We start from the raw sequence: 223,659 nt of genomic DNA, 5'->3' as shown, positions 1-223,659 counted from the left end.
TTAGAAATAAAAAAAATTAATTTGTTTATCCAAAACAACACAAAAAGTTATGACTAAGTCTAAAATATCGATAGTAAATTTGTATGTTTAAGAGTTAAAAATAATGAATATCAATACAAATTTTGTAGTCTCGTACGTAACAATATAAAAAGAACCTTGTTCAGTTATAATTCTTAGTTTGCCCATCATATATCCTTAAAAAAGATAATCAAGCTAGAATGATAATAATGGAGAAGTTTCTAAAAAACAGCATTTCTCCTTCCGTCAACAAAAAAACAGTCTTATTTGTGGAAGACACGAATTTTAATGAGAAATTGATAAAGATAGAGATGGGAGAAAAATAGATAAAGTGGGTAAATTATGAGAGAGTTTATATTTTTTAAATGAAACTATTTTTGATGGATAGAGTGAGTATTATTTATTTTTAATAAAGGGGTATTTGTCTGTAATTTCCTAAACTTTCGTCAAATTCCAATTTTGCATACTACCTTTAAAATTCATTTATAAATTACGAAACTATTGATTTCTTTTAATTTTGCAACCAATCAAAATTCCGACACTTATATGACTTTATATAGTATAAATCATAATTCAACAAATGGAATTATTTAATTTAGAATAATACAATGTTGTTTTGTCACCTAAAACGTGACTTCGTTTTGGCTTAGGTTTGATAATGCACTACTAGAAAATTGGCATGTAATGACACTTAAAATTGTCACTAGAAAATTACTGTGCTGACACTTCATCTATAATGACACTTGATGCAAGTACAGCACCGGGTACCTGTAGTAAGAGGTAGTGTGTAGATAGTACATCTATGATGACACTTTTTATATTGAAGTGCAGTAAAAATATATTATAAAGTGCAGTGAAAAGCTAGTGTGTAGATACTACATCTATGCTGGCACTTTTTATAAAGTGTGGTAAAAAAAGTGTAGTGAGAAGCAATTTTTCTAGTAGTGATGCCAGATAATGTCAACAAACTATGTTGTTGTTGAAATCGTGATTATTTGCAAAATCAGAAGAAATCATTAGTTTAATCATAAAATTAGAAAAAAGCTCTCATTTTCTTTTGTTGTCTCACAAGTTATAGCATTGCAACCACACTTGACATAAAAAGAGATGAATCTTCTCTTCTTGCTTTCAAAGCCCTCATCACTTCAAATATGTGGAGTTCCGCTGACAAGAAAATGCAACGACGAGAGTGGGCCTAAAGGGTTACTTGAAGATGAAGAAGAAGATAGATATTTTATAGATGAATTTGGGTGGAAAAGTGTATGGATGTGGATTCATAGTTGGAATTGGTATAGGTTGTTGTGTTCTTCAATATGGAAAGCCAAGATGGTTGGTTGAGTTCTTTTTCGGAGTTGGATATAATATGAAGAAAAAGAGGCACAATAGAGAAACACCAAAATAAAGGAGAAGTTAAATTTTTTTTTAAGTTTATGTGATCAAATCTATGTGAGAGAGTGATTGGGCCAAAGTTGATTGGGCTAGAAAATTATAAGTTTGCTAAGTGGGTTGTACAAAGCCCACTTAAACAGACTAGTCTTATTAAAGATACGGCCCATTTTCTAGTGAATTATCATTGGAAGCTGGAACTTTTCTATTGTGGACTTCATTTCTGGCAGCAAAAAGGGCGATTCTGTCAGCTTGGCGGCCCCACATTCTGGCCAAACATCATGTGAGGAGGTTCAATCAGAGTACGCAGTAGTCCGTTAAGGGGGAGACCTTAACTCACTGGCTGCCAGAAGCCCATCTCCCAAGGCCTCACACTTGTGCTCGAGAGATGGAAGCAACTACACGACAGCAGTGAGATTCGAACTCAGGCTCATTGCAGCAAGATCTGCCTCTCCGTTGCCACCTGCGCTACGCCCCTGCGGGCATGTGAACTTCATTTTTGTTTTGTGTGTATGAGGTATGTAAATAATAATGTCTAAAAAACTTACTGATAGTTTGAAAAAAAAAATATTCAACTGAGGTTATTGGGTTAAATTAACGGGAATTAATACAATTTTAAGTAATTATAACCCTTTTAGCTAAATAATAATAATAATTTAATTAAACATTAAAGTATAAAATAACTAAGGTGGCCGCTCATTTTTTACAAATAATAAAAAAACATTGGCACTAAAGTACGGCATTTTTAATATTTTCTTTAGACACAATTTTCAATATTGCTTGCATTGAAATCCACTCTTTAAAAAAATCCTATAACTTAAACATCAAGAAAATTTCAGTTTACTCATTAAAATTAAATATTCTTTTTGTAAACACTGATGTGATTTACTAACACTGAATATGGAAGAAATATGTAAACATTTCAATTTTTCAAGATGGAGCAAGTGATATAAATAAATATTTGATAAAGTAAAGTAGTGTGGAAGGAAAAGTACGTGCCGGGTTGGCTTTGAGATCAAGTTTCATGTGCTTTTATGGGCTTTGCAACTAATTATGAGCTGCTAATATATTTTTTTCATATTGAAAGGAATATTAGAAAGAAATGGAGTACTGATTATTTAAATTATGAAATCTACTTAAATTATTCAGTCACATCCACGAGGTTTGAATATTGAAATTAACTTATGAAGTTTTATTTTTTTTCTCAATTATCTTACAAAATGACATTTTTTATGATGCATAAAATATATTATTTGATTAATATCATAAAAGAAAAAGAAAAAGAAAAAGAAAAGATATGTATTCTAACAAACGGCCTCTTTTTTATTTCTTTTTACATCATTTTATAAACGTATGGGACAATAAGAAAAATAAAATTACTTGTTTTAATATTTTGTTTTTAAACCTTGTAATACTAATCAGATTTTAACCTTTATGATTTGTTAACTATTATTCTATTTAAAATTTGACTCCCCGATTGAACGCCGACACTCCAATAATTAAAACTAGACACCAGTCCATTAAATTTGAGAAAGTAGCCATTAAATTCTACAAAAATTTAAACACTATACGACCTTCTCAAATGTCATTGTATGGAATTTATTATTATAAGATAATGGTCAAAATAGAATGATATGGAGTATTTTACTTTACATGCATTATAAACATAGCATTATTAATGATATTAAATGTACGTAATGAAGTCATAAATAATAAAGTAGTATGCGCATGTATATATTAATTTCAGGAAATATTCGTCAATTATTATAAATATTTCAGGCATGTTGTATATGAAAAATATTATAGAGGTTATTGCTACATATATTAAAATATTTTATAGTACTATATCGTATAATACGCTGTATCATGAATAGTATAAGGTATTAATAGTAGTCAAAGATGTACGTACTTTGACTGCATTATTTATATCTCCAAAATTGAATACTTCATTTAATCACAGTTATGGCAAACTCAGAGAACTAGAAATCTAATTTGAAAGTCATAATATATGAAACATTGAAAATGATATGATGGGATGTTGTTGACTGTAAGAACATCTAGGGCTGCCCGAGACTCGGCTGCCTGGCGCCCGTACACCAGCGGTGCCACTGCAGCCAAGTCACAAACGGAGCGGCCGCGTTCCCCACCGCACGGCTGAAAGCCGTGGAGGGTGGTTTGAGGCGTCAGCACGTCACAGTAGATGGCTGTATTTTTTTTTAGATTTTTTTTATTTTATTTTTTATATAGTTAGATAACTATTGATTTTTCGCTCATTTATTTTGATTTTATACATATAAATAAATATATACAATTAAAAATAATAGTAAATGATGGAATTAAAAAAAATCAATTGTAACTGATACTTTTAAAATTCTATTAAATCACTTAGCTATCTCTGTAGAATAGAAAAATATAGTACTAATGTTCTAAACATTCTAAACGTATATATATTGACTACATTAGAGGTTTTGGGCTCATAAACTTATAATTCATTATCTTAATTAAAATTTATTACTAATTTAATTAACGTTTAATACATAATCTAATCTATAATTTAGGTACACACAATTAATTAAATAATTATCTCCTGGCTGAACCTGCAAGCTTTTCTACAATTTGTAATTAAACATATATATTCCATCAATCTCCATTAAAATATCATACTACAAATTTTCTAGATTTTTTCGTTACAAAAATTTATTTACATCTTCCGATTTCAATGCACAAACCTATCAAGATGTTTCTCAGAAAAGAACAATGAAAAGACAAATCCAAATTATTTAAATCATGATAAGATTATATAATTCACTAATAAGTATTAAGTCTATGTTTTCCAAGCAAAATTTCACAATCTTGATACAGAAAGAGGTGATTAATCACCTAAATACATGCTTTTGTAAATAGAAGTTCCCCTATTAAGACCACTTTTGTCTGATCGAACTAAAGAAAAAACTGACTTCTCATTAATTCAAGAAGATCAATTAATACACACCTAATTTTGAACAATCTAAGTGCAATACCTAATCAATGCCAATAATCTCTATTGTGTGACAGTTTAGGTCTCGAGCCCATTATTTTTCAGTTTCGGAGCATAAAAGTATCGACTGTTATACCATTACTATTATACAATAAAACTATACTATTTCTTATAAAATTCTTGCGATATGGTTATTAATTAATTTTGATGTCATACATTATTAACAAAACACACTTAGTATTGGTATGAGTTGGTCCAATCGTAGAGTGATTAATGCATAAGACAAATATTTTAAATTCAAACTAACCGTTCTTTTAAATTTCTAATCTATTGGAGAGTAAATATTACTACTCCTATTTAAAGATTATATTAATATTATTATAAGAAAATACACACAAATGCCACGTGGCATATTCTATCTTATAGAGTAGTAGATAGATAGGGTGGTGGTGGAAATAAAGAGTTTTGATGAGTCTTTTGATAATTGTTAGGAAGTGGTCCAACTTATTCTTGGTTACAATCACCTCAATAGGTCAGAGTTTGAGTCATTTTAATTTAGCTTTTTTATATTTATCATACACAATTTTAATAAATTGTAGATCAATCGAATTCTCCAAACACATACTAATTAGTAAGATTTAGCTGTATATGCTTTTTCCAAACAATTTATAAATTAAATTCTCTAAATATGTCTTATATCTTTCAAAATAACTCAAATAAATATTACCATAATAATTTGTGGATGGGTTTCGACCAAATTGACAAATTGAAACAATCATCCAATCAAAACCATGCCATTGGTCCATAAATTTCTAAAAATAACTATATAAATATTAAAACTACAAGTCAATTCCACCTAATCCTTATCACCTCCTTTTCATTGCCACATCAATTCCAATTTGCCACATCAAATTTACCCAATTCGTTTCAAGGATAAAATCAGATAAATGAAAAGCTTATCTATAAAAATCAAAATAATTTTAGAAAAAATAAAATTGCATCTTATAATAAAATAATAATATAAATATATATAAAACCAGCACCAACAACCAAAACCCCTATCCCCTTTCCACATTCACACAAACCACACCCACAAAACCCCTCTGGTTTTCCCAAAACCCAAAAGAGGTTTTACCTGAGATTTATTGGCGTCACGTAAATTCGAAATTCTTGTTAACTGTATATATACAAAAAGGCAAAAGCAGAAGCAGACGTCCAGTATTTATCCTCTTATTCATCAGGTAATTGCTTTTTGTTTGTATTCTTCTTCTACAATTCTAATTGCGTGTGTTGTTGGTGCGCCATTTTTGGGTGTTTTTGCCTTTCTATTCTCTTCGCCTCTGGAATTGGAATTCTGCTGGGGTTTAACCGATCCTGGTAAAGTTTGCTGTTTTGATCGTGATTTTCGAGTGTAATTGTGGAAATTGAAGTTGATCCCGCGGCGATCTGGCTGAATTTGTGGGTTTTTGGGTGATTGATGCGGTTTGAAGCGAACATTAGGGTTTTCGTTTCTGGAATTTGTTGCTTTGATTTCTTCGTTTCTGCTTTATTTTTGGCATGGTGTGAGAGCTGATCGGGCTCTGGAGTCGTGTAATTGGATCTGATGAGTGTTGATTTTTGATAATTTGGTTGCCTAGGAGCTGCGGATGGAGAGAATTATCTATTTTTGGGTTAGAGTTGTTTCATTTCGTTTTGAGTGAACATATTTTTTGATGCCTCATCTAATTACGATGAACTGTTTAGAGACAGAAGATTTTGGCTGGATCGATCAGGAGAACCTTCTTTATTTTCTAGCTGAATGATCTCGTTCAATTTCTGCTTTAACAGAAACGCAAATTCTCTTCTTTTTCTTTCTATTACGCTGCCAAGTTTGGATTTTAGATCTGACTTCTCGATGGTCTTTTCTATTATAGATTCCTTATGCCTATATGTTTAGAAGATTGTTGGATCTCTGTTTCTCTTGCGTTATGGATAATATATTTTTCATATTGTTTTCTGAAATGGGACAGTACTTACTTTTCTAACTATCTCTCTCTCTCTTCCATGGATTTTAATTCCACATTGATCACCTATGTTCTAGATTGTTATGAAATTTTTGTTTATTTGCTTGTATTTATGTATAGTTAAGTACTTGCCCTCTGATATGCTCTTGCATGGTGAATGTCTTATAGGTTAAAGGTGATTTGGCAACATCACATTTCTTAAATTGGAGATCTCGCAGTGGTATGCGTTCGAGAACATGGTACCAAAAAAGAGGTTGGATTATTGGCTCAATGGTATTCGATCCTTCATTATTCCCAAAGCTCCCAGATCAATCAGGGTAACCATGTTTTCTGTTGCTTTCCATTATATTCTGTATGTGTCCTACCATCTGATGTTTATTTGTCATCGCAGAAGAGATGCCCACGCAAGAATCCAGTCGAGGACAACCAACTTTGTGCCTTTGAATTACTTGCAGATGTAGCTGGGAAGCTGTTACAGGAGAGTGAAAGTTCTGTTTCAAGTAATGTAGAAGCTCATGCCGGCATTTTAAAAAATGAGAATGTGACGGAGCAGCATATAGATAAGCAAACTCCGAAATCAGAGAGTGTTGACCATGGAAGCTGTGCTGAGAGTTCTTTTATCCCCGTTCAGGAGCCCGATCTCTCGTTCGAGTTCAAGGGACTGCCACAAACAGATAATGGTTCTGTCTTGGAAAACATTTCTGTTGCTAGTCCTGAAGTCGTGAAGAAACTTGACTGTGGTTCAATACAGGAAACCTGTCAAGTCAATGATGCTGATAGAAATACCAACTATGATGTTATAGTAGAGGGTCAGCAAGGTATGCATTCGGGGGATGATGCTAACACATTGAATGTAAAGGATCGTATTGGAGAGCGTGTGAATAGTAATATGCTAATTAGGTCAGATAGTGGTGTACAGTTTCCCTTGTACAGGGAACCCACTCCTCATACTCCACTGCGAAAGCAGTGGAATACTGTAAAAATAGGAATTAGCGATGATGACGATAATTCTTATGGGTGCAATAAACTGAGCACCAAGTTTAGGCCTTTTAGGCCACAGCCGCGCACTGGTCACCGAAGAATAAGGAAGATGTTGACATCCAAGTACAGGAAGATGGCTCCAGAGATAAGGAGTTGTGAACTCTATAACCCTAGTAAGTGGTTACTTGCTTGCTTATTTGAATTACTCAAGTTGTCCGCATTTTCAGTAATCTAGTCTGCATGAGCATGTAACTGTCCTTATTTAACTAACTGTATCCCTTCCTCTATTCGTTTTTGGGTTTTCAGGGAATGGAGTGAAGTCATTTTACCAAAATAGGAAGAGAATTTATACCCAAGAGAGATATCTACAAGCACCCATCAAGAAAAGGAAACTGTTTGATCACAGGAGTACAGTTGCACATGATCAGCAGGCCAGTAGTAATAGCATTTCTAATTCACCCAAGAAGGGGATGTGCATGGACAAGAGTGATTCGGGCACCATGTTGGAAAGAGGTTCTCTATCATTCTTGTTTTTTGAAGTTCTTTCTGTTGGTGTTATATACATATCTAAATAAGTGCTGTTAAATTTTGCAGTGAGTGGTGCTTCAACTCCAGTGAAAGGCCATAAAAAAGGCAAGGATCCTCATGGTATTAGAATTATTCTTCCCGAACTCTCAATTTTTTGTCTTTTATCTCTCTTGGCTGACATGAAGAAGTTCTTACACTTTGGTATCTCTTCTTTCAGTAAAGTTCAGCATCAAGTCCTTTAAGGTACCGGAACTTTACATTGAGGTCCCTGAAACCGCAAGTGTTGGTTCTCTGAAGGTTTGTGTCCGTTCTCTTTCCTGATATGTTACACTGTGCAGGGTAACTGTATCTGAACAAGTATTAAGTTGTCTACTATCCTACATCTTTTTTAGAGAACTGTGATGGAGGCAATTACTGCTATTCTTGGAAATGGAGTACGAGTGGGGGTAGTTCTACAAGGGAAGAAAGTTCGAGATGACAACAGAACTTTGCAGCTGGCTGGCATTTCTCAGAATAGTGATCTTGACACTCTGGGTTTTACATTGGAGCCAACTTTTACAAATATTTGCTCTTCCATGACTCCCAAAAAACTTACCTCAGTATTGTCATGTGATGCAGATCAGGAGTTGATGAGGTATGATATTTCTTAACCTTTCATATCGCTGATCTTATCTACATCGAGGGTAGAAGTTATTGTATTATCTCTTAGTTCCTTACAGACTGGACTGCTTCTTGTTTATCATGTTCTCCAGGTATCCTGCCACTCCAATGGTTGATTCAGGGATTTCAAATGTCTCAGTAGATCCCCCTTTTATAAGTAAAGTTGATGATGATGTGATTACCAGTGATTCTATGTCCTCCCCACAGACTTGTAAAAATGAGACGGTGAATGGAATAGTTTCTGATTCCAAGGCATTAGTTCCAGTTTCTCCAATGAACTCAGAATCACTTGCAGTATCTCCAGCGAACCCCAAACCCAAAAAGAATGAAATGTCGCAGCGCAGAACTAGGAGACCATTCTCCGTAGGTGAAGTTGAGGCACTTGTTGAAGCTGTTGAAAGACTCGGAACCGGAAGGTAAGAATGTGGTACACAAACTCAGCTTGATACAAATATAGCTCCCAAGACTTGCTTCTGATCCATCCCATTCAATATTCAATCCAATAATCCATTTGCCTATGCAGGTGGCGTGATGTCAAAATGGGTGCCTTCGAGCATGCAGATTATCGCACGTATGTTGACTTAAAGGTACGCTACTCATCATTCCGTTAGCTTTAGATGTGTAGCTGGTGCCATATCTTATGCGTATTTCAAGATATCACTTTAGGATATACTCCTACTTGGTATTTTGCTTATAGTATTGTTTTATCGATCTTTGTATGCCGTTTGGCCTTTCGGGTTTGTGTCTCTTTCTATTTTTTATTCCTGTCTGTTAGGATGTGATAATTTTAAATTATCTTCATGGGACAGACTGTTGGGAATACAATATTACCAACTGAATCTCATGACTTAGTATATTAACATTAAATGGATCTTTCACATGGGATGTTGTGGAGATGACTGATTGGGATTTGTTAATTCACTAAATTAATAACTAGCTTTACTCCCATGTGATGTGGATTTTGTTGTTTATACAGGATAAATGGAAGACATTAGTTCACACAGCTGGCATATCTCCTTATCAGAGACGAGGAGAGCCGGTGCCACAAAATCTGTTGGATCGCGTCTTAGCTGCACACTCTTACTGGTCGAAACAACAGGGGAAACAGCCTGGCGCCGCAGAACCCCTTAGAACTGTGGATCCTAGCAAGGAGGCGACGGTATGTGGAGCTTGAAAGACCGGAACTTGTAGCTACTGATGTATAAAGTAGAAAATTATGACGTTGGAGGTGTAAAGAACTGTTGAATTGTTATCTAGGAATCTCACTCTCACTGATGTTTATGTTTTGTACATGATTTGTGGAATAAGATGTAATTTTTTTTCCTCAAATGCTGATGTTTATATAGTTTCGTAGGGATTGGTTATTTATCTTTAGAGCATCCACCTCCGTGCTCTTGCCAACGAGCACGGATGTGGGCCCGGACCCACTTTTTCTGTCTGCTCTTAGGCAAGAGCACAACATCCACATTCATGCTCTTCCGCAAGGACAAGCTTACGGGTCTCACCATTCTATTATTCAATTTAAATAAAAACATTTTCACAAAATTAAAATGCATTAAAAATATCCGGAATAATATTACAAATTACAAAAAAATTAAAAATTACATAATTAAAATCTTAAAAATTAAAAAGTACATAATTAAAATCCTAAAATTTTAAAAGTATATAATTAAAATCCTAAAAACTAAAAATTACATAATTAAATTCATAAGTGGCCGAATTTCGTCCAAATGGATGATGAATGTGTGTATTTATAGATGATTTGGGATTAATTTTTTTTAAAAAAATTTCAAAAAACGATAATAAAACGGCTATATTTTTGGGAATCCGAAAATATATATTTTTTTAATTTTTGGTATTATTTTCGATTTTAAAAAAAAATGCCAACGGCCAATAGAAACGCGTCACGTCGCCCTGCTCGCTGGCACGGACATGCTCTTAGCTAAGAGCATGTCAGTGCCAGCGGCAAGAGCGCAGCGGCGGACAGGTTGGCAAGGACGGACGGACGGACGACTTTCAACCTTTGTGGATGCTCTTAGGTTTGTGTTTGTTGTAATGATTCTTTGATTTTACATTGTTCAGTTCTTGATTTAACCAAAGATATGTTATCACAAATGATTTTTTATATATTTGTGAGAATGCGTTCTTGTTTTGAGTGCATATTATAATGTCAATCGGGATAGTGCTCTCGGACCGCTATGCACCTCAAGCTCACTTTATAGAAGCACCTCAAATTCACTATGCACCAACGAACTTAGAGAGTTTCGAGAATTAAGAAAAAAAGTGTTCCTTAATTATCTATACAAAGTAGTTGTCGTCTTTGAATTTACTTTCAACCAGTAGTGATCATCTTGAATTTGTCTATTTCTAAGTGGTTATCATCTTGGAATGGTATCAAGATGGTTTCTCTGATCCGAATAATGATCAGATAAACTAAAGTATAGATTCAGAGTTATGTGCTAAGTATTAAAAATAATAAATTTATAATTATCATTTATTATTAAATTAAATTAATAGTTATACATTTATAACGAGTTCAATAAACCCTGAGAAAACCCCTCTTCCTTTTCCATAGCTCAGCAAGAAATGAGTGGAACTCCAGATTTCTTCTACAGGGAAGCTCAGCGCCTTGGTTATGTTGCTCGCTCTGCTTTCAAGGTCTCTCCCTCTCTCTCCAGATTCCTCACACTTGTTTCTCTCTCCGAATATCTGCGAATAATTCTGTTCAAATTAATCGAATTATATCTGAAAATTTTGCTCAATTCCCGCTGAATTCGGATTGGGAAATTCAGCTGATTCAGATGCAGAAGCAGTACAAAATCATAATCCCCGGTGGCTCTGTTCTCGATCTAGGCTGCGCTCCCGGTGCTTGGCTTCAGGTACATAAAGATTGAATTTTTTTTGAGAAGAAAAATGTGGTGTGATGATTTGTTTTGTGCGAATTGTAATCTGGTTTTGATTAATCCGTAATGCAGGTGGCATGTCAGAATTTGGGGCCATTGGAAAAGGGTGGAGCAGTTGTGGGGATTGATACTAAGGTTTCTTCACACTGTAGCTCATTTGTCTTTAACTTATCTGGTTTATTGGATTGTGTTTATTTAGTCGATTTGTGGGGTGTGGCGCAGAGTAGAAGGTGAAGGTGCCGCCCCAACACTGTGATTCGAGGGTTAAAACTGTTTGTGGTGATGTTATGAAGCTACCAAGAGAGCAAGTTAGAGCACTCTCGCCTAAGGTATACGGCCTACTGCTCGAGCTTTGGGTTTTCGAAGCAGTGCTGATAATGTACACTTTGGTTTCTTCGGATTGCTAGTAAATGCAGTTTGATCTGTTTGCTCTTAGTTCTTTTTCTTCTTGCATAATTTGTGTGGATGTTTGGGGCTGATTTAAGTTGGTAAAGGGTGATATTTCTGATTACTTAAAATGTATGAACTCCTACCAAAGAGCAAGTTAGAGCACTCTCTCCGTGTATGGCCTACTACTCGAGCTTTGGATCTTTGAATCAATGCTGATATACACTCACTTTGGTTTCTTCTGATTGCTAGTTGCTACTAAATGTAGTTTGATCTGTTTGCTCTTATTCTTGTTTCTTGAATAATTTGTGATTGTGAGTATGTTTAGGTTGATTTTTACATTGGTAGAAAGGTGATATTTCTGATTACTTGTGTCTAAAATCTGTAAATTCCTACCAAAAGAGCAAGTTAGGCACTCTCCCATAAGGTATACGGCCTACTACTCAAGCTTTGGATCTTCGAATCAATGCTGATATACATACACTAGGGTTTCTTTGAATTTCTAGTATATGCAGTTTGATCTGTTTGCTTTTACTTTTTTTTCTTGAATATACCACTCCATTAGTTAACGAATTGGGAAGGTCAGGAAAATGCTAAGTTTATCTATTTCAGAACTGTATCTAATGTTGCATGAGGGAGGGAGTTTTGTGCAAGATTGTCTTACGTGTCAAAGCTAGTCAGACGGTACTCATATTCATATGCAAAACAACCAAACATAGACTTAGACCTGGCTGACTATTGGTAGCCCAGAGTTTTGACTCGTTAGACGGTCTCACTGAAACTTTTGTGTAGTTATGGATGAGTCTCGGACTGACCAAAAAACGTATGATTCCGATATGCATTTCATAATTTACTTGCAGCAAAAGGGGTTCTCCGTCATCCTATCAGACATGTGTCCTCTAGTTTCTGGAATCACAAGTAGAGACGCAGCTTTATCTGTGGAGCTTGGGATGCGAGCGCTTGACTTGGCAGTTGGAATGTCCACTGCAGTAAACAACGCACCACTGCAAGCTGAATTAGACAGTTCCGGCTTAGCCCTGGATACCGGTCGTTTGCTAAAACCAGGAGGTCACCTTATCATTAAGCTTCTGGAAAGTGAAGATATAAAAGGTCTGCTTCTAAATCCTCATTCAACCTGTTCTCTTCAAGTTTCTTACTGAACTCGCTCTCGTCTTTCTTGTTGATTACGCAGAGTTCAACCAAATATGCAAGCCACTCTTCAGAAAGGCGTCGTGGTTGAGGCCTAAAGCAACCAGATCATGCTCAAGAGAGATCTATCTAATCTGCCAAGGCCTGCTTTAGAAGCAGCAGATTGTTACTTTGCATCGAGTGGAGTGAAGATCTCATGACGAAAAATGGTGGCTAGGCTAACAAAGGGCAAATATTTTGTGTCAAAGAAAATGTGAAACTATAAATGCATAATCATTGGACAATGCCACTTTGGCTATTTTGTTCCTTTGTTATTTAAAACCAAATTTGTTATTTTTAATTGCAATCTTCAAAGCCAATTTTTTTAAGAAAATGTAAAACTTAAGATTAAAATCTCAAATAAAAAACACAATTAATAATTGCACAAATTTTACTGTCAACCATATCTGTTAAGGGAATTCTCCCCTAACACGATATTGACGTCGACGGGTGATCGACGACGAGAAAATAACGGTGGACGTCTCGAGCTTTCCCCGAGATCAGCTCCAATTAGGGTTTATGCAAAAAATAATAAAGAAGACGTAAATAAGGGAATTATGATATTTCTTTGATTGGTTTGGAAGAATACAATGCCTCCTATTTATAAGACTACCCCGACTTAGAGAAGAAGAAAATAAAGATCCTAATAATATATGGGAAATATATGCTAAATCAATCATAAACTAAATAAGAGAGATTTGGGGATATTCATAGAGATATTCCCGTATCAACTCCCCCTCCGTTAAAATCCACCTTGTCCTCAAGGTGGAAACATGAAGAAGCTCAGAAGAGAGTCGATGATAACATAAGCTTGACGAGATCTATCTCCTCCTGGATCAAACGCACAACGAACAGCTGAACGTCTCCCTTCATCCCTTTCATCATCAATCAACAAAGGATACCCAATGTGGTCGGCAAAATTCCCTCCCAAAACGAAAAGCTCGTCCACGCTTCCAAGAATGCTCAAACATAACGTGTCATTGCGCGGAGGGATCAACCTCGCATCGGTGTCGAGAGATGTTGATCGAGGGTTCAAACGTGTAGGATCCTTAACACGCAAATCCCCACGGATAAAGGCAATCTCCTTCAAATGTATTGGAAAGGACGGTGCAACTATATGTCCAACTAATGCACATAGATCATCACCAAAATTTCCACTCAAACACTTCTCCTCAACAACGTGAGATGTTATTCGAGAAGCCTCGAGAGATGCGACGACCTTCTTCACTTCCCCAATGGAATCACCCTCCTCGTCGTCATCTAACAGTAATTCTTCCTCACCACTGATATAGGGGCTGCACGACGGAGAGATCACAGCGGGCGGGGGCAGTTCATCTAACAATCCGTTCTCCTCTTCGCTATCGTCGTCGGGGCTGGATAGGGGGTTTCTTATACCTCCTTCACTTGAGGCTGACTCTGGAGAAACCAAATCAAATCCATCACTCTGTATCTGCTGAAAGTGATCTTCAATTCCTACCGGCCCTATCTTCTGATTCTCATCGACATGAACCCTAATCGCCCGCAAATTCGCCTCATCAGATCCGTCGAAACACGGGGCTTTCATCTTCTCGTAACGTGCCTGCTCCTGACTAAATTGATCATAACGGGGTGTGTTAGAATAGCTTGCTCCGTCATGTCGACCCCATGCGTTGTCCCACGTGGACATGTGTCGCCCGGACCGATTCTCCAGCCTATGAGCGGGATTGTCCCACTCCGTCGGTTGTCTGCCAAGATGATGATCGAAGCGTGGCTGATCTAGACGCCCATGATCCAAACGCTGCAAGTGAGAATAGGGACCCTCTTCTCGTCGGTCCCATGCATTCTCCGACGCAGGCACGTGTCTTCCGGTTCGATTGTCCAGTCTAAGCGCGGGATTGTCCCACACCGTAGCGTGCCTGCCGCGACTCTGCCCGGCGTTGACCCCGTAGCGGTCCCACTGCGTCGTCTCCGAGTTCGGCGGAAGAAATCTGCCCTGAGGCGGCCCGGCGAACCCATGTTGCGTCTGATCCGGCCGAAAGCCAGCGCTGCTAGAGCCGGATGCATCCCACGGCATCCCCTCCGAGTGCGGCATATTATAACTGCCCCGCGCATGTGCTCCGTCAAACCCTAGAAGTGGGTGAGACGCCGCCGCCATTGCCGTCGCCAAGATCGGCATGTTCATCGCTGAATATCCTCTCCCCCGCTGCCCATCATCAAACGGCGGGTCCGGGTCTGGCCATGGCGGAGGATGCGCGACGCTCTGCCGCCGCTCCATCGCGTCAAAGCGCGCCTCCACGCGTGCAAGCGACGTCAGCAGATGTTCGAACGCCATCGCCGTGGAGTCCAGCGATCCACCCGACGCCGGGAATTGCTCCAGTCCGCGTATGACTCCGGCGGAAGTCACAACTCCCGATTCCGTGCGGCTCCCCATTCGAATCGACATGGATAATCTGAGATCGTCAATGAAAGCACCAGTTGTTAAGGGAATTCTCCCCTAACACGATATTGACGTCGACGGGTGATCGACGACGAGAAAATAACGGTGGACGTCTCGAGCTTTCCCCGAGATCAGCTCCAATTAGGGTTTATGCAAAAAATAATAAAGAAGACGTAAATAAGGGAATTATGATATTTCTTTGATTGGTTTGGAAGAATACAATGCCTCCTATTTATAAGACTACCCCGACTTAGAGAAGAAGAAAATAAAGATCCTAATAATATATGGGAAATATATGCTAAATCAATCATAAACTAAATAAGAGAGATTTGGGGATATTCATAGAGATATTCCCGTATCAATATCATTCTACTTATCTATTCATGCACAAGAAAAAAAGAGATAAATGTCTTTTAAATCACATTGTTCATGGTTTTATATAGGGATAAATGTTCCTTTTGTTCATGGTTTTATATAGGGATAAATGTCTTTTAAATCACATTTTTTGTTACTTTTGAAACTAGAAAATAAATCATAATTTTCATTTTTTTACAATTATCTTATGATAGTCGAAATCGACACTCATATGACAGCAAAACAATGTCGTTTCAAAAACATTACTAAATCAGTGTTGCTTTAATTAACAATCAAAATAGAATTACGTCGTCTCAAAATAACATTGTTTTGTTTACTAAAAATAATCTCATTTTCAAAATAACAAATTCTTCTATCCACGCATAGGAAGACCATTTATACTACTAAACTCAACCATGCTTTCTTGCGATTTTGAGAGAACACTACAGTTTCTAAAAATTAAAAAGAAATTGATTCAACTGTTTTTTAAGCTCTGTTAATGCTTAAATTTGAAGGGAGACTGATTTGCTACAAATTCAAAAAATTAGGTCTTAATTGCAACAGCCAGACACACTTTCGCATTCAGACGTCAAAACTAAAAAAGTGTAAAAATTAGTATTAAATCCTCAAATAAATAAACAAATACAAAGAATAGCTCCACATTTTGCTGCTACTGTGCACAAGTTGGGGAAAGTAAAAAAGAAAAAGAGGAAGTTCACTTTACAATCTCCACATCAGATAAATAAAAATATATATATAAAAATGATCTTTCTTATTTCCTATAATCACTTCGTCATCTGATTTGAGTTCTTCCTAAAGACCAAAGGCCAGTGTCCTTCACCTGTGCCTGAATGTCACAACCAACAAACAATTAGTTCAAAATTCAGTGCTGCGTCTTTTTGGCTTGAGTGTTTTGCAACACGCGAAAAAACGACATGTTGACACTTACAGGTGTTTTAACGGATGGAAAGACGTTCCAGAATCTGAGCGTCTCGTCTCCTGCTCCGGTGACAATAGTCTGTAAACACATACCAATTCAGGCCGAGTTATTAAAAGTGTCGAAACAACATGGTAAGTAAAGACTCAATGAATGTGCTTGTTTGTTTGAATGATACCTGGCCATCAGGAGACATTGCCAGGTACAATACCCTCAAACCATGCCCAGTTAGTGTTGCAACCTACAAAGAAATGGCACGAAGATGATTATGAGAGTTCGTTTGAAAAGACACGACACGGTAAGGAAAAACCATCAGTTTTACCTTTGACATAGTTGGATACTTCCACACCATTATCTGGTTCTGGGAATATCCGTGGGTGCTCACTATTTCATTGACATTTTTGCTCCAAGCTAAATTGCAAACCTACGAGAATCACTAGCTCGATTTAGAAAACGCTGATTCTATATGTATGGAACAACCATCTTGTAAGTTTCTCAAGGCTAACCTGGCTTCCTGTGTCGACACTGTTTAGTTGATTACCGCTCGTGGTGTTCCAGAAACGGATGCAACGATCTGCAGTTCCTCCTCCAGAGGCTAGAAGACCGTTCTGGTGAGGTGACCAGGTAATGGCTTTGACAGCAGCTGTATGCTCCGTTAGTCTCAAAATCGGCTGCTGGGAGTGCTGATTCCACACAAGTAACTGAATCCAACCAAAGTTTATTTTACATACATCTTCAGTTGGTAGACTACAATTTGTGTATGATTAAGACAGTGAATAACATCAATACCTGGTTGTCATTTCCACCGGATGCAAGCTCTCGGTCGTCATGGGACCACTTCAATCCACACACCTAATGTGTCCAAAACTTGGTTAGCCTTTGATCATCAGTGGAATCGAAGTGAGATAGTTCTATATCTAGAGAGACGAAGAATGTGGTTTACCTCGGATTTGTGTCCAATAAGCTTGCTGATATAATCACTTGGAACCCGAAGATCATGCTGAAGTATGTTCCTGTCTCTGCTTCCAGAGGATAATATCCGTGAACTCCATGCCAGTACTCCTGCTCTAGTTTGATGGCCGGACATTGTTCTTAGACGCTTGCACTGAGTCCCGTCCCAAACCTACACCACAAACCACATATGAGACGCTCGCAACCTTAATGCTATAGCTTCGCAACAAACCTTTCAGCAAGTTTACCTGAACTTGACCTAGACTTGTACCGACTGATATGTAAGAGCCCTCTCGTGTCCATTGGACCGAGCATACGCTGTCATTCGGTCCCAAGTCACACAACTTCGTTACCTGTCAATAAATGACCTCTCAGTTAGATGATTCTTGTAGAATGAAGATGGATACTAACAAGACAGGAAACAATGAAAAGCAGCCATTCAAGTCGTAATAAAATTTAGAACTCACTTTACTATTCGAAGCACTCCATAAATAAACACAAGTTCCCAATCCCACAGCAAGAACATTCTGAGAAGACCAGTCAACCAAGTTCAGATAGAAATCATCTTGAAGCGATGGTGCATCAAGTACCTGCAACATTGCACTCGTTGAGTTGAATAATGATGCACTTGGTGACCTAAAAATCTTGAATCCCAAATCCCAACTTCACATTCATGGCTCAAGGAAAATTTATAATTCAAGCTAACTATAAATAGCTATGTATGATTCTCAGAGAGAAAAGCTTATTTCATTGATAACCATAAACTTTATAAACACTATTAGAAAGCCATAATCTTGCTACTGAGTATACATTAGGTATACATTAGCTCCATTTGATATGCTAAGACCAATTACACTTTAGATTTAAATCTTCTAGTCTTGCCACTAAAATTCAGCACCGTTTCATAGAATAGCATACATTGCTTCCACCTATAGCAGAAACATGTCGACAAAAGTATACCTTGTGAAAGATACACACAATTCAAGCTAACTATAAATAGTTATGTATGGTTTCCACCCAGAAAAGCTTATCCCATTGATGATATTGGTCCAAACATCATAAACATAATGAACACTATTAGAATTCAGTCTTTACTACTGATTTCAGCTCCATTTCTTATACTAACACCAGTTACACATTAGGTCTAAATCTGAACAAATAATTCTTCTAGTTTTGCCACTAAAATTCAGCTCAATTTCGACTTCTATGCAGTAATGTTTAACAACGAATTGAAAATCATAAACACTATCAAATGTTAGTGAAAAACATGAGCTGATTAGGTTCACAAATAAATGTACCTTGTGAGGCGTTTTGGGGACCTTCCTCGGCGGCTTAGGCGGCGTCGCCGCCTCCCCAGAACCCACACTATCCTGCCCCAAAATCGACTGCGAAAACGGCGAATTAGGCCCGGAGGAATGCTGCTCCGTCTTAAACCTCAGCATGTTCTTGCTCGGACTAATCGGAGATCCCCCTCCCCTATCACCACCCGAGCCAAAATCACCGGATCCAAAATCAGTCCCGAAGAGCTCCGTTTTCAGCAACCTATTGTACGCATCGCTCGCGCCGCCGCCCTCCTTCACCGAAGACGCCTTCTCGATCAGGCCGAACGTGTGCAGCCTCGACGAAGATCTGCAGGGAATGAATCTGTCGCTGCAGGAAGACGTCGATTTCGACGGCGACAAATTCGCGATGGTCCTCGGAGACATCGATTTCAGGGGCGACGTGAGCTTAATCGGCGATACGGAGGAGAGCGTCTTCAGCTGCAGAGACGTCTCCGACATCGACGCCGGCAGATTGAGGCCACGATTTCTTCGCTGAGCATTATCCATTTTTTTTAGTTTTATTTTTGAATTGAGCTATGAAGAAATTAGGGGAAGCTGAAATTGATCGGTTTTGTGACAATGAAGCTCGTGGAAAAGGCCTCCTTGCGAAGGCTTTTGCTTTTCTCTGCGAAGAAATGGTGAAGAAAGTGTTAATGGCGGAAGAGAGAGAAGAGAGGGAGAATAAGTAATGGCTCCTCTTGCCATTAAAGCAAAACTAGCCGTTACTATAAAATGGATTATTTATTGTTAATTGGAAAATTGTTTTTATGGTAGATCATTTATTTGTATGTTTATTATAGTCTTGTTTTTTTCTTTTTCATTACTTTGTTATGATATTTTTCTAAAATTAGTACTTGGGTTATGCACGTTGAGGATATTTTAGGAAAAATTAGAAAGTTGGATATAATTAACTGATGAACATGAAACACAGGCGACGAGAGGCATTCTTATGTGTGTGATATTGAGCTACCTTCAAAATTGAGTATGAGATTAAGTATATGAGATACTCCCTCCGTCTGATAATAGGAGTCTCGTTTTTCCATTTCGGGACGTCCGCGAATAAAAGTTCTGGTTCCCTTACAATATTTGGAAACAATACAAATTAATATACTATCCACCCCGCCAAACCCACCCCGTGTCGAATACACCTCACTCTCACTCTCACTCTCACTCTCACTCTCACTCTCCTCTCACTCTCTCCATCCTCTCACTACCTCAAACCCTAATCGCCGCCGACTCCTCCTCCTCAAACCCTAATCACCGCCGCCTAGATCTGTGAAATAGACTCCTATTCTGAACCAATTTCTCCTATCTCTCCCTCGGAGACTGATGCGAATCAAATTGTACATTTTTATTCCCCTAACTTTACATGATTTATATAGTTTGACGCTTGCAAAAGTATGTTTTATGGTATAGGAAGAGGAATGAATGGTGAAACGAAACAAGGAATGAAGCTCGGATGGTGAAAAAGTTGTGCAAATTCCTGCCCAGAAAGCTCTCAAAATTGGCCACCCGGCCGGGTGTATTTTAGGCCTAATAAATCCACCCGGCCGGGTATGAGTCGAGAGGCATGCGGAGTCCAGAGCCTACCACCCGACCGGGTGAGTTTTTGCACCAATAAATACACCCGGTCGGGTGAGATTCGGAAGGCATAAACAGTCCAGAGAGGATGAAATTCCTATTACCCGGTCGGGTGAATTCTTAGTTGCAAAACTCCACCCGGCCGGGTGGTTCATCTCTAACTTCAAATTGGCAGTTTCTCGTCAGTTTTGGACGGTGTTTGAAAAGAAAAGAGAGAAAAGAGAGAGAAGGCAGCGCCTGGAAAGGGAGAGACGGATCTGGAGAGTATTGGCAATCATCAAATTGAGATTAAGTTTGGGAGAAAAGAGATTGGGAGATTTGGAGTAGAAGTGACGTGTTTAGTTAGGAAAGAAGAATTCTCCAAAGTCAAATCATCATCTTCAAGCTCCATGGTTTCAAGGATTTTCATCTTCATTATCTTTGTTCTTAGTTTGATCATGTTAGGCTAAGAATATTGTGTTACTCCAAACATATTGTTAGACAATTTAATTTCATGATTTATCCTATGATCATTTCTATTTCATGATCGTCTTTGCTACTTGTACATTGAATGAAATTATCCCTCAAGGTGCATCTTTTGTGATAGTTTTACTTTCTTATTTTGATGCCTCTTTAGCTTAAAATAGGATAGACCAAAGTAGTATTGAATTATCATTTGAATACGTTTAGATGACAAATTGATAATGGATGTTGAGCATAATTGAAACGGTTCTATGAATCTAGCGCTTCCGAAGGATTTTAGAATTGTGAAACTTGGTTTTATGAATATGTGTTTAGCTATTCTTTAACCATTGGTGTTTAGCATGTTTAGTGCCTTCGCCTTAGTTTGCTCTTAATTGTCCCATTTATCTTGAGATAGAATCAAATTATAAGATAAATCCTCTTGTTGTCTACAATTGTTTGGAGTAACAATTTCTTCTCTTTTTTCATCTTGCTCGTTTTATTCCTTTTAATTGTTTGAGCATAATATTGAAACCGAAATCTTCAAATCAAATCACCTTTTTAGTATGTCTTTTCTTTGTCTTGGAATTAAATAACATTTACCTTCCCTGTGGATCGACACTCAAAGTACTACGTTCGACTCTGTATTCTTGCAGTATCGTTGTAACATTAGAGTTATTTTAGTAAACTTGTGTGATCTTGCATATAATATTTGAACTCGAAAATTACACATCAGAGACCCCTAATCCCTTTCCATTTCCTCCTCCTCAAACCCTAATCGCCGCCGCCTCGCCTCACTCTCAGGAATGGGAATTCGACCCCTCAGAGGCGTTGATTCTGACCCCAATCGCGATCAACTACTCTCCAATCTCAACATACTTGTGGGAGAACACCGCCTACATGTATGCAACCGTTGTTCCTGAGACGCCGATGGACGACTTACTCCCCGAAACTCCAGTGACTGTGTCGCCTGAGTTTGATTGCATGTGTACTGTTGTCCCTGAGACGCCGATGGACGAGGCCTTACTCCCTGAAACTTCGGTGAATGCATTGTCTGAGTTTGATTGCATGTCTACTTTTGTCCCTCAAAAGTCGGTGGTCAGGCGAGCGAGAAAATGCCCCATCGAGGAGGAAGAGTGGTTCAAGGAATTTTTGGTGATGCTCTTGCCAGGCATGGCAGATCTACTCTAAATCTGTGAGTCTTTCTGTCAATTTTGCCTTAGAACCACTCCCTAGATTCATAGGGTTTGGAGGTTCATAGGGTTGGGGATTTATGGGTTTCCGAGGGGGTTGGGGATATCTGGCTCTATGATGAAGGGTTTAGGATTGTTGGGTTTAGCCACCCCCAATGTTGGGTTAGGAGGCTGCTCTATGATGAATTCTTTGTGAGGAGTATTAGTGCTTGGTTTGTCCCTATCTTGTTAAATTTAGTTTAGCCACCCCCAATGTTGGGTTTGGAGGCTGAGTATAGACTGCCCTATGATGATATTTTTCTTAGGGTAATTAGGGTTCCTTGATTGGTTACTGCATTCTGCTATGTCTGTGGATTGATGGTTCTGATTGGTTCTGATGGTGTTGCTATTGTATTGGTGTTGATTAGTTTGTCTCTGTCTTGTTGTTAAATTGAGTTCAGCCACCCCTTTAGAGGTTTGGAGGCTGATATGTCCTGTCCTATGATGATATTTTTCTGAGGGCTTCGAAATAAACTTCAGTAAATATGTGCATTACATGTTCTTTGCACTATTTCTATATACAAAACACAAAATATCAGACCTTACTGACCAAAAACATGAAGGCCTTACTACCACTATTTATCTAGAATTCAAAAGCAGTAGCCAAAGCCCTAATGTCATATCCACAACCTGCATTGTTCTCTAGTTGCTGTAAGTACTCCAACACATCTCTCACAAGCTCCTCATCCACATCCAATGCATTGGGCAGTCCCACAGTTCTTTCCAACCTGTCCTTGTTAATGTGAGGGACCTTGTAATTGTTCCCACCCCTAAATGCCAAGATCTGTATGAGGCAAGCCTGCAATGAGAGGAATACACTGTTTAGGGTTTGTGGTGACAGCTCTGCATAAGAGCTACACACATTCTCCAACAATGTGTCAACACTATTGCATGGTTTCTCATGCTGCAGTGTTTGAATGGCCCTGAAAAACCCTAGGTCTAAAATGTTGGTGTCAGGTGAATTAGGTGGCTGACAAATCAGATGGATTTTAAATCCATCTGATTTGGCAACAGCCTCAAATTCAGCATCCACACCATTTATATGGGGTGTGGCATTGTCTTGCTGGATGTAGATCTCTTTGCTTGCCCACTAAGGGCACTTGGCCTTAATTGTTGGTGCAATCTGTAAAGCACAAAAAAAAACCTATATGATGATGTTTATAAACAGTATGATCTGATAGGTTGGGAAAAATAGCATACGCTGTGGATAATGCAGTCCCTCATCACATTCTTATTGACTGACTGGATTGGTTTAGTCTCAAGTGTGCATTTAGGCCTATTCTTGGTTTTTTTTTGCTGCAACCATTTCAGTAAAAGAGAAAATACCCAACTTTCCATCAAATTTGGTTTGGCCATCCAAGCCGAACACATGCCTACTTACAACACATATGAACGTCACTTTGTTGATGAACCTCTTTGACTTGCATGCCCTATATTCGACAAGAGGTAATACCTGTCTGATGACTTGGTCATATAGAACCATTTTTCATCAATATGCACAACATTGTGCATGTTTTCATACTGAACTCTACCTGCATTTATAGTTGGCTGAAGTTTACTAAGGCGCCATTTCAACCTAGCTAACTTATTCGCATCAGATGGGGCAGGTTTGATAGCATTTGTATGTGGCCTTAATTTGTCCTCTTTAATCCACTGACCAAGTGTGCTTTTGCTATTAGACAATTTGTGTGTAATTTTTCTAATTGAAGACCTTTCAAGTGTGGATAAAGTTCTGACCTTTTCTTCATCTTGAATTAACTTGTCTGAATGATGATAGCCTTTAACCTTGCCTTCCATGATTGTAGGTTCCCCCATCTGCATCTGTTGTTTTGCTTTCTTCCACAGCCTATAAACTGTCTTCCTGCTTGTGCCGTACTCCTCTGCAGCCTCCATTACTGCCCCTCTTGTGATCACTCCATCGATGTTGTGCTTCAGTAGGAACTGCACCACCAAGTTCTTCCTGCTGCTGCTTAAGAATAGTGTTATTCTTGGCCCCTCATCCATCCCAATGATGAACTTTTTCTGATGGCGTATGAAAAATTTCTTCCCACTGTTGTTGGATTTTTTGTTTTTTTGGGAGGTTGGTGGAGGTGTGTTAAATGCAGCCTATTAATGTATTTATAGGAGGCTACCTGAATTATAAGTGTAAATTTGTGTTTAAATTTCCCTCTAAAATGTTTAAGAGTGAAACTTTAAATTTTTTGGTCACCTCTTGTACTATGTGAATAGATTTCGGTCAATTTTGGAATGGAAGGCAGATTTGGGATTCACTTTTTGGTTCTATTTTATTTATGCTTATTTCAGTTTTTTTGAAATTTAAATTAGAAATACTAAAATCCAATGCTTAAATCAGTAATTAAATTCAAAATATAAAAAAAAAATCTTTCTTCCACACTCAAATTATTAAAATTTGGTCATCTATGTCTTTTATGAATTCAACCAACATTTTAAGTGGGACCCAAATTCCACTATCACACTCCTTTAATTACACACTCAAACTCTTTCTAAAAATTCACGCCACTTGTGAATGGGACTGCTGTTGCTGGACAGAGGGAGTATTATAATTAAGGATGCCACCAACGAATTAATAGAGTAGCGATTGTGTACAATCTCAACCAGAAGTAGATAATCACGTGCATTCTAATTATATTTAATTAGGACTCAATTATTGAACATGTTCTATGCCACGTAATGCATGCCACATTTCAGTAGGACGGCAAATCGAATGAGTTAGGTCCTTATCAAGTCAACTTGATAATTACTCTTATTCTGATTAAGTCTTATTGTCGGTCCTACTTTAAATATCTTTTACATGATCAAATTGTTATTCATGTGATTCAGTGATTGTAAAATCCTTTAAATACTTTAAATATCTTTTACATGATCAAATTGTTATTCATGTGATTCAGTGATTGTAAAATCCTTTAAATACTTTAAATATCTTTTACATGATCAAATTGTTATTCATGTGATTCAGTGATTGTAAAATCCTTTAAATACTTAATCATATATTTTTATCAATCTATCTTATCAATTCAGATAGAAGGACAAAATTGCCCAAATATCACGAAGTTTGGTCAATTTATAGAGAACATAGCAACTTAAAAAAAACTGATTATATCATAACCTTTACATTTTTTTTCAGTTGTCTAATTAATTTGGATTAGAAGGATATTATTGTATACGACATGGAAGCCGAAACCCATAGTTTTTTTGTTGATTTATACTAGTATATCAATAAAATAAAAAGCCACGGATTTAAGTCTGAAAAATATAGAGTATAAGATTTGTCTAATGTGTTTTGACTTCCAAATCATACACAATATCTCTAAAATTCAAACCAATGGGATAATTAAAAAAATATATAAAAAACATTATATAATTGACTATATATAAAAGCTGTGGGATTAATAAGAAATTGACCAAACTTCGTCATTCTTCGGTCCCTTTCTAGAACCTATATATAATTTTCTCTCTTCATTTGTATTAAACACTTTTGTCATTAATCATTAAAAATTCTTGTACTACTCCCCATATTTTATTGAAAATGACTCACTTTCTTTTTTACCTCAACCAAGATAATTCATTAATAAAAACAGAAATACATTTACCTCTTATTTATTACTACATTTCTCTTACTTTATTCTTTCCACTTAACACATAAAATAAAATTATATAAAATCTCGTACACTGAAGAAAGGGGTATCTTCCTCGGGACGGAGGGAGTACAAGTTTCTCAAAAAACAAGTCCTAAATACAGGAGTTGTTGAAACAGGCGTTTTGGGCTGGCCCAATTTGTGTCTTATTTTGGCCCATCAGACTTCAATTTTTTGTTGAGTATTGAGTATACCAAAATAGTGCCGGAGCGAATCTGCTCATTCACTTAATACACCATTTCATACTACACTAATAAAATAATGACATATGGATATTTATTAAATTAATAAAATAAAAGACTAAAACATTAATTATCATCCTACATATCCTCATACACCAACTTACTCAAACCAATAACAGATAATAACACTTCCAATTCCATCTTGTTGATATTTATTTCTTCGTATTCTAATGTTTAACAATATTTTTGTTTATTTATTCAGTAAATTACAAATATACCTTTGTTAGTATGGTCAAATAATTTCCCCCTTTTTGTTTTAACTTTGAACCATCTCTAGAAAATTCTGATTTATTGATGGTCAAAAGTAAATTCAAACATATATATGTCCAATTAAAGCTTTTAAATGAGTTTCTCTTTCCAAATTCCAAGTATATTAATTTTCATTAAATCTTTTTTTTATCATTTATTCCATGAAGTCATGAAACCTTTAATTAGTTGGAGTTATATTGAAAAGTATATTTATGAATCTTTGATAATTTAATACCAAAGTTTTAAGCTTATAACTGTAATTATAGATCTCTCAGTTCGTATATATATTTGATTTTTGTTTTTCATTCTCTCTTATTCACCACTTATTGTATTATTTCATGATATATAGTATAAAAGTTAACCACCCGTTCATCATAATGTATGCTATTCATTTTGTATATGTTACAAGATATCAAGCCAAAAAAAGTATCGAACACTAAAATAGTAGTAGCACAATTACTTTTGAATAAAAATTATAAATAAAAAAGGTAACAAAATCTGCAGGTTATATCAAAACAATGATAAAGAAAATCTGCAGACGAACACATGAAACAGAAGCAAGGGTGCAACATGAATTATATCGTTATATGTCAACATCATCCACGAGAAGAGAGTAGTCTCACACCAGCTTCAAACCGAATGAAAATTTACAAAATACACGGCAAAGCATCCACCAACCTAACAAACTTAAAGGAAGAAAATACCTCAAAAAGGGAACACGCCAAACAAGAACCGGAATTGCACGTACTAACGATTGAAAAACCATAAACGTAAACAACAATTAAACTATAGAATTAATCTACGTCGATCCTATAATGTTTATCAAACCTTAAATTATCTAAATGTATCGTGTTATATAATGTGAAGAGTGGAAACTAATTATTATATATAAATCTAAAATATGAACTTCAAGAATTACAATTATCGATGGCCAGTTTAGTTACATTAGTACATCTCTAGTTTGATTGTTTTTATTTTTTGATTCCAACTTTTTTCAGAACTCCATAAGATGATAATGTACAAAACTTAGAGCTAAATAATTTTTCGTAGTTTTACAATACAACAAAAAATTGGTGCCAACCTATTGCATCAAATTCTCGGACCACTTATCGAAATAAAAAAAAATTAATTTTTTTCACTTTTCATTTAATTTCTTTAATACGAAAACGTTCAATTTTAGACCCAATGTTTTGGCTAGTTTTAGAATACACAACTTCGTAATATTGTTTCCCAAATGGAGTAATATATTTTGTTTTTAAACATACAATTGTTTTTCAGTACTGCAAAATCGAAACACAGCCAAAATCCACATGCATCATTTAGTTATGATAACGGAAAGAAATCCACATTAGTTTTGCTATATCTTCTTGCAAACCCCATTATAGCTTAACTTTTATTAAAAAAAACAAGCCGAAGTAGATTTGAAAACTAAATAAATTCTTTCGATACGAATATGTCAAAATTTAAATCAGCTTCTAGAACGAAAAATTATTGGAAACTTATTTTCAAAGAAGTCGTTCAAAAAAACAAATTATTGGAAACTTATTTGGAATATCGAGAAATTATTCAGTACCAATTCATTTATTTTCACCACTCACATATGTTTCCATAAATCATTCAACTTATTAGTACTATTTCTCTTCTAGATTTACTTTATTACCACATTAATTAAATTAAGTTCCACGTTTTACAATACCCAGCGCATATATGTACGTCCGATTCTGCAAATATATGCACCATTTTCATTATTATAGCAAGATTTCCAAAATACTAATGTTTATCTATATAGAACAAGAAAAGGAAAAAAATCCCATAACAATGAGAAAAATGGAACCAGCTTTACCATTATAAGAAATATCTACACTTGAATAATATGATTGCAACCAGTGCTGCCTTGTTCATTGTTTAACAAGGAATATTGATGAATAAATTCGATAGTTTACATATGTTTTTTTTTCATAAAGAAAAAAAAAACCATCCTATCCCTACTATGTAAAGAACAATAAAATTAATTACTACTACAGATTCGATCTTTCTAGAGAAAATACTGAAATTTAAGGTTAATTTAATATTTACAAGCCTTTAATTGAAAGGTGAATCAACCTCCTTTAATTAATGAGTTAAGTCCAAGGAGACCAATGGTAAACGTGGAGCCTCCAAATATTTACCGCCAGAGTATTCGTACATGAATTTAATATTATATATTATTTTTTATCATAATTCTATAGAGTAATTATGGAATTAATAGTGGTATGCCCCCACTCTAACTTTATAGTACATTATTATTAATAGTATGAATATTGAAATTGATACTAATTTATTCAAAAATGGTAACTGAATTATTGTGTGGAAATATTTCACAAACATATAGAAATATAAATAGATAGCACCAATTTCTGTCATTAAACCAACTAGAACAAAAATTCCAAACTGTTAACACTGATACTACTCACACTGAAGTATACAAAACCATATATTAAATAACCATGTTTAAGAACATGGAGGAGAAATGTCAATGATCTTTATTTGAAGAATAGGACATATATTATCATATAAAAATCGCAAATTAAAGGAACATAAGATAAACTAATTTGAGATAAAAACTTGCATAATTTCAAAAATACTTGATTTTCATTAAGGCTGGAGTAGTTGAAAATTGTCTGAATGCGTAGGAAACAAACCTTTTATCAACTCAAAAAACCTTTTATCAAACTCAAAATTTCTAATATATTCAAGAAAACAACTTTTCAGTAACAGGAAACAGATCACTATATGATAAAAACAACTTCAAAAAGTGAAATTCTTCACCACAAAAAAAAACTAAAAACCCTAAAAATAATTCATCACATACCTCATGAAAAACTCTGAGATGTAATAATATAGTCATTCATTGCCGCTGCAGCATCATCAAGATTCTCAAACCGTATATTCCACAGACTAAACAAGAGATTATAAAAAAACATTTCTTTGTAGGAAAGAAAAAAGTTGGGACCCTTTAAAGGCTCTCCAACACAAAATCTCATGTAGCCCTAGAAAAGGCATGTGAATCTTGATGATGCTCCATCAGCAAAAACCGACTGATCTCCCTCTCTCTCCCTCAGCAAAATTATTGAAAGGCTAGCCACAATGAACGTAAATTGGGGGATTCCAAAAATTAAAAAAAAAAAACTAATTTGACATCACTAGCTGAGAGAAGAATAAACAAAGTGAGATCCAGTTGGAAGAGGGGAGTTTTACATGATTATCAACAACAAGAAGGGGTGTGAAATTGGGGGTTTGGGGAGTGATGATTAAAGAGTGAAAAGAGGGGTTTATTTATAGACCTAATTTGTTTCAAAGAAGGCGAGATTTCAGGTGAGAAAAGATCTCTGCAAAATCAAGAGAGAGAGAGAGAGAGAGAGAGAGAGAGGAGTAGGGGGGGGGGGCTCTGTAACACTTAAGCATCGCAATCGGCAAAATTAGCAGGAAATTTAATACACACTGAGGGAGGGCTGTTGCCATACAGATATACGAGGAAGGGAACTGCTATTACTACTCTGTGTTATAGAATGTCTGTGTGTGTGTGTGTGTGTGTGTGAGAGAGAGAGAGAGAGAGAGACTATGGAATTAATTAGGGATTGGAGGGGATTTGTTGCGTACTGCACAAGACTTGGCCGGAATAGACATTTGACAGACAGACAGCTAGGGTTTTTCTTGCTTCCTTCCGTTCAACTTTTCCCATTTTTGGGCCCTTTTTAGCTTTGCTTTTCTCGTGCAAAACCCCCCGAATTATTGCTCTTAATTCAAATCTTTGAAATTGCAAATTCATTTCTTTTACTTACTATCCATTATCGATTAAGGGTTCAAACCCACTAGCTAAGAGCATCCGAACCGATTCGGTTCGGTTGTAAATTGTAATCGAACAGGGCGACTAAGCCGAGGAATTAAAATAATTGAATTAATGGTTAAGAAAATTGATGGCGGATCCGGGAAATAAAACTATTCGGTTTGAAGAAGGTTTTCCACGTCAGAATGCGGCGATAGTCTCTAAAAAAGGATGACAGACGAATAATGAAACGAAAGCCCAAATCCAAAGTGTTGGGCGGAGTTTCCGCGTTGTAAGGTTTGGGGCAACTCCAAATGCAGGATTAATTGAAGTTTTTCGACTCTCATGGGCTATTGGTGGGGTTGATGAACCCCGACTCCATTTGGATCCATGAGAAAAATAATTACGATTTTGGGCTTCTAAAGAAATGTTTAATTAATGGCATGTAAAGGAAGTTTGTGAAGTAGTAATCCTATGAAAAAAATTTATGAGATTCGTTGGAGCAAAATAACTTATATGCTTACTATTTTAATAGAAATGTTGTATAGTAGTATATAAATTTGGAAGCATAAAGTATAGGTTCATTATTTATAATAAAAGATTTATGTGTAATTAAATTAATTACATCCAGTTTTTGCTAACTAAAACACACAAATACGTTCATCCCTATATTCTGTCGAAATTGCTTGAAATAAAGCATATTACATCATTATCTTAATTCTAGCTTCATTTATCTTTAATTATTCACACCTACATTCTGCACTGCATACATAGTATTTCCATACATGGATTTTTCTTTAATTTTATGAAAATCAATATTTTTCCCCAAGGGGACTGTAATCATTTCCTGCATTTCTTCTCACTGCTAACCACATTTGGAAGGTCGAGAGAGAGAACACATTTATTACTTTGGTAGAGGACCAGAGGTTGTAGCAAAAAAAGTAGTATATGATAAATAATAAATCAATTACTCCTAATTAATTTAGTCTCTTTCATAATCAAGAAAAATCCCTTTGTGGGTAGCTGTACGTAGTTATCTCACAAAGTTAATGTCGCACCTTTTAATATTGGAGTTATGGCTTCTCCACATACATGATTTTTGAGGGTTTTCAGTAGTCACTTGATTCTTTTTCTTGTGCGACATACTCGACTTATAATATATTTGTGAGACATATAATATTATAATTATAATAATAATTCCTATATTATGATTTTGAGATGGTGCACAATACCAAGAAGTAAATGTGACAAAGCAATTGGCCCGGTTTAGGTGACACATTGAGTGCGCCTATATATTGTTTTTATTTATATGTACTATATTTTTTTTATCTTACTCATTTAAGATATTTCATGCACTAAAAGATTCATTATTGGGGGCCTTGGTTTTATGGATATCCTTATTATTATTATTTTTTAACAAAAACGCCATTTGCGGATGGGGGATTTAGGCAGACCCCCAACCTGTAAATAAGATCAAAATGTAATGTTCCAACAACATGATCTTAACCCAAAAATGACTAAGATCTAAACAAGAACATGAAGGTGCAAAGTAGAGGTCCCACAAGCCGGGATCCTTCATTCTATCAAGTGGAAAAAAGATGACTAAATACACTAAAGGGAGAAACGGAAAAAGCCCAAAACCAACCATCAGAAGAGCTAGATCAACCCACATCTCTATGTCGGAAACGGAAGTTAGGATGTCCCAACTGGTCCATCCTAACTAGCTCCTTCAGATACCGTGGCGCAGAGATTGGATCAAAATATGTAAGGGCAGGGGTTTGGACACCCCTACCTGCCAGAAAATCAGCAGCCATGTTTCCTTCTCTGTAGATGTGTGAGAATCGAACATGCCGCTGAGCTGTCATGCTCCGGATCAAAGCCATGTGGTGTCTAAAATCCGCAGAGCCAAAGTGTCTAGATGACAACAAACTAACCAGAGCATCTGAGTCTAGCTCTATCCAAATGTGAGTAGAAAGCTCCATAGCCATCTCCAAACCCCGAATCAGAGCCAAAAGCTCCGCTTCAAAGCTCGATGATGCAGCTATCGGAGCACAAAAACCCCGCAGAAGGCCTCCATCAGAACCACGAACCAATCCTCCCTCCCCCGCCGCCAGTGTCGATGTAGAGAAGGCACCGGCTGTGTTTAGCTTCACCCAAGGTGCATCAGGGGGATGCCATAAGACCATGAGCGATCGCAGAACACGCTGTCTGGGGGAGAAAGACATGAAATCAACCGACAGCGAGCATCCCCTCCAATGAATCGAGGTGATCTTGCCGGCCAGAACTAGCACATGCAGATGGTGAGTAACCTGCCAAATAACATGTGAATGGCGAAAAGGGCGACCGCCATGCTTGCAGTCGTTCCTCTCCGTCCAAAGAAACCAAGCAATCAAACAAGGAACAAGAAAGCTAATATACATGGCGGGAGCCCTCTGGAAAGAAGACCTCAGCCAGTGACCTAGTCTAAGTGCAATATCGGTGCTCGTGTGAATTGTTGTGTGCGAGGAAGGAAACCAGGCATCAAAATACTCCCATGCAGAAACCGCCGATTGACTCGAAAAAAAGACATGGCTGAGAGACTTGACCGAATAAGACCTACAACACTGACACCTAGACGCTAACTCAATTCCCCTCCTCTGCAACTTCTCATCCACCGGCAGCCTACCAAACAGTAACCTCCAAATGAACACCGACATGGTAGAAGTCAACCCCTGGTTCTAAATAAGACCAAAAATCTCCCTCTTCGGCAGTCTAGTCCTGATGCTTTCCCAGGCTGAGGTCACAGAGAACTCGCCATGGCTAGTCAGACTCCACCGCCTCACATCCTTCGCCCCCAACTCGATCGGCGTGGCTCTGATCTGTTCTATCACATCGAGAGGTACGCCAAACCTGAAAGATAAACTATGCAGTATATCCTCATCCCATGCATGCTCATGCCAATATGATGCAACGGCCTGAGATTGGGGAGGATCATTTCCCGGGACGCACAGACTCCGGATGGAGCTGGCCCCAAGCCAGACATCATCCCAGAAAGCTGATCTTCCCCTCACCCAAGGACCAACGAATAAACTCATGCATGTATGACCAAATACGACGCAAACGACGCCAAGGGTTTTATGGATATCCTTATAGAATGCATCATGTGTCGATAAATTTGATTTTGAACTCATTTGCTCAAATGGTCAAATTACCAATTACTACAAAATTTTAAGATCCGTCACATGAAGCTATTATGGAAAATTAACAAGAAATACTACTACTATATAGGAAGATTTGAAATGAAAATTATTTGTTTAAATTTAGAATCTGAAAATCATTTTCAGTTCTTTAATCATGAAGTTCTGCGGCAAATTCGTTTTGATGGACGAATTGTGTGACCTAGATTCGAAATTTTAAATTCTTATTTAATTTGTGACTAGATTCGAATTTTATGAGAAATGACATACTCATTTGTATATTTGAGGTTTTAAAATTGTTTACTCTGTGGTATGTTATGTAGTATAATCAATTCGTTATTGTTGATGTTGTTATTTTGAATTACAACTCGTGCATTTAATGTGACTCGGACACTTGTGATTTTGCAAAACAAAATGGTAAAGTTATTAATTTAAAAATATTTTTATTAATATACTGTACGTTTTATTTCAAAAGACAGTGCAACGGTAATGATACATTTATGAACATTTGCTATAGCCGGGGAATTTCAAAATGAATTCCAACACGATTGCATATTTACATGCACCTATAGAAAATTTCATAGAAATAGTTGGAAATGATCTACTGATATGTGTCCATCAGCCATCAGGTAAAATTAGCTAGTTTCATTAATTAGCTAGGATTATATCTAATGTGATACAAACTTATAAAACCAAATTTCGTATGCTATTAACCTTTTCACAATATATGATAATGATACGTATGTAAATATATATTGAAAGATAATAAACTTTGTGAAATTACACTGGTTTTCCTATGAAACTGAATCTATTAACGAAACTCACCCTCCTTTGTTTCACAACAATCTTTATGTAAGTCAGTTTTCAGATTGGAATCCTATCATTTGAACATATGAGCTTCATCTCTTTCTCACTTATGTGTCCTAATTGGTAATGGTCACAACTATTGAAAATTATTCTCTTTCTTAACTCGAGCTACTATGAGAGCATATCTAGTAGTCTTTCAACTATTGTAGCCAAACCTTATTGAATATCCTTATTACTCCATTAACTTGCCCATTTAATTTGAAAGTAATTTATTTACAATCCCATAATGTTCCCATAATCTTCGGGGTGCGTCATCTTACTAGCCCAAAATCGCTAGAGGTGGAACATATCATTATATCGGTATCATTGAATGAATGGAACGACACTCCAGAATCCATCATTCAAACTACGATGAGTTGTTCACTCTCAAGACCAATCCATCATTCTGACTCATTTTGTTTTTCTTCCATATGTCAAACTCATATTTATAATGTTCTAGAATTGTGATGAATTCTAGAATTTAATCGAACTTCGCTTCGATCTACATATTCTAGAAACCCGATTCATCAACTTGTCGACTGAAATATTCCCATCGCTCATCGTCGTGATTCCTCTCTCTAAACCCGAAACTCTGACACCAATTATTGGAAAAAACACACACATAATCGCGAAAAAAAATAACAAATACACTAGTTATAATCTTTATCAAACTTACGAGACAATATCACATGTTGATAGAAAAAGATATGTTCTATTGCACTTGGACATTTTGTAATTGTTGGAATTCTACCATTTCTATCCCTGGCCCATAGTAAATTGATTGTGTAGTTTTACTAAATATTTAGGTTTGCAATATTTGAAGCTTTCTCTCTGTGTATATACATATATAGTTAAAGATTATGAATTAAGGTTGTTAGGAAAATGAAATGATAAACACAAAGAGAGAGAGAGGGACCCTTGGTCCGATGAACACGGGCTAGTGGTCGGGGCAGAGTTACATCACACCGTACCTTAATTCTCCTTTTAATTTCTTCATTCATTTCTCTCTTTTTCTTTTATTATTTTATGCTTCATTTAATTCTTCTTGTATATACATCTCATTTCCCTTCTTCACTTTACCTTCATTTAATTCTGAAGATACATGCAAATGTTGTTTGGTATGAGCACTTTCATGCTCATCATTCCTTTGGCTTTGAGCATTTTTATATTGAACTTACATTAATAGTAGGTCACAACTAATTCTTCCCTCTTATTTTTATAGGCAAATGAATATAATTTTAGAAAGCCACGTTACAGTGAATTCGAATTCGAGACCTACCATTACCACTCTACTACTAGGTAAACTTACCCACACCATTCTTCCCTCTTTCTAACTATTTTTGCCCTAAGGTTAGTTCAAGAACTTGCAAGAAAAATAGGATTTTTTGAACCCAAGGGGTGTGGCCGAGTGTCATGGGACTCGTCCATCCTTTACCAAACGATCAGGGGATCGATCTCAGCATAGTGAATAGTCACTGAATCCGCCGATAAATACCCTTGGTTTAATATCAAAACAAATGACTTTTTGAGGCTCATTAAATATATATGTATTAAGTTTGAGTATAAAATTGTGTTTCGATTTAAAGAAAAATCTTATTCAGAAATTGTGAAATGCCTAATTGAGTCTCTTATGTTTAAAATTTCTGTATCCGCCACTAATTAAATCGATTTATAATGGGTTCAACATGTACTACATATTGATTGATATGCATTGCGGAATCAACCAATGATTCATGATAAGATACTTTTTACAACCCTAATTTTATAGGGCCACACTCTTGTGCGGATGTCTACAAAGTTCCATCATCTCTTCTTTATTTTAATTAAACTAAAAAAAATTGTTAATTTTTAACAGGAAATTAATAGAAAGTCATAAAAACAACTATTGGTTAATAAGTAAGAACATATCGACGTCCCCATCAAAGTATTTGTCAACATTATATACATAGGTTCACATCAAATATCAAATAACATCAATGATCTATGATAACATAAGAGCAAGCAAAAATATTTGAGAACTAGCTAGTGATTTGGACGATCAATCATGTAATATAGGGTGCCCACAAAATTGAAGGGTCGAAATCTTTTAAAAGCTGTACTTTACATATCCATGTAACACATGGAAAATAATTAATAAAAGTAACAAAGGCTTCTCAAGGCCTTGTTTGGTGATGTTGGGATATTGCCTAAGCAAACTATTGAAATGATTTGTCAATAAATAGATTATGATATTTGCGTGAAACATTTTTTTAGAAAGGGAAATCTACCACCCTAAGATTGCTCAAATTAATATAAGGATACATGCATCCTTTAGATCCTATAGATCTAGGAATATATCCCAATTTCGGAAATCAATAAGAATTATTATTCAATAGGATGATAACGAATGATTAATATCAGTGGATTCTAATTAAATGAATTTAGAGAGAATATTTAGGTATAAACATAGATATACAATTGCTTGTCATCAACATGTTAAATCCAAATTTATAGTGTGCATTTGTGTGATCAATATGTTAGCTTCGTGTATGTTGTTAAGTTATTGGATTAACATATTGGTTGGTTGTGTGTGTGATTTTTTTGTTTATTCGTATTTATCAGCATTCGATTTTTGCATAATTCCATTTCTTCGTCCTTATTTATTGGATATTCAAAGTCCTATAATTGAATTGGACTGCCAATTTTCTTCTAATTTGCCAAATAATAACTTATGAACATCTAAATAGATGAAGGCAAACATTTGATCAACTAAAATATGTTTTACCTATTTGTTGTGTAAGAAATCATTGTTCCTATAAAGCCAATAGGAAGGGGGGAAAGAGAGAAGAGAGTGAGAGAAAATAAAATAGTGAAAAAGAAGAGAGATATCTAAATATTACACCATTCGTCCCTGAAAATTTGTCATTTATTTCTATTTTCGTTCGTCCCTCAAAATTTGTCACTTTTCACTTTTACTATTTTTGGTAGTGGACCTCATATTCCACTAACTCATTCCCACTCACATTTTATTATAAAACTAATATATAAAAGTAAGACTCACATACTACTAACTTTTTCAACCCACTTTCTATTACATTTCTTAAAACTCGTGCCGGGTCAAATGGTGACAGACTATGGGGGACGGAGAGAGTAAAAGATTGATGGGCTGGATCCGAAACGAGCGGTTCAGGCCATGTCTTGCCCAATTAGATCTTTGGTATGAGCGGGTCGTGTTCGGAATTGGAACTTGAACCATAGCGTTATAAACCACTAGCATTTAATAAACACTTCCAAATTGGTCAAAATTTACTTGATATGTTTGAGGTCATTTATTAAATCTACTTAATAGAACAAATGTCTTGGGCTTGCTCTAAACTTAGGACAAAACTACATAATTGAGTGGAAGAATTGAATTATATCACAAAAATATTTGTTTCATTATTGAGGATCTTTTTAGTTAATAGCTTTGTCACATGTTCTATTCCAATAGCTTAGTGTAGATTGTTAAATCATCATATTAGCTAACTTGCAGACATCGCACGCCCTTTTATCTCACTAAAAACACTACATGAATTAATTATAATTTATTTTAATAATTTGTTGTTAAACTTCTTGGCTTTCCAGTTTTTTTTTATTATTATTTTTTTGGTTGTGTTATCACATCTCTCTTGTTGGATGAATATGCCGAATAATATCAGAATATATAATGTCAATTTACTACACCTATAATTTTTTTGTTTGTCTCTTATTTTTCTTCCGATGTGATTTTGAATAATTTTATTTTTATTTATAACTTGATTTCATTGCTTTATTGTTATTATTACTAGTTCTCAACTAATCGTAATTTTTTGTCTAAGCTTTTAATTTCTTCTATACATGGTATGCTGAGAAAAAACTTTCTTTATGTAATTTTTAAAATTAATGAATTTTAATTTTTATTATATATTTACTTTAATTTTAATTTATTATTCAATTGTATAATTTATATACTTGTTTTATCAAACGCATATTAGGATACATAAATATACTTAGTACAAAATTGCAAGATGTATGAAATAAGAAACGGACTAATGAAATGTATTAAATGTAAAAATCTTTTTTAATCTTTGAATTATGGTGTTAATTGACGAGGAAAAAAAGAGGTTAAAGATACATAAATATTGCAAGTAATTTATTATTTTGGTGCAAGTGGTTGCTGATGCTCCGATATCATTTGTCAAAATCTCAAATTGATAATGGTAGATTTGGAATCAGTACTTTTTAGTAGGATTAGCACTAATTTATGAAAATTAGACGGAGTAATTATGTGTAGGGTCTTAGAAGAGTGAGAGAGGTATATTAACCCCTCATTGAACAAAATTACAAAGTAGAACATTTTATCCTAATAAATAATCACATTATTCATCCAATTAATCAAAGTATCAAATCATTATTCATTCTTGAATCTTTGAGTATCTTTCTTTATTCTGTTTGTTTGCATGCGTCAATTAATTATCATTTATCCCTTTGAAATGCTTTTTATTGCACATTTCTAATACAAGATGGTTTGCCTTTTATAATTTACATCGGTGATCAAATCAATCTTACATCAGTGATTTTATTGACTTAAATTTTACTGTTTATCGCCAACATCAACTTCGAATAAAGCGCAACTTAGCTAGTAAGATATTTCCTTTCAAGCCCAAAGCTTGTAGTTTGAGTCACTACAATCACGAAACTAAATAGAGGACCATTGCCTGCTCTCTAAAATATAATAATAAAATTAAAGTATTAGCATTTCTGAAATCATATCCATGATCATATTTTTATGCTCCCTCTAAAATATAAAATTAAAGTATTAGCATTTCTGAAATCATATCCATGATCATATTTTTATGCTCCCTCCATTCCAAGTTAAAGACTCAAAAGAGCCATTTGATGATATTTTTATGCTCCCTACATTCCAAGTTAAAGACTCAAAAGAGCCATTTTTTTCAGCACAATACTTAAGAAAATACTTTCTTCGTCTCAGCCTAAGTGAGACATATTTCTTTTCAAAATATAGAATACATAATGAGAGATTAATTGTCTAATTTTGGCAAAAAAAATGATTTAGCTTGCAGGCTATCTTAGAAATGAATACAAATCGATTAATTTGCTGGGACATACTAGTAAATGAGTATACAGTGTTTTAGTCTAATAGCTTAAAATTTGTTGTTTATACATCAAATTCACAAATCACATCGCACATAGCGGCAAAATAGGGTGGGTTGGTTTTATGGCCGTGTGTTTTATTGGTGTCTATCGCGTAGCTCTGAGTGGTGTTGTTTAACTCTTCTTTTGTTTGTGAGTTTTGTACGTTTGGCATGTTTGCTCGCCGTTTTTGGCTTGAGCCTTTTTGATATATAAAAAAAGCGGCAAAATAAACTTCACAGGCATTAAAACATTAGCAATTTAGTAGGAGTATGTATGAATTATGTTACAGGAGGGTCGGTTTTTAATTTATTAAAGCCCATTACACTGATTTATTTTCTTTGGGCGATCAGGATTAACTTTTTAGCCCAATAATATCAAATCCTAATATATGAGCCCAAAACAATTTAAAAAATTATTTCCTTGCATATCATGATAATATTTTAATTAATCTAGGAATGGAAAAGGGATGTAAGAATTGGACCCTTGGCCCACTCATTACACATAGTTGTCTCATTATTTAGATGTCTCTATTATGTTATGTACAAACTCATCCACATCGGAAGTCTGAGGGAAGTTAGAAGGTGTATATAATTCATGTCCAACCTCAAATAATTTGAGCCCTTTTTTGGGAGTGACCCAAAAATAAATCCGTGCGGGCTTGACCCAAAGCGAATAATATCAAACATCTGTTGCAGTCGACAATCCGAACAAGTGGAGGAACTATTTTTTATGATGTTTTTTTAAATGGGATGGTTGTTGTGGTTAAGCAGATGAGGTCGGCCGTGGTAAAGATGTGAAATTTGTATTTTTCAATTTATTCTTTTTGAGTTCATAAAATTCTTAAACCACTTATAAATAGTGGGTTTCGTAATTTTGGCAATCAATTTTGTTTATTAATATATTACTACGATTTTAAGAAACTAAAGTTTCTATAATAGCTCTATAGATTCAATCATTCTTGTGACATTTTTATATCAATGGTGAAAGATGAAGTTTAAGTCATAGACCTTTCTATTACATACAAGAGATACAAAGCACATTTACATTAGTTGTGAGCTGTGAAATTTAAGTCATGGAGTTTTCTATTACTCCACATGCAAGAGAGCATATCGTTTTATGTTATTCAAATTCCGAAAAGTATGAAATGGAATAATTTGATCAATCTTAGTGATTATATGGATAAATAATCCTAATTAGTATAATATAATATAATATATACGTAATATGGCACACCAATATACAAAATGTCTTTTTATATGTGTAATTTATAGAACTATTACTCCATATTAATTTCCACCACATATTTATAAATATAATATAGGTAGTGTCAATCTCCACATGCGGCCATGTGCACCAATGACAAAACCTTAGTTGGCTAAAAAAATATTGATGCAAACAATTCCATAAATTTGTCTCTCTTCACTTCGAAATAACGACAATAAGTAGAGTGAGCTAGTTATATATAGATTGATTAATATGTATCACATATACCATTGAGATGGTCCTTCAATTTCTATTCTATGACTTTCCATAACAAAATGAATGGTCACATATTTTTCAAAATATTAACTCTTACTATTGTCATTATCATTACTACAAGGAGAGTTGAGTTGTTTGATAGAATAGATAACTCTAGACAAAAGAGTTATTAGAAAAATTGGTATTATAGTTGTTTTCAGATAAAATGATTTTAAGTGATAGAAGTTTGAAGAGTGTGATTCTCCTTCCTATTATTTTTTTTATATTACAGAGACGATGAGAAAGTGTATGTGATAAAAACAAAAGCTCTGAAATGTTAAAACAAAGCTTCTAACAGAAAGACTAAATACTGAAGAATAACAACTTCAAAAATAACATATCTATTTTCTGAATATTTTTTAGAGCGCAATATGATACTGCCATACTGACACTGGTATGTTATAAATTCAAAGATAACAAATGTTCGAAGCATAGTTAGGTGTATGAATATTTTGGTATTAACTGTATAAGTATATATTCACTTACATTTGTATAACAAAATTATTTTCTCTTGTTTGGGGATTAGAGAGGTACTACTACAGTATATGATAACAAGTCAAATATATCATCCTACAGCAGATTACATGTGAGATTGTGAATGAATATTATAAAAGTAATTTTTTTGCTATTTTTCAAAAAAGACTTAGTGTTTTTAATAATATTAGTACTCAATATCAAAATAACATTGTTTTGATTTTAAGTGGAGAATGTTTTTTTCACGAAATTTAAAATCGGCAAACACAAAATTCTGCTAGCAAATTATCAATCTAAAAATAAGAGGAGAAAATTCTTTTTTTATTCTAGGGAACATTAAACATTCCATAAAAGGGGTATCTTGTTGTGTAATTCCCACAAAGGGAGTGATGCATGACCAACATACGTTTTTACACTAAGACGCATCTTGGTCATGCGTCGTTGGAAAAAACACGTTTTTTTTAAAAGACGCATGAGCCACATGCGTTTTTCAAAGGCGTCTCTCAACGACATAAGACACTCCCATTTCAGAACAGAACAGATCACTCATGTGGAAGACCGTTCTGTTCTAGAATGGGAGAGTTTTAAAAACGCATGTGCCTCATGCGTCTTTTAAAAAAACGTGTTTTTTCCAGCGACGCATGACCAAGATGCGTCTTAGTGTAAAAACGCATGTTAGTCATGCGTCACTCCCTTTGTGGGAATTACACTACAAAATGCCCCTTTTATGGAATGTTTAATGTTCCTTAGAAAAAATAAGAATTTTCTCAAATAAGACTCAGACTACTTGTACATCCACTAAGGTGAAGAGAAATAGATTGTATATTTAATTTGTTTTTGTAGTATAAAATAATATAATGATAAAAATAACATTTTTTAGAGAGTATATATACAACATTTAAAAAACATGAAACAATCCCAAGTTTGACTGTAGCAGTACCTTCTTCAACGGTCTAAACTAATGTTCTCACATGGAATCATGTGATGAACCTTCTTTACAGATTTTTGTTTTTTTTTTCATAAAAAAAGACAAAAATAAATCCAATAAGATATGGTTATTACTGACAGTTATTTTTATATGTATGATTTTAAGCATTTTAGCAAATAGCCAAATATTATTACTAACTAATAATCATGAAAAATGACTTAATCGAAACATAACAAAAAATGAATAAAGAACCTGACTTAAAATCAGAGTGACAATTAACTAAGTCCAAATTAATTGGGTAATCGATGCCATGGTACATTAATTAATTAAACTTGCATAATTAAATAAATTCCCTTCAATATTTTTATTACATGGTTGTCCATCCTAAATTCCAAGATTCTAATTCCTATAAATACTAGAGAATCGTGACTCATGTATAGGTATACAATAATACAAGATTAAAGAGGGGACATGTGAACTTCTTGTTATAGTCATCACTGCTAAAATATACACTAGTTTAAGGTAATTATTTTTTCTCAAATATATAATGTGGCGAAAGTTGACATTTTGATCACAGTTTATCAAAATGCCCTATTAAATTAACATCGAGAAATGACGTTAACAACCTCATTATGATTGCTCACACAAATTGCTTCATCATGTGATCTGGAATGATCATCGGACTTCCATATAAATAAGAGAAATCAATCACTGGCTTCGACTAACTTCGATATCATGTAAAATGTCTCATATTCAACCTTTTCTTAGATACAAAGTCATCAAGGGTGCTCAAATCAATCATGTGAATGAAGACAAATGAAACAACACAGATAATAACAAGTCACAACTGAAAGCATCATATTTAATCTTGTGAGGGGAAGAGTTATCTAAACTTATATAATAAACTAGACATGATCATTAGTAAATTGATGTATATAATTGTGTTAAATTTTTACAAAACTGAAAATTGTACAATATTTCATTTATAAGTTGGTGAGAACATGTTTTGAATAGCATTTACTTGGCGTAGAGACCACAAGTCATGTTCACATCTATTTCATTTAATTTCCATGTTACCTTAGTCAAACTTTTAGTCCAAACTCAAATGTGAAAAATGTTTATACAAATTTACATTGATAGGAAATGGGACTGAAAATCTAAGAAAACATCAATATCATACTGTCACAAATGGGCAGGGCATGTGAAATGAATTTCCAAGGTTAGCCTATTTTTTATTCTGCTTGATAAAAATATTTATGGGTAACTTTCATTTGTCCAATTTTGAGTACATTGAATTCGATATTTCTCATACGTTTGCGAGAGGCCAAAATCAAGAGAATGTGGAAGTTCTGTAGCCAAGCTAAAATAATATATTATGTAAAAATATTATACCCAAAATATAATTAATTAGTAATAGTGTACACATATATAAATGGACAGTTTCTCTAATCATGTCATTAAAATGAAGTATCAAAACTTTTTTGGGCGTTTGACCCATAGATAAAGGGAAGAAACCTAGAGACTTATGGTCTGATTGACCGGGGACATAACACATCCTAATCGGTGGCCACCGGCACGACGCAACAAAATATCTGCAATCCGAACAATCCAATTGAGTAAATGCAACATCATGTGCGCGACGTCCTGTCACGCGGTGTAAATGTTGTGCGTGCGTGGGCTCAGCGCGCATTAAAGTTATTGTCTTGTTTAATTTTCTTTTGATTTCTTAGCTAATCTTGAGAATGTACATATATGATCCAACTTGTATGAATTTTTTTATTGGATTAATTCTTTTTTTATGTGTAATAAGTACCAATCACCTTGCATTTCATTCACAAATATTTTATATCTTGGGCCTCACCCACACATATATAGTACTAGATATACACTAGAAAATTATAGAACAACACTTGTTATACTTATTTGATAAGTCTAAAATGTTATGTACCATGAATCTAGATTGCACCCATTAATGTATATATTGGGATTCTCAATACATCAATCACATAACCATAATAAATAATAATGATAATAATATAAGTACATGTTTGAAAGCTCCAATTGGGAGTTAAAATTTTACATTTTTAACTTTATATAATATGAAAAAAAAACTAAGAGACGAATTGTCCATCAATGAAATCGAAATCACAGGTGTCCACTCGCAGAAGGTTTCAAAAATTTGTCCAAAGCATTTGATTGATAGGTCTCTCTCTCATGTGGGTTATCACTATACTATGTTCAATTGGATTCCACCTCTTATTTTCCATCATTGATTTCTCATAATCTATATATGGACCTAGTTGATTTGATATATCGTACTAGTAATTTTTTTTTAAAAAATCAAAGATATTTTTATGAAATCTAAAAAATTTGCAAGAACAACCCTAACTTTACCTACCCAAAAACGATGATTCATTCGGATCGATAAAAGAGTCCAACAACAAATAGAGATTTCATATTTGGAAGAGGTTGTTTCTCTTGTGTACACGCCAAGTCTCTTTGCTCCTTGGCCAGCAAAGACAAAATTTAGGACTAATCGAGCTTCCCGATTTATCATTTTACCCCGAGAGGTGGAAATAGTGATCATACACATTACACCTAAAATTCAAGGAATTCCTATATTCTAAACCATTAGAAATTTTTTGAAATTGTTTGTAGCATGGTATATATTTCGAATAACTATTCGACTTAACAAATGATTCTGCCAACTTATGTGGAATTTATTCTATTTTATAGGCATTTTTAGAGAATCAGAGATAGATGGATAAGTGGGTTTATGTTATACTCCTTCTATTCCAAGGATGATGACCCTGATACGATCATGGAAGCCGTGCATCGAGGATTTTACATACAGCTGGATTCAACCAGTGATCAGCCTATCAAGATGACGTCCAAATGCTCTAAAAATGCCACCAAAGTCTTAGTCTTCGAAAGAGCTTCACGTGAGTACCTTGCGCGCCTCAATCGAAGTCCGGTTGAGAGAGTTATGGGCGATTTACTAAAGCCGCGCAGAAAAAGCGAGGAGCTCCAGAAGGAACACCCGGTCGGGTATTTTTCACCATGAAAATCACCCGACCGGGAGAAAGTGTTGCGAAGCAGTTCCTGATTCCAGAAGAAACACCCAGCCGGGTGTTTTGGACCGCACTATTCACCTGACCGGGTGAAACGACACAGCACTTAATTTTGTGGAATCCTTTTAGAATTTTGGGCCTTTACTATAAATAGTAATTTCCCTCCTTTTGCAAGTAGACTTGAATGAAATAAGAAGCTTGAGGGATTTGTTTCCCCTTTGAGGGTTTTCTTCCAAATTCCTAGTTCTAGGTTGTTTGAATCCATCAATTCTTAGTGAAGTATGGGTCAAATAAAGGTATGCTTTGAGGTGTGCGGTCTCCTTGAAGATCTAGCCATGAATGTATGTTAGTAAGGAGTAAGTGTCTTAGCTTTCTTCTTCAATGACATTTTCATTCCTTTCCCACATTATCCATTGTTGATCTTATTTGTTTTAGCTTAGAATCAATAGTTCTTGTTGGATCTTTGTTTTGCCTTTGTTTGTTTGAAAAATTGAAAACCTACTTCACAAAAAAAATATTAGATCAAACTTCTACAATTGGGTTTTTCTTGGGAAAATGGATCATAATCAATATGGATCCTTATCAGACCCTTTCATTGAGCGGCACAAGATTTTATGCAGTTTTATTTTGTGTGTTATGTGGAGAGTAAAGTAGGAGAGATGGAATAGAGTTGAGATATATAAAAGTGTTTCTAATTTTAAAAATGAGTCATCTTGGTTTGGAAAAATCAAAAAGAAAAGTGGATCATCTTCAGTAGTACTAGTACGGTGAGAGTAATTATAATATTTCACCAAAAAATCGACATATTTATTAGGTGTATAATCATACTATCAAATATTGCATGTGTATTTGAAATTTTGAATATATAGCTCGAAACGTCAATATAAATGCGACTTTTCCCAACTCTTGGCACGTTATGCAAAAGTTGTTTACTGCATATGCGTTTTAAAGTTACTGATATTTTACTTATAAATTGTTGTCAATCGCTTTTTTAAATTAATTTCGAGTTCGCATACGTTAAGTGAATTATTTACCGATTGGAAATAAAGAATTTAGCACAAATAGTGAAAGGTAATCTAAACTTGATTTGTTATTTATTTTATTTGATATAAAAAAAGGGGAAAAAGCTTTTTGTAATTTTAAAATTAATAGAGTTAATAATAATTTTTAAGGTAATAACATTAAACTGAATGTAGAATATGCTAGTATGGATTAAACGAGAGCAAGACTTATAAATGATGCCCACATATGACATGTATGCATAATAGTTTTTTCGATATCTAAATGTTCAGTTGTTTAAAAGTAACTTGTCTAGTATTGCCCAATATTAGTCGAGAATTTTATTTTCGCAAGTTAAAGCAGCCTAAGATTTATAATTCTGGACTAATTATACGGAACATTATTTCAAGATTAAGTATCGAATCTTATCTATATAATCAATTAATATTCGAAAAAATTCTATATTATCTAATCTATCAAACTGAACATCATTGATATAACAAAAGACAGATAGGAATAAATTATTTTCTTTCATTGATATAACAAAAGATAGATAGGAATAAATTATTTTCTTGTTGAACACTATGAATTTTGATTTTTACAATTACTTAAATGAGTTTTAAATTTAAAGGTCGCGCTACGAAGGACTTGAACTTGAGGCCAAAAGCATCAGACGTTAACCTCTCTACCGTTTGACAAAGCACGCTATATAAAATCTATTTCCGAAAAGAAAATTAGTTTGCTTTAAAAAGAAGAGAGGACCCTTATTAATTTTGTAAATATAATCACAGTATGATGAACCACTCTGAAAAGCTATGGTTTGGTTATGGTTAATCTTAGAGTTGTTTTGAGTAAAAATCAGTATTTATTGTGACAGGCTGACACTCTTCACAGCTTACTGAGTTTGATCTAATTTATACTAAATCGCATTTAATTTTCCTTATCTTTTAGCTAAATAAAAGAGGAAAATTGCATTTAATTTACGATGTCGCTGATTTGTGTAGACCCAGACCTCTATTATTCCACCTATTTTCCTACTCACAAACCACCTCTCATAGCTTCATGCCCACTCTGCACCAGTGATCATCAGCAATCCATAAAAATAAACAAAGTGGAGTATTTAAAACTGTCATTTTCTTAAACAACTTTATATAAAAATCAACTTTGGCTTTTGCAATTTTGTCAGTTTCACTCATAAATCTAGTTTAGTTTCTGCAGATCAATGTAATATAGTACTACTATTCCTTGTGATCTCATTCAAGATTACCATATTTTTTTATAAAAAAAATTCTTAAAGAGTGAGGAAATAGAGTTTATTCCAAAAATAAAAAATGATCATCTTGGTCAAAACAAATAAAAAATTTAATCATCTTGAATGATACTACAAAGGTATATCTAGTCAATTTGTATACTAAGGGCTCGTTTGGTAGCTATATCATGTTTCGACTAGACATGGTATCATTATGATAGTAATCATAGTTTCGATTAGTTAATTTACATATATTGGGTGTTTGGTAGATTAAGATAATTCTGAGTTATCTTATTGTAGTATTTGGTACAATAAGTCACAAGCAATGATTAAAATTATAATTGCCAAAATTATCCTCATTAATTTAAGTTAATTACTAAACTATCCTCATTTTGCCCTAATAATTCTTATAAATCGTATGTTTTTGTTTAAAATTAGCATCTTTTCAAGCTAAACTCCTTTAAAAAATTAGCATATTTTCAAGCTAAACTCCTTATAAAAATGTATATTTATTTTGGTATTCTATTTTTGTGAGCATTGATAATTTTGGACAAATTTTATGCATAATCACTAATTATTTTGGACAAATTCTATATGAAAATATTTTATCAAGTGCCAAATTTTATATGTTCAAAATTTTTGAAGTTTAAAGCGTTCGTGGATTGAACAAAATCGTATATTTTTGTTTAAAACAAAAGCAATTGCCTTCAAGTATTACGTACTTATAAGTATAATATAATATAATGTAAATAAAGTGAGAACAACAAATTGACATCAACAAAAATCATAACATGATTTAATAGGAAAAAGACGTTTTTCAATACAACAACCAAGTAAAAATGATGGGTTAAAATTCTGATGTGTACAATTGTATTTTGCTAAATTAATTAGGCTTCCATGATAAATAACATAGGAATTTGGGTAGTTACAAATATGATTAAAACATAAGATTTTCAGTGGGCTTTGTGCGGGCCTGATACAAAATACGGGCTACTATGTTAGGTAACATAACTACCAAACACATAAATAAACCCATATTAATCTCTTATCTAGGCGAAACATAGCTGTCAAACGGCCCCTAAGAATTTATGAGTTTGTTCTTTGATTGGATATAAGTATTAAATGAAGTGAGAAAGTGAATTGAAAATATTAATTGAAAGAAAAAATAGTTGGATATATTTATTGGAGAGAGAATGTTGTTTTATTATTTTTCGTATCATCTTATTTGAGATAAACTGAAAAGGAAAAAAAATGTCACTTAAGTAGGGTCTGGAAGAGTATTTTTTATTAGAGTGCGACAAATAGTTATATAACATGTCGGGGCGTTTCATCGCCGTTAGCGCATTGACGACTATCTTTATTTTTTCATTCTCTTGTCTCTCACGCTCTCCATCTAATTTTTCTTCACGTCTCCAGCCCTCTACATACATAATTAAGGCTACCAAATTGTATTTGTAATAAATAAGTAGTTAATAATTGCACCATATATTAATAGATAAATCGGTCGTTTTCTCAATTCACATGCAAATGAGAAATTAAAGAGAGAGTTTCTATAAAATGTACAATGAAAAATATAGAAGTTCATGTACATTTATGAAATATTGACCTTTTATGGGGCTCTAGATTTATATGCCTATATTTATTATACTTGAAAAAGATTGATTCCAAATTGGCATTTTAGAAATATAGTAAACTTTTGGGAGCATTTTGAAATTGAAAAAATTGAGTAGGGACAGCACTTTTAAAATACTAGGCAAATTTACCATGTTACACAAAAATGATTATTTAAATCTATAGGGTATAATTGTGCATTTGATTATTGTTTTGCTTTATTTGGTGTCGTTATGGGAAAGTGTTAGGCTAGTTCCTCTTTTCGTGGAAAAGGAAAACATATACCACTATATTGTCAAATATTGATACGTCCTTCAAACCCACATTTTTACTGTTTCTATAGTATTTTATTTATTTATTTATATATTATTATTATTATACATATATGATTAGATATATAGATAGGATTAGATATAAAGTTAGACTATATAGTAAATAATTAATGTAAACAAAAGAATAAAAGTTTGTAGGACAAAGCCTATTGTGCACTTAAAGAGTTCAGAACATTTAGAATGAAAGAACATTCTTTTATCACACAAAATAATGTTAAATCGGTCCAAAAGATATAGTGTTTGTAGTGGACACGATGAGTTTTAATACAAAATCAATAAAATAATTGAAAGAAAAAAAATAATTAAAGTATCATTAGTGAAAATGAAATATATCTCATTATAGAGATAAATTTACCATAAATATATAAAGACTAATTTTAATAGACGATAAAATTACAAAAACTTGACTATTTTATTTTCCAATTTTTTCTGATTTGAACTACCAAAAAATGCTTTTGGATCGGATTAGCATGTACATGAATTTCGAAAGTAATGGATTCACTTGCAGATTCATCAAAAGCTATAAAAATATGATTTTAAACTATTTTATTTACATGCTCAACACGAAATATTATTATAAACCTATATATTTATTCTATTATAATATTTTTTTGTTGTGTATTGCAAGACGATGGCATGCATTCTAACTTTGTTTTTATTACAAAAATAATGATTTATAATTTATTTAATATTATTATTAATATTTAATTGAGGCTTATTTTGATTAGTGGATTATGAATTACAATCACATGAATTAAATATTAAAAAGAACAAAAGTATGCCTATCAATATTTATTAAAAAGACACCTCTTTAATCATTAATAGGGCATGACTAGGAAATGACACATACAATTAAAAAATATGAACCTCCACCTTCCAGAAACAGGCATACCAGTCTAAGTGGGTCTTTCTAGTGTTGTTTATGAAAAATAAGATATCTTAAATTCAACTTTAAATATCACATAACGTTATCTAATAATATATCTTACCTCAATAATAAAGTTTCCAAATTGTGTAATGTGTACAAAATACGTTGACGAAATTTCGCATATACACATAACAAGATTTATCTATTTCAGTTATACATCCGGTAAATATGTAAATAAAACTGATTATCAAAATTAAAACAACACAAAATTCATTAATTGTGTGAGAAAATAAAATAGGTCTATTGAACCATAAAATCAAGAATTATAACTAAGTTAACTATTTTACATTTCAATTTTGTTAAAAAACATATATGTAATTATCAAATAATGTCATTTTGATGGATTGACTAGTCACTTTAAATTAAATTTTTGCCACGTCAGATTTTAGACTAGCCCCCTCATATTTCGAGTTGCGGTATCATACTCCGAGTTGTCATGTATTACATTTTCTGTAAAAATGTAAATAAATGGATTATCAAACGTCAAACAACACAAAATTAAATAAATTTAAGACATAATAAAAAATGACTATCAACCACTCAAAACACGAACCATGATCAAATTTTAGTATGTCCCTGAAATTTAAAAGTTTGTCAGAAAAAATCATGAACTTCGACCTCGTAGCCAATCTCTCACGACATATATCAGTTTTACTTCCCACATTTCATTCAAACTGGAGCATGCTTTTTTCATCATATGACCTTATACAATGTTTTCAGTTCAATAAATGAATAAAGCATAGGAAAAAGTGTTTTTTAATTTCCAGAAATATGTGATATTGAGTTAAACTTCTAAAATAGAAAAATATGTCACTTTAAATGAGTCGTAGTATATACTCCATATTTAAAACGATATAATTTTGATGGATTGACGCACCACTTTAACTTTAAATTTACCACGTCAGACCCTCGACTTACATCCACATATTTCGGCATACTCCCTTCGTCCAACTATAAGTGAATCGCATTTCTTTTTGGACCGTCTCACTATAGATGAGACATTTTTTATGCCAAAAAGCAATACTCCATCTCTTTTATGTTATATCATCACATCTATTTTTTCTCTCTACTTTGTTCTCACTTCTACTTTACTCTCTTCATTTAACCATTAAATATCACTACTTACAAAAACATATACAAAAAAAACACTATATATCACATATAATAGAACTGAGGGAGTACCTAAATCAAAATTCATGATTTCTTGTAGCATCTATTAAGCTCATCCAATATAACAGGATTTATCTTAAATTCATGATTTTAGAAATCAATATTTTAATAAAATAAATAAGAAAAAAGTGGATAAATTCTTGTGAGGTCCAAATAATCAAAATTCATGATTTCTTGTAGCATCTATTAAGCTCGTCCAACATAACAGAATTTATCGAAAATGCATGAATTCAGAAATCAATATTTTAATAAAATAAATAAGAAAAAAGTGGATAAATTGCTTGTGAGATCCAAATAATTAAATCAACTAGAGAAACTAGAAAATAATTAAGAGAGAGAAATAGAGAAATTGTGGGTGGGTCTCCCAAGGCATGTGATACCCACTGCCACGCCATCGCCAACCCCTTCCCTTTCTCCTCCCCTATAAGAGCAAACCAGACTTAGCTTCTCTGTACCACTCCCAAACTCAATTTAACTTCACCCCCAAAAAAATTTCACATACTCTCTCAAGTCCTCCAAAATCTCCCCCAGATATAACCTAATCGACATGGCCATGGCCACCGCCGCTCCTCACCTCTACCTCGAAGACAAGTGGAAGCTCTCGAAGAAGGAAAGCACCACCACCAGTAGCAGCTTGTCGAGAACCAGAAGCCGCTCCGCCTCCTCCTCCTCCTCTCTCATCAAAAATTCGTCTCAGCGGAGATGCGCTTTCACCAGAAAATGCGCCGCCTTAGTGAAAGAGCAGCGCGCCAGATTCTACATCATGCGGAGATGCGTCACGATGCTGATTTGCTGGAGAGACTACGGTGATGCTTAGAGAGAGGAGGAGGAGGAGTCTGGATCTCGATTGCAATTTCGATTTCGATTTCGATTCCGATTTCGATTTCGATTTCAATTTCGATTTTTCTCTCTAGGTTTCGTCCGGTTCTCTTCCTTTCTACGAGATCGTTTCTTCTGCGGCGAAGAATTTTAGAGCGTCCGAGGAGGAAGAGAGAGGGTGGATTGTTCACAATTTGTAAATAGGCACATGATTGGAGATGTTTAATTGATCTTCTTTTCTTCGTGATTTCTGTCGAGATTTTTGTTTTTTCTTTTTGCTTTATGATGATGAATGAGATGTGAAAAACAGAGGAGAAATTTCACTGATACTGATGTTAAATTTGATGATTTTGATTCGCAAAAATTCTCGATTGAAGTGTAGTTTTCTGTTTTTGGGAATTGCTTGGTTCAGAGCGTGGGATCTAATTCCGATGGGCGCTGAGCTCAGCGTGACGGCATTTTTTTAAGTTATTTTTTTATTGCATTTTTTAAATATGAAATGTTGAAATATAATAATGTTACGTAGGCATATAGACTATGGTGATAGTGAAATGAATTATTTTAAAATTTATGAATTGAGTTTTGGAAATATGCTTGCCGCTAGGGAGGTGTTCATGAAATCAAACTCGTGTGATCGCGAATACTGAAAATGGTTGTCGTTAATGTCGGAAGGTAGAAGCACTATAGCTTATGTTGCTAGTAATTAATGTGGAAAATTGAACATTAGTTTTCGAACTGACTTGCCATTCTTTCATTGAGAGCTTCGAAAGTACTCCCTCCGTCCCTGAAAATTTGTTACATATTACTTTTTTCGTTTGTTCCTAAAAATTTGTCACCTTTCACGTTTATCATTTTTTGTAGTGGACCCTACATTCTACTAACTCATTCACACTCACATTTTATTAGTATAAAACTAATATATAAAAGTAGGACCCACATGCCACCAATTTTTTCAACTCACTTTCTATTATATTTCTTAAAACCCGTGCCGGGTCAAATGGTGACGAATTTTGGGGGATGGAAGGAATAAATTTTTTGAAACATAAGTATAACTGAAGTTATATGTTATTGGCAATGTCGAAAAATAGAAGTTATATGTTGATATTGCTAACAATTAATGTCGGAAATTGAACACCCAACTCTCAAAGCATCATATGATAAGTGATTAGCTTCAAAGAGCAAATTTGATATGTGGATTATAATATTCTCTAGGCTCTTTGGATGCCCAAAAGCCAATCACGTTGGAGACTTTAATAATTACTTTTCCATATAATTTAAATTTTGTTTAAGGCGGTTATGAAATACGACATTATAGATTTACGGCCGAATTTAATGTTGTGTTGACCATGAATTTCGATTATTGAACTGAATTTTTCAACTAATAATTATACCAACGATAAAACTGAAAACATGTGCGGATTGTTGGATAAGAAAATGTAGATAATACAAATCTTATTTGTTCAAATGGATATTATAATCTTTGATCAACTAATATTCACAGCCCGCACGGATTTATTTTTGGATCACTTCCAAAAGGCCTCAAACTAATTGGAGTTGGACAGAAATTATACACACCTTCCAACTTCTCTCCCTCATCCGATGTGGGATGGGTTTGCAACCCAACAAACCTCCCCTCAAACCGAGACCATATCGGGAACTCAGTCGACACGAACATGGGTCGTTCCAGCCCTGGCCCCTGGGTCATCCTGGGACCCTTCAGGGCCCGACCCTAATCGGGGCTCATCCAGGCACAACCCATAGCCACCTGGGCTCTGATACCACTTGTTAGGATCGTCGACTGCAACATTAGTTTGATATTGTCCCCTTTGGGTCAAGCCCGCACGGATATATTTTTGGGTCACTCCCAAAAGGCCTTAAACTAATTGGGGTTTGACAGGAATTATATACACCTTCCAACTTCCCTCCCTCATCCGATGTGGGATGGGTTTGTAACCCAACAATAACTATCCACAAAAGGATACATTTTTTATAATAATAATAATAATAATAATAATAATAATATCTTGGTCTACAACTGCTGATTTTTTTTTTATTTTGGGTGTTTACATATTTAGTCGCAAATTTACCTCTGTAATGAATTGGATTTCATTTTGTACTAGTAATATCTTCAACCAATTTCTGTTTATCAGCACATTTTTAAAACTATTTTGCATTAAATCCGTGATATTCATTATTTTAATAGTGGACGAACAATAAATTTACATATTATTCCGTCTTATTATGGGTTTCCATAAATCAATTTTCTATATGTTGTTTTAAAAATCCTCTATTTTCTAGCATTTGTCTTTCCACCATTTGACACAATTTTGTTATTTTATTCATTTAATAACGAATACATTTATATTATAGCCAGTTATGCTATAACTAAATAACTTTTTTTTTTCAGGTTTTCAACATTTTCCCCCATTTCCCTACATTTTACCAAAAGAATAATGCTATGCGGCCACATTATGGCCAGCCATAAATTAATTAAATAACAAAAAAAATTGATTTTTTTTTCAAATTTTTAGTTTAATACTACTTGATTTTACTTTTATAGCATCTTTATTATATGTTGCTCAACATGTTAGTGTTGTTCTTTCGTAGTTTTTGCTCAACTTATTACTACTGTCATTTCTTGATTGTTGCTCAACGTATACAGTAATTCGTGATATTAATGTGTTTTACGTAATGGAATTCAAAGATAAGTATCAACCCACAAGTCCATTCACACACATATAAGTTTATATTGGTAATTCTAATTTTTTTATACATGTAAATGGTCTAAATTAACTCTTTATGGCCGGCCACATTATGGCCATTTAGCATCACTCTTACCAAAAATCGGTGATTAATTGCAGGTTAGTTCAGAAATATTGAAAGTCGAAATAAAAAATGGCAAAATCGATAAGTAGTTCCGTTAATCCACTAAGCGGTTATTTGAAAATCGGAGTCATCAATTCAATTCCAAATCAAATCTACGTTTCCGATTTAACAATGTTACCTCTACAAATTCAAAGTTATCCATCGTGTATTAAAATTCGTATACACGATAAATGTGACTATTTTTAATGGACGGCGGAATTATAAAAGTGATTGGACGATGGGGAATTTGAGTTTGGCTAAGAAAAAACTGAAAATTGGATTGGAATAACGAGTATAGGTGGTAAAAAGGGGGCACGATTTCCAATGTAATTAAATTTGTATGTTACGTAAATGACCTTTCTGTCCTGATTCTCTCAGGTTTTGACCTAACGGGACCACTTTGACCTCTGATAAAGTCCCCACTCTGCCAGTGTCATTTTCGGAATCTTACCTTTTCTTTTTTCTTTTCCCATTTCTTTTTAACTCTTTTTCCAGGTTTTGCAAGCTCACCACGATGTGACAACTTAAATATTTATTTATCATTATTTTATTCAAATTATCTGGATTACAGTCTTTGAAATAGAATGTTACCAAATTTCACTTTCAAACTCATTATTTTTTAGCTAAACTAGTGAGTGGTGGTGATTAAAAAAAGTTAAATTGTAAGAGTAGTTTTTAGCTTTTTCATTCTGTAGTCATTAGTTTTAATTTAATTTCAAACATAGCTTGAATTATAAAAAGTTTTCAAGGAAATATGCCAAAAATATTCAAGTTTGGTCAAATTCTGGCTGATCTCGTGATTTATAAAATGATCAATTAGATTATAACTTTGACATTTTTCATAATTGTTTCATGGCTGTGTATAAATTAAAGACGTAATTAGCGTCGCTTAAATAGACGAACGTTTTGTCCACATAATATACTCCATTTGCAATATCACACATAATTTTTCCTAAATACGCAATTATTAGAAAATTGATAAAAATGTCAAAATTATGATATAATTAGTCATATTTAAAGTTGCAAGCTGACCAGAACTTGAGCAAACTTTATGGTTTTTTTAATAATATGTGGAAGTTTTTATTATATCCAACAATAATCAGTGTTAATGGTGGTGTGGGTGTTATTTTATGTAGCATTAATAGTGTTTTGCATCTTAAATTTTTAGGGTATTTTTGAAAATGTCACAATATTCAATATTATCATGTCCTCAACCTAAATCGTATTCCACAATATATCTCGTTAAATAAAAATTCCACCTCAAATATTGGAGTGGTGTCGGTTTAGCAAAAAATAATAGGAATGTTTTGTATCCAACTTTCATTTCTCCCTTAAAGGTGAGAACAATTTCAGTAATAAGTTAAAATCGAAGATATTTTTTGGAATATGCTAAAATTTAAGGATATGGTGGGAGTTTTAATTTTTTTACTCTAAGATCTAGGAGTGGTAAAAAAAACTATATAGCAACTATAAATATATTTACTATTCGGGCCCAACAATTGCTCTAGTAAATGAGATGGTACTATCAAATTTTGATTCATCAAAAAGGATGACGAATGTGATAACATTAAGGCCATGTTTGGTTAACGGGAAAGTAATGTTGGCAAGAAAAAATGATTTTTGGGAAAATGAATCCTTGAAATATGATTCCTAATAATTTTACTTTCCTACGTTTGGAAAATATCAAGATTTTTTAAATTTATATTTGATTTAAAAACCAATCTAAAAATATAGATTACTACTTATTTTTTTTATTTATGAAAAAGAATAATAATATAAATTTTTTAATAAATACTACCTCCGTCCACCAAAATTCGTCCCAGTTTGACCGGGCACGGGTTTTAAGAAATGTAATGGAAAGTGGGTTGAAAAAGTTAGTGGAATGTGGGCTTGACTTTTATATATTAGTTTTATAATAAAATGTGAGTAGAAATGAGTTAGTGGAATGTGGGGTCCACTACCAAAAATGATAAAAGTGAAATGGGACAAATTTTCAGGGACGGAGGGAAGTATTAATTACAAATGATAATAATTATATTATTATATTACAATGGATAGTTTAAATATGGATTATTTATCGTAATATATAATAATCATAATAAATATGATTATTATTATTATTATTATTATTATTATTATTATTATATTTATGAAAATTATAATTAAATAAAATTTAAATTTTCACTAGAATTTATTGATTAATTATTAATTTATAAAATAATAATAATTATTTATTATTATATGATTTATATTATATAAATATATTTTAATTTTGTAATAAATTATTACTTATAATAAATAATATTAACAATTATATATAATTATTATAATAATATTTTTATAATTATGATACTTTTAATTATAGTTATTTTTTATATTGAATTTAAGTAGCATGATTTATAATTTTAAATTATTTTTAAAATATTTTAATTAATAATAGTAGTAGTAGTAGTAGTAATAATAATAATAATAAAATTATAATATATTGCATTAAATATGTAAGAATCATAAAACTGAGAAAAAGAATACCTAATAAGAGTTGGGATTCGGAATCATGGAAAGTTGTACTAACTTTCCTTGTTCTCGGGATTCTGATTACTTTCCCCGTTTGATTAAAAACCAAAACAAACACATGAATTTAAAATTTAAGGAATCAGATTACTTTCTCAGACAGAATCCTGACAACCAAATATGACCTAAAGGTTTATTTTATTGCCAAAGTGGTAAATAAATCGTGACACACACATATATATCTCATAGTTAGTTTGAGCATATATTGGATAAAAAATCGACGATTTATTTGTACAAAAAAATTCTTGAAGCTAGTAGAATTTGAAGGCTTGATTATTACTTTAGATAAAACAATTATGATATTTTAAGAGATATATATTGGCATGATTGGTGTTTTGGATCCGCCATTATACATTAGCACATGTTTTTCCTTGAACTTCACTAAAATTGTTGTTTTCTTAGAGCATCTATAACGCAAGGGCCGGGCCGCATCTCGCGAGTCCCGGCTCGTCCCGAGCGTTGCACGGAGGAGAGTCACGGCCCAGGCCGGTCCCGGGGCCGCGTTCCCGGCCTGTCGCGCGTCCCGCGTATCGGCCTGGGACGGCGTTGCACGGTGACGTGCCGCAACTGTAGAGTCCCGGCCCAGCGTTACACGCTCCTCGGGCCGGGTCGCAACCAATTTTTTTTTTTTTAAATTCGAAAATTTTTTCTATAAATACTACTCCATTTTCATACACATTCAACTTCACATTCAACTTCAAATCTCTTCCAAGAATTCGAAAAAATGCCTCCACGTCAAAGAATCTTCGAAGATCAAATGTCCCGGTCGTTAGCAGAGGCGCTACCGGCAATCCAAGAAGAAATCAACAACGAAGTTGAACGCTACCAAGCTGTTATTCAAGCTTGGAACGAACAACAAACCCGTGTACCACGTACCCGGATGTATATTCACCGAGACCGTGAACAAGCTGCCTTGCGGCTTTTCACGGATTATTTCTCTAGAGATCCGCGATGGAGGGATCAGATGTTCCGTCGCCGGTTCCGGATGCGGAGGCCGTTGTTCCTACGCATTGTCAACGCAGTTGTAGCTAGTCACCCGTATTTCTGCCAAATTACCGATGCTGTGGGCCGGGAAAGTATATCGACGTTGCAGAAATGCACGTCTGTCATTCGTCAACTCGCTTACGGAACTACATCAGATATGTTCGATGAGTATCTCCATGTAAGCGAGCCTACTGGCCGGGAGTCCCTCGCTAGATTCTGTCGGGCAGTCGTCGAAGCATTCAAGGATACGTACTAGCGAAAGCCAACGACCGACGACGTTAGGAAGTTGGTCGACATGCACGAGCGGGCCCACGGCTTCCCGGGGATGCTTGGAAGCATCGACTGTATGCACTGGCAGTGGAAGAATTATCCAACGGCTTGGAGAGGACAATACACTAGCGAGCACAAGGGCACACATCCCACGATTATGTTGGAGGCCGTTGCCGATTGCAGATTGTGGATCTGGCATGCCTACTTTGGTGTCGCGGGGTCCAACAACGACCTCAATGTGTTGAATGAGTCTCCATTGTTCAACGACTTGTGTGTTGGGCGAGCACCGAACGTAGAGTTCACGGCCAACCACCGTCGGTATAGTATGGGGTACTATCTGGCAGACGGGATCTACCCTCGATGGCCCGTGTTCGTGAAGACTATTACAGCTCCGACAACCGATTGGAGGGCAATGTTTGCCCAAAGGCACGAGGTGGCTCGGAAAGATGTCGAGCGTGCATTCGGAGTCCTCCAAGCGCGGTGGGCTGTCGTGAAGGGAGCGGCCCGTGGTTGGCAGCGGTCAAACATCGCCGACACAATGTATGCATGTATCATAATGCATAACATGATCGTTGAGGACGAGCAAGATAACGTCACTTTGTGGAGCGACAATCCGCTCGCCAGCACCGGGAGCAACTACGTTGTCACCGAGCCGCCCGTGCAGGGCCTTCCTCACGACATCCGCAATGTCATGGCCCGTTCAGCTGCGATGCGCAAAGAGGAACAACACACTCGCCTCCAAGCCTATCTAATCGAAGAAATTTGGACTCGCACCAACGTTTTCCAGCATTGACGTTATGTTTTTATGTATTTTATATTCAGTTTTAAAATTTCTATGTTGTAATTTTGCAGTATTCGATGAAATTAAATTTTCCGTGTTATAAATTTCCAGCGTTTTTTTATTTTACGTTCAAAATAGGTTGAGTTGTGAATAGTGTCATTTATTAGTTGCGGCCCGGGCCGCAACCTGCAGGGTTACAGCAGTTGAGGCCTGGGCCGCAACTGTATAGGAATGATAACGTGAAGGGGACTTAGGGCTGGAAATGGGGACGGGTTAATGATGCCCTTATCTCCAATCAAAGTTCTTACACGTATAGTAAAAATTAATCTACGAGACATTAATTTTTTGCTGACAAATTATTAAGGTATGATAGAGGAGGTGATGATGTCAATCATGTCAACTCTTATCAATTCACACCAGGGGGCCTAAACTGTAGCACATGTCCAAAATTTGATTGATTTAAATTAAAGTTTGAAATCCATATCAAGAACTAAGATAAGATTTATCATGTTTTTAGAGCTACATTCTTATTGGGAGTTGGACCTACCAACCCAAATTAAAGTTTTATGTTATTAATTCCTAATTTGCAATATTGTTTTACTAGAAAAGGTTGGTCTAACCAATTCGAAATTCACATTAAAAAAAAAACAAAAGTGGCATATAAAAGGTAGCTACTAATAATTAAGAAATCATATTTTATTCTCAATACTTGGTAAACAACCTCTATTTGGAAAATTAATTGATGACATGATGGTTAGGCATATCAAATTAGTTACATGTTCAAAATATGAAAAGTGTCATTAAAATAAGTATACTAATCTCCATGGATAAGGTAGGTAGAACTTTGCTTAGTATTTCTCAAAATATTCCACTTCTCCCCCAAAAAATAGTCATTTTTTTATTACTTGATTTATCTATATAAATTCATCACTTTTCATTCATAGCCATAAGCCAAGACTATTCTAGACGATGAAGTGTGTCTCAGTTAGTTGGACGCTTCTTCTCCATCCAGTAGGTCGGGGTTCGAGTTATCGTGAGGGTAGATACGGAACCATTATAGATCCTTTTAAAAAAAAGATCGTGATTAAGTCTATGTGACATTGTCAAATATTAAATACAGTACATTGTACTTACCCAATTGAACAACATTCATAAGACTCAATGTGTTCGAATCCATTGAATCGAACACCGTTGCCACGTTGGCGTTTGGTCAACGGTCACATCACAAGGTCAAGCGTGTAAGAAACATGGTGATAATCCATCACATTCAATCATGGGATAAGGTAAAACCAAACGGGCCTGCAACGTATGGGCCCGTTTTCACATGCTAACGGGCCCTCACTTCAATTCACCTAATCAGACGAAATGTCGCTTTCTTATATACAACCCACGCTTGAAACTAATTATATTCAATTGTTTTGACTTAGGAATCATTTTTTAAGGATTGCTTATTGGAAATGAATTATTGCAATAATTATTTAGTCGCTTTTGGCAATTATTTTGAGGAAAGAAAAGTGGAGTTGTGCATTATTATAGAGTTTTATTTTAGGATAATTTGATGGGCCCGGGTTACATTAAAGCCCGAATTGTGGTAATTAAAGGTGGGGCACCGTTATACTCTTATTTGTGTTTAATGCGACAAATATTTGTGATATTAAATTTTAATGTAGTAAGAGCATGTTTGGTAAATAGTATACTTGTTTTATCTGCATTCAACTGTCTGAGTATCATAGATTAAGAATTCAAGAAGCCCGATATAGATTCAAGGTCGAATTCAAGAAGCCCGATATAGATTCAAGGTCTGCCAAGGCCCGAGCTATAATTCACGTTGAGCCTATATAACATATCGTACCGAAAATGTATTACTATATTGAGATCGTATTTGGTATTTTTTTTGTTTCTTTTGTACACCTAAACTATTTGTTTGTGCCTCCTAACTAAAATTGAATATATGTATATAATCCAATTTCTCAATAAAAAAAATCACTTGTATCCAGCTTTTTCATTAATTTGGTTCGGTGTTTGAACTTGTATAATAAAGACGAGTATAATTTAATTTTGAATAATTCTGCGAAGTTATATAAAAATAAAAAGTCGTTGGTTGCTACAAATGTTATAATAGTATAATCTTTAGTACTTAGATATAAGCGATCTCATCATTGACTCAAAGAAAATGTTACTGCTATTTTTCTTGTACTTAAAATTGATCTAATAATCTACAAATATAAACATACATATAACATACTTTATACCCATCTCAAATATGCATTAAATAGCCAACAAACATTAAAAAATTGGATTTTGGGACATATGAAAAATAAAGCCTAACAAAAAAACAAGAAATTAAATAAAATAAACAAATACTTTTGGAAAAAAAGAAAATCTACATGTTAGTATGTTACAACATCTTAAGGAATGTATTATTGTGAGGGAAAATATAATTGGGAAAACCTTTTTCTACCTTTTAAATTCTTCCTCCCCCTTTCATGTCTCATACTTCCTGTAGCAGCATCATAGTTCCACTTTTTTTCCTGATGACGGTCAGGCAACCGAGGCAAAAAATATCCGGTGCGCTAGACCACTTCTTGTCCTTCTTTACCCCGAGCGGCTGGAGTTTCCCCCAACCCCCTGAATCCGCCTTAAGTTGGAGGAAGGCGGGAAGGCGTTGATCCTGATGGGCATTGCTGCTCTAATTATCGCGTGCTGCTAGATTCCACCCCATCGGCTTAACTCATTGACACAAGCTTCAGTTTGCCTATCGAAATTTTCCAGTGCCAGAAAAAATCAGATTGAGTAGCTCATGTATCAAATGGATTGGCTAAAAAGCACTCAAAATATCTAAAGCTACAGACATTTAACAATATCTAAAGCTCTTCAAAATCATAACTTTATGAGTTATTTAGCTAGTAAATTCCAAAATGCAGCAAAGGAGAAACTGATGAAAGAAAAAGCTATGAGTAGGGAGCTACATGCAGCACCTGATAAGGCATTGCTCGCCACGATCAAGCAAGGAAGTGAAGCAAGATATTATGAATCTGGCTTCAAGATCCTCTTTCTCCTCTTGATGAGCCCATTCATCAAAGAAATATACGAGAATTTATTCAGTGTGACACCCTTCTCGTTCTGTTCTAAAAATATACTCATTGCATCTTTGTACCTTCCTTCAGCGCATAGCTCGTCAATCTGTTCTGAATAAGCTACGGATCTCGAATCTGCTTCACCTGAAGCTTCTCCACAGACCACCACCTTTTGTTCGTCATCGCCCTGGTTTGGAAAAACCACTACTTTATATCTCTCTGACATTTCCCTCAACAGTTCTTGAGCTTCTTCGAGTTTTCCAGCATCATTAAGAGCGCCAACAATGGCGTTGAGAGTATAGCTATCTGGTCCCAGTTTCTTTTCTTCCATTTGGGGAACAAGATCCAAAGCATCATCAAGTCGCCCTTCCTTGCATAAGGCTGCGATTAATGTATTGTAGGTAATAGCATCGAGGCTTTTCCCTTTCTCAATCCATGTATTGAAGAGCTTGATAGCTTTCTCGAGCATCCCTTCCTTGCATAGCCCCCGAAGAAGAATGTTGCAAGTGTACATATCGGGCTTGAATGATTGGTTTTCAACCATGTTATTGTGAAATTGAAATGCTTGCTCCACGTTTCCCTCCCAACAGTAGCCATGTATGATGGTGTTGTACGTCGTTTCATCAGGGACAAGTCCGTTCTCCAATAGCTCGTTGAGTTTCTCTATTGCGAGTTTCGTCTTTCCCACCTTGCAAAGCCCCCCAATCACCGAATTATAGGTGATGGTGCTAGGAAGTATACCCTTTTCCTTCATTTCATCCCAGACCTGAATAGCTCTCTCTGCATTTTCTTCCTTGAAGTATCCGACTATAAGAGTGCCATAGCTCACTTCATCTACGATATAACCTCTCTTGTTTGCAGCACTCAGCAACTCGTATGCATCATGAAGCTTCCTCTCCCGGCATAGATTATGTAAAGCTGTGTTAAGGGTCACCGTGTCCATCTTCAAACCTTTCCCACTCATCCTACTCATCATCTTAAAAGCCTCTGCCAGATCACCGGACTTGCAAAATCCGCTAATCAAAGTATTATATGTGACACAATCTGGTGAAAATCCAGCCTCTTCCATCTGATCAACCATCTTACTAGCCTCCTTCATCCGACCTTCCTTACAATACCACTTGATCATGATATTATGTGTCACCTCATTCGGCCGCACTCCCTTCTCCTTCATTTCATCCAACAGTTTCAGCGCCATCGGACTGTTCTTCTCTTCAAAACACACATTAATCAGCGTGTTGTAAGTGATCACATCGGGCATAAGTTTCAACCCTTCCATCTCGTCCCTGAGCCTAAACGCCTCGTCTATCTTCTTAGAGCTGCACAGCCCGTTGATCAGAGTGTTGTACGTCCAAACATCGGGGAGAAGATTATCCCGAGACATCAGTTCAACGATTTGGGTTGCATCCTTCAACCACCCCATCTTGCAGTATCCATAAACCAAGATGTTATACGTTCTCCTATTCGGGAAAAGCCCGTTGCCCTTCATTTCCAGCAACAAATCGCGCATATCGTGTAGTCTCCCCTTCTTAGACAATGCATCTAAAACAGTGTTATAGCTAGCATTATCTGGCTTAACCTTAAAATCAGGCTCCATTTTCTTCAACAATTGAATTGCATCGTTAAATTTATACTCGGAACAGTATCCATTGATCAAAATGTTGAAAGTAACAACACTAGGCAAAACCCCCAATTTCACAGCATCATCAAAAATCTCTTTACAGAAATGGGTAGAGCGAGAGGAGAGATCCTTCTTTACCAGCGAATCGAGCAATGTGTTGAGCGTGTGCAAATTAGGGCGGAGCTTGAGGCGCTTCATCTTTTTGAAGAGCTGCGCGGCGAGGTGGGGCCAGCCAGAGCGGCAGTAGGCGAAGATGCAGGTGTTGAGGAGGGTGGCGGAGGGCGGGCGGAGGGGGCGGGAGGGGTGGAGGAGGTGGCGGTGGAGGGGGTGGTGGGGGTGCTCGGAGAGAATTTGGGATTGGAGGAGGGTTTTGGCGTCGGCGAATTTGTGGTGGGAAATGAGGGAGGAGAGGAGGGAGAGGAGAGGGGGGAGGGGGAGGGGGGTGAGGGGGGCGGCGGATTGGGCCCAATTGAAGAAGGAGAGGAGGGCGGAGGGGTGGCGGTTGAGGGCGGAGGAGGAGAGGATGGAGTGGAAGATGTCGGGGGTTAGGTGGGGGAGGTAGGGGGATAGGGCGACGTTGAGGGTGGATGTGGCGGGGTTGACGGTTTTGAGGAAGGTGGTGATCGTGGAGATTAGCTCTGTGTGAATTAGTAGCGGCGGCGGCGGTGGTTCTGCGGTGGTGGACATTGCTTTGGTTGAGTTTAGATTTTTGAAAGTGGAGGAGTTGTTTGGGTAAATAAATATTTTCATTTTTATCAATAATCTTCCTACCTTCAACTATCAATACTCTTTATTCTTTAATGATGTATATAAACATAAATTTTATTATGAAATGAATACAAAAATAGAAGGTAATAAGGAATATTGTCATGAATTTTGTCCACATTTTTATATTTTTCAGAAATTTAAAATTAATATAAAATCTTACAAATTTACTGTTTATTATTTTCCAACTCAAAATTTCAAACTCAACCAAAATAAAATAGTTTTGATAAAAAGAATAATTAATTTTATGTGGACAACGGTTAATTGTTTCTGAAATTTTAGATCACTTTTAAGTTCGTGACAAGAATGATAAAAAAGACACGTAGAATTAATAGTGCCAAGTAGAATAAAAAATGCACGTAAGTTAGTCGGAGGTGATTGATCAGCCATAAGAGCATCTCCAATGGTCGGCGTCACCACCGGAGCGCCGATTTTTCGCCCACGCCGGTTTGACGCCGAACCATTGGAACCGGCGTGGGCGAAATCGGCGTCAAAATCGGCGTCGCCATGCCGATTCCCGCGCTGACGCCGGTTCCCACGCCGATCCTCACGGGCGCCATTGTGGCTCCCGGATCGGCGCCAAACCGGCGTCGGATTTAAATATTTTTTTTTTTTTTTTCGCAAAACACAATATATACGCGCGTTGAACCTCATTTTCATTCGCACCACTTGTTTTAACGAGTACTCTCTCTCTACCTTACTTTCTGTACAAGATCAATAACGAGCAATGGAGAACAACTACGAAGGTACTCCAGTTAATCCCGGGGGATGGTCTCAGACTCCCCCGGCTCCCGGTGTAGGGTCTCAGACGCCCCCGACTCCCGGGGCAGGGTCCCATACTTCCCCGGCTCCTGGGGGAGGTGGTTGGCCTCCAATGAGCGGGTACTACAACGTGTACCCGTGGCAGCAGATGATTCCGGGGTGGGCACCCGGCATGCAGCCCCCTATGCAGATGATGCCGGGGTGGGCACCCGGCATGCAGCCACCGGCGCAGCAGATGATGCCACCGGCGCAACATATGATTCCACAGTCGCAGGCGACGCACGGGGGGGACAACGCCTATCGGCCGACTTTTGATTTTTCCACCGGTTCTTCGCACACATCGACCCCAACGGATGCACAGTATTCGGAGACCTTCTCCTTAGCGGACTTGGGTTTTGATATTAACGACGTTTCTGAAACTCTCATTCAAAGCCAGGGAGTAGGGCGGGGTAAGAAGAAGGGCAAGGCGAAGAAGCGTTGGGCGACGACGGAGACGAGGACGGCGGCGATGAGTGATTTTGTTTTACTTTTTTAAATTAATGTACTTTTTACTTTTTGTAATTTTTTTAAATTGTTGTACTTTTTTTTAAAAGTAATGTACTTTTTAAATTTTAATATTATTATTCGAATTTTCCGTATTTGTCTCGTAAATTAAATTATGTATGTTGATACAATTGTAAATTAAATTATATAATTGTTATTAGTGATGTGGATAGGTAGTGTGAAGGCTATTTGATGGCTATTTGATGTCCAGTTGATGTGGCAAGCTGATGTGGCAGGAGAATTGTAGTGCTGATGATGTGGCAGTGTGAAGGCTATTTGACGGCTATTTGACGTCCGCCAGCATTGGAGATGCTCTAAAACATAACAAACAAAATATAAAATTTATAATATTTTAGACCAATTTTAAGTTCATGAGAAATACTATTCCCTCTGTCCCAGTTTAGGAGTAAGATTTAGTTATGTCACGGATTTTAAGAAATTGTTGGAGTGTGTAATAATTGAAGTGAGATAGTGGTTATTGGAGTGTGTAATAATTGAAGTGAGATAGTTGAAAGTGAGTCTCTTTTGACTTTTTGTATGTTTAGGATTTTGTTTTATTTTATTTTATTTTTATGAAAGTAATGACATTTGAATGTAAATTTGATGAACAATGAGGTTAAGTTTTATGTCTAAATGTGACTCTTAAACTGTGACGGACTTAAATGACAAAATGTGACTCTTAAATTGGGACGGAGGGAGTAAAATTCAACCGAAATTTATAATTTCAGGGATTAATATCCGAAATAGAAATAAAAATTGAACATAATTAAAATATTATAAGTAAAGATGGATATACATATTTCTCATTTTATTTATTGGTAGAGAGCATAAGCCCAATATAATGGGCTTCATCCACCAAACGCAGCCTTATACTATAAAAGATCAATTAAACACTTCATCAATTAAACTCCGGCGTATTTCTCCGGCCGTCAGCATATCCGCCGCCGTAGCATCGAACTCGGGAATCTCAGTATCTGAAAATATACGTATATTTCGCATAAGTTTTCAGGAGTCTGAGATGTCGTCGGACGCTGTGGTAACGTCAGAGGCAACTTCTGGATCTTCGAATTTCAGCTCTAACTCCCGCATAATCTGCCGTGTGTGAGTTCATCTCATTGCATACCTGTTGAATTCAGTTTTTATTTAGATTTATTCTACCAATTTGTTTATCTTTCTGTCTACTGTCACCTACGCCTACATTTTTATCTGATTTTTAGGTTTAATTTACTCAAGCGTGGTTGATATGCTATCGCTGTAGAACTGTATGGTGTTAGTGTGCCTCATTTTGATTGGAAATTAAAACCGGAACAAATTGAGATATTGGGAATGGTGAAAGTTAACTTGTTTGTGTGTAATTGCTACCACTTTTGTTACTCAGATATGAACATTATTTATCGGCGAAGGAATTGCTATATACAAAAAGAATTCACTTAAAATTGTATGTCTCTAGTCTCTTGTTATATGCAGTTTCCAGAAACCTGAGTAGATGTGCACTTAGATTGTATATTTGGCTACTGCTATGACTTGGTAAAACTGACATGATAGATTATGACATATGAATCAATCCTCTTTCGGGTTCGTCGTTGCATAGCAGTGTTGCAATTTGCAATTAGTATAGTGTATCATAAAAAAAAACAGAGCTAAAAACATGTAGCTGATGGCGGCAAGCAATGTGAGTGTCGTCATCAACGCTTTAGAAGGCATTGAGTTCCTGCATAACCATTCTTTGATTGGAACCCCTTTTTTCCTTACCTTTAGTTCATTTTGTTTGTTTTCTTATTGAAACTGGTAGCACTAGTCCAAGTGGGATATGCAACATTGGCTTTGTATGCTGTATAGATGATTTCATAGAAAAATCATGCAAGTATACTTCACTTGTTGTATTTTTTACCACTTTTAAATACTACTGCTTTGTATATATTGTAGTTATAAAGCCCTTAGCCGTATATAGTACTCCATTTGTCTAGCTCCAGAATTTTTCATTGTCCTAGTGATGGTTGTTAAAGTTACACTCGATGACATGTATTTTTTGCAGATGTGAAAAGCAATTTTCCCAGTATACATGTCCTCGGTGCAACATTCGTTATTGTTCTCTGCCTTGTTACAAGGTACTACTTACTTATTCTATAAGATTCATGATAATATTTGTAGCTGATTTATTGGGATTCTGCAACTTTATGCCTGATATTAGATTTTCTAAATGATTCTTCTATTCCTCACCTTCTCTAGTGAGGTTTAACATGTGTTTGTATGTTGTATCATCAGTCGCATAGTCTACACTGTACTGAGTCTTTTATGAGAGAGAATGTAATGGGAGGACTGCAACAAATGAAACCTGATGAGGAAAGCAAAGCTAGAATGTTGGATATACTTAAGCGACTCCATGAGGAAGAAGAGACAGATGGCTTCCATGAAGAAGGTATGTTGATCTTGTGTGGTTGATTATATTTCAGCATAATTCTGCAGATAAATTTTGTCTGAGATTGAAATCATGAGCATCGATGAACGTCTTATGTTTAACACTTAACTGAAGTTATCAATCTAAATGTTTTTTTCATCATTCTGAATCTCTGATTATCTAGTGCTGAAATGTTTCGTATTGGTGTTGCATCCTTTATGTCGATAACCTTCTACATTCGATTATTTGAACTTAGTTAATCTGCACACCTGACAATTTCTCTAATTGTTTGCACAATTTCATTTGTATCAGAGTTAAATCCACCCTCCTTGTCAGAAGAGACCATTCAGAAGATTCTTTCTGGTATGTGTACACGATTCAAGGTTTCTCAGCAAAGATGTCAAACCCAAGTTGAGCCGATACTAATGTTTGTTCGTGCAGGTGGTACGCCAAGTTTAAATGATCTCTCTCTCGACGAAAGGAAACACTTTGAGAGGGCTATTGCCTCGGGAGAGCTCAGTAAATTGATTGAACCATGGGAGCCATGGTGGTCAAGGCCTTCTGCCCAGTACATATCACTTAGTTCAAATGGAACACAACTAGTTCAACCGATCATGAAAGATGAATCGGGGGAGCATGATAACGATGAAGGCAGCAATGAACTGGAGGAATTCCCACCAGGACCCGAGACTCCCCTCCCATCAGTCAGTAAACTGACTGCATCTGAACCTTCACCCCTGTTAGCTATCCACCTCATTGACATCATATATTCGTATTGCTTCACCCTCCGTCTCTACAACGGAGACTGGAAAGCAGATCCCCTGGAATCAGCAACAGTGGTGCTGAGTGTATCTTCTGTTTTGGATCAAAGCAAGCAACCCGAAACCGTATCAGAAGTGTTATCTCATTGCCTGGAAAAGACATGCTCCACAGCATACAAGCACATGGGGGGTTTACAATTTGGGCTGAGGCTTATAGATGATGTGATTCATCTCCTTCATCTCGGACGCAATGCTTTAATCTGCTTACTATGCGATATGCAGAGGCTAATCCAGGCTGCGGAGAGAGAGCTCAAGTCGGAGAAACTGCTCAAAACGAGGAAGGCCGAACTGAAGGCCAAGCTCAAGTCTGCTGACAGGAAGATCTACTTCATCACGTGTTGGGTGAACGAGCAGCCATCGGAAGCATGGACTTCGTTGGCAGCCCTACTGAACACGGAGAAGTCGTCTGCCATGGAATACGCGCAGAGCAAGAGAAGTGCTCCAAGAATGGAGGAGATCACAGAAAGAGGAGGTAGGCCTTTCATTAAGGAGATCATCTGAGCTGCTTCTCTCGTTAAATGAATATTTACACCACTATATTGTATGGAATTAATTTTAATTTACTACTCCATCCGTTCCACAGTCATAGATACATTTAATTTTGCGCACTCATTTTGAAAAAATAATTATAAATAGTTAAAGTTGAGAAAAAGTAAAGTAAGAGAGAGAAAATTGTAGATAAGACTATTCTCTACATTATTCTCTCTTATTTTGCTCTCTCTCCACTTTAACTATTTAATATCATTTTTTTCAAAACGAGTGCAGAAAATGAAATGTCTCTATTACTGTGGAACGCATGGAGTATTAGACTAAGTTAACCCTGATCACATTAATTTAATCTTAATTATAAGAATATATTGGGAATCTTAATTTGACAAATATATGGATTGGTGAAGAAATAGTCCCACTTTGAATAGTGGACCATCTTTGATGAACAATTGTTTCTAGAAAGGAAATGAACACTCTTTTATTGAGCATACTTTTACACACTTCTATGAAACGAACAATGGATACTACTCCATTAAATATATAGATATTTTGTTATCCTTTTGGGACTAGAAGCCGCCCATCCATCATTCTCATTTTCCCAAGAGAATCAATCATTTTTTTTTCTTGCTACTGGAAAAAGAAGTCCACCCTAATGATGCCAATTTTAATAGGAATAATCAATCGTTTTTGAAGTCCACCCTAGTGATGTCAATTTCAATCGGAATCGTCGATCCCAAATGGATAACCATAGTTTTGTATCGAACTATAATTGACATTGAAGTTTAGACTAGACGATTAAGTTTCATTTCCAAAAATAATGAAACCGTAAATTGTCGGTCCTATTAGTCGGGGCTTCAGTCCTATTGACTTTATTTTTTAAATTTAATCTTTTCATACATTTATCCAAATTTTTATTAAATTGTCTTGTAAATTCATTATTAATAATGTAAATTTTAATTTATTTTTGAATAAAATATCATATATCATTCACTTTTATACTTTGCTCGTCAAGGACAAGGGTAGCATACAAAGGCCTAAAAAGCCCATAAAAATAAATAATTTTCATTTTCATTCGTCCCATAAAAGTAGTCAACATTCATTGACGTCAAGTTTTTTCTCTCATTAGATGGTGACACTCCTCCCTAATAATACTCCAATCACATTTTATTTTTTACTCCTACTACTTTACAATTACGCATTAAAAAAAAATTATAGTCTCCAAAGTGTCTTGACAAATTAGTATTCCTAGGTGGTTTTCGATTTTCAATATAAAATAGTACCAAGATATAATCTATGATTGAATCATAAAGATGGGATTGAATCTCTTGAACCAAATATACTATAAATTTAATCTTGAATACAATCTTATAAACCAACCCCTCCGCCTTCACGAAAATCGAATTAGAAGAAAATCGAAAAATCGTCAATTTTGACTGGAACCGAAGACAATTCCCCTCTCTAATCCAACACGGCGATGGCAGTCCGGTAATTTCAACAGTAATCACCGACACAACCGTCATTTAACCATCCCCTCTCTCCGTCGCCCATAATCAAAACCCCTCTTCACTCCCCCACCTTCTACACATTTCATCAAACAGTTTCTTTCAAATTCTTCGATCCCGAATCTCAAAAATCCCCTCTTCCACTTCACCCAATCACCTCACTCTCTCCCACTCCTGGAACCAATCGCACTCACAGACACCGTCACTTCGCAGAAATGGGAGACGTGGCTGATAAATTGGCGTATTTCCAAGCAATCACGGGTTTAGATGACGCCGATTTGTGCACCGAGATTCTCTCCGCTCACAATTGGGACCTCGAATCGGCCATCTCCTCAATTACCGCCCCCGACGGCAGCCGCCCCTCCTCCACCGACGCCTCCGCCCCCCCTACCACCGCTAATCCGGATGATCGGGATGTAGGTCTTGTTCTGGCCCCCAACGGCGGTAATCAGCCCCCTGGTTTAGCTTGGAAAGTCGTCACGCTTCCGTTCTCCATCATCTCCGGTAGCATAGGGTTAATTTCTGGTGCGATTGGGTTCGGTCTGTGGGCGGCGGGAGGGGTTTTGTCCTACTCTCTCGGGATGGTTGGTCTGGGTGGTACGTCGCGGGGTGGAACGACGCCGTTGGTGACTATTTCGCCGGCGGTTTCTGAGGCGATGGATTTTGTGGCTAGCTTTGAGCTGGATTATGGGAGGGTGAGGCCGCATTTTGTGACTGAGGGTTTCATGGACGCGCTGCAGAGGTCTCGCCACGAGTATAAGCTGTTGTTTGTTTACTTGCACTCGCCGGAGCATCCCGATACGCCGGCGTTTTGTCAAGGCACTCTGTGCAATGAGATGCTGTCTGCGTTTTTGAATGAGAATTTTGTGTCGTGGGGTGGGAGTGTGAAGGCTAGTGAAGGGTTTAAGATGAGTAATAGTCTGAAGGCGTCGAGATACCCTTTCTGTGCTGTGGTTATGGCTGCTACTAACCAGAGGATTGCATTGCTGCAACAGGTAGATGATTTGAGCTTTTTCCTAGCACATTCTTATGTTGAATTGTGTTTATAGGTGATTGTCTCTACTTGAAAGTTGATCTTGTCATGATTGTCTGTTAGTAAAGAAATGTGTCTGTGATTTGTGTTTTTCTGAGTACTTGAATGGGAAAACAGACATTAGCTGGATTTGATTGGGCAAAATTTATAGGACGTTTGTGTTTGGTGCTCTTTAAAATGCAACATGTCACCTGATGACATGAAGTGAAACCCCATCCCTCTCCTTTTTCATCTTTGGCAAGAGTTGCTACCCTCTGACCTCTTTTGGATCTTGTGTTACATGAAGCTGGTTAAGTTATCCGCCAATTGTTACTCATATGTGTTCCCTTGGGTTATACAAGTGCATGCTCTATTTTTAAGTTTTTTTTCTCTTCATGAAGATGAGATAAATTATGCTAATATATTTGAAAGGCCAAAATTTAAACTCAATATTACACATTAGTGATGCTTCTTATGAGGTTCCGATGAAGAGATGATGGAGGTTAGGAAAGGGGAGTGTTTCAGCTTTGACCTCTGGCACATGAGATGCTGTCTTGCTTTCTAGTCGATTTGGAAAGGGAAGCTTCAAGTGTGGTTGTAGATGGGATTTGTTGTGGAAACTCTACTACTAATTTACAGCCCTGTACACTTCCTATCCTTCTTTTCGTTGGACTTTTCTGAGGTGGCATATCTGCACATAGTTTACAGCCCAAATTATTTCTTCTAACTATTTTGACATAAACAGCTCCCAAGTTATTTTTATTTATACCCCAACATTCATATTGAGAGTTTTTCAACTTGTAGCACTTCTATCTTTTGCTCTTTTTAGGTTACGAAATCACTGATGAGGCAGCACGTGTGATCTTTTGATGTATTTTATGAGGTGAAATGTTTTGTCACCGCAACTTTTTCTCTACTTGGAGATCTAGTATGGCGACATTCATATACGTTCATGTATCTTGCACTTGACCAAACAATCATCTAGACTTCTTCATTTGTCTCTATATGTGTGCTATCCTCTGAGGAATTTATAACTGAGTGATACTTAATTATATAAGGTGAGATGCTTGTTTTAGGCTATCATTATGTGTACACACAAATGCAAAATGTTTTTCTATACACACTAATTGGATGTGCTCTATATACACATTGGGATGGAAAATGATCTGTACACATTGATACAGAATATAATCCATCATTTAAATATGCATGCCTGCTATCCCTGGAGAATTATCTTCCTAAGTGAAACTTAAGTATATACACTGGGATGTTTGTTCTGAAACATCTTTTTAGTTGTCTGGATATCTGTGTAAGGTTATGTTGTGGGAAGATGAACAAACTAAATCATGGGAATTGTTAACAATATTGCAGAGGGTGTGCCCATAATCTAAGGTTATAATATTTTATTCACTTGTGCAGGTTGAGGGGCCAAAATCTCCTGAAGAATTGTTAACAATATTGCAGAGGGTGCTTGAAGAAAGCGCTCCTGTGCTTGTCTCAGCAAGGGTAGAAGCTGAAGAAAGAAGAACCAATATTCGTCTTAGAGAGGAACAGGATGCTGCTTATCAGGCAGCACTTGAGGCCGATCAAGTATGCTTTTCCTATAATTTTGTTGTTTTGTTTAAAAATGCTGTATATTCTTTTTGTCTGTTGTTTATATTGTCTGTCTAGTAGACTATCACTTAATTATTTTTGTTAATGTTCTTTTCTAGGCCAGTGAGCGTCAGAGGAAAGAAGAGGAGGAGCGATTGGAACGTGAAGCTGCTGAAGCTGAGAGGAAAAGGAAGGAAGAAGAAGAGGCTCGTGAAAGAGCAGCACGAGAAGCTGCTGAGAGAGAAGCCGAACTAGCTAAAATGCGCGAGGCAAAAGCTTTGGCACTGGGTCCAGAACCTGAGAAAGGACCTGATGTTACTCAAGTAAGGCTCATATTTTGTATTCTTTCCATTAAAATGGTAATTTAGCTGGTCTTCATTTGTTTGGATTAAATTATGGGCACACCATCTGACGGGCTGAGAGACTACCCCGTTTTCTACTTGCATCAATATATGTGCTTAAGTTAATCATCCAATATGTTCAATGTTTATCTCAGAAGGGTATTGAAACAAATGAGCATATAGTTATGGTTAGTCTGGTATAGCCTCCAGTATATGACAATAGTATCTAGAACCCTTATCACCAATGGAAAAAATGAAAGAAATGATTTTGCGGGATTCATATCTAATGGCGTAAAATTGGCCTTGCCAGCAACGTGCTGCTAGCATCAGTCACCAACTTGTTTTGCTGAATATTTTCTATGTTCCGTTTCTATGGTATAAATGTTATGTACTCCGTATTGTACTGTATGACTGATGGTATTCAATTATCTTCAACGTATCAGGTGTTAGTACGTTTTCCATCTGGAGATCGCAAGGGGAGGAGGTTTCACTGCACAGCAACAATACAATCTTTATACGACTATGTCGATTCCTTAGGGTGCTTGGATGTCAACGGCTACACGCTGGTCTCCAACTTCCCCCGCACTGTTTATGGCGAAGACAAGCTATCTTTGTCACTGAAAGAAGCAGGATTGCATCCGCAGGCCAGCCTCTTCGTGGAGATCAAATAACTATCCATGGATGAACCTCCATTGACTGGCATTTGGATGATACATTTTTGTGGCTGTGACTATATTGGCATTCACATGGGAAAAACTGGATCAAATAAGTGTCCAGTCGTCGTATATAGTGTTTTAAAAAATAGATGCTGCAGTTTCTTTCATAAGTTGTTAGGTCAGTTTATGAGATTCTCAGACATTGAAAATTCATTTTGGCTGATATGTGTATCTTCATGTATTCAAGGATTTGTATGCATCTTACTTCTGCACCACTTACCTTTACCCTTTTATTGTTCACTTACCTTTACCCTTTTATTGTTCAGTTTTATCTGTGATTTGAAAACTAGTCTGAGCTATTTTGATTTCTTTGAAAGTATTCTCTCCGTTAGCCAAGAAAATTCTCTTCGTTTGCGAATGAAAAGTCTCATGTCACTCACTCATCATCAAGTAAACACTCTAAATATGCCTTCTTAATAAGAGCAAAATAATTCCAATTGAAATCTAAAAATAGTTGGAGACTCTCATCTCATACAGTTCTGTGCTTGCAAAATATAGAAACTACACAGCTGAATAATAGAAACTAGACAGTTGAATAATAGAAGGCAAACATCAAAAAGAAAACAATCATCTTGACATGTTTGTGATAACCCACCATCAGTATCTCGTACGCTATTTAGGTCGATCGTCAGCATTGTCAGCACCGCAAGCACGTGCATCTACCTCAGCGGGAGTTCACTACGACAATGTCCTCTACCTCCACCTTGGTAGCATCACTCCGAACACCAACATCAAGAGCATACCGATTAAAAGATATTTGCGCTACAGATGATGCTACAAGAGTAACCGGGTTTGAAACCAACATCTTGAGCGGAACATAGCTCATTGCAGTCGCAACAATACTAACAAAGGACGAGACTTGGCCACTGGCACCAGACCTTTTCTTGCCACAAACAAGAAGTCCAGTTGCACAATACATAGCAAAATCCTCACAGTTATTTGATAACAAATCATACTTCCCGAATCCATTCTGAAGCAAATGCATAGCTCTGTGAATCACCTTTTCCGGAGGATCAGATTTAGCAAGCGTGCATGTCCCAGATCGAACCTTAGCCATTAAAACTACCGGGCTAACTCCATACTCAAAGCGATACAAAGATCCATTTCCCAAGAAGCAATTCAAGCATGACATAACCACTCCACTTTTATGTTCGCGAGAGGCGCATTCTGAATCAATACAGAGTGCTGCATAAGTATGAGCCGATGATGAGACGTAAAAGGAAGATGAGGCACCAGCACTCAAATTCTCTTCTTGAGTTAAGTGCACCACTTTGTCATCGCCAATATAGATGCCTGACAGTTTAGATGTAAAATATGAAAAGCGGCATTTCAGTTATTGAGCACAAGGTCAGAATGAATTAATAATTTGAAGCTTCTTATTGGCAGCAAATGCTAGAATGAGTGGTGATAAGTAGCAAGTATTGAACAATGTAGAATGAGTGAAAAAGTGCCCACACCAATTTTGTTGTTCAAATATAGACATGGTGCCTAACAGGATGCATGAAATAAAGCAATGTTAAACAAAAACAGAGAAATAATGTTATCAAACACTAGTTGAGACACTAATATTTGTCACGGCATCATATCGATGAGAGATAGGAAGACTAAGATATTGGTACACAAAGGAAACAAGATCACTTGGACAAACGTAGAACAGAAACAGATACCGAAATGCACAAACCAAATTCTTGTTCAAAATTGTGACAATGCTGAGAATGTGAAGAAAGATTTCAAAGCCTAAATTAAACTCCATTATTAAGGAAAACAAAATGCACAACTCCATTAAAAAAACACATACAAGAGTGTGTTCGTAGTGGTAAATAATCAGTCTCGTATCTACTCAACTCCAATTTGAAAAAAAATGCAATCTTCAAGGAAACACAAATCCTTGAAAGTTAAAGGAGTAAAACCAAAAACCAAAATTCATCAGGCTCATATCTATTCAGCAGCAATTATTATAAAATAAAAATGCAATGTTAAAGGAGAAATCAGATTTATATATCACCATGGAAGCAATGAGCAAAAAACCAAAATCATACTATGCAATGGAGCAGCTCAAACCGACATACTACAAATCCAACCATCATTGCTTAAAACTTTAGTTTGTGAATCAATCTAAACGCATCGAACAGTGATTCACCATTTCATAAGAACATAATAACTAAATAAAAAATACAAACAGAAAATAAGAAAATCAAACAAAATGAAGAGAAATAACAAAAGTAGTCGAGAAAAGAAACCGTGATGAGAGTATGCGAAAACAGGAGTCCTCCAGCTGTAGATATGGTCTCCTGCCTTCAAATCGCTTCGTTCCACTCTCTGTGATAGAAACCCCATTCTCTCTCCCTCACTACATTTTTGAGGAAATTAGTTTCCTCATTTTTTCAGGGGAAAAAAGCAAATAAAAAACTGAAGAATATGCAGAACATTATCACAAAACAAATCATGGAAATGAAATCTAGATTTGAACAATTTTACATAGATGCGTTGGTGAAGACGATCTGTGTTGGTTGACAGACGGAAGCGCATAATACACTCTAAACCTAAGATTATCTTCAATCTTCTTAATTAATATCATAAGCATCACTTTTAATACCAAGCAAATCAAAAACTGAAGAATATGCAGAACATTATCACAAAACAAATCATGGAAATGAAATCTAGATTTGAACAATTTTACATAGATGCGTTGGTGAAGACGATCTGTGTTGGTTGACAGACGGAAGCGCATAATACACTCTAAACCTAAGATTATCTTCAATCTTCTTAATTAATATCATAAGCATCACTTTTAATACCAAGCAAATAAAAAACTGAAGAATATGCAGAACATTATCACAAAACAAATCATGGAAATGAAATCTAGATTTGAACAATTTTACATAGATGCGTTGGTGAAGACGATCTGTGTGTGTTGACAAACTGAAGCGCGTAATACACTCTAAACCTAAGATTATCTTCAATCTTCTTAATTAATACTATCATATGCATCACATTTAATACCAAGCAAATCAAAAACTGAAGAATATGCAGAACATTATCACAAAACAAATCATGAAAATGAAATCTAGATTTGAACAATTTTACATAGATGCGTTGGTGAAGACGATCTGTGTGTGTTGACAAACTGAAGCGCGTAATACACTCTAAACCTAAGATTATCTTCAATCTTCTTAATTAATATCATAAGCATCACTTTTAATACCAAGCAAATCAAAAACTGAAGAATATGCAGAACATTATCACAAAACAAATCATGAAAATGAAATCTAGATTTGAACAATTTTACATAGATGCGTTGGTGAAGACGATCTGTGTGTGTTGACAGACTGAAGCGCGTAATACACTCTAAACCTAAGATTATCTTCAATCTTCTTAATTAATATCATAAGCATCACTTTTAATACCAAGCAAATAAAAAACTGAAGAATATGCAGAACATTATCACAAAACAAATCATGGAAATGAAATCTAGATTTGAACAATTTTACATAGATGCGTTGGTGAAGACGATCTGTGTTGGTTGACAGACGGAAGCGCATAATACACTCTAAACCTAAGATTATCTTCAATCTTCTTAATTAATATCATAAGCATCACTTTTAATACCAAGCAAATCAAAAACTGAAGAATATGCAGAACATTATCACAAAACAAATCATGAAAATGAAATCTAGATTTGAACAATTTTACATAGATGCGTTGGTGAAGACGATCTGTGTGTGTTGACAGACGGAAGCGCGTAATACACTCTAAACCTAAGATTATCTTCAATCTTCTTAATTAATATCATAAGCATCACTTTTAATACCAAGCAAATCAAAAACTGAAGAATATGCAGAACATTATCACAAAACAAATCATGGAAATGAAATCTAGATTTGAACAATTTTACATAGATGCGTTGGTGAAGACGATCTGTGTTGGTTGACAGACGGAAGCGCATAATACACTCTAAACCTAAGATTATCTTCAATCTTCTTAATTAATATCATAAGCATCACTTTTAATACCAAGCAAATCAAAAACTGAAGAATATGCAGAACATTATCACAAAACAAATCATGGAAATGAAATCTAGATTTGAACAATTTTACATAGATGCGTTGGTGAAGACGATCTGTGTTGGTTGACAGACGGAAGCGCATAATACACTCTAAACCTAAGATTATCTTCAATCTTCTTAATTAATATCATAAGCATCACTTTTAATACCAAGCAAATCAAAAACTGAAGAATATGCAGAACATTATCACAAAACAAATCATGGAAATGAAATCTAGATTTGAACAATTTTACATAGATGCGTTGGTGAAGACGATCTGTGTGTGTTGACAAACTGAAGCGCGTAATACACTATCATATGCATCACATTTAATACCATAATTAATGCCTTTAATCGCATACATTTTCAAAAACAAATTGAAATTATTTCAAACGGCTTCCTATAAATAAGGTTCCAATGCAAATTAAAATTTTATACTGATTATATTGAATTAAAAAAACTAAAAAATATAAACTATCATAAGCATCACATTTAATACCATAATTAATGCCTTTAATCGTATACATTTTCAAAAACAAATTGAAATTATTTCAAACGGCTTCCTATAAATAAGGTTCCAATGCAAATTAAAATTTTCTACTGATTATATTGAATTAAAAAAAACTAAAAAATATAAATGGCTTCGCCCGGACTCGAACGGCTTCCTATAAATAAGGTTCCAATGCAAATTAAAATTTTATACTGATTATATTGAATTAAAAAAACTAAAAAATATAAACTATCATAAGCATCACATTTAATACCATAATTAATGCCTTTAATCGTATACATTTTCAAAAGCAAATTGAAATTATTTCAAACGGCTTCCTATAAATAAGGTTCCAATGCAAATTAAAATTTTCTACTGATTATATTGAATTAAAAAAACTAAAAAATATAAATGGATTCGCCCGGACTCGAACCGGAGACCTTCAGTGTGTTAGACTGACGTGATAACCAACTACACCACGAAACCATTTGTTTTTCTTAGTTTCAATTTAGTTATACATACATAATCAAACAGTAGAAAAGAAATAAAAGGAGCATCAAACCAGAGCTAGTTTGATTCAAAGCAAAAGATAGAGCAGTGAAGAATCTTTATGGCCGAAACCCTCTTCTGCATATCTGCTGTCGCCGTCTTCCCCGCTCTCCCTTCAGCTTATTATCCTTCAATCAGGTGCGTATTTGTTTGAATACACTCGATTTTCCTTTTGATTATTTTGATTGGAAGAACAGTTAGAGTTTGTGATTGGTTGAAGACGGCAAAGGAAGAACAGGTAGAGCTAGTAATTGGTTGAAGAAGGCGGTTATTCAGTTTTAGATTAAATGGCTCTATCGTACTCTTCTTGTTCAATTTTTCGATTTCTGAATTGGGTAGAACAATGATTAGGGTTTTTGGTTGTTTGATATTTTGACGTTTTCTGTGAAGGTTGAATAGGTAAAGGTTTTATTTTCGTTTTAGTTTCATTGTTATTTGTGCCAATTCGATATCTCAGATAATTTGTGTTCTTGTTCACTTTTTTGACTTTTTTGTGATTCTGGAATAAATAAAATTCTGGTCATTGTTGAACCCTAGAGATTGGAAATAATAGATGCACTCAGATTTAGGGGTGGGAAATTATACCGAAATACCGAAATACCGGACTTACCGTACCGGAAAAATACCGAAAATACCGATTTTTCGGTATACCGCAGTTTCCGGTACGGTATGATACCGTACCGTAGTGTTTCGGTACGGTAACGGTATCAAGTTTGCTATACCGCGGTATACCGCGGTATACCGAATCCACGGTATACCGGTATACCGCGGTATACCGAATCTGCGGTATATACCGAATATTCGGTATACCGGTATACCGCGGTATACCGAATCTGCGGTATATACCGAATATTCGGTATACCGCGGTATACCGGTATACCGATAGATTATTATATATATATATTAATATTAAATATGTTGTAATATATATATATATATATATATATATATATTACATTTATATATATATATATATATTATATTTAAAAAAATTAATACATTGATTAATACAATAAAATTAAACATTCAAATGATAATTTATTCAAACAAATTCACAATTATTTTTTTATCAACTCATCCTATTAAATATAATAAACACAATAACACATAACACCGAAAGAAGATTGGAAATACGATATCGGGATTCGAGAATATGTTTCAACAAAGCACATTTGAAAGAATTTGTATTAACTCACACCATTTAGTATATGATTCTTTGTGTAATGTCATATTCCAAATATACAAAGTAATTAAAAATTGTTTTATTCTTCGTCCCATTTCATAAAATTTCAATTAAAAATATGTGCAGCTGAAAATGAATCAAATCGTTTAATTAGTGTTTAATTCATTGTATGTTATCGTATTTTATATACTAGTACTACTTAAATTGAAGGATGAATAAACTATTGGAACAATCTATATAACCACACACAATTAAATTATATGAATAGTTTATGTACATTCCATGTATAGGAGTAGTATAAAAATATTTAATACTTGTATATTTTAATTTGTAATCATATTTTGCAATTATTTTCGATCATCTCACATGCAAATTATTGGTTTTCTCAAATATATACAATATATATGCAAAAATAATCTAGACAATAAAAGTTTAAGAATAACTTCAGTTTTGTTTAGCTAATTATAATGAAATAAAAGGTCCTATTTAAATTTCAATTTGGATTTATATTGAAGTAGATCGACATAAAAAAATTTAATTATCCCTAAATATTTGATCCACATATCTTTATCTTGACAAAAAAATCCATGGTCAAGGAATACCAACTTGACAATCCTACTTGGTATGCCATATCAATAAAATTGTGACAAATGGAAATACATATATCCCTAATTCCAATTAGATGTATAAACTATTGGAACAATCTATATAACCACACACAATTAAATTATATGAATAGTTTATGTACATTCCATGTATAGGAGTAGTATAAAAATATTTAATACTTGTATATTTTAATTTGTAATCATATTTTGCAATTATTTTCGATCATCTCACACGCAAATTATTGGTTTTCTCAAATATATACAATATATATGCAAAAATAATCTAGACAAATAAAAGTGTAATAATAACTTCTGTTTTGTTAGTTGAAACAATAAATTAAAATAACAATATGAAAGATTATATACGTATAGATTAAACTAAGTATATTAATAATTATATAGTGTAGCTCTTGTTTTATTTTTTCATTGCATAGTAATTTTATGAATATTATACCCAGGTTATACATTATTATAAAAAGAATTAATAATAATAATAATGATAATGATAATAATAAGATTATCTAAAAATTAATTTTATTATATTAGTAATTATTTCCGGTATACCGTTACCGTTACCATACCGTTATTACGGTATACCGTACCGTGTTTCGGTATACCGTTTTTAACGGTATACCGAAACACAGTACGGTATACCGCAATAACGGTATGGTAACGGTATAAAAAATTATCATACCGAATTTTCGGTATACCGGAATTCCGGTATACCGAAAATTCGGTATGGTATCGGTATGAAATTTTGTCATACCGTAATTTCCGGTATGGTATGCGGTATGGCACGGTCGGTACGGTATACCGTACCGACCCACCCCTACTCAGATTGTTAATAGTTCGAATCAAGAACTGCAAGAAAACGTTTTTTTTAATCTTTGATTAATGGATAACCAATTCATTTCTTTCTTATATTCAGTCGCTTGTTGGATTACACGTTTTGAAAATTAGAACATTTCACTTAACTATCACTCCATTAGGTCTTAAACTCCAGGTAGACTATCCGTAAGTTGGGTTTCTTAGCTATTGTCTTTTTTCATTGGGCTTTGATACGGGGAAATGTCAAAGTATTATAGAGAGATAACTATATACACAATCTTTCATAGTGCCACAACCAAAAACATATAGTTTGCTCTGTATCTTTCATGTTGAAAAATAGACTGTAAGTTTGTATCGCATTGTTATCATTTTTGTGTGAAACTTCAAGCAGGATGATGATGTTAAGTGGTTTGATTTCTCTCTGGTTTTCCTCATGCTCAACTGAATTATAACCTTGGAAGTTCGGATTGTTTATGATGCTCTTCATGCAGAACAATATTCACTTATATGTCATTTTTAAAGCTTAATCCCATGAATATTGTGTTCCAGCAGCAAGTTGAGTGATCAGAATCATGGGTGACACAATTGATTTGACCGGGGATGGAGGAGTCCTGAAGACGATAGTACGCCAGGCAAAAGCTGATGCGCTTGGTCCATCAGAGAGTATTCCGCTTGTCGACGGTATGTTTTAACAGCCACTCACTTTTTTACTTTATCATGTCATGTAAATTTACAATGTAAGAACTAACTGTAAAAAATAGGACTATGAGCAGTTTAATGGGGAGATTGGGGGATTCACAATTTGATGTTCAAGAGTAGCAATTTGTACATTTAAATTCAACAATTGTCAGTTTCTTTAGTTGATATTATTGAACAGTCTTAATATTGTTTTGGAAAATTTGTGTTGCTTTGACACAGCTGTGTTATTCAAAAAAATTCAAGTACATAAAAATAAAGGCAACAACTGTATCTGATCTTGATGGCTATAAGTGGCAAATTGCTAATTATTTTCTGCAATTAATAACTTGAGCTTTAACATCAGTCGTCAGTTTTAACTATGTTTACCAGATAAGCACCCCGGTGTTTCTCATTGGTCAAGTTGTTTTCTAATAAACAGTTGTCTTGCTGATGACTTAGTTTTCTTGTCGTTTTTGGATAGATCAGATTCTTTGGTGCTTATTTTTTCCATGCTGAGTTGCTGACTTGTTTCAGCCTTTCAGTGAAATAAATTCATAAAATTAGGAAATTCATTCTGAGTCCTAATACGCATCAATCTCTCGTAGGAGAAAAAATACGATGTAGACTAATAAGAAATTCAGAATTAGTTTGTACCCGCTACCCAGTATTCAAAAGTCTGATCGCATTAATTCGATGTCTAGAATGTATTCTTTTTTGCACCTCTTTCGCTTAATTCTAAGTTAAGTTTCCCCTCACCATTACCCTTTTCGTTCGTGGGACTCATGTTTCTATTCTAGACATCTAGCAATTGTTATGTTTCTGCACCTTAGAGAATATACTTTATTAACTCTGCCCTTTTTTTGGGACAGTTCATTATGAAGGCACCCTAGCTGAAACTGGTGAAGTTTTTGATACTACGCATGAAGACAATACTATCTTCACGTTTGAAGTGGGCAGTGGAAGTGTGATTAAAGCTTGGGATGTTGCGCTCAAAACCATGAAGGTAAACTATTCTTTTTATACAGCTAATACTTCAATACTACTCTATATAATACGTCCTTAATTCTCGTTCCTTTATTTTGGGTTGCAGGTTGGGGAAGTCGCTAGGATTACGTGTAAGCCAGAGTATGCCTATGGCAGTGCCGGTTCCCCACCTGAGATCCCCCCAGAGTAAAATCCTGTTCTTTTCTATCCTGATATTTGTCTAATGAACACAACTTAATTTCATTGATCAATATTAAAAAATAATGGGACTGTTTTGCTTTATGATGAGAGCATCTATTTGGGTTTCCTGCTGCAGTGCGACGCTTATTTTTGAGGTGGAGCTGGTCGCCTGCAAACCTCGCAAGGGTAGTCTAAGCAGCACCTCCGACGAGAGGGCAAGGCTGGAGTAAGTCTATTGAATCCACACATTTATTAGTGTATATGCTTAAATTCAGCCACTGCCACATAAAGTTTCTGAGAAATAAGGTGTGTTTGTTTAGTGAGCTGAAGAAGCAACGGGAAGCAGCCGCTGCAGTAAAGGAGGAAGAGAAGAAGAAAAGGGAGGAAGCGAAAGCAGTCGCAGCTGCTAGGGTTCAAGCCAAACTCGACGCCAAGAAAGGCAAAGGGAAAGGCAAAGGCAAGTAAAAGAAGATATTATGTGGAGATGGTTGTAATAAAGCTCAAGTAGCTGCACTATATAGACTATATAGCAACTGCTCCCTCTTCATAATTTCTTCCACAATGGTGAAAACAAGTTTATCTCTATGAACATTTTTGCCAAGTTTGTACGTGTCAAAAAAATTACTATTAAATAAGGCAATATTTTAATATATAGCAAATTCAATGTTTACAGCACTACATCTAAATTGCTATCTATCAGCCCTAATAAATTTATGCACCATGAAGGAGAGTGACTCAACTTCACAGTAGGTAATACATAATGCATATACTATAAATATACATATACTGGTGGTATGTATAAATCAGTTATAACAAATATGATATGTTTGTAGCTTAGACCATGTCCGAAGCGTCGATTTCTCCTTGAGCGATCTCCGACCATTGTGACCCAGCTCTATACTTGCAGACAGGGCACGTCCCTTGCTGCCGCAGCCATGGATCTATGCAGTTGACATGGAACTGCAAGGAAACACATAAGATCGAATAAGAGACAGAATAATACTAGCATGTAAATGTATCGAACGTATAAAGGCAAAGGTGCGGAACAGAAACCTGATGCAAGCATGGCAAGCTGCGAATGAGCTCTCCGGCAGTGACTTGCTCCAAGCAAACACTACAAGTCAGATCATCATCAGAGGTCTTTAATCCCACTTGTGGATTTGGAAGATCTTGCTTCTTCTGCAAATAGCATTAAACATTAGTGAGGCTAGCAATATATGGTGAAATCATTACATGTAACTGATATGAAGCATTTGTGTCTAAATTCAAGCATAACCACCAAGATAGATTACATATGCACGAACCAATGCAAGGTGCTTCAGAAAATTGGTTATAGTTTCAGTTTATGTTTTTCAAGAGACTGTAGAAATTGATGAAGTACCTCAACTGAGGCTGAAGAAGAACCCTGCTGCGCCGATGAGTTCACACTGTAAGCAAAGAATACCAAGATCCATTTAGAGAGAATCTTGACAAGATACGAGATGCCAGTCAAAAAGTAATGCAGAAAATCTCCAAAATTGTCTTTTTTCTGTTTATAGCCAACAGAACACACATGTCAAAGAGAAACTAAACAAGTTGGTGCAACAATATTAACAACAGTAGAACGAATAGACTGTAACAGGTCAGAAAGTAACAGCATGCCATGTATGCATGAGAAAGATGCCATCATGTACACAACAAGGATAATTATGAACTTTCAGAGACTAGATGTCGTAATAGCTGGTTTTTAAATGTGAATCCTAAATGCTCCACATCTAAACATAACATAATCCGACTGTGACAGAGATCTTTCCATTTTGATTTGTTGGTGAGTAATTTAATTAAGCATGCCAAATGAGGATAGAGCAGTGAGAGACCATTTTGAAGGACAATATGAAATACCAGTTAGAGCTACTCTTATTATGCATAATGTACACATTCAGAGAGCTTAACACCAATACTCACCCCTGTGGGCCGGAAACCTTATACTTGTGGACTGGAAGAGCATTGATCTCTTCGTCAGTCATAGAAGCGGTAGGGACATTGTCAGAATCCAGTGCTCGCAAAGTTTCATAATCTGCACAGAGCACCAAAAGCCACATGAAATTCCATGCATGGTGTCCTCAATTCGTGCTTACCCTACTGGGTTGGAATCAATACAGTAAATAACATAAAAAGAAACAAAACCGGATATTATGCCACATTTGAGAATAATGTATGCATACCTAGGTCGTCAAATTCCCTGTCGAGCAGTGCTAGCTGGAGTCTGAGACCTTGCAACCTTCCCCTGGTAGCAAGAGCTATAGATGGTGGCATATGGAGTCTTAATTCCGTGTGGCCAAGAAGACCGCTAGCTGCGACAGCATGCGCTTGTGCCTGGGCTTGAAGTTGCTGACATGTTGCATACATCCTTAAAGTGGTTGCCATCAGAAACACCCCAAGCACCAGCCAGAGCTTTCCAATACATCGAAAATTAGAGGTCAATCATATAAAAGAATTTCACAACTGAGAGAATTCTATGAAAACATGTCAACATCCAAATAATACAAACCAGAAAATTGGGAGACATTTGGTGCGAGTTCAGAATCATAAACAGCAAAAGCACTGTTAAAAACACAGTTACACACTTCAGTTAGTAAACTGACTATAAGACAGAAATATAGCACTAAAGGACCATCAAATAATGTTACCTGTGACAAGAAAAGCTAAGGAGTTGGTATTGACTGGTCGAGTAGCATGAACACGCTGATCACCAGCAATAAGATCACATATGTTAAGAGAGATGAGAATGATCACAAGAATAGATATTAACAAAAGGTTAGAGATTCACCACTGCACGCCGTTCAGGAATAAGTCCCGGAAACCCAGTTTCTATATCTCCTCTGGTACCTCTGAAAACAAAACTCATGGTTTCGAACAAGTTCAACACTGAATGAACTATTTACAGATGCACCTGGAACTGCTGCCAATAGATTATATACAGTGAGAAACAATCCCAAATAGGAAAAGATAGTTGGTCTAACTGAACTAAATTCTAAAGATGGTTCTGATTTTAACTTTTGATTCAACATTTAGTTCCCTCCCATTCAATACCAATTGAAAGAAATACTTAATCTAAATCTCTCACATCTTTAAGAATGCCTAGATTTTCAAAATCCATGGTGTAATATGAACCACAACTTTTTGAAGATCAGAAGTGATCCATCCATCAAATTGGGTAAGTGGTGCATTCTCATTATATGATTCCACATCAGATTATCAATTGGTGATACTTATAGTGCAGGAAAAAAAAGGCAGTTCTGCTGAAAAAGGGAAAATTCCAAATCTTGCCATTTTTGACAAAATTTTGGTGTTGAATGAACGAAAACTCAATGCAATTCCCTACATTCGTGAAAACCCCAAAATTCGATAGAAAGCACTCCACTTACCTATTCAAAAAGCATATCTTCAACAAATCGGTTCAGATCAAAATTCGAACAGGAAAACCGAAACCATTCACACAAAGAGCTAACATATCTTAATATCTTAGACAAATTTTCGAAAATGCAAATCGGAGAATACATGTGAGCAGGCATATCCTTCACCTTCACCAAAAAAAAAACTTTGATTATGAAAAAGGATAAGAGCGAAATCTCACTTACAGTGATTGTTGTGTGGTTGGATCAGAGCGCAAACAATCTATCAAACAAAATTGATTTGGCTGAAGTAATAATTGGTTAATCTCAGCTGAGTCGAGCGAGTTAAACGAAAAGAGAGGAGCGAGTGAACTCGGACGCGTTGGAGCTCTTTGAATATCGACGCATAAAATGATAAAATAAAAAAAGAAAATAAAAGCCCAACGCTGAATTAAAATGAGAAATTTTTTACTATTATTTAATGTTCTTGTCACTTTTATTTTTCGAATATCACTTTTTCTTCTATCTTGTTTTTACTTTTAATAATCGGTTGGTTTCGACTTCTTATATTTTATTTATGATAAATTGACGATTTTATAATATTTTTAGATGATTGCAGTCGTTAGTTACATTGTACAGAAAAATGTGCTATAAATGCTTTTCAAGTGGCTTTTGTTTAGTGTGGATATTTGAAGTAGTAGTATTTTTGAATTTATGTTTGTATTATCTAAAAAAATTGCAACCAAAATAGCTAGACAATCCAAATGGATCGGCTCAAACTCAAGTGGAGTGTCAATAAGATAAAATTACAACATCTATATGCAAATTACAAATCACTGCGTGTAAATAGCTAAACAATTAATTTTATTTGTTAAAGAGGATCACCAATAGTTTCTCATTTATCCTCGTAGCCGCGATGACTCCAACCCTCGAGCTTCCTATAATTGGTAAACTTCTTGCAACTGCTGCCACTTGATTCTGTTAAAATTTTTATACCATGAAATAGAACTGATTTGGAATAGGGTAAAAATATTCACATAGATAGAAACAATGGAACATGGAAAAACAATGCTAGTCCTTTTTCTTTAACAGGAAAAATCTTAAAAGCTAGAAACTGACGAGCAAAGTCCGCTAAGAATGGTAACAAACACCACGTCAACACAACATCAAAAGCTAACAAACACAAACGCAGCAGCACACAAAAGCAAGCATACAAATACGAAGATTGTTTCTTGTATCAACAGCCGGAATAATATCACAATAAAACTTACATAGGCAAGCAGCGCGAGGATTGATGAGCTCAACTTCATTGGCAACGAGAAGAATTGGCGCAACCTCAACCAGAGATGAGGGCACCGGTACGCCTCATTGTCCATCATCGCAGTATCTGCCTTTTGGTTGTTTGAAATGGCGCGTGCTGCCTTGACTTGTTGTGACGAGAATCATATCATCGTACTTGTCAACGAGACACCTAAGACAAATTGAATAACTAATCTCTTATCAACACCACCTATGATCCATATCAAACAGCCAATTGATACCTCAAAACTCGTGATTGCTTAATTGATCATACCTTTCTGCCGCGAGCATTTCAAATGCACCGAGATCATGAGGTGCTGCTCTAACTTGTCGCAAGCAAATCACATCCTCATCGTGTTACCGAGCCAACCTGAAACAAATTTAAAAACTAGTAGTATTATCTTGTTAACATATGCTTGGATTTACAAGATGAATAGTAGTATGTTGAGTTATGGAAGCTGACTTTTTCTTTTGTCATCCTCGTAGACATATCAGAAACGAGTGCATAGTTATTACTCTCGTAGCATGCAGTCATGAACGCTGCAAGCGTCACACGATCCACACTCTTGGTTGCATCTAACAATTTATCAAAAAACTGTGCCGCAACGTCTACTTTCTGCTCACTACAAAGCTTCCTGACTAATGTTCTAACAGTGCGAACCCACAGTTTTCGTTCTAATCTGTCTGACAAAGCCATTGCTGTCGAAGATTCACCCTTTTTGCACAACTCATAAGCTATTGTCACTCGAGTAACTTCACATGGCGAAAAACCTTTGTCAATCATTTCACGAAAAAGTGTTCTAGCCTCATTCACCATGGATTCCTTGCAAAGGCCACCTATCAGAGCACCATAAGTAAAACTATCGGGCGCACAGCCATGTTCACTCATATCATTGAAGACTTTCATAGCCAATTCAACGTTTCCATCTCGACAATACCCAGAAACCATACATGTATACGTCTGTGTGGTTGGGTTGAGTCCCATTTCCACTGCATCACTGAGAATTCTTTCACATTCTCCCATTTTCCTTTGCCTTGAAAGCAATGAGATCAACAACGTGTAAGTATGCATATCAACACCGATCCCCTTTTTGAACATCACATTAAAAATCACGAAAGCTCTTCTAACATCATCATCCTGCTTGCAGCTAGCAGATATTAGAATGGTGTATGTAAATTTATCAGCACAAACCTCATTCCTATAGCAAACTTTCAGCAAGTTATACGCTTCCGTAATCCTTCCTTTCTTACAGAGGCAGTTCACAACAGCATTGTACGTACAAGTATTAGGAGCCAAGCCATCTTTCTCCATCGTGTCCATCAATTCATATGCTCTGTCGAACTCCCCAGCTTTGGCATGACCGTCAATAAGGGTAGTGTAGGTATTCACATTCGGAGACAGTCCTTGTTCCTTCATCTTCTTCAGCAACATCTCCGCGCGTTGCAGCTTCTCCTCCTTGCAGTATCCATCAATCATGGCAGTATACGTGTACACGTTGGGCTTGTAATTCTCGCTCCTAACAAGTTTCAAGAAAAGCCTAAATGCCTTATCCGTCCATCCTTTCTTGCAAAGGCCATCAATCAATGATGTATGAGTATACACATTCGGCTTCAACCCTCTCCTCGCCATCTCCTCCAGCAATTCGAAAGCTTGTTTAACACTTCCCCTGCTGCTCAACCCGTTAATCAAGCAAGAAAAATGAACCAAATTCGGCTTCAGCCCGATCTCAACCATCTTGTTGAACACCCACAACGCTCGGTTCACACGACCATTTGCACGTAGCATATTGAGAATCAAACTGCATGTAGCCTTATCCACAAGAAAGCCTCTGCTCAACATCTCACTCAACCATCTATCAGCATCCGAAACCCTCCCAGCTCGACAATAAGCAACAACCATCGACTCGAAACTGTAAGAATCTGGAATAAGCCTCTGTCATACATTTCATCGAACACATTCTGCGCAATCTCAAAACTGCCCATCCCATTCACCACGCTCAGCGCGCAATTCAGAGTGTGGGAGCTCAAAACCAATCAGTGGCTACGCAGCTCGAGAACCATGTCGATTGATTCCTTCAACATCCCCACCTCCGCGAAATTCCAGAGCATACAGCGCAAAACCTCATGGGTCCGCTCAAAGTTTCCATTTTTAATCAAGCAGCTTGCCGCAACAATGTAAAACCACATACAATGCTTAAATTTCGCAAACCCGATTGCCCAATAGAAGAAACCCAGTGCCACCATCGATCCGGTCTCATCAGCCAATGAAGCGATTACGGTAATGGCCTGCTCCGGCGTCAATGAATCAGCATCTATTGGTAAATTTAGTAGAGGGCGCGTTGAATCGAAAAGAGTGGATTTTTTCTGCTGATTATAGTATGAATCGCAAACCCAAAAGCAGACTCGTTTAATAACTGTGAGCGGTGAAGCTGCCGGGTTGTGATCAGCTATGGCCGCGTGACAAATGGGTCTCACAGTAGAGAGAGGAACGATGCCATTGAGGAGTGTTGTGGGTGCTGCATTTCGGCGGCAGATTTGACTCAGGCGAATAAACACAGGGGAAACCATGAAATACGGCCGAATTTAACTCAGCTCAGAAGTTCACGACGGCAGCCACAGCGGCGGCGGCGGCGACGGCTTTTTACTGTTTCGCCGGGAAATTTGAGAAGAAGGGATTAGAGAGAGAGTTGAGAGATGAGACATTATTGGGCCAAATTTGATGTTGGTTTTGTGTAATTTAGTGGGCCTTTTTAATGGGCTTGTGTTCACCATTATCCATCTCACCATTATCTATTTTTGGTGTTCACCATTATCCATCTCACCCTAGTCCATATGACTAATTAATTTTAAATAAAATCTAATTTGATTTATATCATATGCTAGTATTATCTCGTCCAACAAATCGAATGTTACCTTAATAGACCAATGACAACAAGTCCTATATGCAAGCGCTTACTAATACGCGGATCTTCCCCCTGGCCAGCTCCTTTCCCACGCCACTCATCACTAGCGGCGTTCCCCTCCCTTCCTCTCTTTTGTTGTCACCTCCACCTCCCATTGTCGTCGCCTCCACCCTTCTCATCTTGCTTGTCGCCTCCTCCTCCCTCTCCCACCGCATGTACCACAACCATCTCCCATTTTTGCACCACCGCAACCTCCTCCCCCTTCAGCACCGTCATCGCCGCATTGGAATCGGGCGCTCAATGGTGTGTTCCTCTAAATTGATAGAACAACTACCATGAGTGTGACACTTCAAATCTAATTTTTTTTATAAGATGTGATAGATAATTTTAATTATAAGTCGTTTAAATGTTCTATAGAGAAATATTAAGATAAGTGCGAAATAGTTATATACAACAGTAAAAAGGTACTACTCTATTTGTATCATAACATTATTCGTGCCACATATTTCTTTTACTCCCGTGAACGCGCTCTCACGGAAGTGCAAATGAGCGGCACAAATAATTAGATCAATGAAATAATAATTAAGTATTGTGTTTATGTTCAACTTTAATCAAGTTTGGACCATTTATAATTGGACTTGATTATAATACGACTTAGATGTGTCTTAATCTCTGCACTCATATTTCATTACTACATTAATTAACTAGCTAAGAAGTCAAGACATAGATTTCATTGACAGCTAAATATACTTCCTATTTACTTAATAAACCAAAACTAATCAAAACTTTACAAATTGACCCTAATCCGAATATTATAAACACAACAGTTTATCTTTTCATGATGGCTTGACCTATGAATCTAGGAGTAGACCTAATTAACATAAAATTACAAAATAAAATAACTTAGAAGGATAAAATTAGAAAGTTCCTAACCTCTCAATTATTACACCAACTTCAAATAAATATAAGAGCTAATGATAACAAGTAGTTAGGCAGAGATTGTTTAATAAAGAAACAAAAAATAATTGTCTGATTTGCTTCTTACAAAGACAAAAAGTCTCATTTTTCAACACCTAATTTCCTCATGTTCACATATTTAAATTTATATTATGCAGTTTTCGAGAAATTGATGTTTTTATAAATATTTTTGTTTGATTTGCAAAACTGTAAACCACTCTGCAAATTCAACCATTGTTGTCTTTTTCTGTTGCTGGTCTGACAACCTTTTTCAAATTTGGTTGTTCCTCAACTTGAAAAATACGTGTTGTATTTTTCCTTCTAATTATCCAATTTAGATTTTGCAATTTTTATATTGGATTTGTAATTTAAATTGAAAAATTAACCCAAAAATAAATTTTGGTTAAAATTAAAAAGTCTATCACGATTGTTTTGTTACCTTGCAGTACAAAATAGCTCTGCTTTACAAGTGAACAATTTTAAGAAAACTCCAACAGAATATGAAAATACAATTAAACGCATATTCATTTGTGCTGAAAATTTTGTATGAAAACTATTAGCATATTTAAAAGCTTTCAATCAAAAGTTTTTTGTCCTAAACTTTTAGCATATTTAAAATATTTCCAACTTTTAATTTTATAAAAAACTCTATCACTCAAAATACATTTTGTTGTACCATACAAATTAGCCGTATTTTTCTCTTGATTCCTCTTCATGAATGCTTATATTGCACGGGTGTGACGGCTGTCTTTGGATAAATTACAATATAAGAATAAACATTAAAATTATGATCTACACCCAACCTCCTTTTTTTCTGAATTTTCTTCAATATAAGGTTGGTTTATTAGGTGACCGAAACATCACATATATTATCTTTCACCAAACATATACAAACTACATTGATATTAAATTTGGATTTTATAATTGTCGCCAATCTTATAGTGGCTAATTTCGCTTCAATTCTTCGAGATTGAGGTTCACGTCATCGAATGTCGGTGTCAGGTTGTCGATACATTTTCTATTCCCTTTTGACATCAACAGAGAGACAACGACCATCTTCATTACGTCCGACCCCACGAATTCTATTTATTAGATTTGTCTATATCTATTACTACAAGTAGGACACTTTATAAACTTCAAAGCCCCAACCATAGTCCCACACTCCCACTCCAATATCCTCTCATTCACATACACACGTACACACTCCCTCGAACATTTCAAACCTAAGATTGTTCACACAATCTCACACACACACAAAGATGAATCTCCTCACAATATCAACACAAATAATACTAGCAATCATCTTCTTCATGCATTCAACCCAATCCCTCGCCTCCCAATCCCTCATCCTCCCCCTCAAAGCCAAGCTAATCCCCTCAAACAAGCTCTCCTTCCACCACAACATCTCCCTCACCGTCTCCCTCACCGTTGGCTCGCCGCCTCAGGCAGCGACCATGGTCCTCGACACTGGCAGCGAGCTGTCCTGGCTACGCTGCCAGAAGACCCCCGCCGCCGCCGCCCCCTCCTTCTCCCCCTCCCTCTCCTCCTCCTACCGCCCCACCCCTTGCTCCTCCTCCACCTGCACCACCCGCACCCGCGACTTCCCCATCCCGGCCTCCTGCGACGCCAAACACCTCTGCCACGTGGCCGTCTCCTATGCCGACGCCTCGTCCGTCGAAGGCAACTTAGCCGCCGAGGTTTTCTACCTGGACCAATCAAATTCATTTGATAACATCACATTCGGATGCATGGACTCCGGTTCATCTTCCAACCCGGAGGACTTAAAAACCACCGGTCTGGTCGGATTGAACCGGGGCGGGTTATCCTTCATAACCCAGGCCGGTTTTCGCAAATTCTCCTATTGCATATCCGGTAAAGACTCCAGCGGCGTGCTGCTCTTCGGCGACGCGGATTTCCCCTGGCTGTCGCCGCTGAACTACACGCCGCTGGTGGAAATGCCGGCGGCGACGCGGCTCCCGTACTTCGACCGGGCCGCGTACACGGTCCGGTTAGAAGGGGTCCGGGTTGGGAACCGGTTACTCCCGGTTCAAAAGACCATATACGAACCGGACCACACGGGAGCCGGTCAGACCATGGTCGACTCGGGCACCCAATTCACATTCTTACTCGGGCCGGTTTACGACGCTTTAAAAGCCGAATTCCTACGACAGACGAAGGGGATTCTCCGACCACTGGACGAGCCGGAATTCGTGTTTCAGGGGGCGATGGACGCTTGCTTCAGGGTGGAGCTGAGCAGGAGGGCGGCGCCGGCGATGCTGCCGGCGGTGGCGCTGATGTTTAGAGGGGTGGAGATGAGCGTGAGAGGGGAGAAGCTGCTTTACCGGGTCGCGGGTATGACCCGGGGAAATGATGGGGTTTATTGCTTGACATTTGGGAATTCGGATCTTTTGGGAGTGGAGGCCTACATTGTAGGGCACCATCACCAGCAAAATATGTGGATGGAATTCGATTTGTCCAAGTCCCGGGTCGGGCTCGCGGACTTTAGCTGCGATTGGCCGCGCAAAAGTTGGGGTTGTAATTTACGAGCGGACGCGGGGTTTTTTTTTCGTGTAATTTTTTTTAATCGAAGATGTATAGTGATTTCAGATTTCTCTCGAGACAGTAAAATTTTGCTCGATAAGTGCTCGTTCAGTATGAAAGATACTAGCACAGTGGTGCTCTCGGGTACGAATAATCGATTTGGTTTCGATTCTATTCTTGTGCTTGGTAAGGGTTTGCCAATATGGATAGATGCTTGATAATTAGCAAGGAAAGAGGGTGCTAGGTGATTTGTGATTTGTGACACGATTATGAATAATAATTGTCGATTTCTCACGTTGAAAGGTTTAGAAAAGGTGGGATTGTGTCAACTTTATTAGGTTGAGTTAAATTGGAATTATTGAAAAATTTCATTTGATTCATGTAAGGTCAAACGGCGGCTTTATTGTAAAGTTGATTCATTTTGGTGAATTCTGCACCATGTTTTCTTAAATCTGGTCCCCTTTATGTTTATTTGGTGTTATATTCGGCTTTATATGTGCTTACAATAATAATGTTATGTTATTTAGTGTGTTTATAAAAGTAATTCATACAAATTAAACAATAAGAAAATCAACCTATTAAAAAAGTAAATATAAGTATTTAAAATCACAAAAAAAGGCAGTGCATTAGCATGAAAACAAAAGCAATGGAATATCACAAGTCTTGTTGTTATCGTCGATCGTCATCCTCATCCACCACCAGAGATATACAATTAGCAAGAAATCGAAAACTTGCAACAATAAACAAAAATAAAATCATAGCCAAAATTTGTGCCATCACCCGTTTTCGAGAATTTAAAAAGTGTCATATCGTATTTTCTTTAATTTGGTCTACTTCATAATATTTGTTGGGTGTTGCATTTGGCTTTAGATGTGCTTACGGTAGTGATGTTATGTACTCCTTCATTATAATAAGATTATATAAGAGTAAGGTTAAAGCATAGTATATATGTCAGTACGAATATAAAATTTAGATCGGGATGTGGGAAGTAAGATTTTCCACTCCATATTTATCTGCCTCAATTTTAAAATATGTATATAGGTACTTTTGATTTGTACCAATAATATTTAAATCAACACTAGCATTAATTAACTTGAAGTTTCGATCAATTCTATTGCTAATTGCATTGATTTAGTTAATATAGTAACTATGTTTAACAGGGTGTGATGAATTGAGATTTTTTAGCCTAATTAAGAAGTGAAATGCATTATCAGCCACTCATTTTTATTAAATGAGTGGTCCAGAATTTGATACATAAAAAATATTTTTAGATTTATTAATTATGAAAGGGCAGAATGGTAATTTCATGTTTTAATTATGAAAGGGCAGAATGACTGATCTCTGCCTCGGCAAGCCCCCCTCCCCGCTCCCTCCCCTCCTCCGCCACCATCGCCTCCGCCCTCGCCGCCCTCAAATCCTCCCCCGACCCCTTCCTCAGCGTCTGGACCTGCGACCACACCTCCCCCGAATGCCATTGCGTTTGTGTCGCCAAAATTTGCATCGCCGACATCATCTGCTACCTCTGCAAAAAGGATAACTCCTCATCTCCGGCCTCCTCTCTCAACTAACCAATTTCCCTTCTTCTCCCTCACTCCACTACCCGTGTCACTCGCATCGATCCCTCCCTCCGCTACGTAGTACCACAATTGAATTTGAATTTGAATTTGGGATTGAATTTCAATTTTGAGCCCTAGCTTAATTGAAGAGGAGCTACTTCCATGAGTGCCTGGCGGTGCTGGACGCGCATCAGGGGCCGGTGAAGTGCGTGGCGGCGGCAGTGGAGGTGGAGAAGGTGGTGGTGATGGGGTTTCTGCTCTACAGCACGGGGTTGGATCAGACGTTTAAGGTGTGGAGGATAAAGGTGATGCCGAAGGAGGTGGAGAGGAGGCCGGCGCCGGTGGAGACGGCGGCGAAGGGAGGGGAGTATGAGGCGAGTCCGGTTTTGAGCCCGTCGTGGGTTTTGATTATCAATTGTGTTGGATGTGAGCTGGATTGGGGAATCAAGCTTAATCATAATGCACTCTAGGTGTTTGGTGATATTCCCCGGTTGAGAATTAGTTGCTAAGAGTTAGATTCAAGATTTAGCTATCTCCCTTTTTTAATGTCAACTACGCACATATAATGTCACCTACATATATAATTTATGTCAACTACATATACAATTCATGTCAACTACACACATATAATGTCATCTATGTGTGCAATCCATGTCAACTACATATATAATCTATGTCAACTACATATACAATTCATGTCAACTACACACATATAATGTCAACTACATATACAATTCATGTCAACTACACACATATAATGTCAACTGCATATACAATTCATGTCAACTATACACATATAATGTCAACTATGTGTACAATCCATCTCAATTACATATATAATCAATGTCAACTACATACATATAATGTCAACTACATATATCTACATATATTGTATGTAAAACGTTGTTGTTAACATAAATAATATAGGTCGTTGACATGAAAATATTTGTTGTTGACATTAATTATTTGTAAAATGTTGCTGTTGACATAATAGTTGATATAAATAACGTTTGTTGTTGACATCGTAGTTGACATAATGTTTCTGTAGTTTACATCGCGCGAAAATGACAATTATGCCCCCTAGTTGACATAATGTCTCCGTAGTTGACATTGCGCGAAAATTATGAATGAGTGGCTGAAAATGCATCTTAGTTCTCAATTAGGCCCAAAATTCTCAACATAACTGGACCCATGTTTAAGACAAGAATCTACTCACAGTATATTCAATCATTTCCGTTAAAAATCAATGTCTCATTCATTGGCATACAAAAGCAAAAAATGTACAAAAGTAAATAATAAGTTTATCCAAATGTGTCATACTAAGATAAAATAAAATAACAGGGAAGAAATAAGTTGTTTTTTCTAAAAAAAAAAGAAAGGACTCAATTATAATTAGAAAATTCAAAAAAAATGTCTCATCCATGATATGTTGATCGCACCCTATTACCGCTACTATACATTATAATTGTTGTTATTATTACCTGCTCCGTTTCACTCAAGATATCCATATTTTTTTATTAGTTTGTCTCATTTGAAATGTTACTAATTTTTTATATTTAAAAATAAATCTCTCATTCTTTAGTAAAATATTTAACTACTTTTTTCTTTCTACTTATTTTATATCCCATTTAACAATTTTCTTAAAATCTCATGTAACTTTAGAATATGATATTTTGCGTGAGAAGGAAGTATTACGTAGAGAAGTAAATAATGTCGAATTTATCTAGTTGAGGATGGTGTGAAGGTGAGAGGCAGCGATGGGACAAAAGCATAGGGCGGATGAAGTTGATGAGCACAAAAATGAAGATTGGGAAATGTGAATAATGTATTATAATGTCCTTTTGTTGTGTTTTTTCTATGAAACTGTCAGTTTATATATTCCACTAGTTGAATCCAGTTGGTATTTTCTTGATTAATTATTTCAAGATTAGGAGTACTACACTAAAGTGTAGATGACAAATCAATGTTTAATTTCAAAATGTTTACTTCATTAGGCCACCCGCAACGCGTCCCGCGGGCGGCTCGTATCTCGTCCCGCCGAGACGAGACAGCGGCGAGATGCGTTGCAGCATCTCGTCTCGTCCCGGTCTCGCCGAGACGCCCGTCCCACCGAGACGTCTCGCAGGCTGGCTCGCCACGCGCCTGCGCCACACGTGACTCCATTCGCCGCCCCGCGAGTGGGCTTCGTCACGCTGACGCAATAAATCATTTTTTTTAAATCGAATTTAATAAATAAAAAAATTTAAAAACGAAAACGGTAATATTACCGTTTTTTCGACCGTTATTTTTTATTTTTTTATTTTTTTACTCTATAAATACTCCTATTTCATCTTCATTACACACACAAACACACATCTATTCTTCTCAAATAATCTCCATTTCCTTTCCAATTGTCATCTAACCTCTCCAATTTTCATCACAAAATGTCCGGCGACGGAAATGAGGGCGGCTACGGCGGGTTTGACATCAACGCGTTTGGCGACTGGAGGGCATGTACAATGTCTTGTAATTTTCATTATGTCTTTTTTTATTTATTTTACCACAAATTTAATTATGTATTTTTTAAGGATTTTAAGTTGTAATTTTATTTTATTTAATGAAGTGTGTTTTTATTAATTGAATTTGTTGGAAATAAAAATAAAAAATGAAATTGAATGAATAGTTAAGGGATGAGATGGTTAAAAGACGGATAAGGGATAGAGGGTTGCAGGTTCTGTCTCTTAGTTAAAATATTGAGGGTTGCAGGTTCTGTCTCTTAGTTAAGAGATGGAGTGAAAAATATAGTGGAACCCATGAATAATTAAGAGATGAGACGATTAAGAGACGAATAAGAGACTGCGTTGCGGATGGCCTTATGGTCTCATTGCTGCCGACCATACATAACTTTAATACTATAAATGCATTTTCCCTTTCTATCAACCATCCAATTATTGTGACAGTGTGTGGAGTCTCGACCATTTGATTTGGGAAAACGGTCTATTAATTAAATTGTATTTCATCGTCATATTTATAATGAAAATGCGTCTTACTAATTAAACGACCATTTGATTTGGGAAAATGCGTTTTATTAATTAAATTGTATTTCATCGTCATATTTATAGTCTTACTAATTAAATTGTATTTTACCGTCATATTTTTAACTATATTTTCTTTCTGAGTATGCAGGAATTGATTATTATTTTATAAAATATCTTTATTTATTTAAATTTCAAAGATACACTTAGAAAATTTATGTACTAAGATAAAGAAGCATTCCGTATCTAAAATTCTTTGAATTTATTAAAAATTATACTTCGTCCATATGGTAATAGGTGAACCATTTTTCAGTCGGTATGTTCGTCGTTAGAAGTCTCATTTATTTTTTACAATATCCAGTAATCGTGTTCTATATTTCATTTTTACTCAAATTTCATTATAAAAATTATATAACTATGATTCCGCTAAGTTTTTACACCTAAATATTTCGTAACTTAAAACTCTTATCGAGTCACAATGGACACCTAGTACAGTATATTTTATAGTACATATAACTCTGCTTAGTTATAATAAAAAAACATTAACTATACAATTTTCAGAATTCATTTGATTTCTTTTAAACCTAAAGAATAAAATGCAGCTAAATTGGTAAAATGTTTTCTTTAAATTCTAAAAATAGAACTCATTGGACCTATCAAGACGTGAATTCCCATCCAACACGTTTGTATAATTGCATTATTTGCCAAATTTAGAGAGAGATAAGTGGAAAAAGTAATGGATTGCTTGACTTTTTTAGCATGTAAAATCTAGTCAATATAGGTGTGTAGTTTGTGTCCAATGAATCATTGTCGTAAAGTTTAAATTATAATAATGTGAAAGTAAATCCGAATTTATTAATTTTAAATTTCACCGACGTCTAATGTAATTTAAATCTGATGGTTCTTTTTGTCAATTATTATTGTATTTTGACTTGAATATGTGACATATTGACCATCCGAAGAGTCTAATTCGGTCCCAAATTTTGGGAAAAAGGAAAAGAAAAAGATAATACTACTAAATAATTGGAAATTAGATTTTTTTTAATAAATATTTGGGCCAATTTTCGAATGAGCCTTGTTTTGAATTAATTGGATTCGGATATAATTGAGATTTTATATCCACTGTCACAGGAGGGGTGCATTATATTGCTAACTATTTAAGTTGTTAATTCTGCTAACTCATCAATGCAGTGTATTAAAAATGTCAATACAATAACATTAAAATGTCAACACATAATATCAACCCATTATATTAAAGTTTAACAAAATTATGTGTTGACATTTTTAATACACTGCGTTGATGAGTTAGCAAGTTAGGAGAAAGTTAGTAATTGATCGAACCCCATAATAAATAATGATAATATCCATGAATTTATATATGTAACCGAACAAATTCTTCACTATCAACGAGACCACGTTTCAAAATCATAATTACATTTCTCACAAATAATAAAGTCTCTCTCTGTCTCTATTTAAGAGGGAGAGGGAGCCACGTGTACGACCACATTTTGTAATTTTCAATAGGAGAATCTAAAAATTCAAGAACTCGACAGCCACCTTGTGATTCACAACTTTGCAAGAATACAAAGGAAACTTGGTTTTTCTTGGCTTTTATTATGGCATTGTTCATATCAACACATTCTCACTTCTTTCCAAGATTTCATCCACACAACACAAAGGTTCCGAGTCCTACAACATTTATTGAATTTATTTAGTGGACTTGGTCTTTTCAAAAATTTAAATTTGTATATTTGTGAAACTAGGTTGAATGGTATCACATAGATTGGTCTATATGATTTATTTACTCCCATCCAACAAAGATGTCCCACTTTTTGAATGAGAAGTGATTTTATGGCTGTTTTTAATATGTTAAATGAAATGAGAAAATGTAATACACCTCCAGTCTCATGTTACTCGCACTTTTCATTTTAGGCTGTAAATTTATGATTGATTTTTTAGTGTAATTAAATTAGAATTTTAAGTGTGATGAGACATCACTTAATAAATGAGCTATTAACTTAATCTAACATATTAATTAAATACATTAATTTTAATTTAAACTATAAATAGTATAAGTAGTTTGTGACGAGCCGAAATGGAAGAGTGCAAGTAACATGGGACGGAGGGAGTAATAAAAGGCTAAAAAGATAATTCAATATTTATTAAAATAGAGAAAAAGATATACTTAAATGTATTAATGATGTTTTGCTCTTTCAAATGATTTGAATGTGACATTTTTCGTTAAAACAAACCAAAAAGAGAAATGGAAAACGAAGATATCCCATTTCTTGGATGGCGAAGATTTTTATGGTATGTATTTAGAATATTAAGTAAAGACAGAAAATGTAACTGAATATATTAATAAATAGAAAAATATAACTAAAGTAACAAAAAAGAGGGAGGAAAAATACTTTAAGGTATTAATGTTTTTCCTTTAGAAAATGAGTTTGTGATATCTTCTTTAAGATATACCAAAAATAAAATGGGAGCAAAGATGTTCCACTTCTTGGATGACATGACTTTATGAGATGTATTTAATATCTTAAGTTAAGAAAAAAATGTTATTGAATTCATTATTGGATAAGAAAAAATAATTAAAATAAAAATAATAATAAAGGGGGAGAAAAAATAAATAAATGGGAACGTGACATCTTTGTCCCAACTAAGGTTTATGTGATTAATGATGTTTACCTATGAAGGTAGAAATTCTATACTATGTTACCCAAAGTTGGATGTAATATGCTGAATGTGAATCTTCATTAAATTCAGCAAAAATGTTACAAGTTCTCACTGATTCTTCTCAATGACCCAAATTATTTTTATCTTCATAAATGCTCACAGAATTTCAAAAGGATTCAAATTTCAAACTATCTGAGAATTGAGAATGCACAATTGGGTATAATGTATATCAAGAGAAGAAAACTATTCTTCTGAGAGAGAGGAACAAATCAAACCCATTAAAAAAGAATAACACTATACCCTACTCAACTAACCATATATCATCAAATTCATCATGCATCACTGGTGACATCAATCAGTTAGGTATGCATATAAAAAATTTGGCAACTGTATATTCATGAACTGAAAGCAATCAGCATACTTATAATAGTATAATACAGAGGCATATATCCACAGAGTATTTGAGCAAACAGCAGGCTGCAAAGAGACCCAGAGATGTCTTCCTAAAAAGGTTCAAGACTTCTACTTCAAGATCAAAAGATTAAACGAAATCGCACCGAGGGATATAAGCAAAGTAAGATGAGCTAGTCATGTGTTGTGACTGCATTATTTAACTGCATACGGTGAAGCTGATGGACTAACCAGCGAGATAAGAAAGACCGAAGAGATAGTGTTTCCATCTCTGCTTTCCATCTGAGCTGAAACTCAACAAGGCCTGTAACATATGCTACAGAAGGGAGGAAACTATAAGACATTGATCATTCACATAGGAACTCGAAAAGAGTTCCCACCTTCGACCATAACATCAGAAGACCATTGTAACTGGGAATGGATGAGTCCAATACAAATCCCTTTAAATAAGGCCCGTGATCAACTATCATATTCTAGGTGCAGCAACATAAGCAGTAACCAAACTCGGATGATCAAACGGGTAGTGTTTCTTCTCCTATCTAGAAGATGGTTATAGAAGCAGATAGATAAAATGCAAGTCTTTAAATAGCACACCATAAACTGAAGAAGATGATTATAGACAGATGAATCAAATTTGAATGTATACATTACATACTTACATAGCACTCCAAAAGGCAAAAACTGAAGATGATTATAACAGATGTATCAAACAGAGATCAATAAATAACATCATGACGAATGCATTACCTTCAAGAGCAGCAGGAAACAACACACAACAATAGTAAATTACCAATACTTCATAGACAGATCGAAAAACGTAGTATGATCCAAGCATTCATCAACTTCATTGAACTTAAAACATCAGTTACCAATTACCAATACGTAACATGTTTTACATCAAGATATCAAAGAGACCATAGCATAATTCAAGGATGTGCTACTGCAATGACACAAGCACAAAAGAAAAAAGAACCACTTTCATTGAGCTTTGTAAGCGAATTTAGATATTTTAATTCACAAAATCTCAAATAAAATAGCATTACCAAAGTAACTACATATTGTGCAAATGCTACAGAGAGGGGCAAAATAAAAAGGGATTCTTGAATTTAGAAAGCAATTTGATACATTGAATGGATACTACTCCTCTCCCCATTTCCAAAAAGCCAATTCAATCACAAGAGGCCTTTGGATCATGGAGGGTTTATTACCTTTCCACAATCCTTCACCACATTCTAGTTCAATATTTGGAAAACTCACCATCTTCATTCCATCCAAAACTCACCATCTCCTTTCACTGCCATCATTAACTTCAAAACCCCATCCTCTACGCTGCCTCGACGTAGAACTAAATACTGATGACAGCGAGCCACTGCCGCTCCTCCTACTCATCCTAGAGTCGGAGCTGGCAGTAGAAGTCGAAGATCCACCTCTGCCAAAACACGCAAACAAACGATTCAAGACTCTCCTCAATCCACTCCTCTCCCTCGAAATACTACCTCTAGAACCCCACGAAATCCTCCTCGGTGCCCCATTGTTATTGAAGGCCCCGTCCATCTCCGTGTAAACCACCGGCAACTCCCTCTCTCCCCTCCCCTCCCGCCCGAAAACCTCCCCACCGCAAACCCGCCACCGGGCAGTCTCCATATCGTCAAGCCAACCGTCTCATCATCATTCCCGACCTCATTCGCTCGGTTCCCTTCACTGACATCCTGACCAGCACCAGCACCAACACTCTCATTGTCAGTCGGCAGCTCATGTCTACACACGGGGCACGAATTTCTCAGCGACAGCCACGGCATAATACAATCTTGATGATACAAATGCTTGCAGGGCATCTCGCGAGCCTCACCCCCAACCTCAAAAGCCTCTTTGCAGACCGCGCAATACGACTCAATATCCACATGATCGTCGGAGATATCAATCGTTGGCATAGACTCGATGGCAGCCTTCGACGCTGGCGGATTGCTGTCGATTCTCCCAATCCCATTAGTCTCAATTTGAGCCAATTGATCCAGCAACCTATCGAAACCAGAACCCAGCAAGAACTCCGACATACTAGCTGGCAGCGGTCGTAGACCCGATCCCGCACCATCGTCGTAGAACAATTCAAATCCTGCTCCGGCAGCTCCGGCGGCAGCTCCGCCGCCGCCCTCATTCGGCCCGCGAAGAACAATAACTGGATTAAACGGCGAGCGATCGCCCCCATTCCTGCGGCTCCGTCTCAGCCTCGGGCTAGACCCCGTGGCGGATCCGGACCCCGAGCCGGGGCCCGAATCAGGCGTCCGCATCATATACATCGCCGCAGCGGGGAAGCGGCGGCGGCGGGAGTCGGAGAGCGAGGATCTGTTCGGAGCCTCAATTTCTTCGACGAATCCACTGCTGCAATCGGGACAGCTGACGGAGCCCTGGGTCCAAACCCTCACGAAGCGGTTACATCTGTAGCACCAGTAGGTTGAAGACATCGATTTGCGCAGAAAACGCAAATTAATCAGAAAGAAAGAATCCGGTTTCAGATCTGAAAGATTGGACTCTTTCTCTCTCAAGAAATCAAGAAGCGAGAGAAAACATTGGGAGCGAGAGAGGAGAGAGAGAGAGAGAGAGAGAGAGAGAGAGAGAGAGAGGGGCGAGCTTGAGGTTAACCAGAAACGAAATGGATTTGGGGGAGACGAATTGGGGATTATATGAGGGGGGCAGTCTACCGTAAATAAAGTGGTGAGGGAGGGGTAAATGTGGTATTTTACGTCGGGATGCTGGCTTTTGATCAACGCTTAAAATGCGGACACGTGTCGGGTTGTGGAAATTATAATTGGGGTTGTGTTTTGGTGATGCTTTCATGTTTGATGCCTTCAAGATAGAGTGTTTCTTTTCTAGTTTATGCCAAAATCAAGTTCGTCTTTTAATAACTAAATTTGGACTTTCTTTAATAGGGAAAAACTACTACGTTTATAACTTAATGAATTAAAAGAATTCGTGTTCCTTAAGAGAGAGAGCTTGATTTGAAATATTAGAGTGAGGATCCCCCTCCGATGTGGATGCTCAGTGGACGGTCGGTGCTGGGCGCCGTGACTCTGGGAGGCCCGCAAGAGTGAGGATCCACCCGTTGCGCACTTCCTCCTGCGACATTGGAGGCGGGTCTATTGTGAATGCTCTTAGAATACGCACAGTTAGATGGAGAGATAATAAAGTACTAAGAGAGATGAAAAGTTAGAAATGATGTTATTTTTATTTTAAAAAATATTTCATTTTTAATGGACTAATCCAAAAAAGAAAATATTTTATTTTTAATGTGGTATAGAGGGAGTATATCAAACTAAAATTTTAAACATATACTAATAACTTTATGCAACTGTTTACTAAGAACGAAGATCTTTCTTCTAATAATCAGGTTTATCACAATAAATCTACTTTTGATTAGGTTTTTATTCATAATAATAATAACATTTATTTATACATAATTATTTTAAAAATAAGAACAATAACTTTGGGCAAAGTAAATAATATTGACTTTGCATAACCCATTTGAAATATCTATCAGGTCCAATTACAAAGAAATATCGTGTGACCTAATAGAGAAATGCATTATTATTGGTCATAAATATTAGTCATAAATAATACTCCCTCCTAAACTCATGTACCTTTCGTTGTTGCTGGTTCATTACATCCTTACCAAAACTCGACCTAAAACGTTGGGTAATTATTTGGTTAGATGAGTTTGAAGCTATGAATTTATTATGTCGCATTCTTTATCAACCAATTTGGAAACCATGATTCATGAATATTGGAAGTTCAAGTATAATGTATATGGACTTCATGGACTATTTTAGCATTTGGTCTACTTGGATGGGCAAAGTGTTTTTATTTCATATACTCTTAATTGCTAGTGGTCTTCGTTGTATTGTTGTAACGTTAAAAAATCATATCTTTATAAACCCTTAATGTTATATAAAGTACCACAAGTGATAGACTCACGGTATAATGTGGCTAAGGAACAGACCAGACAGATGTTGTAACGTTAAGAAATCATATCTTTATAAGCTCTTAATGTTACATAGAGTACCACAAGTGATAGACTCATGGTACAATGTGGTTAAGGAACAGGCCAAGCAGATGGTGATGGGCAAGTTAAGCTTTGTAAAACACTAACTGGAACTGGATCAATATCGAGAATTTCGATTATCGATTAACCAATAACCGACTATATTTGTTCTAATAATCGATCTTATTCGTTTTGATTACTGATTAACCGATAGCTAGCTAATTGATTTATGAGCCATAAAAAGAGCAACTCTTATTAAAGCTTCTAAGTCAAAAGAACTTAGACACGTTAAAAATAAATAGATTATGGAAATATGTAAATATCATAATACATAGTACTTGAGAAGAGATATGATAGATGCTACCTAGGCGGCTAGGCCAATAAAGTCAATATTTTAGCTAGAGTTACAAGATGAATCAATTTTTCGTTACCTGATTTTATACTACGCACATTGCATTGAAAAAACTGAAAGCTAGGGATATTTTGAATTTATGAAAATTTGAAGTGCCACCCTTTGAATTTATGAAAATTTGAAGTGCCACCCAACTCAAAATAATAGAAAAAATATATATACAAACATTTAAAGCACCTAACTATAGAAAAAATGATATAGCTAATAAAGTTTGGGAATTTTATTTAAACATTGATAGTCCTTCAAAAGGAAAGTTATAGGTTAGGTCTTTATTTTATAAACAAAGATGAGTACTGAGTGGTCTCTGAATCAGAGGGCACAAAAGTATGGTTACTAAAACTATGGTCCTAATTTTTCCTAGCAATTTCACATGATTTTGTGGTGTTTGTTTCTACTTTTTGTACCCATCTTTGCTACCCTAAAAATCTAGCCTTTTTAAGTGGTTTTAGTAGATATACATACACTATATTGGGGTATGGAAGTTAGATATATCTTGACATTCGAGTCTATATTATAAACTTTTTAAATGAAAACTAGTGGCTTTAAGGATATTTATGGGTGTTAGATGTATATTAATTCGAAATTTTGTAATATTAAGACTAACTTCGATTAAAAATTTCTTGCGAATGCAGCAATAGAGGCTGGAGGAGAGACGGTTGGCCTATACGACTTATATCGTCAGGGGAGGCTAATTTTCCTTTAGTACCTGCCAAAAACGTCATCATCATCTCACGATATGCATAATTGTTTTTTTAGAGAAAACGCCAAATGATATTATTCAATTTAAATTACTCTTTATAAAATATTAATTGTCACAAGAGTTAAACTAATTTCAAATATTTCGAATAAAACTAATTACGTAATAATGATTTAAAATTTTATGCTAGTTAGCATAGAGGTTACTAAAATATTCTTAGAAATATTCAAAATTGTAGATATTTCCTTTTGGTAGGTGATTTAGGCTTAACTACCTAGCCAAATAATGTGTAGAAGTTGTTATGAAACGAGAATAAATACAAACAATTAAAAATATTACTAATTTTTGGGAAGTCAAACCCCCATCAAACTGTACAAGAGTATATGATTAAAATTTGATTAACGTGTCATAAGGGATTAAGGATCTTGATTCTGCGAATTATTTATATATAGAACAAATAAGAATTGTGACACTCTACCTATTATTACTCTAATTAATTTTAGTTGGGAAAATCTGTGGACTGTGGCTGCTTAAGGAGGTCGTTAGTTTGATAACTCTGATTACCGTTCGTAATTAATGATTAGATTACTGATTAGTATGAAAGCATCGACATAACTAGCAACGGATCTCATTTGGCAAATTAATGTAATTTAAATTTGGTATATTATTAGTTTAGGAAATTTCAATTTCTATCTTTATTTTTATTTACTTGAAGTTAATTATGTCAAATAAAGTCTAAGTCAAATGTCAAAATTAAATCACTTAGAAATGATCGTAGTGAGATGTGTAGGATTCGAACATCATCTGCTTGCGGTGTATTTTCCACTTGCCTTCTATGACGCTTTAAATGCAGATATTCAAAAAATCATAAAATGTAGTCAAATTATGATTACATAATGTAATTTTGAAAATCAATCGAAAATTTATGAAGTTCGAATTTATTCGCAATCATCTTGTAATAATGGAGTGCTCATTTCAGTTGGAAGAAGCTCGGCTAGAAAGGAGTTCGGTAAGCTCGGCTTACCGAGCTGGAACTAGCCTGGTACTAGCCGAGAAGAAGAAAAAGAAGGCAGAAGTCGGTAAGCTCAGCGGTAAGGAAGCTCGGTATGGAAGCTCGGTATGGAAGCTCGGTATGGTAGCTCGGCGTTGAGCTGGAATGAGCCGAGAAGGAAGAGTTCGGTTGTAAGCCGAGAAGGAAGAGTTCGGTTGCAAGCCGAGAATGAGTTCGGTATTGAACCGAGGAAGGAGCTCGGTCTTGAACCGAGAAGGTAGAAGCAACCTAGCCGAACTAGCCGTTGGAGCAGCAGTTAGTTAGCTGAGATGTAGCGGTTATTCTTCTTGCTTTCTTGATTCTTCTTGTAGTTAGTTAGTAGCAGTTGCTACGTGATTATAGAGCTTTAAATAGCTCACCATGTATGTAGTTTAGAATAGAGTTTAATCAATAAAGAGTTTTCCAGTTTTCTCTCCAAGATTATCATCTTCAATACTCAAAGTGTGAGTGTGTGTGTTTCTGCATTGTGTGATCTCATACAACAGTGAGTGTGTGTGTGATCTTATTGAGTGTGTGAAAGCCTTGTGTGTGAGTAAATCCCAACAAGTGGCGCCGTCTGTGGGAAAGGATATTGAAGCTGATTTGCAGAGGATCAAACGGTTTCAGAGATGGCAGCAAGGCTTGATGCAGAGAAGTTCACAGGCAAGAATGATTATACCTAGCATGTAAAGGTATCGAAACGTTAAAAGGCAAAGGTGTGGAACCGAACCCTGAATGCAAGCATGGCAAGCTGCGAATGAGCTCTCCGGCAGTGACTTGCTTCCAAGCAAACACTACAGTCAGATCATCATCAGAGGTCTTTAATCCCAGTTTGTGGATTTGGAAGATCTTGCTTCTTCTGCAAAAGCATTAAACATTAGTGAGGATAGCAATATATGGTGAAATCATTACATGTAACTGATATGAAGCATTTGTTGTCTAAATTCAAGCATAACCACAAGATAGATCCATATGCACGAACCAATGCAAGGTGCTTCAGAAAATTGGTTATAGTTTTCAGTTTATGTTTTTCAAGAGACTGTAGAAATTGATTAAGTACCTCAACTGAGGCTGAAGAAGAACCCTGCTGCGCCGATGAGTTCACACTGTAAGCAAAGAATACCAAGATCCATTTAGAGAGAATCTTGACAAGATACGAGACGCCAGTCAAAAGTAATGCAGAAAATCTCCAAAATTGTGTCTTTTTTCTGTTTATAGCCAATGAACACACATGTCAAGAGAAACTAAGCAAGTTGGTGCAACAATATTAACAACAGTAGAACGAATAGACTGTAACAGGTCAGAAAGTAACAGCATGCCATGTATGCATGAGAAAGATGCCATCATGTACACAACAAGGATAATTATGAACTTTCAGAGACTAGATGTCGTAATAGCTGGTTTTTAAATGTGAATCCTAAATGCTCCACATCTAAACATAACATAATCCGACTGTGACAGAGATCTTTCCATTTTGATTTGTTGGTGAGTAATTTAATTAAGCATGCCAAATGAGGATAGAGCAGTGAGAGACCATTTTGAAGGACAATATGAAATACCAGTTAGAGCTACTCTTATTATGCATAATGTACACATTCAGAGAGCTTAACACCAATACTCACCCCTGTGGGCCGGAAACCTTATACTTGTGGACTGGAAGAGCATTGATCTCTTCATCAGTCATAGAAGCGGTAGGGACATTGTCAGAATCCAGTGCTCGCAAAGTTTCATAATCTGCACAGAGCACCAAAAGCCACATGAAATTCCATGCATGGTGTCCTCAATTCGTGCTTACCCTACTGGGTTGGAATCAATACAGTAAATAACATAAAAAGAAACAAAACCGGATATTATGCCACATTTGAGAATAATGTATGCATACCTAGGTCGTCAAATTCCCTGTCGAGCAGTGCTAGCTGGAGTCTGAGACCTTGCAACCTTCCCCTGGTAGCAAGAGCTATAGATGGTGGCATATGGAGTCTTAATTCCGTGTGGCCAAGAAGACCGCTAGCTGCGACAGCATGTGCTTGTGCCTGGGCTTGAAGTTGCTGACATGTTGCATACATCCTTAAAGTGGTTGCCATCAGAAACACCCCAAGCACCAGCCAGAGCTTTCCAATACATCGAAAATTAGAGGTCAATCATATAAAAGAATTTCACAACTGAGAGAATTCTATGAAAACATGTCAACATCCAAATAATACAAACCAGAAAATTGGGAGACATTTGGTGCGAGTTCAGAATCATAAACAGCAAAAGCACTGTTAAAAACACAGTTACACACTTCAGTTAGTAAACTGACTATAAGACAGAAATATAGCACTAAAGGACCATCAAATAATGTTACCTGTGACAAGAAAAGCTAAGGAGTTGGTATTGACTGGTCGAGTAGCATGAACACGCTGATCACCAGCAATAAGATCACATATGTTAAGAGAGATGAGAATGATCACAAGAATAGATATTAACAAAAGGTTAGAGATTCACCACTGCACGCCGTTCAGGAATAAGTCCCGGAAACCCAGTTTCTATATCTCCTCTGGTACCTCTGAAAACAAAACTCATGGTTTCGAACAAGTTCAACACTGAATGAACTATTTACAGATGCACCTGGAACTGCTGCCAATAGATTATATACAGTGAGAAACAATCCCAAATAGGAAAAGATAGTTGGTCTAACTGAACTAAATTCTAAAGATGGTTCTGATTATTTAACTTTTGATTCAACATTTAGTTCCCTCCCATTCAATACCAATTGAAAGAAATACTTAATCTAAATCTCTCACATCTTTAAGAATGCCTAGATTTTCAAAATCCATGGTGTAATATGAACCACAACTTTTTGAAGATCAGAAGTGATCCATCCATCAAATTGGGTAAGTGGTGCATTCTCATTATATGATTCCACATCAGATTATCAATTGGTGATACTTATAGTGAAGGAAAAAAAGGCAGTTCTGCTGAAAAAGGGAAAATTCCAAATCTTGCCATTTTTGACAAAATTTTGGTGTTGAATGAACGAAAAACTCAATGCAATTCCCTACATTCGTGAAAACCCCAAAATTCGATAGAAAGCACTCCACTTACCTATTCAAAAAGCATATCTTCAACAATCGGTTCAGATCAAAATTCGAACAGGAAAACCGAAACCATTCACACAAAGAGCTAACATATCTTAATATCTTAGACAAATTTTCGAAAATGCAAATCGGAGAATACATGTGAGCAGGCGCATATCCTTCACCTTCACCAAAAAAAGCTTTGATTATGAAAAAGGATAAGAGCGAAATCTCACTTACAGTGATTGTTGTGTGGTTGGATCAGAGCGCAAACAATCTACCAAACAAAATTGATTTGGCTGAAGTAATAATTGGTTAATCTCAGCTGAGTCGAGCGAGTTAAACGAAAAGAGAGGAGCGAGTGAACTCGGACGAGTTGGTTCTCTTTGCATATCGACGCATAAAATGATAAAATAAAAAAAAGAAAATAAAAGCCCGACGCTGAACTAAAATGACAAATTTTTACTATTATTTAATGTTCTTGTCACTTTTATTTTTCGAATATCACTTTTCTTCTATCTTGTTTTTACTTTTAATAATCGGTTGGTTTCGACTTCTTATATTTTATTTATGATAAATTGACGATTTTATAATATTTTTAGATGATTGCAGTCGTTACATTGTACAGAAAAATGTGCTATAAATGCTTTTCAAGTGGCTTTTGTTTAGTGTGGATATTTGAAGTAGTAGTATTTTTGAATTTATGTTTGTATTATCTAAAAAAATTGCAACCAAAATAGCTAGACAATCCAAATGGATCGGCTCAAACTCAAGTGGAGTGTCAATAAGATAAAATTACAACATCTATATGCAAATTACAAATCACTGCGTGTAAATAGCTAAACAATTAATTTTATTTGTTAAAGAGGATCACCAATAGTTTCTCATTTATCCTCGTAGCCGCGATGACTCCAACCCTCGAGCTTCCTATAATTGGTAAACTTCTTGCAACTGCTGCCACTTGATTCTGTTAAAATTTTATACCATGAAATAGAACTGATTTGGAATAGGGTAAAAATATTCACATAGATAGAAACAATGGAACATGGAAAAACAATGCTAGTCCTTTTTCTTTAACAGGAAAAATCTTAAAAGCTAGAAACTGACGAGCAAAGTCCGCTAAGAATGGTAACAAACACCACGTCAACACAACATCAAAAGCTAACAAACACAAACGCAGCAGCATACAAATACGAAGATTGTTTCTTGTATCAACAGCCGGAATAATATCACAATAAAACTTACATAGGCAAGCAGCGCGAGGATTGATGAGCTCAACTTCATTGGCAACGAGAAGAATTGGCGCAACCTCAACCAGAGATGAGGGCACCGGTACGCCTCATTGTCCATCATCGCAGTATCTGCCTTTTGGTTGTTTGAAATGGCGCGTGCTGCCTTGACTTGTTGTGACGAGAATCATATCATCGTACTTGTCAACGAGACACCTAAGACAAATTGAATAACTAATCTCTTATCAACACCACCTATGATCCATATCAAACAGCCAATTGATACCTCAAAACTCGTGATTGCTTAATTGATCATACCTTTCTGCCGCGAGCATTTCAAATGCACCGAGATCATGAGGTGCTGCTCTAACTTGTCGCAAGCAAATCACATCCTCATCGTGTTACCGAGCCAACCTGAAACAAATTTAAAAACTAGTAGTATTATCTTGTTAACATATGCTTGGATTTACAAGATGAATAGTAGTATGTTGAGTTATGGAAGCTGACTTTTTCTTTTGTCATCCTCGTAGACATATCAGAAACGAGTGCATAGTTATTACTCTCGTAGCATGCAGTCATGAACGCTGCAAGCGTCACACGATCCACACTCTTGGTTGCATCTAACAATTTATCAAAAAACTGTGCCGCAACGTCTACTTTCTGCTCACTACAAAGCTTCCTGACTAATGTTCTAACAGTGCGAACCCACAGTTTTCGTTCTAATCTGTCTGACAAAGCCATTGCTGTCGAAGATTCACCCTTTTTGCACAACTCATAAGCTATTGTCACTCGAGTAACTTCACATGGCGAAAAACCTTTGTCAATCATTTCACGAAAAAGTGTTCTAGCCTCATTCACCATGGATTCCTTGCAAAGGCCACCTATCAGAGCACCATAAGTAAAACTATCGGGCGCACAGCCATGTTCACTCATATCATTGAAGACTTTCATAGCCAATTCAACGTTTCCATCTCGACAATACCCAGAAACCATACATGTATACGTCTGTGTGGTTGGGTTGAGTCCCATTTCCACTGCATCACTGAGAATTCTTTCACATTCTCCCATTTTCCTTTGCCTTGAAAGCAATGAGATCAACAACGTGTAAGTATGCATATCAACACCGATCCCCTTTTTGAACATCACATTAAAAATCACGAAAGCTCTTCTAACATCATCATCCTGCTTGCAGCTAGCAGATATTAGAATGGTGTATGTAAATTTATCAGCACAAACCTCATTCCTATAGCAAACTTTCAGCAAGTTATACGCTTCCGTAATCCTTCCTTTCTACAGAGGCAGTTCACAACAGCATTGTACGTACAAGTATTAGGAGCCAAGCCATCTTTCTCCATCGTGTCCATCAATTCATATGCTCTGTCGAACTCCCCAGCTTTGGCATGACCGTCAATAAGGGTAGTGTAGGTATTCACATTCGGAGACAGTCCTTGTTCCTTCATCTTCTTCAGCAACATCTCCGCGCGTTGCAGCTTCTCCTCCTTGCAGTATCCATCAATCATGGCAGTATACGTGTACACGTTGGGCTTGTAATTCTCGCTCCTAACAAGTTTCAAGAAAAGCCTAAATGCCTTATCCGTCCATCCTTTCTTGCAAAGGCCATCAATCAATGATGTATGAGTATACACATTCGGCTTCAACCCTCTCCTCGCCATCTCCTCCAGCAATTCGAAAGCTTGTTTAACACTTCCCCTGCTGCTCAACCCGTTAATCAAGCAAGAAAAATGAACCAAATTCGGCTTCAGCCCGATCTCAACCATCTTGTTGAACACCCACAACGCTCGGTTCACACGACCATTTGCACGTAGCATATTGAGAATCAAACTGCATGTAGCCTTATCCACAAGAAAGCCTCTGCTCAACATCTCACTCAACCATCTATCAGCATCCGAAACCCTCCCAGCTCGACAATAAGCAACAACCATCGACTCGAAACTGTAAGAATCTGGAATAAGCCTCTGTCATACATTTCATCGAACACATTCTGCGCAATCTCAAAACTGCCCATCCCATTCACCACGCTCAGCGCGCAATTCAGAGTGTGGGAGCTCAAAACCAATCAGTGGCTACGCAGCTCGAGAACCATGTCGATTGATTCCTTCAACATCCCCACCTCCGCGAAATTCCAGAGCATACAGCGCAAAACCTCATGGGTCCGCTCAAAGTTTCCATTTTTAATCAAGCAGCTTGCCGCAACAATGTAAAACCACATACAATGCTTAAATTTCGCAAACCCGATTGCCCAATAGAAGAAACCCAGTGCCACCATCGATCCGGTCTCATCAGCCAATGAAGCGATTACGGTAATGGCCTGCTCCGGCGTCAATGAATCAGCATCTATTGGTAAATTTAGTAGAGGGCGCGTTGAATCGAAAAGAGTGGATTTTTTCTGCTGATTATAGTATGAATCGCAAACCCAAAAGCAGACTCGTTTAATAACTGTGAGCGGTGAAGCTGCCGGGTTGTGATCAGCTATGGCCGCGTGACAAATGGGTCTCACAGTAGAGAGAGGAACGATGCCATTGAGGAGTGTTGTGGGTGCTGCATTTCGGCGGCAGATTTGACTCAGGCGAATAAACACAGGGGAAACCATGAAATACGGCCGAATTTAACTCAGCTCAGAAGTTCACGACGGCAGCCACAGCGGCGGCGGCGGCGACGGCTTTTTACTGTTTCGCCGGGAAATTTGAGAAGAAGGGATTAGAGAGAGAGTTGAGAGATGAGACATTATTGGGCCAAATTTGATGTTGGTTTTGTGTAATTTAGTGGGCCTTTTTAATGGGCTTGTGTTCACCATTATCCATCTCACCATTATCTATTTTTGGTGTTCACCATTATCCATCTCACCCTAGTCCATATGACTAATTAATTTTAAATAAAATCTAATTTGATTTATATCATATCATATGCTAGTATTATCTCGTCCAACAAATCGAATGTTACCTTAATAGACCAATGACAACAAGTCCTATATGCAAGCGCTTACTAATACGCGGATCTTCCCCCTGGCCAGCTCCTTTCCCACGCCACTCATCACTAGCGGCGTTCCCCTCCCTTCCTCTCTTTTGTTGTCACCTCCACCTCCCATTGTCGTCGCCTCCACCCTTCTCATCTTGCTTGTCGCCTCCTCCTCCCTCTCCCACCGCATGTACCACAACCATCTCCCATTTTTGCACCACCGCAACCTCCTCCCCCTTCAGCACCGTCATCGCCGCATTGGAATCGGGCGCTCAATGGTGTGTTCCTCTAAATTGATAGAACAACTACCATGAGTGTGACACTTCAAATCTAATTTTTTTTATAAGATGTGATAGATAATTTTAATTATAAGTCGTTTAAATGTTCTATAGAGAAATATTAAGATAAGTGCGAAATAGTTATATACAACAGGAAAATAGTACTCCATTTGTATCATAATATTATTCGTGCCACATATTTCTTTTACTCCCGTGAACGCGCTCTCACGGAAGTGCAAATGAGCGGCACAAATAATTAGATCAATGAAATAATAATTAAGTATTGTGTTTATGTTAAACTTTAATCAAGTTTGGACTTTGGACCATTTATAATTGGACTTGATTATAATACGACTTAGATGTGTCTTAATCTCTGCACTCATATTTCATTACTACATTAATTAACTAGCTAAGAAGTCAAGACATAGATTTCATTGACAGCTAAATATACTTCCTATTTACTTAATAAACCAAAACTAATCAAAACTTTACAAATTGACCCTAATCCGAATATTATAAACACAACAGTTTATCTTTTCATGATGGCTTGACCTATGAATCTAGGAGTAGACCTAATTAACATAAAATTACAAAATAAAATAACTTAGAAGGATAAAATTAGAAAGTTCCTAACCTCTCAATTATTACACCAACTTCAAATAAATATAAGAGCTAATGATAATAAGTAGTTAGGCAGAGATTGTTTAATAAAGAAACAAAAAATAATTGTCTGATTTGCTTCTTACAAAGACAAAAAGTCTCATTTTTCAACACCTAATTTCCTCATGTTCACATATTTAAATTTATATTATGCAGTTTTCGAGAAATTGATGTTTTTATAAATATTTTTTGTTTGATTTGCAAAACTGTAAACCACTCTGCAAATTCAACCATTGTTGTCTTTTTCTGTTGCTGGTCTGACAACCTTTTTCAAATTTGGTTGTTCCTCAACTTGAAAAATACGTGTTGTATTTTTCCTTCTAATTATCCAATTTAGATTTTGCAATTTTTATATTGGATTTGTAATTTAAATTGAAAAATTAACCCAAAAATAAATTTTGGTTAAAATTAAAAAGTCTATCACGATTGTTTTGTTACCTTGCAGTACAAAATAGCTCTGCTTTACAAGTAAACAATTTTAAGAAAACTCCAACAGAATATGAAAATACAATTAAACGCATATTCATTTGTGCTGAAAATTTTGTATGAAAACTATTAGCATATTTAAAAGCTTTCAATCAAAAGTTTTTTGTCCTAAACTTTTAGCATATTTAAAATATTTCCAACTTTTAATTTTATAAAAACTCTATCACTCAAAATACATTTTGTTGTACCATACAAATTAGCTATTTTTCACTTGATTCCTCTACGTGAATGCTTATATTGCACGGGTGTGACGGCTGTCTTTGGATAAATTACAATATAAGAATAAACATTAAAATTATGATCTACACCCAACCTCCTTTTTTTCTGAATTTTCTTCAATATAAGGTTGGTTTATTAGGTGACCGAAACATCACATATATTATCTTTCACCAAACATATACAAACTACATTGATATTAAATTTGGATTTTATAATTGTCGCCAATCTTATAGTGGCTAATTTCGCTTCAATTCTTCGAGATTGAGGTTCACGTCATCGAATGTCGGTGTCAGGTTGTCGATACATTTTCTATTCCCTTTTGACATCAACAGAGAGACAACGACCATCTTCATTACGTCCGACCCCACGAATTCTATTTATTAGATTTGTCTATATCTATTACTACAAGTAGGACACTTTATAAACTTCAAAGCCCCAACCATAGTCCCACACTCCCACTCCAATATCCTCTCATTCACATACACACGTACACACTCCCTCGAACATTTCAAACCTAAGATTGTTCACACAATCTCACACACACACAAAGATGAATCTCCTCACAATATCAACACAAATAATACTAGCAATCATCTTCTTCATGCATTCAACCCAATCCCTCGCCTCCCAATCCCTCATCCTCCCCCTCAAAGCCAAGCTAATCCCCTCAAACAAGCTCTCCTTCCACCACAACATCTCCCTCACCGTCTCCCTCACCGTTGGCTCGCCGCCTCAGGCAGCGACCATGGTCCTCGACACTGGCAGCGAGCTGTCCTGGCTCCGCTGCCAGAAGACCCCCGCCGCCGCCGCCCCCTCCTTCTCCCCCTCCCTCTCCTCCTCCTACCGCCCCACCCCTTGCTCCTCCTCCACCTGCACCACCCGCACCCGCGACTTCCCCATCCCGGCCTCCTGCGACGCCAAACACCTCTGCCACGTGGCCGTCTCCTATGCCGACGCCTCGTCCGTCGAAGGCAACTTAGCCGCCGAGGTTTTCTACCTGGACCAATCAAATTCATTTGATAACATCACATTCGGATGCATGGACTCCGGTTCATCTTCCAACCCGGAGGACTTAAAAACCACCGGTCTGGTCGGATTGAACCGGGGCGGGTTATCCTTCATAACCCAGGCCGGTTTTCGCAAATTCTCCTATTGCATATCCGGTAAAGACTCCAGCGGCGTGCTGCTCTTCGGCGACGCGGATTTCCCCTGGCTGTCGCCGCTGAACTACACGCCGCTGGTGGAAATGCCGGCGGCGACGCGGCTCCCGTACTTCGACCGGGCCGCGTACACGGTCCGGTTAGAAGGGGTCCGGGTCGGGAACCGGTTACTCCCGGTTCAAAAGACCATATACGAACCGGACCACACGGGAGCCGGTCAGACCATGGTCGACTCGGGCACCCAATTCACATTCTTACTCGGGCCGGTTTACGACGCTTTAAAAGCCGAATTCCTACGACAGACGAAGGGGATTCTCCGACCACTGGACGAGCCGGAATTCGTGTTTCAGGGGGCGATGGACGCTTGCTTCAGGGTGGAGCTGAGCAGGAGGGCGGCGCCGGCGATGCTGCCGGCGGTGGCGCTGATGTTTAGAGGGGTGGAGATGAGCGTGAGAGGGGAGAAGCTGCTTTACCGGGTCGCGGGTATGACCCGGGGAAATGATGGGGTTTATTGCTTGACATTTGGGAATTCGGATCTTTTGGGAGTGGAGGCCTACATTGTAGGGCACCATCACCAGCAAAATATGTGGATGGAATTCGATTTGTCCAAGTCCCGGGTCGGGCTCGCGGACTTTAGCTGCGATTTGGCCGCGCAAAAGTTGGGGTTGTAATTTACGAGCGGGCGCGGGTTTTTTTTCGTGTAATTTTTTTTAATCGAAAATGTATAGTGATTTCAGATTTCTCTCGAGACAGTAAAATTTTGCTCGATAAGTGCTCGTTCAGTATGAAAGATACTAGCACAGTGGTGCTCTCGGGTACGAATAATCGATTTGGTTTCGATTCTATTCTTGTGCTTGGTAAGGGTTTGCCAATATGGATAGATGCTTGATAATTAGCAAGGAAAGAGGGTGCTAGGTGATTTGTGATTTGTGACACGATTATGAATAATAATTGTCGATTTCTCACGTTGAAAGGTTTAGAAAAGGTGGGATTGTGTCAACTTTATTAGGTTGAGTTAAATTGGAATTATTGAAAAATTTCATTTGATTCATGTAAGGTCAAACGGCGGCTTTATTGTAAAGTTGATTCATTTTGGTGAATTCTGCACCATGTTTTCTTAAATCTGGTCCCCTTTATGTTTATTTGGTGTTATATTCGGCTTTATATGTGCTTACAATAATAATGTTATGTTATTTAGTGTGTTTATAAAAGTAATTCATACAAATTAAACAATAAGAAAATCAACCTATTAAAAAAGTAAATATAAGTATTTAAAATCACAAAAAAAGGCAGTGCATTAGCATGAAAACAAAAGCAATGGAATATCACAAGTCTTGTTGTTATCGTCGATCGTCATCCTCATCCACCACCAGAGATATACAATTAGCAAGAAATCGAAAACTTGCAACAATAAACAAAAATAAAATCATAGCCAATATTTGTGCCATCACCCGTTTTCGAGAATTTAGAAGTGTCATATCGTATTTTCTTTAATTTGGTCTACTTCATAATATTTGTTGGGTGTTGCATTTGGCTTTAGATGTGCTTACGGTAGTGATGTTATGTACTCCTTCATTATAATAAGATTATATAAGAGTAAGGTTAAAGCATAGTATATATGTCAGTACGAATATAAAATTTAGATCGGGATGTGGGAAGTAAGATTTTCCACTCCATATTTATCTGCCTCAATTTTAAAATATGTATATAGGTACTTTTGATTTGTACCAATAATATTTAAATCAACACTAGCATTAATTAACTTGAAGTTTCGATCAATTCTATGCTAATTGCATTGATTTAGTTAATATAAACACTATGTTTAACGGGATGTGATCAATTGAGATTTTTTAGCTTAATTGAGAATTGAGATACATTATTAGCCACTCATTTTTATTAAATGAGTGGTCCAGAAATATTTTTAAATTTATTAATTATGAAAGGGCAGAATGGTAGTTTCATGTTTTAATTATGAAATGGTAGAATGATTGATCTCTGCCTCGGCAAGCCCCCTCTCCGCTCCCTCCCCTCCTCCACCACCATCGCCTCCGCCCTCGCCGCCCTCAAATCCTCCCCCGACCCCTTCCTCAGCGTCTGGACCTGCGACCACACCTCCCCCGAATGCCATTGCGTTTGTGTCGCCAAAATTTGCATCGCCGACATCATCTGCTACCTCTGCAAAAAGGATAACTCCTCATCTCCGGCCTCCTCTCTCAACCAACCAATTTCCCTTCTTCTCCCTCACTCCACTACCCGTGTCACTCACATCGATCCCTCCGCTACGTAGTACCACAATTGAATTTGAATTTGAATTTGGGATTGAATTTCAATTTTGAGCCCTAGCTTAATTGAAGAGGAGCTACTTCCATGAGTGCCTGGCGGTGCTGGACGCGCATCAGGGGCCGGTGAAGTGCGTGGCGGCGGCAGTGGAGGTGGAGAAGGTGGTGGTGATGGGGTTTCTGCTCTACAGCACGGGGTTGGATCAGACGTTTAAGGTGTGGAGGATAAAGGTGATGCCGAAGGAGGTGGAGGCTTCGCAGAGGAGGCCGGCGCCGGTGGAGACGGCGGCGAAGGGAGGGGAGTATGAGGCGAGTCCGGTTTTGAGCCCGTCGTGGGTTTTGATTATCAATTGTGTTGGATGTGAGCTGGATTGGGGAATCAAGCTTAATCATAATGCACTCTAGGTGTTTGGTGATATTCCCCGGTTGAGAATTAGTTGCTAAGAGTTAGATTCAAGATTTAGCTATCTCCCTTTTTTAATGTCAACTACGCACATATAATGTCACCTACATATATAATTTATGTCAACTACATATACAATTCATGTCAACTACACACATATAATGTCATCTATGTGTGCAATCCATGTCAACTACATATATAATCTATGTCAACTACATATACAATTCATGTCAACTACACACATATAATGTCAACTATGTGTACAATCCACATCAACTACATATACAATTCATGTCAACTACACACATATAATGTCAACTACATATACAATTCATGTCAACTATACACATATAATGTCAACTATGTGTACAATCCATCTCAATTACATATATAATCAATGTCAACTACATACATATAATGTCAACTACATATATCTACATATATTGTATGTAAAACGTTGTTGTTAACATAAATAATATAGGTCGTTGACATGAAAATATTTGTTGTTGACATTAATTATTTGTAAAATGTTGCTGTTGACATAATAGTTGATATAAATAACGTTTGTTGTTGACATCGTAGTTGACAAAATGTTTCTGTAGTTTACATCGCGCGAAAATGACAATTATGCCCCCTAGTTGACATAATGTCTCCGTAGTTGACATTGCGCGAAAATTATGAATGAGTGGCTGAAAATGCATCTTAGTTCTCAATTAGGCCCAAAATTCTCAACATAACTGGACCCATGTTTAAGACAAGAATCTACTCACAGTATATTCAATCATTTCCGTTAAAAATCAATGTCTCATTCATTGGCATACAAAAGCAAAAATGTACAAAAGTAAATAATAAGTTTATCCAAATGTGTTATACTAAGATAAAATAAAATAACAGGGAAGAAATAAGTTGTTTTTTCTAAAAAAAAAGAAAGGACTCAATTATAATTAGAAAATTCAAAAAAATGTCTCATCCATGATATGTTGATCGCACCCTATTACCGCTACTATACATTATAATTGTTGTTATTATTACCTGCTCCGTTTCACTCAAGATATCCATATTTTTTTATTAGTTTGTCTCATTTGAAATGTTACTAATTTTTTATATTTAAAAATAAATCTCTCATTCTTTAGTAAAATATTTAACTACTTTTTTCTTTCTACTTATTTTATATCCCATTTAACAATTTCTTAAAATCTCATGTAACTTTAGAATATGGATATTTTGCATGAGAAGGAAGTATTACGTAGAGAAGTAAATAATGTCGAATTTATCTAGTTGAGGATGGTGTGAAGGTGAGAGGCAGCGATGGGACAAAAGCATAGGGCTGATGAAGTTGATGAGCACAAAAGAAGATTGGGAAATGTGAATAATGTATTTAATGTCCTTTTGTTGTGTTTTTTCTATGAAACTGTCAGTTTATATATTCCACTAGTTGAATCCAGTTGGTATTTTCTTGATTAATTATTTCAAGATTAGGAGTACTACTACTAAAGTGTAGATGACAAATCAATGTTTAATTTCAAAATGTTTACTTCATTAGGCCACCCGCAATACGTCCCACGGGTGGCTCGTATCTCGTCCCGTCGAGACGAGACAGCGGCGAGATGCGTTGCAGCATCTCGTCTCGTCCCGGTCTCGCCGAGACGCCCGTCCCACCGAGACGTCTCGCAGGCTGGCTCGCCACGCGCCTGCGCCACACGTGACTCCATTCGCCGCCCCGCGAGTGGGCTTCGTCACGCTGACGCAATAAATCATTTTTTTTTAAATCGAATTTAATAAATAAAAAAATTTAAAAACGAAAACGGTAATATTACCGTTTTTTTCGACCGTTATTTATTTATTTTTTTATTTTTTTACTCTATAAATACTCCTATTTCATCTTCATTACACACACAAACACACATCTATTCTTCTCAAATAATCTCCATTTCCTTTCCAATTGTCATCTAACCTCTCCAATTTTCATCACAAAATGTCCGGCGACGGAAATGAGGGCGGCTACGGCGGGTTTGACATCAACGCGTTTGGCGACTGGAGGGCATGTACAATGTCTTGTAATTTTCATTATGTCTTTTTTTATTTATTTTACCACAAATTTAATTATGTATTTTTTAAGGATTTTAAGTTGTAATTTTATTTTATTTAATGAAGTGTGTTTTTATTAATTGAATTTGTTGGAAATAAAAATAAAAAATGAAATTGAATGAATAGTTAAGGGATGAGATGGTTAAAAGACGGATAAGGGATAGAGGGTTGCAGGTTCTGTCTCTTAGTTAAAAGATTGAGGGTTGCAGGTTCTGTCTCTTAGTTAAGAGATGAAGTGAAAAATATAGTGGAACCCATGAATAATTAAGAGATGAGACGATTAAGAGACGAATAAGAGACGAATAAGAGACGGCGTTGCGGATGGCCTTACGGTCTCATTGCTGCCGACCATACATAACTTTAATACTATAAATGCATTTTCCCTTTCTATCAACCATCCAATTATTGTGACAGCGTGTGGAGTCTCGACCATTTGATTTGGGAAAACGGTCTATTAATTAAATTGTATTTCATCGTCATATTTATAATGAAAATGCGTCTTACTAATTAAACGACCATTTGATTTGGGAAAATGCGTTTTATTAATTAAATTGTATTTCATCGTCATATTTATAGTCTTACTAATTAAATTGTATTTTACCGTCATATTTTTAACTATATTTTCTTTCTGAGTATGCAGGAATTGATTATTATTTTATAAAATATCTTTATTTATTTAAATTTCAAAGATACACTTAGAAAATTTATGTACTAAGATAAAGAAGCATTCCGTATCTAAAATTCTTTGAATTTATTAAAAATTATACTTCGTCCATATGGTAATAGGTGAACCATTTTTCAGTCGGTATGTTCGTCGTTAGAAGTCTCATTTATTTTTTACAATATCCAGTAATTGTGTTCTATATTTCATTTTTACTCAAATTTCATTATAAAAATTATATACTATGATCCGCTAAGTTTTTACACCTAAATATTTCGTAACTTAAAAACTCTTATCGAGTCACAATGGAACCTAGTACAGTATATTTTATAGTACATATAACTCTGCTTAGTTATAATAAAAAAACATTAACTATACAATTTTCAGAATTCATTCGATTTCTTTAAACCTAAAGAATAAAATGCAGCTAAATTGGTAAAATGTTTTCTTTAAATTCTAAAAATAGAACTCATTGGACCTATCAAGACGTGAATTCCCATCCAACACGTTTGTATAATTGCATTATTTGCCAAATTTAGAGAGAGATAAGTGGAAAAAGTATGGATTGCTTGACTTTTTTAGCATGTAAAATCTAGTCAATATAGGTGTGTAGTTTGTGTCCCATGAATCATTGTCGTAAAGTTCAAATTATAATAATGTGAAAGTAAATCCGAATTTATTAATTTTAAATTTCACCGACGTCTAATGTAATTTAAATCTGATGGTTCTTTTTGTCAATTATTATTGTATTTTGACTTGAATATGTGACATATTGACCATCCGAAGAGTCTAATTCGGTCCCAAATTTGCGAAAACGGAAAAGAAAAAGATAATACTACTAAATAATTGGAAATTAGATTTTTTTTAATAAATATTTGGGCCAATTTTCGAATGAGCCTTGTTTTGAATTAATTGGATTCGGATATAATTGAGATTTTATATCCACCGTCACAGGAGGGGGTGCGTTATATTGCTAACTATTTAAGTTGTTAATTCTGCTAACTCATCAATGCAGTGTATTAAAAATGTCAATACAATAACATTAAAATGTCAACACATAATATCAACCCATTATATTAAAGTTTAACAAAATTATGTGTTGACATTTTTAATACACTGCGTTGATGAGTTAGCAAGTTAGGAGAAAGTTAGTAATTGATCGAACCCCATAATAAATAATGATAATATCCATGAATTTATATATGTAACCGAACAAATTCTTCACTATCAACGAGACCACGTTTCAAAATCATAATTACATTTCTCACAAATAATAAAGTCTCTCTCTGTCTCTATTTAAGAGGGAGAGGGAGCCACGTGTACGACAACATTTTGTAATTTTCAATAGGAGAATCTAAAAATTCAAGAACTCGACAGCCACCTTGTGATTCACAACTTTGCAAGAATACAAAGGAAACTTTGGTTTTTCTTGGCTTTTATTATGGCATTGTTCATATCAACACATTCTCACTTCTTTCCAAGATTTCATCCACACAACACAAAGGTTCCGAGTCCTACAACATTTATTGAATTTATTTAGTGGACTTGGTCTTTTCAAAAATTTAAATTTGTATATTTGTGAAACTAGGTTGAATGGTATCACATAGATTGGTCTATATGATTTATTTACTCCCATCCAACAAAGATGTCCCACTTTTTGAATGAGAAGTGATTTTATGGCTGTTTTTAATATGTTAAATGAAATGAGAAAATGTAATACACCTCCAGTCTCATGTTACTCGCACTTTTCATTTTAGGCTGTAAATTTATGATTGATTTTTTAGTGTAATTAAATTAGAATTTTAAGTGTGATGAGACATCACTTAATAAATGAGCTATTAACTTAATCTAATATATTAATTAAATACATTAATTCTAATTTAAACTATAAATAGTGTAAGTAGTTTGTGACAAGCCGAAATGGAAGAGTGCAAGTAACATGGGACGAAGGGAGTAATAAAAGGCTAAAAAGATAATTCAATATTTATTAAAAATAGAGAAAAAGATATACTTAAATGTATTAATGATGTTTTGCTCTTTCAAATGATTCGAATGTGACATTTTTCGTTAAAACAAACCAAAAAGAGAAATGGAAAACGAAGATATCCCATTTCTTGGATGGCGAAGATTTTTATGGTATGTATTTAGAATATTAAGTAAAGACAGAAAATGTAACTGAATATATTAATAAATAGAAAAATATAACTAAAGTAACAAAAAAGAGGGAGGAAAAATACTTTAATGTATTAATGTTTTTCCTTTAGAAAATGAGTGTGTGATATCTTCTTTAAGATATACCAAAAATAAAATGGGAGCAAAGATGTTCCACTTCTTGGATGACATGACTTTATGAGATGTATTTAATATCTTAAGTTAAGAAAAAAATGTTATTGAATTCATTATTGGATAAGAAAAAATAATTAAAATAAAAATAATAATAAAGGGGGAGAAAAAATAAATAAATGGGAACGTGACATCTTTGTCCCAACTAAGGTTTATGTGATTAATGATGTTTACCTATGAAGGTAGAAATTCTATACTATGTTACCCAAAGTTGGATGTAATATGCTGAATGTGAATCTTCATTAAATTCAGCAAAAATGTTACAAGTTCTCACTGATTCTTCTCAATGACCCAAATTATTTTTATCTTCATAAATGCTCACAGAATTTCAAAAGGATTCAAATTTCAAACTATCTGAGAATTGAGAATGCACAATTGGGTATAATGAATATCAAGAGAAGAAAACTATTCTTCTGAGAGAGAGGAACAAATCAAACCCATTAAAAAAGAATAACACTATACCCTACTCAACTAACCATATATCATCAAATTCATCATGCATCACTGGTGACATCAATCAGTTAGGTATGCATATAAAAAATTTGGCAACTGTATATTCATGAACTGAAAGCAATCAGCATACTTATAATAGTATAATACAGAGGCATATATCCACAGAGTAATTGAGCAAACAGCAGGCTGCAAAGAGACCCAGAGATGTCTTCCTAAAAAGGTTCAACACTTCTACTTCAAGATCAAAAGATTAAACGAAATCGCACCGAGGGATATAAGCAAAGTAAGATGAGCTAGTCATGTGTTGTGACTGCATTATTTAACTGCATACGGTGAAGCTGATGGACTAACCAGCGAGATAAGAAAGACCGAAGAGATAGTGTTTCCATCTCTGCTTTCCATCTGAGCTGAAACTCAACAAGGCCTGTAACATATGCTACAGAAGGGAGGAAACTATAAGACATTGATCATTCACATAGGAACTCGAAAAGAGTTCCCACCTTCGACCATAACATCAGAAGACCATTGTAACTGGGAATGGATGAGTCCAATACAAATCCCTTTAAATAAGGCCCGTGATCAACTATCATATTCTAGGTGCAGCAACATAAGCAGTAACCAAACTCGGATGATCAAACGGGTAGTGTTTCTTCTCCTATCTAGAAGATGGTTATAGAAGCAGATAGATAAAATGCAAGTCTTTAAATAGCACACCATAAACTGAAGAAGATGATTATAGACAGATGAATCAAATTTGAATGTATACATTACATACTTACATAGCACTCCAAAAGGCAAAAACTGAAGATGATTATAACAGATGTATCAAACAGAGATCAATAAATAACATCATGACGAATGCATTACCTTCAAGAGCAGCAGGAAACAACACACAACAATAGTAAATTACCAATACTTCATAGACAGATCGAAAAACGTAGTATGATCCAAGCATTCATCAACTTCATTGAACTTAAAACATCAGTTACCAATTACCAATACGTAACATGTTTTACATCAAGATATCAAAGAGACCATAGCATAATTCAAGGATGTGCTACTGCAATGACACAAGCACAAAAGAAAAAAGAACCACTTTCATTGAGCTTTGTAAGCGAATTTAGATATTTTAATTCACAAAATCTCAAATAAAATAGCATTACCAAAGTAACTACATATTGTGCAAATGCTACAGAGAGGGGCAAAATAAAAAGGGATTCTTGAATTTAGAAAGCAATTTGATACATTGAATGGATACTACTCCTCTCCCCATTTCCAAAAAGCCAATTCAATCACAAGAGGCCTTTGGATCATGGAGGGTTTATTACCTTTCCACAATCCTTCACCACATTCTAGTTCAATATTTGGAAAACTCACCATCTTCATTCCATCCAAAACTCACCATCTCCTTTCACTGCCATCATTAACTTCAAAACCCCATCCTCTACGCTGCCTCGACGTAGAACTAAATACTGATGACAGCGAGCCACTGCCGCTCCTCCTACTCATCCTAGAGTCGGAGCTGGCAGTAGAAGTCGAAGATCCACCTCTGCCAAAACACGCAAACAAACGATTCAAGACTCTCCTCAATCCACTCCTCTCCCTCGAAATACTACCTCTAGAACCCCACGAAATCCTCCTCGGTGCCCCATTGTTATTGAAGGCCCCGTCCATCTCCGTGTAAACCACCGGCAACTCCCTCTCTCCCCCTCCCCTCCCGCCCGAAAACCTCCCCACCGCAAACCCGCCACCGGGCAGTCTCCATATCGTCAAGCCAACCGTCTCATCATCATTCCCGACCTCATTCGCTCGGTTCCCTTCACTGACATCCTGACCAGCACCAGCACCAACACTCTCATTGTCAGTCGGCAGCTCATGTCTACACACGGGGCACGAATTTCTCAGCGACAGCCACGGCATAATACAATCTTGATGATACAAATGCTTGCAGGGCATCTCGCGAGCCTCACCCCCAACCTCAAAAGCCTCTTTGCAGACCGCGCAATACGACTCAATATCCACATGATCGTCGGAGATATCAATCGTTGGCATAGACTCGATGGCAGCCTTCGACGCTGGCGGATTGCTGTCGATTCTCCCAATCCCATTAGTCTCAATTTGAGCCAATTGATCCAGCAACCTATCGAAACCAGAACCCAGCAAGAACTCCGACATACTAGCTGGCAGCGGTCGTAGACCCGATCCCGCACCATCGTCGTAGAACAATTCAAATCCTGCTCCGGCAGCTCCGGCGGCAGCTCCGCCGCCGCCCTCATTCGGCCCGCGAAGAACAATAACTGGATTAAACGGCGAGCGATCGCCCCCATTCCTGCGGCTCCGTCTCAGCCTCGGGCTAGACCCCGTGGCGGATCCGGACCCCGAGCCGGGGCCCGAATCAGGCGTCCGCATCATATACATCGCCGCAGCGGGGAAGCGGCGGCGGCGGGAGTCGGAGAGCGAGGATCTGTTCGGAGCCTCAATTTCTTCGACGAATCCACTGCTGCAATCGGGACAGCTGACGGAGCCCTGGGTCCAAACCCTCACGAAGCGGTTACATCTGTAGCACCAGTAGGTTGAAGACATCGATTTGCGCAGAAAACGCAAATTAATCAGAAAGAAAGAATCCGGTTTCAGATCTGAAAGATTGGACTCTTTCTCTCTCAAGAAATCAAGAAGCGAGAGAAAACATTGGGAGCGAGGAGGGATGGAGAGAGAGAGAGAGAGAGGGGCGAGCTTGAGGTTAACCAGAAACGAAATGGATTTGGGGGAGACGAATTGGGGATTATATGAGGGGGGCAGTCTACCGTAAATAAAGTGGTGAGGGAGGGGTAAATGTGGTATTTTACGTCGGGATGCTGGCTTTTGATCAACGCTTAAAATGCGGACACGTGTCGGGTTGTGGAAATTATAATTGGGGTTGTGTTTTGGTGATGCTTTCATGTTTGATGCCTTCAAGATAGAGTGTTTCTTTTCTAGTTTATGCCAAAATCAAGTTCGTCTTTTAATAACTAAATTTGGACTTTCTTTAATAGGGAAAAACTACTACGTTTATAACTTAATGAATTAAAAGAATTCGTGTTCCTTAAGAGAGAGAGCTTGATTTGAAATATTAGAGAATTCACCCGAAGGGGAGTGGAGGGGCGTCCCCCTCCGATGTGGATGCTCAGTGGACGGTCGGTGCTGGGCGCCGTGACTCTGGGAGGCCCGCAAGAGTGAGGATCCACCCGTTGCGCACTTCCTCCTGCGACATTGGAGGCGGGTCTATTGTGAATGCTCTTAGAATACGCACAGTTAGATGGAGAGATAATAAAGTACTAAGAGAGATGAAAAGTTAGAAATGATGTTATTTTTATTTTAAAAAATATTTCATTTTTAATGGACTAATCCAAAAAAGAAAATATTTTATTTTTAATGTGGTATAGAGGGAGTATATCATATCGTGAACTAAAATTTTAAACATATACTAATAACTTTATGCAACTGTTTACTAAGAACGAAGATCTTTCTTCTAATAATCAGGTTTATCACAATAAATCTACTTTTGATTAGGTTTTTATTCATAATAATAATAACATTTATTTATACATAATTATTTTAAAAATAAGAACAATAACTTTGGGCAAAGTAAATAATATTGACTTTGCATAACCCATTTGAAATATCTATCAGGTCCAATTACAAAGAAATATCGTGTGACCTAATAGAGAAATGCATTATTATTGGTCATAAATATTAGTCATAAATAATACTCCCTCCTAAACTCATGTACCTTTCGTTGTTGCTGGTTCATTACATCCTTACCAAAACTCGACCTAAAACGTTGGGTAATTATTTGGTTAGATGAGTTTGAAGCTATGAATTTATTATGTCGCATTCTTTATCAACCAATTTGGAAACCATGATTCATGAATATTGGAAGTTCAAGTATAATGTATATAGACTTCATGGACTATTTTAGCATTTGGTCTACTTGGATGGGCAAAGTGTTTTTATTTCATATACTCTTAATTGCTAGTGGTCTTCGTTGTATTGTTGTAACGTTAAAAAATCATATCTTTATAAACCCTTAATGTTATATAAAGTACCACAAGTGATAGACTCACGGTATAATGTGGCTAAGGAACAGACCAGACAGATGTTGTAACGTTAAGAAATCATATCTTTATAAGCTCTTAATGTTACATAGAGTACCACAAGTGATAGACTCATGGTACAATGTGGTTAAGGAACAGGCCAAGCAGATGGTGATGGGCAAGTTAAGCTTTGTAAAACACTAACTGGAACTGGATCAATATCGAGAATTTCGATTATCGATTAACCAATAACCGACTATATTTGTTCTAATAATCGATCTTATTCGTTTTGATTACTGATTAACCGATAGCTAGCTAATTGATTTATGACCCATAAAAAGAGCAACTCTTATTAAAGCTTCTAAGTCAAGAGAACTTAGACACGTTAAAAATAAATAGATTATGGAAATATGTAAATATCATAATACATAGTACTTGAGAAGAGATATGATAGATGCTACCTAGGCGGCTAGGCCAATAAAGTCAATATTTTAGCTAGAGTTACAAGATGAATCAATTTTTCGTTACCTGATTTTATACTACGCACATTGCATTGAAAAAACTGAAAGCTAGGGATATTTTGAATTTATGAAAATTTGAAGTGCCACCCAACTCAAAATAATAGAAAAAATATATATACAAACATTTAAAGCACCTAACTATAGAAAAAATGATATAGCTAATAAAGTTTGGGAATTTTATTTAAACATTGATAGTCCTTCAAAAGGAAAGTTATAGGTTAGGTCTTTATTTTATAAACAAAGTTGAGTACTGAGTGGTCTCTGAATCAAAGGGCACAAAAGTATGGTTACTAAAACTATGGTCCTAATTTTTCCTAGCAATTTCACATGATTTTGTGGTGTTTGTTTCTACTTTTTGTACCCATCTTTGCTACCCTAAAAATCTAGCCTTTTTAAGTGGTTTTAGTAGATATACATACACTATATTGGGGTATGGAAGTTAGATATATCTTGACATTTGAGTCTATATTATAAACTTTTTAAATGAAAACTAGTGGCTTTAAGGATATTTATGGGTGTTAGATGTATATTAATTCGAAATTTTGTAATATTAAGACTAACTTCGATTAAAAATTTCTTGCGAATGCAGCAATAGAGGCTAGAGGAGAGACGGTTCTATACGACTATATCGTCAGGGGAGGCTAATTTTCCTTTAGTACCTGCCAAAAACGTCATCATCATCTCACGATATGCATAATTGTTTTTTTTAGAGAAAACGCCAAATGATATTATTCAATTTAAATTACTCTTTATAAAATATTAATTGTCACAACAGTTAAACTAATTTCAAATTTTTCGAATAAAACTAATTACGTAATAATGATTTAAAATTTTATGCTAGTTAGCATAGAGGTTACTAAAATATTCTTAGAAATATTCAAAATTGTAGATATTTCCTTTTGGTAGGTGATTTAGGCTTAACTACCTAGCCAAATAATGTGTAGAAGTTGTTATGAAACGAGAATAAATACAAACAATTAAAAATATTACTAATTTTTGGGAAGTCAAACCCCCATCAAACTGTACAAGAGTATATGATTAAAATTTGATTAACGTGTCATAAGGGATTAAGGATCTTGATTCTGCGAATTATTTATATATAGAACAAATAAGAATTGTGACACTCTACCTATTATTACTCTAATTAATTTTAGTTGGGAAAATCTGTGGACTGTGGCTGCTTAAGGAGGTCGTTAGTTTGATAACTCTGATTACCGTTCGTAATTAATGATTAGATTACTGATTAGTATGAAAGCATCGACATAACTAGTCACGGATCTCATTTGGCAAATTAATGTAATTTAAATTTGGTATATTATTAGTTTAGGAAATTTCAATTTCTATCTTTATTTTTATTTACTTGAAATTAATTATGTCAAATAAAGTCTAAGTCAAATGTCAAAATTAAATCACTTAGAAATGATCGTAGTGAAATGTATAGGATTCGGACATCATCTGCTTGCGGTGTATTTTCCACTTGCCTTCTATGACGCTTTAAATTCAAATATTCAAAAAATCATAAAATTTAGTCATTATGTAATTTTGAAAATCAATCGAAAAATTATGAAGTTCGAATTTATTCGAAATCATCTCAAGCTAAAAAAATCATGCCACCTAACTGTAATATATTGTCGATATTATAACCAAAATGGCGTCGTTTCTTATTAATAGACAACACAGTTTAACTCATCGACAATGACATACACCTATAATTTTTCAAAGCAATTTTTCCTATTACACATAGTATGTCTAATTAGAAAAAATTGAAACCGTTTTTAACCATTATATTCAGCCTTTTGGTACCTCAGTCCACTATATCACTCCATTTGATATTTTTATTTATATTATATGTACTAACAAAACAAAATGAAAGTTAAAACCATATAAACTAACAAACATAAGATTATCGAAGTTGATTTGATTATATTATCTTAATTACATGATAAAGCATGATATATGTAGCCCACAAGAATGGAACATTTTGGACGGCCTTTTCTAAACATTATAACAAAGTTTTGGGAATTGGTAGAAGCTTTTGAGCTGTAACGTATTTTTATGTTAAGAGAAAAGCTAAATTAAAGAGAATCAATTAATTAATCAACGGAGAAAAGCTAAATTTAAAGAGAATCAATTGATTAATCAACGGTTCAAATTAAATACGTTTTCTCTCAATAAACAGACAAATTAAACAGAATGATTTTGAGTTGTAAATAATTCGATTTGCGTTTTATTTTTCAGAATTTGTTCAATCTCATATATCACGTGAATCATGTTATATGAACTTTAAAATATCATGGAAAAGAAATACTATAAATCAGTCATTCCAAAAGTTATGATCTGGCACTGTTACATGAAAATATTTTACTCCATCATTTATTGAGATACAAAAAAATATCAATGGCCAGTTATTATAAAAAATGTTCAAAGCCAACAATTAATTAACATAGTATATCAAGAATGACGATAGTCCAAATAATAACAAAATTGACACAATAAAGAAACACATTAAAATATCAACACAAAAATTAATAAAAAAACAAATTAAAACAGTCTGCTTGATCATCGTGTATTTTGTTCAGAAAGAGACGGATATGATCACTATAGAACTATTTTCGCAAATGAAGAACCAACTAACAATATAATCCAAACAAGTTTTGAATAAGTCATCATAAAAATATGATAACTATAAAAACAATAAACAAAAATCCTTGGAAGATAACATAGTAATTTTATTATGGCAAAAGAATCATTCAAGTTAATTGTAAATTACAAAATTATTTTATTTATTTTTATATAGAGAACAATAGTGATATCTTATAAAAAAAGGAATGCTGTAGTGGCAACTTTGGACCATACTTTATATGATAGAAAATGACTAAAGTGGGAAAACGAAGTAGTGGTTGACTAATTATTTTGTTCTTTTTCATGAATTGAATAATCAGATAGCTTGCTTTATATTGGAACATTGAGTCATTGACCAACCTTCCTAGACTTGGCATGATATATAGGAGAATGAATACAAGGAAAATATTGGGAGTTCCTTTCTTCACAATATGAATAAGGTTTTTTTACTTTTGGGTCCACATATTGAAAATAGTTTTTTGCTAAAAGTATATATCTATGAATGATATAGTAATTTATTGCAATTTAATTGTAAACTTCTTATTATTGTTTAGAGTCTGATCTAAAAGTATCAATTTTATGGTTGCAGTAAATAATTACAACGAATTGGAGATTCGAAGTTCTAGCAATTACTACCAAAAAAGACTAAAGAGGCAACAATTTAACATGCTTATTGTATAATAAAACTTTAAATTTAGCACGATTACCGTATAAAATTTTATCTTTTTATTAGTTTGAAATATATAGTTGAATATCTAAAAATTATACTACATATATTTGAAGGTATAGGTGTACCCTTAATCTCATTCATGGACATTTAGCATTATTTTTAGTATATTTAATAAATTATCTGATATAAATATAGTATTAGTTAATTCTTTATTATTGGGTGCATTAACAATTTCAGTGAAAATTTAGTTAAATATACACGGAATCGGTTTCGAATAAAAGAGTCGGCCCAATAATGTGAAGAAAATAATACAATTAAATTTAATATAGAAAAGATTCAGCCCAACTAATTCCATGATTCGGCCCGAAAACTAACAACATACATCATATAAATATCTTATGTAAGTTGAATGTAGTGAATAATTTATCTGAGCAATATATAAGTATGGTTTTCGTTTATTTTACATTTAACATTATTTATTTCGTTGCATAAACTTATTTGATTTTGATATCATAAATTATAATTAACATTAGTAATTTTACAAATGAAATAAATATTAATAATAAATCAAATTAAATGTATAAGACAAAACAAATGACGCAACTTAAAATACACGAAATTAATGCTCACTAGTAATGTGTACATAAGGTATACAACATAACATTTTAACGTTATTTTTTACACTGTTAATGAAACCTAATAATATTACATAAAAAAATAAAAGCACGCACGGATCCCCTCGACACTTCAGATTCAATGGTCCACTTTTCGCTTCAACGGAACGACAAGCGACGCATCCCCTAAACCTGTGTGCACGAATCCGTAATTCCGCAAGACCTGATCATCCGCAAAATCGAGCGCCCTCTTCATCCCCACCGAGCACGAATCCCCCTCGTACTCGGTGTTATGCTCCCCACTGCACGGCTGGCACCCCGTGAAATGTGTCACGAACGGCCTCCGCCACCCATCCTCCTTCGCCGCCTCCCCCTCTCCGCCCCGTACCACTCACTTACAACCTCCGCGTGCCGTCGCCGCCCCTCTCCCCACGCCCCGTACTCGGCCCGCATCCCGTCGAATCGGCCCACAATTCCGTGCCAGTACCCACTCAGCGCGTACCGATTCTCCATGTAGATCTTCTCCCTCCACCTCTTTGGCCCCTCGAGGATCAAATATATCAGCGACGATTGCTCGTCGGCATCAGGAAACATCTTGTCCTTAAACGTCGACCGCAAAACTCCCCCCCACTTCTCGTAACTCGGGCTCATCCCGGCCCACACGTACAAAAACTCCATCGACCACCCGCAATTCCGTATAAAAAACGAGCCCGTGTTCACCGCCACCCAGCTCCGGTTAACCAGCAAATCCGGCCACCCGTCAACCACCATGTTATAGCCCTCGTACCTCTCGAACGGGATCACAAAGTCCATGTCCGTGATGACGGTGTCCGAGTCAAGCCAGAATAGCCACTCAACCTGCGGGTGGGCCACCATGGCGGCCCGAAGGGCCGCCAACTTGACCCACACGGACCGCACCTACAATAATAATAATAACAATAATAATATTTCTTCATTTTCTAACTCTCATAAAAGACTCCACCCATATTTATAATATTTTTATACTGTATAAGTATCATTATGAATACCTTCGGGTGCAGATGGGCGTTGTTGTAGAAGATGTCGTGGCCGTGGATTCGGTAGTAATCGACCTTGTTCTTGAAGAATCTGAGGAGGAGGTGATCTCCAAAAGGGTGGGGCTTAAGCCCTTACCCCATAAATTTTTATTTTGGTTTTTACTTGTAAATTTTTGTAAATTTTGAAAATCATGTTCTTTAGCCCTTACAACCTAATGCCTCTCAACATTAAATTCTTGGGTATTGAATAATAGAAAGGGGCTGAATCTTAAATTCTTCAACTGCAATAGAAAGCATCAATGGGTGCCGACTGTTTTGAGGTTGAAGAAGAACAAGAAAAGTGAATAACTTCTGAGGTATTGGGCTTTTAAAGTAAACTTATTACTTTTGGGCTCTTTAGTTTTATTTTAAATAAAACATGTTAGGTACACGAGTGGAGACTGGAGTATGTATTCAACTCTAAAGTAAAGTTTATAAAAAAAATAAATGTAAGAAATGTATCTCTTTTAAACCCTGTAGTATCATTTAAAAAGGGACCATTGCTATACTATAAGTTAAGTAATTTTATTTAAGTGATTTTGTCTTATATATGTAAAAAAGTACTACTAGCTAAATTTCAAACATAGGTTCTTGAGACAACTTTCTTCCCATTTAAAAGCGTTAACTTTTCTTTGGGTAATTTTAAGTTTTATTTTGCCTTTTTAAAAATATAATTACATAAAAGCTTGGTTTTTCATAGAAAAAGTTTCTTTGATGTTTTATAGTACGTATGAGAGATGCATAAAATAAGTAAGAGATCATCTTTGTTAAACGAACAGAAAAGTAAAATGGTTATCTTTGATGGAACAAGGAAATACAACATGTATATTCAGCCCCTACTAAGAAAAATTTCTGCGTCCGCCCCTGGTCGGGGCATGGGGCCGGCTGAGATCCGGTGACGAGGAGGAGGCGATTCTCGGGGGGAGAGAAGGCGGGGTGGAGGTGGAGCCAGCGGCTTCTCTTTTTGTCCCACTGGAGCATGGGGGTGTCTAAGGTGTATATATCTGTGGGATCGTCGTAGAATGTCGGAGCCGTTGGCTCTTGCAGCTGGCAGACTATGTCGGAGTTTGGATTTGGGAAGATTGAGAATTGATCGGTGAAGAAGATCCATGAAATAAGAAGAAATATTACAGCAGCTGCTAGCGTTTGGAGATGTCTGCCCATTTCTTTCAGATCACAAGCGATATTGTTTCATATTTTAAATTCCAAATTATAAGTACAAATTTTGATACGTCTTCCGAGCTTTGATCGAATGAGACAATTGTAATTTTTTGAAGATGTATATTAAAATTGTGACCAAACTTTATGTGATTTTATTCTAATTAAAATTGTGGCACTCACATTTTCAATTAATTTGAAATTAGTTTGTGAAATTGTCTTGCCTCTATCAATTTTTATACAAATGCCAATTAATTGTAACTAACAATCAAATTGGGTATTCATTAAATTAGGAATTGGAAAACTTAAATGGGGTTATTATGTAGATTAATATCGATGTATAAAGTTGAAGTAGACAATAATACTAGTGGGAATTAGGGATGTCAATCGGGCTGGGCCGTCGGGTTTCGGGCCAACCCTATTCGGGTTGCGGGTCAATCGGGTGCAGGCTAATCGGGTTGTGATTTCTTTCGGGTTATAAAATCCCAACCCTAACCCTAAAAGCTCGGGTTTCGGGCTAGCCCAGCGGGTTAATCGGGTTGCTACCGATAATATTAACATGCGACCAATCCAATAAATAATGATTAAAATTACTAATATTCATACAATGTAAAACATTTAATTATGATATATTTGAGATATATGATTAAATTCAATCATAAACATGATCAAAATTTTATCGGGTTTTCGGGTCTGGCTCTAATGTTTAGCGGGTTAATCGAGTGCGGGTTAATCGGGTTTTGATTTTATCGGGCTAGAAATTTCCAACCCTAACCCTATAAATTTGGCGGGCTATTCGGGCTAGCCCACGGGTTATAGGCTACCCTGACATCCCTAGTGGGAATGTTGGAATCTGCGTTTGTTCTCATCGAAAAGGGATGATGGTGTCGATTATCGTAGCTGGAAGAGGGATGTTGTTGTGCGACATCGATTATAGCTACGAGCAACGACTAATAATTTAGGAAGCAGAGAGAAGAAAAAAAAGGGAGACTGAACGATAATTTAGATTATTTAAATTTTCATTTTTTAAATGTTACTTCATTTGAAACAGCGTCATTTTGTTTGTTATCAATTTTATTTTGAGTTTTTTATGTTGATTTTATAAAATAAATATGAAAAATTAAAACTTAGTTTAAGTACTATTAAATTTAATAACAACGTTTAACTGAAATTTAACTTCATCGAATTTCATAAATTAATAATTATTGTTCAATAATAATAATGCTAATAACAACATTTAACTGAAATTTCCAATAGTATTTATTACCTTAATTACATGATTAAACATTTAACTATAATACAAATATCCAAAGTCACGTGTGTCACGCACTGTGCAATCGCGCGTATAGAAATCTATCTGTTGTGCAATCGCGCACATAGAAATCTTTCTGTTCTCAAATAAAGTAATCAAAATGAGCTCGTTTCAAGTAACGACTCGACAAAGGTACAAGTGACGCATTCCCCAAATCCGGATGCACGAATCCATAATTCCTCAACACTTGATTATCCGCAAAATTAAGCGCCCTTTCCATCCCCGCGCTACAAAACCCTGCCACATCATCACGCTCCTCACTACACCTCCCGCAAACCGAAAAATCCGTCACAAACGGCCTCCGCCACCCGCCCTCCTCCGCACACCTCTCCCTCTCCGCCGCGTACCCCTTCCCCACCGCCTCCGCGTGCCTCCGCCTCAGCGCCGCCACCCGCCTCTCCAACTCCGCAACCTTCCCGCCCAATTCCTCAAGCCCACGGCCCACAATATCGTTCCTACACCCGCCATTATTCTCCACGTAGATCATCTCCTTGAAACTGGACTCCAAAATCTCCCCCCATTTTCGGTTGTTGGACATCTTTGGGCCCAGCCCGGCCCACACGTCCAAAAGCTCCATTGACCACTCGCAGTTTCTTATCAGAACAAGGCCCAGTGTCAAGTCGGGCCAGCCATGGACAACCACATTGTGGGCCTCGTACTTGTTGAAATCGATCTCGAAATCCATGTCGGTGAAGATGACGTCGGCGTCGACCCAGAGCAGCCACTCCACCTGGCGGCCCAAATCATGAAAGATATATGACTAGATTAGGATAGTGTAATTTAATTAAATAAAGTTGGAATTTAATTAATTAACGCATACAAAAGAATACAAGACCATGGACAAGAATAGTGTATTGAATTTAATTAATTAACACATACCTTATATGAGCATCACTCTCGTTTGACACACGTTTAACTTTGTTCGTTTTGATTTATATATTTAGTTTGATTCTAATACATCATTGAAACTTTTAATTTCACAAAATTTATAGAAATCAAAGTTCGATTTCCTATTTTATTAATTTATTTGAAATTATAAAGAAAACGAGCAAATCGAGCTTTGATTTTTATGAATTTTCTGAAATTAAAAATTCAATAACGTTTTTTAATGTATTAGAATATATAAATCAAAACGAACAAAGTTAAACGTGTGTCAAACGAGAGTGATGCTCACATAAGAGCTCACATCAGGTATGTAGCCGTTAATATATACTCCCACTATCTGTTATTTATAGTCTCATTTTGATTTAACGCAGGTTTTAAGAAATTTGGAGAAAAACGAGTGGAAAAACTTGCGTAACGTAAGTTCTAATTTTATATATTAGTTTTATAATGCTAAACCTGGGGATGGGCCACCATCGCGGCCCGGACCACCGGCATCATGGCCCAATCCGACCGCATCCTCGGGTGCAATAACGCGTTGTTGTAGAAGACGCTGCAGCCATGTATTCTGCAGTAGTCAACCTTGTTCTTGAAGAATCTGAGGAGAAAATGGTCTCCCAGACGGCTCGGGCAAGGCGACGGCTGAGAGCCCGTGACGACGAGGAGGCGATTCTCCGACGACGAGAACGTGGGGTGGAGCTTGAACCAGAGGGTTCTCTTCTGATCCCAGTCGATCACGGGCTCGTCGATTGTGTATGTGGTTGTGTTGTCGTCGTAGAACGATGTATCGTTCGATTCTCGGCCCGTTTGGATTCGGGCCGGCACTCGGGCTTGGGGGTTGCAAGCGACGTCGGATTGGGGATTGGATTGGAGTGGCCATGGTTTGGTGAGGGTGAGGAATAGAATAAGGATTAGAGCTGATGAAGCAGCTGTGATCCATAGGTTTTTGAGATTGATTGTTGCCATTTTTTGTTATTTCTTGTGATTTTGAATATGTGATATGATGTTTGTTATGATTCTATTGGAAATTTGGAGGTGTTTTTTGGATTTAATTGGGATAATTGGTGATTAGTTATGATGATTTTTACTCTTTAACTAAATGTTCAAATCGGCTATTCAATAAATTACAAAGTGTTTTACGTATTTCATACGAATAGAACATGGTTTCATTTTGAATATTGGTTAGCATATGATTTAAAGCAATAACCCCACATAAATAAAAATTTAACAGCCTAATTTGTAGTGAGACCTCCATCAAAGAGTGTAACCATTAATGTTCCATTAAAAATTGAGTTTATGTATTTATTAAATGAAGTGTGTAACTCTAGCTTGTTAAAATGTATACATCTAGTAAATCTGATCCATTAACAAGATTACAAGAAAAAAAATTCGAAAAAAAATAATTTGGAGGGTATTCTGCAATTGCATTTTAATGCACATTTAAACAACAAAGATACTAGTCGGATAAATAACACTCAACGAACAATTAGGAAAGCTTACCAAAGAGATGTTGATATATTTTGTAGTAATATGTCACTTTTGTGTTTCAGCAAATCGATTCTTAGGAAATGTCGAATCAAACCATTTGCCCTTATTTCAACAAAAGAAGCACGAGCTTCTTGACTAGAAGAACTTTTTTTGTCTTGGTCCCAATTCAATACTAAACAAGTCCGAACTAATTGAATATTTGTATCAGAAATTCCTCGAATTGGTTTACCATTCCCATAAAGGATATAATTGACAACTCGAAGTTCCACATTATCCCTTTCCTGCAACAGATCCGGAGGGAAAAGCGTTCCTAAAGTTATACCGTCCGTTATTTCATAGGTGACGACAGGGCGAATCAAAACAAAATATTTTTTCTTACTAGGTGTGATCCGTTGAACATACATCCAAATTTGCTAGTATAATTTATAAAAGACACCAACCAACCATTAAATTAATCACTTGGATATTCTTTTATCCCAAATTTTGATTATGAAGAAATCCACAATTTTGATTGTCAAGAAACTTAGGCGAGATGTGTTTTAACTTTTCTGATTATCAAGAAATCCACAAAATTCCAACCTAATTAAACCTTAAAGTGTAGCAAATTTGGATTTTCACATTCAAAAGCAAATATTTCTTCTCATCAACTAAATCAAGTAAAGAGATTTTTCTTAGCTACCTTTGACTCCGAAAATTCGTATGAAACTTCTTGGACTATTTAAAAGTATGAATGCATATTATATTTGTAAGTTAATTTGCTATCAATCTTAAATCAGAAAATACTATTGACAGTGATAGTAATCAGATTTATCAGATTTCCAATTTTCAGTTGCACACATGAAGTTTGTTCTAACATTTTGGATAGGGCTGATTTAACGGTCGATTTTAGATCTAGTTGAAGAAATTTGAGTGTACCTTGATGGTTTCTAGTTTATTTTGTCCGTTACAATTCGCCAGTAAAATATTTTACGGGTGGATTCTAGACGTGTACCAATGTATTTGTATGTCTGTAATTTTTTATGGCTTATTATATACTAATAGAAAATTCGATTTAAATTAATTAGCTGACCGAAGAGATTATATCAACTAGTCCATAATATCTGCTGAATTTTGTAATAATATACTAGTATAAGTTTGTTTATTTATATAATAAACTTTTAATAATATAGGAAAGACAAACGTGGAACAGCCTAGAATCACTCTTCAATAAAATCTTCTTTTTAATTATATTTTCATTTCAAAATTAGCATTCAAAATTACGGCTGCACACATTAGTACGTGACCTAATTTTGACATACCCAAATTTTGTGTGGACACTTGGATTACTAACAATATTAAAGATTTCAATTCAGCCAAAAGTTGTTGAACTTTACGTTATAAAAAATTCTCCCTAGCTTACGTGGCGTGTAGACCCACAAAAGAATTAAAACCCACAAAAAAAAAGTAACAAGTTGAAGTTGTGTATATATAATACCTCATGCAAAATAGTTTGTTGTAAACTGATAAACAGCCTTCTCTTTCTATTACACCATAGTCATATCCACCTTCATCTAATCATCGTTATAATCAAAATCTCAATTTTGCACATTTTGTTGAAACATATTTGAAAAAAAAAATCTAAGTTTTTAGGGTAAAGATCAAAGTAATGGAGTCTATCATTGCTGAGCTTGAAGGGACGCTTTTGAAGGAACATGATGTGTTTTCCTACTTCATGTTGATAGCATTTGAGGCATCCGGGCTGATTCGTTTTGCGTTGTTGTTGGCCTTATGGCCGGTGATCCGCCTTCTTGAGGCGGCCGGGGGAGAGAAAATCGGGCTTAAGCTCACTATCTTTGTGGCCACGGCCGGGGTCCCCATGTCCGAGATTGAGGCGGTGGCAAGGGCCGTGTTGCCTAAGTTCTACTTAGATGACGTGGATATGGAGGCTTGGAGAGTGTATAGCGCGTGCGATAGACGCGTGGTTGTCACTAGAATGCCGAGGGTGATGGTGGAGAGGTTCGTGAAGGAGCATATGCGTGCGGATGAGGTTGTCGGGGTTGAGCTTGGGTCGAATCGGTTCGGATATGCTACTGGATTTGTTGAAGAAGATGTTGGATCTATTGGTGAGAGAGTTGCTTGCTTGTTTGGTGATGATCAAGAGCCTAGGTTGGGGCTTGGAAGGGATAATTCTATTTGTGGATCATTGTTGCTACCATTGTGTAAGGTGAGTTATCTTGGTTTCGATTTTGTTGGTGTCGTTTGTCGTTGTGTTTCGTACTTTATTTCATTAGTACATATTTGTAGTATAGTAATAATGTCGTGCATATGAGATAGTATAATACTAGTACTAAACAATTGAGTATGCAAATAGTCTATTAGTAAATCCAATAGTAAAGTTTGTGGTGAATCGAAAAAAAAAAAAATTTGATGGTCGAAAATAGTAATAAATTAACAATCAAATTAATACGAAAATCTAACTAAAATTGTTGGTGATTTAATAGGAACAATGTCACCCACGTCAAATCACCATGAAAACGCTCGATTGCCACATCGTCCGGCCGCTCCCAGTGATCTTCCACGACGGCCGCCTCGCCAAAAAGCCGACCCCGGCCACCGCCCTCCTAATCCTCCTCTGGATCCCCAACGGCATCGTACTCGCCACCGTCCGCATCGCCATCGGCGTACTCCTCCCCATGTCGGTGGCGACCCGCATCTCCCCGCTCCTCGGGGCCCGTGTGGTCGTAAGGGGAAACCCTCCCCCACCGGCCTCGGCCTCCACCTCTGGCGTCCTCTTCGTCTGCACCCACCGGACCCTGATGGACCCGGTCGTCCTCTCGGCCGTCCTCCGCCGCCGCATCCCCGCCGTCACCTACTCCGTCTCCCGATTCTCCGAGATCCTCTCCCCGATCCCCACCATCCGGCTGACCCGGATCCGCGACGTCGATGCCCGGCGGATCAAGGCACAATTAGAGAAGGGCGACCTCGCCGTCTGCCCCGAGGGGACGACGTGCCGGGAGCCGTTCCTCCTCCGGTTCAGCGCCCTCTTCGCCGAGCTCACCGACAAGATCGTGCCGGTGGCGATGAATTACAGAGTGGGGATGTTCCACGCCACCACGGCGAGGGGGTGGAAGGCGATGGACCCGATTTTCTTCTTCATGAACCCGAGACCGGTTTACGAGGTGACGTTTCTGAATCAGCTGCCGGCGGAGGCCACCTGCGCCGCCGGAAAAAGTCCTCACGATGTGGCGAATTATGTGCAGAGGATCTTGGCGGCGACGCTGGGGTTTGAGTGCACCAATTTCACGAGGAGGGATAAGTACAGAGTTCTCGCCGGAAATGATGGGATTGTTGCTGATCGGAAATTTTCTCCGGCCGGTGAAGTTGTTGAAGCTTTGAAGAAGATGGTTGGAAGTTTTATGCTGTATTAATTGATTATGTTTGTGTAGTTTTATTGTTTTGTATAATTAATAATTCTTTTTTTTAGGTGGGGTTGTTTTTTTATTTTTGTTATCATTTTTTAGTTTGAAGAATTTTTTTTGTTGCTATGAAGTGTCGAATAATGACTTGGATTGTGTAACATTTATATGTAGAAATTAGGGATGGGGAACTTTTCATTACTTATTTGTAAATTGGCTTTGAGTGTATTATCAATGTTTTATTTTACTATTATTAATATTTTTATGCAATAAAAATATATTAGAATTGCGTTGTATTTAATAATGATACACAAAAGGATTGTGCTATTTTTCTTCTGCAGTAGCGGTACGTCTATGTGACATGAGTATAAAACGAGTTTAAGAATAAGTTTTCTTTTAATAAGATCTCAAATCCCTTGAAATCGAATACGCAACTTACAACTTTCTTATTTTTTAAGTGCTATCTAAAGAATAATTACTCTCAAAATTACACAAAAAATATGTTGAATTGTAATCTAATTCTAACTAAGGATTCTCTCTCGTCGTGCCAGAGGTTCCGGTACACACGTTTTCTATCTTTTTATTCACTTTTTACCAAAATTGGTGTTGCCTGTTATCAAGATTTTGGTTTCATTATTAAAACATATCATTCAAGATAGGGCAATAAGTTGCTGTGGTGTAGTGGTTATCACGTTAGTCTTACACACTAAAGGTCCCCAGTTCGATCCTGGGCAGTAACAATTTTATTTTTTTACCACTTTGGTTCATTATTACTCCCTCCGTCCCGCTTTAAGAGTTGTAATGGATGTTGGTGTTAGGATCGTCGACTGCAACATTAGTTTGATATTGTCCGCTTTGGGTCAAGCCCGCACGGATTTGTTTTTGGGTCACTCCCAAAAGGCCTCAAACTAATTGGGGTTGGACAGGAATTATATACACCTTCCAACTTTCCCCCTCATCCGATGTGGGATGGGTTTGTAACCCAACAGTTGGGACCCACTTTTTTACTTACTTTATAGGTATTTTTTTATTAGTTTATCCCAACCGGGACTTCTAAAGCGGAACGCTCGAAATTGATCAACCGGGACTTCTAAAGAGGGACGAATGGAGTATTATGCTTCTTACCTCCATTTTGCAAAATCCACTTTCTTTGTAGGTAATTTGTAAGTTTTGGTAACTTGATAATTTTTGCATCCCTCAAAAAGGTTACTTGTGTGACGCAATCTTTTGTCACATCGTCAAATGCACTTTTTCTAAACCGATAAGTGTTTGTCGTTTTTTACTTCAGCTAACTAATCAATACCTGTACCAAAATTTTCTATTCTCATCATCGGTGTAACTAACATTCACGTTTTTTTTCTTCTTCATATGAATGAATATACTATATTTACCTGTATGACTTAATTGTCTTGTATGTTTCAAAAAAATAAAATTCGATTGACATAAACTGATATAAGATCGATGATATCGATAAATTATCTATTTGTTCCGTGCCTAATCTATCGACGAACAAACTAGCAATACCTTATTTTATGAATGAAATTCGGAAAATAAGACACTATTAAAGCTGAGAAAGTACTGATCAAACAATTCAATTTCGAAAAATATTCATATCGAATTGAACTTGGAACAATAATTTAAACCCAAAAAGCTCATGCGAAAGTATTTTATTGTAAATTGAGAAGTTGTAGACTTTTTCCTTCAAAGAATAAACTTTAGTATGCATAATTAGTACTAATACTACTACTACTTTTTAGACCAAAACAAATTACTTCTAAGTTCTAAATAACCATTCTTACATATGTATAGCCAGTATAGGCATATAGCATCAATTTACATATTACATTTGCATAGCAAAAGGAGACTTATCGGAAAGCACCCCATTTGATGCAACCCATAAATTGGATCGCTCAAAACTTGGTTTTTACGTTTTCTTTTTTAACCGTTATACTTAAGAATTAAAAATCTTATAGATTAGGAGATCAAAATCATCTCTTTTCTTGTTGAAATATCTATAATTCATCTATTTCTAATTTTCACAATTCTCTTTTCTTATTTTTCTTCGTCCTTCTTATTTTGCTCACAACTTTTATATATTCCACATTCTAATCACACTCTACCATGAATAAAGCTTGTACTATAAGTATTTGTGTAGCATCACATCCCTATACACATTTTGCACTATCAATTTAACTTGCCATTTAATTAGTTATGTGGTCAATTAATTTAATTTCTTTTAATTATTGATTTTATAATACAAGATCAATAAATTAAACATGTAAAGACCCCCCCCCCCCCCCCCCAAAAAAAATAAAAAGAACAAGAAGTGGGTCGAATTTGTAACAACCAAAAACATAGTAAAAAAACAAATCCTCCACTTTCCCACCTTTTTTCCACGAAAAGAGAATTGTGTGAAAAAAAACCGCAACCAACAACGTGCCTTCTCTCCCTCCCTATATCAATATCACTTCCATCTCCACACTTCTCCAAATCCAATTTCCCCACAAGCTCACTGCAACAATTGAACATGTCCACTTCAATCCTCCTTCTCTTCCTCTTCACCTCATTCTTCTCTACCGGTATATTCATTTCCCTTATCCAGTTCCATCATTCTCTCTTCTTTTTCCACATTTTGTCATGACTAATTTTGATTTTACAGATGGAACTCAACTGATCATAGCCAACAACTGCAAGGAACAAATCTGGCCGGCAATCCTCGGCAACTCGGGCCACGGAACCCTCAACAACGGCGGCTTCTCCCTCTCCCCGGGGCAGCAAACGGTAATCGAGGCCCCCCAGTGGTGGTCGGGCCGGATGTGGGCCCGCCAGGGCTGCTGCTTCGACGCCTCGGGCAGGGGGAGCCCCTGCCAGAGCGGCGACTGCAGCGGCCAGCTCGAGTGCAGGGGCTTGGGGGGGCTGCCGCCCACCACGGTAGTCGAGATGACCCTGGGCACCCCGGGCAGCCCCACACACTACTATGACGTCAGCCTCGTGGACGGGTTCAACCTGCCCGTGTCGGTGGTCCCGGTGGGGGGATCGGCCGGGTGTGGGGTGGCCGCGTGCGAGGGGGACGTGAACGCGTGCTGCCCCGAGGAGCTGGCGGTGAGGAGGGGAGGGCGCGTGGTGGCGTGCAAGAGCGCGTGCTTGGGGATGGGCGGGGACCGGTTCTGCTGCACGGGGAGGTTCGGGACCGCGGCGACGTGCGGAGCGACGACGTATTCGAAGGTGTTTAAGGGGGTGTGCCCTAGGGCTTATAGTTATGCCTTTGATGAGGCCAGTGGGCTTAAGAGTTGTAGGGCAAATAGGTATGTGATCACCTTTTGCCCTCCCAATTGATTTTTGTTTGGGTGATTTTATGATGATTTATTGAGTTATGTATATTTCAGAGTTTGGTTATTGTTTAATTAGACTTTGGATGATTATTGTTGGAAGTGATTCTTTCCAAAGATGGTTTTAATTAGTGATTCTTCAAGCATATATTGAATGATTTCAAGAGGTGTTTGATGATTTGGGAGTTTCTTTTTAGTTGGATTTTAAACTTTAAAATGATTAGTGCGGGTGTGCTGGCACTAGTTGGTCTATAATTTGTGTTAACTTTTACAACCAAGGGATCGTTAATAAAAAAAATATTATTATGTAATAAAATATGAGAGAAAATGTAACTTTATTAAGGGTGGATATATCAAAAAGTACAAGGAAAAAAATCATATTAATATAATGGATGTATGGTTTAAATAATGAGTTATGTTAGGGACTTAATGTGGCCGAATGGAATATATGCCTTTGTGTCTATTTTTGATGACTTGCTTCCACTGGGGGGCATGAAATGAATATAAAAAGACTACTATAAATGATCCAATCACTCGTAAGTATTAAGGCATTTGAAAATTTAGTAAATTTACTAAAGGAATAGTACTATAATTCAATATAAGGACAACAATTCCAGATGAGAATCATGCCCATAATACTTCAGTAGCTCAAGGCAATGATCGTAATAAGAAAAGATCAACATATTATACCTACATACTCTTCAACGAGTGAATGCAAACTTGTATACCAAGGTCAAATTTGGATCAAAGCCTCATAACCAAAAAATCCGCATACAAAAAAAGTACAATGTGTGTGAAGTCACTTGAATTGCAATTAGACATATAAATTAGTTGTATGAAACTTACTTCCATAGACGGCATAGTTTGAAAATCAAGATGGTGCTCGCTGCTCGGGCGAAGGGCTATGGATGCAAAGGTGCAGTTAAGACCAGAGGCCAATCTAACTAAGGTACAAAAGTAGAGGCCCTAAGGGAAGAATGTGATTACTATGTGATTTTACAGTAGTGATTGAGTTGTTAACTAAAGTGGAGTGGAGGCAGGGGACAGCATTTTCTCATTTAAAATCAGACAAAGGCAAATCCAAACATCAACATCAGAAACAGGCAGACAACAGAGGGAAAATCGGGTTTGTGGGGGAGTTTACACTAAATATTACGTAAATGTACCCATTTTGTTATCTATTCCACAAATGGGAAAAACGCCAACCACATTGGCGTTTTTATTAGTAAATACGCCAACGTCATTGGCGTGTTTTTAGGTAAATACGCCAACGATGATGGCGTTTTATACTTGTGCCGTATTTTGGGTGTATGCTCTCGGATTGTAATTACGATTAAACACGCCAACTTGGTTGGCGTGTATAAATAAAAAAACGCATTTGTAAATGGCGTGTTTTCTTTGTTGAAACGCCGAACATATTGACGTTTTGTAAAAGACGCCAACCGGAGTGGCGTATTTACTTAATCATGAAAAACGCCATTCTGAGTGGCGTGTTTAATCAGACTGATATACCAGGCGTTCCTCCCCCAAATCGCGAAAACCTCACAACACACAGCCTTCGCGATTTCTCCAGCTGCGCGCCTTCTCTCCGTGATTTCGGCCTACATTCATCAATCGGTGCTATTTTCCCCCAAATTCATCTATTTTATTCGGTTAGTATGCTTACCTTTTACATAATTATAGTAATTGGTGGATAGCTAGGGTTTGTAATGGGTTGTGAATTGAGTAGAAATATTATGCATTTTGGATTGGTTGAATGATATTATTGTTGATTATTATGTTGGATTGTGTTGGGTTTAAGTTAATTTGTGTATAAATTTGATTATAAGCCTAAACCCTAGGGTTTTTATAGCTAAAAAATTGGGCAAATTGTTTTGATTTATGTGGGTTTTGGTTGATTAGTTTAGATTGTTAAATTTGTTTAGGTTAGGCAAAATTGAAATTGGTAGGTTGGGCGAATTGTTAATTGAAATTGTTAATTTTGTGTAGGTGAATTGGTTTATGATTTTGAATGTGCAATGTTGTGTAACTTGCTTATTTGATGTTGGTGTTCAATTTTGTGATATTGGATTAAATTGTATCTAATTATTGAAATGGTTTATGGTTGGTTATTGTTGAATTTGGTTTATGAAATTGGATTAAATGTTATGGTTGGTTATTGTTGAATTTGAATTATGTAGGTAAATTATGGCATCATCTTCAACCTCTCGTCGTCGGCTTGCATGTGGTCCTGCGGATCCATCTGTATTATATTTTCAGAGACAACACGTCTCTAACAACATATGGGCAGGAGTTCCATCCGAAGATGTACGCTGCCGACGATTTGAAGGAAAAATTTGGGATGTTCCCATCCAGCAACATGTCTTGACAATAGTGGACCAGATGGGGTTTGGGGGTATGTTAAGGTGTGGTAAACCAAAAGAAATTGACCACCATCTTATCACAGCTCTGATTGAACGTTGGAGGCCAGAGACTCACACGTTTCACTTTCCAGTCGGTGAAGCGACTGTGACACTGGAAGACGTGGAGGTCTTATGGGGCCTGAAAGTTGATGGAGAGGCTCTGACAACTTACATCCCCCCGACGGACGCGGGATATTGGACGGACAGGTGTATGGATTTTCTAGGATTCATACCGGAAGCATCCGAGTTGAAGGAAATGGCTTTTAAGCAGACGAGCTTATCGCGCCAATTGAGGATTGAGCTGTCTAATGACCACGAACACTACATATATGCTCAGCGGGCTCGTATCTATTGTCTGCTATTACTTGGTGGTCTGATGATCCCCAACGCCACCGGAAATAAAATTCCGTTCTTCTACCTACACTTTTTCATGGATATAGAACGGTGTTCTACATATAGCTGGGGTGGGGCGACGCTTGCTTGCTTGTACCACAATTTGTGTGAAGCGGGCCGTTGGTCAGAGGACGGATGTAGGGGGAGCCTTAACTCTATTACAACTTTGGGCTTGGGAGAGAATCCCAAATATTAGACCGAGGATGCTAGATCCCGTGCATACAGACTATCTACCATGTGCAAGCGCGTAAGTTATTCATTAATTGCGTTTTTAAACTTAATGTTCATCAATTTTCGTGTTCTTCGCTCATAATTTAAATTTTTTAGATGGAATGGCCCGGCGTCATATGTAAAAGCACCCGGACATTGTGTTGAAAATTTCCGAGATCAGTTCTCCATGATGCATCCTAATCAGGTACTTCATATATTTATAAAATGTTTTTGGTTTTTTGTTTTTTGTTTTTATGGAAATTATTTTGAAAAATTTGTATCACATGTAGTTTATTTGGAGGCCTTATCTCCACCGGGAGTTGCCGGAAAGTTGTGATGCCGGTCGTCCTATATGGATGTCGATCACAACGCTTATTTGTTGGAATCTGGCTGAGCCACACCTGCCACACCGAGTGTTGCGCCAATTCGGGATTGTCCAACCGTATATCCCGGATCTCCCCCGGTTCCACGGTTCTGATTTTTTGAAACAGGATCGCCGTGGAAAAGCTGGTCGGAATTGGGTTCAATGGCACGCCAATTATATACAGGAGTGGGACAACAGACACTTTACGATATGGACTGATCTGGAGGACAGTACTGAGCCTGTTGCAACGGAAGAATATATGAATTGGTTTCGCCAGATCACTGTGGTGTATTTAACCAAACCCGGCGTGCATGCTGAAGAGGGATTCCACGAAACCGCATCTTCTCATAACTTTACGGTACATTATTCATACTTAACTAAACCCTGATTACTTATTCAAATTCATATTATGATATGTACTTAACTTTGAAAAATTGTAGGTGGAGACGCTTCACAAAATACGTCACTATCTAAGTGGTCGAGCTGCGACAGGACATTTCTGTCCGGATATGGAAACCATTTCGAGGATGGTTGAAGAAGGACTGCAGATATCCGGGGAGCCTCAGCTGATGGACTACCCTCCTTCGCAGCGCTCTGCAATGGACGTGGACGTACCCATAAGGCAAAAGGCAAAACGACGAACCAAGCAGAAAACCGTCCGCGGAGAGTCGTCATCTCAGTTCGTACACGACTCCGATGACGATTTTGAGGACCCACCTCCACCGAGCTCTGCACTTCGAGGCCGTCATTCTATTAGCCATACCGGTGGTACCGGAGAAGATATTGGCCTCAGTGATGTCCCCGCTTCTCCACCGCGGTCGTCTGTGCAGGAGGATCTTGAGAACGCTGTTGTTCAAGATACTCCTCCCTCAAGGATCCCTAGATCTACATCTACTATTGGGAAGGGGATACGGCGTCTGTTTATGCGGAAACGTCGTGACGATTGAACTAATTTGAACTCTTGATATTACTGTAATTTGATATTGATGTTTTTTCATTTGATTTGAACTCATTGATTTTAAGTCTTTATGATTAAGTATTTGGATGTCTGAATTATTATTTCCTAGTAGAAATGAAAATGAAAACAGGCAAATAAAGAGATATTGGCGTTTTTGTGAATGTAAGTCTTTGTGAAAAACGCCAATGCTATTGGCGTTTTTAAGTTAGTTTATATTTTTGCCCGTTTTGTCTACGACGAATGCGGACATTCTGAACAAACACGCCATTCCCGTTGGCGTTTTTAATAAGACGCCATTCCCGTTGGCGTGTTATTTAAAAACGCCATTCCCGTTGGCGTTTTTAAGTTAGTGGCCGAGGTGCCGAGCAGGCGGCCGAGATGCCGAGCCAGCGGCCGAGGTGCCGAGCAGGCGGCTGAGGTGCCGAGCAGGCGGCTGAGGCGTTTTTAATAAGACGCCATTGCCGTTGGCGTGTTATTTAAAAACGCCAACGCCATTGGCGTTTTTAAGTTAGTTTTTTCGTTGCTCGTTTTTTCTACGCCGAAAGCGGACATTCTGAACAAACACGCCAGTCCCGTTGGCGTGTTTCAGTAATAACACGCCATTCACGTTGGCGTTTTAAAGTGAAAAGACGCCAATTAAGTAGGCGTCTCTTCAAACACGCCACTCACATCGGCGTGTCCTATAAAAAAACGCTCCCACAGCTAAGAGTTTTTAATCATTTCATCATTATTCAATATATAAGTACATACAAATATTACCCTATACATTAGTCCAAATCTTGCTAAATACAGAAATCCAATATTACACAATGCATACGTTCAATTGTCTCGCCTTTTCCGCGTAAAAAAGCTACGGATCCCCTTCCCGATTCTGGCGGTTGAGAGTCTAGACGGAGGAGTCTCTCGCACAACGACATTCTCTAAATCAACCCCAAAATATTCGTCTCGCACAGAAGACCGAGGTGGAGAATGTGGGACATCACTGAGACCGATGTGTTCGCCTGTACCACCAGTGTGGCTGACAGAGTGACGACCTCGAACTGCAGATCTTGGTGGAGGTGGAGGCATAAAATCGTGATCGACATCATCAGTGTGACTGACAGAATGACGACCTCGAACTGCATATCTTGGTGGAGGTGGAGGCAAAGAATCGTCAGCGGCATCATCTATCAACTGATTATCCATCCTTGGTGGAGGTGGATGCAAAAAATCGTCAGCGGCATCATCTACCAACTGAGTATCCATCCTTGAATGAGCATTCGGGCAGTTGCGCCTGTCGTGACCTGGTTGACGGCAATGTTTACATCGGCGTCGGGCTCGTGGCTGGTCAGCTTCACGGACATCCATCTGATTAGGAATCCTAGTAGTACGGTATCGACCGCGACTTTTAGGCATTAACTGAGCTCGTGAACATTGCAAAGTCCATTCAGGCACGGCCCAATAATCTTGGTGTCTGGGTGGATTGAACACCGTAGAATATTGGTGTACCCAAACACTTGTGCGGTATACGGGATCAACAAGCGACAGCATGTTGTCGTTTCTAAAACGCGCAACTGCCGCTGCATGTGAACATGGAAGTCTCCACATCTGCCACTTTTGACATTTGCAGTGCGAGTCCAAGTACTTTACCTTCCACTTATTAGCGCCCTTTCCACCAATTCGACGCTTTGTTCGAACCACATAATGCCCTGCAATTGTGTTGGGTGCTCTCACATTATGCAATTGACCTTTTGCATCATTTTTGCACACCTTTTCATGCGCCCACGGGGTAAGTGGTGTGGCACACTGTGTTGATGCAATTGACCGGTCATTGAACCATTCTATTGTCCTCCAGAATATCATATCAATGCAAGCTTTAATTGGGAGTTGTCTTGCGCCTCTCAACACATTGTTGTAAGATTCCACCATATTAGTGGAAACCTCACCCCATCTTTTGTGTTTGTCATACGCCAGATTCCATTTTTCTAACTCCACGGCATCAAGGTACTGCAAAGCCTCGTTGTTGACGTTTCGAAGTAAACGACGTCTGATCTTAAACTTGCGCTTCTTGGTAGCAATACCAATTTTCCAAACAAGTCTTTTGACCATGATACCTTTGTGATTCTGCAAAACATTCTTTCTAACATGTACCAAGCAAAATCTGTGATGACCCACATTGGGTTCTTCTTTCCATATGGGAGAATTCATTGCATCTATGATTCCCACATGCCTATCAGATATGACACATATTTCATGCTTTGCTACATGAAGTCTAATGCGTTCCATAAACCAATTCCAACTTTCTTTGGTTTCCTCATCAACAATGGCATATGCAACAGGCAAACATTTCTTATTAGCATCAAATCCAACGGCAATAAGAATTTTACCTCGACATCGTCCACGTAGATGAGTTCCATCAACCGTTAAAACTGGTTTGCATAGTTGAAAAGCCTCCACAGCTGGTCCAAAAGCCCAGAATACGTACTTGAATACCTTGTTCATACCATTGCTTAATATGTCATCGTGCATCCATTCCACAATTGTGCCAGGATTTTGTCTTTGCACTTCATTCAAATAAGCTGGTAAAACTTTGAACGACCACTCCCATCCACCGTATACAAGCTCAATCGCTGTCCTCCGAGCATACCATGCTTTCTTGTAACTAACTTTGACATGAAATCTATTTTCAATATCCGCCACAATTGCTTTTACCTTGTAGCAAGGATCGTTTTCTATCTGATGGCGAACACTCAACGCTATCATACCCGACGAAAGATTAGCGTGACCATTATAGTTACGATCCCCCATGCAAGTATGAGCAGTGCTGAACACTCTAATTTGCCAGTGTTCATCATGCTTCCTCAGTGTTGCTCGGCACTCCCACAAACATGGCGGTAAGGACTTATCTTTCGGATTTCCCTGTGGCCACTTACAAACTGCATGCCATCTCTTTCCTTTACTTTCAACAACTGTATATTGTCGGATTTTTTCCAAATGCCAATGAGTCACAGCTGCCTTCAATTCCAACTTCGTTCTAAATTTAGTATGCAAACCGACATTGGTAGGATCCTTTTCACTCCAATAATGCACACTGGGATCATCACGCTCAAAGTTTTTGGGATCAAAACTATCATATGGACCTGGTAAGGTGCGAAAGTAGTTGATTCCAGGCTGTGGGAACTGTGGAACTACTCTTCCTCCAACTGCCCTTCCACCAACTGATGTTTCTCCAAGTGCTGTTTCTCCAAGTGGAATGGATGGTCTTGAAGCAACAAATTGTTCATCATCCGACGGATCACCATCTGAGTCTGTACTAACCGTGTCGGAATCTTCAGAATTATAAGGTGATTGTGGATCAAGAAAGTCGGCTTTATCAGGACCTATTATGTCCTCCACCACATCACAATTGTCACGATCCCCTAAATGCACGCCTCCAGCTTCAAAATCTTGTGTTGCAGCTAAATATGGTTCTTCGGCTCTCGTAGACGTACCAACATCAAAATCTTGTGTTGCAGCAAAATATGGTTCTTGGGCTCTCGTTGACGTACCAGCATCATAACTTATGACATGATGACTATGATGTTGAGTAATTGCCGAATACTCAACATATAATTCAATTACACCTCCAATAACCATACTCTCACTAAACATTAGTTGCATGCATACTTCTTCTAGTTGAACACCTATAAACGTGACTCCGGATCCAAAGCATATAGTACGTTTCCATATTATTTGAATATTGTTTTCATATATGCTTATCCCCATCCTTTCACAAATTTTTTCCACAAGGTCATCGTACGAAATTGTTTCATCCAACATAATGAATCCTTTAGCAAAAGGAGGATCATACGAAATAACTGCTCCGGGAATTATCTTTCCACCCCAATATAAATTGACACACCACGTCATACTATCTGCAATAATGTAAAACACAAATAAATATGTATTATTTTTACATTCATCATTATGTAGAGTCAGCCAAAAAATTGACAAAATAATTCTATTAAATACACTACAATATGTATTATCATAACAATCCATAAAATATACTATAACATATAATAGCATAACAATTGGTCAAAATATTTCCATTAAAATATATACTATCATAATAATCCATCAAAATATTAGTGTACCCATAATAATTGGTCAAACTATTATATTAATTACACTACAATATATATTATCACAACAATCAATCAAATATTGGAAGACTAATGTTTAGAAGAATGAGTCTAAAATTTGATATACTAACCGATTAGAAGGACTAATGGTTGAAAGAATTAGCCAAATTCAAAATATCCACGCTTAAATCCACCACCGGGTCGACCCGAGCGAAAGGTTTTTATGCGTTTGGGAAGGGTTTTATCGTTTTGGGGAGGGAAAGTGTTTAGGGTCGCGATGTTGGGGGAGATCTGATAAGGATATGGTTCAACAGAAACACGCCGCTCAAATTGGCGTTTTTAAGCATAACACGCCAACCTCAGTGGCGTTTTTATTAATTAAACACGCCAACTACATTGGCGTTTTACCTGGTATACACGCCAACTTCATTGGCGTTTTTTCCCGTCGCTGTATTTGGCGAAAATACACCTCCAATACGACGCGAAGATAAACGCCAATGAGGTTGGCGTTTTTACTAATAGAAACGCCAATGTGGTTGGCGTTTTTCCCATTTTTGGAATAGATAACAAAATGGGTACATTTACGTAATCTTTAGTGTAAAGTGCCCCACAAACCCGATTTTCCCGACAACAGAGATGTTATAAACTAAGATGTGTTGAGAAGCATATAAGATCACCAAAACATGATACTCAAACGACTCTCGTTCTAAATAGAAGCAGACTTACAACACCTCTCACCACAGACATAGCTTGTATTCTTTACATTCATGTTAGTTTTTCATATTTGTGGGACGGAGGGAGTATCATATTGTTTGAACTGCACATCAAAACTATTGGCCATGTTCGCGAATACAAACCAACACAAGTTCTGCTTCCTACCAACATCAAATTGAGCAGCCAAAATGCAGGAATATGTACACATGAACTGACATTTCATCACCACCATCATACCTGAACTGCCGCATCAGAAAGCGTATTGCATCGACGTCCTTGAAGCCATACTAGCAACCTGAGCCTGCATTTGGACAGCTCTAACCTTCGAAGCTGTGGCACGATGAAAGAACTGCTCACGCGATAAAAGCCTCACGTTCCTCAAGTACTGATCAAATGGCATCACCCCTTCTTGCACAGCCTTATCCAACGCATACACAGTATCCTCCACCGCCATATCCGAAGCTGCGCAATCCAACCTCTGCTTCGACAACGCATCACACAGCACAAACGCCTCATCCAAATCGATACTCTCAACGTTACCACCCTCCAATTTCCCTTCGTTATCCCTCACGCACCCTTCCAGAACATCCGCGTTCATCAAAACCACCTGCAGCTGCTGCTCCAACGCCTCCTTCTCATCCAGCATTTCCTTCAGCCCTCTCCTCAGCTCCTCCTCGCGCCGCCGAAGCACCGCCTGCGCCCCGAGCATGCCTTCCATCTGTCCCTCGCTCCCCTTCCTCATATCCCTAACATCACCATTCAAATCCCTCACCAGCTTGTTAATCGCGCCCTTCTTATACACCTCCGCCGGATCCTCCATCCTGCCACTCCCGTAGCCGGAATTCAAATTAGGGGTAGGGTTAGGGTTCATGCTGGAATTCAAATTAGGGCTAGGGTTAGGGTTCGGCTTGCGCTGCGAATAAAGCGGCGGATCGCCGGCGAAGAATTGGGCGAGATTCGTGGCCAATTCGAACAAATTGGAGAAGGGGAAGAGCCAGGAGTTGAGGTAGGGGATGGAGACGATGCCGTTGGGGGAGACGAAGGGGTGGGGGCGCTTAATGATCATGTCGCGCGTGGGGTTGACGAAGACGAGGGGCGCGCGGCTAGGGTAGGATTCCACGAGCCATATGAGGACGGGGATGTTGTAGGAGGCGCCGTGGAAGGAGATGGGTCGGTGCCGTCGGCCTGGAGGAGGGTGACGGCGCGGCCGTCGTTGTGGGTGAAGACGGCGGTCTTCGGGTGCGGGGAGGGGTAGGATTCCACGAGCTGCATCAGGTGCTGGCGGATGCGCCACTTCGTCTCCTCGGCGTAGGGCAGCGCCGCCGGGCCGCGCTGCGAGAGCGCGGTGTTGAGGAACTGCTGCGTGTATTGCTGCGCCATGAGATTTGATTATTGAATCAGGCAATTTGCAACGCGTCTTCTTCGATTTTGAGGTGGAATTGTAGATCTTCGAATTCTGTGGTAAAGATCGAGGAAATTGCAGGGATTGGATGAAGAAGATGGAGGCGAGCTGCGGTTAGTTAATTCAGTTTTCAACTTTTCGTGATAATAATAATGATAATGACAATAATAATAACTAGATAATAAATATATTGCAAAAAACGTCAATATTAAGTCTTTCAATGATTAATGGTGCAACTAAAATTTGTGAGTAAATGCAATGACTAATTAGTGCAAGTAATACTAATTTGGTGAAAATTCCCTGTTAGCATAGCTAAATTGTCATATATTCAGCTTTAATTTAATTTAATTTATGAATTGAATTTCAGATTTTATTTATTAATTTATGAACAATATAGTAATTAATAATAATATTATACCAAAAGTAAACAAATTCTATCTATTTAGTATTCAGAATAGTATTTGTAAAACTTAACCTAATAAAATCCATCAATCAACACTACTAATATTGATATGAATTTCAATTGCTGCAGCAATATACTTTAATTGAATAATCAATTTCCATGATATGTAGTCTAATAATGATAGTGTATTTATTTTTATATTTGTATAATATACTTGTCTAAAAATAATAATAATAAAGAAAAATAAAAAATGTGGGTATCGGTATTCCCAGACCGGCTCATTACCCTTTCTATTGATACGAAAAACCTAATCCATCTAACTCGGTTATCTCCTCTATCCAAATCTCGAATCGATTCAGCAAAAAGCAGTATTTTTTCTTATCAATTTCAGGTAAGTTATTGAAAACCCATATTCCTCATCTTTTCAAATTCATGATCATTATTGTATTCCTAAACCCGATATGACAACATCTGCATGTTTCAGAACTCAATTCGTTTGTTAAATTCAATAATGTGTGTTAATTGGCGAATTCATATGAAAAAATAACGAAACTTGGTCGAACCCATCTCCCTCTTTCCCAATTCATGTGTTGTTTCGTAGTTTTGTTTTTATCACAATGAGGGCACTTTTGCAATACTGGAATTGGTCTATTGTCTTTATTTTCCTTTTGTTTTATGGGTTATGGCATGATTACCAGAGGATATTTCTCACATACTATTCAAAGATTGAATTTTTATACCTTGGTTTGGTGGTTGTTTTAGGATATGGCTTCGAATATGGAGCCGGTAGCGGTGAATTCGCAGAAGCATGACCCGGCATGGAAGCATTGCCAAATGTTTAAGGCTGGGGATAGGGTTCAGCTCAAGTGTATATACTGTGGGAAGATTTTTAAGGGAGGCGGGATTCATAGGATTAAAGAGCACCTCGCTGGCCAAAAAGGGAATGCTGCCACTTGCTTGAGGGTTCAAGCCGATGTGCGGATGCAGATGCTCGAGAGTCTGAACGGGGTTGCTGTGAGGAAGAGGAAAAAACAGAAACTTGCGGAGGAGATGTCTGGTTTTGGCAACCCTGGGAACAGTATTGTTGAAGTAGTGAACAATAGTTGTGGTTTGAATAGTGATCTCGTGCTGCTTCCTGTCCCGGAGATGACTGAGCATGACGGAGAGATGGATGTGGATGGGGACCGAGAGGATGGTATGAGTGGGAAAAGCGGTGTTAGGAAGAAGAAAGGGAGGGTGAGGAAAGCACCGGATGTGATTAATTCGAGTAATGCATCTTTGGTTGTTTATCCTGCTGGGAATTCGAAGAGGGCTAGTTCTGTCGTTAATATGGCAGTAGGTCGTTTTTTCTTCGATGTTGGGTTGCCTGCAGATGCTGCTAATTCTCCTTATTTTCAACCAATGATTGATGCAATAGCTTCTCAAGGTGCAGCAGCTGTTGGCCCTTTCTACCATGACCTTAGGAGCTCGATTCTGAAGAATGTGATTCATGAAGTGAAATATGATGTTGATCAATGCACCGCAGCTTGGGGAAGGACTGGTTGCTCAATTTTAGTAGATGAATGGGATTCGGGAAAAGGTATAACCTTTGTCAACTTTTTTGCATACTGTCCAGAAGGTACAGTATTTTTGAGGTTGGCCGATATATCTCGTGCAATAGATTCTGTGGATATCCTTTATGAATTGTTGAAGGAGATAGTGGAACAGGTTGGCCTGAAAAATGTTCTGCAAGTGGTAACCACCATTGAAGATCGATATGTTATTGCTGGGAAAAGACTCACAGACACTTTCCCTTCTATTTTTTGGACCCCTTGTGCTGGCCATTGTATCGATTTGATGCTTCAGGACATAGGAGAACTGCCCAGAGTGAAGATGGTTCTTGACCAGGCAAGATCAATATCGAGGTATATCTATTCGAACGCTACTGTCTTAAACATGATGAGACGGTACACATTTGGAGTGGATTTAGTTGATATAGGAACTACACGATCGTTTACAAATTTCATGACATTAAAAAGGATGATCGATATCAGACATAGTTTGCAGTCCATGGTCACTTCTGAGGAGTGGATGGAAAGTTCTTACTCGAAGGACCAAGAAGCCTATGCAGTACTAGACACTATTAGCAGTCAATCATTCTGGTCTTCATGTGCCTTGATAACACGTTTAACAGATCCACTTTTGCGACTATCAAGGATAGTCAGAAGTCAAAAGATGCCTGCCATGGGATATGTCTTTGCAGGGATGTATCGAGCCAAAGAAGCTATTAAGAAGGAGCTTGGCTCTAAGGAAGAATACATAACCTATTGGAGCATCATAGATTGCAGGTGGGAACAACTTCAAAGGCATCCCCTTCACGCGGCCGGTTTTTATTTGAACCCTAAGTTCTTTTACAGTCTCGAAGGAGACGGACATTTTCACATTCGGTCACTAGTATATGATTGCATAGAGATGCTGGTTCCTGACCAAAAGGTTGTGGATAAAATTATGAAGGAAACAGCCGCTTACCACAGTGGTGCCGGAGAGTTTGGGCGGAAGATGGCAATCAGAGCCCGAGAAACTTTACTTCCCAGTGAGTCTCCTTATTGTTACTTGATGTATCACATTCTGCAATCATCTTATTATTTCCTCGACTTTACTGTTTTTAGCTGAGTGGTGGCTTACATATGGTGGGGGGTGTCCCAATTTGGCTCGCTTGGCTATCCGGGTTCTCAGCCAAACCGGCTGCTTAACCCAGCATAAGCTAGATAAAATTCCTCTCGAAAACTTGCATAAGAGGACAAATTCATTGGAGCGTAAAAGGCTTGAAGATCTTGTCTATGTTCAGTACAATATGTCCTTGAAGCACATGTAAGCAGAAAATCTTCTCTGTTATAAAATGTTAAAAACCAAAAGTATGTATAATCATATTCCTACTTAATTCACAGGGCTTCGGGTGACAAACAACACGAAGGTGTTGACACCATTTCTTATGAGCACATTGATTTAGTTGAGGACTGGGTAACGGAGAAGGAATTTTGCTCAGATAACCCTGCAGGAAAAGGTTGGATGGATGTTGATCCACCCGGTGTCAATGTCAATGCTGTGCAATTAGGCTCACAGATCGATGATGTTCAGGCTCTTGGTGCAGGTAAGCGAGCTATCTCTATAAATCTCTGTATGATGTGATCTTTTCTTTGGCCTCGTTATAATTTTCGATCTAGCAGGTTTTGATGATTCAGAAATTTTTGAAGCGGCAAAAGATAGTGAAGAAGATATTGCTGACAAGAATATAGGGAATGAATGATTATAATCATGCCATTCGGAATCAATCTCTGAGGTGAGGATAATCATTGATGGATGGGGTATTTATAGTTTGATCGAGAGCACTAATAAGACTCGTATATGGCTTTAACTGAGTCTATCTGCAATCTGGAGTTCATACGAACCCGTGCCTTGTTGCAATCATGTAGAATAAATAGCGTAGCGTGCACTGAGTTAGATTCTTATTTGGCATAAGGCTGCCAGCAGGGGCTCGGATCTGAATCCATCGTGAATCGATCTCCTCTGGGGCCATTGTAATACTAAATTTTCATTTGTAAAAAGTTTCATATCAGTACATCACTCTTTATCCAGGAAATTCTTCTTGCATTTGTCTCCTTAGTTTTCCAGTTAAAAGTGAAATCATGTCTCTCATTCCTCTGGCTGATGGTGGCTTGAAATCTTCAATCTTCAACCTATTTCAACTTAACTATATGATGCATATCAAACACTCATCAACTTAAGCTTGGACTGAAAAAACTATCATAGAATCAAAATTCAAACTATAATTTAACCTAATAAACAAACGTAATTAATAAGTACTCTACTAGGTAAATTATAAAGCATTGTCACAATAAATCTCAGCATTATAGTACCAAGTTCCACTGTAAAAGGCAACCTAATCAATCTACTACATAATTTGGAGCCACTACTAAAATTCTGTCATCTCTTGAAGGCTTGTTGCTCTCACCCTCTGCTCCTTCTCTTCCATCTCCCACCACTATCAGAAATCCTTCCCTCCGTATCAAGCTCTGTATCGAAATAAGTAATGCGTAAGAGAGAGCAAGCGAGAGAGAGGGTTGATACGTATAGATATCAAGGTTATTTACCTCTATAATGGCCTTCACTTTTCTGATTTCAGCTGCAGCCTCGTCCATAGTGGTATAATTGTTTTTCTCGTTTTGCTGACTAATATACCACTGTATCAACTCTCTCTGTCTCAGTCCGGCTAGCCCAGTTCCTATACAAGCCACAGGTATATCATTAAAAACAGAACTGGATTTTGTTCTTTATGAAAAAAATCTCTATTTTGTGGTGAACATATGGATGACCACTAACCTTCGCGCGTGAGAGTATCTTCATGTTGTCGAAGTCGCATGATAAGTGCTCGAGTAACCCTCTGAAAGTATTCATCAGTTATTACTAGTTTCTTTGCCTTCTGGTTTTCTGCTGCTGCTTCAGCTGCATTTTCTGCATAATCATGATATAGAAAGATAAGCCCAATATGCATCCTTCAAATGAGTAAGTCTTGTCTCACCTTGACCAGGAGCATTATCTTCATTGCCACCACTACCATCGTCGCCATCATGACCATCATCATTATCCTCTTCTTGAAACTCAGAAAGGTCAAGCTCACTTGACTCCACACTGCAAGACAATATACACAACATTATTTACTGAGAAATGAATTTACTAGAGCATTAGGCCATTTTCTGGCAAGAAAAGTTGTTGCTTAATTTCTGACCTGATTATTGATGTCTTGAGTAATCTCACGGCAAGACGCACATGGCGAGTTTGAACCTGGTTATCTAAGTGAGACCTTGCAATTGCTTCTGAGAGCCTGATCAGAGCCTCCAGTTGTCTCACTGTCATACGATAAGCAACTCTACTACCGGGAGTAGTGTCTCCTCTGCGAAGGGCAACATAAGATTCCACCAACAATTGTCTAGCTTCAGGGGTCAGCTGCAAAAGATTCAAGTCTGTCAAGCAAAGACACAACGGTTCATGCAGAACTACAGTCACATTAATGATGAAACAGGAGGGAAACCTTTGGTTTCAGAGTCTTCGCATATGAGATGTATTGCTTTAATTGTGTGGTAGTAAATGCTGGAGAAAGTGCTTCTTCACGCTTTTGGTGGACTCTCACAATATGGTGAGCAATATGGTAATCAGTCTGGTCGTCTGGATCATCAATCATCACATACACGAGATCAAACCTTGAAAGAATGGCTGGAGGAAGTGCCACATTATACTGCAAAAGATATGTAGGGACAATAAGTATGCAAACTATAGCAAACTTGGGACCATTCAATACCGTGTAGATATTCCTAGAAGCCCGATACATTTACATGTTTACCTTCAAGGGTTTAGTCTTATCGTAACGTCCACCTGTGGGATTTGCAGCAGCTAAGATTGATGTTCTTGCATTTAATGTTGCTTGTATTCCAGCTTTAGTTATGCTTATGGTTTGTTGTTCCATAGCTTCATGAATGGCGACCTTAAAGTAAATTCACGATTCAAACATAAGAAGTTGCCGGCACAAATTATTGATGTAGAATTGTAGATTAGCTGCCTCAGCATTGAGGGTGGGTGAGGAGTAAAATCTTTGGTTACAATTACCTGATCTCTTGTATCCATCTTATCAAACTCGTCAATACAGCAGATGCCATTATCAGCAAGCATCAGTGCACCAGCCTGAGAGCAAATGATAGGAGGTACATCAAGATAAAATGTCATATAAAAAGTCCTCAGCCCAAAAGAAGGACATACCTCAATGCAAAATTCACCCGTCTCTGGCTCTTTGGCCACAGTAGCAGTAAGCCCTGCTGCAGAAGAAGATTTCCCAGATGTATAAACAGATCTTGGAACTAGGCCTGCTGTGTACCTGACAGGAAAAGGAAACATTGAGATGATATGATGAGCAATGGAACCAACCAACAAACACACAATAAAAACCAAACTGAAACAATAGAAGAGTTACACACTTGAGGAATTGGGACTTTGCACAGCTGGGATCACCCACAATGCAGACATTGATGTCTCCCCTTAAGTTGATGCCTTCATGTGTAACTTTATGGACACCACACATAAGCATTAGCAGAATTGCCCGCTTTATATCTTGATGACCAAAAATTGTTGGTGCAATGCTATCAACTAGCTTGTTGAAGAAGTCAGGAGTATTCCTCATTCGTTGTATGTCATCTAACTCTTCTGCCTGCAAGATCAGTCAAACAGTAGAGAAGATAGTTGAGATTTAGATACAGAATTGAGTAATCAGAAAATTTAACAGGAACCAGCAATAAATAAAAAATTATAACTGATGAGAACAAGAAGATGAGTAACGAGATAGCTAGAAGGAAGATACGGTATTATTCATTGAATATGAACAGTCAAGTGATATAGATATATAATGTTGTGATTAGAGAAACTTACTGTGAATTGCTGACTAACATCTTCATCAGTATCTTTCTTTTTTCTGATATCAGTATCCCTTCTGCCATCAGAGATCTAGAATAGAAACAAATAACATCCTATGTTCTTCAAGCACAAACAGAATTCAATTAACTATGAGCACAGATGCAAAGGTGAGGTTACCAACCTGTACGGAGTTGGCAATGAAGCCAAGTCGATAGGATAGATCTCTCACTCCCAATGCACGAAGCCCCTTTACCCCTTCTTGGCCAGCCCTGGCCTGGCTGGAAGATTCTCTCCGGCACTCAGCTCTCTCTCCTGGAGATGCTAATGCTAATATATCGGGTAGAACAACCACCGAGCCAGTAAAAACAACCCTGCAATTGTATGGAAAGAACATAAGCCAATTAATGACCATCTACTAGAGATGAGCGAGATGAGCGTGAAAGAAAAAAATGTCCAAGTAAGTGATCCATACGTGTCTCCTGCCCTGGCTTGTTCAACAATGTCATGGCGAAGGATGACATCAAGCGACCTGGGAAGTGAACCCGCAGGTATCTCCTTAGAGCTCTCCTGCATTCGAACTCTCTGCCAATCTGTGAATTTGCTCTCTTGCCTCAGCAAAGCCCAGTTTGTCCGATTTTGACATGTGGCATTCAAGCAAATAATTGGCTGCAAGTGAAGATGAGAGTACCGAAATAGTCAAAGTTAGCATTTAGCTGCATCTGTCATTTGCTGATGGCACAAGCACTCATGTAGTAGTAACATACACAATGCATTGTTCTCTACTTATTCTACATATTATCAAGCGATCTAAGATAAACATGAAATTTGTTGAACTTCGCAATGCAATCACCTTGTTATCAATGGATAACACTAGACCCCAAAATATTATGAAACGTGAGAATAAAAACAGCAAAAAAACCAAGCCAGTGAGCCACAATCTGCACCATAAGCATTCACACAATCTCTCAAAGTTACAGAAATGATTCATTGTGCTGCAAATGGAGTTAAAGCAGCTAGAGAAATCAAGACAAACCATAGGCACAAAAGCAACAATATAAACAGAGATCAAATACATAATTTTACGGTTTCAATTTATAAAATTCACAATTAAACAACAAGATATAGGCAAATCCATCCGTTCAATTCCGAAACAAACCTCGGTATACTTGAACTGTTGCTCGACGTTTTTAATAACGCTTCCGCATTCCAAGCACTTGAAAGTGCCCTGGAGGAGCTCAGGTCGGACCTCGCTGGTGCGTGTGACGACGCCGCTGACGGCGACGAGCTTGCCGATCTCGGCGGTGGCCAATTCCCTGAGCTTCTTTACCAAGGGGAGGTTGTAGAAGGCGACGTTGATGTCCTTGTTCGGATTGTCGTCGGCGATGAAGGTAGGGCGGAGATCCATGATGAAACGCTTGCAGGCGCTCTTGAGGTAGGGCTCGAAGCGGAGGAATTCGTCGGAGACGGCCCTCTGGAGCACGTCGTTGAAGCGCATCACGTGCGAGAAGTCGATGTACATGGTGTTGGAGTCGTTGGTCCGCATCGTCTCCACCTCCGCCTCGTAGTAGGCCTCGCCGCCGCCGCCGTCGCCGCCGCGGAAGGTCTTGAGGAAATCGAAGAATACCTTTTCGACGTGAACTGCTTTCTCGTCCACGCAGTATCCATTGCCCTCCATTTTTTTTTTCTCAGTGAGGAAGAAACTCTATCGAATCTCGAAATGTTGAAAGGAATCGATTAAATGGCGGTTTAGGGCTCCTCTGGTTATGGCGGGAAAATCGCAATAGAATTCCCGCCAAACGTAGTCAAGGACTCGAGGCCAATCTATTTTCTAGGGTTTTATTTTTATTTTTATTTGATTTGATTTGATTTGATTTAATCATATAAAATTTATACTGTATTTTATTTCACCTTTATAGTTTTTTTTGGTAGAAATGATAAATTCTTTTAAACAAAAGATTAACAGTCTAATTGGTGCTCCTAGAACGATCTTATTGGTGGCTCTAAACAAGATGTTGTAATTATGGTTTAATAGTTTTTTATTTGAAAATATATATACTACTACCTTCGTCTCCAAAAATTTGTCCCACTTTGACCCGACACGAGTTTTAAGAAATGTAATGGAAGTGAGTTGAAAAAATTAGTGGATTGTAGGACCTACTTTTATATATTAGTTTTTATAATAAAATGTGAGTATGAATGAGTTAGCAGAATATGAGGTCCACTATAAAAAAAAGGTAAAAAGTGAAATGAGACAAATTTTGGGGGACGGACGAAAATGGGAAACTGGAACAAATTTTCAGGGACGGCGGTAGTATTTTAGATTAAAAAAACTTGGAATATTATTAGAATTTTAATCAACCTCTAATTAATAGTACTAATCAATTACTAATGTGGGCTGCTACACCCAGAAATTGTGGCATGCATTTGCAAAACTAGAATTGGATGGTACAAATTTGATCGAACACTGTTAAATTCGGATTTATTCAATTCAATTAAATTAATTGTTTCTTTAATTACATTTAATTATTTATAACAAATGACACAACGCAATTACCATGTAACAGTAGCAAGCAAAGGCATCACCACATTGCATACTAAAAAAACCTTTCATTTACACTATATAGTCATAGGTTTTACACTTATTTTCAAACATTATAATTAAACAATCAGAATTCACGAGCACTATGAAGCACTTCGCTTACAACTAGTACTATTTATTTAAATTAAATAATAAAAAAAATATAATTATGAATTTCAGTAAATTCGGTGGTACTTTTCGCCTTGCTATATCTGATATAGATGAATTCACCAAAGCCTACAAATATGACTACAATAGTATTTGCTATTACACTCTAATTTGTTTATGGAGTGCTTCAGCATACGAGCATCATAATTATCTAGAACTAACTAGTCAGTAGAATAACGGCTAGAACAATGTATTTAGCTTTGGAACCAACTCTAGGTTGGCAAAATCAATTATTATAACTATAACTAAAAGTCAGTGTTTTCCTACTTTAGGAATTTGGCAAATTCCTTTTATTTCGAAAAGTAGATTCTATCCGATACGAATACATGTAAATACAAAGATTTTGATGTCTCCATAATTTATGGACCTTGTACATCACACACAGGGCATAAACTTTGTTCGCTCCGGTTCAGGGGCGAATATAGTAAAGAAAAGATAGACTTTGTTTGCCCATATTAACTTTTTTATTCTTGAAATATGCAATTTTTTAAAAACTAATTTGAAAAGTCTTACTAAGTCGATGTCGTTGAAGACTAAATCGTCGAAAGTTGAATAACAGAAATGGCTAAAATTGCAAAGGAAGATGATAAGTTCGTCGAAGAAAATACATACTATCAACGTTTCTTTTTGCTCCCGTTTGTGATATGGCCGTGGACGATATTTTGCCCTCCAACCTATTGTCTAATTGCACAAGTATCGCACTAATTAATGTGGTGTGCATTGTTAGGAAAATGGTGGCATCACCATTGCCATCAATAGTGTTGGTTGAAAAGGACATAAGATTGCTTAATATTTTGCTTTTTTTGTTAGGTGACATTCACTTAGCATTAAAATTCAAAAAAATCCTAACTATCTAACTAGATTGAAGTAATACTTTAATTTAGTCTTTTTGTGGATCATAGATCAATATATTTTGGGATCAGATTTTGTTAGTTAGTTGATGGTTGACCTAAGTATAGTAGTTCACCTCATGAAAAATATTTTAATAAATATCATATTTTAGAATTTCATACATGAATGATAATCCCCTACGTCCGCCATGAAATGTCTCATTTTACCAAAACCCGAGGAAATTACGGGCCGATGCACACAGCTTAGTCTCGTTAAAACAGAGAGAAACCAACATAATCTATATACAAATATAAGTTATGATGTACAGAAAAAGTTGTGGCAAAATGATAAAACTAAAAAGCATACACTTCACAACTATGAAGTAGATAATGGCGAAGACGACGAACCAGCTTCAAGATCCACGTCCCTTTCGCCATCACAAGCCGAGGACCATGTGCTCACTTTCTCAAAGTTGGACGAGGAAGGATACGAGTTAGGATAGTCCTCGAATCTGGGGCTGATTCGCCCTCCACTATCGAACTTCTTGCTGCCATCATCAGATTGATCGGGCGCTGCCATCTCTTGAGGCAGTAGGGCTTCGCCTTCCAAGTATCTCAACACCTGCCTCGTGCTAGGCCTCCTTCCGGGGGCGTTGCTGGAGCACACCAGTCCCAGTTTAATAACAAGGACGGCCTCAATCTCATCGTACTCCCCTTTCAATCTTGAATCGACGATATCAAGAATGCAACCTTCTTTCCACTTGTCCCACACCCAATCCACCAGCACCAGCTCTTCGGGCAAGGCTTTCACCTCAATTGGTCGTCTCCCACAGACAACTTCCAGCAGCAGTGCACCAAATGCATACACATCCGAGCTTGTGGTGGGCTTCCCTGTCTTGGTTAGCTCGGGGGCTAAGTAGCCCAACGTGCCAACCACCTTCGTGGTGCTTGGGTTTGCACCGTGCTCGTACAGCTTAGCAAGCCCGAAATCCCCAAGGCGGCCATTCATTTCAGAGTCGAGCAGAACATTGGCTGCTTTGATATCCCTGTGAATCACCGTCTGTTCCCATTCTTCGTGCAAGTAAAGAAGTGCGGAAGCCACATCCTTGATGATCTTGAACCTCTGATCCCAAGCTAACACAGTTGCAGGCTCATCATAAATGTATTTATCCAAACTCCCATTCGGCATAAAGTCATAAACAAGCAGCAAATCGCTCCTGTGTCGACACCAGCCCTGCAAAGGCACGAGACTCCTATGCCTAAGGCGACCAATAACCGCGACCTCTGTCACAAACTCCTGCAACCCCTGCTTAGAATCATGGCTAATCCGCTTAACCGCTACTTGCTTATCAGAGCCGGGCAATGTCCCTTTATAAACCCTACCAAAACCACCGAACCCGAGAAGCCCTTTATCCCGAAAGCCCCTAGTTGCTTTCTTGAGCTCGTGATACGTGAACCTGTGCGGCCCTATGTCAAGCTCCCAAGATTCAACCACATCCCTACTCTTAACCCTCTTCACTACATACAAGGCTATCCCAACACCAAGAATCAAGAAAACAGCAACAGACAAAGATGCACCTAAGGCCACCCTCACCCGGTTCGACCTTGAACCGGGCAACGAAGGCAGCAATGACAGCTCAAGGGGCTTTACCTGCCCATTCAACATGAAACTCCATCCAGAAACATAATGTGAACTAGCAAGCAAGCCTGTTGAAGCAGAGAAGCCCACATACATATCCTGCAAAAAAATTGGGGAAAGATCCACAGGCAATGAAAGAATTGGGGAACTAGGTTTTAATGATGACAGAGAAAGAGTGACATCCAATCTCCCAACAATGGAATCATAATCAATCCAGCACTGAATCAATCTACCACTCTGCAACCTAATCCCTTCCTTCCTCGAATTATCCCTACTGAAACAGCTAGCATCAACAGAGGCATTTGAGATCATGCTATTGAGATCAATCCCAACATGATTATCACTAATATCCCTAAATGCAAAATCCTTCACAGTGTCGAACTCAACCGCCAACACATGGTTTGAAACTTTCCCAATATTTTTCTCACTCATGAGCCCTAGATACTGACTCGGAAGAGCCCCCTCCAAAACCTTCGATTTAGCAATTGCGAAAGCGAATCCATGGCCGCCCAATTTCTCATACTCGGGAACTATGGCGAAGGCGAAAGCAGTCGAAAAGGAGGAAACTTTACCATCTGTGGAGTTCTTGAATCGAATTGGGGCTTCGTAGAAAGCGTGCCCCACGAATCTCGGGCTTGTGTCGGTGAGCCTGAGCACGCCGCTGGGCTCGATCTCAGCGACGCCGTTTAGAGTGATTTTTGCGCCTGCGTCTCTGAAGCCGTGGAAAATGAAGTCATCGTCAGCTCGGGAAAGATCGGAGCTTGAGAGGAGAAGGAGAAGGGTGGAGAAAAGTGCAGAAGCTAGCACCATCTATGCAGAGAAAAGGGAAGTGGGAATTCAAGGTGAGATTTTTAGTGGAATCATTTGTTTTGGTGTTGGAAATGTTGAAGAGGTATGGGTAGTTGATTCTTTTTACATGTGAAATGTCAGAGGATTGGGAGGAAAGAGGGTGGAAGGAAGAGATGAATCGATTTCAGAGGTGGAGAAATGTGGATGATGAGTTTCATGTGATGAAAAGAGCTGAGAAAATGTGAGAAGAGGTGAAATTGCATCCTAGTACAATTAATTTGTGTGAGAAGGCCCCACTTGAGGGATAGTGCCTAGGGATGTCAATCAGGCTGGCCCGTCGGGTTTCGGGCCAACCCTACTCGGGTTGCGGGTCAATCGGGTGCGGGCTAATCGGGTTGTGATTTCTTTCGGGTTATAAAAGCTCAGCCCTAACCCTAAAAGCTCGGGTTTCGGGCTAGCCCAACGGGTTAATCGGGTTGCTACCGATAATATTAACATGCGATCAATCCAATAAATAATGATTAAAATTACTAATATTCATACAATGTAAAACATTTAATTATGATATATTTAAGATATATGCTTAAACTCAATCATAAACATGATCAAATAGTAATATTTGAGATATTTCGTAAAATTTTAATGCATGTTTTAGAAATTTAAATATATTTTTTTGTGAATTTGAAGTTTTTAATTTATTTATCAATTATTATATTAATAAAAATTAAATATATAATTTGTATATTTAATATAAAATTGAAAGTTATTTTTTTAGTTAATATTAATCAATGAAATGTCGAATTGAGAGTAAAAAAAATAGAATAATAGAAATTTTATCGGGTTTTCGGGCCAGCCCATCGGGTTTTCGGGTCTGGCCCTAATGGGTTGCGGGTTAATCGGGTGCGGGCTAATCGGGTTGTGATTTTATCGGGCTAGAAATTTCCAACCCTAACCCTATAAATTTGGCGGGCTATTCGGGCCAGCCCACGGGTTACGGGCTACATTGACATCCCTAATAGTGCCATTCAATTTCAAACTTATAAAATTGTGTAGTCTAGGCCATCCACGTCGATATCTCCGTACCATCTCATTCCTTACTAATTCAGGGGTTTCACTGCACTTTTTATCACGTTTATTGACTAAGAGACATCACCTGCAACCATTCATCTCTTAACCATCTCATCCCTTAATTATTAATTTAATTTCATTTTTTATTTTTATTTTTATTTTTTAACCATCTCATCCCTTAACTATTCATTCAATTTCATTTTTTATTTTTATTTCCAACAAATTCAATTAATATTTCATTAAAATATTAAATTAATACTAATAATTCATAAAATCATTAAAAACCACGAAAATTACAACATCCGAAAATACGAAAAATACATAATTTAAATCCTAATATTACAATTTATTGAAATCCGCATAATCATGGATCTGCTTTTGACGCGCCGCGGCTTCCTCCTCCCTACATCAATCTGCTTCTAGCGATTCTTCCATCATTCGACGCATTTGCTCAAATGGATCCATGAATGGATTAAATTTGGGAGAAGAATAATGTTTTTGGATGAAGAATGTAGAGTGTTTGAGTGAGAATATAGAGTTTTTTTTATGGTGGATAATTTGTGTGAATAATTTGATATTTATAAAAGTGATTGGTGGCTTAAAAAAATAGACAATAAATTAAAATATTGGAAAAACGGCTAGTATTTTTGGGGGAAATATATACATTCGATTTAAGAAAAACATTTTTTCAACGGAGGTAAACGACACCCATTTAAAAAAACATTTTTGAAGAAATTAATAAATATTTTATTTGTAGATGTTGTTTATTTTAGATTAGTTGATTTATTGATCTGTTAAAAAATATACTCCATTTAACATTAATGGAAATTATTAAATTATAATATATTTTTAATGAACTTATGAGAATTAATACAAATAAATAGAGAAATAAAACTAAAAACCCATTTTACAATTAGAAACTTTAGTCAAATTATGTGGGCATGAGTATTTTTTAGATGCATTGTAAAGGTAAATATTGGGAAGAAAAATAATGATGACATATCCATTATCTCTTCTCAGTCTTCGCCTAAAAGCATTCACAATAGCGGCGAGCGGACCGGTTAGCCGATTCCCGGCGCTGGCCGGTCCGCTCGCCGAACCATTGCAGCCGGTGAGTGGTAAATCGGCGAGAAAAACGGTGAGCGCACGCCGATATTTGGGCCGCCATTGCAGGCTCCCGATCGGCGAGTGATCGACCAACCGATTTTTTATTTGTTTTAAATTAATGTATTTTTTTAAAATTTAAATGTTATTATTGAATTTTCTCGTATCTATGTCGTAAATTTAACTTCGTATTTTGTGTGATTGGTAATTATTTGTTTTTTATAGTTTTGTTTATTGTGGCTAGCATATTGCTAGCCTATTGTTTGTCCAGTTGCTTGTCCTGATGATGTGGCCAGATGAGTTTTTAAGTGCTGATGATATGACAGAAGGAGTTGTGGCTAGCCTATTCATTCTCAACAGCCCTGCCGTGATCCGCCGGGAGATTCCGGATCCCAAATAGAAAATTGAGATTTTTTTAATCTTTAGCTATTTTTAAAATAATGTACTATATATATTTAAACAATAACTTTTTAGTAAGAACAATAATCGTGTTCGCAACAACTATTTTTATTTATAAAAAATACTTATTTTCATTTGAAACAAACTAGTACTAGTATATAGTAGTAGTAACTTCTATTCATGAATTTTTTTGACAATAGCAACTTTAATCAATTTTCTTTTGGCACCAACGTTAGAAGTAAACTATACATTAAAAAGGCTACATATAAATGATTCAATTTTTGCCCACCCCTACTTGACATGAAGTGGACTCCAAAATACTCTTAAAATTTAATTTTTTTAACTAATTTTATTATCAATAAAATCATCAGCCGCGTTTTAATAATCTGAAAAGAAAAGAATAGATATGAAAAACAAAAAAACCCTAGTATTTCTCCTTTCTTAATTCTCCGTCACACTTACCTTCTCCTTCTCCTTCTCCTTCTCCAGCGTTCACGCCACTCTCTCTTACCTTCAGCCCTCCTTCTCCATCCTCCATTGAAGAATATTGAAAAGCTTGAAGCTTCACATCCATTGCGAAAAACTGGTAAAATTTTTATATATATGTCATTCATCTTGTATTCTTACATTGAATTGAACTGAAAGATTTAAGTAATCTGGAGTTATTTAGTAATTTGGAGACTTCTCCAAATAGTATGAGCTCGAACTGGATTGGATTACGTGAAGCTCACAATTCACAAAGTCCAAATAGTTATGACTTATAACTAGTGATTGGCTGTTTGCAGAGCTCTTCTTCTCGTCTGCAACTGAACATACTAAAAAGATAAAAATTTGGAAAACTCTAGCTCAATTATTGAAAAAAATCTGAAGAAGTCAGTCTTTCACTCTTTTGGTAACACATCAACATTTTTTTTTCTTCATTCACCAGAAAAAATTTCCCGCCTGAATGGCAACTAAATTTTTCCAAAGCTTGCGTTTTATTTATTGATAATCAATAGAGAACATTACCTTTTTCTTTTTGTATAAATAATGTGTCTGTTGTGGTTGACGCCGCACTCTTGTCTTCTTTTGTCTTTAGCATAGCCGCTGCCCTCTGTTGCTCCCAACGCCGCCGCTGCCTCCTCCCTTTTAGGGGCAGTCCGCCGTCGTCGCTCATATTTCTGTCGTTGCGCTGCCGGAAAACTGTGAAAAAGGTATGGTCTCAGTAGCTTGTTTATTTACTAATTAATATCGTCTTTGCTTAGTTTAGGGTTGTGTAAGGTGTTTGGTGGATTTTATAGCAATTTTTTGATTATTTTTGTTTATTGTGATTATAGTTCCTGGACAGGAGCAATGGCTGCCGCTTTTGAAATCACAGCAGCCGGATTTGCACAAGTATGTTTATTCTCTTACAATATTACTCATAAGTTTTAGCTAAATTTACTTGATTTTTTTGGCTGATTAGTTACAAGTGCATGTGTTTTATCTCGGCAGGGTGCGTACAGGCAGAAACTGGTTTTGCCTAAACATTCCTTTAGGCAAGCAAACTGCTTACTCTGGGGAAGGTTTCCGGGAAAGCAGCCTCCTTCTGTCAGAATTTCTCGTGTGTCAAGGCAAGTGAAGGTCAAAGCAGTGGTCTCAAGGGACGTAGACAATTCAGTGAGCGCAGAACTGGAAAAGGTTCAGAGGGTTGCTGCGAAGGTTGTGCATTTCTACCGAGTTCCTTTACTACAGGATAATGAGGCTGCTGAGCTTCTGAAACTGATTCAGACGAAAGTTTCGAACCAAATTGTAGGGCTGAAAACAGAGCAGTGTTATAATATTGGTGTAGACGGAGATCTTCCAAGTGACAAGAATTCGGTTCTGAGATGGCTTTTGGGGGAAACCTATGAGCCTGATAATTTGGGGACTGAGAGTTTTCTTGATGAAGAGACGGGAACAAATGCAAGTGCTGTTATTGTAGAAGTTGGCCCTCGGTTGTCCTTCACCACTGCATGGTCTTCCAATGCCGTTTCAATTTGCCGAGCTTGCGGTTTGACAGAAATAAGCAGATTGGAGAGATCAAGGAGATACTTGTTGTACCTCGCCCCTGGTGCCTCGTTGGTAGAGAGTCAGATTAATGAAGTTGCTGCATTGGTGCATGACAGGATGACGGAGTGTATTTATGATCAAAAGCTCACATCTTTTGAAAGAGGTGTGGCTCCTGAGGAAATCCGTTATATACCTGTGATGGAGAAGGGGCGGAAGGCATTGGAGGAAATAAATGAAGAAATGGGTTTGGCCTTTGATGAGCAAGATTTGCAGTATTACACCAAGCTCTTCATGGATGACATCAAGCGAAATCCGACGAATGTTGAGTTATTTGATATTGCTCAGTCTAACAGTGAACATAGCAGGCATTGGTTCTTTACTGGAAAGATTGTTATAGATGGGCAACCAGTGGATAGGACTCTTATGCAAATTGTTAAGAGCACTTTGAAAGCGAACCCGAACAATTCAGTTATTGGCTTCAAGGACAACTCCAGTGCAATCAGAGGGTTTCCTGTGAATCAGTTGCGGCCAATCCACCCAGGTTTGACATGCCCGCTGGACATGAGTGCTCGCGACCTTGATATCCTGTTTACTGCTGAGACCCACAACTTCCCATGTGCCGTGGCTCCTTACCCTGGTGCCGAGACAGGTGCTGGAGGCAGGATTAGAGATACACATGCAACTGGGAGGGGCTCATATGTTGTGGCATCTACAGCTGGTTACTGTGTTGGGAATCTGAATATTGAAGGCTCATATGCTCCATGGGAGGATTCATCATTCACATATCCATCAAACTTGGCTTCCCCGCTGAAGATTCTCATTGATGCCAGTAATGGTGCTTCGGATTATGGAAACAAATTTGGTGAACCATTGATTCAGGGTTATACCAGGACTTTTGGAATGAGGCTGCCAAATGGGGAAAGACGAGAATGGTTGAAGCCCATAATGTTCAGTGCAGGCATTGGGCAGATTGATCACAGACACATCACCAAGGGGGAGCCTGAAATCGGTATGCTAGTTGTCAAGATTGGAGGGCCAGCCTACCGTATTGGAATGGGAGGTGGTGCTGCATCCAGCATGGTTAGTGGCCAAAATGATGCTGAGCTGGATTTCAATGCTGTGCAACGTGGAGATGCAGAGATGGCACAAAAGTTATATCGAGTTGTCCGTGCTTGTATTGAGATGGGAGAGGACAATCCTATCATTAGCATTCATGATCAGGGTGCCGGGGGAAATTGTAATGTCGTCAAAGAAATTATATATCCAAAGGGTGCTACCATCGATATCAGGGCAGTGGTAGTAGGTGATTACACTATGTCAGTTTTGGAGATATGGGGTGCTGAGTACCAGGAGCAAGATGCTATTTTGGTGAATCCTGAGAGCCGCGACCTTTTACAGTCTATATGTAAAAGAGAGAGAGTATCAATGGCAGTCCTTGGATCAATTAGTGGTGAAGGGCGGATCACCCTTGTGGATGGTTTAGCTATGGAAAAATGCAACTCAAATGGACTACCTCCTCCACCCCCTACTGTGGATCTTGAGCTCGAGAAGGTGCTTGGTGACATGCCCCAGAAAACTTTTGAATTTCACCGAGTCGCTAATGCTCTTGAGCCACTTGATATTGCTCCAGGGATAGCTGTTATGGATTCTTTGAAAAGGGTATTAAGGCTTCCTTCTATTGCTTCGAAACGATTCTTGACTACCAAAGTTGATAGGTGTGTGACAGGCCTTGTTGCACAGCAGCAAACTGTGGGTCCACTTCAGATTACACTTTCTGATGTTGCAGTAATTTCTCAGAGTTATACTGGCATTACAGGAGGTGCTTGTTCAATTGGGGAGCAGCCAATCAAAGGTCTTCTTAATCCAGGAGCTATGGCAAGGCTAGCCGTTGGAGAAGCTTTGACAAATCTTGTTTGGGCTAAGGTCACTTCTCTCGCTGATGTGAAGGCGAGTGGCAATTGGATGTATGCAGCTAAGTTGGATGGTGAAGGGGCAGCCATGTATGATGCTGCCATAGCTCTTGAAGAAGCAATGATCGAACTTGGCATTGCTATTGATGGTGGAAAGGATAGTCTTTCTATGGCAGCCCATTCATCTGAAGAAGTTGTTAAGGCTCCTGGAAATCTAGTTATCAGTACGTATGTCACTTGTCCAGACATAACTAAAACTGTGACACCGGATTTGAAGCTTGGTGATGATGGTCTTCTCCTCCACATTGATTTGGCAAAAGGAAAGCGGCGCCTCGGTGGGTCAGCTCTGGCACAAGTATATGGTCAAGTTGGGGATGAGTGCCCCGATCTTGATGATGTCTCTTACCTCAAAAGTGTGTTCAATGCAGTGCAAAACTTGATTGAGGAAGGCTTGATTTCAGCTGGTCATGATATCAGTGATGGTGGATTGCTAGTAAGTGTTCTTGAGATGGCATTTGCTGGGAACTGTGGCATTCACTTGGATTTGACTACTCCTGAGAGTTGTAGTGTATTAGAAACACTCTTCGCCGAAGAGCTTGGCGTTATAATTGAGGTCAGCAAAACAAGTGTAGGTGTGGCGACGGAAAAACTTGTGGGTGCTGGAGTATCTTCTGTGATCATTGGTGAAGTCACATCCTCACCCATAGTTGAGCTAAAGATTGATGGTATCTCTCAGTTGACTGAAAAAACGTCCGAGCTTCGGGACTTGTGGGAAGAAACCAGCTTCGAGTTGGAAAAATTGCAAAGATTGGCATCTTGTGTGGAACTTGAGAAAGAAGGCCTCAAAAGTCGTCATGAGCCTTCATGGCGTCTGTCCTTCACTCCATCATCTACTGATGAGAAATACATGAATGCTACTTCAAAACCAAAGGTAGCTATCATTCGTGAAGAAGGGAGCAATGGTGACAGAGAAATGTCTGCTGCTTTCCATGCCTCAGGTTTTGAACCTTGGGATGTCACTATGTCTGACCTTCTTAATGGAGGCATCTCACTTAATGACTTCCGAGGTATTGCCTTTGTTGGAGGATTTAGCTACGCCGATGTACTAGATTCGGCAAAAGGTTGGGCAGCTTCTATAAGATTCAACAAGCCTCTACTTGCTCAATTTCAAGAATTCTATGAGCGGCCAGACACTTTCAGTTTAGGAGTTTGCAATGGGTGTCAGCTCATGGCTCTTTTAGGTTGGGTTCCAGGGCCCAAAGTTGGAGGTGTTCTTGGGGAGAATGGGGATCCATCACAACCGAGGTTCATACACAATGAATCAGGACGGTTTGAATGTCGTTTCTCAAGTGTGAAGATTGAGAATTCACCAGCTTTGATGTTCAAAGGAATGGAGGGCAGTACACTAGGTGTGTGGGCTGCTCATGGGGAGGGAAGAGCTTATTTCCCGGATGATGACGTTTTTAACAATGTACTGGAGTCAAGCTTGGTCCCGGTGAAATATTGTGACGACAATGGGAAGTCCACAGAAGTGTATCCTTTCAACGTGAATGGTTCTCCTTTAGGCGTGGCAGCAATTTGTTCCCCAGATGGTAGGCATCTTGCAATGATGCCTCATCCAGAACGCTGCTTCTTGATGTGGCAGTATCCTTGGTATCCCAAGAGCTGGAATGTGGACAAGAAAGGCCCAAGCCCGTGGCTACGCATGTTCCAGAATGCCCGGGAGTGGTGTTCATGAGGTTAGTTGAGTTCCTGTTCCTCAAATGATGGAATACTCATTTGTTGTATATACGATTTTGATTCAGTTTTTCATTGATTTGTTGACAGGTCTCTTGCTGGAATTGTTGCACCTGTGTTGAGACGATTATTTTGGAGCCGAATTCTGACTTAATGGAAGGTATGCAGTTGGCTAAATCGTCTCGTACTCTCTTTCTAAATGACCAATTACTTGAATGAATCTATGCATGAGATCTTTCTTTCTAGCTGCGTGAGAGATGTTGTAAGTGTGCTTCTTCTGTTTAGAAACATAGTTGTTTGAGTATTCATCTCTCTGTGCTATCTGCTATGAATGAAATGAGAATTCTGTGGATTCAATATTCTTCCTGGAAGAATCGAGTTTACTCAAACACTTCCCTTGGGAAGGAAATCGAAAGAATTGAGTTTAATTGTCAGTACATTTGAATCTCAGGTTTAGGTGAGCTTATAACATATTGTTATATAGTTTGTGAGCTTTTAAAGTAAGATATTTGTACTGTTTAAGGTTATTTAACAAAGTGTAAGGAGCCTCGAATTGATAGTCACGAAATTTCTCGTGTTCTCTCGTGTGGTTCTGTTTTCCGTCTGTTTCTTATATTGCTGTCTGGATTTGCTTTGGTCAAGAATTCACCCACGCAGTTATCCCCTTAATACTTGCCGTGCAGGCGTGCACTGAATTTTCCCTCCGATGTAGTTTTTCGTCCTTCAAAGATAGCTGAACTTGTGATTTATAAGTTCTTACTATTTTCTACAGGAGGAAATTTTGATGTGGAAGAACTTGGATGGAAGTATGTTTGTCTTTCAATATTTGAATGTATACACTCAATAGTTTTTCCATTGTTACATGAAGGAGCTTTGAACAGTGAAATGTGTTTTGGCTAATTAATGGTGATCTTTTTTCTTCTATTTTAATTTTTATAGTATGATCTATGATGCTATTCAGCCTTTATTTTATGCATTACACCAGAAAACTACTTTAGCTCCCAATTAAAATACTTTTCTTGCTTGAAATATCCCAAATTCAAGGGGAATAGTACTTTATTTGGGGGAAATACTGTCTTACTATTTATTTAATAAATTCTTTTATACTGCTTCTGTTATTAAGCATATCTTTAACAAAATTGGGAACTGTCTACTTCAACGAACCTCTTTTTTTAATCTTTGTATTTTAGTTTGATGAACAATAGCCATTTGTTTGGTTTATTAATTGATACAGCATTACAGCTATGAGAATACTAGTTTGTGTAAATATACCAATAATATATGTTTCTTAAGAAAATAAATTTGCGTTTATCATAGTAAAATGTAGAGAACTGTGTATGCATAAAGTTGTTCTTAAAGCAAAAAAATCTATCTAAATTTATTGGGGGGACACAAAATAAAATATACTCCATTTAAATGCTGGATTAAATTATACTAATATATATACATTTTCCCATTTAAGTGCTCTAATGAAAATTAGAGTTCCACATTGTATAAGATTAAAGTATTAATTTTCCCTATAAAAAAATTCCAGAGATTACTGTTACAACATTTTGTGAAAACTTATAAGCATACGTAGAGCTAATGAACTCCTCAAACTTATTTGTTATTTAAAAAAAAGACCAGAAGATTTTATTTTATATGCTCGATGAAATTATTTTTGTTTTAAGATATGGAATATTTCCTCCATTCATAATTTAAAGATCCATTTTAATTAATTCAGTGCAAGTTTTAAGAATTACTATTTTACTTTGTAAATAAAATCGGGTGAAAAAAAATCGGGAGTATAAAAGTATTTGCGTAACAACTTTCAAATTCACCTATAAATTAGTACTAAACTATTAATACTATATGGCTTAATTTTGATTGTAAAATCACAATAAAATTTCGATAATTTACAAGATTTTATAAATCTGGCGGTAAATTACTTAGTAGTTTGAGAGGTTGATCATTATTTTGTGGAGTAAAAGGAAAAAATATAGAGTATTTAGTAGTAGTAAAGATTAAGAGAGTGAGAAAGCATTCAACAATGGCAATAATTTGGCTAAAGCGACCTAATTATATTTATATTAAGACGTAATTATATGAGAATGAATATATTCATGCATCATATGAAAACTCCAAATTGAAATTCGATTTGCTACAGAAATCACAAATCGCGAAGCTCCGGCGGCATTGATGCCAGACCACCGTTTCTCTCACTTCACTTCCTCCTTTCCAATCCACACATAATCAGCCGCATTTCCTTGTGGTTATACTAACTCTCAGTCTCTCTCACACATTCACACCGACACAATTTCGCACAGCTTTGGGATCTAGCGATTTCCTCACAATGAAGGGGATTACTGCCAACGGCGGCGGCGGAATTTCCGATCTCTGCAAATCCGCCGCGCTGATCCGAATCTCAGTTTTTCTACTGATTTCAGTCGTCTTCTTCTACGTAGGCAAGCATTTCTCCGACGGTTCAGCGCAGCAGCTCCTTTTCTTCACCCCTCAGCAGGATTCAGGCTCCGCCGCCGTCGGTCTCTCTCCCAACCTCGGCAAAGCCTTCGATGTATCTTCAGTTGTGAACGTGACCGCCTCATCGCCGCCGCCGGAGAATATCCAGATTGAGCCGCAGCAAGCGGCCGCGGCTCCTCCTCCTCCGCCGCCGCCTCCGCCGGCGGTGGAGAGGATGGGGGTGGTGGATGAGAATGGGAAGATGACGGATGATTTTGAGGTGGGGGAGTATGACACGGAATTGGTGGAGAATTGGTCGAAGACGAATGAGAGTGAGGGTTTGGAGAGCGATGGGAAGGGGGATAGGGTTAGGGTTAGGGTGAAGAAGTTCCCTTTGTGTGCGGCGAGTATGAGGGAGTATATACCTTGTTTGGACAATGAGGAGGCGATTAAGCAGCTGGATTCGACGGAGAAAGGGGAGAGATTTGAGCGGCATTGCCCTGAAGAGGGGAAGGGCTTGAATTGTATTGTCCCTGCTCCTAAAGGTTACAGAACTCCGATCCCATGGCCAAGAAGCCGAGATGAGGTAACATTTTCCGTTGCTTGAATCAGCTGTTTCGGTTTATAGCATCAGATTTTAAAATTTTGGTGTTTGCTTTTGAGTAATGGCATTGTCATCATGTTTTTGAAGTTAAGCTAACCATAGTTATATGATTGGGTTGTAATTCAGTTGTGAAAGTTTGATTCTTGATCAATGTTAGAAAGCTCCTATTTCTTTTTCCTTTTATGGTTGGTTGGGCGGAGTTGGCATTGGTGAATTCATGTTAGAGCATGTCAAAAATTACAAGTTTGAAACACAGGCATGAACATTTGGTGGATCATAATTTAGTGTATATTATGCAGGTTTGGTTTAGCAATGTTCCACATGCTCGTTTAGCCGAGGATAAAGGAGGCCAAAACTGGATCGCCATTGACAAGGACAAATTTAAGTTTCCTGGAGGTGGGACGCAGTTCATTCACGGAGCTGATCAATATTTGGATCAATTCGAAAAGGTTTCTGTTGTCACCGTCTTTAAATGTAGCTTTTGAATTAAAAAGGATTGTGTGGTCGTTTTGGTATCTTACGTGAGTTAAACTGTGTAGATGCTCCCTGAAATCGCATTTGGTCGACATACTCGGGTTGCTCTGGATGTTGGTTGTGGTGTTGCGAGCTTTGGTGCTTATTTACTTTCAAGGAATGTTCTCACCCTCTCAGTGGCCCCAAAAGATGTCCATGAGAACCAGATACAATTTGCACTTGAACGTGGGGTGCCTGCAATGGTTGCAGCATTTGCAACAAGGCGTTTGCTTTATCCAAGTCAAGCATTTGATCTGATACATTGTTCAAGATGTAGAATCAACTGGACTCGAGATGGTATGATTTTATATCTAAAACAACTATGCCATTGCTTTCAGTAAATCTTGTCAAATTTCCTTCTTTGCATATTTAAATTGAAAAGTGTTTATGAGTTTTCAAATTAGAAAATTTAGTTTTAGGAATTCTACAGTAAAGTTATGTATATTGTCCATGAAATCTAAAACTTGTGCTTGGAACATTTCTATTTTGATTTAATGTGAATAATTAATAGTCCTAATGGTGAAAGTGTTAAGTTTAAGCCTCTGGTGAATTATCTCTGATCCTTCCTTAAGCACTACTTAAAAACTTGATTTTGCACTTGTACTACATCTAATTATCTAAATCAGACATTCTTTCATGAGAAATTCCTAGTTTTAGAATTTGTCATTTTAAATAGTACTAGTAGTATTTACTTTTGTTTGATTAGTTTGTCAAAATCAGAACTTTCTCTGATAGATGACCCTTGCTAATACGTGGTTAGCTTCTCTTGCCTTGTGCTGTTCTATAGATGGGATTCTGCTACTTGAGATCAATAGAATGCTCCGAGCAGGTGGTTATTTTGCTTGGGCCGCGCAGCCTGTTTATAAACATGAAGCAGCCCTTGAAGAACAATGGGAAGGTAATTTCTTAGAAATATGCCTAGAACACATGGTTTCTAATAGTTGCAAATTGTTTAAAAAATTATAGTGTTATGTGTCTCATAACTCTGGTTGATTACTATGAGTGTTGGAGGGAGACTCTGCACTTTCATTTAATAATGTTATGGCCGTTGGCTACCAAATAGGAGCAAGAGGGCAGGGATTAATTAATTAATCAAAATTTCTCTTTTGGTACATTCAGAGATGGTTAATCTTACAACTCGACTTTGTTGGACACTTGTGAAGAAGGAGGGTTACATTGCAATATGGCAGAAACCATTAAATAACAGCTGCTATTTGAGCCGCGAAGAAGGAACACTGCCACCATTGTGTGCTCCTGATGACGATCCTGACAAAGTTTGGTAGGTGTCTATTTTTAATCTATTTTTGTGAATTGATTATACACATCTTTGCAAAAAAATTTATGACCTGACAACAGCCAGAGTAACTGACCGTCATAGGTTCACATGTTATGCTGGTTATATCGATCTCTTAATCATGTGATACATTTTTATGTTTCTCGACATGCACGGTGCTAAGAATCTGTAGTTTGCCAATTCAGTGGGATATGTAGAGTTCATGCTGTGTTTTGAACAGTTTAACGCCTGATTGTGCACCGATGTGTGTGAATATTGACATGAGTTATGAAAATGGGATTGCACATGTTTTTATCTTGAAGTGAAGCCACTAGTGAGAAGCGTTGTATTTCTCTTATTCGTCTATGTGAAGTCAAGAGTAATATGTTGTTGAATGAGACTCAAATTTGCAGCAATTAGATGGAGAAAGGCTGATGTTCTTGAAATTAGATCCTTAGTTACACTTATTTAGATGCAGTTGATAGTAATATGTTTCTTAGAAGAGCTGTAAGGGAAATTTATCTTTTAACTCTCAGAGTTGTTCTTCTAAATATCATTGTAGGTACGTTGATTTGAAGGCATGCATATCACGTTTACCTGAGGAAGGATATGGGTCAAACATCACAGCCTGGCCGGAACGCTTACAGACTCCCCCAGATAGGCTTCAGAGTGTACAAATTGATGCTTACATATCCAGGAAAGAACTTTTCAGGGCAGAATCAAGATATTGGAAAGAAATAATTGAGGGTTATGTACGTGCTTTGCATTGGGGCAAGTTCAAACTTAGGAATGTACTCGACATGAGGGCCGGCTTCGGAGGGTGAGTTTTTTGCACTTGTATTTTGTAGCTATTTGTTGTCTCTGCTTTAAACATTCGAATACTGAAGTAGCAATGTATATATTGTGATGTCCATTATAAAATCCAACACAAAGCTAATTCCTCTCTTTAATGTAGTTTCGCAGCAGCACTGATCGAAAACAAACTGGATTGCTGGGTGCTCAATGTTATTCCTGTTAGTGGACCTAATACATTGCCCGTCATATATGACCGTGGTCTTATTGGAGTTATGCATGACTGGTATGAACTCAACAATGTTATCTTAACACATGATATGCCTAAAAATGCAAATTTTCTGAGGAATGGATGGATTGTTTTATCTGGAAGCTCTGAAGTGTCCTTTGGAAAAACAATGCATGACCAAAACACAACTTTTCAGGTGCGAACCATTTGACACATACCCAAGAACCTACGACTTAATCCACGCCGCTGGACTTTTCTCAGTTGAACGAAAAAGGTACTCCTTCACACTTCTGCTTTAGTTATGATACTAATATTTTTCTGGCTGCTCAAGTGGGTTCTTGATTTAGAGTCGTAGGTTTTCGTAGAGAACGTTACTTTAGCTAGACACTTAATTTCCTTTAGCATGTCACATGAGTTTTTGTGGTTCTTCTGAGCAGATGCAATGTCTCAACCATCATGCTTGAGATGGACCGAATTCTGAGGCCTGGTGGGCACGTGTACATTCGCGATTCCCTCGGTATTATGGATGAACTTCAAGAGACCGGAAAAGCTCTGGGTTGGCACGTATCAATGAGGGACACCTCCGAAGGGCCTCACGCCAGTTATAGGATCTTGACGTGTGATAAGCGCCTCCTACGCGCCTGAGGAAGCAAGGCATCATAGGTAGTGGTTGTACATTCCGGGACCGGTCCACGGCCGCAGTAACTAAAGGTTATCATCTGCAAAGAAGTTACTCTGCGAGCATCAAGGAAGGGTTCCACCCACGCAGCTCTTGTATTTTGATTATTGGTGTGTAAGTTATGTTTAAAATTGAATTGTGTTTTAGTTTGCAATGTTACAAAAGTGAAATATTGTATACTTCAATTTCAAAATTTTGTTTCATAAATAAAAAAATTACTAAAACTTTCATTTAGATATAATAACTTTTTTTAATTTATATACGTTATTCAAATTCAAATCAATATTAATTTCTATTTTCTCTGTCCCTGAAATTAATAAACATTTAGTTAATCACGAGTTTTAATGCATAATTGATCAAGTAAGAAAGATGTAGAAAAATAATAGCGGAGGTGGTGGTAGTGGAGGGTGGGATCTACATGATTAGTAGTGTAGTTGGATTCCCAAAATTATAAAGTTCATATAATTATTTTAAAAATTGATTTTCAATATAAAGTTTAAATTATAGAGTGCATGAAGTTGGGAGTTAATTTAAGAAATTCAAAGGGAGTGGTGAGGTAGGTTAATCTTACCAATCCAATTACGTGTATTGACGCCACGTGTTGGCGACTTCTTTTAAATCAGCATCCATTTTATTTGTTCTTAATTAAGACTATTTTTACACGTGTCTAATGTCAAATAATATTCATTTAAAGATTGAAAGCCAAGCAAATAATATCTCCTCAACTCGGAAATTCTATTTTAATAGCTAGGTAGAGGATTAATCATTTTTTATTATGTTCACATAAATTGTGAGTTATTTGAACTACAATCCCTATCAAGGTTGCATTATAGGGATATCGATTGATATAAAAAATTCGGATTGAGTTTAATATATTAAAAAAAATAGAGGATTCTGATTGAATTGATGAAGCATCAAATACTATCGTGCTATAAATATAGAATGATAAAGAAAACATATAATGATTTTTTTTCTACTTTCTATCCTAATTGTCTCTATGATAACCTAAATTTATCAATACACTTGGGAGATTGTTTCGAATCATGAATAAAGAAACTTTAAAATTGTATAAATTGTCATAGGTATTTAGGTACAACCATATTTCTCCTCAAATCCAATCAAGCGATTCTATTATAGTAAGAGATATGAAACTAAAAAAATCATGTGATCAAACTCCTTTTAAAAGAGGAAGTTGGACTTCTATTATTCTTTTTCCAATTATCTCTAGATTGATTTAAATATCCGAATTAGGAAATATTCAAATCTTCTAATCCAAAATTAGGAGTCGCGATCCGTAACACTAACAACCAAGGAGAGCGACAGGGGCAATCTCGTCACTAGGTATACGGCGACGTGGCGTGATGAGAGAGGTCGCAATCGTTGTCGCTGCCAGCTAAAGTTGGAGAAATGGATTTCGTATCAAAATGGGCCCCAAATATATTTTTATATGTCTCTTTGTCAACCCAAGCACCAACCACATTTCTAAATTATTAGAGCATCCGCAACGCGTCACGTGGTGCACGATCGCTGCCTAGAAGACAGCGGAGCACGCCGTGCTTATGTGCATTCTCAGAGGTGCCCTCAGGTGTTGACGTACGTCTAAAACATGTGAGTTTCTACGAAAGTAAAAAGCACCATCAATGCGGGTGGAGGGTGTTTCCTGATGGGACGAGGCGACAAGGAGGATTCGTTGCAAGTGGTAGGAGCATGATGTGACGAGCGAGCGGTGCACGAAGGCTCGAAAGAGGGTGAACTGGATCGTCACTTGCCTTCCCCTTCTCGTCCAATTTGTGGTGGCCACTCACGTTATGTGCGAGTTACCAAAATTTTTTGGTTGTTTTATTCTTTAATAATATTTCACTTGTTCTAGTAGAGACATTTCTTTTGGGTCTGAAAATTAAGAAAATTGAGTTAAGTGGGTTAAATGCAGAGAAAATAATTTGAAAATAGAATAAAGTGGAGAGATGAGAGAATAAAGTAAGAGAATTGAGAAATGAGATGCGTAACTCCTGTAAAAAAAAAAAGAAATGACTCAGTTGGAGTAGTACAACCCAAAAATGAATACTCTTTCGTCCCTAAAAAATAAATACACCTTCTGTTCCACAATAAGAGTTTTGTTTTGTCATTTCGGTCCATCCAACAATAAGAGTCATATTTCACTTTTACCATAAATGGTAAGTATTCTCACATTCCACCAACTTATTTCACTCACATTTTATTATAAAACTAATACATATAAGTGAAACTCATATTCCACTAACTTATGCAACCCACTTTTCTTTACATTTCTTAAAACTCGTGCCATAACTAAATAAGACTTCTATTGCGGGACAAAGGGAGTAACATTTGAGACAACACGAATTTTAATGCACAATTGGTAAAGTAAGAGAGAGATAGAAAGAAAAACTGATTGAAGTATTGTTAGAGTGTCCACAATGGGGGAGCCGCGGCTCGGTGCGCGGCCCCCCATTGCAGAGGCCGAGAGCCGCGGCCTTGGGGCGAGAGACGTGGCTGAGCCGCGGCCGCGGCCTTCACGCGGCTGAGCCGTGTGAGCCGCGGCCCTCCATTGCATCGAGCCGCGTTTCGCGGCTGAGCAGCGGAATTTAATTTTTTTTTTTTCGAAAATTTTTTATAAATATACACTCTCATTTCCATTTTTTCACTTCATTCTACACTTCCAATCCCTTCATTTTACACTCTCAAACACTATAAAAAATGCAAGGTGGAGATGGTAATTCCCCGGGGTATGGAAACTCGGGATACGACAACTTCCCCAATCAGACGTGGAGTCCGCACTCGCCCCAATTCCTGGTCCAGCCATCCCAGCAGAGGAACTTGGTTCGCCAACCATCGCGGTTCGGGGACTACCGACCGAATATGGACGCGATCAACAACCCGTCCCAACAATTCCAATCCTCCCAATTCCAATCCTCCCAATTCCAATACTTCCCGTCTCCTCTGTCTGAATCTGATAGATTCACATGGGAACAGTTGATGGGTACACCGGAGACCCCGACATCCGGTAGTGTGGAGACGGAACAGTCTGAATCTGATGTCTCTACTTCTCTCTTTATTAAATTATTTTTATTATCCAAATTATTAATCTACTAAAATTTAATAACATTAAATTAAATTAAAAAATAACATTAAAAAAAAGCAAAAAAAAAATTAACATTTTAGAGGGCCACATTTGGTGGCCCTTTGAATTTGCATTGACTTTTTTACATTTGCCATTACAAAGGCCACATGGGAGCCACAATTGGTGGCCGGGCCACAAATGGTGGCCTTTGAAGGCCACCATTGTGGACACTCTTACTGGAGAACGAGACCTACCTCATTAGAGAGAAAAAAAGTTTCCTTATATAGAATTGGTCTATTTTTATAGACATCCCAAAATGGTAACAAAATGCCAAATGTGGTATACTTTTAAGGGCGGAGGGAGTATGACTCTGCTACAGTGGGACAGATGGAGTAGTATTTTTTTGTAATTATCAAAATTTTCATTTATTAAAAAATAAACTAATTTAATTGTAAAATTTATTTTTAAATCAAATTTTTATACTCCATCCGTCTCATTCAAAATGTTCACATTCTTGAATGACACGAGATATTAGGTGGAGTGGTTTGAGTACAATAAAGTAAAATGAAAAATATGATTGAATATTTTAATGAGGAGAGAGGAATTTGTTTTCAAATATAAACAATGAATATTTTGAATGAGATAAACTAAAAAGGTAAGGTGAATATCTTGAGGAAGACGGGCACTACTCTAAAGAGTTGGACTTGATTTAATCAAGTCAAGATGTATTGCAAATGTCCTGCATGCGTACGATATAATGTTTTGATATTTTTACTCATTATGTCCAACAGAAATAGGACCACGGTTATTCTCACGTAGGTTTACAAATTGAAATGATAATTAATTTTGTTAGAAACTAATAATAGTATAACTTTCTTGTACTACTCTGTATGCCTATTTTTTTAATCTAAAGCACTGCTTCATTAATTGATCACATATTGTGAAGTTCAGAAACATTATACTCAACATATATATCAAATCATTTGGATATTTATGACCAAAATATGCATTCTTGTTGATCTAACAAAGTTAAATAAAACAGTTAGGTGTTGTTTTCGATGCTCGCTATTATAGGGCGATAGATATTTAAAAACACTATTATACTATGTACTCCTATTAGATATTTTTGACTGAGCTATTCACATTATTGCACTTCTCTGAAATGATATTTTTTGAATTGCGAATTACTGAAAAACTTTTAAATAAATTGAATAAAAATCAGTCAAGAAATTATAACAGCTAATATCATATACTCCTATTTTTCAATAGTTTAATACATTTAATAAACATAATTTTAATACCGTACATTAGAAATTACATTCTAATCAAACATATATATCAAATCTTATAGTCTTATACAACTATATAATCATCCATACATAGAGAAATCATATGGTATATACCTTATGTGAGCACCCCTCCCGTTTGACGCACATTTAGTATTGTTCATTTCTATTTATGTATTTAGTTTGATTCTAATACATTAAAATTATTATTGAAATTTTAATTTTACAAAATTCATAAAAAAATAAAGCTTGATTTACTCGTTTTCTCTATAATTTCAAATAAATTAATAAAATAAGAAATCAAGCTTCGATTTTTATGAACTTTATGAAATTAAAATTTTCTATAACATTTTTTAATATATTAGAATCAAATTAAATATAAAAATCGAAACGAACAACGTTAAAAATGCGTCAAACATGAGTGATGCTCACATAAGATATATAACATATCATTTCTCATCATCCATCATCCATCATCCATCATAGTAGTGCTTAACTTCTCCGATATTTAAATAAGTTGACATAATTCTACTGTAAAACAGTAGTATGTAAAAAGTAATTATCATCCATCATAAGTAAAATATTTGTGGTGCCCTACTTAGATCGTCTGGACCCTAAAACTTTGGAGGCAATTATTTAAAAGGTTTCAGATAGAAAAGAGTATATAAATTATAAGCTCGCCTAGGTCCATTTTAATTTTAAATTTCTTCATAAAAATAGTTTTTTTAATACATAAGTGAAAAATCATAATCAATATAATAACAATAGGGACTATTTAGGTGAGTGTAATTTCAAATATCCAACCAATACATCTTACCAAAGTCAAATAAGTTTTCGTTGGAATCGTCGGCTTATCCACTTTGGGTGGAGCCAAGTCCGCACGGATTTATTTTTAGATCACTCCTAAAAAGCCTCAAACTAATTAGAGGTGGATAAAACTATATACTAATTCAACTCAACTAACTCAACTAACTCAACAATTGTATTATTTCAAAAAGCCCAAACTTCCTTTCAAAATAATCACGTCCATCATAAATATAGTCATATTAACACTGTTGGGCTGAGATTAAGACGCTAATCAAGGCCTAATACACCCAAATGAAATAAGCAATTAATCGCTTAGCTGTTTTGTCGCCATCAATTGATTAGGAATGAATATATTTTGGTTGTTGCCTAACTAAAGGTTGGACTATCGTACAACGCTTTTCTATTAAATAATGACAAAGTAATGCTATTTTTTTTTCCGACACCTCGACTTTGATCTTCTACTAAACAATATTACAAAGGTGATTAAACATGGGAAGCTAATTAAGGCTGATTAATAAATTAAGAGACAAAATGGTCGGTATTGTTTGATTAACACGTGGCATCACTACTAACCCAGCGATTTTGACTAAATAGTTTAATGTCGAAAGTTTGTGATTGTTGGGGTGACGCTATTGGTTGATTTTAATACTCCTAATTTGTCTCTTGCATTATTTATCATTAGATTATGGAGTAGATTTTTCCTTAACTAGTTGAAAAGTTTAGTAAAATGGGTGCTTCTATTTCAGGGTTTGGAGTATAATGATACGAAAAATAACTGTAATTATTTTAGTCTATATTAGAAGAATAAAGATTGGCTTCTATACGGTATCACCCATAAAATAATAATTTTATGAATTTTAATTTGAATTAGTAATAATCAATGATCTTATTGAATGTTTAAATCTATATATGATTACAAATTTCTGATTATTTCAAATAGATAAGATAATTATTCAATGAGAGGTGGTAATTTGACTCAAGTATAATAATTACGAAAATTTGCATAAATTGTAGGAGTATTTAAATCATTAACAAAGGAATTGATTTTTATTCAAATTAAATTACGACAAATTAAATTATGGTTGAATAACGTCACTTGTAATGAGTATCTATATCTTTTATAAAGGTCTTTGTCACTAAGAGCATCCACAACCGTGCTCTTGCCAGCGGCATGGTTGTGGGCCCGGCCCCACTTTTTCTGTCTGCTCTCTGGCAAGAGCACAACACCCACAGCTGTGCTCTTCCGCAAGGACGAGCACAATTAATTTAAAATTCAATTAAACAAAAACATTTCAATAGTACTAAAATTCATTAAAAAAACCTAAATAATATTACAAATGACAAATAAAATAAAAACAACATAATTAAAATCCTAAAAATTAAAAATTACATAATTAAAATACTAAAAATTAAAAAAACCACTAAGCGTTGCCGAATTTCGCCCACATGTGTTTGATTAGGTTTTCTTGTAGTGGATTGTGGATTCGGGTATCGCGCATTGTGTGCCTTGTCTCGATTCTCTGGCCAACCGTCGTATGCTCGCCTCGGCGTGGGGGAGACCTCGCTGTTGAGCTTCCGGCTTCGTCCTCGTCGTAGAAGCTAGTCGCCCTCGGCCCTTCGTCGGCTATAATCATGTTGTGTAAGATAATACACGTGAACATGATGTCGGCGATATTATTCACGTACCATAGCCGAGCCGGGGACTTAACAATGCTTGAATGTGTTGATAGTTTGTATGAGAATTATGAATGAGAGATGAATGAGAGATGATTTGATGTGATAAATAGATGATGAATGTATGTATTTACAGATGATTTTAGGGGAAAAAATTTAAAAAAAATTCAAAAAAATTCAGAAAAATGGGAAAAAACGGCCATATTTTTTGGGATTTGGAAAATATTTTTTTTATCATTTATATAATTAAAAATGAAAAATCGTAAGCCGCCACGTCGCCTGCTTGCTGGCACGGCGCGAGCACAGCGGCGGCGGTATGCGTCCTCGCCGCTGGCACGGACGGACGCGGGGCCGCCGTCCACCGTTGTGGATGCTCTAAAAAAATGATTCCAAACAGGAACTTTGTGAGCAATCAACTAAATATGAAAGAGTGGTGATAAACAATCAAATTTTATACAATCAAAATAAGATTATATTAATATTGATGGATTAATTATATATTAAAATAATAAATGTAGTAAGTGGACAAGTTAAAAAGACTTATTAGCCTTTAACCTCATTTTTTTATTTTTTTATTTGAATTTCCTTTCTATTATTTTTAAAATTTGAATTAAAGTATGCACTAATTACATTTATGGTTCCAAAAAAAAATAATAAACAAATTATAAATATATGACCACAAATATTATGCACTTCTCATATTTCTATGTTATATGGATCCATATATTTTAATTAAATGCATAAATAAACCTATTTTTTTAAAATAAATTAATTTTTAGTCGTACAAAATTTGTTCAAGTTAGATTTGTTGAAATACGAAACTAAAATCATGAGTATTGCAGCAAAATCATGATTATAAATCAAGAAATCACATAGTGTTCGATTTCCATTTACACCAACACATTTTATTTATTGAAAAATGTTTTGGAGACATAATGTCTAAGACATAATGAGGTTAAAGTAGTCATTTTAGATTGTTTTCTATTTTTATTTAAATAAATGTTTTGTACATATACCATACTACCCTTGTGCATATAAAACCATTTTTTTATATTTAAGAATTACTTGCTTAGGAAAGTTGTGTGCATTTATATGGATGACATGATTTAAGCAAATATATACTCTAATCATCTCACCATAATTTTAATTAACTTAAAATGACTATAATATTCATAAAAATTTCAAGGCCACCGCATAGCTCCGCCACTGTGTGTGGTGAATGTTTCTTTGTTATGGACTATCCCAATTTCAAATATCAAATGCAATGGAATCTTCATACTATTAGTTAAATACTTAAATTAGTGGCATATAATTATATGCAATGATTTCATACATTTAATTTTTTGTGATATTTTTACCTTCAGCTAGTTTTTGACTTAAAACATGAACTCATGTTTTAAAACATTTATTCAAATTAAAACCATGAAATAAAATATCTGCAGACATACTTAATTCGCGTTCATTACTTGATTTTCATAAGTTCTAAATTTCTGAAATATTATAATTAAATCTCGATAAAAATTTGATATATGATAGTACTTCGTATATTATTATTATTAAGTTTAGAGCTTTTATTTAAGAATTTTATAATTTTAATCTTTATTTTCACAATATTTAATTTCTTTTAAAATCTTAATTTTTGAAAGATTACATCAAATTTTAATAAAAAAATAATCACATATTCTTAACACATCTATTTAATTTTCTAAAAATATATAGTTAACATTTTCTTTTTTTCTTTATAAATTATTGGAGTTATAGGATCTTTACTATATTATGCAATAAATTAAAATTTGATACAAAGTATATAATAATCATACTGATTGAGTTTCTGGATATGATTTTAATTCTTACATTCAAAAATTTAATTTATTTAATTCTTAATATTTAGAACGCTACAATCGAACATCTAAAAAAATAATCACATGTTCTTAACTCGTTATATACGGAATAGTTTGAGTTATGTTCTATCTTTTTTAGTACAAAATATTATAGTTCTTGGCTCGGTTCACTATATCATGCAACAAATTTGATATTTAATACTAATTTGATATATGATAGTATATTAATACTAGTTGAGTTCGCAATTTTGATTTAAAAGTTTCATAATTTAATATTTAATATTTTTGCATTCCAAAGTTTTACATTCTTTAAATTCTTAATTTTTTGAATGTCACAGCTAGATCAATCAATCACATGTTCTTAAAAATTTTAAAACATGTGATTGTTTATATTCTTAATTTTTAATATCAATTAGTAGTTGATATACAATACACTAAAATGAATTAAAATGTGAATAGAAGTTTCATCAATTATTTTCATATTAAAAAATTCCTAAAATTATGGAATCTAATAGTAATATATATCCTGATATATACATGTGGCCATTTTCACAACTTAAAAATTTAATAAACCTTTAATAAATATATTACTTCGTTGAACGATAACACTAAGAAATTGAGTGCAAATACATGTAGTTGTTTCCATAACTTATCATTTAAATCTAATAAAATAATTTTATGTGAATGACTATTTAACACTTAATATATATAATCGTTTATATGACTTAAAATTTAAATGTTGCTATTAAATGGAGTATCATTTTAATTTATTTTATATTAGACATCAAGTATTATAACTTGCAAATTTTATAAATATTTGATAATAAAATAATTAGAAGACAATGACTATTATAATTATAATTTACTTCTAATTTTTGTAAAATTAAATTTAGTTTTTTTATTTAGAATTTTAAGAATTATTTAATAATAAAATAATTGAATATAAATATTATTTTGTTGGATATCAATAAGAAACTAAGTAGTGAAAATAGTTGAAATTTTGTTAAAATTTTGCTAAAAACGTGAATCTTAATTGATACTACTATGTATTAATTAGTTATAGATAGTTAATTTGATTAGATTTGACTTTCCTTTCCTAATAATCAGTTATAAATAACTACTAATTTTCCTTTTATCTAAAATAAGGGTATATTAGTACATATTTAAATTAAGGTTATGGCAAAGTGACATAGGGGCATTATGGCATAGAGACATTATGTCTCTAAATCACTACTCTTATTTATTTGCGCGGTGAAGAAACCTTATGTCGGAACTCGGAATTATTGTGATTTGACATAATAATTCATGATTTTATCCACACGCAATATTCACATCCAAGTTGATATACATTTAACATTAATTAATGCAATATCGAAATAATAATTCTAAAAAGATCTAAGAAATTCTAGTATTCAAAGAATAATTAAGATCATATTATTAATAGATTTAAACTTAATGCATGAATGGCCTTGTTATCAATTATATGCTGTCAAGAATTTAATAGGAAAATGATACGTTTAATTTTAAAAATATCTTCTATTTTTCTTCACAAATCCAAATCCGAATAAAAATCCCGAAGAATCATACGACTATAATACTTTATACATTTCCCAGCTGTCATGCTCAATACTAAGAAAACAAGCACATTATTAAAAATTATCTTGCCACATGTAGTAAAATATTACAATTTCATTTCGAGAAAAGCTGAATTTGATCAGCTTGATCATTACATTCTTGAAACAACACAAATAAAATAGCTATTTACTAAAAACTAATCCTTGAAAATCATATAATAATATTCCATATAATAACGCCCTTCGATTATCAGCATACCACGTATACAGCAACGTCACCTACATATATGCCACTAGCTTCATCCAATGGGAGAATGAAATTACGACAAAGCCCATCGCCATTATTTTTCAACAGCTTTTCCTCAAGTCCACCACCACCACGCTCACGTTATCAGTGCTGTGACGGGCCAGGGCTAGTTTCGTCAACAGAATTGACGCGTCGGAGCAACCTTTGTCGGAGCTCTCCCCCGCCGCCGTAACGGTCATGTCACTCCCCGGCGACCTCGGCGGCGAAGGCGGCTTCCGCGACTGGAGGCACATACGCGCCACCCCGCACGCCGTCTCGTTCGACACCACGTCCCACAGCCCGTCACTCGCCAGAATCAGGCACTCGTCCTCCGCCGTCCTCTCCGTGATCGTCACCTCCGGCTCCGATATCACGAACGGCTTCAGATAATTATCACCTGATTACAAAATCAAAGCGAATTAACGGATTTATTCGAGATTAATTATCCGATTTGAGAAATTAGGGTTTGATATTGTGTGTTTTAGTACCGATTGCGCGAGACATGGCTAAAACTCCGAGAACTCGAGGTCCATCCCAGAAAATGACGCGGCCGCCGGCTTCCTGGATCCGGTTCAGTTCATCTGGCCGATCCGGCTGAAATAGAAGTATTTACGGAAGTTAGTTACGAATTTGATTATCTGAGTGTATTGAATTTCGATTTGGGGATAATCGAACCTTATGATCGACGGAGAGAGGAATCGCGACGCCGTTGCGGCAGAGCACGGCGCGGGAGTCGCCGCAGTTCGAAACGACGATCTTATCCGGAGTGACGACAGCGACGACGGCGGTGGATCCGACGGCGTCGCACTGCGGAGTTTGGAGCTCGCAGCGGCAGGCAGAGACGCAGCAGGCGCCGTCTCGGCCGCTGCTGCAGCTGCCGACTTCCTTATCCATTTTTAAGAAGCTTTCGCACATGGTTCGCTCCCACGACGACGAGCCTGCGGTTTCGAGCTCCTCCTTCACGATCTCGTGCATCCGATCTCGGCACGTTGTCGCCACCTGCAATCAATCGAATCCTATTCAGTAATAAACCAAAATCAACGAATCTCGGCATGTTGATTGAAAGGTGAAACTCACATGCGAGCAGCCGTGGCCGTCGTAGACGCCGAAGAAATGCATTCCGTCGGGGAAATTAGGATTTGGACCGCCAAAAGAGGGATGAATCGCAACAGCGTCTTCCATATCTCGTCTCCGTCCACAAACGGACGTCATCCCGAACTTCGGATAATCCGGAGCCACCTCCGTCTCAATCGCCGCCGACGAAGGCTTCACCGATACACGCAGCTGCTTCGCCTCCGGCTCCGCTTCGCCGGCGAGCTGATCACTCCGAATCTCAAACTCTCTAGGTGGCAAAACCGGAACAACAGCATCGAATTTCTGACGCTTCCTCTTTCCAGCGCCAGAGAGCGGCGGCGCCACCGCGGAATCGAACTTAAATTGATGGATTTCCATCCCCCTCCGCCTCGCAGACCTCGAGGTCGGCTGCACCGGGGCGGTCGTCTCCGTCTCAGCTAAATTCACTTCACAGCACATACCAGCCATCCATCCAAATCACAAACTAAACAAAATCAATATTCCTCAAAGCTCAACACCGGAAATGACAAAAAATGATAGAAAACGAGATCGAAGATTATGTAAAAAAAATTGGAATTGGAGAGGAGAGCAACGAGAAGCATAAAAGGAGACGAGGAGCGAGAGAGAGAGGGAAGCACATTATACAAGTAGTTGATTGGGCGGGCAGCTGCCCGTCACCGTCTAGGGCAGGAGAGGGAAAATGAATGATCCGACACTCACAGTTGGTGTGACGTAGAGAGGAGAGATCTGAGCCGTTGATGAAGAAGACACGTGTAGCGGATTTGAGATGCTGATACACGTGGGCGAATGGAAGGAGAGCACGTAGGGGGGAGGTGGGGGCCTTTCTTTACTGACACGCATGTGGGTCGAAGCACGGCCCGTGGTTTGTTTATTATTCCCTTTTCTTTTAATTTATATTTTTGGCAAATTTTCTTTATTTGGGGGAAAAGGTGTTTCCTTTCTACGAGGATTGTCAACACGTGGCGAGATCTTGTTACTGCTATTTTAGTATCCTTATTTGTTGTGTGATTTTAAACTGTGTATGAAATTGAATTTGTGGCTATTATTGACCAGTTCAAGTTATATTGTTTAATAGTATAGAAAACGTCGAATTTAGCTTATTAATTAATAGTACTATCAAGGAAAAAACACTCTAGATTTGAACAAATAGAAATGAGTTTAATCGATTATACTTCCTTCGTCCGTCATTAAGAGTCTCATTTTAGTTCTGCATAAGTTTTAAAAAATACACAGAAAAGTAAATGAGACAGTAGAATGTAATGCCTATTTTTATATATTAATTTTATAATAAAATATAAGTGAAATAGAATTAAGAAAAGTGATGTTTCAGAATGTATTCCTGGTAGCTCGAAGCAGTCGATTTCAAAATTAAAATAAAAAAGGGCATGAAAGAGGAAGAGATTGATTAGTGAGAGAGGGGGAAGATGTAAGGTAGAGAGAGAGAGTACGTAGGGAGTGGAGATTGAGACACGTAAGGGACCACATGTCAACGTCGTTGGACGGTCTTGAGAAAATCACTCGACACGCGTCTCTTCGTGACGTGGATCCTAAGCTGCATCTTCTCTCTTCTCTCTCTCAACAGTATATGCATAACACAATTCTAGCCCGCTTTGATAGTGGGCTTGGGCCCAAGATTGTCCCAAGCTGTCTAACCTGAGTCTGGTGTTGGCTAGATTGAGTCGGCTCAATCCATTTGACAACTCTCTAAAATTAACTATTGTTCTAGTTTTGAGTTTCTGAACAATAGTGTATTTATTATACAGTTTTCGTCCGCGGAATAAAATCTCATTTCACAATTGGAAGACGTCCATGATCAGCTCACATTCTGCTATAAACTTGCTTAGACTTCAAATGTGGAATGTTACTGAGAAAAAATTGAAATAGTATAACAAAATAATATTTATAATTTAACTAAATTAAAATAATTCTTCTTTAATCCTTAAGAAGTGGTTGTGTTTAGGCCTCAACGTCCTTTATATATATATATATATATATATATATATATATATATATATATATATATATATATATATATATATATATATATATATATATATATATATATAGGGTCATGATCTATAGCAAGAGCCCATTAAACCTATAACTAGAGAACAAATCACAGCCACAAGATCAAGAAAATCAATGGCTAGTATTAATTTTCAAATTTAAGGATAAATTAGTTCCCTCAATCACAAATTTACTCTATAATAACAAGGCAGGGGTATTATGGTCATTGCATTGCCAATTGAATTTACGCCACATCAGGTTATGTCTGCAAAATTGAATTCATTTGAAAAGAAAAGCGAGATTCATCTTCTTACTCCTCTTCTCTGTTCTGGAAATTCAAGCCATCCCCGTCGCCGTCGCCATCACCGTGAATTTCATCTAAACCCTTAACTCAAGAAGCAGTTTCTACTTTAATCTCGATCGCCGTTCCAGATCTGGTGAACTTACGTCGGCGTTGCAGAATAGGTGTGCCTGCTTTCTCATCTTCCAATTTCAGCCAGCGCAATTCTCAACAATGAAACGGTTTCTACTTTAATCTCGATCGTCGTTCCAGATCCGGTGAACTTACGTCGGCGTTGCAGAATAGGTGTGCCTGCTCTCATCTTCCAATTTCAGCCTGCACAATTCTCAACAATGAAGCGGTTATAGAAAATATGGAAATTTCGTTTATTTTCTATGTACTTTGTTTGGCTGCGTAGAAACGTAAACTTGTGATGCCTGTTGTTAAGTTAGATGTGGAATTCATTTTGGTTTATGCTCATTTGTATTAATACTCACTATTTGTTAATCTGAAGCACATATTCTTGTCTATCGTAATCATATTTTATGGAAGTGCATTTAATAGTTGCTCACTATTAAATGCTCACTATTTGTTAATCTGAAGCACATAATTTCATAAGGAAAAATCGAGGTGATATCGTAATGTATATACTCCACATACTAGAACTGTATTTGTTAATCTGAACACATACTGCGATTATATTCTTCTTTGAATGTATGTTTATTTGACCTTTATTATTCATCGTTTCAATATTGATTTATCGAGCGAGTAAATCGAACTATCTAAAAGAGGTGTTGTGTCAAGTATGAATAATGCTAAAAGTGATGTGTTTTGTAAACAACAGTGAAATGAAATCATGTTAAGTGTGATGTGTTTTGTTAACAAGAGTGAAGTAAAATGAGAATAAGAGTGATGTGTTTTGTAAACAAGAGTGAAGTAAAATCACAATAAGAGTGATGTGTTTTGTAAACAAGAGTGAAGTAAAATCACAATAAGAGTGATGTGTTTTGTCAACAAGAGTGAAGTAAAATCATGCTAAGAGTGATGTGTTTTGTAAACAAGAGTGAAGTAAAATCATGCTAAGAGTGATGTGTTTTGTTAACAAAAGTGAAGTAAAATCAGAATAAGAGTGATGTGTTTTGTTAACAAGAGTGAAGTAAAATCAGAATAAGAGTGATGTGTTTTGTAAACAAGAGTGAAGTAAAATCAGAATAAGAGTGATGTGTTTTGTAAACAAGAGTGAAGTAAAATCACAATAAGAGTGATGTGTTTTGTTACTTATTACTTGACCTACATTAAACAAAATTAACAACTCTTAAATTATTATAAAAGTGAGACTATCGTTCCCCTCGCAACATATTATAATAATTTATTAAACATGCAAATGAGATATATTCATTTGTGGAAGACTTAATAAAGGAATATTTACTTATACTATTTAAGAAGACGATATAGTTTCCCTCAAAAAAGAAGACAATATATTACTTTATTGTTCTAGTAATCCTAATCTTTCTTTACAAAGAAAGAAAGGAAAATGAATTAGGAAGATGGTGAGATGTTATTTCTTTACGTTCTCTTTCTGAAATGTGGAAATAAGGAAATGAAAAAATTATGAAATTCGAAATCTGTTTGGTAGGTAGGGAAAATCACTTGTGGTTAGGCTTGAATAGTGGCATCCTATAAAATAAAATTTAAAAGAAAAATAGGGAAAAAAGAAGGAAAACAAAAACTGCCCGTGAGAATCTCAATTTGGACGGTTGTTTGTGTTGAGAGCAATATTATCTTTCTTCCTCCACCAAATACAAAATCATGCTAAAAGTGATGTGTTTTGTTAACAAGAGTGAAGTAAAATCATGCTAAGAGTGATGTGTTTTGTTGACAAGAGTGAAGTAAAATCAGAATAAGAGTGATGTGTTTTGTAAACAAGAGTGAAGTAAAATCATAATAAGAGTGATGTGGTTTGTAAACAAGAGTGAAGTAAAATCATAATAAGAGTGATATGCTTTGTAAACAAGAGTGAAGTAAAATCATAATAAGAGTACTGTGCTTTGTAAACAAGAGTGAAGTAAAATTATGCCAATAGTGATGTGTTTTGTTAACAAGAGTGAAGTAAAATCATAATTAATGTTTTAAGAAATTCCACTAAAATCTAAAGTCCGTTAAAAATGTCTGCTATTTTCAATACTTTTGTAGTAGAAATCTAGTCTTTAAAGTCATTGCTACTTTCAAGAGTTGAACTTTATTAAAAATAATGGTATATTTATTGGCTATTTAAATCATTTGACACTACATATTTCATATTCCACCTCCACAAGCCTAGCCAAAATCACATATATTTTCTTCTTAAAAAAATGAATCTGTAGATTCCATCACATTCATCATCACAATGTGTACATAACGCAATTTGAAGCTGCAATCTTCCTTCCAAACTGCATTTCTCACCAATTTCATATCAACAAATAGGACTCTCCTTCTTCCTTTCTGCTTGCGATCGAGAAATACTAATTGTTAGCTAGAGAGAGAAAGAAATAGAGAGAGAAGAGAAGTAATTAATTGCCAGCTTAAGCGTCTGATCTTCACCATGTCTGTGGCGGCGGCGGCGAGCGGGGGCGGAGGGATGGACGACGACGATGACAAGAAGAAGAAGCGAGCTCTGCCCGTAGATGCTCCAGATCCATTAAGTGAGAGCAACGATGATACTGATGATGAATCTGCTCCAATTAACAGCGTTTGAGCTCGGCGGCGGAGGCTGGGAAGAGGAGGAAGAGAGGTAGAGGAAAAGGAGTGTGAATAGAAGCCCCATTTTTGAAATTGGAATTGGAAATTTGAAGGAGCCGGTTGAAGTTGAATTTAGTTTCCAAAAATACCCTTATTAATTACTTTTTGTTTAAAACATGTAAAAATAGCTAAGCCATAGGATTAATTTGAAGTATTAAGATGTGTGGCTGAGATTTGTTCTCTAGTTATACACTTAAGATTAGTTATATCTTGATCACTACCCTATATATATATATATATATATATATATAACAAATTGAGATCCAGTAGATGATTATATATATAAATGTTGGCCCAAATCAGTTCTTTTTTGCTCCACGGATGGAAGTAAAATAGAGTACATTTCAAACTAATAATATTTCTAATTATTGATTTTAGCCAAAAAAAATACATAATTAAATTACAAAATTACGCAACACACAGGTTACCACCATCTCGCAAATTAAATTACAATAATTTTTGCATGTTTTTTAAAAAATCCATATTAAATACACGACGTTTAGAAAACGTTCAATAATCCTAAAATTTATTAAGGAATACAATTGCATATTCATACAAAGATTGACTATTTGATGTTGTACTATATCAAGTAAAATATGTATTGTATGTTTTGTGTTTTTCTATTTATGATTATATGCTCTTTGACGGCTCAACTATAATTTACTTTGGACATAATGACTTAGACAAGATTTCTTGTTAGAATGGAAAGATGTCATCAACTATAATTTACTTTGGACATAATGACTTAGACAAGATTTCTTGTTAGAATGGAAAGATGTCATCAAATTAATTAAGATGATCCGTGGGAATCCATCTAGAAGATTGGTAGCATAATTGTCGTAGAATAGATTGGTATTATTTATTCTAGATAGGAAACCTTCCTTGTGTACAAATGTATTGAACCTCTATATAAGAGGAGAATTATACAATAAATAAAAATGCAACAGTAAAGTAATATCCTCCATGATCTTAATCCTTGTACCGTTTAACATGGTATCACGAGCAGGATTTTTTCTTTGACTCAGAGAAATCTCATCATCGTCTATACCTTTCCCGACCAATTGTAACCAAAACCTGTGAAAACCAGCAAAAGAATGTCAGAATACGATGAAACCAAACAAATCGTTACCGAAAAAAGGAGACATAAGAGTTTGCAATGTTTGCAAACTTCATGCGCAATAGTTTTGCCATGACGAATACAGATGCGACCAACAAGCAACATAACCCACCGCTACCATCGGAGATCGTAGTGGATACCAAATCATTGGATGTCGGCTACAAACTGAACAACAAGAACTACTCGTTGTGGGCCGTGTTGATGGAGAGAGCCATCAGCGGCAGGTGAATGATCTCCCACCTCACTGGGCATCCTTCTCCTCCGTCGAAGAAAGATCCGGCCTTTGCAAGGTGGCAACAGGCGGACCACTGTGTCTTCACGTGCTTGGTTCAAAACATTGAACTAAAACTAGTAAGCCGAATATTCAAACACGCAACAACCAGAGAGGTGTGGAAGAGCCTAGCCGTAACCTTCGCCGCCGCGCGACACTCTGAAACAGAAAGAAGAAACATTAGAGGAGAATTGGACTCAATTACAGGAACTATGGCTAGCTATCGACCAAAAATCACCAAATCCTATGAAGTATCAGGAGGATGTCGAGATCTATGACAACTGTACACAAGAAGATAGGGTGTACCAATTACTCACTGCCCTAGATGACAAGTATGAAAATACGAAGAGAGAAATTCTCAAGATGGAACCATGTCCCTCGTTGGATGAAGCGTACGCCACAATAAGGATGAAGGATGCAAGAATGAGCGTCCTACAACCTGCCTACAATGAAGAAAAGAATGCACTGTAGGGAGTGGGTGTCGGCATAGCGGTGTGAAGCAGACCGTCTCAATAGCAAAGGAGCGGCGGCGGCAGCGACGGTAATGGCTGGAATCGACGAACAGATAAAGACAGATCTAAAATGGTATGTTCAGTATGTGGCCGGAAAAAGCTTACCAAGGAAACCTGCTTCGAGGTGGTGGATAGCCACCAGGCAGAGGCGGTGGGCATGCAGCCGTGTCAGTAGCTGGAGACGGAGCACCCGTTGCCGTCGAGGGCAACACCGAGGCCGCGTCAACCCGAGGCAGCAGTGGCGACCGGCGATCGACTGAGGAGATGAACGGATGGGGAATCGCCAGCGCAAACATGGCAAGTAGAGGGAATGAAGAGGTGGTGCAGAATACGGCTTCTCAAGGTAAATTAGGGCTTGATGCATGAAGAGGTTACGAGGTGCGTAGGTGTCGTTCAAGTGAGGATATATCCTACTGGCAGGATAAAGATCCTAACTAAGCCTAGACCTCGTCTTCAAAGATTCCTCAACCCACTTCTACTGATCAGTATAGTGGAGGTAAGGGTCGAATCCCACAGAGATGGTGCGTTTAAACTACTGCGGTGATGTTTTGGAGGGTTGGTTAGCTACCACGCTCGGGTTGAGTTTCTACCTAGGCGAGTAATTAAAGGGTGGCGTCCTACTGACTAGGATGGGGGAGCAGATCATGGAATGCGACTGTGTACGTGGAAATGAGGGGACATGGTGTAACAGAAATTGTTTGGAAAGGACGGTATTTCTATTTTTGGCTAAACAGAATATTCAGAGTGTAGTGGAGGTAGTGGTGACTAGGCTGACAGATCTGCAGGTACAACCAGAGGTGAAGGACAAAAGAAAGCAAAAGTAAATAAAAGTAAGGTGGTCCCCAATCTGGATGTAGACATCGTCTTCTCCAACAACACAACTTGAACTCAGATAACAATTCCAGATCCAACCCGGCAAACGCAGATTAACAACTCGCGAACACAGATCTAAAACTAAGAAATCAAATCTGAAATCAAACGCTGAAACTGGACTTCTGCATGCTGGTCAACATGAAAGATCGATTCAGAAAATAAAACGAAGCCTTGCATGCAACGATCTACTTCCAGATCAAATAGTACATGTTTACCTATCCTAAAGAAATTTGTTACGTAACAGAATTTAGAGATTTAGCACTTAAAACACCGAGAAATCTTAGATCTAAGCTAACTAGACAAGGAAAGAAAAGAACACTACAATGAACGAAACGGAAATCAACTTCATAGCATTAACACGTTCGGATATCCAAAGCAAGCATTTCAAAACAACAAAATCCCAAAATGTAACAGAAATCCAACGTAAAGACGGAGAACTAATTAAACTACGAAAGCAATTTAAAGATTGTTTGCCACTCCGGGCGATAAAATCTCTGACTGGAACTACGATCTAGCTAACTGGAACGGACGATGACTGGAACTCGGGAACATTCTGAACGTCAGGTGATCATGGCTCGGCGAGGCAAGAAGTGGACACGGCTGAAAGACTGAAATTACCGAGAGAACTCTCTACCTAAAGATGATGGTGAATTGAAGTCTATCCCCCCCCGGCTGCTTCTTCTCTCTCCAACTTGGCTACCTTTTATAGGGAGGCTACCCTTGATTTTAGGGTAAATCCTCGCTGCAATTTGACTTCTTTGCCCTTAATTGTGGGTAATCCGTCCCAGCTATCCGTCTTCTTCATCTCAAGCCGTTTTAGCACGTATACGGATCAGTATGAGACCATGCTGGCGCTTTTTCTACCCGAACACTCCGGAACTTCCCTACTGGCCAGAACACTTATCCTGCACACTTTGAGCAACTGCTTTGCAAATATAATCATTTAAACCTGTCATACTGACCAGTAACCGAGGCCTAGAATACGACTTATCAAACTGCTCACACTTACCACATGCTTGCCCTCAAGCGTGAAGAACAAACAAAAAGCAATAAGTCGCATTCTAGCCTGGTTACTTCCCTGCCCGACTCTACCTAAAACTGGACTCTAGACTACAACGACGAAGAAAAAAGAAAACACAAACACAAACACAGAAATACATAAAACACTGACAGATTGGGCTACATTTTCAACCATCCCTCCCCTCGGGATTAGGTGCAATCCGGCCTTAGACAGCCTTGAACTTCTGCCGCCCCCCTCTTTCTCTCCCAGTCAGTACATCTGCTTGTCAAGATCGCCCACACTCTCGGTCAACCACTAGGTTCACTCAGTCACTCGCACCTCACCAGGAACGTTAGGACTGAATTCTCTCATCATGCTCAACCACAATTGCTTTGGACTTAGATCTCACGTGCAGCTACTGAAGGACTTTAAGGCTTGTAACGGGGCTGTTGGGTTGTAGTGTTTTGGGTAGATGTTCCTAAGGCTCTAAGGTTCAAAAACTTCTATTTAATTTATGAAGGGGGATTGTGTGCATCAGGCTTCTGATCAGTTGCTTTTCTTAGCTGGTGCTTCTGGCTTGAGTTTCCAACTGGTTAGTAGGCTTCTTGTGGCTTCGCCACCCTTATTCCTTCATTTTTTTGTGTGGTCAAATCTCTGACCATTTTCTTCTTTTCTTTCTTTCTTCCTCTCTTTTTTTTTCGTGGCTTTGCCACCCTTATCCCTTCCTTTTTTTGGACCTGGAATGTCTCCCTGGTCGATTTTCTTCTAACTTTCCTGCCCAGCTGGTTTCTGCTTTTTTCACACTTCTTCCTAGCCAGTAAGCTCCATTTGTTTCATGCCTTACACACAGTCCCAGGGGCTAGGGGTGTTTATCTGGGTATAAAAGGTTAAGAAAAAAAGGGTTCTAAAGGTGGTGGTTTTCTTTTTTTTTTTTTTTTTTTTTTTTTTGGGGGGGTTCCTACTGCCTTCAGTATTTGCTACCCGTGATCACTTCACCTTAGGCAAATTGTGGCAGCCTCCCTTTTCTTTAAGTGTATGTGGAAAGTGGTTCCACTTTAAGGCTTATAACTCACATTTTAGAGGGCTTTCGTGTTTGGCTCTAAGTGTGGGCTTTTCTCTCATACTCACATCATCCATACTGGTCAGGAGGTACTAAGGAGAGTGGTTTCGGTTTTCCAGCTTGTCTTATCTCCCTCAATTCCCTTCACCTCCAGCTCAGGACGGTTGAGTTTTAAGCCCAAATCAGCACACAACATAAAAAAACTAGACCTAAAAAACACAAAACGAGCACAAACACAGAACACACATATATACATCATACTGGCCATTACGTCCCCCCTCCTACTTCACAAGTGTCTGCCCCAGATAAGGCTGTGAAGTGGAAAAAAAAGTACTGGCCAGTATGGTAGACACACAGACAACAAAATAACAAACAAAAATAACAACTCAAACAGAAACTTCTCACACTTAGGCTATGGAATAGGCTAAGTGGGAGAGGTTTGAACACCGGACAAAATCCACTAAACAAAGAAACACGTATATACAAAAGAAACACAGAAAACATGCTACCAAGAAACAAACCCTAACTTCTCACACTTAGACTATGGAATAGGCTAAGTGTTATGAAGTGGGGTTTGCTCGCAAACACAGATTACCTAACCGAATACCACAACATAACAAAAATACGAAAAGTTAAAAAAAAGCTTAAAAAAAAACTAACTTGGTCAGTAGGGGGGGGGGGGTCTATCGAAGTCGCCTGCTCCTTCGTGGGGCAGGTGGTGCAGGTTGTTCCTTCGGGTTGTCCTCTTCCGTTCCAGTTTCATTTTCCTTCGCCGGCTCCTCGGCTCTTGCCGGCACCTCGGCGTCCGCTGTCTCTTGCTCATCTGCTACTCCGGTCTCTTGGATATGTGGTTCATCAGTCCGGCCACCATGGCCACTCGGTCCTGCAGCTTGCTCCTTCCTCAGGTAGGTCATTTCTTCTAAGATGTTATCCATACTGACTAACATTCTGTTCATTGCTTTTTGCATCTTGGAGTTTTCCTCCCCGAGATCTGATACGATAGCTTCCATGGCCGCCTGCCTCTGATGCATCATATCCTGCTCTGCAGAGCCCTTCAACATCCTTTCCACAACTCCTGCCAGCTTGATCACCTCTGCCTTCAATTGCTGATTCTCCTCTGCCATTTCAGTGACTGTCCTTTCTAGAGCGGCTTGCTTCTGAGTCAGTATTCTCTGCTCCGCAGACTCCTTCAATACCTGTTCCATTGCTGACGCTAAACGAATCATCTCTTCCCTCATCTGTCTATTTTCCTCAGCCATCTTTTCCACAGATTGTTCAATTCTGTCTCGCCTCTGGTCATGTCCTGGTGCTTCCTGAGCTGTTGTTATCCGAGCAGTGGGTATTGCCTCTTCTCCCATCGCATAAAAGTAGGGCACGCCCTGCCTCATGTACACCGTGTTCGTTCGGACGAACAGAGGGATGTCGAACAATCCTGGGGCGCTCACCATCGTTAGTGGGGTTAGGTCTTCGTCCTCCGAAACGGTGATGTTGTTCCTCATGAAGATTCCCAATATATGGCAGAGGGAAATATTCCGTGCTGGGTGAGTTGCGACGAGGTGACATGTGTATGCAGTCCAGAACCCTAAGTGCAGCTTCTTGCCCTTTTTTGCACACCATATAAGGTACAACTCCGTCATTGATGTCCGGACTGCCGAATTAGACTGCCCCAAAAGATTGTAGTCTAAAAAAAGTTGAACCAGGCGTAAAACGGGGTCGCTAAGGTGGATCGATCGGGAGATCGTGGATTGGAACTGCCCTGCTCCGGGGTGAGTAAGTTCCTCCCAAGCCGACTGGGGCTCAAATTCCACATGCCGGCGGGGAATCCCCCGCTCCCTGTTTCTCCATTCAAGTCCTATTGCCTCCTCCAAACTGCATATACCCAACCTCACAGTCCACTCAATCAGATTCATCCTAATTTCTCCTCCAAATACCCTGAAGCTAACACACTCTATATCCAAATCAGTTGTGACTTCGAATCGAAAAGTTGCGAAAAACTCCTTGGCCAAATCGACCGGGACACTTAACTTCTCATTCCTCAACAACCATTCAAAACCCAACTCATGCAAAAGGGCTAGAAACGATTCACTAATTTGCATCTCATCTAAGGATGGGAGATGAATTACCTTTCCACACTTAACCTTCTTGCCTTTTGCGTTCTTTGTGCGGTAAACTGACTGGAGCTTCTTGTCGTCAAACAACTTCATCTCTTCCACAACGTCATCCGTGAGTTCCACCGTCCAACGCTTATACCGGAGTGGTTCGGCAGGTGGATGCAACAGTTCTCGATGATCGTTGGGGAGTTCCCGCTCCTTGTATTCCTCCTCTTCCATGGTTGTGTCGCTATCTGATTCAGATTCTTCACTGGCCTCGTACTCACTATCGCTCTGTGTCTGCCGGTTTGATGGGGTCCTCCGGGCAGTCTCAGTGATCACTATGCCTGTGTTCGGGGTACGCATTCTTTTGGTTTTTGATTTTTTCTCCACAACGGTCTTGCCCTTTCTTTTCCTTTCTACTTGGTATCTAGCTTCCTCTTCCGCCTCGGTTGGTGGCGTCTCCTGGGTCGTGGAGCTACACTCTTTCTTGGCATCTTCCTTTTCCAATTGTTCGGGGCTCACTGACTCGGGTGCGAGGTCCAGTCCCTCAGCCACCCGCTCGGCTTCCACACCCTGATCCTCTTGCGCCGGACAGGGTTCGTCGTCACTCACGATCTCTAGGGGATCCTCCGCCGTGTTCGGTTTCGCCCTGTTGGGTGCCCACTTACCCAAACAACGTTGCGATTTCCTCTGCGGTTTGGGTGGCTCTGCTTTGGAGCCTGTCTTCACTACCAGTTTCCTTCTGACGGGGATCGGTTTAACTACCGGAGGTGCCCCTGGGGTGGATGCCTCTACCTCTGGTTCTGTTGTCTCTGTTCCTGCTTCCTTGGCTTCACTCTGCTTTTCCCTCTCCTCTTCTCCTTCTGACTGGGATGTCTTATCCTTCGGTATGGGTTCTCTAAGAGCTTGTTCATTCTCTCCTACTGATCTTGGTGCGAGGTCCAGACCCTCAGCCACCAAGTCAGTTGTCTCCTCTCTTCGGTTTACCCTGTTCATTATCGAGTCAAACTCCTCGTCCGTCATGAGGCCCTGTTTCCTGGCTGATTCGTTCAGATCTATCTCTGGCCGTCTTACTTCTTGAAATACTGGGTCCTTCTCGGGCGTCATTTTTGCTCCGCCACTCTCTCCCTGGGTTTCCCTTACTTGGCTGGACCTTTTCTTTCGCTCCTCAGAGTCGGAGCTGTAAAACGCGGCGATAGCTTCCAGGTCTGCCGAATCTGGTACCGAGGGTTCCGATGCCGCGGTGGCTGAGGGAGATCCTTCCTCCGACTGTAGTTCTGCGTGTCTGACCTGTGCATGAGGAATTTCACTGGGTGCGGTTCCTATGCCCCCCGTGTGGCCGAAATTGGTCAATGCCGCCGTCCAGTCCCTAGTCGGGTCTTGTTGGCGAAGGAATACCATTACGGCATCCAAAGAAATAGTGGCCGGCGGTTGAGCAGTCGGTGCGGGTGGTTGGTTCGACTGTGGTTGGGCCTCCGGGGTATCTTCTCGCAGCGGCTGCGTATCTTGGGTGTTCGCACGACGGGGCTTGATTTTCCTCGCGATAGCTTTCTTACCCATGACTGTAATTTGTGATTTGACGGTAGAAATTAGGGTTTGGTTTGAGAACGATGGTTCTGTGAGAGGGATAGAGGAGAATTTCTTGAAAGGTATTTTGGAAATGAGGGTTTTTTGAGGGAGAAAGGGAGGGTCGGTTGGTTTAGTTCGGATTAGAAATGGCAGTTGCAGGTGGTTTCAACCGGCTATCAGTGGTTACCGGTCATGCCGCTTCATGTGAAAAGTGGTTGGGCGACAGGCGTTGGTTCCTGATTGGCTAGCGTGTGTACTCTCTCTGCTCCACACCATTCCAGCACTGCCACCCTGCAAAAGCTGCACACGCTTAATTCAAATTTACGTCCTATCCACAATTTCCCTCTATACTTACCTATTACGGAAAATAATTCAAAATGGCACTTAAATACAAATTGGAGTGACACTAAATAGGTAATCTCTTGGTCAAAGTGTACCCCAACCTAAATTTAAGGCCCGAAAATATATTTTTGGATTTTTAGAAAATTTTCAAGCATGCAAAAATTAATTACGTATATACAGTATTTACATTCTCCTTAGGTAATTTGGAATCCTACCTGGCCAGTATATGCAGAATATTATCAAAATGAAACTAGCCACGTGGAATTCCAAATTCCTATCTTACTAATCAGTATGTGACCTTAGTATGTGGTAGTAGTGGAATTTCATCCACTACCCCCACCTCACTATTATCCCTAAAGATTTTCAACCTATGTCCATTCACAACAAAAGGCTCAGAGTTAGAAAGACTCCCTGAAATCTCCACCGCTCCATTAGCTCGGAGGGCTGTTACGATGTACGGTCCTGTCCACTTAGATTTGAGTTTCCCGGGCATTAACTTCAATCTCGACTGGAAGAGTAGTACTTTCTGGCCAACATGGAGCTCCTTGGTTCTCAGATTTCTATCATGCCATAATTTCGTTCGCTCCTTGTACCACATGGCCGAGTCGAAAGATTCCAATCTAAGTTCTTCAAGCTCCTGTAATTGCAGCTTCCTTTCCTCCTCACAGGCTGTAGCATCCATATTCACTTTCTGTACTGCCCAGTATGCTCGGTGCTCGATCCCTACAGGTAAGTGGCACATTTTTCCAAAAACTATTCGGTAAGGGGACATACCAATGGGGGTCTTGTAGGCTGTTCGATATGCCCAGAGAGCATCCTCTAATCTCACGCTCCAATCCTTCCGAGAAGGATTTACAGTTTTCTCCAAAATCCTCTTTATCTCTCGATTAGAGATCTCGGCTTGGCCGTTAGCTTGCGGGTGGTAGGGGCTTGAAAGTCTATGGTGCACACCGTACTTTTTCATTAAAGCTTCAATTGTACGATTACAAAAGTGTGTACCTTGATCAGAGATGATCGCCCTTGGGACTCCGAAACGGCTGAAAATGTGACTCTTTAAGAATTTGGCCACCTCCTTTGCTTCACACGTACTTGTGGCCGTCGCTTCTACCCATTTGGAGACGTAATCCACCGCGACTAGGATATACAGATTGCCATAGGACGAGGGAAAAGGCCCCATGAAATCCATTCCCCATATGTCGAATAATTCACAAACAATAATCGGTACTTGCGGCATCTCATCTTGGGCAGATATTCCACCGGTCAGTTGGCAACGCTCACAGCTCCGGCAGAACTCGTATGCATCTTTGTTGAGAGTTGGCCAGTAAAAGCCGCTATCCAGAATCTTCCTTGCCGTCTTCTTGGATCCGAAGTGCCCTCCACATGCTAACGAATGGCAGTGGGTCAACACATCCCGCTGTTCCCAGTCAGGAATGCACCTTCTTATCACTTGATCGGATCCTACCCTCCATAGGTAAGGGTCGTCCCAAAAATAATATTTTGCCTCACTCTTGATCTTCATTCGTTGGGCTTTGGTAACACTTGGTACCTCTGGAAGTTCTCCAGTTACTAGGTAGTTGGCCAGGTCCGCATACCATGGCTCATGCCCTACCTTCTCTTTTCCTTTTGCTGCATCATTCTGACCAGTAAGTTTGTACACTTCTTCCCAATCAATTTTTCTGGGTGCAAAAATCACCTCACATAAGTGTTCCTCTGGAAACTGGTCGTGCACCTCCTCGCTGTTTCCTTCTTGCACTATTCTGCTCAAATGGTCTGCCACCTTGTTTTCGACTCCTCTCTTATCTTCCACCTCCCAATCAAATTCTTGCAACAAGAGTACCCATCGGATCAAGCGTGGTTTTGATTCTCTCTTGGTAACTAGATACTTAAGGGCTGCATGGTCAGTGTATACTACGACCTTAGATCCCAGCAAATATGGCCGGAACTTCTCGAAAGAAAACACCACTGCCAGCATCTCCTTTTCGGTGGTATCGTAATTCCGCTGGGCTTGATTTAGAGTCTTGGACGCATAAAAAATTACGTGCCTCCTCCCATCGATCTTCTGACCCAGCACGGCCCCTACCGCAAAGTCGCTGGCGTCGCACATTACTTCGAAAGGATGGTTCCAATCAGGAGCTCGTATGATAGGTGCGGATACTAATTTTTCTTTGAGAAGATCGAAAGCTGCCTTGCATTGCTCATCAAAAACGAACTCCACATCATTTTGAAGCAGTCTGGTAAGGGGTTGGGCGATTTTGGAGAAATCCTTTATAAATCTTCGATAAAATCCAGCATGTCCCAGGAAACCCCTTATTCCCTTCTGATCAGTAGGGAATGGTAATTTGGATATGACATCCACCTTGGCTCGATCCACCTGGATACCTCTTTCTGAGACTACGTGTCCTAGGACTATCCCTTCGGTGACCATAAAATGGCACTTCTCGAAGTTCAAAACCAGACTCTTTGCTTGACACCTTTCCAAAACTATGTCCAAATGATGAAGGCAAGAGTCGAACGAGTCTCCGTAAACCGTGAAGTCATCCATAAATATTTCTATGCACTCCTCAATCAAATCGGAAAATATGCTCATCATGCATCGTTGAAACGTACCTGGAGCGTTGCATAAACCGAAAGGCATGCGACGGTATGCATAGGTTCCAAACGGGCAAGTAAAAGTGGTTTTGTCCTGGTCCTCAGGATCCACGTGAATTTGGAAGTACCCGCTGTACCCATCTAGGAAGCAGAAAATTTTTTTCCCAGCTAATCTCTCTAATATCTGGTCGATGAAAGGCAAAGGAAAATGGTCCTTCCTTGTTGCGTTGTTCAGCTTCCGGTAGTCGATGCACATTCGCCAACCCGTGACCAGCCTTGTTGGAATCAGCTCGTTCCTCTCATTCTTGACAACTTGGATCCCGGATTTCTTTGGAACCATGTGGATCGGGCTGACCCACTCACTGTCCGGCACTGAATAGATAATCCCTAGCGACAACAACTTCAAGATTTCCTTTAAAATTTCCTCTCGCATGTTAGGGTTTACCTTCCTTTGAGCATCTCGATGAGCCTTCGCTCCCTCTTCTAGCCTGATGTGGTGCATGCAAACGTCGGGGCTTATCCCTACTAGATCTGTAAGGCTCCATCCGATTGCCTTCTTATTCCTATTCAACACAGTCAGTAGCCGCGCTTCTTGTTCTTTTGTGAGACTGCTGTTGATGATTACGGGATATGAGTTCTCCTCCCCGAGGTAGGCATACTTCAAGTTCGATGGTAACTTTTTTAGCTCGACTTGGGGTGGAAGTGTGTCTTCGGGTAGAGGGTTTTTCTGGGCCTCCCCGTCTTTCTTTAAGTCTTCCCCTGAAGGTTCTTCCGTACTGACTGGAAGCTTGGCCCCTGCGGCTCCAATGAACGCCGACTTTTGACAGAATTCCTTGATCGCTCCTTCTATTTCTTCGTCGGTCAACCCCTGGCTACTGATCAACTCACACCACGCAGCAGCTTCTTCGTCGGCCTGATCACAAGCATCTAAAGCCTGGAGTTTTTCCTGTAATAGTTCGGTCTCAAGAAAATCTTGGACTAGAGGGTCAATCACATCAACAAAGCATAGATTTTCAGAATCAATGGGTTTCTTCATGGCATCATTTATATCAAAAGTAAACTTCTCACCATTAAAATCAATGCAAATAGTCCCCTCGGCCATATCCACTATTGTCTTAGCCGTTCTCAAAAAAGGTCTCCCTAACAAGACTCCACTAGACTCTCTCGCTTCATGCTCACTCATTTTGATCACATAAAAATCAGCAGGGTATGTGAACTCCTGTACTCTAACCAACACGTTCTCTAAAACTCCTTCAGGGCTTATGCACGACCTATCAGCCAGCTGGATCAACACCCTAGTGTTTGACAGCCTCACTCCTTTCAGTCGGTTATAGATTGATAATGGCATGACATTAATGGAAGCTCCAAGATCACACATCGCATGTTCAACCTTCACATCCCCTATAGTTATGGGTAAAGTGAACATACCTGGATCGGCCCTTTTGGGCGGCAGTTTCTCTTGCACAATTGCGGATGCGATCCCTTCCACCATGATTTGTCCATCTTTTTGAGCTTTCCCGGCTATGAAATCCTTAATGAATTTTCCGAGCGGGGGTAGTTTCACGGCTTGGAGGAATGGTATGGTGACGTCCAACCTTCCAAAAATCGACAAGTAGTCGACCGGGTTCTCTTTCTTCCTCTTTGTAACAAATCGGAATGGGAATGGTTTCTCCCCTTTTTTCTCTTCTACGGATTCCTCAGCAACTTTCCTTGGTAGCTCTTGGGTCCGAGCCTCCATTCTGGGATTTTTCTCTTGAGGAGGTTCCTTCCTGGTCAGTAAGGCATCGGGTTCACCTCTTATACTTGGTGTATCATCCAGGAAGAATGGATCCTGCATTCGAGGCATGAAATTCCCTATTTCCTCAGCTGAAATTGTCTCGCCTCCTATCTTCGTTCCATTCGATCCTTCACTCGGCTGTTTCGGTTGAGGTGCATCATAAGTAGTTCCTGACCTCAACGTGACCTTACTCACATTTGCCTTCTCGGGCATTTGGACTGTAGATGGGAGTTTTCCTGCATTTCCCTTCAAATCACCCATCGAACTGGCCAGTTGAGCTAACTGCCTATTCATCATATCCATGTTCGCCTTATGTTCTTTCTGGGCATTTTGCATCCCCTGCACGACCTCATTATGGGCTTGCAATTCTCCTTTGATGTTCTGTTGTGATGCTAGCATTTCACTCATCATGTCCTCAACGGATCTCCTCGGCCTGTTCGAGTTTTGGAAATGACCCGGCCCTTGGTGTTGATAGTTCTGGGAGGTTTGCTGTCCTTGATTAGGCGGGTATTGGTTATATTGGGCAGGAGGAGTGTACTGATCTTGAGGATATTGATTCTGGTGCTGGGCTTGGAATTGATTCTGGTTCTGATGGTGTTGGGATGCTTGGTTTGGTTGATTTTGGTAGTTTTGGAAATTTCTCTGATGGGGTGGCACGTAAACAGGGTTCGAGTTTGAGCTTTGTGGGTTATAGTTTTGGGCTTGTTGGTTTCTTCCTGACCAGTTGGGCTGGAAGTCTGGGTTTGCTGGTCCACGGTTAGGGTTTTGGTTCGGGTAAGGGTTATATTGGTTCTGGCCTTGACCTTGGTTCTGGTTTTGGTTCCCTTCTCCCCATCGAAAATTCGGGTGGTCCCTCCATGGTGCGTCCCGTTGTCTCCCCTGGATCCAATTCCCATTCTGGTTAAAATACCCAGCAGCATTAGCTTGCTCCGTACTGATCAAGTCATTCGGATGCTCGTATTGGGCCCCTTGATTCCCCTGCTCTGCACCCTTGTAGTTCCCAGTTGGGAGAGGTGGTGGAGTGCTCTTCTCGATGGCACTCAAAAGTGACTTCTTCAGTTCATCCATCTTCAAGTCCATTTTCTGCTCCAGCTTGTTCTCCTGATCAGTAGTCGATGCAACAGCAGCCCGCTCTCGGTTGTATCCTTCCCTTGAATGGTCATACTCTTTCTTTGCATTCAGTAGCTTCCTTAGGACTCTCTTTGCTTCGCTGACCCGTAATTGCGTGAAGCTTCCTCCCGAAGATGAATTGGCCAGGTCTTTGGTTACCGCGTTCATGCCCTCGTAGAAAGTATGATGTACTTCAATGTCCGCCATGCGATGGTTGGGACACGATTCCAAAAGACCCATGTATCTTGCCCAATAGTCGCTCAAGGGCTCGTCATATCCTTGCTTCACATTCGTTATTTCTCTCTTCAGTGCGCTTGTCTTAGATGACGGAAAAAACTCGCCCAGGAATGCTGACTTGAAGTCGGCCCAAGTCTCAATAGAGTCAGGGGGCAAGCGCATGAACCAGGTGTTCGCTTCCCCCTTGAGCACAAATGGCAGAGCTTTCAGCCTATAATCATCTTCAGTCGCTCCTGCTGGTCTTCTCTGCGCTCTACAAATCTTACAAAATTCGTGAAGGAACTCATACGGCCCTTCATAGCTTTTCCCGCAGTATGTAGGTAGAATCGCTATGACATGAGGCTTCACGTCACAAGCAGTCTGTCCCGGGGTGACCACGATAGCTTGCGGTGGTTCTCCTTCGGTATGCGCATTCAGCGTACCGATCTCTGGATCTTCTTCCATGTTGGCAGCCATTCCTGGATTGCCTTCCAACAGTGGTAACTCCACGGGAATTGGTCCTTCTATGGTGTCCTGTTCTTCGTCGCTACTCGTGTCTAGGTCGGACAGAGTTGTTGACAGGCCAGAACGAGTGGTCACAAGTATGGATCCTCGCTGAAGTATCTTCGGTTTCCACGGATTAGGATCCGAACTGCTTCTCATAAACTGAAACAAAAGAAAAAGAGAAAAAATTATACACAATATTTACGCCAAAGTATCACACACAATAGTATATAAAACGCCATCCATCCCCGGCAACGGCGCCATTTGAAGAGGTTACGAGGTGCGTAGGTGTCGTTCAAGTGAGGATATATCCTACTGGCAGGATAAAGATCCTAACTAAGCCTAGACCTCGTCTTCAAAGATTCCTCAACCCACTTCTACTGATCAGTATAGTGGAGGTAAGGGTCGAATCCCACAGAGATGGTGCGTTTAAACTACTGCGGTGATGTTTTGGAGGGTTGGTTAGCTACCACGCTCGGGTTGAGTTTCTACCTAGGCGAGTAATTAAAGGGTGGCGTCCTACTGACTAGGATGGGGGAGCAGATCATGGAATGCGACTGTGTACGTGGAAATGAGGGGACATGGTGTAACAGAAATTGTTTGGAAAGGACGGTATTTCTATTTTTGGCTAAACAGAATATTCAGAGTGTAGTGGAGGTAGTGGTGACTAGGCTGACAGATCTGCAGGTACAACCAGAGGTGAAGGACAAAAGAAAGCAAAAGTAAATAAAAGTAAGGTGGTCCCCAATCTGGATGTAGACATCGTCTTCTCCAACAACACAACTTGAACTCAGATAACAATTCCAGATCCAACCCGGCAAACGCAGATTAACAACTCGCGAACACAGATCTAAAACTAAGAAATCAAATCTGAAATCAAACGCTGAAACTGGACTTCTGCATGCTGGTCAACATGAAAGATCGATTCAGAAAATAAAACGAAGCCTTGCATGCAACGATCTACTTCCAGATCAAATAGTACATGTTTACCTATCCTAAAGAAATTTGTTACGTAACAGAATTTAGAGATTTAGCACTTAAAACACCGAGAAATCTTAGATCTAAGCTAACTAGACAAGGAAAGAAAAGAACACTACAATGAACGAAACGGAAATCAACTTCATAGCATTAACACGTTCGGATATCCAAAGCAAGCATTTCAAAACAACAAAATCCCAAAATGTAACAGAAATCCAACGTAAAGACGGAGAACTAATTAAACTACGAAAGCAATTTAAAGATTGTTTGCCACTCCGGGCGATAAAATCTCTGACTGGAACTACGATCTAGCTAACTGGAACGGACGATGACTGGAACTCGGGAACATTCTGAACGTCAGGTGATCATGGCTCGGCGAGGCAAGAAGTGGACACGGCTGAAAGACTGAAATTACCGAGAGAACTCTCTACCTAAAGATGATGGTGAATTGAAGTCTATCCCCCCCCGGCTGCTTCTTCTCTCTCCAACTTGGCTACCTTTTATAGGGAGGCTACCCTTGATTTTAGGGTAAATCCTCGCTGCAATTTGACTTCTTTGCCCTTAATTGTGGGTAATCCGTCCCAGCTATCCGTCTTCTTCATCTCAAGCCGTTTTAGCACGTATACGGATCAGTATGAGACCATGCTGGCGCTTTTTCTACCCGAACACTCCGGAACTTCCCTACTGGCCAGAACACTTATCCTGCACACTTTGAGCAACTGCTTTGCAAATATAATCATTTAAACCTGTCATACTGACCAGTAACCGAGGCCTAGAATACGACTTATCAATGCAATTTTGCAATCAAGCCCCTCCAGTTTTTGAAAACCATATATTGCACCCCCACTGTTTACCTCCGGATCCCTCAACTATGCAAACTGACCCCAATAATTTCGAAAACATGAGCCAGGCCCCAATTTGTCAAAAAATGGACGTTGTTGAATTTATTTCTTGTAAGAATCGTTTTGAAATACTCGGAAATTTATCAACTGCGTGTGTAGTGTCTTGTTGTGAGGAAAGAAATGATAGGTAGATCTTTGATTGTGGGGCAACGGATACAATGACCTATGATGCCTCCGACACCACTGAACCCATGAAACCGGGAAAGGCGTACATTCAGACAGCCAGTGGAGAGGTGTCGACTGTTAAAGGGGTCGGGACAATAAACATATCATCGATATTAAAGTTGTCAAATTGTCTCTATGTCCCGTCTCTATCACATAAACTATTGTCGATTAGCCATGTCACCCGAGAACTTAATTGCTCCGTACTAATGCAGCCCAATTTTTGTCTACTGCAAGATATCAGGACGAAGGAGATTATTGGACGTGGCACTGAGAAGGAAGGGTTGTACTACGTTGACGAGATAGCTCAAAAATGAACTGCGTTGCTGACTTATGGGTCTGCAAATCGAGAGGCTTGGTTGTGGCATCGTCGCCTAGGTCATCCTTCTGCGAGTTATTTAAATTTCTTATTTCCCAATTTTTCCTAGAATTTGCATTGTGAAACTTGTATCTTGGCCAAAATCCGTAGACAATCCTACCAGTTAAGTAACACACGGATTGAAACTTTGTTTTCTTTAGTGCATTATGATATATGGGGACCCGCACCTGTGGTGGGGGGTCAAGGATTTCGATACTTTTTGCTTTTTGTGGATGATTGCACTCGAATGGTATGGGTTTATTTTATGAAGCATAAGTCTGAAGTCGTGTCTCATTTTTACACTTTTGTAAACTTGTGCAAAATCTGTACCAAAAAAATATCCAAACTCTTCGATCTGGCAATGGGGGGAATTTGTCAACTCGGGAATAAAAGCCTTCTGTAGAGATAATGATATTGTTCATCAAACCACCTGTCCTCACACACCGGAACAAAACGGTGTAGCCGAAAGAAAAAACTGTATCCTCGAAATGATTATAGCAATGCTTCTTGAGGGCAGCCATGCAGAAGGAAAGCTATGAAGCACAAACACTGGAGGGCAGCCATGCAGAAGGAAATGGATGCCCTAGCTCGAAATCAACCGTGGGATAAGAGTAAGTTACTAGAGGGAGTTAGGCCAATTGGGTGCAGATGGGTTTTCACAATTAAGAAAAGACCAGGCGGATCCATTGAAAGGTATAAAGCACGACTGGTAGCAAAGGGATATACTCATACATATGACGTGGACTATGCAGAAACCTTTTCGCCAGTCTAAAAAATGAATACAATAAGAATTCTTCTTTCGATTCCGGCTAATCAGGACTGTCCTCTTTACCAATTCTACATCACGAACGCCTTCCTGCATAGAGAATTGAAGAAGAGGGTATATATGGAGGCACCACCGAGTTTTACACAGGGGTTTGGAAAGGGGGAAGTCTGCCACTTGAAGAAGACCTTGTATAGGTTTAAACAATCACCGGAAGTATGGTTTAGGAGGTTCACTGATGTTTTGGTTTCGTATGGATTCTACCAGAGTCACTCAGACCATACATTGTTCATCAAAAGGCAAGAAGGGAAAGTAGCGTGTCTGATCATTTACGTAGATGATATGATTATTACCGGTAATGATGCGGAAGAAATCAAGAAGCTGAGAGATAGTTTGTTTAAGGAGTTTGAGATGAAAGATCTGGGTGACCTCAAATATTTCTTAGGGATCGAGGTGTTGAGATCTCAAGGGGGAATATTTTTGAGGCAAAAGAAATACATTCTCGACATCCTTGCTGAAACTAGACTACTAGATTGCAAGCCTCCTGACACACCAATTGGGGTGAATCATGGGCTGAGGATCGTGGAAGGTGCTGAAGTGGAAGATCGTGGTAGGTATCAGCGTTTAGTTGGGAAGTTCATTTATCTCTCCCATACTAGACCAGATATCGCCTACGCAGTCGGAGTGGTAAGTCAGTTCATGCATTTACCACAAACTGATCATATGGAAGCTGCGCTGAGAATTGTGAAGTACTTGAAAGGAACTGTTGGTCATGGAGTGTTGTTCAAAAATGAAGGACATCTAGAGATAAAAGGGTATACAGATGCAGACTGGGCTGACAATCCAGTAGATAGACGGTCCACCTCCGGTTACTTCACCTTCGTTGGAGGGAACTTAGTGACTTGGAAAAGCAAGAAACAGAAGGTGGTGGCACTATCCAGTGCGAAGCCAGAGTTCAGAGGAATCAAAAGTGGGTTGACGGAATTACTTTGGCTAAGGAGGTTGACGACAGAAATTGACTTTCAACCTTAGAAAAGCCAACTGTATTGTGACAATAAGGCGACAATAAGCATTGCGGAAAATCCGGTGCAACACGACAGAACCAAACATGTGGAAGTCGACAGACACTTCATCAAGGAGA

At 37.5% G+C, this 223,659-nt stretch overlaps 23 protein-coding genes, 2 non-coding genes and 4 pseudogenes across 38 annotated transcripts; 13 read left to right on the top strand and 16 right to left on the bottom strand.

Moving 5' to 3' along the window:
- The first annotated feature begins 5,449 nt into the window (after positions 1–5,449).
- On the top strand, positions 5,450–9,882 carry LOC121762973 (telomere repeat-binding protein 4-like). Of its 2 annotated transcripts, none has more exons than XM_042158999.1 (10): positions 5,450–5,622; positions 6,553–6,701; positions 6,776–7,538; positions 7,672–7,878; positions 7,960–8,013; positions 8,111–8,190; positions 8,286–8,527; positions 8,646–8,969; positions 9,077–9,140; positions 9,530–9,882. In XM_042158999.1, the coding sequence occupies exons 2-10, from the start codon at positions 6,621–6,623 to the stop codon at positions 9,725–9,727; spliced, it is 2,013 nt and encodes a 670-aa protein (XP_042014933.1). In that variant the 5' UTR covers positions 5,450–5,622; positions 6,553–6,620; the 3' UTR covers positions 9,728–9,882. The 2 variants fall into 2 exon arrangements, with proteins under 2 accessions (XP_042014933.1, XP_042014934.1); XM_042159000.1 differs by lacking the exon at positions 5,450–5,622 and adding an exon at positions 5,630–5,758.
- Positions 9,883–11,077: 1,195 nt separating this feature from the next.
- Positions 11,078–13,332, top strand: LOC121760134 (ribosomal RNA large subunit methyltransferase E-like). Its single transcript, XM_042155751.1, has 6 exons — positions 11,078–11,211; positions 11,346–11,432; positions 11,529–11,591; positions 11,684–11,785; positions 12,704–12,953; positions 13,036–13,332. The coding sequence occupies exons 1-6, from the start codon at positions 11,140–11,142 to the stop codon at positions 13,143–13,145; spliced, it is 684 nt and encodes a 227-aa protein (XP_042011685.1). The 5' UTR covers positions 11,078–11,139; the 3' UTR covers positions 13,146–13,332.
- A 3,043-nt stretch (positions 13,333–16,375) lies between these two features.
- On the bottom strand, positions 16,376–19,694 carry LOC121760018 (protein FIZZY-RELATED 3-like). The gene is made up of 10 exons (XM_042155617.1): positions 18,988–19,694; positions 18,157–18,279; positions 17,938–18,042; positions 17,682–17,861; positions 17,528–17,590; positions 17,245–17,439; positions 17,061–17,162; positions 16,917–16,979; positions 16,751–16,819; positions 16,376–16,648 (listed from the first exon to the last, which is right to left on the bottom strand). The coding sequence occupies exons 1-10, from the start codon at positions 19,516–19,518 to the stop codon at positions 16,595–16,597; spliced, it is 1,485 nt and encodes a 494-aa protein (XP_042011551.1). The 5' UTR covers positions 19,519–19,694; the 3' UTR covers positions 16,376–16,594.
- A 42,612-nt stretch (positions 19,695–62,306) lies between these two features.
- Positions 62,307–65,367, bottom strand: LOC121761423 (pentatricopeptide repeat-containing protein At2g16880-like). The gene is made up of 2 exons (XM_042157073.1): positions 62,942–65,367; positions 62,307–62,718 (listed from the first exon to the last, which is right to left on the bottom strand). The coding sequence occupies exon 1, from the start codon at positions 65,346–65,348 to the stop codon at positions 62,991–62,993; it is 2,358 nt and encodes a 785-aa protein (XP_042013007.1). The 5' UTR covers positions 65,349–65,367; the 3' UTR covers positions 62,307–62,718; positions 62,942–62,990.
- Positions 65,368–67,641: 2,274 nt separating this feature from the next.
- LOC121760057 (zinc finger HIT domain-containing protein 2-like) lies at positions 67,642–70,513 on the top strand. Its single transcript, XM_042155661.1, has 5 exons — positions 67,642–67,832; positions 68,767–68,839; positions 68,997–69,150; positions 69,442–69,492; positions 69,571–70,513. The coding sequence occupies exons 1-5, from the start codon at positions 67,750–67,752 to the stop codon at positions 70,449–70,451; spliced, it is 1,242 nt and encodes a 413-aa protein (XP_042011595.1). The 5' UTR covers positions 67,642–67,749; the 3' UTR covers positions 70,452–70,513.
- Positions 70,514–71,884: 1,371 nt separating this feature from the next.
- On the top strand, positions 71,885–75,818 carry LOC121761180 (plant UBX domain-containing protein 10-like). Its single transcript, XM_042156786.1, has 4 exons — positions 71,885–72,936; positions 74,373–74,543; positions 74,666–74,869; positions 75,331–75,818. Exons 1-4 carry the CDS (start codon positions 72,157–72,159, stop codon positions 75,556–75,558), a joined length of 1,383 nt encoding a protein of 460 aa, XP_042012720.1. The 5' UTR covers positions 71,885–72,156; the 3' UTR covers positions 75,559–75,818.
- A 202-nt stretch (positions 75,819–76,020) lies between these two features.
- On the bottom strand, positions 76,021–80,836 carry LOC121761627 (protein LEAD-SENSITIVE 1-like). Of its 6 annotated transcripts, none has more exons than XM_042157256.1 (3): positions 80,701–80,836; positions 77,844–77,953; positions 76,021–76,896 (listed from the first exon to the last, which is right to left on the bottom strand). In XM_042157256.1, exons 2-3 carry the CDS (start codon positions 77,938–77,940, stop codon positions 76,268–76,270), a joined length of 726 nt encoding a protein of 241 aa, XP_042013190.1. In that variant the 5' UTR covers positions 77,941–77,953; positions 80,701–80,836; the 3' UTR covers positions 76,021–76,267. The 6 variants fall into 6 exon arrangements, with proteins under 6 accessions (XP_042013190.1, XP_042013189.1, XP_042013191.1 ...); XM_042157255.1 differs by lacking the exon at positions 80,701–80,836 and adding an exon at positions 78,893–80,012; XM_042157257.1 differs by lacking the exon at positions 80,701–80,836 and adding an exon at positions 79,903–79,920.
- TRNAV-AAC lies at positions 80,551–80,624 on the bottom strand. The gene has a single exon. It is a non-coding gene; the product is annotated as a tRNA-Val (tRNA).
- On the top strand, positions 80,723–85,823 carry LOC121761628 (peptidyl-prolyl cis-trans isomerase FKBP20-1-like). 4 transcript variants are annotated; one of them, XM_042157260.1, is made up of 7 exons: positions 80,735–80,825; positions 80,908–80,951; positions 83,856–83,984; positions 84,851–84,984; positions 85,072–85,151; positions 85,282–85,371; positions 85,466–85,823. In XM_042157260.1, exons 3-7 carry the CDS (start codon positions 83,876–83,878, stop codon positions 85,608–85,610), a joined length of 558 nt encoding a protein of 185 aa, XP_042013194.1. In that variant the 5' UTR covers positions 80,735–80,825; positions 80,908–80,951; positions 83,856–83,875; the 3' UTR covers positions 85,611–85,823. The 4 variants fall into 4 exon arrangements, with proteins under 4 accessions (XP_042013193.1, XP_042013194.1, XP_042013197.1 ...); XM_042157263.1 differs by having other exon boundaries at positions 83,853–83,984; XM_042157259.1 differs by lacking the exon at positions 80,908–80,951 and having other exon boundaries at positions 80,723–80,825.
- LOC121761626 (E3 ubiquitin-protein ligase SDIR1-like) lies at positions 85,767–88,908 on the bottom strand. 4 transcript variants are annotated; one of them, XM_042157248.1, is made up of 9 exons: positions 88,766–88,908; positions 87,955–88,086; positions 87,815–87,869; positions 87,676–87,728; positions 87,350–87,578; positions 87,090–87,201; positions 86,527–86,572; positions 86,199–86,324; positions 85,767–86,105 (listed from the first exon to the last, which is right to left on the bottom strand). In XM_042157248.1, exons 2-9 carry the CDS (start codon positions 88,030–88,032, stop codon positions 85,980–85,982), a joined length of 825 nt encoding a protein of 274 aa, XP_042013182.1. In that variant the 5' UTR covers positions 88,033–88,086; positions 88,766–88,908; the 3' UTR covers positions 85,767–85,979. The 4 variants fall into 4 exon arrangements, with proteins under 4 accessions (XP_042013182.1, XP_042013183.1, XP_042013184.1 ...); XM_042157249.1 differs by having other exon boundaries at positions 87,955–88,083; XM_042157250.1 differs by lacking the exon at positions 88,766–88,908 and adding an exon at positions 88,553–88,678.
- A 689-nt stretch (positions 88,909–89,597) lies between these two features.
- LOC121761622 lies at positions 89,598–92,510 on the bottom strand (annotated as a pseudogene).
- Positions 92,511–94,804: 2,294 nt separating this feature from the next.
- LOC121761623 (aspartic proteinase PCS1-like) lies at positions 94,805–96,611 on the top strand. Its single transcript, XM_042157246.1, has one exon. It carries the CDS (start codon positions 94,938–94,940, stop codon positions 96,435–96,437), a length of 1,500 nt encoding a protein of 499 aa, XP_042013180.1. The 5' UTR covers positions 94,805–94,937; the 3' UTR covers positions 96,438–96,611.
- An 8,227-nt stretch (positions 96,612–104,838) lies between these two features.
- LOC121761625 (probable E3 ubiquitin-protein ligase RHC2A) lies at positions 104,839–106,476 on the bottom strand. The gene is given in 2 exon segments (XM_042157247.1): positions 104,839–105,466; positions 105,469–106,476. Coding segments are annotated over 2 exon segments (1,182 nt in total). The 5' UTR covers positions 106,342–106,476; the 3' UTR covers positions 104,839–105,157.
- Positions 106,477–110,865: 4,389 nt separating this feature from the next.
- LOC121760909 (E3 ubiquitin-protein ligase SDIR1-like) lies at positions 110,866–113,548 on the bottom strand. The gene is made up of 8 exons (XM_042156499.1): positions 113,354–113,548; positions 112,542–112,673; positions 112,402–112,456; positions 112,263–112,315; positions 111,937–112,165; positions 111,677–111,788; positions 111,115–111,160; positions 110,866–110,913 (listed from the first exon to the last, which is right to left on the bottom strand). Exons 2-8 carry the CDS (start codon positions 112,617–112,619, stop codon positions 110,866–110,868), a joined length of 621 nt encoding a protein of 206 aa, XP_042012433.1. The 5' UTR covers positions 112,620–112,673; positions 113,354–113,548.
- A 770-nt stretch (positions 113,549–114,318) lies between these two features.
- On the bottom strand, positions 114,319–117,077 carry LOC121761621 (annotated as a pseudogene).
- Positions 117,078–119,378: 2,301 nt separating this feature from the next.
- On the top strand, positions 119,379–121,184 carry LOC121761103 (aspartic proteinase PCS1-like). Its single transcript, XM_042156696.1, has one exon. The coding sequence runs from the start codon at positions 119,512–119,514 to the stop codon at positions 120,790–120,792; it is 1,281 nt and encodes a 426-aa protein (XP_042012630.1). The 5' UTR covers positions 119,379–119,511; the 3' UTR covers positions 120,793–121,184.
- An 8,243-nt stretch (positions 121,185–129,427) lies between these two features.
- On the bottom strand, positions 129,428–131,122 carry LOC121762389 (probable E3 ubiquitin-protein ligase RHC2A). The gene has a single exon (XM_042158257.1). It carries the CDS (start codon positions 130,929–130,931, stop codon positions 129,747–129,749), a length of 1,185 nt encoding a protein of 394 aa, XP_042014191.1. The 5' UTR covers positions 130,932–131,122; the 3' UTR covers positions 129,428–129,746.
- A 5,865-nt stretch (positions 131,123–136,987) lies between these two features.
- On the bottom strand, positions 136,988–139,067 carry LOC121760908 (annotated as a pseudogene).
- Positions 139,068–140,455: 1,388 nt separating this feature from the next.
- Positions 140,456–142,221, bottom strand: LOC121760907 (putative glycosyltransferase 7). Its single transcript, XM_042156498.1, has 2 exons — positions 141,715–142,221; positions 140,456–141,103 (listed from the first exon to the last, which is right to left on the bottom strand). The coding sequence occupies exons 1-2, from the start codon at positions 142,219–142,221 to the stop codon at positions 140,456–140,458; spliced, it is 1,155 nt and encodes a 384-aa protein (XP_042012432.1).
- A 2,037-nt stretch (positions 142,222–144,258) lies between these two features.
- On the top strand, positions 144,259–146,203 carry LOC121759986 (glycerol-3-phosphate acyltransferase 5-like). The gene is made up of 2 exons (XM_042155583.1): positions 144,259–144,946; positions 145,224–146,203. The coding sequence occupies exons 1-2, from the start codon at positions 144,389–144,391 to the stop codon at positions 146,148–146,150; spliced, it is 1,485 nt and encodes a 494-aa protein (XP_042011517.1). The 5' UTR covers positions 144,259–144,388; the 3' UTR covers positions 146,151–146,203.
- A 602-nt stretch (positions 146,204–146,805) lies between these two features.
- On the top strand, positions 146,806–146,878 carry TRNAV-UAC. The gene has a single exon. It is a non-coding gene; the product is annotated as a tRNA-Val (tRNA).
- A 1,646-nt stretch (positions 146,879–148,524) lies between these two features.
- Positions 148,525–149,569, top strand: LOC121759987 (thaumatin-like protein). Its single transcript, XM_042155584.1, has 2 exons — positions 148,525–148,717; positions 148,798–149,569. The coding sequence occupies exons 1-2, from the start codon at positions 148,666–148,668 to the stop codon at positions 149,472–149,474; spliced, it is 729 nt and encodes a 242-aa protein (XP_042011518.1). The 5' UTR covers positions 148,525–148,665; the 3' UTR covers positions 149,475–149,569.
- Positions 149,570–157,635: 8,066 nt separating this feature from the next.
- On the bottom strand, positions 157,636–160,136 carry LOC121761147 (annotated as a pseudogene).
- A 560-nt stretch (positions 160,137–160,696) lies between these two features.
- LOC121762888 lies at positions 160,697–164,035 on the top strand. Its single transcript, XM_042158905.1, has 5 exons — positions 160,697–160,807; positions 161,179–162,988; positions 163,065–163,266; positions 163,344–163,546; positions 163,623–164,035. Exons 2-5 carry the CDS (start codon positions 161,182–161,184, stop codon positions 163,700–163,702), a joined length of 2,292 nt encoding a protein of 763 aa, XP_042014839.1. The 5' UTR covers positions 160,697–160,807; positions 161,179–161,181; the 3' UTR covers positions 163,703–164,035.
- A 210-nt stretch (positions 164,036–164,245) lies between these two features.
- LOC121762887 (DNA replication licensing factor MCM6-like) lies at positions 164,246–168,610 on the bottom strand. The gene is made up of 14 exons (XM_042158904.1): positions 168,011–168,610; positions 167,327–167,520; positions 167,036–167,225; positions 166,870–166,944; positions 166,422–166,651; positions 166,207–166,321; positions 166,057–166,131; positions 165,794–165,934; positions 165,485–165,688; positions 165,182–165,399; positions 164,975–165,084; positions 164,776–164,907; positions 164,547–164,677; positions 164,246–164,468 (listed from the first exon to the last, which is right to left on the bottom strand). The coding sequence occupies exons 1-14, from the start codon at positions 168,527–168,529 to the stop codon at positions 164,340–164,342; spliced, it is 2,463 nt and encodes an 820-aa protein (XP_042014838.1). The 5' UTR covers positions 168,530–168,610; the 3' UTR covers positions 164,246–164,339.
- Positions 168,611–170,703: 2,093 nt separating this feature from the next.
- Positions 170,704–173,093, bottom strand: LOC121762889 (L-type lectin-domain containing receptor kinase S.4-like). Its single transcript, XM_042158906.1, has one exon. It carries the CDS (start codon positions 172,877–172,879, stop codon positions 170,807–170,809), a length of 2,073 nt encoding a protein of 690 aa, XP_042014840.1. The 5' UTR covers positions 172,880–173,093; the 3' UTR covers positions 170,704–170,806.
- Positions 173,094–175,834: 2,741 nt separating this feature from the next.
- LOC121761171 (probable phosphoribosylformylglycinamidine synthase, chloroplastic/mitochondrial) lies at positions 175,835–182,016 on the top strand. Of its 2 annotated transcripts, none has more exons than XM_042156772.1 (6): positions 175,835–176,015; positions 176,513–176,622; positions 176,746–176,803; positions 176,903–181,088; positions 181,177–181,247; positions 181,857–182,016. In XM_042156772.1, the coding sequence occupies exons 3-4, from the start codon at positions 176,762–176,764 to the stop codon at positions 181,085–181,087; spliced, it is 4,227 nt and encodes a 1,408-aa protein (XP_042012706.1). In that variant the 5' UTR covers positions 175,835–176,015; positions 176,513–176,622; positions 176,746–176,761; the 3' UTR covers position 181,088; positions 181,177–181,247; positions 181,857–182,016. The 2 variants fall into 2 exon arrangements, with proteins under 2 accessions (XP_042012706.1, XP_042012705.1); XM_042156771.1 differs by having other exon boundaries at positions 176,508–176,622.
- Positions 182,017–183,362: 1,346 nt separating this feature from the next.
- LOC121762171 (probable methyltransferase PMT11) lies at positions 183,363–187,849 on the top strand. Its single transcript, XM_042157970.1, has 9 exons — positions 183,363–184,111; positions 184,429–184,578; positions 184,669–184,939; positions 185,430–185,540; positions 185,762–185,921; positions 186,478–186,735; positions 186,871–186,993; positions 187,133–187,210; positions 187,374–187,849. The coding sequence occupies exons 1-9, from the start codon at positions 183,419–183,421 to the stop codon at positions 187,579–187,581; spliced, it is 2,052 nt and encodes a 683-aa protein (XP_042013904.1). The 5' UTR covers positions 183,363–183,418; the 3' UTR covers positions 187,582–187,849.
- Positions 187,850–197,948: 10,099 nt separating this feature from the next.
- Positions 197,949–199,859, bottom strand: LOC121762292 (protein phosphatase 2C 37-like). The gene is made up of 4 exons (XM_042158124.1): positions 199,240–199,859; positions 198,838–199,161; positions 198,651–198,756; positions 197,949–198,559 (listed from the first exon to the last, which is right to left on the bottom strand). Exons 1-4 carry the CDS (start codon positions 199,702–199,704, stop codon positions 198,225–198,227), a joined length of 1,230 nt encoding a protein of 409 aa, XP_042014058.1. The 5' UTR covers positions 199,705–199,859; the 3' UTR covers positions 197,949–198,224.
- Between the last annotated feature and the right edge of the window lie 23,800 nt (positions 199,860–223,659).

Source organism: Salvia splendens, chromosome 13 (genome assembly GCF_004379255.2).
Source record: "Salvia splendens isolate huo1 chromosome 13, SspV2, whole genome shotgun sequence".
NCBI classification, from domain to species: Eukaryota; Viridiplantae; Streptophyta; class Magnoliopsida; order Lamiales; family Lamiaceae; genus Salvia; species Salvia splendens.
The sequence above is the reverse complement of the archived record's forward strand: the minus strand, read 5'-3'. Positions and strand labels throughout refer to the sequence as shown.

What these genes read in the sequence shown, in the direction of transcription:
- LOC121762973 (XM_042158999.1), top strand. Translation starts at nt 6,621, where the DNA reads ATGGTACCAAAAAAGAGGTTGGATTATTGGCTCAATGGTATTCGATCC. An exon ending in AAGCTCCCAGATCAATCAGG is followed by an intron (nt 6,702 to 6,775) that starts GTAACCATGTTT and finishes TTGTCATCGCAG; the next exon opens with AAGAGATGCCCACGCAAGAA. An exon ending in GAAAGACTCGGAACCGGAAG is followed by an intron (nt 8,970 to 9,076) that starts GTAAGAATGTGG and finishes TTGCCTATGCAG; the next exon opens with GTGGCGTGATGTCAAAATGG.
- LOC121760134 (XM_042155751.1), top strand. Translation starts at nt 11,140, where the DNA reads ATGAGTGGAACTCCAGATTTCTTCTACAGGGAAGCTCAGCGCCTTGGT. An exon ending in TTGTGGGGATTGATACTAAG is followed by an intron (nt 11,592 to 11,683) that starts GTTTCTTCACAC and finishes GGCGCAGAGTAG; the next exon opens with AAGGTGAAGGTGCCGCCCCA. An exon ending in GGAAAGTGAAGATATAAAAG is followed by an intron (nt 12,954 to 13,035) that starts GTCTGCTTCTAA and finishes TTGATTACGCAG; the next exon opens with AGTTCAACCAAATATGCAAG.
- LOC121760018 (XM_042155617.1), bottom strand. Translation starts at nt 19,518, where the DNA reads ATGGATAATGCTCAGCGAAGAAATCGTGGCCTCAATCTGCCGGCGTCG. An exon ending in TCCCCAAAACGCCTCACAAG is followed by an intron (nt 18,280 to 18,987) that starts GTACATTTATTT and finishes GCAATGTTGCAG; the next exon opens with GTACTTGATGCACCATCGCT. An exon ending in GGAGTGCTTCGAATAGTAAA is followed by an intron (nt 18,043 to 18,156) that starts GTGAGTTCTAAA and finishes ATTTATTGACAG; the next exon opens with GTAACGAAGTTGTGTGACTT.
- LOC121761423 (XM_042157073.1), bottom strand. Translation starts at nt 65,348, where the DNA reads ATGTCCACCACCGCAGAACCACCGCCGCCGCCGCTACTAATTCACACA.
- LOC121760057 (XM_042155661.1), top strand. Translation starts at nt 67,750, where the DNA reads ATGTCGTCGGACGCTGTGGTAACGTCAGAGGCAACTTCTGGATCTTCG. An exon ending in GTTCTCTGCCTTGTTACAAG is followed by an intron (nt 68,840 to 68,996) that starts GTACTACTTACT and finishes TTGTATCATCAG; the next exon opens with TCGCATAGTCTACACTGTAC. An exon ending in CATTCAGAAGATTCTTTCTG is followed by an intron (nt 69,493 to 69,570) that starts GTATGTGTACAC and finishes TTGTTCGTGCAG; the next exon opens with GTGGTACGCCAAGTTTAAAT.
- LOC121761180 (XM_042156786.1), top strand. Translation starts at nt 72,157, where the DNA reads ATGGGAGACGTGGCTGATAAATTGGCGTATTTCCAAGCAATCACGGGT. An exon ending in GGATTGCATTGCTGCAACAG is followed by an intron (nt 72,937 to 74,372) that starts GTAGATGATTTG and finishes TCACTTGTGCAG; the next exon opens with GTTGAGGGGCCAAAATCTCC. An exon ending in CAGCACTTGAGGCCGATCAA is followed by an intron (nt 74,544 to 74,665) that starts GTATGCTTTTCC and finishes GTTCTTTTCTAG; the next exon opens with GCCAGTGAGCGTCAGAGGAA.
- LOC121761627 (XM_042157256.1), bottom strand. Translation starts at nt 77,940, where the DNA reads ATGGGGTTTCTATCACAGAGAGTGGAACGAAGCGATTTGAAGGCAGGA. An exon ending in TTTCGCATACTCTCATCACG is followed by an intron (nt 76,897 to 77,843) that starts GTTTCTTTTCTC and finishes CTAAACTGTCAG; the next exon opens with GCATCTATATTGGCGATGAC.
- LOC121761628 (XM_042157259.1), top strand. Translation starts at nt 83,876, where the DNA reads ATGGGTGACACAATTGATTTGACCGGGGATGGAGGAGTCCTGAAGACG. An exon ending in TTGCGCTCAAAACCATGAAG is followed by an intron (nt 84,985 to 85,071) that starts GTAAACTATTCT and finishes TTTGGGTTGCAG; the next exon opens with GTTGGGGAAGTCGCTAGGAT. An exon ending in CCACCTGAGATCCCCCCAGA is followed by an intron (nt 85,152 to 85,281) that starts GTAAAATCCTGT and finishes TTCCTGCTGCAG; the next exon opens with TGCGACGCTTATTTTTGAGG.
- LOC121761626 (XM_042157248.1), bottom strand. Translation starts at nt 88,032, where the DNA reads ATGAGTTTTGTTTTCAGAGGTACCAGAGGAGATATAGAAACTGGGTTT. An exon ending in CTTAGCTTTTCTTGTCACAG is followed by an intron (nt 87,729 to 87,814) that starts GTAACATTATTT and finishes TGTTTTTAACAG; the next exon opens with TGCTTTTGCTGTTTATGATT. An exon ending in GCTTGCCATGCTTGCATCAG is followed by an intron (nt 86,106 to 86,198) that starts GTTTCTGTTCCG and finishes GTTTCCTTGCAG; the next exon opens with TTCCATGTCAACTGCATAGA.
- LOC121761623 (XM_042157246.1), top strand. Translation starts at nt 94,938, where the DNA reads ATGAATCTCCTCACAATATCAACACAAATAATACTAGCAATCATCTTC.
- LOC121760909 (XM_042156499.1), bottom strand. Translation starts at nt 112,619, where the DNA reads ATGAGTTTTGTTTTCAGAGGTACCAGAGGAGATATAGAAACTGGGTTT. An exon ending in TTCCTGAACGGCGTGCAGTG is followed by an intron (nt 112,457 to 112,541) that starts GTGAATCTCTAA and finishes GCTGGTGATCAG; the next exon opens with CGTGTTCATGCTACTCGACC. An exon ending in AAGGTTTCCGGCCCACAGGG is followed by an intron (nt 111,161 to 111,676) that starts GTGAGTATTGGT and finishes CTTTGCTTACAG; the next exon opens with TGTGAACTCATCGGCGCAGC.
- LOC121761103 (XM_042156696.1), top strand. Translation starts at nt 119,512, where the DNA reads ATGAATCTCCTCACAATATCAACACAAATAATACTAGCAATCATCTTC.
- LOC121762389 (XM_042158257.1), bottom strand. Translation starts at nt 130,931, where the DNA reads ATGTCTTCAACCTACTGGTGCTACAGATGTAACCGCTTCGTGAGGGTT.
- LOC121760907 (XM_042156498.1), bottom strand. Translation starts at nt 142,221, where the DNA reads ATGGCAACAATCAATCTCAAAAACCTATGGATCACAGCTGCTTCATCA. An exon ending in CGATGGTGGCCCATCCCCAG is followed by an intron (nt 141,104 to 141,714) that starts GTTTAGCATTAT and finishes TTGGGCCGCCAG; the next exon opens with GTGGAGTGGCTGCTCTGGGT.
- LOC121759986 (XM_042155583.1), top strand. Translation starts at nt 144,389, where the DNA reads ATGGAGTCTATCATTGCTGAGCTTGAAGGGACGCTTTTGAAGGAACAT. An exon ending in TGTTGCTACCATTGTGTAAG is followed by an intron (nt 144,947 to 145,223) that starts GTGAGTTATCTT and finishes GTGATTTAATAG; the next exon opens with GAACAATGTCACCCACGTCA.
- LOC121759987 (XM_042155584.1), top strand. Translation starts at nt 148,666, where the DNA reads ATGTCCACTTCAATCCTCCTTCTCTTCCTCTTCACCTCATTCTTCTCT. An exon ending in CACCTCATTCTTCTCTACCG is followed by an intron (nt 148,718 to 148,797) that starts GTATATTCATTT and finishes TTGATTTTACAG; the next exon opens with ATGGAACTCAACTGATCATA.
- LOC121762888 (XM_042158905.1), top strand. Translation starts at nt 161,182, where the DNA reads ATGGCTTCGAATATGGAGCCGGTAGCGGTGAATTCGCAGAAGCATGAC. An exon ending in AATATGTCCTTGAAGCACAT is followed by an intron (nt 163,267 to 163,343) that starts GTAAGCAGAAAA and finishes CTTAATTCACAG; the next exon opens with GGCTTCGGGTGACAAACAAC. An exon ending in TGTTCAGGCTCTTGGTGCAG is followed by an intron (nt 163,547 to 163,622) that starts GTAAGCGAGCTA and finishes TCGATCTAGCAG; the next exon opens with GTTTTGATGATTCAGAAATT.
- LOC121762887 (XM_042158904.1), bottom strand. Translation starts at nt 168,529, where the DNA reads ATGGAGGGCAATGGATACTGCGTGGACGAGAAAGCAGTTCACGTCGAA. An exon ending in TCATTGCCAACTCCGTACAG is followed by an intron (nt 166,945 to 167,035) that starts GTTGGTAACCTC and finishes TTTCTATTCTAG; the next exon opens with ATCTCTGATGGCAGAAGGGA. An exon ending in GCAAAGTCCCAATTCCTCAA is followed by an intron (nt 166,322 to 166,421) that starts GTGTGTAACTCT and finishes TTTTCCTGTCAG; the next exon opens with GTACACAGCAGGCCTAGTTC.
- LOC121762889 (XM_042158906.1), bottom strand. Translation starts at nt 172,879, where the DNA reads ATGGTGCTAGCTTCTGCACTTTTCTCCACCCTTCTCCTTCTCCTCTCA.
- LOC121761171 (XM_042156772.1), top strand. Translation starts at nt 176,762, where the DNA reads ATGGCTGCCGCTTTTGAAATCACAGCAGCCGGATTTGCACAA. An exon ending in CAGCAGCCGGATTTGCACAA is followed by an intron (nt 176,804 to 176,902) that starts GTATGTTTATTC and finishes TTATCTCGGCAG; the next exon opens with GGTGCGTACAGGCAGAAACT.
- LOC121762171 (XM_042157970.1), top strand. Translation starts at nt 183,419, where the DNA reads ATGAAGGGGATTACTGCCAACGGCGGCGGCGGAATTTCCGATCTCTGC. An exon ending in CCTTGAAGAACAATGGGAAG is followed by an intron (nt 185,541 to 185,761) that starts GTAATTTCTTAG and finishes TGGTACATTCAG; the next exon opens with AGATGGTTAATCTTACAACT. An exon ending in ATGAGGGCCGGCTTCGGAGG is followed by an intron (nt 186,736 to 186,870) that starts GTGAGTTTTTTG and finishes TCTTTAATGTAG; the next exon opens with TTTCGCAGCAGCACTGATCG.
- LOC121762292 (XM_042158124.1), bottom strand. Translation starts at nt 199,704, where the DNA reads ATGGCTGGTATGTGCTGTGAAGTGAATTTAGCTGAGACGGAGACGACC. An exon ending in ACGGCCACGGCTGCTCGCAT is followed by an intron (nt 199,162 to 199,239) that starts GTGAGTTTCACC and finishes GATTGATTGCAG; the next exon opens with GTGGCGACAACGTGCCGAGA. An exon ending in AGCCATGTCTCGCGCAATCG is followed by an intron (nt 198,560 to 198,650) that starts GTACTAAAACAC and finishes TTTTGTAATCAG; the next exon opens with GTGATAATTATCTGAAGCCG.